At 42.6% G+C, this 288,358-nt stretch overlaps 3 protein-coding genes and 1 long non-coding RNA gene across 18 annotated transcripts; 3 read left to right on the top strand and 1 right to left on the bottom strand.

Moving 5' to 3' along the window:
- The first annotated feature begins 16,976 nt into the window (after positions 1–16,976).
- Positions 16,977–53,544, top strand: KYAT3 (kynurenine aminotransferase 3). 10 transcript variants are annotated; one of them, XM_045026642.1, is made up of 14 exons: positions 16,977–17,069; positions 23,372–23,472; positions 32,083–32,141; positions 33,520–33,664; positions 38,021–38,170; positions 39,932–40,018; positions 41,089–41,214; positions 41,312–41,432; positions 47,732–47,808; positions 49,308–49,397; positions 50,156–50,342; positions 51,754–51,827; positions 52,407–52,493; positions 53,398–53,544. In XM_045026642.1, the coding sequence occupies exons 2-14, from the start codon at positions 23,374–23,376 to the stop codon at positions 53,458–53,460; spliced, it is 1,365 nt and encodes a 454-aa protein (XP_044882577.1). In that variant the 5' UTR covers positions 16,977–17,069; positions 23,372–23,373; the 3' UTR covers positions 53,461–53,544. The 10 variants fall into 10 exon arrangements, with proteins under 10 accessions (XP_044882577.1, XP_044882583.1, XP_044882578.1 ...); XM_045026643.1 differs by having other exon boundaries at positions 17,068–17,148; XM_045026644.1 differs by lacking the exon at positions 16,977–17,069 and adding an exon at positions 17,177–17,238.
- Positions 53,545–57,744: 4,200 nt separating this feature from the next.
- Positions 57,745–81,398, top strand: GTF2B (general transcription factor IIB). The gene is made up of 7 exons (XM_045026651.1): positions 57,745–57,944; positions 61,326–61,432; positions 75,587–75,720; positions 78,133–78,279; positions 78,416–78,545; positions 79,179–79,460; positions 80,929–81,398. Exons 1-7 carry the CDS (start codon positions 57,928–57,930, stop codon positions 81,060–81,062), a joined length of 951 nt encoding a protein of 316 aa, XP_044882586.1. The 5' UTR covers positions 57,745–57,927; the 3' UTR covers positions 81,063–81,398.
- Positions 81,399–85,171: 3,773 nt separating this feature from the next.
- Positions 85,172–211,136, bottom strand: PKN2 (protein kinase N2). Of its 6 annotated transcripts, none has more exons than XM_045027353.1 (22): positions 211,036–211,136; positions 150,809–151,109; positions 137,673–137,824; positions 128,081–128,198; positions 126,040–126,185; positions 125,728–125,941; positions 120,930–121,115; positions 120,254–120,363; positions 110,674–110,817; positions 110,453–110,528; positions 109,964–110,138; positions 109,566–109,695; positions 108,907–109,040; positions 108,731–108,803; positions 108,559–108,650; positions 98,048–98,224; positions 97,247–97,309; positions 96,504–96,580; positions 94,613–94,755; positions 92,720–92,827; positions 87,742–87,822; positions 85,172–87,661 (listed from the first exon to the last, which is right to left on the bottom strand). In XM_045027353.1, exons 2-22 carry the CDS (start codon positions 151,038–151,040, stop codon positions 87,458–87,460), a joined length of 2,835 nt encoding a protein of 944 aa, XP_044883288.1. In that variant the 5' UTR covers positions 151,041–151,109; positions 211,036–211,136; the 3' UTR covers positions 85,172–87,457. The 6 variants fall into 6 exon arrangements, with proteins under 6 accessions (XP_044883288.1, XP_044883286.1, XP_044883285.1 ...); XM_045027351.1 differs by lacking the exon at positions 211,036–211,136 and adding an exon at positions 208,200–208,377; XM_045027350.1 differs by lacking the exon at positions 211,036–211,136 and adding an exon at positions 204,264–204,560.
- Positions 204,703–209,621, top strand: LOC123375923. Its single transcript, XR_006581624.1, has 3 exons — positions 204,703–204,918; positions 206,141–206,242; positions 209,370–209,621. It is a non-coding gene; the product is annotated as an uncharacterized LOC123375923 (long non-coding RNA).
- Positions 211,137–288,358: the final 77,222 nt, after the last annotated feature.

Raw genomic sequence — 288,358 nt, 5'->3', positions numbered from 1 at the left:
CCTATAAGCATAGGATTTCCTATGTAGGATGCATATATTGGGCACCTTGGCAAAAGGTTACATTCTCATAAAAGAGATTAAACACTGTTTATGCAGTTTGTGACTCATAAAGTAACCAAAAACAATGGTACAGTATATTCAATAACTGGGTCCTATATTTCCTGCCTGGCCATCTGTTACATCCTGCTGGTAATAACCAGAGTATTTGTCATTTTAAATGACTTTTTGACAGAAACTGCCACATCCAGATGCATCTTCCTGTATTCAAATCACTCTCTTATTAGAATAGTGTGTTGTGGCCATCAAAGCTCTTAGTCAGGGGTTGCAATTACATACTAATACAGAAAGAGAGAAAGAGAGAGAGAGAGTGTGTGTGTGTGGGGGGTGTTAATCTGCAAGATGAGTAGATAAGAGGATTGTACCGTGACTCAAACTGCCCTTTAGGTGGAGGAATATACTGATTTGGGCCCCATTTCAGTGAAGTATATGCTTAAATCCCATTTAAATTAATTGGATTTAAGCACACAATTAAGCACTTTGCTGAATAGGATACATGTAAGCATGTGCTTAAGTGCTTTGCTGAATCAAGGCTGTGGCTGGGTTTCAAACCAGCTATATTTACACACTTCAGCAAGCATTAGTCTCACTCTGGTTCAACAGTAAAAAGTGCCAGCTCCATCAAAAACATGGAAGTAACTTTAATTTTGGCTTAATTGTTCCTTTGTTACCTTTTGCTTTGATGTCCTAAATGTACTGTCCTCCAAAGAATGTGACTCCCATGCAGCATGTTGGAGGGGGCTTTTTAGAAATATTCTAGTGGTTTAAAAATAATTACTTGAATCCTCCCAACTGATCATTATGTCAGAAAGAGGATTACTACTTTAGAGATGGAGGGGGGAAGTGACGGGGTGGGGGGAACGATAGGAGAAGCAGCAGGTACTGATATACTTTCAAAATAATACACAAAGCATGTCAATACAATAATAATTACAGCTTGTCCCAAAGTGCAGTTTTTGGGTCTGTCCCTGTCTCTAATAATAATACAATACAATATTATTTGTATAGCATTTTTATATAAACTATTTCACAGCCAAACACTTTGAATTAAATAACAGTTATAAAGTTAAAATAGATAAATAACAGAGGAAAAGAAATTAAAGATGTATAAACAAGGGAGAAGACCGATGAAGAGAGGTGCAGATGCTGCAACAACTTGGCTTTTTTGCCAAGTGTGGTGGGATTGTGTGTAGAGCCCTGCAAATCTGCAGATATCCACTTTATGAGCTTGGTGGAGTTTAGAGAACTGACACTTGAGGGTATACTAAAAAAAAAAGAAGTTGGACTAGGCAAGGCAGGAAGAGATGAAGGCCTGGATGAGGATTTCAGCAGACTTAGATCTGAGGCAGTGGAATACATGAGCCATATTTTAGGGAGGTGATGGCACCTCCCTAAAATATTACACATGAGATGTGGGGGTTGAAAGGAAATTCAGCAATGCTGATGCCACAGTTACAGTTTGAATTAGGGAAGGAGAGAATTAAGGAACTATAAAAGGATACTCTTCTTTCCCATAAAAATCATGATAATCTTTGAAACAGTTACCTCAGGATCATGAAGCTTACTTAGTCAAGACAGATAAAGAAGTGGAATAGAAAGAAGATACTGAAGTTGTCAAAACGCTGAGTAAAAGTGGTACCTATCATTAAGAGGCAGAGTATCTGACAGCGCTGAAAGCTGCACTGAGGTCAAGGTGGATGAAAGAAGAAAGAAAGAAGTTAAATACATAGAGGAGAGTAGTTTCCATGCTGTGGCCAGAGGAAAACCCACATTGACAATAATTAAGGATCTTGTGTGGAGAGATGGTGAGAAAGATAAGAAATAAAGATATTTTGAAGGAGTGTACTGAGAAAGGGAAGGTTTGAAATAGAGCAGCAGCCAGCAATTGGAAAGTCAGGATCAAGGAAGTGTCTTGAGTAATGAGAGGAAAAGGAAATACAAACAGATATGTTATATTCAGGGCCAGTGCAAGGATATTTTGCGCCCTAGGCGAAACTTCCAACTTGCCCCCCCCCCATAACATCAGTTCATTGAGGAGCAAATCCCAACGAGCCTTTATAAACCCCAGGGGCCAGCCGTGCCCAGGGGCTGCTCCCCAGACCAGGTTCCCCTCTCCTCATCCCCTGAACTCCCCTGGAGGGTGCACAGCCCCCCCGTGAGCCCTCCTCACCCCGAGTCCACTCACTGGCTTTGCTGGGCTTGGGCCGCTGCAGCAGCTCGGCAGGGAGAAGCTGCCTTCTGGGGGCTCCTGCAGCAGATGCATGTGGGCAGAGGCCCCCGTGCGCCCCCTCTAGCTCCCCCTTCGCCACGCTTGGGCTCTGCAGCTCCCAGGAGTGTGAGCCGCTGCCGCCGCTGCCCCTCCTGAAGCAGGCTCAGGGCCCTGCGCCCCGGCAGCGGCTCACATGCTCAGGAGCCGCAGAGCGAAACTTCTACCTTGCGCCTCTCCCCTGCGCCCCTGCCCTGAGGTGCCCCCCCCCCCGCGGCAGCTCTCCCCCTCCACCCTGAGGCGCCCCCTCTCCCCCGCGGCAGTGCTTTGGATAGGAACGCTTTATAAAAAATGTAAAAAAACATTGAGGTGCGGGGTCTGGCCAGGAGCTAGGGTGAGGGAGGGGGCTCAGGGTTGGGGCAGGAGGTTTGGATGTGGAGTGCTTACCTGGGGCAGCTCCTGTTTGGTGCAAGGGATTGAGGTGGGAAGGGGGGGACATACAGAAGCTCCCGTTTGGTGCTCAAGGCGGGGGTGAGGATGTGTGGGGGGTGCAGGAGTCAGGGAAGGGGGCTGGGGAGGTGTGGGGGCATGCAGGTATCAGCAGGGGCTGGGGGTATGTGAGGGGCTGCAGGGGTCAGGGCAGAGGGCTGGAGGTGTGGGCTGGGGTCATGGGGGTGCTCATGGCAGGGGGCAGGAGGGGGTATGCCCTGATTCCAGCCTCTTCCCCAAGGCCCTGACCCTGTCTCTTCTCCTCGTCCTGAGATGCCACTCTTCCCCCTCCCTCCTGCCAGCAAACAGCTGATGGGCGGCAGGGAGAGAGGGAGGGGCAGGAACGTAGCATGCTGGGGGAAGAGGTGTGGGAGGGGACAGCACCAAACTTCTGCCCCTGCAGGAGAGAGCGGGGGCGGAGAAGAGCGGGTGGGGCTGGGGCCCCTTTGGACCATGGGCCCAGCGCCATGGCACCACTGTCCAGTACTGAGGATGAGGATTACACTCCACTACTCCAAGGCTTTTCATCTGGTGATCCCAGTACATTGTTGTCATTTGAGAACACTGGTGTCTTTGTCTAAGATTTACCAAGACAACTTCTAACGCAGCCTCTAAGCAAGCTAAGCTCAGAAAGGGGAATTTTCCTTCTCGTAGTAACTTTCAATACAAAACAAATATTTGTTGACTATGGCAGCTCTGCAGGTCCAGAAGGCTGCACATGACACTTTAGAAGAGCTTGATCATTACAACTATGACTCTACAAAATTTCAGTTTAAATCCTAACACTTTATCTGCAAATATTTGGAACAATTTTCTAGAGTACATGAAAGGAAAATATACTTTAATGCATTCTTATTGAGAGCCAGGCTTTTCATTTGGGCTCATCTCTTTCTTTCCCTTACCCTTTCTTGCTTTTTGCATTTAACTCAACTTGGACATGGAAAATAGTTTTCTTGCCCTCCATTTTGTTTGGTTAGTTTCAGTTCCTGGTTCTTAAGAACTAGCATAAGACTGTAATGTTTATGCTACAAACACTGCAACTAAGTTGCTTACATCCAAAGTAAAAATTGTATTTTTAGAGAATAATTTCCTTAAAACCTTTAGGTTTTGTAAAACTCTTTACAAAGTAAAATACAAAATACAAAAATAAAATATCTGGGCCCAAGCTAGATGATGTTCCTTTAGCAGATAGCCAAAGTTGTAATCTAAATTCTAACAAAAACTTTAATTGTGTAGCAAAAAGGAACAAATACAATCTTATATAATATACTGTATTTACGAAAGGTTATAAACCCATATCTAGCTATAGGTTGAATCCAGATTAAGAAAGTGCAGTGTCCAATATAAGACTATAGGATACTTAGTAATAAAAAATCTTGACTTATCTGTCTCCTATAATACAACTTATAATGTAGTATAATATTCTAGATTTTATTTAAATGTTTCATATACTGTGGTTGTATTTATTTTTAATTAGGAAGAGGACTAAAGAAATTTGTTTAAGAAATTGCCCCTTGAAATGGCCTACCTCACTCAGTGAATGGCATTTACTGACAAAAATAACATTAATAAAACTCCTGAAGAAACACATCTATAGTACTAAGGATTGACACTTCAGTGTTTTCAAATTGATGCACCTTCCAGCAATGCATATGCCTTTAACCTTTACAAAAAGTATTAAAAAACTACCAGTGTGGCCTCCCAGCTCATAAGCTCCATTTCAATAAGTTATGTCAAATATCACAGAATCATAGAATCGTAGGACTGGAAGGGACCTTGAGAGGTCATATAATACAGTCCCCTGTACTCATAGCAGACCAAGCATTCTAGACCATGCCTGACAGGTATTTGTCTTATCTGCTGTTAAAAATCTCCAGTGATGGAGATTCCACAACCTCCCTAGGTAAATTATTCCAGTGCTTAACTACCCTGACAGGAAGTTCATCCTAAACCGCCCTTGCTGCAATTTAAGCCCATTGCTTCTTCTCCTGTCCTCAGAGGTTAAGGAGAACAATTTTTCTTCCTCCTCCTTATAACAACCTTTTATGTACTTGAAAACTGTTATCATGTCCCCTCTCAGTCTTCTCTTCTACAGACTAACCGACTCCAGTTTTTTCAATCTTCTCTCCTAGGTCATGTTTTCTAGATCTTTAATCATTTTTGTTGCTCTGCTCTGGACTTTCTCCAATTTGTCCACATCTTTCCTGAAATGTGGCACCCAGAACTGGACACAATACTCCAGTTGAGGCCTAATCAGCGCAGAGTAGAGCGGAGGAATTACTTCTTGTGTCTTGCTTACAACACTTCTGCTAATACATCCTGGAATGATGTTCACTTTTTTTGCAACAGTGTTACACTGTTGACTCACAGTTAGCTTGTGATCAACTATGACCCCAAGATCCCTTCCCACAGTACTCCTTCTGAGGCAGTCATTTCCCATTTTGTATATGTGCAACTGATTGTTCCTTCCTAAGTGGAGTACTTTGCATTTGTCCTTATTGAATTTTATCCTATTTACTTCAGACAATTTCTCCAGATCATTTAGAATTTTTGTCCTATCCTCCAAAGCACTTTCAACCCCTCCCAGCTTGGATTCATCTGCAAACTTTATAGTACTCTCTATGCCATTATCTAAATCATTGATGAAGATATTGAATAGAACCAGACCCAGAACCGATCCCTGCAGGACCCACTCGTTATGTCCTTCCAGCTTGACTGTGACCCACTCATAACTACTCTCTGGGAACAGTTTTCCAGCCAGTTATGCAGCCACCTTACAGTAGCTCCATTTGGTTGTATTTCCCTATGCAGTGGGACTTCAGCTTTCTGCCCTGGGCCCCAGCAAGTCTAACACTGGTCCTGCTTGGTGGACCCCCTGAAACCTGCTCATGGCCCCCCCAGGGGCCTCCTGACCACTGGTTGAGAACCACTGGTCTAGGATGTATTTCATTAGGCCTTGGTGACTTGAAGACATCTAACAGGTCTAAGGAATTTTTAGTTTGTTCTTTCCCTATTTTAGCTTCTGATCCTACCTCATTTTCACTGGCATTCACTATCTTAGATGTCCAATAGCTACTAACCTTTTTGGTGAAGACTAAAACAAGAGAGTCATTTAGCACTTGTCATTTCCACATTTTCTGTTATTGTTTTTTCCCTCTCATTGAGTAATGGGCCTACCCTGTCCTTGGTCTTCCTCTTGCTTCTAATGTATTTCTAGAATGTTTTCTTGTTACCCTTTAGGTCTCTAGGTAGTTTAATCTTGTTTTGTGCCTTGGCCTTTCTAATATTATCCCTACATACTTGTGTTATTTGTTTATATTCATCCTTTGTAATTTGACCTAGTTTCCACTTTTTGTAGGACTCTTTTGAGTTTCAGATCAAGGAAGATCTCCTGGTTAATCCAGGGTGGTCTCTTGCCATACTTCCTATCTTTCCTATGCAGTGGGATAGTTTGCTCTTGTGCCTTTAATAACATCTCTTTGAAAAACTGCCAAATCTCTTGAACTGTTTTTCCCCTTAGACTTGCTTCCCATGGGATCTTATCTACCAACTCCCTGAGTTTGCTAAAGTCTGCCTTCTTCAAATCTATTGGTGTTTTGCCTGTCTAAAAGGAGATGGAAGCTCAAAGCCATTCTGGTGAGAAAAGATCTAATCAGAGTGTTTTTATTTGATCATTGTTGCCTTATTTGCTTTTATTAGATGTGTGTGTTTTGCTCTTTCAGTGTTTTGAAATTTCTTTTTTCATAAAACCACTGTCAGTGATCTACAAGCTGGGCTCTTGTAGAGTCTTCTACTATCTGGACTGTTTCTTGATCTATCAGCATGATAGATACTTGATAACAGTATTGGTTATTTATTTTAGCAGTTATTTCTTTCCCTTATTATTCATGCCTGTAGGTAGATCGTTGTGGGCATTTGTCTTACAAACACTGAAAAGCATCTAATTTTCATCCATTTATTTCTTTGGTTGTTTTGGAGCCATTGATATTATACAGTCTCGGGGAGCTGGCATTACTAGTTTCAGAATATTTGCAGATCTCCATTTTACAAATATTCTTATAATTAAAGAAGAACCAAATTTATGGGTTCATAATCACTAGCATAGTCGATGCACTTCCAGTCGAATATAGCATATTATATAAGTAGTTAGCTTTATGGGGGTAATATAGCAACCTTTACAGACTGATCAAAGCACAAGAGTATGTGAATACTCTATTATATTGTGGAAAATACATTGTATGAAATATAAAACCAATGATCAGTTTTTCTTTTCCTTTGTTTTCTTATCATTTTCATTTTTTGTTTGGGGATCCAGACATTAGACTATAGGATCTCCCCCACCTAACTGACCCTACTATAATAATGGGGTCCACTTAGCCTTGTAGGCTCAGACCATAAAAAGGGCTATCAAATCAAGAGAGGTGTAGATAACTCCTTTGGTTTTCACAATGGCTTAATTTTGGGCCTCTACTTACCCTCACATTAGATCTAGTCTTTCTTCTTTTCATATATCTGATCTGTCAGATAAGACACCCATATAGCCCCAATTAATTCCTATTACTCTCTACACAGGATGAAAGCATCCCCTCTGTGCTATCTGTAGCCCTACGAGACTTTGCTATGTGATAGTATAAGAAATCACTAAAAGTAAATTCCACTTTGTGGTATAGTAATTCATCACCAAAAAGTGTTCCATAAATGCAAAGGGCCTGCCTTTTGCTGTCTTTGGGCTGCTAGAATGGCAAGGTGAAAAGATTTATTACCCCCATGTCGAAATTTGTCAGAAAATAGTTCAGTGGCTCTGCCAATTGCAATGATTTATGGTTTGGCTCAGTAGGGGAAAAAACCCAACTTGTTCCATGAAGTTCTACAGGATGTAAATCTGTGAATAATTTGATGAAGAAGTCAAAGAGATTTAAAAAAATAATAGTATGAGATGGTAAAAACTGCATGAATATTAAGTAAAAAAACCCTCAGACTGACAAAACTAAAAAATGCAGTCAAGTCATCCACTCCGTGCATTACTCAGCAAGTATCACAGGCAAGTGGGCTATTTATATATATTATATAAAAACATATGATGTCATTAGGAACTGAGAATTCTCAGATGCTAAGAGGATAATGAAGCAAAGCTAATCCTGACACTTGGCTCAAACTAACTGGCTGTGATATCTTTTTTAACATTGCTAGCTATCGTTTTTTGGTACAAACAGCTATTTCCTAATTAAATATGATTCTGCATTCCATCAGGCAAAAGAATCATATGTTTTGAATGAGAAAATCATGTGTGTAACATACACAAGAGACAAATATGTGTGTGTAGTTTAGTGTAAAGAGTTTAGTGGCATGTATTTAGGATGCTTAGTTACAAAAGATAAAGTGAGTCATCTCAAATGAATGCTAACACAGATGCTTACGCTGCAAAGACTTCTGTACATGCTTAACTATATGCACTGTGAGTAGTCCCACTAAAGCAGAAAGCTAAGCATGTGTGTAAGTTTTTGTGGGGTTGGGGTCCCAATCTTTTTTCCACACCATTTTGTGTTTTGTTTAATGCCACACACTAATTTCTTAGAGCAAACTCTTTTAGGAATGGAACAGTTCTCAATTTTTATTGATGCTATTTTTCAGATATCTGTACCTCTGCTTGGAAATCCTGTGCTTAGTATTATGAGTCCAAGATACATTTTAAACCTCTAAATATAATCTAAAATAGTTTTTCTATACACGTTCTGTCACAATTTATAGTTCAATATCATAGTCTACCAGAGCTAGATACAAAAGGTTTACATGATTGGAAAGGGGGTGATTCCTAGCTCTCCAATGGTATATAGTGCCTGTTTCTAGCTCTAAGGGCTTGCAAACTATTGCCCTTTAAACATGTTAATGGACTTAGACTGAATACTGCTTGTCCTCCCCAGAAATCTATAGTTAAGAGGAAATTCTACAGTTGTGTTAAATAAAAACATTCTCAAGCTTGGCGTTTATAAAAAGAAAAGTGCTGTTTGAAAGCTACAAAGGTCCCTATCCAGTATACACTTATTCATGTGCTTAACTTTAAGTGTAACTTTAAGTTAAGTTTCCACAGGTATCCTCCCCACCCCTTTTCTAAGCATCTAATTTATAGGCCTTCCTCACAGGATCTCTGTTGAGGAGAGGGAAACTGAGCTGAGGCTAAATAATTGTTCTCAGGGAAACTGGTAGTACCACTACAATCTGTCACAATGGTATATAGTATAAATCACATTTTTTGGATCTACCACTGTCAGGCAGACTAAAAAGCCTTCTCATTCATACTAATGCTGCCACATGCAGAGACAAATAATAAATTATCTATATATAATTCATTTAATTATAGTCCATTTGGCATAGAAGGACTTTATTTACATGGTATATGTTTGTTTATGTGTTTTTTCAAATACCTTCTTTAAGATTTGATATGTATGCACTGTATAATTCATAGCCTACAGTGCTGCTTTAGGAAGCACTAGCTATATCCCAAGAGGAAGCTGCCCTACATTCTGTGCTTTGCATCAGTATGTTCATTGGACCAAGATGCAGGTACTGTAGGCTCTTGTCTGCACATAACTACGGTAGATAACTCCAGCAAACAAGACAGCTGTTCTTTCCATTACAGTTAAGAGTGTGATCTGAACTGCATCCAAGTTCTGCAAAGAATTTTTTTCCAGTCTAATCGAACTAGCTTACAATAATCTGTTATAAACTGTAGAGACTCTTGACCACAACTCCTCTTTTACAAATAAGATTTAGCTGTATTATAGTCAAAGAAAATCAGATTTAAAGACTTTATTTCTTACTTCTCATTTCGACAGTTGAAGACACAGAAATAAATTTCCTGACAATTTATTATTATAAATTAAATTCCAAGTTTCATTAAAAAGAAACAAACAAGGTGTTATGTGTGATAGTGTGTTAGGCAGGGATATACTGTGTATTAAAAAAACGTGTAAGAAACTCATAAATTCAAAGTCAATCACAGATATTTCCTGCTCTTTAAAATTATGCTACATTATCCTTTGTTTGGATGTTGAGTTCATTAATTATTCTAAATATAATCAATATCTTCTCTTTTCTAAATAAAAGAAATCCACAAATGCAAATATCTAGCCACACACTTAAAGGTGTACTTGTTATATGTAGGTCTTGGGGTTTTGATTTGTTTTTTAATTTTACTAATACTTTGGAAAGTACTGGTTATAAATGTTTATTTAATCCATCAGATCATTAGGTTAAAATGTCATTGTTTCTGCTTTCACTGCTGTGGAATAGCTTTTACCGTTACTGGTGTTTGAAAAAGAAACTTTTTTTAGTGTTCAGCTTGCCAACAACATGACTCAGGCTTTGTCTATGCTAGTACTTCTGTCGGCAAAACTTTTGCCAGTCAGGGGTGTGAAAAAACACACCCGTGACCGACATAAGTTTAACCGACAAAAGCGCCAATGTGAACAGCGCTATGTTGGTGGGAGCGGCCGTAGTGTAGACATAGCCTTAGGCTTAGTTGCTTAATTAATTTACTCTAAAAGAATCAGGAAGCAAGAGCCTTCTTCAAAATCTTCTGGTCTTTGCAGCACAGAGCACACAAGGTTACAATATGTAATTAATTAAATTGTTTGTCAAATTTGGGAAGAGCTTGTAAGATGTTAGTTAGTACAGAGAGTAACTAGAACTTTCAGTGTGGTCAGTTAACTAGTTGCCAATCACTAGAGCAGACTTAATCAATTAACCATGGTCAGGGGTGAAAGTAACATTAAGCACTATGGGGCCGGCTCTGGCTCCTGGAAGGGGCGGGGCCTCAGGCTGAAGAGGTGGGCTGAGAGTCAGCATCCCCCAGCCAGCCCATCTGCACTGCCTGGCTTGTACTGCTTTGGGTTCCAGTGGTGATTTAAAGGGCCCGGGGCTCCAGCCGCTGCTGCTGCTGCCACTGCCACTGCTGCAGTAGCAGCAGCAGAGGCCGGAGCCCTGGGCCCTTTTAAATCGTGGCCCTGGGACAGCTGCTCCTTTTGCCCCTCTCCCCTGGCGGTGGCCCAGGGGAGGGCAAAAGGGGCAACGACAGCAGCGCTTTAAGCAGGGTCTTTTGCTGTGGCAGCGCTTTAACGTCAGCTGAGTACAAGCTGGTACTGGCGGCCACTTTTTGCCGGTACGCTGTACCAGCCCACTTTCACCCCGACCATGGTCCTCCTTAGTAGCTGGATCTGCTGTGTGTGTCCTACACATGACTGCAATTGAGACTTAAACCAAGACCCTTGTGACAGGCAGGAAACAGCTGTATCAGGTTAGCCAAAAGGGAGTGGTTCTCTAATCAAGGCAGTACAAGCACTATTGGTGCTCTTTGCCATTCTTGCTCATACAGTTATGCAATGGATCCTATTCTCCCATATGTGTACAACTTTCAGTATCACAAAAAGGTTGTTTGGTGTCACTTAATAAGCTATTAAACTAGATCCTCCAGTTTGGCTGAGTTGTGATTGGTGTAGAACTAAAGGGGTGGGGAAAAAGTGGCTTTAAACTACTTTTATGTTCCCCTGAAGTGGTGACCAGACCTGTCCCTGACATAATTTATGCAATTCGGGGACTGATCTAGTGGCAAAAGAGTTGTTTCAGCAGCTCGGGATCAGCCAGACTCAGCAGCATCCTACCCATGTACACTTCACCCAAACTTGTATGGAGGGGGAGGTTGTGTAGGAGCTGGTATGGGAGTATATACCCATCACTGCCTGGAATTTTCAGATGTGTGTCATCTTTGTGCTAGCAGACTTGTGCAAAGTTGCTGCATCGAGACCATGAATCTGGCTCAAAGCTTTCTAAAATTAAGGTCTTTCTGGCTTTTAAACATTATTGTGGCAAGTAAACGTTTATCATCTGCTGCCCTCTGGTGGACATTTTAAGAGGTTATTTTGAAGAGTAGGTCCTGTGGAAGCTCTGCTTTGGAAATATTAGATGATTAGAATGAAGTATTGTTGCTAAGGCCTTGTCTACACTACAGGGAAAATTCGATTTAAGCTACGTAAATTGAGTTACGTGAACAGTGTAACTCAAATTGACGTAGCTTGGACCTCCTTAGTGCGGGGTCCACACTACGTGATGTCAATGGGCAAGACTCTCCCGTCGACTCCCTCTACTCTTCTTGATCTGGTGGAGTACAACGGGAGAGCAATCTGCGGTCGATTTAGCGGGTCTTCAGTAGATCCACTAAATCGACCTCTGATGCATCGATCACTGCTCGTGGATCCCCTGTTAAGTGTAGACAAGCTCTAAGTGTTAATGAAAAAAAGCTAAATAAAATGTTAATCTCTTTGCAAATCTTTTTTCACATGTGGCTTCCTCTTCTTAGCTCTATGCATGCTGCCTCTAGCTGTCTGACTACTTCTAGCTATTAGAGAGACAAGGTGGGTCAGGTAAGTGTGATGTTGCAATCTATATAATTTTATAAAAATATGCTAATGAGTGAATATAATGTAACTGGAATATGCTTCATGCAAAAGGTCTCTTGTAAGGTATCATTGCAAAGCTTATAATCTACTGAGTGTGATCATCCTATTTGTATAACTGTACCACTCTCGTATCTGAAACTAGAAATATGAAATATAACTCTGAGGGCCTATTGTAATTATGCAAAGTGTGGGCCATTAATGGTGGTTTGGAATCTTGATGACTCCCTTTAACCAGGACAATTGTCTGCGGATGGCTCTGTTTTACCTGTAAGTCTTCCTGTGTATGTGTGTGCTGGAAAGTGGGCAATGAAGTCTTGCAGTGACATGTGATCATGTCACCTGAACTGGATCCATCTTTAACCTGGTGTCTTTCCATTGAAAAGGAGGGGGTGGGAACCCAGAGTGGGACAAAGGATTCCTGCCTTATGCAAAATATATATAAAGGGGTGGAACAGAACAAAAGGAGGAGAGGAGCCATCATGAAGAATCTCCTAGCTACCATCTGAGCTGGAACAAGAGCTGTACCAGAGGAAAGAATTGTGCCCAAGTCTGGAAGGTGTCCAGTCTGAGGAAAAAACTTACTGAAGCATCCCTGAGGGTGAGATTATCTGTAGTCAGTTTGATTAGACATAGAGTTACGCATTTTATTTTATTTTGCTTGGTGACTTACTTTGTTCTGTCAGTTACTAATTGGAACCACTTAAATCCTACTTTCTGTATTTAATAAAATCACTTTTTACTTATTAATTAACGGAGAGTATGTATTAATACCTGGGGGAGCAAACAACTGTACATATCTCTCTATCAGTGTTATAGAGGGCGAACAATTTATGAGTTTATCCTGTATAAGCTTTATACAGGGTAAAATGGATTTATTTGGGTTTAGACCCCATTGGGAGTTGGGCATCTGAGTGTTAAAGACAAACACACTTCTTTTAGCTGCTTTCAGGTAAACCTGCAGCTTTGGGGCAAGTAATTCAGACCCTGGGTCTGTGTTGGAGCAGACGGGTGTGTCTGGCTCAGCAAGACAGGGTGCTGGGGTCCCGAGCTGGCAGGGAAAGCAGGGGTAGAAGTAGTCTGGGCACATCAGGTGGCAGCTCCCAGCGGGTTTCTGTGATGCAACCCATCACAATATCTTTTATTGGACCAATTTCTGTAAGTGAGAGAGAAGTTGGGCCAATAACAGCTATTACCTCACCCATCTTGTCTCTCTAATATCCTGGGACCAACGTGGCTACAACTACACTACATAATTCTAGCTATATCTAGGCAGGTTTATTCTGGTTAGTTTCTGACACACTGATTCTCTTCAACCAACTCCCTCTCTCTTACTGTATATGTATTAACAGATATATACACACATTAAATATGGACTGGTAATATCCATGTAATACGTTTATCATCTGTATTCCAGCCTGATAATCTCTCTCTTCCGTTACTACTACTGACATGTTAAGCCTCTTAGTAGCTTCGCATCGTTCCCATTAAAAAATAAAAATAAAAAATCACCAGAAAATGGATTCTCTTATTCCTCTCATGTGTAATTCCTCATCCAAATAACACTCATCTATGGTGCTGGATGTTGTAATACAAGAATTGGATTTAAGGTCTGATGTCTTGCAACATCTATGTACCCTTGTAACAGGAAGATTCATGCTGTTTCTTCTAACTCGGCAAGGTTCTATGATATTGGACCTTAAAACCACAACATTTTGCACAGAAAAGCTACTTAAATCATATTTGGAGTTTTCTAAAATGTGTTAGTGTGGAGAATAAGGGAAATATCTGTATTTTTTTAATAACTATCATGTACACCTCAATTCACCTGGCTGATATTATGCTGCCTGACTGCATAGAGTTAAATCAAAGGAGGCGGTTAAGGGGAAACAAACAGAAAACAAACAATGGAAAAGATAAGGTGCAGTGAGAGAATACTAATTGTCTTTGATGAAACAGTGGGGAAACTACTGATTGGGGGATAACCCCAGCCTGACTCCAGAGAGGCTGGCAAGGTTTATTTTTCCAGTACTCAAATCTAGAATCAACCGGTACTAAAGCCTTAAAGATCCTGGGCTAGAAGGAAAGGATGGGGGGAATGAGCAGTAGTGACTGAAACACTGACAGAGAAAGAGAGAGTACATACTGCAGCAGGGCATCTTGCTTTTCTCAGCCAGAAATTGGAGTAACTGGGCTGAAGGGAATTTACAGAAGCCTGCAAGGAAGGATTAGCATATATGCTGTTTTCCTGCTTTGCTCTGTGTGCTATACATGTTTGGATGAAGAAATAAATAATGCTTTGTTTTGAAGAAGCTGCTTTTTGAGTCATTTTAATCAGTTACTGTCACAGGCTACTGGAGTAAGGCCTGGCCCACACTACAGAGTTAGGTTGACGTAATTACTCATAAGCGTAACTCTGTAAGCGTATACTGTAAAATGGAGCTCCCACTGATGTAAGTCACCCACTACATTGACTAATGCTATGTCTACACTACAGATCTTAAGGCAGCACAGCTGTACCGCTACAGCTATGCCATTGCAGGAGAGAGCTCTCTTGCTGGCATAATTAACCATCCCTGCTGACATAGTGCTGTCCACACCAGCACTTTTGTTGGTGAAACTTATGTCAGTCCGGGGTGTGTTTTTTCACACAAGTGGGGGGCTGCCAGACTGAGATCCAGTCTCAGGGTATGTCTACATAGCAGTATGTACCCAAGTATGTACCTACGATCCTGGGCAGGATTGTACTTGGGTGGCTAGCCCATGTTGCTGCAGCTACACTGCAATTTTTAGCGAGTTAGCTTGGGTAGGCTTGCATGGGCTGCAATTGCACCTCCCAATTGCTGTGTAGACATACCTCCAGAGTGGTTGAACCATGTGGCCACACTCACTATAGAGAGAGAAGAAGGCAGGCCAGTCAGCCAAAGGGTCCACACCAGGAGAACAAAATGGAGTCTAAAGCATAGCTTGCCCTGTGATTGTGACAGCTAGTTATAAACTTTCCCACTCTCTCAAAATCTTGTACAGTTGGATTTATGATTAGGGCCCTACCAAATTCACAGCCATGAAAAACACATCACAGACCATGAAATCTGGTGCCCCTCCGTGAAATCTGGTCTTTTATGTGCTTTTACCCTATACAATACAGATTTCAGGAGACCAGCATTTCTCAAATTGGGGGTCCTGGCTCAAAAGGGAGTTTCAGAGGGGTCACAAGGTTATTTTAGGCAGCCCGAGAGCGACAGCTGTTGGCTGGGCACCCAGCTTTGAAGGCAGCGCCCTGCCAGCAGCAGCACAGAAGTAAGGCTGGCAATACCATGCCATGCCACCCTTAGTTCTGCACAGCAGCCTTCAGAGCTGGGTGGCCAGAGTGGCGGCTGCTGACTGAGGGCCCTGCTCTGCAGGCGTCAGTGCAGAAGTAAGGGTGACAATACCATACCATGCCATCCTTACCTCTGTGCCGCTCTCCAGCCGCCCATCTCTGAAGGCAGCACCACCATCAGCAGCAGTGAAAAAGTAAGGGTTGCAGTACCGTAACCCCCGCTACAATAACCTTGTGACCCCTGCAACTCCTTTTTGGGTCAGGACCCTTACAATCACAACACCGTGCTATCCTGTGACCTGAATGGTATTTGGTACCACACACAGGCTGTACATTGTTTACCATTTTTTATTTTTTAATAATTCTTTATGAACATTAATAAAATATTAATCACACACACAAACTGATCCTGGGAAATACGGACAGGTGGCTACATACCCTGCTTGTTCCATGTAGGGATGGAAGGATTAATCCCCATCTTGTTGCTGTAGTGGGGTGGGGGTGTGACACCTGTTGTAGGGGAGATGAGTGAGGTCTCTGCATCTGTTTGGGGGGGGGAAGGGGTCACATGCCCTGGTTGCTCTATAGCAGAGGTTTTCAAACCGTGGGTCATGAACCAGAATTGGGTCGCGGCGGCTCTGGTCAGCACCACCGACCGGGCTGTTAAAAGTCCTGTCGGTGATGCTGCAGAGCTAAGGCAGGCTAGTCCCTATCTGTTCCAACACCGCGCTGCGCCCTGGAAGCGGCCAACAGGTCCAGCTCCTCGGCCGGGGGGGCACAGGGCTCCGCATGCAGTCCCCACCCCGAGCTCCGGCTCCACACTGGGAGCTGGGGGGGGGAGGCGATGCCTCCAGGTGAGAACCACACGGAGCTGCTTGCGTGCCTCTGCCTAGCAGCTGGACCGGCAGCTGGCTGCTTCTGGGGCGCAGCGCAGTCTGCGGTGCCAGGACAGGCGGGAAGCCTGCCTCTGCATCCTGGCAGTGCCGCTGAATGGGAGCTGCCAGAGGTAAGCCCGTGCCCCAATTCCCTGCCCCGAGCCCCCCCTCGAACCCAGAGCCCCTTCTGCACCCCAAACCCCTGATCCCCAGCCCTACCCCAGAGCCTGCACCCCCAGCCGGAGCCCTGACCTCTTCCTGCACCGCAACCCCCTGCCCCAGCTCTGAGTCTCCCCAAACCCAGAGCTCCTTCCTGCACCCCAAACCCCAACCCTCTGCCCCAGCCCTGAGCTGCTCCCACACCCCAAACCCCTCAGCCCAAGCACCCTTGGGTCACAGGCATCAACAGTTTTCTTCAACTAGGTCACCAGAAAAAAAAAAGTTTGAAAACCACTGATCTATAGGGTGGGGGGCACCCCCAGCGCCCAACCGTGCGGCGGGGCACTTCTCTGCTGGGGGTGGGTCCTTAGGGGCAGGGACGAGGTCACAAAGGGGAGGGGAAGCGGCCCGGGCAGAGACAGTCGCCTGGGGAAGGAGGCCCCGGCCTCGCCTCTCTCCCTGTCCCCGCCCCTCTCAAGTGGGAAGCGCCGGGGCCGGACGAAGCGGAGACGGTGAGTTGCGTGTCCCCTGCTCGGGCTGCCTGGGCCGCTGCAGGCGCGACGCCTGGGAGAGGCCGCGCGCGGCCCCGGGGTAAGGGGACAGCTGGCCTCGGCCTGCCGCCCGCGCCTCGCTCCCTTGCAGCCATTTCCCGGGCTCCGCAGGGCGGAGCAGCCGCCAGTGGTAGGCAGGGGGGCTGCGCTCGCGAGGAGAAACTTACAGAGAACCCCCAGACTTCGGGGGGAGGGGGAGCTGCAGAGAGCTCCCAGGCTACGAGGGGGGGTGTAGGGAGTACGGGGGGGCAGCAGAGAGCTCTCAGGGTACGAGGGGGGATGTAGGGAGTACGGGGGGGGCAGCAGAGAGCTCCCAGGCTACGGGGGGGGGGGTGTAGGGAGTACGGGGGGGCTGCAGGGAGCCCCCAGCCTACAGGGGAGGGGGGGCTGCAGAGAGCTCCCAGGCTACGCGGGGGGGGGCAGGGGGTGTAGGGAGTACGGGGGGGCAGCAGAGATCTCCCAGGCTACAGGGGAGGGGTCTCCAGAGAGCCCCCAGGCTTGTTTGGGGGACATTTCCCACTGTCTTCTACTCCCCAAACTTCAGAGAATGGGGAGCAGACTCTAAAGCTGGTTCTAGATTTTGCCTCTATCTCTGTAATGATCTCTAAATATCAAACTATGTGGAGGCTCAAAATCAGGCTGCAAATCTACCTGTGTGACAGTCCTAAATAAAGAAATGTGTGATTTATAGAGTGGCTGATGGCTTGTGGGCATCCCAACAAGACTGAAATGCAGGTACTGGCAACTCAGAATGGGTCTACAACTTAGGTTGTACATTGAATGGGGCTGTGAAAAATGTCACACCCTTTGTAACATGCTTAGGTCAACCTGACCTCTGCTGTAAAGGCAGCTAGGTCTATGGAAGAATTCTTCCATCAATCTAGCTACCAGGAGGTGGATTTAGGCCACGTCTACACCACCTCTTATGTTGGCAAAATTTATGTCACTAGGGGTGTGGAAACCTCCCCCCCCCAACAACAAGTTTCGTCTGCATGAGTGCTAGTGTGCACAGTGCTATGTCGATGGGAGAGCTCCCACTGATAGCTCATGGAGGTGGTTTTATTATGTTGACATCTGTCAGCATAGAGCAACTACATGAGCATAGGTGCTGGAACTAGGGCTGTGAGGAGTGCTACAGCACCCCCTGGCTTGAAGTGGTTTCCATTATATACAGCGTTTACAGTTTGGTTCAATGGCTGTCACCACCCCCCACTATACAAATTGTTCCAGTACTACTGTATATGAGCAATCTTACAGCAGTGCAGCTGCATTGGTAAATTGCTGCAGGCTCGCTATTGTAGATATGGCCTTACTCAGCAATGGAATAACCCCTTCCGTCACTCTAGTAAGCATCAAAGCTACTGTTACAGCAGTATAGTTACAGTGCTGCTGCAAAGCTTGTAGTGTAAACATACCCTAAGGCAGGGGTAGGCAACCTATGGCACACGTGCCGAAAGCAGCACGCGAGCTGATTTTCAGTGGCACACTCACTAAATGGGTCCTGGCCACCAGTCCGGGGGGCTCTGCATTTTAATTTAATTTTAAAATGAAGCTTCTTAAACATTTTAAAAACCTGATTTACTTTACATACAACAATAGTTTAGTTCTATATTATAGACTTATAGAAAGAGACCGTCTAAAAACGTTAAAATGTATTACTGGCATGCGAAACCTTAAATTAGAGTGAATAAATGAAGACTCGGCACAGCACTTCTGAAAGGTTGCCGACCCCTGTGCTAAGGCATGTGTGTCTCAGTGATACAGCCTCTATTTCACTGTGAAAGCGTTTCTGCAATTCTTCATGTTATTCTGCTAAATCATAGAAATTTTTTTTTATGTTGAGAGCACTTAGGCCCTCATACTGCATGGTTACTTACACCCATGTGTAGCCCATTGCGGTCAATGAAGTGCCATATGAATTTAAGGGGGTTAGCCCATGCCAATCAGATTGCAGGACTGGGGCCACAGGGCCTTCCATTTCTGTGCTGCAAATGTTACATGCTTCAGGATGAAAATAATCAGAAGTGATTAGGCAGTTATCAGTGAAAGCATGAAAATAAATATAATCTGCTAAATACTAAAGATAGAGTGGAAATTAAAATTACAACTCAGCTCCCTGCCATATAGTATATATTTTTTTATGTTCTCTTCTCATGCAATATGAATCTAACACGGAAACAAAAATGATGAATCTTGCCCAGGATGACAACATAAAAATGGGCTTTCATGCACATCAAAGACTTGTGTGTCCTTTCAGAGAATGGCCGGCCTACCTGTCCTGACCATACCCCCCTAATATTAACTGTAGCAATAATTGGACAATGGATAATCTCTTGGGTTGACCTATCTTGTATTTTATAAAGGGTATAAGTAAAACCCTGGAGTGAACTCAGACAGAGGAGACCTTTCCTTGCCCTAAGCTTCTATGCCCCAGACATAGCAGCCACATATGAAGGCACACATCCGAGGTTTGGCCCTTGAAGCACTTGAAAACAGGAGGGAAAGCTGGTTTGAGATGTTGACAAGCTCCTATATTTGCAAGTCCAACAGAAAATGTAAATATACATTATTTTGAGGACTGAAGTGTTTTTATTTTTGAGTATCATCTTCCTCACCAAAGCACACAAGGAAATGGGGCTACTCACAGTATATAAAACTACATGCAGGCTTAACTCTGTGAGATCAAGGCCCAGGAGAGTTTCTTCAAGCTCGAGAACAATGAACTTTAATTAGAATTGTTACAAAAATTGAAAGATCGCTGGAAAGTGAAGTGTTGCTTTTGGTCTTTTATTAAAAAGAACAAAACAAACAAATTCTCTCCCTCACACAAGTTAATTTTATTTTGATCTAACTTCTTGTCTTTTCCCACTAGATAGCTCCGTGTCCTGGTTACGGACCCATACATGAACTACCTTGAAGATCCTGTTTGGTCAGGAGGTAGAACGGTAGTGAAGATGTTAGGTCTGATACTGGGTTACTTTGCCAGGAGGAGTCAGGGGCTGGAGAGCAGGTTGTGGATAGGTGGTGCAGAGTAGGGGTGGTTGGGATCTGATCTTGGTCAGAGAGGAAAGGTGTTCAGTTGTGTACCAGGCAGTGGGATACAGATGCTGAGCAGAGAACTGAGGAGCCGCATGAGACCAAGACCAGAGGCAGTTTACTTGAACGATAGGGGAGCAGGAGGACAAGAGGGCAGCACTAGGGGTTGCCAATAAGAGGAGGCAGTTTGAAAAGCCACTAGTTCTTTTCTCTTCCAGGTAGCTTCGCTCTAGGGCCTAGAGGCATCAGGGGCTTGAATTTCAGAACGGCGGAACATCCAAAGCGCCCTTTGATTACAACCAGAAGTGCTCAGATTCTGTGAAAATTGGGCCCCAAGTGTCAGATCTTCTCATCCACTGCTGAACACTTTGGAGCTCCCAGTCACTGCTTCTTGCCCATACAGGAAGCCGTCCCCAGGTAGTCTGGCCACCTAGTGCAAAAAGAGAGAACAACAAATTTAAGAGACAATAATTTAACACCTCATCCCCTTCCCCATAAAAGACCAACATTTTTATTTCTAAGGAACGTCTCAAATTAGCATAACTATGATTGAAAACACCTCTAGAATTGTCATACACTGCAATAATAGAGTTTAATGTTCTTGAGCTGGAAGAAGCTCGCCATTTTCATGACCAAGAACATAACATAAGAACGGCCATAATGGGTCAGACCTAAGGGCCATCAAGCCCAGTATCCTGTCAAATAAAGGTTTATTCTGGTGCTTTATAAAATGTTTCATCCCCCACTCAGAGCAAATTAATTGACAAACTATTTAAAGTGACAGAGCCCAGAACTGAACTCACCTTAAAAATAACATTTAAAAATCCCCCTTGATCCTGTAGAATGTATCAGTCTATCTTGTACAACACAGATCTAAGGGTGCAGGTTTATGTGGAGGCAAACACATAGCAGGTCATGTTGCCTTTGCTTTGCTCCTGAGAGCAGAGTATGGACTTATAAAGGAACCGCCTGCTCTTCCTGCTGGAGAAGACTCTGTTTGGAAGGAGTTAATCTGTGTTACAAGAGGGAGAAGACAATATTTCTGATGGGCACAAAACTGAACACACTTGCACAATCTAAATAATGGTCCCCTTTAAATCTGAACAAATAAACCAAAATGTGGCACCAACAGAGGCTATCTAACAAGTCTAGTTTGATAGTTATTGCATGCTGAGACTCTGGGCTTTCTCTCTTGATATTGTTCAACAAAATATTGATGATTTCCCCCCACTGTGCCCTTCGTAAAACTTTCACAATTCAGTGTATTTTAATGGTGATAACAAAGGTCGCCCAATTTTTAATTCCAGATGTTCTTATTGATAGCAGTCAAACATGGGCAGGGGTCCAGGACTGCTGCTCTGTACTACAGCATAATGCATGCTACCTCTTGCTGTGCTCAGATTTCAGCTTGCTTGTCCATTATGGTGCTTATCATACTTTCTTTTTTGGTGTACAACATTTTGACCCTGTTGTAATAATCACTAACATGCACGAGTAACTTCACTCATGGGAAAACTTATTCGTGTGCATAAGGATTTGCAAGTTTTCAGTCCTTGTTATACTTTTGTTCTGGTCTCATCTTCTGCTTCTGTTCCTATTAACTCAGTAACAGCAGTGCAAAGCAGGCATGCTTCAGTGTGGAATAACTGCTGAAAATGTTTGATGCAGTGTTGAAAATGTTTGATGAGAACTAGAGGAAGGCTGTCTATGCCTAGCAGTTGGAAAAATAGTGCTATTGTGTAATCTTATAAAATCAATGTTATCCATGTGGTTTATACTAATATATTTATAAAATAAATTAAATATACAGAGGGGCCTTCAAAACCTGGGCTGATTTCACAGTTACTATAAATGATCATATCACATGGACTCAGTGCTATTCTGAAAAAATGTCTGTAAAAGTAGATACAAATCAAACTCAGCAGACCTGTTCCTTTTCTATATTGAGCCATATCTGCTGACTTTAGTGTCAAAAATAGGTTTTGTTGTGTTTTTTCTGTTAGCCCAGCAGGATTTGTAGTCCACTAAATCTTTCTCATTTAGGTACATATGGGCAGCCTACCTCTCTCTCTCTCTTATTTTTATTTTTTAAAGACATTATTTCTCAGATTCCCTTTAACATCTCTCCCCATCTCCCATTGGATATACAGTCTGTCGTTTTCCTGTTCTCTAATCATTGAGCTTTGCAGTACAAAGTTAATAATTACATTGCTGTGATGTTACAGTTCTGAAGTAGGTCAGTTAGGTTACATTGGAATTTATTAGAGAAAAACAGCCATTTTGACATTGTCATCCAATACGTTTACTTAAATACACATTCTAAAAGTGGCTGTCCTGTAGTACCAGCTTTTATTCCTTCTTTTTTGTGGTCATGATTTACTGGGCTCATTTTTCAGGTCAGTGAATGGGCTGTTACTGTCTATAAAATGTCTTCTGTAGGTATATTATTTTCTGCTCTGATAAATTTGATGTTTGCCAAACCAGTTTAAAATTGATAGTTCTTTTTATATAAAAAGAACTAAATAATACATAGGTCTTGATTTCCACATTGACTAGTGATTTTTTTTAGGTGTCTCAATTTTGGCTTACCGAATTTGAGACACCTTAAAGGGGACTGATTTTTTCAAGGATGGATTCTTAGTACTTTAAAATCAGTTGCCTTAATAGCATTTCTCAGATGTGCACTACCAACTGTGATAGCAATTTTTTTTGTTTGTTTGCTATGTGAACACTTGTTCATAAAAAATCCATCTGCAACCACAAACTTGTTTAAAATATGCTAATGAAGAGCCATCAGATTATGGTAATTTTTAGTTGCTCCTGACCTGGCTGGATTTGAAGTAGTGGACTAGAGATAAGTTTCCATATCCCATTATCAATCCCCTAGCTGTATAGACTGTGGGTTTAGGTTTTTGTTTTATTTTCATCCATCTCTTGGTGAAGAGACCATTATTTAATTCAGTTCTGTCAAATAGATTCAAACTTCCTTTTACATGATATTAAAAATGTCTTGCAAATTCACTGTTTAAAAAGCATCACCCCTATATTTAGGTATGATAAGGAAATAAGCTATTGGGGTGGGTGTGGGTAGGGTTGGGAGAAGAAGAAAAATCTCAGGCTCTAAAATTGCTTAACTTTGTGTAGGAAATGCACATTTCTGGTCTTGCATCTGTAAGTACTAGATAAAGGCTTACCTTTTTTTTTTAATCTTATAAATTATTGTGCAGGCATGTTTTTTGCTCAGCAAAGCCTCTGCTGCCTTGGCATTAGGACACAGCTACTGAAGACAGTTTATCCTGTAAGATTCTTCAGATTTTCAACCTCTGCAGTATGTATTCTATCAGTTCGTAGATTACAGTATATGTATGTCACGCTGTATTTATTTTAGAGATGCACTCATTTTGTGATGCTGCCGGTAAGTATATAGTGGATTGGATGTCTACTTGGTTTAGTTCACTGAACCGATGATAAAAATGAAATTTTTGCCAGGCAGTTTAAGATTCATCCATGTTCTGTGAGGAAGTCCACAAAGCATTATGATTTCTCTATTTTTTGTTGCCTTAATCCCAGACATATAATATGAAAACTGCAATAAATTATTGTTCAAATCAATCAAATGTTAAACCATACTAGCATGATTATTGTTCTACATATCTGTTGCATTCTTTAAGGCAGTGGTTTCCAACCTTTTCCGGGTGGTGGGTGCTGGACGACGAGCCACCGAGGACCGTGGCTGGTGGACGAGCATCCGCCGAAATGCCGCCGAGAAGCGGCAAGGTCAAGAGGTGTTGCCGCCGAAAATCAGCGGCATTTCGGCGGTGACGCCTCTTGGTGACGCCGCTTTTTGGCGGCATTTTGGCGGCGACGCCTCTTGATGACACTGCTTTTTGGCGACATTTTGGCAGATGCTTGTCCGCCGGCCAGTACGCGGGCGCAGATAGATGCCCCGGTGGTCGCCATGGCACGCACAGGCACCGTGTTGGGGACCACTGCTTTAAGGCAATGTTAGTGGACACTGGAGAGGAAGGATGGTCCCATGGTTAGGGCATTAACCTGGGACTCGGGAGATGGGTTCAGTTCCCTGCTTTACCATAGTTCAGGGGTAGGCAACCCATGGCACGCAAGTTGATTTTCAGTGGCACTCACACGCCTGGGTCCTGACCATTGTTCCGGGGGCTCTGCATTTTAATTTAATTTTAAATGAAGCTTCTTAAACATTTTAAAAACTATTTACTTTACATACAACAGTAGTTTTAGTTATATATTATAGACTTATAGAAAGAGACCGTCTAAAAATGTTAAAATGTATTACTGGCATGCGAAACCTTAAATGAGAGTGAATAAATGAAGACTCGGCAAACCGCTTCTGAAAGGTTGCCGACCCCTGCCATAGATTTTGTGTGTGACTTTGGGTAAGTCAGTCTCTCTGGCCCAGATCCATAAAGGGACTTAAGTGCTTAACTCACAGTTTTAGACCATGGCAGTTCACTTCTGTCACCTAACCCTGTAGTTGTCTAAACTCACTTGGTCCCTAAATTTTTCGCTGTAGAAGTTCCCTAGGCACCTATGTTTCTGAGCATGTGCACTGCTGCCTCACTCTAGGTGTCTGGATGCCCATTTCCTGCTTAAGCCCTAGTACAATCCACAAACCAGGAGATGGTAGACATTTGCCAACCAGCCCCAGTCCAATAGGCATGCTCAGATTATGCCTACCAGATTGGGCCCCATTCAGAATTAAAGAGGTGATGGTGATGCCTCCCTCGTGGTGGCTAGAGCACTCATGCGGGATGCAGGGATCCCAGGTTCAGGTCTCCCATTTTCCTGATGGGGAGAGAGGATATGAACTGGGATTTCCCACTTCTCAGGAGAGTTGTCTAATCACTGGGCTATTGTAACATGGGTATCTCAGTCTTTCCAACGTGGAACACCTTCAACAAGAGAGACTGAGAACACTCCACATTTGAATATCATCTAGCCTAGTGGTTAGTGTACTCTCCTTAGAGGTAGAAGACCCCTGTTCAGATCCTCTTTCCCCCTCACGTGGAGGGGGGAATTGAACCTAGGTCTCCCACCACAACCACCTTCTCCTCTGGCATTTCGTACAAGAGGTGCCTAGACACTTAAGCCACCTAACTTCAGGAGAGAGGTTCCCAGCTGTGGATTGCAAGCAGAGATAGGTACTTCCTTGCAGCCTGCACTTAAGCGCCTAACTTTTTGATAGGTGTGGGGCTTAGAACACACATCTTTCATAGGCATCTCCCATTGGCTAGCTTATGTGCTGCCCATCTAGCATGCTAGCATTTGTCGATTACATTCTTAGGTGCGTATCTCTTCCCATTGATTGTATAGGGACCCTAGATGCCAGGCTTTGTGGATCCCACTGTTGTTCTGGTGATTTTTGTAGGTGCCTAAAACTTAGGTTTTGCAATGTTTAGTGTTGCAATGCCTAAGTCCCGTTGTGGATCTGGGCCTCCATTTCCCATCTATAAAATGGGGATAATAGTATTTCTCACAGGGGTGTTGCAAGGGATAATATGCCAATAGGATAGTAGATACTATGCCAATAGGAGCTAGCTATACAGGTACTTGAGAGAGAGCAACATTTGATTAAGTTTATTGTATATAATTCTTGAAGTCTCACTGAAGTTGCTTATAGAATCATGTGGCACCATTTTATATCTAACTTTGTCAAAAGAAGGTGCAGTTTTTCACCATAATGGAGGAGATCCTAGGGACGGTGTAATGCAGGGGTAGGCAACCTATGGCACGTGTGCCGAAGGCGGCACATGAGCTGATTTTCAGTGGCACTCGCACTGCCCAGGTCCTGGCCACTGGTCCGGGGGGCTCTGCATTTTAAATGAAGCTTCTTAAACATTTTAAAAACCTTATTTACTTTACATACACCAATAGTTTAATTATATATTATAGACTTATTGAAAGAAACCTTCTAAAAATGTTAAAATGTATTAGTGGCACGCAAAACCTTAAATTAGAATGAATACATGAAGACTTGGCACACCACTTCTGAAAGGTTGCCGACCCCTAGTGTAATGGAACATAGTAAGTACATTACTGGATCAATCCAGCATCCTGGTCTCAGACAGTGGCCATCACTAGATACTTCAGAAATAGGTGCAAGACCCCCATAGTGTTGCATCCGAAGAAGCGGGTATTCACCCACGAAAGCTCATGCTGCAAAATGTCCGTTAGTCTATAAGGTGCCACAGGATTCTTTGCTGCATAGTGTACAGTTATAGAATAAATTCCCCTTGGGGGAAATTTCCTAAACTCCAAGCCAAGTTGGCTTATGCCCTAGAGCAGGATGTTTTATATGCATTGTGTTTTATATCTTATCTAATAATGGCGTAGGTGTTGTCATTGTCCGTACAGATGTCTAATCCTTTTTTTGAATCCTGTTAAGTTCTTGGCTTCAATAATAGTTCATGGCATTGAATTCCACAGGTTAATTATGCATTGTGTAAAAGTACTTCTTTTTATCAGTATTAAACTTCCACTTTCATTGGATGTCTCCTTGTACTTTTGTTATAAGAAAAGGTAAATAGCACCTTCTCTGTCATGTCCCCTCTTATTCATCTCCTTTCTAAAACAACCATTGCTAATAGGGGCTGGACGTGCTTGGAAGCCATGAATTTAGATCTTGAAGGGGGAATACTTCATGTTGCTTAACACTGATCAAGACTCTGCTAGCACTTCATCTTAAATAAATCACTTCCATTCCTTAGCTTGAAGGATGGTAGAACCGATCATGTAATTGAAAGAGTGGCATATGATATAAAATAGGGAAATTCTCAGCATTCTCACTAGCATCTGGACACACTTCAGCAGTGTTTTTTTCTTCTCCCTGGAAGAAAGCTCTGTTTTCTTAATCATACCTCATTTTAATAATTTCAGTTAATTGCTTGGCCTTTAAAAGTTGAAGTAAGCAGAGCTAGAACCCAAAACCAAGCTGAGGGCCTTGATAGCCAATACAAGGTCAGCAATTACATTTTATGACATCAGAATCTAAACTAAGATCAAGGTACATAGGGAGAGAAAGCTCTAATTTTTAACAATTGAACATACAATGTTCTGTGATATGAAGGCTGAGTCTTTTAGTTCTCAGTAAGATTTCAGCCAGGAGAGAGAGATTTAGTACCGTTTAAGCTTACTATGATTCAGTCATAACAATCCTGCTATTGATCAGCCTGTTGTGGTAGCTAATTGAAGTGATCTTAAGAGTTGGTCAATACAATGAGCTGCCCACTGGACCACACAGAATTCTGATTATTAACTAGAGAGATTCAGCACTAGACTTCTCAGTTCTACATAGTAAAAAAAAAAAAAAAAAAGTAGACTAGCTTGCGAAAACAGGGATGTTGCCAGAAGTGCTTATTTGAAAAGGGCACGATAAAATATTCGTATTATTGGGGGGTGTATTATAGCCAAACACTAATCTCAGTCTGCATTATGCTCATCAGTGCAGAGGTTGAGTACTCTTTTAGACACTTGCATATACCAGAGTAATGGACCATATCTAACCAAAACTCCCTTTTAACCGCAATTTGGATATGTCCCTTGGCAACAGTCGCACATTCACACGCCAAGTTCTCCAAAACTGATTTGATGTCTTGTTGGGATAAATGGGACCTGTACTATGCTGGACTTCGTTGAAATTTGTGCCATGTGTCTGAGATTAGAATCTGGCCTGTGCAATAAAATTATAGTGAAAGAAGTGATTTGACATCATAGGCCCCTATCCTGCAAACACTTGCAACACGGGCTTAACTTTACTAGCACAACAGTCCAATCAAAATCAGTGGGGGCTACTCACACTAATAATGTTAAGCATGTTTATGTTTGTAGGATTGGGGCCTGTTAGTATTAAATTAGGTGGAATAATTGGGCCAAAGATGTTAATATAACCCAGATGCTGTCCAACATTAAACAGTTTTAAACGAGGTTTTGGGTTTGGCATACAAAGACCTCAGCCTCCTTAGTACAGTATCATGGCAAACACACCATTAAAATATTTCTAAGACTTTATTAATGATACAGAAAAAGAATGAAAAACAGTTAAAGCATTTGAAATGTAAAGTATTGAATAAGGCTTTCGTTTTACAAAATCCCTTGTTCCCTTCCCTTTACCTGGAGAGGTGGGTTTTTTTTGACAATCTCTTAGGTGGTATCAAAGATTAAAGTAATTGTCATTTTTGGGTGAAAAGAGAAGAAGTTAGTTGAGATGGGCTGGAGCTGCTGTTGCTGCTGTTAAAGTCCAATCCCATTTCCTAAGAGGAAAAAACAAGACACAAACAAAGGGGGAGAGAAAAGAATAGCAAAGAAAATGAAGCTTTTGTCTCTGAAGCTGACTTTCACTTGAAAAGCTCACTGCTGGAAAAAACAGGCACGGCACACCATCTTATCAGCCATTCTGGGACTCAGCAAACTCATCCCAGCATTGGGGTGCTTAGGGCATTACTTTTAGCTGCCTCTCTGGTCACAGGCTCACAGCAGTGTTGCAAAATATGCAGTCTTGGCTGACTAAGCCAGGCTCATATTAGACAGAAGGAGAAAGGGGAGAGCGATAGGAAAGAAAATAAATGTGGTACGTAAGGAAAAGAGCACAGCAGGGGTGCGGGGAGTGAAGTTTTACATCCCAGGTTGTGTTCAGGATTTAGCTGAAAATTCTAGAGATGGTGATGTCATCTGGCTCCCTCTCTCTAGCCCAGCCTGGTTAGGAGGGATTAGGATGAAGATGGTCATGGGTTCCAAGAGACAGTGGGGATGGCAGCCATGATGGTGAAGCTTGCTTGACAGCCCTAAATTGCTTTTTTTGAAGGACCTTGAAAGGTAGCGATGGGTAGAATAGCCCATCCCCCTCAATATTTTTGTCCACCAGTTAGGCATAGTTTCTGACACAAAAGTTTTGGTTCACTGATTTCTGATCCCATGCTTTGCACAGGCATGATCTTAACGCAGTTATTGAGTTCTATCGTTGAGTTACTGTCTGCACTATAAAGAGGGGGTGGTGGGAATGGGTTTGCGCTTTTATTCTTTGTTAGACTGTATGAAGAAGGCCAGAAGAGTTTTTCCTGCTTTCTCTCTCTTTCGTTGTATGTTGTTGTGTTTGTAAACTTTAAAGATACCACAAATATTGGGTCTGGTCATCCCTGGTTTTATAGGAAGGCTCCTTGGAGGTCTATTATATGTGAATTTTCTCAGCCCCTAATTCAAGAGCATATGTGTTTATAACAAAAACGTTTTCTCCCCAGTATTTGAGATAAATAAGTGTTAAGTTTTGAGTAGTCTGAATAAAAATACTTTCAATGAATCTTAATGACTATTGCAAACTGCTCCAAGTGCAAGGTCCATTCCTTTGACCTTGCCTTCTCTAACAAACAAATAGCTATATATATAATTATATAAAATATAATTAGGGCTGTCAAGCGATTAAAAAAAGTAATCACAATTAATCGCACTGTTAATAATAGAATACCATTTATTTAAATATTTTGAATATTTTCCACATTTTCAAATAAATTGATTTCAATTATAACACAGAATACAAAGTGTATGGTACTAACTTTATTTTTATTTTTTATTACAAATATTTGCACTGTAAAAAAACCAAAATAAATAGTATTTTTCAATTCACCTTATACAAGTACTGTATTACATAATTCTATTGAACTTACAAATGTAGAATTATGTACAAAAAATAACTGCATTCAAAAACAAAAATGTAAAACTTCAGAGCCTACAAGTTCACTCAGTCCTACTTCTTGTTCAGCCAATCGCTCAGACAAACAAGTTTGTTTACATTTGCAGAAGAGAATGCTGCCAGCTTCTTGTTCACAATGTCTCCTGAAAGTGGAACGGGTGTTCGCATGGCACTGTTGTAGATGGCATCGCAAGATATTTACGTGCCAGATTCGCTAAAGATTCATATGTCCCTTCATGCTTCAACCACCATTCCAGAGGGTGTGTGCCCGTGCTGATGATGAGCTCTGTTCTGATGATGAGCTCTGTGCTGATGATGAGCTCTGTCCAAAGCAATGCGGATCAATGCATGTTCGTTTTCATCCTCTGAATCAAATGCCACCAGCAGAAGGTTGATTTTCTTTTTTGGTGGTTTGGGTTCTGTAGTTTCCACATTGGAGTTTTGCTCTTTTAAGACTTCTGAAAGCATACTCCGCACCTCATCCCTCTCAGAGTTTGGAAGGCACTTCAGATTCTTAAACCTTGGTTCGAGTGCTGTAGCTATCTTTAGAAATATCACATTGGTACCTTTGTTGCATTTTGTCAAATCCGCAGTGAAAGTGTTCTTAAAGCAAACAACATGTGCTGGGTCATCATCCGAGACTGCTATAACATTAAACAGATGACAGAATGCGAGTAAAATAGAGCCAGGGACATACAATTTTCCCCCAAGGAGTTCAGTCACAAATTTAATTAACACATTCTTTTTTTTAATGAGCGTCATCAGCATGGAAGCATATCCTCTGGAATGGTGGCCGAAGCATGAAGGGGCATACGAATGTTTAGCATATCTGGTAGGTAGATACCTTGCAATGCCAGCTACAAAAGTCCCATGAGAATGTCTGTTCTCACTTTCTGGTGATGTAAATAAGAAGTGGGCAGCATTATCTCCTGTAAATGTAAACTTGTTTGTCTTAACAATTGAAGTGAATGAGAAGTAGGACTGAGTGGACTAGTAGGCTCTAAAATATTGCATTGTTTTGTTTTTGAGTGCAATTATGAAACAAGAAAAAATCTACATTTGTAAGTTGCACTTTCATGATAAAGAGATTCACCTCATACAAGTACTGTGGTGCAGTTGAAAAATACTGTTTCTTTTGTTTATCATTTTTACAGTGCAAATATTTGTAATAACAATAATAATGTAAAGTGAGCACTGTACACTTTGTAGTCTGTGTTGTAATTGAAATCAAATATATGAAAATGTAGAAAAACATCCAAAATATTTAATAAATTTTAATTGGTTCCTATTGTTTAACAGTGCAATTAATTGAGATTAATTTTTTGAGTTAATCGCATGAGTTACCTGTGACTAATCAAGAGCCCTTTTATAAATAAATAAAACAAACTGATAGAAAAAGATGCTTCACTGTACATTCTTCTCTCTGGGGGAAAGAGGATGACCAAACAGCAGAACAGATGTGCAGTACTAAATGGTGCTCAAATACTCTGGAGATGAGCATAGTATGAGAACCTGTATAGAACAGAATGATGATTCATTTCCATGGCATCTCTGATGTCATAATCCTACCTGTTCTGAACTCTCCCATAGATTTTTCTTGGGAAAATTGTGTAGAAAATACAGATTTTCAAATCGGAAAGGGAGGAAAGTCACTCAGCCCTTCAGATCTTTATTTTATTTTTTTTTTAAAAAGGGTTCAACCCCTTTTTTCCCATTTGTAGGTCACTGGCAAATGCTATGTACTACATTCTGCCGTGACCTCCATCCCTGCCCTGACTTCAGTGAGTTTGTGTAGTGGTAAGTCATAATGTAGAGTATTTTGTTTATTTTCATGTTAGACTGAACTCAAGCTATTATCATCCATTCAGGCTTTTATAATATCAGCAATGTTATATTATTGAACTTGTTCAGTTATAGCAGTAAAGAGTCTTGTGGCACCTTATAGACTAACAGACGTTTTGGAGCATGAGCTTTCGTGGGTAAATACCCACTTCGTCGGATGCATGCTTCAAAACGTCTGTTAGTCTATAAGGTGCCACAAGACTCTTTGCTGCTTTTACAGATCCAGACTAACACGGCTACCCCTCTGATACTTGTTCAGTTATGGTATCTTTGGAAGGGCATAGGAGAGGGTTTCTCATGCAATGTTACAATGTCTAACAATATAAGACTTTGTAATTCTTAACAAAACCCCTTTGTCTATATATTTTGATCTTGTAGACAATGGCCTTCAAGCACAAAAACGCAAAACGAATTGAAGGGCTTGATGTCAATGTATGGTAAGTGACATATTAAAATATATGTAGAATTCTAAAAATCAATTAGTGTGTTATCTTTTCCAGATTGATTATTTATCCAGCACCACAGAGATATACAACTCTTGTTATCCTTGGTGCTGAATTATATCCACACACATACCTAGAAGATAGATTCAGTGGGCCAAATGTGGTGGTGGAGATCTGTATTAAGCCAATACAAGGTCATAAGCTGTGACTAAGTTAGAATTCTGAAGTGCAGAATGAACCAATGTAAAACAAAAGTAATTCTCAGCAGGGGTGCTAGAACAATTTGTATATTGGGGGTGCTGAGAGCTATTGAACCAAATTGTAAACCCTGTATATGATGGAAACCACTAGTTCCAGCACCTCTGATTCTTAGGTATGGTGACAACACGGGGCTACAGATTTATAGATTAGTTTTGTTGAACAACCTAGCTTTGCTAATTTACACTGGTTTCATTTAACCATCTTGAACATGTCACTGTAGAAATCAACCTAATATATTTTACTATATTTTTATCCAGGGCTTAAATTGGTCTCAAAGTAGCATCAGTTGGGTCATTGCCAACTAGTGGGATTTCATAAGTTTGTAACATTAACTGAGGGGTTGGACAGATTGTTTAAATACACTTAGTGCCCTCTCACCAGTGACCATCCTGCTTCATACTCCTCGCAGCAATTTCTGTTATTGATGTCTGTGTCTGTGACCCTGTAACTGTAATTTTTTATCTGGTTAACATTTGGATGGTGAGGGAAGGGCAGAAGGAAAGAGCACACATAAAAGGAGAAAAAAATTGCAGATTAAAAATTCTATAATTAGCTTTTGGCAGGCTTAATGGAACAACTAACAAACTGTATGAATCGGTCCATAGACTGGTATGACTAGAAATGTTTACAGAGCTCGGTGAGAGGACTGGCTAATGCTGTGAGTCTTGGTGGCTTAAATGTTTGCTAGACTTGTCAGGTTAGATTCACCCCAGTAATTGCACCTGCCTGCTAAGCAAGATCCAGTTTGTTCTGTGTGGGGGGGATTCACCCCAGCAGTATTGTTTCACTGCTGCCTTCCTTCAGGGAGTACGTTGGAGGTTGTCAGTTTTTGTTTGCAGCCAGGGTCTCGTATGAGTCCTGGCAATACAGGCTGTTCAGGAGATACGCTCTGCAGACACCATCTCCCCAGATGTTTCTGCCCACACTTGGGGTTCCCAATAGTTTTGCACTGCCCCATCCTCTCCTCTAGTGGTCTTTCCTTTGTTAGAGGCCATTTGCCTTCTGTGAATTTGGCCCACTGTGGATTCAACCCATTGCTTTTACATTTAAAGTATGACAAATGAGCAGGATAATTTTCTTGGTAAAACTTTTAACACATATTTTTCCCTAGGGTTGAATTTACCAAAGTGGCTGCAGACCCTTCAATTGTTAATCTTGGTCAAGGCCTTCCAGATATATCCCCTCCTAGCTATGTTAAAGAAGAGCTAGCCAAGGCAGCGACAGTTGATAGGCTGAACCAGTACACACGTGGCTTTGTGAGTACATTGAACTTTGGGGAAAGTTTGTTACATGGGAAACTTTAAGACTTGGTTTTAAGTTAGGTGTATAACTTTGTTCCCTTTCATCTTGGCTTCTCTTCCTCCTTCCAAGCATGGGTTTCTGTAATAGAGTTTACCAGCTGCTGATCAGCATTCCCAGTGTAGTTTTATTTAAAGCAGAGTCCTTCACTCAGATCATTATCTTATAGTGCAGCACGTGTACCCTGCCAATACTCTGGCCAGGTCACTTGTGGTCTCACCCCTTCCAGGGAATCCAATTCCAGTACAACAGTAGTCCAGTAGCTTCATGCCAGTTCTTCAGCCCAACTTCACATTTGCAGGGGAGTTGCATCTTAGTGGGGGTTAGGTTCTAAAGTTAGTGCATAAGGTAAACATCGCGTATGGTCAAAATTACCCTTGAAAATCCCTTAAATCGCCCATAAAGTACAGTATACTGTACATGGTTTTGTGTATACAACCCTGTACAGTAATGTGTAATGTACAGCATATAATAAAGAGTACATATGCAAAATATAATTTTACAGTATTTTTAATGAGAGAGAGATGGAAGAATGAAAGAATAAAAAAGGAAAACAGTAAACCTAACCACTCACCATTCATCCTGGATATTCTTGCTAGTCTACGACGATGATGATAGTGGTGATACGGCGACTATGACAACAGTGATGCAATGATGAGGATGATGATTAGTACAGCGCCCATATGATGAACAATGAGACGATGAAGATGGGCGCTGCACACACTCCGATGATTAGTCTTTCTCTTCTCCTGACAACACTACTGGGGGGTCGTCAGGACTTGATGTCGATCCAGGAGACGGAGATGACGGAGAGCGAGTCGTAGACGAAGTAGTTGGCTCTGGTTGAGCTCGAGAAGTTGATTGCGTAGGCTCAACTGCTGCTGGGTTTTTTTTCTTGAAAAACATGGTGATCAGCAACTGTCGCTGTTGTCTCTTGAGCTGCTCAAACATTTCTTGATAGAGTCTCAAATCGTCCATAATACTACCTGTGATTTTGAGGCTTCATTCCATAGAGGGATCATATTCAGAAATTAAATCATTCAAGTGTTTTACTGCTTGGAACACTTGAGCAAATTTATGAAGATTCCAACTTGCTGGCTCTTCCTGTTCGTTGTCATCATCATCTTCGTCTTCTGTAGATGATTTTTCAGTTCCTCTAATTCTTCATTAGTCAATGTTTCTCTGCTCTCAATTAATTCTTCAATTTCTTCCTCAAGTATGTCGACGAAGCCATCACCACCCACTTGCCTGGCCCTCTCAACAATGTGTTTCACTTCTTTGTCAATGGTTGGGAAACCCTTAAAATCATTCACACATTCTTTCCATAAGTTTTGCCAACATGCATTGACTGTTTCAGGCTTGATTGCATCCATTGCCTGTTTAATATAAGTGATGCAATCGGCAATGTTGAAGGACTTCCAACACTCCATCACATTAAGATTGGGATCAACATTCATAGCACTACATAGCCGTGAGAACGTAAGCCTTGTGTACGTGGCCTTGAAACAGCAAATCACCCGTTGGTCGAGAGGTTGGAGGATGGAGGTGGTATTAGGGGGGAGAAAGATGACTTCAACGTCGTTATGCGCAAACTGGAGTGCTTTAGGGTGGCCAGGAGCATTGTCTACGATCAGCAGCACTTTAAAGTCAAGCCCTTTCTCTTCGAGGTACCGCTTGCCCTCCAGAATGAAACACTTGTGGAACCAATCCAGAAATAATGCTGCCATCACCCAAACCTTTTTATTTGATTGCCAGAACACAGGCAGGAGATTTTTGTTGTTGCCTTTTAGGGCACGGGGATTTGCAGCCCTGTAAAGCAAGCCTGGCTTTATTAAATGCCCAACCGCATTGCCACAAAACAACACAGTCACACGGTCTTTAGCTGCTTTGAAGCCAGGGGCTTGTCTTTCTGATTTCGAAGTGTAAGTGCAGTTGGGCATTTTTTTCCAGAAGAGCCCAGTCTCGTCAGCATTAAAAACTTGTTCTGGAAGATAGCCCTTTTCTTCTATGATTTTCTTTAATTGTTCGGGGTAGGGTTTTGCTGCCTCTTCATTGGCAAATGCAGCTTCACCAGTAGTCTGCACCTTTTTGAGGTTGAAGCGGTTCCTAAAACTGTTAAGCCAACCTTAGCTGGCTTTGAATTCCTTCTCATCAGAAGGCTGTCCCTCTTCGGCGGGAGGTTTGAACAGTGCATAGAGGCTAAGAGCCTTTTCTCGCAATGTGTTGCCATTGATAGGCTCATGTTTATGGTTCATGTCTTCCAGCCATAAGTTTAATGCCTTTTCAGTCTTCACTACAATCTTATCACACACCTGGCTCGTCACCTTAGCAGTTATTGGAGCACTTGATGCCATGGCTTGACGAATTTCTCTCTCTCGAATCTTGATGGCACGGATGCTAGATTCTTTGCGGCCATATTTATGCGGCATGTTGGAGACCAAAATACCGTGTCTCAATAAGTCCAACACAGCCAGTTTTTCCTCCAGCGTTGGAACAGATTGCTGTTTCTTTGCTTGAGCACCAGATGAAGTAGTTGGCTTGCGTTTAGGGGCCATGTTATACGAAAAATATGTATCTTTAAACACTAGAATCACACTCAGCGCGGCGAGATGCTCACACTATGAGAGGCACGCGGGAACTGAGACTGAATGAGGGAACAGCAGATTCACGTCTCCCATCTAACGCTCACTCCGGGGCATACGCTCATTGAGTAGAATGGTGGGCGGAATTGCCCGCACTACTGTATTTAAATTGTTATTTTTCTTTTTTTTGACCAAGCGCGTAGAGTTGAATTTGTGTAAGTTAAATGCACGTATGATGCGACTCCACTGTATTGGCCTTCCAGCCCTTGTCTCCAGGAATCTCCACACCACCATCCTCAGAGGGTCAGTAGGGGAAGTAGGCCCACCCTTCCCTGTGGGTTCCAGTCCAGGGACCCTGCAATAAGTTGCTAAGGTATGTCTATTCAGACTTCCGCTTCTTCCGTAGGTTACTCCCTACCTCAGCCTGGCCTCAGATACCAAAAAGAGAGTAAATTAGTTTCAGGGAACAAAACAAAGTCAAAGGTTGTATACGAGGTGTACCTGCCCCAGAGAAACTCTGGCATCGAGCAGTTTCTAGTTTTCTGCTGGGCTCAGCTGGCATCTCTTCAAGGGGCTAGCACAAGAAATCCACATCTTCTCCCAGTTAGCCACTACTAAGTTGGGCCGAGGCCCCAGAAAGTTGAGACTTCCTTGTCAACCTCCTCCTGGCGCTGGCCAAGATGGCCATCCATTACACCAGGAGAAGGAATCTAGACAGGTTCTGATGCTCTATGGGTATGGGGGTCTATTTCCAGTCTCATCCAGTTGCCTCCAAGCAGAATTCCTCTGGGCAATACGCAGACTCCTTAGATGTCTTTAAGGAGTAGTGAGTGCTATCCAGGGTTCGCTGCCTGGTGTCCCTTTCTGGTTTCCTGATTTTTCAACCTTTAATCTTTTTCTTTCTTTCTTTCTTCCCCCTCCGCCCCCAAAGAATTCAGTTGTGGCCTGGGTTCAGGGTCCCCTTTGGTCTAGTTGCCCATCTCAGTACCCACAATAGATACTAAGCTGGGCTTTCCTCTTTTATCTCCTCCCTCCAGGCTTGATAGCTCTTACAGGTGTAATAGACGGAGGTTTATTGAGCCCACAGGCTCTCATTAACCTCTTTCCAGCCAGTGGGGGGGGCCTGTATACCCCATCACAATACAGACAGATGAGGGAGTGCAAGGAAAGGAAACAATGTTACCTCTCCCTCTCTGTGCCCTATAGGGGAAGGTATGAAATGGGGTCATATATTATCCTTCATAACTGGCCTAGCACACCAGAGGCCCCTGGAGCTACTTTTGGGGTAGAATGATGCTAAACTGGCATTTTAGAACCCAAAAACATCAGATGTAGAAAGAATTGCCTGGTAGGAATCAAGAAATTGAACCTTTCCTCCTTTCCCATCACCCACAAACCCCTTTAAATCCCAGTAGTGATTTTAGGCTAAAACTCCTATAGAGTAGGGGCTCACCTCATATTTTTCGTTGTTTCAAACAAACAACCTCCCCGCTACTCCTCGTTTTTATTTTTCTGAATGAAAGAAATCAAACACTTACAGCACAAAATCTCCTCTAAATCATAGCAGTAATCTCCTAACTATTAATAATTCTGCCCACAGTTATTTCTGTTTATTGAGAGGTAAAGCGTGTATGTATGTGTAGATAGATTTTGTATTATCAGTTGTCTGTATTACCTATTACTTAATACATAGCGCACACATCCAAATGTGTTTTTCTTTATTTTGAACAGGGCCATCCATTGCTGGTGAAAGCCTTGTCCCAGGTGTATGAGAAGGTTTGTGGAAGGAAGATTGACCCTTACACAGACATCTTGGTGACAGTGGGAGGATATGGATCTCTGTTTAGTGCAGTACAGGGATTAATTGAAGAGGGAGATGAAGTAAGCTTTATCTGAAATATTTTATTATAGCTACCAAAATAAAATTAATTATGTTGATGTTTTGTTTTTAATGTTTTTTAAAAATATATAAATTGCAGTTTTATCTATTTGGCCTATGCCAAACTGTAGCAGGGTGGACCCTGCTCCGGGGTTTTAAGGGGTTAAAAGTGGCCTGACAGAGCTGGGCTGATTGGGAAAGTGGCTGCACCTGGAGGCCACGCCCCAAACTGAAGCCCTGGGGCTTATAAGAAGCAGGGAAGCCAGAGCCCAGACAGTCTCTCTCTGGAGGCAGAGAGAGATGGGCCTGGCTGCTTAGGGCCTGAGGCTAGATACCTGAGTGAAGCAGGGCTGGGGGACAGGCTGAGGAGCTAGGGAAGCTCCAGCCTGGAAAGCCCCAGGCTGCGGCCTAGCAAAGGGCCAAAGGTACTGGGGTTGCAGAGGGCAGCCCAGGGGTAGGACAAAGCAGCAGGTCCAAACCCCTATTGCCTGTGATGAGTGGGCTGATACTGCAGTCTGCCCCAGGGTGTGGGGCTAGGCCATGACTGTCAGTGGCCACTACTGAGGCAAAGTGGGGATAGTAGGGTGGGGGTTCCCCTGGGAGGGGGGAGACCCAATTATAGAAAGGGGCACCGGGTTCAGGGAGGGACACGGGGGCCTGCGAATAGGGGGATCACCAGCCTGCCGAGGGCGCTCCAGGGCTGGACTGAGGGAAATTCCGAGTGGAACCAGCAGGAGGCGCGGCAGGGGTGAGTCGACCCGTTTACACAAACAATTTAGAACCCTGTCGTGTAGATGAGGGGCTGGCAAACACTTTTAGAGACTAGGCTATATCTCAATAAGGAGACTGTCTCGTGGATGCCTCCATCCCATTAACCAACACGCAGGCCTCCTCTCCTATTTATTGTACTTTTCGTAGCTTCTACATCATTGTTGCTGTTAACACCCATTCCTATTTTATGAACTTTGTGGGCTGCTGTCTGCATCAAGAAGCTAAATATGGTGCAAGGTATCTGTTCTCAATGTTTGAACAGCCATTATATTTCAGGTTTTGTGTCAGACTATTGTATTGTACCAATGTGAAGGGGGAAAAGTATACACATTTTTAAAATTAGGCTCATACCCCAGTATTTGTTTTCATATGTTAGGTCTGATGATTTATCCTTTCATTATTGCTTTGTTTTCCACTGCTACCAGATACTTGAAATGGCTTTTTGGGATGCACTGTAACTGACAAGTGCTTATTCTGGTGTGGTACACTGGCTTTTTTCCTTTTCTTAAGACTACTTCTGTTTTGTGTTCTCATCTGTTTTCTCTCTCTTCCCAGTTGCTTTGATCTTCTCTCCCTTTTTGTCTCTGTCACTCTTTGAGTCATTCGTATTACCCTAATCCTTTGCTATTGTTCACTACCCCTTTTGCCTCTACTCTCCACATTTTATTTTGTGTCTCTATCTGTAAGCACTTCTAACATTATATGCTAGTAGCAACTGTAGCATCTAACTTGAGAAGAACTGCCCACATCTAACCTCTGAAGTACTACCAATATCTGTTGTCTAAGTGAGTAGTACCTCTAATTATCAGATTGAGAACATTGCCAAATGATGTCCTAAAACGATGAAAATGGTGCATTATCAAATCAGGGTTGAATGCCCAAGGTTCACAGTAAATTCATATGGCCAAAGTAAATCTGAAGAAAGTAATATGATGTTACTACACATAGTAATTTCTCAATTCTAGGTCTTGCTGACTGTGTTTTAATTTCAGGTGATAATAATTGAGCCATTTTTTGACTGTTATGAGCCCATGGTGAAGATGGCAGGAGGAAAACCTGTTTTTATCCCATTGAGATATGTATGTTTTTTGTTGTTTTTTTTTAAATTTAGTATTAATCACCGAATTCAGAATTCTTTTGTGAGACTAATAACATTTGATATTCACATTATAGGAGATGGTCCCTGTCTAGTTTTTCTTAACACAACTATATTATAAATGAGATAAAATGCAACAATATAAGGCTCAGAGGTGATGCTATCTAAAGCATTATAGACATAGTGCTCTACAAGTGTTGTAAAGAGTAGGGCCCTGTTTCCCATTTAATTCAGCTTCTGCATGCTGAAAGCTCCTAAAGTCCTTTTGTTTGACACCATCAGAAAAGTTTTGAAACACCAAATAATGGAAGGGTGATCACATGCCCCTACAGTTTACATATTTGTTATTTTAAAGAGTTGGTTTCTGATCCTGTTCAGCAGCTTGTGAAGAGATATAGTCTCTAATCCAAAAACTGCCTACTAAATTAGGAATGGTTTTCCATTTACCACAAAAAGTGGAATGACTGTTTCCTTTTTAGTTGTGGAGATGAGCAGTTTTAGTTATGGAGATGATTTTCAAATAGCAACACCTCAGATATTTGAAAGAAAACTACGAATTAGTTGTAATGAAAGGCTAGAAAACTTTTGTTCTTTGGAACAAAAATTTAGAGGGATGAGTATTGAAGCATCCTAGTATTATTCTTCCAGTCTATGGAAGGCATTGTGCCTGCACTCTGTGCAGTTGAGCTCCCCCAGTTTTGTGGGCGGCAAAGCTGGGGATAACTGTTCTACAGCATTAGTAACATCCTGAAGACTTGCAGGGATTTCCCTGTGTAAGAAATTTTGACCCTGTCATTGTGAACGTAGGTGAACTCCAGCAGTTCTTATGCCATATCCCTGACTGTAATGTGTAACTGTATGAAGCTTAGAAGAGTCATGCTCCCTATCTGCTCCATGATTGGCTGAAGCTTTCTCCTCTTGACTACATGTTGCAGCAGAGCACAGATAGTTTTCTAACTTTGGTCTTCCTGTGGGCTTTGCATGGAGAAAGGCATGGTCTGGGCTATAATGTGTGTTGCACTTAAGTAATACAGACATTTATTTCTATTCTAGAAAACTGTTGTTGGGAACTCTGCATCTAGTGCTGATTGGGTCTTAGATCCCACTGAACTTGCAAGTAAATTTAATTCCAGAACAAAAGCTATCATATTGAATACTCCACACAACCCTATAGGCAAGGTAAGACTTCCATTCTAGTTTAACATAGTAGCTGTAATTTCGGAGTGTATCTTAAATACACTGATTAATGCATTGGCCTTCCCTTTTTGCATTCTAGGTATTTTCCAAAGAAGAACTCCAGGTAATAGCTGATCTCTGTATTAAACATGACACCCTGTGCCTCAGTGATGAGGTATATGAATGGCTGGTGTACAAAGGAAATAAACACATTAAAATAGGTACTGATTTTTGTATAACCACACAGATGGTTGTGGAAGGATATCATAAATGTGCATCTCAAAGTTAACTGATGCTGTCAAGTAGTTCAAACCATAATTTTGGTTTAGTTTAAAATGATGAAACTCTGATGAAGAACGTCATTTGTTTTCTAAATCTTTATTTAAAAGATTAGAGGTGGAATTTTCAAAAGCATCTAAGTGACTGAGACACGCAAGTCCCATAGAAAGTGGATGGGCCTTGTGCTCCTAAACCACTTAGGTCCTATTGAAAATCCCACCCTAATTCAATTCTTTGTTGCCAAGAATAAGATAATCACTGTTTAAGTATCTACATCTCAGTGGTGTGCTTTGTTGCAGAGCTAGCTCAGGGAAGGGAACAGGAGGTCACTAACAAACCTCTTTCCTGGAGCTCTGCTGATATAAGCAGTGAGGCTAGTGCATAATAAGGAAACCACATTATTGCTTGCCCCATAATAAACAGGAAAAAAAAAGTTGGCAAAAGGTAAAGAACAAAAGTGTAGGAAAGATTATTTTGCATCCTCCCATGCAGAGGGTATTAAAAATAAAGGGCATTTCAAACAGTGAAATCACTCGGGGGGGGGGCTATGTGGAGATGTGCTTCAGTAGTTCTCTCAGGCAGAGATGCTATGTGGACAAACTAAACCATTGCAAGGACAAATCAGACAACTAAACATTTCATGCTATCGTGGTCCCTGCAATAGTTTCCTTTCGTAGGGCCTGATCCAGTGCTAACTGAAGTCAATGAAAACTGTTCCACTGACTTCACTAGGAGCTGGATCTTAGTATAGGCACATCCAATATATGCTGCCAGTAACCCTAATGCAAATTCTGCAACACTTTTATGTGTGCTTAGTATTACATTTATGAGTAGTCCTACTGAAGTCTATGGGATTGCACAAGTGCTTAAGTTAATCACATGTGTAAATGTTTGGAGGTTGTGGCCTTAGTTTGAATCCTAGTTAGTGGATTGTGAGAAGTCTAAAATCCCTTGCCTTGCTAATTAGTACCAAGGATTATCTTCTCAGCTATACACAGGTTTTGGTTCTGGAAGTAGCTACTTGCATGAACACCCAGCTGAAAGGTAATGGACTGTAGAGTTATACAGTCCCATGTTATCATAAGGAAGGTGAATTTTAATGATGCCCAACAAAGTAGCCCTGTTGAAATTAAAATGTTAACCCAAAAAGCATAAAATTAATTTTCCTGACAGTCGGAAGAACTGTGTTCTGTTCCTGGCTCTGATGCTGATATAATGTGTGGCCTTGAGCAAACCATTTCATGCCTCCATGCCTCGGTTTCCCCATCTTTTAAACTGGCAATCATAATATCCTTCTTTATAAAGTGCTTTGAGATTGACAGATGAAAACCACAAATTTATATTAATGATAAAATTGATATAATTAAGTAGGAATAAGCAAATACTGTTTTTTGTCTACAATGACTTTGGAATGCTGATAATTAAGATGAGTTTAGAGTATCTGAATTAATGTATTGTTTTCTGCTTGCTGAAGATGCAGTCCTTTTGCACGCTCAGCTCCCACTGATATCCGTGGGATGCGCTGGCCACAAGTTTGTTTTTCGCTTTCTAATGCTATTTAAAAAAATGGTGGCCTAATGATAATATCATGCAAGATATTATGCACTGGAACATGGAGGAAATAAAACTCTTAGTTTTATTAGTATATTATTAATCTAACTTTGTTTGAAGATTTTGAAGGAAAAATACCAGATGAACAAAAAGCATTTTTATTGCACATAAAACATAAAATTTACAATTCCAGTGTGATAATGACTCAAGTCAAAGCTTAGAGTGTTAGTCACCTGGATTTAGCTACATACTCTCTAACAGATCCCATCAAATGATCTTACAATTTATTGTTAAAAACCTACCAACCATAAAACCCTCAGAGTAAAAATGTAACTGATAAAGTCATTTTACTAAAAGAAGCAAGACTTTTTTTTTAACCTCAGCTTCTTAGTTTTTATAACTGCACATTAAAAATAATACAAGAAAAAAATCCACTATTTCACTATTTAGAAGCTGCAAGGTTTTAGATTAAGCTTTACATACTCAATCAAATGCAGTGACACTTCTATTAAAGATGCAAAATGGATATTACAGAGTGTGGTGGTGGTTCTTATTATATAATCTAATAGGGTAGCTAGTCATATATCATAAAATTAGCATAGTCTTTATTCTGTCGCCCAGGCAGTCTTCTCTAATATAGAACACTTCATCATGTCTCTAACCCTTATCTGACTTTTGTAAAAGTGCAAATCTCTTATGAGTAACCATTAGAGGTATAGTGGCAGATTTAGAGTTCTCATATCATAACTGAGGATTCTGTTGGCATTTCAACAAACAGTGTGCCAGCCCAGGTAACATGCTTATATGTGTTACCTTACAGATAATTCCCAGCACTTGATTGGTGTTAAAATTATATTAAACTGTACTGAGTTTGAATATAATGATACTGCCATATGGCATGGAAAAAATGCTCCCCATTCCATTTAATCCTGCGTATTAATTTATTGATTGTGAAAGTGATAGACTGCCCTTTTCCCCTCTACCTTCTCCCTGCTATTATTGTTTGGAATGCTCCTGCTATCTGTCCCCAAGCTTGAATTCCTGGGAGTAGGTTGCAAAACAATCTCAGGTCTACATTTAAAGGTTAGGTCAACGTAGCTGTGGCGCTCAGGGGCTTAAGTGCAGTTTCCATTGACTTAGCTACCACCACTTGGAAAGTTGGATTATCTACTGTGAAGGAAAAACCCCTTCTGTCACTGTAGGAAGTGTCTCGACTAAGTGGTGTGCTTGTAGCTGTAGCACCTATAGTGTAGACATGGCCTAAATAGAGGGCACCTGGCTTTGAAATTCACTTGTCCTTGCAATATGCTAGAGACAGTTTGTCAGCCTTTAGGACATGGTGCTTAAATACTACAGCCTACATAGCTGAATTGAAGATGCATCTGTTCAAACTGACTTTTTGTTTTCAAGATTACTGGTCAGTTGGAGTGGGTAAGTGCTGGTTAGGGGGAAGATGGGTCTCTTGTTTGCTAATTGTTTTGTGCTTTACATTTGTAAATGTGCCCCAAAATGACAGTGATGGGCACTGGCTTGAACCAGTTCTAGTACAGGGAGGTACTGTGAAAACGTGCCCATGGAATTTTGCCATTACGTCTATGACAGCCTTGCTTATGGGCCTCCCTAGAGAAAACTCCTGACAGTTGTGCTGGATTTGGCAATAGCTCTTTAGTATGACAATATGGTAGGATGGGATGCAACAGGACCACTAAAATCACTACTCCTTGTGCCCTCCTCTAACCTTATATATAACAACTTTGGGAAACACATTTGGGTTTATCCTATGAAGTGATCCATGGATTGTGAGTCAGAAAGGACATTCCATTGAAGCCATCTGCGAAAAAGCTTGTAGCTACAAGAAAAGTCTTTTGCTCTACCAGAATTAAAATGGCCTTAATTTGGTTTAGCGTAATTCACTACATATTAAACCAACGGAAGGTCACTTTAATGCTGAATGGAGTTTCCACACAAACATTTAATGTGGTTTGACAAATTCACTTTAAATTCTTAACTTTCCTGAGTGTCCCCAGCTACCATGTGTTCGATAACATGAGTTAAGAACACACCTTTTTTCCTAGTGAAGAGGCGCCCTGAAAGGTGTGATCGCTCATTCATCTCAATACACTATTAATTCTGAGGCCTGGCAATGACAGTGTAAATGTCAAGTATCGGGGTAGCCGTGTTAGTCTGTATCCACAAAAACAACAAAGAGTCTGGTGGCACCTTAAAGACTGACAGATTTACTTAGGCATAAGCTTTCATGGGTAAAAACCCTCACTTCTTCAGATGCATGGAGTGAAAATTACAGATGCAGGCATTATATACTGACACATGAAGAGAAGGGAGTTACCTCACAAGTGGAGAACCAGTGTTGACAGGCCAATTCGATCAGGGTGGATGTAGTCCACTCCCAAAAATAGATGAGGAGGTGTCAGTTCCAGGAGAGGCATAGCTGCTTTTGTGTTGAGCCAGCCACTCCCAGTCCCTATTCAAGCCCAAATTAACAGTGTTAAATTTGCAAATGAATTTTAGTTCTGCTGTTTCTCTTTGAAGTCTGTTTCTGAAGTTTTTTAATGGGAGTGGACTACATCCATCCTGATCGAATTGGCCCTGTCAGCACTGGTTTTCCACTGGTTCTCCACTTGTGAGGTAACTCCCTTCTCTTCATGTGTCATTATATAGCGTAAATGTCAACATTTGGTACTTCTACACTGGAATAAAAGCCCTGTGGCACAGTCGTTGCTGGCTCAAGTCAGCTGATTCAGGCTTATGGGCCTCAGGTTGCTGTGTTAGGGCTTGGGCTGGAGCCCGAATGTCTACACAGCAATTTTTCAGCCCTGGAGCCTGAGCCCGAGTCAGCTGACCTGGACCAGCTGTGGGTTTTTTATTTCAGTGTAGACATATCCACTGTTAACTAATTCACTGCTGATCATTGTAACAGACTTGTCCAGCTAACAATCCCAGTGTACCTGGATACTACAGAAATCAGAGATGAAAGAGCTATCAAGGTCTGTGGCATAAACCAACAGCCCAAGAATCACCCAAAAGTGTTGAGAAAAGAGCAAAGAACTCCTGGATTTAGCCACACTGCAGCTGGGAGGTGTAATTCCAGTAAATCTGCCAGCTCTGATCAAGTTAGTGCGCTAAAAATAGCATGGGTGGCAGCTCAAGCTAGCTGCGCAAGCACAATCATGTCTAAGATCCTAGGTATGTACTCGGGTGGTGGCTATGGCTAGCTGCCTACGCTGCTGCAGCCACATTGCTATTTTTAGCACACCAGCTTGATCAGAGCTAGTGCCTGTATGTCTACCTGAGTTGGGAATCACACCTCCCACCTGCAGAGTAGACCTATTGTATATGCTAGATAGTTGGAACAGATCTGGGAGTTTCAACCAAAAGCATATAGCCAGGGATGCTTTTGGAAGGCTCATTCTGTAGCTCAGGTCAGCTCTACAATGCAGACTTCTGCCAGCATGGTTATGTCTGTCAGGGATCACACCTCTGCACACTCTTGACAGACATAACTATGCTGGCAGGTCAGGAGTGTGAAGAGGTTTGATCCCTGACAGATAAAGCTGTGCAGGCAGAAACCCGTGGTCTAGATGCAGATATACCAGCAAACCTGTTTTCATTCCTGGGGGGTGGTTTTGCTATATTGGTACAAAGCGCAGCTTTGCCACTATCTCTGCATCCACACTAGGGCACTTTGCTGGTATAGTATAGCAGTAGTCCTATGCCAGTAAAGTGCTCCTAATGTAGACATAACCTAACTCTGCAAAACTCAGTGAAGAATCCACTTTCTGCAAGTCTGAAGGCACATTTTGACTCTCAGCAGCTGATGAAATATTTTTAAGTATGTTAATATTAAATTTTGATGGGAAATAGCACCAATACCTGTAGTCATAAGGGTTTGACATTGAATTTTTTAAAATTAAAGCTTAAATTCTATAGAAATTGAGGTGTTGAGAAACACTTTGGCTGGCTGTTCCCGTGTATTTTATAAACAGTAGCGAAGATTGGCAGATACTACGAATTTTGAGATACACTGTAATCAATCCCATGATGATTATTTGGATTATGCTGTTATCCGGTGACAGCTGAGAAACTACTTCATTGCCCTTTCTTTCACACCCTCTCAGTTCGAAACTTATTCTCAAGGGATAGATGTTTTTCAAGTTGCTGATGTAGAATTAGTAGATATTTGGGGGTGTGGATGGCTCAGTCACCACAACTGGCACTGGTTAACATTCCTAATGGCAGCACCAGCAGAGTGGACAAGGACTGAATGGACGTAGAGGAGTGGATTTCTAAGGGTGATCCCTCCAATTCAGATTAAAGCATAGTGAGAGGGAAATGTAGCATTTGTTCTGTGGTTAGATGAAGGCCTTGGTCTCCAGGGCTGACAGTCTGGTACCTTTCCCAAGAACAAAATTCATACTAAAATGAAAGCTGTTTTCACTCTGTGTGTCTTGCCTCATTCCTTAACTTTCTTCTTTTGTTGATCCTTGTCTAATTTCTATTCCAAAATACATTTGTCCATTTTTCATGTAATTTAAGAATTTTTCTCCTAGCTTTGTTTGTTACAATATTAAATTTAAAATGCTGCTGCTCTTAGCTAGGAACAATACAGGTTTTGTGATTGTATGGAACATGTATGTGCACTGGCAACCAAGTCACTTTATTTTATGTACAGCTACACTGCCAGGCATGTGGGAGAGAACAATAACTATAGGAAGTGCTGGAAAGACATATAGCGTCACTGGCTGGAAGGTAAGAATAACAAGAGTAAGAGATCTGTTACATAAATAAGATGTATTTATCTGACCTGAACCCTGTCTATTTTTGCATTCTATCATTTGAAAACTTACTGTGCATCCAACTCACAAAAAATTACAGACAATATTCACTTGGAAATGCTGCCTACCTTTAAAATGCACTCTCTAACAATGATCTTAAGCGTTTATTTTTACAATTAATGTGAAAGCGAAACAGAAGGGTGAATATTAAAAAATTAAGTACAAAACACTGTTTGCTTTGTAAAAAGAGCCAAGACTGCCGAAGGATAAACACAGAGTATTGTTTAAAACCTGTTTCCAGTTTTGTGAAATAGGTGTAAATGTTGGCATTAAAACATCTATGGATCTTATGGCTTCCACAGATCAGTCTAGAACACCATTCCTTGTGTGCACAATTATTTTAGCCTACAAAATTGCATCTGTAATACATTGGAGATGCAAAAATTCAGGCTAGCTTGAGGTCCCATTATATGTGACCAATAATATTTTATTTGGCTCTGGTAAAGTAATGACAATGTTTTATAGTGATTACTAAAACAAATACAAAAATATTAAAACATCTAGCAGCAGATTTTCAACTTCAGTTGCAAAAAGTATGTTAGCAAAAATATCCATAATCTGAGCAGCACTTTTCTCTTCTTTCTTTTTTATCAGCTGTATCCAGTCTACACCATGGCACACTAGTTTCTGAGTATATTTGGTTGTGTATCACACACAAAACATTTGTTTTTGCCTTTTATGGCTCCTTTATAAAGGTGACTTGAAACTTTAATTCCCTCACTTCTCTCTACTGATGATTTGGGGGAAGGGGAGGAACAGCTCAAATCATGGCCCCATATAACATCAGTAGTGAAGTCCTCCAAAAAGAGAACGAAGCAATTAACTGATACTTCTAACATTTTAAAAAACAAACAAACCCCAAACTGGCAGGGTTGGAAAAGAATAAGAAATTTGACGACATGGTTATACACTACAAAGGGACAGCAAAAGAAAATACCACTTTGTCAGTTAGAGACAGTCACTCTGCTGCCATTTAGGGACTTGTATACCATTGTGTAGTTTTTTATATATTTTGGGGCAATTCCATGCATCTAAAACACCCTGTGTGACATGAAGAAGATGCCTAGGAAACAAAAGATGGAAGTGTTTCTATAAAAAAGCCGGAATAACTTTAATTATTACAGTGTAAACACTCAGTCTGTTTTCTGCCCGATGGTATGTGATGCATTAGGTTTGTGCTACACAACAGCAGAGTTCAAGGAAATTTTAATTAGTATATATGAGTCTTCTCTCCAGCATTTCAAACCTGCCATTTAGCAAAACTTGTACAGTTTTTATGTCAACAAAAGTGCACTATTCCTTCTTCCCACTATGAATACCTCAAATTCTTTCAACTTTTAATTGTTTATTATGAGTTCTAATTGCTAACTTGCCTTATGTTTTAAGATGTCTGTGTTTTCTCCTCTCCCTTAGCTTGGATGGTCCATTGGTCCACAGCATTTGATAAAACATTTGCAAGTTGTTCAGCAGAATACGCTGTATACATGCCCAACTCCATTACAGGTAGATACAGATGGGAGAGGAGAGAGGTTCTGTTTGTACCGTGTCTTCCATAAAAGAGCTGGGGCCTCTAGGCACTACTGCAATACAATTAATACAAATTAGTATGAATTTTGAGATGTCTAAATATTTTTATGTAGTTTCTTGGGGATAAGCGTGCTGGTAGAGAAGGCAAATTTGAGAGTTACTAATGAGGCAATTAAAAAAATTAATGCAGTGAGAATTTGCAAGAATCTTCAAAGGTGAGCATTGTTGCACAAAGCCTGGCAGCCTCACTCCTTTCTCAGCGAAAATGTAATTACAAGATGCTGCAGTGACATCTCATATTGCTGTGAATTACTTTTACCAAACAGTCTACAGTTTATTTACTAGTATTCTATCATGTATTAGCATCAATAATTAAAACTAAACTATACTTCAAATTACACTGTAAACTCTTGAGGCAAGGACTGTGACTTCCTCTGTCTGGAGCAATGCCTAGCAGAATGGGGCCCTGTCCTGATAGGGACTTTTAGGTGTTACAACACTAGAAGGAGTAAATAATAACTTGTCAAAATAAACGCACAAGTTACATTTTGTGATGCAGTGGTTTGGGGTATTTGTGGACTCAGTAAGACCCTGGTCCTGCAAAGGGATCTATGTGAGAAGGCCCATACACCATGCAATGTCCTAGCGACCTCTCCCAGTAACTTCAAGTAGGACTCTGCATGGGTGCAAGGTTCCACCTGCAGGAAATCTTTGTATGCTGATTATGTTTGCAGGAGGCGTTGGCACAAGCGCTTTGGATCGACTTTAAACGCATGGATGACCCAGACTGCTACTTTTACTCGCTGTCTCGAGAGTTGGAAGGCAAGCGTAATCGGATGGCTCAGCTACTCCAAGAAGTTGGATTGAAACCTGTCATTCCAGATGGAGGATACTTCATGATTGTTGATGTTTCTGCACTCAGTCAGTGAAGGTTTATTATGGAGGGAGTGGGAGCACACGCTATAGTTAAGATTAAAATGCAACTTCCATTTTAACGGCCCCTTTTTTTCCATTTCTCATAACACTTTCAAGCAAACTCTGTTTGGGGCTAAAATGTTTTGTGTGTGAACTTGGCCCAGAGGTGAGTATTTTTGTAAGTTTTGGTAAAATCCGTTCATCCATTTTTGAGTGGTGTGATTTCTAATTACTGCCTTTGTATTACTCTTTCATTTAATCAAGTTTGATGGCTGTTGCAGGGAAGATGTGAAATTAGGGTTGGGAGAGAAGGTAGTTAACTGGATTTCTATTTTAGGAAGGTATATGATTTGCAAAAGTTTGAGAATTACTGATCTGTGTCTGAGGGTACATCCAGACTACCGCCATATCGGCGGGCAGCGATCGATTTATTGGGGATTGATATATCACGTCTCATCTAGACACGATATATCGATCCCTGAACGCGTTCCCCGTCGACTCCGGAACTCCACCGGAGCGAATGGCGGTAGTGGAGTCGACGGGGGAGCCGCGGACGTCGATCCCGCGCCGTGAGGACGGGAGGTAAGTCGGAATAAGATACTTCGACTTCAGCTACGGTATTTCCATAGCTGAAGTTGCGTATCTTACATCGACACCCCCCCTAGTGTAGACCAGGCCTTAAAATCTTGCGCCCACAGCCACAGACTTTCCTGTTCAGTTTTTCCCCTTAATCTAAAGTCACTCAAACACTGGAGGCACTGTAAAGCACTTTAATTCAATCAATATTTAAAAGGACTTTCAAATTTCACCAAAGTTTACCAATCCTTCCGAAAGTTGAGGATATCATAGTATCAGAGGAAGAATTTACCCTAGAATTCATTCTTCTAGGGATGTGTACATTTAAAACGCTACAGAGGCGCAACTGCAGCTGTTGCACTTCAGTGTAGGTAGTACCTACACTGATGGGAAGGATTCTGCCATTGCCATAGGTAATGGACCTCTTTGTGTCAAAGCAAGAATTCTTATGATTATGCTGTCTACACCAGGGGCTAGGTCGGTATAGCTGCATCTCTCAGAGGTGTGGATTTTTCCTAGTTCCTAGTGTAGACCTGGACCCAGTCTCATGTATTCCACTGACTGCCTGTAATAGCACTTTGCGCTTATGTTAATTAGGCCTCATAGTACCCCTTTGAAATAGGTAAATATCCCATTTCCCCCCCACCAAAGTCATACAAGTTAGTGTCAAAACCAGGATTAGACTCTGAATGGAGCACAAGACTTGGTTCAGTTCTTCTGTGTTCTTGTAGTGATTCTAGTATCCACTGTAATAAAGAATACTGAAAGGTAAGTGTCCTCCCACTGGAATCTGGGAGGTCCTATAATATTATGCTCCATTTCACATTCATTTTTATTTTAGATGTGGATCTGTCTGATATGGAGACGAATCAACATTATGATTATAAATTTGTGAAATGGATGATAAAATCTAAGGTAAGATGTCTCTTATACGCAGTCACTCTGATATACATTAAAAATTAGGAATATTTTTATACCTAAAATGAAAATATACCCGCACCTATAAAAGGATACAGCTCAGATATTTACATTTTAAAGTATGCCTAGAAGTTTAGCTGTGCTTATCACCCTAACTGTGGGAATCTAGTGGCTAAAATCCTGCTGAACTATAACATCCTACTGAAAATGTACTTGTAGTCTTAGCGCAAAACAATAAAGACAAAGCCCAATAATTGCTGCTTTCCACACTTATATGTTTGCAGTAGGCAAGATCCTGCTACCTGTCTTGCCTAGAAAAAGTGGTTGGGTTTGGGTCAGACTTAGCTAGCACATGCCAAACCTAAACTTGATCACTCTTCCTAATCAAGAGAAACCCATTGATTTCACTGGTGCAGGATTAGGTACTTACATTTGATATGTGAATTCTGAAAATTAAGTCAATTCAATTCTAATGAAGGAAGGGAAGGCTCCAAAATCTTGGCCGTACAATTTATCAAACCTAAAATTGACTGTATCTGTGTGTAATCAGCAAATCATTATGTTTCATCATTTTAGAAACTGTCAGCAATACCTCTTACAGCATTCTGTGGCCCAGAGACCAAAAAGCAGTTTGAGAAATATATACGTTTTTGCTTCATCAAAGTAAGTTTGTGTCCTGCTCTAGAAGACTGTTCTGATAGCAGTGTTGATTATTACTAAAGTGTTTGTGTAGTTTAATTTAAAGGAGTTGTTTTGTGTTGTTTTTTTGCTGTTAAGCGGTTAGTTATTTGGTTCTTTTTATATTGACATTTTTAATAGCATTACTGAAAAATGTGTTTTATTAAGAATGCAACAATACACACATGGAAGAAGAAATTAATATAAAATACAGGCCCATTCTGATTTGGATAAGGAACAGAAATGGCGAGTGGTGAGGTTGCATAAACACAAAGCAACCTGACTGCCTCTTTTTCCTGCCCAGTATGCACAGAGATAATTTCTAAGAAAATTCTAGGCAACTCAAGCTATAGACTACATGTGTGACTCACAGGGCTATAGCCAGGTCACAAAACTGTCCACAATATGGAATACCCACGCTTGGAGTGGCGGGGGGAGAAGAGAATTCATAGCACAGCTTCATTACGTGGGTAGTTTAAAAACAAAAAAACCCAGTTTTACACACAGGGTAGCATGACTTCAAATGTAGCCTGGACAAGACCACAACTGTAAATGCAGTAGATAGCAACACAGATGTAATGGAATTGATCTCTACATTGTTTGATAGTATTAACACTAAGGAAAGCAAAGGAGTTGTTTGGAAATGATATTTTGAATGTACAAAATTTTATAATAATTACAAGAAATCTTAATTTTGAATTCCTTTCTTGGTGTACCCTCTAGATATATAGTTACAAAGTTTAGTGGCAAATTATTGAATCCTTTGGATATTTACAAGATACAATTGTAACTTTGTCAAAAAATACTAGTTTGTAGTGCCGTAAAAATGGCTGATACTCTAGTTGTAAAGCTCTGTATCTACAGTAATTGTGGCATTCTATACTTGCAGCAAGACAGCACACTGGATGCAGCTGAGGTGATCCTGAAGAACTGGAATAAACCTACATCTTGATTTTTATATTTGTATTAGTTATTCCATCTGGTATAATTATTTTATACATTGGTATTTCATTCTACCATTAAAAGCTAATGTACTTTAAATACAGTACGATTCATATGAAATTGCAAATAACTCTGGGAGGCTACCTGCTGAGTAGCTAAAATAACAATTTATCTATTGCAAATAATGTGATCCAAGGAATTATTTTCAGTCTTTCCGAAGTACTGGCTATTTCACAAAATAATCACGGGAATCCACATTTTGGGGGTGGGAGATTTACTAGGGCACTGAAAAAATAAATACATCATATAACTGTGTATGGGCTTAGGAGGAAGAAGTCAGAATTAGAAGAATAAGAGCTGTTCTGATGTAATAGTATAGGAGCCAGTTGGAAATAGCAGGATTTGAAGATGGAATGTTGTGTTTCACATATCATAGCTTGATGTGAAGGGAAATTAAGAAATGCTTTGACATGGTGCATGTTAGCGAGCTCCAGGGACTTAGTACCTAACAGCTTATGAACACACACAACAAAATTGATTTAGTTAAACCAATGCAATTTTTGGTGAGTAGACAGTTCTAAATGTGTTAAATCATTACTGTTTTAATTTCCCACAGTTATCAAATTACTATATTTGAAAGTACTCAATCTTCAAAGTTCTAAAATAGTATGTGGTGGTGTAAGAGTTTAAAAGCTTAGTTTGATTTATATATGCACACATATAAAAATGAGAGACCTTGCTCCTTGGCAATCCTTAAATATACAACACTGGAATAGATCACTCCTGTAATTCCTTTTCAACTCTTAATCAGCCTATCCCCAACCACCACCAGTAACTCCACAGCAAAACACATATTTAGAAACCTTAACTAAGATCTCCGGAAAACAGGAATGGGCCTTGCATTGTGCTATGAAGGTTAATAAACTTAGGTTATTTCAAGCTAAGGGGATGAGGGGAGTGAGTCCTAAAGAAGAGCCTGTTATAGAAAGTGCTCTACCAGCTGCCTCATCTTTGAATATCCTTGAGGCTCTGTGTGGCCTTACCAACCTTAAACTGGTTCCCAATTGAATAGAAGTAATCCAGAGCAGACTGCTTCTAGAGGATGATTCCTGTGCTCTTTTTTTCCCCCATGACTTTCATCCTTGTGGTCTTGCACTGCAGAATTGGAACAAACTCAGAAAACAGCTCTAGAAATATTCCCTTCCATGTTCTGGAATCTGGAGTCAGTGCTGGCTTTCTGACATCTTGAGAACAATTTAAGATATGTCTACTCTGCAATCAGAAGTATGATTGCAGCATGAAGCATACCCATGCTAGCTTTAATCTGGCTAGCACAGTTAAAAATAGAAGTGTAGAAATAGCACTGACTTCAGCACAGGTTAGCAACAGGAGTACAAGGTTCCTGGCAGATTTGTATAGCCTGTGCTGAAGCCTGTGTCACCACACCTTCACTGCTATTTTTATGTCTATCCATGATGCAATTACACTCCCGACTGCCATGTAAGCATATCCTAAATCCAACCAATCTGTGGTCATGGGTTTGGTCCAACAGTGCCTTTATCCACAAGTAAACTGTACAGCACTGGAGTGGGCTGATAGCAACAGTCTGGCTTCTCTCTCCGTTCCTGATATTGGTTCTGGGCTTTCAGCCAGAACATCCTCCATTGTCTCTTTAGTTACTTTGTACTGCCATCTCAAAAAAACAACAAAAAAAGACAACAACAAAAAAACAACTCCACCAGAAACCCCTTATAATGGTGGAGATTGAGTAGAGTTAGATCAGGTCTCCATGCTGAAAAAATAATTTGGCAATGAGATTGGCTCCAGATGAGTTATGGAATACATCCCTGGGAAATTCTGAGATTCCAGGGGCGTTATGACAGTCTTGACCTCTCCTTCCAAAAATCCCATAATCTCTGAGGTAACCCACACTACCTACTGAAATCTCCCAGTGTGAACTGTACCTGGGAGCTGTGCCAGGAACTGTGGGATATCTATCTGGAGCAGTGGTTCTCAACCTTTCCAAACTACCGTACCCCTTTCAGGAGTTTGAATCCTGAGATCTGCTGCCCTGGGCTGAAGCATGTAACAGCTTCACGGGTCCTCCTGTCGCATGGGACCCTGAGTAACTGCCCTGCTTGCCACCACCTAATGCTGTCCCTGCACTTGCAACTGCCCGACCTAGAGGGCATTACAGCAGAATCTGTTGAGCAGAGTGCTAGTTTGGGTGCAGGACAAAACTGTTAGTGTTGTTAACATGCTTCAGCTTGTAACATGCTTGTACCTCAGTTGGTGAAAAACAAGTGGCTCAATTACAAGCAATTCCATATTCTCTAGTGTAGATGAAGCACATAGGGAGAAGGCAGGTGGAGTAGAGAAAGAGAAACCCCAAACCATACTGAGGCTTAGAGCTGCCATTTTTCAAGCCCTGTTAATTCTCTTAAAATTTAACAAATCTGCTAATATAACAAATATATAGATTTCTCTGAGAGAAACTGGGTTCCTAGGGTATAGTATGAGTTAAATTTTACTAATCCCTTAGACTGATGATACAAAATAATACAACACTGGAATTTTGGCTTCTGACCTTAGAAACAAGGGTTTTAGTACCTTACACAATTCAATAGTGTAATTGCCTATCAAAATGTAATAGTAAATAACCATAGTGCCATATCTATATTTGAAGATAGCAGATTTGGAGCATAACAAATGTAATACTGATTAGAAATGCCAATTATTTCTACAGCTTATGTTGAGATGTCCCCAAGATAGCTGTTTTTATGTCAGCATCTGAGCTTTCTGAGTAATTGGTATGAATGAGTGATTTGACATAGCCTCACAACAGCAATAAAACATGGCACAGATTGCTCCATGTGAATTTCAGTGTTTGTGAAAGGCTGACTTCTCCAGAAAGTCGTGGTTTAACATTATTACTATATTTGTATTACTGTAGCATCTAGGAGCCTTGGTCATGGATCAGGACCACAGTAATGTGCTAGGATGCATGTAATCTGCTTATCTTTTCATTTAATCAAAAGTCTAAACACACAAGCAGTGGCACATACATGAACTGGCATGTTGGAGTTGCTTCAGCTGTCCCACCTCCTTACAATTTCCATAATATTCTCATTTGAGGTGTGTGACTGCTGCTAATTTTGGATGCACAACTTGAGACACCTTGCACCTGGTTTAACTTCTACTGTTCACTGTAAGTAAAAATTAAACGTGTATGGTTGCAGAATTGGGGCCATAGGTGCCTAAATCAGGCCTTTAAAAGGCCTCAAATTCATATTTTGGTATCTAAACTATCGTGGCCTGACTTTCAAAGATGCTGAGGATTTGCAGATACAAGAGGAAAACTATTAAATTCAGTGGTGCTTTTCTAAATTATGTCTTGAATGAGCAATCTGTCTTGAATCCCAATGAGTGGGGATGTTGCAAAATCTACCAAAATTAATGGAGCGTAGTCCAACCAAACCCTGGATAGATGGTAAAGGGATGGGGTTACCGAAGTGGTCATCTTGTCATGTTGTCCTACTGCTTCCTGCTGTGTCCTATGCACCTGCAATTGCCCAGTCATTGCACGCCGCCAGGTCACTGGAAGAGCATTCGCAGGCAAGAAGTTGGCATTGCAGGAGATGCTTCATATTTTGAAGCTCTCTGCCACAGGTACAGGGGCCAGTGATGTAGCCTCACTTAGTCACTGTGGCTCCAGACTGGCCAACTCCAGTGCAGAGTCTATTAAGGTAATGCCATCTAGTTCAGGGTGGATGTGTGTTATGTGGGGTTCTCCCAACCCAAAGCTTGGGGGGTAACTGAACTCTGTGATGCAATGTCAGGAACAAATCAAAGGGGGACACAGTGCATCCATCTGATTAAAGCTTGGCACAAAGGCAAAATGCTTTCATCCCAACTTACTATTTCATTAGCTTTCAAGCACCCGCATCTGAAAAAGGGTTGGCGCACCTCAAGGAAGAGTTACCCACAGACTGCGGGGGTCCTGAGTGCTCGAACGACAGGGTGCAAATCCCCCAGCCCTCTCTACCCCTTTTGTGTTAGCACCGGCTACAATTACAGCAACAACATGTCAATCAAAGGAAAACCACGAGGCAAGCACTGTTAAGCCGTTAGTGCCGCAGCTGTATTTCCACACGACAGTCCAACAGCCCCCAGAGGCGGGACAAAGTGAGCGTCAGACCCACAGCCGGGCTGAGGGAGGGCGCGTGACGCCAGCCGGCGCCCCGCCCCTAGTTCTTGCTTTGCCCCACGGGCGGGCACCGCCTCCAGGGGCTCAAGTTCAAGCAGCTGAACGCGAACCCTTTCGTTTTGTCCCTTAGCGCGGCCCGTACTGACGGCCTGGCAGAGCCCCGCCCCCAGTGGCGGAGGATATATAAGGGAGTGCGCTGCGTACTGCTCCTGACCCGGCCCTGTGCAGAGACAGCACAGCCTGGGACAAGGAAGGAAGGAAGGAGCGAAGATGGCGTCTACCAGCCGGTGAGTGGAGCGAGCGGCGTCGTGGTCGAAGTAGTAGTAGTGGTGGGTGGTAACAGAGTGTCTGACTGGAGCCTGGGAGCGGGCGGGGGCGGCGATTCCGGACTATCTGCCGGGGAGAGAAAATGGCCGCGTCTTTCCCGACGTTCAGCCCCCGGGACAGCAGTGCTGATGCGTCCCCCAGCTGCCGTCTCGGGGCTTGGTTCCTGCTCGTCAGTCCCGCTCCTTTCCCCCGCCTCGGACCCCTTCGCTTCTCCCCCACCCGGCCCCCTTTTCCTCTCCCTGTCCCTGCGGGGGGAGAGGGGCCCGGCGTCCGCCAACCACCCCCTTCCTCCCCTGTACGGGCGGGGATGGGGGGGGGGGGACGCTTTGATTTTCCTCTCGCTTTGGTGCCCCATTTCCGTTCCCCGCGGTCCTTCCATAGCTGGTTTCTGCTTCTGGTCTCTCTCGCGCCCCCACCCCACTTCCATGACTTCTTGTGGCAGCGATGAGGGTTTGCTCCGGTCTCCGGTCACCTGTGAGTGATGTGCAGCTTGGCCGGGGTGACTGGTTCTGCCTGAACTCTCGTTACAAACGTTTTTGTAAGTCTCGGAGTTCGTAAGTAGTGGGGTGACATGCAGGCTAGTGACGGGATCTCTGCTGCCCACAACTCCTAAATATTGAAATAGGAAGTCTGCGATCTCCAGCAGGGGGATTCTCAAACTTCATTGCACCGTGGCCACCTTCTGACAATAAAAATTACTACATGACCCCGGGACGGGGACTGCCTGAGCCTGCTGAGTCCCGCAACCCCAGCTGGGAGGGCTAAATCCTGAGCCCTGCCGGGGGTAAAAATCAAAGCCCAATCTGCTCCTCCCCCCCTCAGGTTTTCAGAGGAGAGGCAGGTGTATGTGAGAGTCTCTGCTAGGCACAGCGGTCTTGGCACTGATCTGCAGGTTGGGTAGCCTGCAGAAGTGAGTCAAGGGTGGAGGCGGTGCTCCCTCCCTGAGCTCTGCTGTTCTGCCCTTCCCACCCCCACCTGTTCCTCTGGGTGCACCTACCCTAGTTAAAAACCTCTGCTTTATAGTGCTTCTACAATTTTTTTAATTTACATTCTTGATCGTTTGAATAAAGATGCATTCTGGTCCGAAACCAAGGTCTGCTAGAAACTGGATAGTCTGTTACCCCTTTGTTGCTGTATAAAACTCTTGTGCAGGTTAAATCAGGCCTTTACACATCCTGTATTTTAATGTAAATGGAAGAGTTTCCACAGGATGGATGCATATTATGTTTCTTCTAAATTTTCCCAGTAAAAAGCCTCTTTCAGACTTTTCAGGGCCTACCATAAAAAGATTTTTACCATCCCCTTCAGTTTCCTTTCTTGTTTTTTGGGGAAAAAAGAAAGTAGTTCTTCACACAGTGCCTAGGGGAACTCATTGCCGGGGGTATTGTGAAGGCCAAAAGTATAACCAAATTCAAAAAAAATTAGATAGCCATTAATGGCTATCCTCCATTAATTTGTTAGGCAAGAAGGTCAGGGATGTAACCCCATGCTCTGGGTATCCCTGAGTCTCCAACTGCCAGAAGCTGGTCCTGGACAAGAGGATGGATTCCTTCCCAATTTTCCTGTTCTGTTCATTCCCTCTGAAGTATCTGGCACTGGCCACTGTCTTGAAGGGCTTGGCTACACTTACAAATTTGCAGTGCTGCAGCAGGGTGTGAAAACACACCCTCTGCAGCGCTGCAAATTGCGGCGCTACAAAGCGCCAGTGTAGTCAAAGCCCCAGCTCCCAGCGCTGTCCGTTATTCCCCACAGGGAGGTGGAGTACGGACAGCGCTGGGAGAGTTTTCTCCCAGCGCTGGCGCTTTGACTACACTTAGCGCTTCAAAGCGCTGCCGTGGCAGCGCTTTGAAATGCAAGTGTAGCCAAAGCCGAAGACAGGATACTGGGCTAAATGGACCATTGGTCTAACCCAGCATAGCTGTTCTTATGTTAAAAGCTCTTCCATTCCACACCCCATAAAATTAGTTGTTAGGCAACATTCCATCATCCCCAGTTTCCCTTCTTGTCATGTACATGTGGTATTAGGTAGGCCCCTGTTTTGGCCCGGATTAGCAGCACTGAAAACTATATCTAATTACACTTTGGGTTCCTGTCACAATATTCCCTTTTTGACATTTATCAGCAGATGTTAGTGATTGAATGGTCCCAGTGCCTGAACTATGCTTTATGGGTGAAAGTGTTCTTTCAAATTAGGACTAAAGGTACTGTGATGGGACAGTAGAGTGAATCTACTTCCCTTTCTGTGTCTGCTCTAGATTTAGTGAACGTTTTCTGGTGTTATCACAACTTCTAGCAGCAGTGAAATAAATACCACACTTTAATAAATGGCCATGAATTTTATTGAAATATTGCAGCTTACAGGATGTAGCCATTATTCCCCCTGTAGTTTATATGTCCAGAGAAATGGGCAGATTTTACACTGACATGCTGCTGATAAAAGGTATTATCAGAAACTGCTGTTCTGCTTTGTGGATCTGGATTCAGTTTACTTTTTATTTAATATGCAGTCAGCCTTGTGAACTTGGGATGCCTATTTAAATGCTCCACATGGCAGAGAGTTGTTGCTTATGGACCAGCACCCCTTTTGGGAGTTCTCTGAAACTGTTTCTTCACAGCTTGGTTTTTTGTTTTGTATTAAAAATGTGATGCAGCTGGAACCTGTTGAATGTCTTCAATAAAATTTTCTTATTTTAGTTCTTGCTGCTTTAGTATGTGCTGCTGTGAATCGCTGCTGCTTTATTATCTTACTAAAATTGTTTAATGTAAAGATTTCCCAACTAGCAAGTTATGCTTTAATTTTAATTACTTTATATTTTAATCTGGTTAACTTTTTTTTTAAATTTGTTGATCAAGTTGATAAATTGTTGGTACTATAAGAGTTGTTTTCTAAAACAGTAAAGAATGCACTGCTCACTAAAGGAATAGCCTAATTGGATTTAAAAAAAAAAAAGTCCAGCCAAATGCAGGAATGAATATTTAGAATGACATGGTCACCACTAACTTCTGGTAGGCATTTATTTAGCAGGAAAGATTTTCAGGTAGACTAGTAACGTAAGTGCTTTATTAGAGCACTTTATTCAAAGGAGGTAGCCTTTTGGATTTTAGATGGCAAGATGTTTGAGTTCTAATCTCCATAAATCCTGGGTTACCAAGTTGTTGTTCTCTGCCCTAAATTACTCAGCTCATTTGTGCTGTACGTTAAAAACAGCATTAAGGGCATGTGGCTTGAAGTTTTCTTCCATATTGTAGTTTAAATTGCTTTCCTCTAACTTGAAATCTTTTTCTGGAAATAAACTTTGTTTGAAATATTTTGAATGCTGTGTTCAATCTTTTTCTTTTAGTTTGGATGTGCTTCCCAGAGTGACATGTCCAAACCATCCAGATTCCATTTTAGTGGAGGATTACAGAGCTGGAGACATGATCTGTCCTGAATGTGGACTAGTAGTGGGTAAGTAGTTATTCAAGTTTGTTGTGACTCGCTCTCAAAATGGAGATCAACAATCTGAAGAAGTAATTTGTTTTTTCTCATGGTTGATGTGTGAGAAATTAGCACCGAATAGGTATTTTTCCTTTTCTAAAAAGAATATACCATTTTGAAGAGGCAGTGTTCTGGTAATGGCTGGCACTTTTAAACAAATGAGCTGTATAAAGTTCCATAGTTTTGTAGCGGATACCCACATTATGAAGAATATAATCGACTGCTGCTGCTTGATGGAAGTCAAGCTGATAGCCTTTAAACCACCGACTTTCCAAATTCAGGGGGAAAATGGGGTTCTTTGACAACAAATAGCCATTTTAAGTAACTGAATTTTGTGAGAAACATGATGTCTCAATATATAATATATATCTCTACCTCTATGACATTGTCTTCAGGAGCCAAAAATATTTACTGTGTTATAAGTGAAACCGCATTATATTGAATTTGCTTTGATCCCTTGGAGTGCATAGCCCCGCCTCCTCCCCTGGAGCACTGCTTTACCGTGTTATATCTGAATTCGTGTTATATCAGGTCGCGTTATATTGAGGTAGAGATGTGTATATATATTGGAAGAGAGCTGATCTTTGCAGTGTTAGAGGCATTTGTTTCATTTAAAGCTGAGATGCTTCATATAACATGGACAAATGTCAAGATTTTACTGTATTACAATTCATGGCCATTACAATTGTGACATGTAAATTGGGATACATAGTTAAATATGATATAAAATTAAGCATGGCAACTCAGATTTCAAATGTGATCACCAGCTAGTTAGAAGATCTAACAAAAGGGATTAGATTAATGTATTGTTTTCAGAATACTTTGAAAATGTTGGTACAAGGGAATGCAGTAATTGCTATGTTGAATCAGACCAGTGTGTCATCTAGTTCAGTATCATGTCTCCGGTAGTGACCAGTGCCACTTTTTTCAAAGGAAAGGGCAAGAAGCCCTGAAGGTAGTTATGGAATAACCTGCTCATAAGGAGTTTCTCGTTGATCCCCATTTAGGTTGGCTTCTGCCCTGAAAGAGGCTTTATATCCCTTCCAAAACTTACTAAATCTTTAAATCCTCTGTGTTCTAACTTTGGTTATTCTTATCCGAAGAAATGCCCACTCCTTTTTTTTTTTTAATCCTGTGAAGTGCTTTGCCTCAGTGATATTTTGTGACAGTAATTTCCACTGGCTAATATTTTTATGATGTATGAAAAAGTGTGTTTTTTATTGGGGGATGTTCCAGATGATTGGAAAAAGGCAAATATAGTGCCCATATTTAAAAAAGAGAACCTGGGGAACTACAGACCAGTCAGCCTCACTTCAGTCCCCGGCAAAATTGTGGTGCCAGGTCTTCAAGGAATCCATTTTGAAGCACTTGTTGACTGCTCCTCTCCATGGATTCACCAAGGGCAAGTCATGCCTGACCAACCTGATTGCGTTCTGTGATGAGATAATGGACTCTGTGGATATGGGGAAAGCGGTGGAAGTGATATATCTTGACTTTAGCAAAGCTTTTGATGTGTGGTCTCCCACAGTATTCTTTCCAGCAAGTTAAAGTGTGGATTGGATGAATGGACTATAAGGTGGCTAGAAAGCTGGCTAGATTGTCTGGATCAATGGGTAGTGATCAACGGCTCGATGTCTAGTTGGCAGCCGGTATCAAGCGAAGTGCCCCAGGGATCAGTCCTGGGGCTGGTTTTGTTCAACATCTTTATTAATGATCTGGATGATGGGATTAATTGCACCCTCAGCAAGTTCGCAGATGACACTAAAATGCAGGGAGAGGTAGATATAATGGAGGGTAAGGATACGATCCAGAGTGACCTAGACAAATTGGAGGATTGGGCCAAAAGGAATCTGAGGTTCAACAAGGACAAGTGCGGAGTTCTGCACTTAGGAAGGAAGAATCCCACACACTGCTACAGGCCGAGGACCGACTGGCTAAGCAGCAGTTCTGCAGAGAAGGACCTGGGGATTACAGTGGACAAGAAGCTGGATGTGAGTCAGCAGTGTGCCTTTGTTGCCAAGAAGGCCAATGGCATATTGGGCTGTATTAATAGGAGCATAGCCAGCAGATCGAGGGAAGTGATTATTCCCTTCTATTCGGCACTGGTGAGGCCACACTTGGAGTATTGCATCCAGTTTTGGTCCCCCCACTACAGAAGGGATGTGGACAAATTGGAGAGTGTCCAGTGGAGGGCAACAAAAATTATTAGGGGGCTGGGGCACATGACTTACAAGGAGAGGCTGAGGGAAGTGGGATTATTTAGTCTGCAGAAGCGAAGAGTGAGGGGGGGGGTGTTTGATAGCAGCCTTCAATTACCTGAAGGGGGATTCCAAAGAGGATGGAGCTAGTCTCTTAGTGGTGACAGATGACAGAACAAGAAGCAATGGTCTCAAGTTGCAGTGGGGAGTGGGGTGGGGGGTCTAGGTTGGATATTAGGAAACACAATTTCACTAGGAGGGTGTCAAGTATCAGAGGGGTAGCCGTGTTAGTCTGGTTCTGTAGAAGCAGCAAAGAATCCTGTGGCACCTTATAGACTAACAGACGTTTTGCAGCATGAGCTTTCGTGGGTGAATACCCACTTCTTTGGATGCAAGTAGTGGAAATTTCCAGGGGCAGGTTAGTTCAATCAGGGAGGATGAGGCCCTGTTCTAGCAGTAGAGGTGTGAAAACCAAGGGAGGAGAAACTGGTTCTGTAGTTAGCAAGCCATTCACAGTCTTTGTTTAATCCTGAGCTGATGGTGTCAAATTTGCAGATGAACTGAAGCTCAGCAGTTTCTCTTTGAAGTCTGGTCCTGAAGTTTTTTGCTGCAGGATGGCCACCTTAAGATCTGCTATTGTGTGGCCAGGGAGGTTGAAGTGTTCTCCTACAGGTTTTTGTATATTGCCATTCCTAATATCTGATTTGTGTCCATTTATCCTTTTCCTTAGAGACTGTCCAGTTTGGCCGATGTACATAGCAGAGGGGCATTGCTGGCATATATTACATTGGTGGACGTGCAGGTGAATGAACCGGTGATGGTGTGGCTGATCTGGTTAGGTCCTGTGATGGTGTCGCTGGTGTAGATATGTGGGCAGAGTTGGCATTGAGGTTTGTTGCATGGATTGGTTCCTGAGTTAGAGTTACTATCGTGCGGTGTGCAGTTACTGGTGAGAATATGCTTCAGGTTGGCAGGTTGTCTGTGGGCGAGGACTGGCCTGCCACCCAAGGCCTGTGAAAGTGTGGGATCATTGTCCAGGATGGGTTGTAGATCCCTGATGATGCACTGGAGGGGTTTTAGCTGGGGACTGTATGTGATGGCCAGTGGAGTCGTGTTGGTTTCTTGGGTGTGTCTTGCAGTAGGAGGCTTCTGGGTACACGTCTGGCTCTGTTGATCTGTTTCCTTATTTCCTCGTGCGGGTACTGTAGTTTTGAGAATGCTTGGTGGAGATTTTGTAGGTGTTGGTCTCTGTCTGTGGCGTTAGAGCAGATGCGGTGTACGAACTCTGCCCACATATCTACACCAGCGACACCATCACAGGACCTAACCAGATCAGCCACACCATCAGTTCATTCACCTGCACGTCCACCAATGTAATATATGCCAGCAATGCCCCTCTGCTATGTACATCGGCCAAACTGGACAGTCTCTAAGGAAAAGGATAAATGGACACAAATCAGATATTAGGAATGGCAATATACAAAAACCTGTAGGAGAACACTTCAACCTCCCTGGCCACACAATAGCAGATCTTAAGGTGGCCATCCTGCAGCAAAAAACTTCAGGACCAGACTTCAAAGAGAAACTGCTGAGCTTCAGTTCATCTGCAAATTTGACACCATCAGCTCAGGATTAAACAAAGACTGTGAATGGCTTGCTAACTACAGAACCAGTTTCTCCTCCCTTGGTTTTCACACCTCTACTGCTAGAACAGGGCCTCATCCTCCCTGATTGAACTAACCTCGTTATCTCTAGCTTGCTTCTTGCTTGCATATATAAACCTGCCCCTGGAAATTTCCACTACTTGCATCCGAAGAAGTGGGTATTCACCCACGAAAGCTCATGCTGCAAAACGTCTGTTAGTCTATAAGGTGCCACAGGATTCTTTGCTGCTTACTAGGAGGGTGGTGAAGCACTGGAACAGGTTACCTAGGGAGGTGGTGGAATCTCCAGCCTTAGAGGTTTTTAAGGCCCAGCTTGACACAGCCTTGGCTGGGATGGTTTAGTTGGTGTTGGTCCTGCTTTGAGCAGGGGATTGGACTAGATGACCTCCTGAGGTCTCTTTCAATGCTAATATTCTATGATTCTCAGTTTTAAATGTGTCATCAGTCACTTTCACTGAATTTTTGTGTGTGAATAGAAATGTTCTGTATATATATTTATATCATTCATTACTCTATAAATTTTTGATGTCCCTCCTTATACCTCTCTTCCGTAAGGCAAACGGTACCATTCTTTTCCATCTCTCTTCATATGATTTTTTTTCGATGCCTTTAATCACTCCCTTAGCCTGTCTCTAACCCCTGTATTTCAGCTATATCCTTCTTGAGAAAGTGACCAGAAGAACACTATTCCAAGAGAGGGCATACAACTGACCTATACGATGGCATTCAATTTTCTATATTCTTATCCCATTCTTTTAGCATCATAACATTATTTTTTTACTGCTGTCACACATTGAGTTAAAGATCTTCATTAATAGTGCCAAAACCTCTTTCCAAAATTATAACTAAATCAGAAATAATGCTTTAAGGGAAGTGTTGTAAACAGGACTCTTCTAATGAAAAGCAAACGGATTTTAATTCTCTATTAAATTACTGTGGAAATTCTGTTTTAAGTCCACTGTATATTAACTGATCTACACACCCTTTTAAAACTTCTTTAATGCCTGCATACCCAAATAAACAATGTCATTTTCATTAAATGGGTCTAGTTGAAGTATTGTTAATTCTGAAGGTTTGGATGTAATTCTTAGCTAACTTGATGTTGAACATGTTGAACACCTAATGTTCCTTTTTTAAATATGCCATTTGCCTTCTGGTTTGTAGCCTAATAAATAGTATTTCCAAGTCTGTGTGAATTTATATACAAGGTCGAATAATGTATGAACCAGGCTGAAGCTGTTGTTTCTTGGATTATTCTAAGCAAAGTCACAAAATACTATCTTAGTGGTGTAACCTTAGTTATAGGTTGATGGCAGCCATCTTGTGTCTGCCTGTAGGAAAAAGGATGAGTGCAGCTGACATAGTTTCACAAATAAGTGCAGCAACTGTAAGTTTCAAATTTATCAGAAGTAAATATTGAAAGCCCATTTCTTGGATTTGCCCTCTTGTTTCCCCTTAGTGAGATGTTTGCTTTTGGGATTCAGTTTGGCCTGCTTTCATTTTAAATTAACAGCTTTGATTATTTCTTTGTAATTCTAAAGCAGGGGGTCCTCAAACTTCATTGCACTGTGACCCCTTTCTGACAACAAAAATTACTTCATAACCCTCAGGGGGACCGAAGCCTGAGCCTGCCTAAGCCGTGCTGCCCTGGGTAGAGGGGCCAAAGCCTGAGCCCGCACTGCTCTGGGTAGGGGGGCTAAACCTGAAGCTCAAGGACTTCAGCCCCAGGCAGGGGGCCTGCAACCTGAGTCCTGCTGCCCAGGGCTGAAGCCCTCAGGCTTTAGCTTTGACCATGGGTAGTGGGGCTCAGGCTTCAGCCCCAGACCCCTGCAAATCTAAGCCAGCTGTGGTGACACCATTCAAAGGAGGTCCTGACCCACAGTTTGAGAACTGCTGTTCTAAAGCAACAAGGCTAAGATGAGGAAGTTTTCTCCCTCCTCCTCATCACACCCTTTTAGATACCTGAAAATTGCTATTATGTCCCCTCTGTCTTCTCTTTTCAAACTAAACAAACCCAATTCTTTCAGCCTTCCTTCATAGGCCATGTTCTCTAGACCTTTAATCATTCTTGTTGCTCTTCTCTGGACCCTCTCCAGTTTCTTTACTTCTCTTGTAATGTATGTTCATTGTATGTGTATAATACCATATGAAAAATCTGTTCCACTTTAAAGGTTTCCTTGTCAAAACTGCAAACATCTAAAATTTGAAATGCCAAATCTTAAATTTTACTTGTGATGGAGAACCATGCATTAGTGATAAAAAGCTATTGACTCTTAGAATTTTAACCAAAGCTTTTCCCTGCTTTCTTTCAAAGTTTCCTAGCCCAAGCCGTTAACAAAGGAAGTGTTCCTTGTCGGAAGTGTCATTGAAAACTTAATATCTGCATCTGTTACAGAACTGTACATTAATTATAAAGAATGCTGATACACCTCTACCCCGTTATAACGCCGCCTGATATAACACAAATTCGGATATAACGCGTTAAAGCAGTGCTCCGGGAGGGCGGGGCTGTGTGCTCCAGTGGATCAAATCAAGTTCGATATAACACGGTTTCACCTATAATGCGGTAAGATTTTTTTTGGCTTCCAAGGACAGCGTTATATCGAGGTAGAGGTGTATTTCTAAACATACTGAACAATGTTAACCTTTGCATGAACATGGGGTCATTAACTTATGTAGGATGTGTGACTAGGAAGCCCGTTTGTTAGGCACTTCAGTTGACATTTCAAAAATGTTTGTTTTTAAGTTTAAGTAAAAGAAAAAAATTGACACATTTTCTTCAACTTTTTTTTTAAAAAGTCTGAACAAGTACAGAACATGAGTGCCAAACAATTGTTTTGAATCAAAATGACATTGTGTGAGACGGAGGAAATAAGATGTATAGTTGAACCCTGGACAGACCACTGGCAGTGGGGAAAGGGCTCTCCATAACCTTGTTCTTTAATTAAAACTTACCCTCTACAGTTTATTATTTTGAAGACTTCTGCCTGAGAGTGAAGCATGAGGACAGCTTTCCAACATACTCCCTCCTGAATGAAATGAAGAGTCTGAGAGCTTGACATGCTTTTATGACTCAAACAGCTCAGGATAGATTAAAAATCAATAGTTTTCAAATATGGGGTTTTTATTTAAATTAAAAAAACTTTAAGTACATTTTGTGTTTAAAAATATACCTATTTAAATTAAATTTGAAATTAGGACAAATTATGTTGAAGCCTAAATTTACTATAATCTGTTAACTTTTGTATTTAAATTAAATTTTAAATAATACGTATTTGTTGCCAAAGTGTTTGAGTCAAACCACGGAACTGGTGGAAGTCACTGGTGAAGCACCTGGGACTAGTTTAAAGTGCTAAACCAGCTATTGACAGCAATAGCCTCTTCTGCAGATGCAGAGAGAATATTTCTTTATTTCATTCAGTTTAATGACTAGATCATTCAAAGTTGAGAAAATGATTGGGAGTTGAAAAGTCAGGAAAGCTTGTTTTGCTTTTTCTAATATGACTGAAAGCAGGTGAGAGAATGAAATCAGCTGGCTCTAAAATCGTGAAAGTCAGGTGACCAGGCACAGTCAGTTGAATTCACTAACTAAAGGCAATACTTCTAGCACACTTAACTAATAAAAATAAATAAATAAAAACTCAAGTAATATTTTTACACACTTTTAATTGAATTCCAAATTTCTACCAAATAGAGCTTGACACAAATCCCAAATAAAAATGAATCGTCTATTAAATAAGAAATGCATCACTCACTGTTTTCCAACATAATTGTGTGGTTTAAAAAAAAAAAAAGCTAAACTACATAATTACTTAAATGTTTCTATATATAGATATAGCATCTTGTCCTGGTTAGTAAAAGGTATCCAATTTAGTATAAAATCTATATTTAGTTGCAAACCAACATTCTTTGTTGGTAACCATTAAAACATCAGCCTTTCTTTAGAAAAATAAAAGTGCAAATTCAAAATGTGATTAAAATCAACTATCTAAATTAAGATTTCCTACTTGATTTTAGTAATTAAAATCTGATATAAATTGTTTGTATTTAAACCATACCATTCTTAGACAGTTTGTTTGGAGTCAAGTAGCAGGTTAGTGTTTCATAGTGAGCCAGTACACCTTACTTGTTTCAACAAATGTGTTCCTATCAGGTCAGTAAGGAATGGTCAGTTTAACTGGTGGTACTTAATATTAAAGTGAATGTTCTTCCATTTAAGATACAAAGTGAACTATTTCAGTCTTATTAGACTTAAACCACCAGAAAAGACACCCCTCCCCCCCCCAAAAAAGGGTGGTTTGAGCTCTCCAGTTCTACCTGAATCTAAGCTTTTTGATTGGTTGTAGTGATGTTTACTCTTCAAAGTGGGATTCTTGTCTAATCTAGCATAAACAGAGGCAGATATATTACATATACGTATAACATGCTTGTACTTGGTCTAAAAGTATTTTAGGTTTGAATGTGTAAAGTTGCGCTTTTTTTTAGGTAATCATTTTGCATACTTGAAATCACTGACATTTCTAATAGATCTTTCACACAGGATTGTTAGTTACCTGTTGGTAGAGCCTCTAAGAGGGACTGCCATTTAACATATTTTTTTCTCAAAAGGAGTACTGTCATGGAAAAGATTTCCAGAATATTGATGTGTTCAGAAGTCACTGGTTTTCATTCTGTTTTTTGCTCGATGCTACAAGATCATGGCTCTTAAAGAGAAATAATTTCAATGATCACTAGATGGCAGCACATTCCTTAATTAACTATAGGAACAAAATTAACTTTAATTGAATTTTAAAATGCTTCTGTACTGTATTTACAGTGCTCTTGTAAAATACAAATTTCACTGATAATTGCACATATTTAAGACTAAAGTGCTGAAGTCTATAAGGTGTACTTTCTTTTTGATGCAATTTATAGCTTCCCTTAAAGCACATGAAGAGTGAAAATGCACCTAAAACAAATTGCAGTATTTCCACAAGGGGAAACTTTTTAGAGACTATTTCAAGGTGCAGTATGACTAGTAAACTGTGAATCTGTTACTTTAGGTTCTAATTTTAATCCTGTTGATCTTTATTTTGCTTAAGCATCTCCAGCTTAAGCTATGCTTTCTTTGTATTACAAATAAGATAAAAACCCGTTTTTCAAATGGAAAACAAAATCAATAAACATGCATACCGTTTCACATAAGGTATTACAAATGGTAGTGTACATTACTATAAAGTAGTTGACAGCGTTCCTTTAAGATGTATAATTGCAGATAAAATGTTCTCAACACTAAATTTTGTTGCTACAAAAATATTTCCTTCATTGAGAAGTCATGTTTACTATCAATTTTTTGTAAGTCTGCAGTACATACCGTTTATGTGACAATTAGGCATTTCTTAAACAAATCCTAAAAAGAAAAATGTGAAGTGGCATTTTAATTTTAGATGCTGACTTGAGTAGAATGCTGGATTCCTGTAGTGTTTCCTCCACTGCATTTGTCAGTTGTGGAAAAAGGCAAATGTTAGCCTGTTTTCTGTTTTGAATTCTACTAAATGAGCTTTTCAGGTTGGGTAACCTAAAATCAAAGCGGAGTTCACTGTCTGAATTTGTTTGTCTAATTAACTTCAATGTTTGGGCAATATTTTTAAAAAGTAGCTGCATACCAGAAGAGCTGTTTACAGAATGGAGAAAAAGAAACGTTCAGGCAAAGTGTATTAATTTGTCCTGTAAGACACTTCATTAAATTAGTCTAGTGGCTTTCCTTGAGAATGGCTCCTATCTACTGAGGATTTCCAAAAAGGGGAGAGAGTACTTAACTTTTGTCAGGAAGACAAGTAAATCTAAACGGAGTGCCTAACAACACTGCCTCCAGCTGGCATTACAGTAGTATGTATTAACTGGTTTTGGGATTCTGCGTAAAATGGGAAACTTGGAAATAGAGAAGGAAATGTATACCCTCCCCTGTATTGTACATACTCTTCCACTAATGACAGTTGCAGTAAATAGTTGTAACCCATTTAAATCATCACTATGCAGAAACTTAAAAATACATTTCAAGATTTCAAAAGTGCTGACTCACTATTTCCAAAACAATGACTGGTATTGGTGCTTGTAATGAGGTGCCATTTTACAGATGCTTCCAAACAAGGAAATCCTTTTGGTAGGATTAGACCTAGGAATTTCAGCTCAGTATTTGAATGCATGCCTCAGCCAGGAAAATTCAGTTCTAAATTCTGTTGCTCTACACAGTGGGTTTTTTAATATACAACTTGTATTAAAACTTTGAAGTTATCAGCTTTTATCATTTATTCAAGGGCCACACTTAATTTTGTGGGCCTAAATCTCATCAGATTTTTAAAACAGTAGCTTTGTTCATTTAAAAGAAATTATTTTTTTTAGCGACCTGTTGCGGTTAAATTGGTAATTATGTACTCTTACTAGTAGGTAGCTACTTTTCTTGCTAATGTAAAATGTAAGGAATATTTGCATACTGCATCTAAATACATATACCACCTTATATTCAGTGGTTGTTCTAGTTAATCCTTTTTTACTATATTGGCATAGTAATGTTGGTCTTCTGTTTTGTAATATTTTGTGAAAGTAGGCAGTGATGTTTTTTTCATTAACACAGGAATGGCTCATAACTCACAAGAGGCAGATCTTTGAGTCATTTAGGTCATTCCCATTTGTGTGGAAAATTATTACATCATTGCCCTGTACTCAGTGTTCTATTTATACCATGCCAATACTTTTAAGTACATTTTGCTTTTTTTAGATGCAGTAAACAGTATTTGGGGAGGTTGTCTTGAAGTGAAGTTATTACTAGGCCATAGAAGGAGCACTACTTAAATATTTACAGAGTTCAGGAGCCAGAGGAGCATGCTGTCTGCTAATTTGAGTTGGGGGGGAAGATGTGAGTAGTGGAAAGGATGGATATCTGCTTTCCTTGCACCATACATGCTATATTTTCTTAATCTTCTACCTCTATGCTTTTAAATGCAGTTCTGGTTCGTGCTGATGGTTTTTATATTCTTTGGTTTGTGTCAAAGCAATTAAGCATCCAGGGTGGATTTGATTTAAATCACTAGTCAGGAAGACTTGATTTAATCATGGATTTGTTCATAAAAGTGCATTCTTATTGGTTGTTATAACCTTAATACATGTTCTTCACATCTCAGATGTAGGTTTCATTTTTAGAAGGTATACACTATACATTTTTAGTGATTTTAATCAGAAAATGAATGATTGGTTATTTCATTTACTAAAGGTAATTGAAGCAGATCTTTATGAAGTCATTGGGAGGTGAACTATCTCCAGTTTAACAGGTTAATCATTAATATTTGGAGGATTTTCTTGCTATGCTGTATTAGGAGGAGAACATCACCAGACAGACATTTTAAATTGTTTTGTTTAACTAAAAAACATTGTATATTCTGGATTTTTTCTTCAACAGCAAACATATATAATATTTTAACAAAACAAGCATATGAATTTTTGAATAGTTAAATATTCAAGTTTTTTAAAATCAGGTTTGTTTTTGTTAAAATTGTTTAAAATATTAAACAAAAAACAAATTAAATCAACTGTCCTCCAGGTCAACATGAGAAACTTAAAATATTGGCTTCTGCAGCTAACTCAGTTGTCTTCACCTTAATTTTCCTGTTTGTTCATAATCTGGAAAAGAAAAACAAGCTTTTCTGCTTTTTCAGGTCCCAAACAATTTCTCAATTTGGAATGAATTAGTCCAAAGGAAGAAAAATATTTTCTACACCGGCTGAAGAAGCTACTGCTGTTAAAAGTGAGATTATCACTTCAACAGTCTCTGAATCCAGTTGCTTAAGTGACTTCCACCAGTTCACTGGTGTGAATTTCTTTAAAGCATAATCAGCAAACATTTATTTCTTGAATGGTTCTTATTCCCAAACTGTCTCTCTTTTATGGGCCTGCTGCCATTATAGGTTTTCCCTTCTAGAGAGAATGCTATGGTAGATCTCAAATCAATGAAGGCTACACTCAGACCCCAAGATTTCTGGAATATGCTGCTCAAACAGTTTCATTTTGTTTCTGCTTGTCCTTCCCTTCTCACATTTATCTATTCTGCCCCCAACCATCTTCTGTTCATTGAACGTTTTGAAACTTTGCACTTTTAGAGAGGACAATAGGGTTGAGGTCTGTTATTTCTCACCCCTCTCTACATTTATTTATTTAAAAACATTTTTGCTGTTAAGCATGTTCTCTGGAAACAGATCCACAGTTTGAGACAGGCAAAACTAAGCATCTCTGATGGTATCTTCTAGACCAGTCCCATTGGGTAGATAGAAAGATTAACCTAAATCTATACAGAAGCCCCTGGAACCTCATAAAATTGGGTCCCTAATCCATGAACTATTGGAACTCATTTACAAAACTTTTCTTAAACATTACGTGAATATATTGTCATACTATAAAATTAGAAGTTATAATCCCTATTCCATGATGAGATGTCTTTGAGCTATAATGATCTTAATTAAAACTCTTTAGATAGTGGTTTTTTTCCTCAAAGCATTTGATCAAAACTGATTGATTTAAATAAAAATCCATTTTTTTAAAAATCATTGATTTTTATCCACCCTGTAAGTGTCAAGGTGATGCATAGGTATGAACATAGTTAAGACAGACAGCCTATTGGGTTGAACAGCTAAATAGGCTTATGCTATATTGGTAAGAGATATTTCACTAATAATTCAGTGTTATCTAAAGAGATTTTTGTCTCAAGTTGATTAGCTTAATGAACTTCAGACATGCTCCTCATGGTCTTCATGAAGAAAATGTACCCTTTACAAATTTTTTTCCTATGAATTTTGCAGTTGGGCCTATATCCATTATTCTTCACACATTTCTTCTAAAAGGTCTTTCTGAGGGAAGTTTATGCTTTATAACTTGGCAAATTATTACCTCCTCAGAGTACTAATGTCTTTCTTGCTATTAGTTGCTTATGGTTATCACCATTATATTTGGATCCTTACCGAATGACAAAATAATTACATTTCCTTATGCTAGTCTCTTACAAGGCTGCTTTTGAGCACTGTTCATCAGGAGTAAAAATCAGACTCTAGTTTATACTAATCAGATTTCCATAATGGCAATGTATCATGCAGTCACTCTAATTATAGTCTAGATAATACTTAGCACTGCCTCAGTGCAGGGGACTGAACTAGATGACCTGTAGAGTTCCCTTCCATTCCCACAGTTCGGTTCTATTCAGATTTTTGCAGACATTCCCTTGGCTTGGACATTAAAATTCTTCGGAAGGACACTGTTCTACAATCTTACCTCAGATTTAGTAATTTGCATTAGTGTTACTGCATTGTAGTTTTTTTCTAATCTTAAAAAAATAAACTGAGAACTGGGCTACTTCCCAGGTCTTACTGGGTTATATGTAATGAATTTCTCCTTTTCTTATATGCTGGTGTTTTCAAATATGGTTCGGTGATAACTAGTCCAGGAGGAGATTGGGACAGACAATGGAGTGGAGCAATAGGGGTGGGAAAAGCTGTCATGAAGGGACAACCGCACTGTTCCTCAGACCATTACCATTTGCTCCCTTAATATGAGACAGGTATAGAAACACACAAGTGTATCTGAGGCAGACAGTCCAGTTACAGAACATGGGTTTAGCTCTTTTTCTTCTTAGTCTGAATTAACAGTGATAACTTATGCCTTAAGTGTTATGCATGCATAAATATTCACATACATCCTGTGATGCTGCCAGATGTTATATTAAGCAGGGTTAGACTGGGTCAGGACTAAGGTGGGAGAATACTAAGGAAAATAATTGATGTTGCAAGAAGTGGTGGTGATGGTCTAGTTAGGTGACACACTTCCTTTCAAGTTAGTATTTAATCAATGCCTTAGAAAGCCCACAGGGAGCAATAGGCTCCTTGAGCAGCTGCCTTGAAACTAAGGTTTTAATTCCTTTTGGTCATTAAAAATCCCATGGCACTCTGTAAGAGTAGGAAAGTTAACCCTGTGTATTCTGGTTAAATTCCTACATAGCCAATTACATTCTCTCTGCAGCTTCAGTTGCACTTCTTTACTTCCTGTCCCCTCTCGTGTTTTGCAGAGTTAAATAGCTACTGCACACTATCCCAGAAGTGACTGTTCCAGTGGTGGATGACATGATCCCTAGTTATAGCTGATACCTCAGAGGGGTGCAGTCTGCATAGTGAGGCTTAATGTTTGCAAAATACTTTGAGGTAATGTGTTACAATAATGCAAATTATTACTTTTTATGAATTCAGGTGACCGGGTCATAGATGTAGGGTCAGAGTGGAGAACTTTCAGCAATGATAAAGCAACAAAAGACCCATCTCGAGTTGGAGACACCCAGAATCCTCTCTTGAGTGATGGGGATTTGACTACAATGATTGGCAAGGTAACATTTTAAAATACAAATATTGAACATGTTTAATAAAATATTATGTTAAATACATATTTATATGGCAACAGGAAATCTACGCAGAGAACTGAATGCCATAAAAAAATGTTTGGCGTAAACTGAATTCATCACAATAACTACTTGTTATGTCCAGATTTGGCAGTCCCCCCATCTGTGTGTAGGGAGGGGTAGTAAGAAGGAATACTCGACTAATCAAACCTTCTAGATAAGAAGTAAAGCTCATTGATAGTGTTGTGGGGCTACTTACATTGCTTTTTCCATTGCTGCTGCTAAGGTAAATGCAGTTACACAGCAGTCATTTTTCTATCCCTAAAGAATCATACTTAGATTTAGAATTGCAGAATTTTTCACATTTGGAATATACCAGAAAAACCTGAAAATACTTTGAGGCATCAATTAAAATTCTGTATTCAAACTAGGCTGTGTTTCTTGAGAAATTTTGTATCAAATATAATATTCAAGATGATGAGAGAGAACTGCATACATGTCCATCAGGAATGCTATCTAACTGTTCTTTTGGAATAACAGAATTAAAAATACAAATTGGGAATTCTTTCCTAGTTCCTGAATGTTCCAACAGTGTTTATTTGTAGTGTACGTTATTTCTGACTGGCTTAATGTACAGTTACCCTGCTGCATTGTACATGTGTAGGGTTGTAAAACTAGTCAGATGGAAATTTAGTACCAGTTTGACAAAGTAGTGTAACCCACGTAGAAGTTTGCTATTTGTTTTGATACTGTAAACAAAAATCTTTCATACTTCATGCCCTGAAGTGCATTTTGCACTGTGAAATCCCATTTTATACAGTGAAAGGTTTTCCACATAGTTAGTGCTGGTTGACCTTCCAACTAAAATCAGCGATCCATCTTCCTCCAGCACACTGAATACATTTCATGAGCTCCTAACTAAAACAATTAAAATTTCAGTTCAGGATTGCGTTTTGAAAAATAAAACTTAACAATGTGATAGGTGAGCCTGACTTATTAGGAAAGGTGTTCCATACCAGGTTTAACTTGGAGAAATAATCTTTAATTTTTGATCGATGGGCAATTGTGATTATCATCACTACCAAAGGAAATCTAACTTGCAACGATACAGTGCAATATATCACTCCCATCGAAGGTGGAAATTGTTGAATGCTTCTTGAAATGTTCCAAATAAGTATTCTCATGTTATGCATCCAGGCACAATAAAGAGCAAGATGCTTCAAAGAGAGCCATCTGACATAAGCTGTATGGCACCAGAGAGATTGGTCTACTCAAGACGAATTACAAAGTAATCATTTTTCCTGCCTTTAGAAGGCAGTTGTTCTTGGACATCTTGAGCCATGTTGTTAATCAGACATGCATTGTTTGACAAAGGTGCTGTTTTCAATTTGGTGTTCCTTTTAACTTTTGAAACCATCTGTACTGGGCAGGAATGATAAGATTTTTCACAATGGCAAGCACCTTATGCTTATGTAAATTGTAGAGACATGGGGGTGGAGATTCATGCAAGGAGTATGCATTGACATTGCCAATTTGAGAAAAATTTAAGAAAATTACTCAGTTTTTCTTGGAGTGAGGGTGGGAATCCTTAAGTTTTTTTGTTTTCCTTTAGGCATAGATGTTTTTTTTTCTGAATATGGCAACAATGTAAAATGCTTCATGTTCTAAGCAAGCAGCATACCACAAATTGGTTTTGGATCAATAATTATGAATTGATTCAGTATTTGACTTTGTATTTCCACCTTTTTGTGGGAGCCATCATTGGAACAACTTGTTACCAACCTAATCATAAAACTTCATCTTTCCAGTCTACCATTCAGCCAAAAATGAGCTGCAGCACAGACACTCAGGCGTTAGTTGTGCGAGGCTTAGCACTGCCCTTGGGCTTTAGCAATTGTAATAGGCACATCCAGTGTTCCAGTTCCACAATATGGCTTGTGCTCATTGTACATAATAGTCTAATGGAGGTTTTGTGTAAGGTATCTAGGCATGCTTACAAAGGCCTAGGTTTAATAATGCTTTATTAGCAGAAGCGCTAGCAAATTGTGCTAGTCTACAGTTAACCACTGGGGATGTCGAACTTCAACAGTAACAAACTGTTATGTATCCATATTTTCTTTAAGATTGAAAATTTTTTGCAAGGTCTCCTGATAACCCTTCTCCCAAAGCTTCTGATTTTCCTAGGCAGTGAGATTCACGGTAGAGTTATGGTAGTATAGATACTACACATGCAGTTTGGAAGGCTGTTTGTTTAATTTTGAGATTTTCACTTGTGTGTTTATGTAATTGTTCCAACTAAGTCTTGAATTAGAATGTTATAAACCTGGAAAATTGCTTCTTGAAATATTAAGTATGGAATCGAATTCAAGTTTTTTAACAATAAAATTATACCTTTTTCAGGGCACAGGTGCAGCAAGTTTTGATGAATTTGGAAATTCAAAGTACCAGAATCGCAGGACTATGAGCAGCTCTGATCGAGCAATGATGAATGCTTTTAGAGAAATTACTAACATGGCAGACAGAATCAACCTTCCCAGAAATATAGTTGTAAGTTCGTGTCTACCTTCCTTAAATTGTTCTGGCATTGACTTAGTTAGCATAATATAATGAGCACATGAATTTTTGATATTGCTGCTAATTAAATGGCCTAGAGTTAATTAAATTTAGTCTTCTTGCTTTAAAGGATCGAACAAATAATTTATTCAAGCAAGTGTATGAGCAGAAGAGCCTGAAGGGGAGAAGTAATGATGCCATTGCTTCTGCTTGTCTCTATATAGCCTGTAGACAAGAGGGTGTTCCCAGAACATTTAAAGGTAAGTTTTCAGTTGTACAAATTAAAGATATTTATTTTATTTGATAAGTTTAGCTAGTATTATAGCAGTATGTTGGCAATATCCAGAAATGGGGCTAAAGTGAATGTTAATTTCAGCAACAGGCTACAGTTGATTTGACTCTTTCTTAATTACTTGAATAGTACCACTAATTAGGCTTTTCCTACATGCAGCCCATTACTTCAAATGGACTATTGGGCTTAAAGCTAATTGTATTAAGGATATTCCTGAGTTACTATTTAAAATTATTCAGAATATGACATTTGAATACCAATAGTATCTAAAAGGTGTTGCCTGATGATCGGAGCATTGCAGGGATTGTTCCATCTAAATTTGAACCAACAGCTTCATGATTGAATGGAACACATTTTTTTGTGCATCTTTTTTCACTCAATGGTCATTTGCAGAACAGTTAGCAGTGGATTTGCATGATTTGAAAATTGCCTAATTTAACATTAATACTTCTACCACCTTGTAAAATTATTCTTAAATGTTTATGGTGGTGGCCTGCTTTTTGACATTCTTTTATAGAGAGGGGCTGAAAAATACAACCTATAGATTTGTATTGGAAACAATATATAACTAAGCCTACATTTTAATTCTTTCTTCGTTTAGAAATATGTGCAGTGTCCAGGATTTCAAAAAAAGAAATAGGTCGGTGTTTTAAGCTTATTTTGAAGGCTCTGGAAACCAGTGTGGATTTGATCACAACTGGTGATTTTATGTCAAGATTTTGTTCAAATCTGGGTCTTCCTAAACAAGTACAGATGGCAGCGACACACATAGCCCGTAAAGCTGTGGAGTTAGACTTGGTTCCTGGGAGGAGTCCGATCTCTGTAGCAGCTGCAGCTATTTATATGGCATCACAAGCCTCAGCAGAGAAAAGGACCCAGAAAGGTAAAATCTTCACACTCCATTTTTCCTACATATTTTCTGTTGAAATAATGGATAAACTTAGTTTAAGGCAAAAAAAACCCCTCACTGAAGTCTACAAGAACGTCATAAGCCACCAGTTCATGGGTGGACAATGAGACCACAACTAACATTTTTCTCATGAAGCTTGAAATGTAAAAGTTAAGCACCATTTAGCTGTGCTCCACAAATTGACTTAGTTTGTGTGGTTTAGTAATCAGACTGTTTAAATTATGCTAGTTGGCGTGTACAGCCACTGTGTTTTTGCCCAACCAAGCATTTGTACACTTACATCCTGCTTTTCTGAAATACTCAGAATGTAAACATGGTGGTGGTTAGCATCCCTATTGTAATTATAAACCACTCTGGCAGCTGGGATGGGCTGGACATTGCATCTTGGCTATGCCATTTCCCTCCCACCCCAAGTCATCTATGTTCAGAATCGCAAGGGAGGATGGCTCTAGGCTAAAATGGTTTTTGCATAAAGCAGTTGAATAAAGTAACCTTAGTGGAACCAGAATTTGGTCTGCACTGTTACCTGTGAACAGGGCACAGTGAAGTTGTAAGAAAGGACAGCTGCCTTGAGATTGTGAAGTCTGTGGTTTATGAATATTCCCTATTTACAATTAACCTGATAAAACTGGAGTTGGGAGTGCTAATGGGTTATGGAATCTTCTAATTCAGAACTATGAAGAATTGACAGTTCTCAAAATTGAAATGAGGAGTTGGTCTGAGGCTAGTTCCTAGTGGACAAGCTAGTCCCTAGCTTCTCTTGGGTAAAGAAATCTCAATCTTTCTCTGACCTTCTGTTGGCCTCCAACAGCTGTAACCTTGGCTTTGTCCTTTCCTCAGAACTATTGCAGACATGAGGGGTGGGATGAAATATTTCATCAGCTCTGCAGTATTTCCTGTATCGACCACTGCCTACACTTCAGTTCTGTGCTCTGCCTTTCTCTCTCAACTCGTGTGATCTTCTGACTAGAATTCAGCTTGCCTATCTTTCACATACACATGTAGAAATTACATTCCTCTGCACTTCCCCCATGATCTTCAAACAATTCCATAGGCCTTCATTCACTTCATGATCAAGTTCAAAATTACCAGCCTTATTTAATTCATACATGAACTAGTTCCTGTGTACCTCAAATGGTTTCTTTCCCTTACTTCCTCTGCTTGTCCTAACACTAGCTGCTTCTATAATTTCCTCTGTTGGAGAGTGATTTCTCCTATCTCTTCATTTAGATTAATTGCAGATCTTAACCAAAAAACAAAAGTATTTTCTTCCTTACCTTTACATCTAGTTGCTTCTGGTATTTTTAACTCTAATCGTGGTTCTAATTAAATGCAAAATTCAAAACTTGATAACAAAATGGCTTATAAAATGGTGTTTGAGTAAACAACGCAAGAGAAAATGGTTAATCGATGCTTAATTTGCTTCTATTCATTTCCCTAGAAATAGGAGATATTGCTGGTGTTGCTGATGTTACAATCCGACAGTCTTATAGACTTATCTATCCACGAGCTCCAGATCTCTTCCCAGCAGACTTCAAATTTGACACCCCTGTGGACAAACTACCGCAGCTGTAAAATTGCTAAGGTTACATTTAATTTCTAAAGAACATTTGATTTTTTTGCCTATAATAAAGAATGTGTATATAAAAGTGTTGCTACTGAGCCTTCATATTGTGGAACTGGAGGAGGATATGCAAATCAAACTGCTGGAACACAGCACACATTCCAAGGGTAAACAAAATAATTGTGTGGCATTTTGTATGTATATATTAGTGGAAGTAAATATTTAATGACTGTTGGAACAAGTTAAATTTCATATTATACTTTAGATTTCTTTTGTAGGGAATCTAGTAAAATGTATTTTGGAAAACAATTGAAATTATGTAATTCCCAAATAAACTTTTCCAAAACATTTACTGGCTTGCATATTTCACTAGAATGTGATGTAGTTGGAGTAGTATAAGATTGAACATAATCTGGCAGATTTTAATACTAATATGGGTCCTATCAAGGATACTTTCACACTCTCTTTCTTGGCAACTTTTAATCTCTAGTGTAGTTTTAATATTTGTCATTAGCTGCAATTTACAGTGTGGTAAATTTAACCCAGAGTGCAAACAGTTGCCCAAAGGCAGCTTGAATATTTGCACAACTGCTGCTGAAGGTTTCTGAACTTGTTATGAAAAGATTAGTCATTGTTGGCACAGCCTCGATTCTCATTGAGGTCTCACCCTGTTTCTGTGAATTTCACTTAACTCTGAAGCAACTAAAAGAAATACAAAGACTGACTTATTTGAATTCTTGGGAACTCTGACATCTGGTCTTCTACAAAAGATGATCAAGTATGTCAAATCCTCATACTGTCTTGTCACTTTAATCTATAGTCATAGCTAAGCTTTTAGCACGGATGCATTCTAAATTAGCACTTAGTATTTGAAATGATAGTCCAGGTGCTGAGGAGTTAAGTCAGAAGTTCTCCCCTCCCCCAAACTAATTGCTTCCAAAACTGGATGCCTCTTGACAGTGTCCCTGTGTTCAAAGCAACAAAAGTACTTCTGGTTTCTGAACTAATTTTTGCATCACAGGTGCAAGATTTACTTTAATTATCAAAATGAACAGCTGAGGGGGTCAGGCTGCTACACATCTGGTCCTAATCCATCCAAGGAAGGGCTCTGTGCCCACTGCTAACATAATTGTCAATAGTGCTGACTGTTTTCTTGCTGCTTCAGTTTTAATCCCTTTCTCTCACTGAAGACTATTGAAATATGGCAGTTTTTTTCAGGCCCTTGAAGTCCTAACTACATGTGATCATTGAAGTTCCCATTGCATAGGAGTAAAAGGTGGTATCCCCAATCTCCACCCACTTAGGCTGGATAAGTTGTATTCAAGCTTCATAAATTTTCCCTTGACTGTCAATAGGCTGATATTGCCCTAGACTACTGTTAGTTCCATTGCCTGTGAGGTAAAACAGGGCCTTTCACTGTACTGAATAGTTAAGCTTCTTAACAGATTGATGTGTGTTGTACACAGTGGGTTAAGGTAACCTTACCATGTATTGTGCTTGAGCTGAAATATTAGATGTACACTAACTTGTAAGAGTTGATTTTTCTAAAAACCTTGAGGACTGAAGGTAATGTATGTCCCCTCAAACATTTAAGCTGAAAGTACAGTATGTAACCTTCAACAGTAATCCAGAGAACTCTAGTTTCATACCTAAAGAAGCATTTTACATAAAATTTGGGAAAGAGAGAGATGTCATCCTGCCTGCCCCTCCAGTACAGACAGAGGGTGGGGTAAGTGGAGCCCAGAGAGAAGAGAAGTAGGAGCTGGCAGTGAGGCAACCCCTCTAGCCACTTACAGGCATACAACCACCAGAACTACAGAGCAGTTTGAAGGGGACTGAGCTAAGGTAAAAGCATGGGAGGTTTGTATCTATTGGGTTTCTGGGAAACTGGGTGGGCAGAAGCCTGCCCAATGCTAAAGGATCCCTCCCTCAGCCTAAGGGGAGGATCTACAGGACCTCAGAAACCCACTAATTTCAGGGGACAACTAATAAAAGACAGGAGTGCGGTCAAAGGGTCATAAGAAGGCTTGTAGTAAGGTGTATTCTCTACAAGGCAGAGGACAATTGGCAGGATTGATCTGAAGCCTTAATGTGAATGTTGCTCTTGAATATACCTGAAGCAAAGTGATTCAGTTAACAAAAAGCAATAGTACAAAGCTAGTGCTAAGATGTAAAACCTCCCCTTCCATTCACAGCAAAAGCACATGTGGGGGGAGAGGAGAGATTTATTCTAAACAAAAGCCTTTTAGTAGTCTGAAACCAATTAAAGGTAATGCTTAGTGATATCACTCACTACCCCAATGTTTAATATTTTTCAAGCCTGTGAGGCTAGAATAGAGTTGCTATAGAAGAGATTTTCTGAAAGTAAGAGGTACTTAACATACAGAAGATAGCAACACTGGTAACTGGAGGGGAAGTTTACCAGGTTCCTTCCCTCTTACAGGCAAGATGTTGCCTTTGGGAGAAAGATCATGCAAGGGTTTAACACAATTCTTACAAACCATTCAAGGTTGAAGCCAGTCCATCACTGAAAGAGGAAGCAGATAAATATTTTTTTCTAGGCCTTACAGCCTTTGATACCTCAGTCCTACTACAGGAATAAATAGGGGTTAGGTGTAGAATATTTTCATCCCACTGAAATAATTAACTCACCTAGATACTCTTTGAAAGTTTATTCTTAACCATGTGATGGTCTATGCATGTCACATTGAGAATCACTGGTCTAAACAGCAACACAAACTTTTCCCCATGGACCACTTAAACTTTTTGAATGTTTGTATCATTAGCTAATTATTGTAAAGCACTTTTGATAAAAGCACTATTAAAAAAACTTTTGTTCTACAAATACACAATTTTAGTCACCTTTCTAATGTGATGGATGTGCCATCTCTCCCCAGCAGCTACATTCCTAAATTCCATCCAACTCCTATTTTTCCCCAATGCCACCACCTCACCTTACATGTGTCTTCTCCAGGGCCAGGCATCTGATTAGTGGAGCTGTGCAGGTGGGGCTCCACTAAATTGAGTGGCTCTTCATTCACTCATGTGCTGCTACCCAAGCACACACCTTATAGAGAACTAGTCACAGACCACCAGTGGTCCACAAGCTCCATTCAGGTGATCTGCAGGTCATAGTTTAAGAACCTCTGGTTTAGACTAAGCTTTTAGGTCAAGGCTTTTTTAAGTAGCCTCTTCTGAATGGTGGTACCCTAATAATCCAGAATGCACACTTTTGCTGGTCAGTGTACATGTAATTACAATAACACCTTTTTTCCTGTACTACTTGTGGGAAATCTATTGGACACAGGGGAGCATCACAAAGCTTTTGTAACATACTTCCACAAGAAACTAAGGTTAAAGACATGCTACACTGAAATCAACTGTCCCCACTTAATTCATTTTCTGGAGTGAATGATGCTAAAGAATGGTCCCAGATGTTTTACAGGAGGTGGTGTTGGTAATTTTTTTTAATCTCCTACTCTGGTCCCCTTGGGGTGCTCTATGGAAAGGAGGGGCTTTTTAGGTTCAGCATGTAACCCATGGTCCAGCTTATCGAGGCACCTGTTTAGGAAAGAATGAAATACATCACATAATGCATGCTCTCTACTATCAGCCCAATTAGTGAAGGGGAAGGGTTCCTGTACCACACCACCAATGACCTGGACATTTAGATTTAAAGTAGCTTATAGACCCCTATAGCAGCACATGAACAATGCCTACTGCCTTCATACTAATTAAAACATAAGTGAAAAGTTGCCACAGCTTATTAAAATGAACAATGGTAAAGTTTGGCTTTCCTTAGGAATCAACCATGTATAACACTAGTTCCTAGTATTTAAAGATCTTGTTTTTAAATTAATATCATCCTTGTTAACATTAAGCTATTATAAAGGGTGCTCTTACACAGATAGTCATATTAGCCTCCTTAGGACTGCATACCAGTGTAAAGCAAGCAGCAGTTAGAAAAAAAACTCCAAACTTTTTGGTATAAGCTTTGTTACCAAGTATCCTCTCCCTTAGGGTGGACAAATATCAAATTCAGAAAGATATCTCTGGGGAAAAAAGTGAAATATGTACATCACTACACAGTCAGCCAGTAAAATCATATTTGGGACACAAGTTACAAACTACTTAAACTTTAATTTGTGATATTAATGACTGCAAAACACTTAGAATGACATTGTTAAAGGCACATTTCATTTTAATGCATAGTGTACCATTCTAAAATATCCTAATTTCCTTACAAAGTGCTTGAGCAGCCACATACAGATAAAGTATAGCAAAATATATTTACAATCTAGTTTAAAATCTTAATCTGCCTAAAAATAATTTTAAAAAACTACAGAGATAAAATTAGTGCTTTCTTTCAGCTTAACTGTGTGAACATACCCTGCCCTAATTTTTTTTTAGTGATTTACTTAGATGAAAAATAATTCTGTACAAGATGTAGTTACAAAAAGGTATTTCCCAGGGTGCTTTTAAAAATTCTAAGCATCCTCTTTTAGACACTTTTCTATATATATATTTGGGAGCTCAAAAGGGTGAACAGACTGTACCTCAAAAGTGTTAAATTTAAGTTTTTTTCCCCCACCTCAGAGATAATCAGCATCTTGAAACAAGTTAAATTATATTGTTCCCACTTTAAGACCTTCATTTAATAAGCCAAAACCATGATTTCTATATTCTGTCCTGTTACCATTCTTCCTTTTTGCCTAAAAGGAAACTGTCTTATACATTATTCAGGTCTATCAACCCATTTTCTCCCATAGGCCTCTTGGTTCAGGACTTCTGATATTTAGTGTTCTAACCTACAGTCATTTACTTACAAAAGGTTCACTTTTCAAAAGTAACACCTTGGAATTTCACTACTTCATTCTTTGAAGATCAACATGGTTTGTGTTATATAATTTATTTGGAATATTTAATTCCACAATCTGCACTCATTTGACTTTGGATTCTTACAGTTTTTGCTAACCATTTGCTCTCCAGGGACCAGGCTGAACCTACAAGAAGCACAGGATCAAATATAAATGTTATTAGTGAGTTAAGGAAAACACTGGAAACTTGTTTTCCAAGAGTGGCTGTTTACCTACAGAATACTGACAGCCAAAAATAGGTCGATGACTGAGTTTAAAAGCACACACAGGATCCGGTCTAAACTATTTTTTGACTTTTGAGGTACAGTTTTTAGTGTTGAGGTTTATAAAATATACACTTATCAAAAATATTTATACATTCTGTTACAACATATTGCTTTTACCCTCAGTAATTGCCAATCTAAGTTCTGGAATTCAGTGGCCCAAAATGTATACAAATGTTAGTCTATTAACAGAGTTCTATGATGTGTTCACATGGCCACTGTGCAAAATTCATGAAGTGGTACAATTAAATTACATGCCTGCAACTAAGAATGCATTACAACTTCCAAATATACATGTTCACAGCATGTATACATTGAAAATCTTTGTTTTCTAAAGATATGATATATAGTAGACAAGATGAACTAGATAGCTAAGGATGGTATGATTAACTTAAGATTTGTCCAATTAGTAGAAAAAGGCTTGGATTTCAAGCGTATAGAAGTGGATGGACTTGGGAACACATACACTATTGATAAGACTGAACAGACATTCTTACTACATTCTTACTACATTCTTCATATCTGCTGAGTCTTTTTCCCCCCTTCCTTTTTAAAGCCATGCTTAAAGGCAAAAACTGTTTGGCAAGTGGCTTTGGTAAACTTTCAGGACCTGTCTGTTTTGTTTTTATGGAAGCACTTTTACTGTTCTCACAAAGGCAAGGCATTTAACACACTTTTTTTCTAATAAATACCATAGAAAATTTACAAAACAAGGCATCAGTTCTTAATTTCCATTATTTTAAAACTCAAGCTGAAAGTGTGCATAAGTCTAAAATTAAACATTTTTGGACATTACAGTAATTTTTTAAAAAACTGACCATTTGCCTTCTCCAGATAAAATCATATTCTCATGAATGTCAATAGCACCCCAAACTTCTATTTTAAAATGTCTGAATAAAGTTAAATGGTTATCAATCTAGCTCAAAACTGTCCCCCCCCCCACTTAAGGCATGTATTTTACAATTATCTGCTGTAGAAAAGTAACAATTACAGTACAGATCCAAGTGTGTCCACATGAGAGCGCTTAAGGTGGCCTGTATTCACCAACTCAGCTTAAAAACTCTATAGAACTGCTTTCCAGTGCTCAGATCAAAGTACGACAAGGAGGCCACTCTTCACAAGAGTATTAAAAACAGTACGTTAAAGAATCTTCATGTGAATAAAAATCAGAAGCTACAGGTGGCACAGAGAGCAATTGAAGGGCCGGTGTTCTTCTGAGAGGCATTCTTGTGAACCAGTTAGCTATGATTTCACAGTGTCTAGAAATTAACACCAATCAGCAATGTAATCAAAATCTCTGAACGTTTCCTGCTCTTCTTCTGAAAGTATCCGTGGTTCCCGGGGTGGAGTGAGAATAGGTGTTTCTGAGGTAAATTCATCGTCAAAATTACTAACGTCTTCTCTTCCTCTAATGGTGGGTACAAAAGGGGGCTTCACCTTCTTAGCCAGCAAAGCATTCCAATCTATTACCTGTAAAACAATCAATTGTTGGTTAGTTTCCTGCCTTGCTGAGAATTAATGTTTTACAAACAACACTAGCTTTTACATACCCGGAAGAAGTGATGCTTTTTCACATCCTCAGCATCTTTCTCACCAGCTCCAAGGCGCCGCTCTGGATTTCTTCGTAGCAGCTAACAAAACATTTTGAAGATCTTAGCACTCAAAATTGGAGAAAAAATATATAATAGGTAGCTGATGCTACAGACCAAAGGAGCAAGGAGATTAGATTTACTGGAAAAGCAGCGTTCACAGAAGAGGCAGAGAAACTCTCTAAAACTGTGCTTAATTTCTTTACAAATTGTAAAATTTTCATAAGCTTTCATCTTTTTCCTCATTTAACCTGGGAGAAAGTGGGTCCTTACAGCATCCATATTTCTCCACCCCCCCCATACCCCATTTCACAGCACTCAGTTTTGTCAGAAAAGGCTGAAAACTGCTTCATGCTATGCCGCAGAAGGACATTAGAGGGAAATGTGAGATACTTCCAGTCACTGCAGACCCTAGAAACTAAATTCTGATCTCCATGTAGAAGCATGTTATTCTATAAATGGGCCCATAAGCCAACAACACAATTCTGTGCGTGTGTTAAGGTTCTAATAAAACAAAACCGAAGAACGGACATTTAAATCATCCTTTTACTAAATACTGTGTGTTACATACCACACTCATCCATGGCCTGAACAGAACAGAATGAGTTAAAACTAAAAGGATAACTAATATCTGACATATCTTTAACAGGCAAGTCCTAACATCAAGTCCTGGGTGATCACATGGGAAAACTCTGCTCTTGCCAGTAAGTGTCTTCCCCAAGTGTCCAGTCTGGAGTGACTATTCTGTAAGGCCCATCTCTTTCATTGGACTACGGACAGATCAGCAGCATAGAAATAAGAAAGGTTTCAATGGACAGCAATGACTTGGCTAACCCACCATCTAAAAGCTATTAGCCACCGAGGTGAAGGAGTGCAGAGGTACTACTATTTCTATATAATTTCATAGGATAACCAGTATCTTTTTGCCCATGAAGTCACCATAGCATGAATGAAATGAATGCTAATGGGAACTTTTATGACTTCCTTTGCAACTTTCCATAATAAGTAATTTCATCCACCTTGAACTGGATGTGCAAGGCTTCTGTTCTCTTCCTTACAATCTGCGTATTGAAAAAAATTGGAAGTCCCATTTCCTGGACATGTATTAATGAAACTAAATGCAAAGTAAGATCACATTTACAAGATGTGAGGGGACTATATCCTCGAAAGAATTAACTCTGAAAAGGACCTAGGGGATCATAGTGGATAACCAACTGAACGTGTGCTCTCAAATGAGATACTGTGACTAAGAAAATGAATGCAACTCTGGGATGTATAAACTGGACTATAGAATAGTAGTAAGGTGGTGCTATTATCTTTGTATACAGCATTAATGAGACTATTACTGGAATTCTGTATCTAAGATCTAGTGTTCAGACTTCTGGAAGGATACTGAAAAATTGGAAAAGGTTCAGTAAAGAGCAATAAAAATGATCAGTCTGGTAAACCAACTTTACAGTCAGAGTCTAAAGAACCACCATCTTTTTATCTTAACAAAGAGATGGTTAAGACATGACTTGATCACTGTTGGTAAGTACCTGGGGGATTTCTGACAGACAGCAGACAAAGGCATAGCGATCTATCTTGTTGAATTGAAGCTACACAAACTTGAAATAAGGAACAACTATTTTTAAGCAGCGAAAATAATTGGCCATTTGAACAGTTTGCCAAGGAAAAAGTGTTAGATTCTCCATCACTTCTGAAAAGACATCTAATCTTGATTTAAAGACCAGAAGATATGCGGTAGTTCAACCAGAAGTTATTGGGCTTGACACAGGAATTCTTAGGTGAAATTCTATGGTTTATGTGTTATGTAGGAGGTTAGACTATACTATCATACTGGTCCTTCCTGGCTTTAAAAATCTATGAAGAAGGGCTGTGAAGCAATTAAAAAAATATTTTTGGATGTTTTCTACATTTTAAATATTCATTACAATTACAATACAGAACACAAAGTGTACAGTGCTCACTTTATAATTTTTTATTACAAGTATTTGCATGGTAAAAAAAGAAATAGTATTTTTCAGTTCGCCTAATACAAGTACTGTAGTGCAATCTTTTTATCATGAAAGTTGAATTTAAAAATGTAGACTTATGTACAAAAAATGCATTAAAAATAAAGCAATGTAAAATTTTAGAGCCTGCAAGTCCACTCAGTCACTTCTTGTTCAGTCAAGCGCTTAAACAAGTTTGTTTATATTTGCAGGAGATAATGCTGCCCGCTTCTTGTTTACAATGTCAACTGAAAGTGAGAACAGGTGTTCTCATGGCACTGTTGTAGCTGGCATCGCAAGATATTTACGTGCCAGATGCGCTAACGAGTCATATGTCCCTTCATGCTTCAACCACCACTCCAGAGGACATGCGTCCATGCTGATGACAGGTTCTGCTCAATAACAATCCAAAGCAGTGCGGACTGACGCATATTCATTTTCATTATCTGAGTCAGATGCCACCACTAAAAGGTTGATTTTCTTTTTTGGTGGTTCATGTTCTGTAGTTTCCGCATCGGAGTGTTGCTCTTTTAAGACTTCTGAAAGCATGCTCCACACCTCATCCCTCTCAGAATTTGGAAGTCACTTCAGATTGTTAAACCTTGGGTCAAGTGCTGTAGCTATCTTTACAAATCTCACATTGGTACCTTTTTTGCATGTTGTCAAATCTGCAGTGAAAGTGTTCTTAAAACAAACAACATGTGCTGGGTCATCATCTGAGACTTCTATAACATGAAATATATGGCAGAATGCAGGCAAAACAGAGCAGGGGTCATACAATTCCCTGCCAAGGAGTTCAGTCACAACTGTAATTAATGCATTTTTTTTTTTAAATGAGTGTCAGCTTGGAAATGTGTCCTCTGGAATGGTGGCTGAAACATGAAGGGGCATACGAATGTTTAGCATATCTGACACGTAAAGACCTTGCAATGCCAACCAGAAAAGTGCCATGCAAATGCCTGTTTTCATTTTCAGGTGACATCGTAAATAAGAAGCGTGCAAATGTAAACAAACTTGTTTGCCTTAGCGATTGGCTGAACAAGAAGTAGGACTGAGTGGACCTGTAGGCTCTGAAGTTTTACATTTTGTTTTTGAGTGCAGTTATATAACCAAAAAAATCGACGTTTGTAAGTTGCACTTTCACAGCAAAGAGACTGCACTACAGTACTTGTATGAGGTGAATTGAAAAATACTATTTCTTTGGTTTATTGTTTTTACAGTGCAAATATTATAAAAATATATACTTTGATTTCAATTACAACACAGAATACAATATATATGAAAATGTAGAAAAACATGCAAAATATTTAATAAATTTCAATTGGTATTATATTGTTTTACTGTGTGATTAATCTTTTTAATCACAATTCATTTTTTAAAAGTTAATTGCGTGACTTAACTGCGATTAATCGACAGCCCTACTATGGAGGATTGGGAACTGCTTGGATGTATTTTATTGCCCTAATACTGTAAGAGAATAGCTAAGCCTCCTGGGGATGTAACTATCTGGTATAGACAGAAGGGATGAAGTGAAGTGCCCAGCTTCAGACTGAAAGATCCCGTAATGCAATCTTCCTTTACTGCTGTATTGGACTGGAGTTCTCTTCCTCTTAATAAGAGATTATCTAAATGGGGTCAGTTTAAATCTAGTGCATTTGGAAAAGATTTAAATATAGATGTCAACAGTTTTAGGTTGAGTCCTATGACTCTGTACAGTATGCTTTATCCAGCAATTGAAACATTTTAAGTGTAAGATTTAAAGGAACAAAGCTCTGTAATCACATTTCAAGAGATAACTGACGGGCTTTTTAATCTGCTGTATATAATTTCTTTCCTTCAGTTTTAAGGTTAAATGTTTATTAGCAAAATTATCTTCTGTCCCTCCTAAACAGTGAAATAATTTAGCATCTCAGAAGGAAGATAAATGAAATAACCCAGTTCACCAGAGGGGGTGATCTAATGACCTAAGCATTCTGTTTGAAACACAAAACTGCATGCATTGTCTACTCAGGTACTGTACTGGAATCTCTTTTCTGAGGTTAATCTGAGCAAAATAAAGTTCATTTAGCACATTTTCTGGATGAAAAGTAATAGTCCTGTCTGTTCTATGTGGACATTGCCAATGCAATGGGGTTTTTCTTTAGGGTTTGCCCTGGTGTGTCTGGCCAAAATTCTGATACAATTGGAAAGCACACTGTATATTAGTTGAGCATATGGCTGCACCCATTAGCCTAAGGTATTTCACTTATGCTGTGTCTATACAATTGTGCACCTTCTCCAATTCTTATGAGAAGAGACTTTAGATGGAGTGTGTGTGGTACTTCCAACCCCTGACAGAACGAAATGTGAAAATCCCAAAGTCTCTTCTTAGCATAGTCTCTTCTCTGACTTGCATCCGAAGAAGTGGGTATTCACCCACGAAAGCTCATGCTACAAAACGTCTGTTAGTCTATAAGGTGCCACAGGATTCTTTGCTGCTTCTACAGAACCAGACTAACACGGCTACCCCTCTGATTCTTAGCATAGAACACTCATGTGGTAGTACTGAGCTACCGTGTGAGTCACTGGGAAGTGGTTTTGTTCGTCTGGTTCCTTTTGTATCTAAATGTGGATGGGAAAGACTGGGTCTAGAAAAAATTGTGTCAGTGTTAAGAGATTAACAAAAAGTTTAAATAATTACACAAATGTAATGTAAGACGTTTTAGTGAATGAATTTTTTTTTCCTAACTAGAGAATGTAAATAATAGTCAAACACTTAAGTTTCATGTTAGACCAAAATGGTGAGGCTGATTTTAAAAAGTAACGTTAGTGAAGCAGTTCTGAAACCAATCTGATGAAAACAATGTCCATTGTAATGCAGGCACTTAAATTTCTTAAATTCCCCTCTTCAAGGAAAACAATAATTAGACAAAAAAAAAATATTTCACTGTTTACTATAATCTTACCCTTCTCATTATAGAGATGGCTTCTGTAGAAAGGAACCGTGGATATCTTACTTCATCATTTACAATACTGTCAAAAACCTCTTCTTCGTCATCTCCAGGAAAGGGTGACTATGATAAAGTAGTTAAAAAAAAATTCTCTTATTTTTGGAAGCTAAATTTTAAAATCAACCTATGTTTCTAAAGAAACTAAAGCAATTTGTTGCTGCTGCCGTATTTAAGATAAGGCAAAAAGGAGAACAATTGCCTTATTTCCCATTCAGCTGCCAGTTTAGAGTTAGATGTCTCAATGTGTCAAATTATTTTCCCTCTCCCTGTAATAGATAATGTAGCTTTCTGAAGGGGAAAATGCGATAGTAATACTTTTTATAGACAGACAAGGCAGGTCACAAAATACCGTCCCCTTAATCACTTTTTTTTTTTTAGATGTTCGTTTTTTTAAAACACACTTATAAAATAGTTTTCCTGTGCACTGAGGCATAAATAATAAACTATCTAATGTGGGAGAGCATTTATTAGTACTTGTTTCAGGTGGCTGCCACTCCAAGGTAATGTGGTCATCCCAAATTCGTTTGGATAAAACATTTACCACATCATACCATCCAGCAGTTTTTAAACTGTGGTTTATGGACCATTGGTAGGTCATATGGTGTTGGCGCACTTCATTTCCATTTGAAGAAATAGACTAGTTAGGGGTGAAGATGAAAAAGGACAGAAGTAGATTGTGTGATTAACTTTTTTCTAAAAGGACAAAATGCACATGGCATTAAAGACAGCTATTATTAATAAATACTTCTCTGTTACTATTTTTCAACTTAAGCAGTTGTATCACCTTTAAGGAGCTTTTATAATTAGGGCAGGAGGGGAGGTAATAATCATTTATATATGCTAACATCTGTGGTGCAGAATTTCTAGGCTACTACGAAGAAAAATTAGATAGGACATTCACAAAAAGTGTGAAGAGCAAAATGTGTTGTAACCATGTTATGAGATATGAGGTTATAAAGAGAGAGGGTAGGTGAATCTTTTATTGCACCAACTTCTGTTGGGGGAAAGAACAAGCCATCAACAGTAATTGGTCCCAATAAGAGATACTACCACAACTACCTTGTCTCTCAAGAGAAAAACAGTAAGTGAAATGCTAAATAAACGTGTCTTGCTGCAAGAGCACATTACAGTTTAAGGTTGAATTCCAACTTCCATTGTAACTTTTCCCCTTCTTCAGAATTTCATGATTTTCTCCCCAAAACTGTTAAGTTGAAATTTTCCATGCTTGCATTAAGGCCAAAGTTGTGGTATATTGTTTTTTGTTTGTTTATCTAATGTTGCTTAAGAAATGTAAACCAAATTGTTTTGTTTAATCTTTGATCTTTAAAAAAAAGGATCCAATACTTTTTCCATATGTTCTGATCTGAAATTGTATGCTCCAGTGTTAAAAATGGCTGATGCTAGAACTTCAACCTTGTTTTTGTAAATCTCCCTAATACTCAGTCTAATCTGAAAATAACTGGTTAAGTGGTTTGAAAGTTATGAATGAGTAAGTATGGTATTCAGTGGTACTATACAGTTTGAAGTCAATGAGCTACAGTGATTTACACCTGTTGAAGATCTGGCCTATAGCCTATGGTGTTTTCTATTCCTCTATTTTTAACAACAAGCAGCTACACCTTCAAGTTTTCTCATTAAGATACCCCATAAAAATCCATACAAAATACAGGATATGGAACCAGGCCTATACGATACAATAACTGTAAGCTTAAAAAGGTAGGACACTCTAGAATTCGAGAGATTGAGATATCAAGTTTATTTTTGTAATCATGCTAGGTTTTGTAAACTTGCTTACCTCATAAGACTTGGATGTGCGTATCAAATTTTTTTTGCTACAACTGTGCTTACCTCCCCAACTAGCATCTCATAGATGAGTACACCAAGACCCCACCAGTCCACAGCTCTTGTGTAGGATGTTTCTGTCAACACTTCTGGTGCAAGAAATTCTGGAGTGCCACAGAAGGTGCTTGTTCTATCTCCAAATCCCATTCCTGAAAAAATTACGATTTTCATAAGAAACAAGCCGTATTCTTACTACTACCCTTCCAAGTAAAGAACTTCTTCAGTCAGTAAGATTTATTCTTCAAAGCAACTATGTAAAGAAAAAAAAAATTGTCGGGCTCCATGTTTGTGCTGATGACTTCAACAAATGAGCTCAGTTTACAAATCTTTCCCCCATTTGCCAGCTGTGCAAACACCATCTTGGCCCTGTGCATCAAGGTGGATTCTCTGTTTGTACATAACTACCAATAATGATGATTCTGCAAGCCAAATTAGCCCCTCAGTTACACCTTGGTCATCACATTGAAGACAATGCGCTTGGAGAGATGAAACAAAGTGGAACGTTGTAAACAATTCTGGTGGCACACAAGAAGAAAGAACACATTTGTCATTTGCAGCACTGCAACCAGAGCAGGTAACAGAAGTAAAAAGTAGCACACACTTATTTTTGACACTCGAATAAGCAAAAAAGATTAATATGTACAGTGAGTGAATCTGTTAAATAAGGTTTCATTTTACATAATAGTTTTTCACGGCAGAACTATACTTTAAATTATTAGGGTTTCTTCTACCAGATTCTAGCATATGATGTCAAAGTCAGAGAAAGTCTTGCACAGAATTTAGTTGAAGGTATACACAGTATATAAATAAGGCAATATAGCAAAACTTGGTTAAAGTTGCAATGATTATTATTACCACAGTGCCTAGGGGCCCTACTTATAGACCAGGCCCCTATTGCGATAGGTGCTGTATGTTACACCAGTGCTGACTAATGTATTACTGTAGACATCACTATGTATTAGGAGGTTGTGGGTACAAATGAGGAAATCTGTCCCTCTCATTGATCTTTTACATTTATAACATGACCCTTTGTCATTTTCTAGGAAGTTTTTGTTTATAGTGGAATAGTTGCATAGCTAGTATCAAAGATATGCAAATAATTCAACTGTAATCTTTGACCTACTGCCCTCAATTTACTAAATTCCATTTCCCACATTGCTGGGACCTGGAAAGTTGTAGGACAAGTAAAGCAAGCTGGAAAAGAAGGAAACAAATCCAGTTAGATTCCTCCTGTTGATGGCCATCCCTCTCCCACACTGAGATGCTGGAAAAGGGGACACATTCCCCAATGCAGGCAGAGAATCTGAACTATGGCTGCTAGATCTGTTTTGTGTCTCATTTGCAAGAAAGCACCTCCAGCAGCTAGATGCCAGAAACTGACTATTAAAATGAGTGTCCTTTTGAAGATATTTCCCTATTTTGAGCTATGATCTATTTAGGGAGCTACTTCCACTGCACTTTGTGGTGTGAGATATTTGAAAGTTGTTGAAAGTGGACAATGAATTAGTGAGAAGGGAACAGTAACTTGGTGTAGATGGGAAGAAAATGAATGCTTCTAGATATTATTGGATGATGCTTGTAACAGGACGAAGTACTGTTTAGCAAAATGTGATATGACTTATTGTTAACAAGCTGATATGACAAAGTAACAACCCTCTTGCGTACAGTCATTCCGACAGAAAGAAGAGAAGAGCCCTCATAGCAGACACTCGGATGATCTCCCCAGTGAGGATCTTTTGCTTCCACTGTTCTCCAGCTGAGATGATCCCAGAGATATTTTTCTACAGTGATATACAGACAGAGTAAATATGCTAGATGCTCCTACCTCTTAGGGCTGCTCATCTGCTAACCGTCAAGTGTAATCCCATTAAAAAATCATTTAAAAAAAAACAGTTACCTTCTTTGCAAAGGCCAAAGTCGGCTATTTTCACAAATCCTTCTGTATCCAGCAATAAGTTATCCAACTTCAAATCTCTAAAAAACGGTATTTGAAAGTAAATTGGAATTACTGATATGCCTATAGTGGTACTCAATAATAATAATTCACCCTAAGGTAAAAAGGTTATTTAAAAATAAAAGAGCAGTGCAATGCCCCTCTTCAATTTTAGTTATCCCTTTCCTGATTTACGACTTCCATCAATAACTTATGGTTTACACCAGGGGTTGGCAACCTTTCAGCAGTGATGTGCCGAGTCTTCATTTATTCACTCTAATTTAACCAAGTAACCTAATTTAAGGTTTCGCGTGCCGGTAAACATTTTAACATTTTTAGAAGGTCTCTTTCTATAAGTCTAGAATATATAACTAAACTATTGTTGTATGTAAAGTAAATTAGGTTTTTAAAATGTTTAAGAAACTTCATTTAAAATTAAATTAAAATGCAGAGCCCCCCGGACCGGTGGCCAGGACTCGGGCAGTGTGAGTGCCACTGAAAATCAGCTTGCGTGCCGCAGGTTGCCTACCCCTGGTTTACACTCATAAGTATGTCAGAACAAACTTCTTCTGCTAGCATAGAAAGAAATATAACAAATAAAAAGATAATGCTTCGGGTAAGCAAATCAAGGAAGAGATGAAGAAAAACAGTGTTAAGCAAGGAGAAATTGTTAAAATTACAGTCTTGAGAAAGTATCGATTACTTACCTATAAACTATTTTGTGCTCATGTAAATACTGGAGTCCAAGAACCACACATGCAGCATAAAACCTGTTTGAATAATTAAATAAAGCTAGAATTTCAGTCTTGCTTAATGAATCAATCTGTATTTTTATTAGTTACTTTCAGAAGAGTACAGATAGTCTGCATATAGAAACTTTTCAGAGGATTTTTTTTTAAATGTGTGATACATGTGGAATTTTATACAATTCTAAGTCAAAGCTTTAAAATTTACCAGGAAAAAGTTTAGACAAAAAGTGGCCCAACCTGTAACATGTTTTTTCTGCTTATACTGTAGTCTTCTATGGCACCCATTCCCAAAGTTTCCAACACTTCCCACTGAAGCTGGAGCATTTATATCATCTTTTAATTTCAGCTAACATTTTAAACAGACTACTAATTCTTCAAAACAACATTTACAAATATTACATATTTACATTTTAAGGCAATTTAGATTTAAGCATATTGGCATATACGCTTGTATTCAGACAGCCTACAAAATGTTTTGACCATTCTAACCAAAACAGAAAATACTATTTTTATATATCTGTATCTATATCTATAAAATTTATTTTTTCTAACCAAACTGGGTTGAATGTATTTTAACAAGGCTTTAATCTTTAGTCCATTTAAGATTATTACAGTACTCAGTGAAGTGATCCAATACACAAGCATGCAAAGGCAAGCAAAGTTGAATGTGTGGTGGGGGTTTTTTTCAGCCCACTGAGACAGAACAATTTATATCAAAGCCTTTAAATATTTAATGGTATTAATGGTGTGAACACTTACACTGCTCTTGGTTCAGAAAAGACATCAGTATGAATATGCATCATCAGGTCTCCACCAGCAGCATATTCCATTACAAAGCAAACATGATCTTTGGTTTGGAAACAAGCAAAAAGGTTCACCAAAAAGGGATGCCGTACACTATTCACAGTTTCAAAAATTCGCTTTTCACACATAAGGCTGCAAACAGAAAATATTTTAATAGCAAAATTTAACACTGATTGTTATATTACAAATTTCAATACGCAGAACAATCAATTGGAAAGACCTCCCTCATCCTCCCTCCCCTCCAAAAAAGCTTTCATAATACCTAAATCTTTTTCTGATTTGATATGATACTCAAAGCCTAAAATTTCAAAGTGCAATGCAGGATTTTAACTGTACAACTTGACTGACTTTGAAGGGAGACATATGGCTAACATCTCATGAAACTCTTTGAAAGCATACCTGTTAGAATTTCTCAATATGCCCACAAATTTAAATAAAATATAATATTTAAGATCAACTGATACAAATTGTAGTTTGCATGTAATATTCAAAAAGTGGGAAAACAATTCCATTGCATATTTTGGGCACAGGTAGCCAAAGTATTACTCCTGGTGTTTGCTATGAAAACCATTCCATGAATGTAGACTCTTATAATTCAGTTGTCTTTTTCTTTCTGCATGTCATTACTATATATGCACACACACATATATTCTTTCATAGTGCAAAGCACCATAGAGTCAAATCACAACGAACAGTAAATAACACGAGTCACTGGCCAGCAATCTTCCTCCATATTTTGCAGTCTTCTCATAGCCTTGAGAAGCACACCATACTGTATCCTATCCAGTCAGCTGCATAGTTGAAAAACACCCACCACGGGCGCCCTTTGCCTCTGGCACCAATCCCTGCAAAATTTTCTTCAGCCATCTTCCTCCACTCATCCAATCCACATGTCCTGCAAACTCAAGTTTTCTTTGTCTCATCGTCTAGATTATATCCGTCATCAGTTATGTTGTAAATTTGGGCGATTGTCTCCTGGCTAGTCATGAGTGAAGTATAGATAATGTGCACCAGTTCCCTATAACATTGCAATTCAAAGGCAAAAAGCTTAATGTCCCGTTCCCTTAAAGTCCATGTCTCCCATACACATAAGATGCTGAAGGCAAGAGACTGCAGTAAATTCATTTTACACTTCACGGTAATATCTTCGCTTCTCCGAATGTGGCTGAGTGTCGCTGCAGCAGTAGTCGTGAGTTCAATTCTATGTCGGATCGCTACACGATTTTTAACATCCCTTGTAGTCACACACTACACAGACATTTGAAGTGCTCAACACACTTCAATGAACACACAATGAACACTTCAATGGTTCCTCAGATTTGGGTAGAAATATTTTCACCTTTTCAAACAGATGTCACCATTGGCTTTGAATGTTATATCTTTACGTCTAACTTCTCTGCTTCCATTGCAATTCTTTCTAGCAATTTTTGCACCTCTTCTTGTGACAATCCAATCAGGTCAATATCACTGGTGAAACACAGATGACTAATTTTTTATCCACCAACAGACATCTCCTGTAAGTTTCCATCAGTGGCTCTTCTTAATATTTCTTCAAGATAACAGGTTGAAGAGGGTTCATGAATAGCAAACACCCTGGCTAGCACCTATCCTCAAGTCAAACCAACTACTTTGCTCATGTCCCACAAACACGAAAGACATCATGCTTCCATAGAGGTTTACCTTCAGCCTTATTACATTTTCACCAACTCCAATCAGCCACAGGATTTCCCAATATGCTGTCAAACGCCTTAGCAAAATCCACAAAAACTTTCATTGTTCTCCAGTACTCTCTCACATAGCACATGCAAGTTGAACATTTGCTCCACTGTACCTCTTCTGGGTCTAAAACCCCTTGTTCTTCAGTAAGAAAGTTCTCTATCTTGACTGCAATTCTCTTCAGGATGATATGCAGCAGTATTTTGCTAGGATGTATCAATGACATTTCCACAAAACAGCTGGGTCTCCCCTTTTATGAACAGGAACTATCAGGCAGTGTGTCCAAGTCTTCCAGGCTCCCAAATCACAGTGACAAGCTTACGGTAATACCTGGATGAGTGCTTCTCCACCACTGTTAATTAATTCTGCTTGTATTTGCATGTTATCCACTCGAGGGGCTTTACTGCTTTTCAATGTCTACACCACATCCTCAGCTTTTTCAACTGTAGGTTGATCAGCATAAATCAAGCTCTCTTGTATAGATCTCCTCTGCCTTTTTCACTTCCAACTTAGAATTTGTTTCACTCATATTACAGAGTTCTTGGGTGAAAGGGTATTTTTCCTGCAAAGAATCCTTTATGAAAGAGTTCTGATGATTTGATAGGCCTTCCTAGTGGCATTTGCTACAAAGGATTTTGTATGTTGATGCACTGTTCTTCAAGCCAAGCTTCTTTTGCCACTTTAATCACAATATGGGAATATTGCTCTCTCTTTTGTTTTCACCAGTCTTCCTTTTTGCCCTTAGTTTCCTTCAAAAGATCACACAACTCAATAATCTTCTTGGTGATCCAGCTTTCTTCTTTAGGATGTGAACTCCTGGGGAAACATCCACGTTCTCGAATGAAGCAGGAAATGCTATATTCTATCTGACGTATGCTATGAGTACAGAGGTCAGCAGCTTTTGTTTAGTTATCTTCTTGAATTCCACTTGTTTCATGGACTTTCAGTTTGTCAATGTTATAACACACTCTGAAGGTACTTGTGCCAGGCAGACCTGAAGAAGAGCTGTGTGTGGCTCTAAAGCTTGTCTCTTTAACCAACAGAAGTTGGTCCAATAAAATGTATTATCTCACCTCTATAAATACACAGATCAGTTTTTGTAGAGAACTGCAAACATAATATTCTAATTGGTTTGACATCCTAGAACCTCGACACGTATCTATCTATGTAATGTAGTTATTTCCCCACTTTTTGTATATTATACACAAGATGGACTTTTAAAACTCTACTGCCTTGGCCACATGGTTTGGAGAGTTCAACTAGCTACTGAACTACTCATTGAAGTTGGGCAGAATTCCCCAGTTTGTGTTTCTCTTTAGCTTGAAAAAGGAAGAGTGTCATCAAGTATGTCCCCAGTTTTGCCAAACAGATCTATGATAAAAGTTTTAAAGGATATTATGCTGCATGTGCAAATGTCTCCTTTTGAAGCCCTAAGGGACAAAAATGAGAGGAACCTCTGTTGGTTTATAACCAAATGTTATCAAATTTCTTAGACCTACATACAAATAGTTAAGTCAAAGTGACTGTCCCTCCACACAAGCTCAACTCAGTGCTTCAAGAACTGACAGAAGCTCCTTCTGAGGCCCTTCATTCTGCTCACATATTTCCTCTCTAAATGGAGTAGTAGTAATTTGTTGGAAGAGGATGCTGGAAATTTTGTCCATCCAAGAAGTTTCACTGGGACTAAGTGGTTTGTAAAAAAAAAGACGGTTACTCACCTGTAGTAACTGTTGTTCTTCGAGATGTGTTGCTCCTATCCATTCCAGTTAGGTGTGCGCGCGCCGCGCGTGCACGGCATCTCGGAACTTTTTTACCCTAGCAACTCCAGTGGGCCGGCTGGGCGCCCCCTGGAGCGGCGCCGCTATGGCGCTGAATATATACCCCAGCCGGCCCGTCTGCTCCTCAGTTCCTTCTTGCCGGCTACTCCGACAGTGGGGAAGGAGGGCGGGTCTGGAATGGATAGGAGCAACACATCTCGAAGAACAACAGTTACTACAGGTGAGTAACCGTCTTTTCTTCTTCGAGTGATTGCTCCTATCCATTCCAGTTAGGTGATTCCCAAGCCTTACCTAGGCGGTGGGGTCGGAGTGAGACGTGGCGGAGTGTAATACCGCGGAGCCGAAGGCTGCGTCGTCTCGAGACTGTTGTACCAACGCGTAGTGGGAGGCGAAGGTGTGGACCGAAGACCAGGTGGCCACTCGACAGATGTCCTGGATCGGAACATGGGCCAGGAAGGCAGCCGACGAGGCGTGCGCCCTCGTCGAGTGGGCGGTGAGTCGGCACGGTGGGACGCGAGCAAGCTCGTGGCAGGTCCGAATGCATGCTGTAACCCATGAGGAAATCCGCTGGGAGGATATCGGCTCGCCTTTCATGCGGTCAGCCACCGCTACGAAGAGCTGGGGCGAACGCCGGAAGGACTTAGTCCGCTCGATGTAGAAAGCGAGCGCCCTGCGGACGTCGAGGGTATGCAGCTGCTGCTCCCGAGGCGAGGCGTGCGGCCTTGGGAAGAACACCGGGAGGAAGATCTCCTGGTTGAGATGGAACGCTGACACTACCTTCGGGAGGAAGGCCGGATGAGGGCGAAGCTGCACCTTGTCCCCATGGAAGACGGTGTATGGCGGGCTAACCGTCAGGGCGCGGAGCTCAGAAACTCGTCTTGCTGATGTAATGGCGATGAGGAAGGCCGTCTTCCAGGAGAGGTAGAGCAAGGAGCACGTGGCCAAGGGCTCGAAGGGGGGACCCATCAGCTTGGCCAGCACAAGGTTCAAATCCCAGGTCGGGGTAGGACGCCGCACCGGCGGGTACAAGCGGTCCAGGCCTTTGAGAAAGCGGGAAACCATCTGGTTCGAGAAGATGGACCGACCTTCTACAGATGGACGAAAAGCGGACACTGCTGCCAGGTGAACTCTCAAGGAGGAGACCGCAAGACCTTGCTCCTTAAGGTACCAGAGGTAGTCCAGGATGGTAGGGACCGGGACTACAAATGGATTGAGACCTCGTTGATCACACCAGAGTGCGAATCTCTTCCATTTCGCTAGGTAAGTGGAGCGAGTGGAAGGCTTCCGGCTCTCAAGTAGGACCTGCTGGACTGCTGCAGAACAGCCCCTCTCCGCGTGGGTCAACCACTCAGGTACCAAGCTGTGAGATGGAGGGACTGCAGGTTCGGATGGCGGAGTCTGCCGAAGTCCTGAGTGATGAGGTCCGGCCACAACGGAAGGGGGATGGGTTCCCGCACGGAGAGCTCGAGCAGCAGGGTGAACCAGTGCTGCCTCGGCCAGGCCGGCGCTACGAGTATGGCGGTGGCCCTGTCCCTCCGAAGCTTCAGGAGCACTCAGTGCACGAGCGGGAACGGAGGGAAGGCGTAGAGGAGACGATCCGTCCAGGGGTAAAGGAAGGCGTCCAACAGGGAGCCTGGCGAGCGACCCTGGTATGAGCAAAACAGGTGGCACTTCCTGTTGTCCCTGGAGGCGAATAAGTCTACTTGGGGAAATCCCCACCTCCGGAAGATTGTGTGGACGACATCTGGACGGAGGGACCACTCGTGGGAGAGGAACGACCTGCTGAGATGGTCGGCCAGCGTGTTCTGCACTCCCGGAAGAAAGGACGCTTCCAGGTGAATGGAGTGGGTCACGCAGAAGTCCCACAGGAGCATCGCCTCCTTGCAGAGGAGGGAGGATCGGGCTCCGCTGTGTTTGTTCACGTAGAACATTGCTGTTGTATTGTCCGTGAACACTGTCACACAGTGGCCTTGCAGGCGAGCGCAGAAGGTGCGACAGGCCAGACGGATCGCTCGCAATTCGCGGACATTGATGTGCAGGGCGAGCTCCTGCGGCGACCACAGACCTTGGGTGTGAAGATCGCCCAGGTGAGCTCCCCAACCGAGCGCTGAGGCATCCGTAGTCAGAGTAGCGGATGGGCGAGGAGGGTGGAACGGGACTCCCGCACACACGACCTCCGGGTCGAGCCACCAGCGGAGGGACTCGAGGGTCGTCCTGGTGACCGTGACCACCATGTCCATGGGGTCTCGATGAGGCCGGTACACCGACGCGAGGCAAGACTGGAACGGGCAGAGGTGGAGCCGCGCGTACGCTGTGACATATGTGCACGAAGCCATGTGGCCCAGGAGGCGGAGGCAGGAGCGCACTGTCGTGGTTGGGAAGGTGACGAGGTCCCGGATGATGGAGACCATCGTCTGGTGTCGAGCGCGAGGGAGACAGGCCCTGGCCACCGTGGAGTCGAGGACCGCTCCGATGAACTCCACTCGCTGTGCCGGGATCAATGTGGACTTCTCGGCGTTGATGAGAAGACCGAGTCGCTGAAAGAGAGCCAGGATTTCTGCCATCTGGTCCATTACGAGTTGTCGGGACTGACCTCGAACCAGCCAGTCGTCGAGATACGGGTAGACGTGTATCTGACGACGTCGGAGGGCTGCGGCCACTACCGCCATACATTTGGTAAACACCCTCGGGGCGGTGGAGAGTCCAAACGGCAACACCGCGAACTGATAGTGGGTGTTGTTCACCGCAAACCGGAGGTAACGACGATGGGGAGGATAGATTGCGACATGGAAGTAGGCGTCCTTCATGTCGAGGGCGGCAAACCAATCTCCCGGATCCAGAGAGGGAATGATGGTCCCCAAGGTGACCATGCGAAACTTGGAATTGAGCAGGTATTTGTTCAGCTCGCGAAGGTCCAGGATAGGACGTAGCCCCCCTTTTGCTTTGGGGATGAGAAAATAACGGGAATAGAATCCCCTGCCCCGCCTGTCTTGAGGCACTGCTTCTATGGCACCCACGCTCAACAGAGTGTGAACCTCTTGTAAGAGGACTTGCTCGTGAGAGGGGTCCCTGAAGAGGGACAGGGAGGGTGGGTGGGAAGGTGGGGGCGAAACAAATTGCAGGCGGTATCCCGACTGGAGCGTTTGAAGCACCCAGTTGTCTGATGTTACTTGGGACCACGCCGAAAAGAAATGGGAAAGGCGGTTGAAAAATAACGGGGAAGGATCCGGTAGGGAGAGTGATGGGCCGTCCTCGAGCGTCCCATCAAAAGGCCTGCTTGGCCCCCTGAGGGGCCTTGGACGAGGCCTGGCCCTGGTTACGGCAGTTGCCTGAGGGACGACGGCGATTTTGGGCCGGTCGCCGGCTATTGTATGGCCGATATCGGGATTGATAGACGGGTCGGGAGGGCTGCTGACGGAAGGACCTGCGCTGCGTCACCGGCGTGTGCATGCCGAGTACGTATCGCAATACGGCCGTCCTTCAAAGTTTGGATTCGAGGATCTGTCTTTTCGGAGAAAAGACCCTTTGTGTCAAAGGGTAGGTCTTGTAGCGTGTATTGGACCTCCGGCGGCAGGGTGGAAGACTGTAGCCAAGCAATGCGCCGCATCGTCACGCCGGAGGCCAAGGTCCTAGCACCTGAGTCCGCAGCATCGAGGGCGGCCGTGATGGAGGATCTAGACGACCTCCTTCCCTCCTCCAACATCTCCGCGAACTCCTGTCGGGAGGCTGTTGGCAGGAGCTCCGTAAATTTCGCCAGGGACGTCATGATATCGAAGACGTACCTGGCGAGGAGGACCATCTGATTGGCTATCCACATTTGCAGACCGCCAGCGGAATAGACCTTATGGCCTAGCAGGTCTATACGCCGCGTGTCCTTAGATTTGGGCGCAGGGGCGGGCTGGCCGTGCCTCTCCCTATCATTGACCGATTGGACGACCAAGGAGTCCGGGGTCGGGTGCGTGTACAGGTATTCATAGCCCGTGGGAGGGACAGAGTATTTGCGTTCAACCCCACGGGCTGTAGGAGGTACGGACGCAGGCGTCTGCCAGAGAGTAGTGGCATTCTTTTGCACTGTCCGCACGAAAGACAGTGCAACTCGCACTGGCACCTCTGCCCCAACTACATTTGTGATGGGGTCCTCGTCCTCCTGTACCTCCGCTATCGGCAGAGCCATAGCCGTCGCCACGCGGCGAAGGAGGTCTTGGTGTGCTTTTAAGTCTATGGGCGGAGGCTCCTTCGTCGACGCTCCGGCCACCGCTTCATCAGGCGAGGACGAGGAGGAGAAGCCCTGGATGACTGGCTCCGAAGAGGGATCTGCCACGTGCTCGGCGGGGGGGTCGGGCTGCACGTGCCCCTGGGGTTCAGGTGGTATAGCATCCGCAGCAGGCGGCGAAGGGGCCGGTCGGCTGATCGTCACCTCTGGAACCCTGCGCTCGGACGCGAGGGGTCTTGGGGGGAAGGGCACCCCCTGCGCCTCATACTGGGCCCATGGAACCCAGAAGCCCCACGGCTGTGCCCCTTGAGGATGGCCCTGCGGGGTGGGTGGCAGGAGTCCGTAGCCCTCCGTCCCAGAAGCGACCGACGTGGGACGGGATGGCCATGGAGGTGCCGGGGCGCTGACGGAATGCGCTGCGGAGTGAGGTAGTCCGTCCCCGGATGGCAGCGAAGAGCGATGCTGGTCCGCTTGGTACCGGGACGGCGACCGGGAGTGACGTCCGTCACGGTGCCGGGAGCTCGACCGGTGCCGGGAGCTCGACCGGGATTGAGACCTGCGGTGCCGGGAACGGTGCCGGGACGGCGACCTCTGGCGGTGCCGACGCGATGGTGACCTGGACCTCGTGCGGCGCCGGGAGTACGACCGGTACCACGATGACGAGCGGTACCGGGACTGCGACCGACGTTTCGACGGCGATCGGTACCGCGATGGCGATCGGTGCCGAGATCGCGAGCGACGGGACGGAGATCTGCCACGGGACCGGGAACGTGATCGGGACCGGGTGTGCCGTCCATGTCGTCTGTCCAGCGAGGGCGGCCGGGTCATTCTGGCCGGCTTTCCCGCTGACACGACAGCCCGCACCGGCGGCCGGAGGCTCGGTGCCTCTATGAGCCGAATCAGCTCACGCGCCTCAGAGAATGTCTCCGGCGTCGAAGGGAGCCGGGGCTCAACCACGGACTGTACCGGGGAGCGTGGCGGCGCTGGACTCGACGGGCCTTGCGGCGCCAGAGTCAAAGGTCCAGTGCACGGCTTGTGCATGGTCACCGCGGGGGCCGCAAGTAGCGCAACCGCTTTTGCCGAGTCCTCAGCGCGAGCCTGCGCCAGTGCCTTCGCCAGCCTATGTTTTTTCGAAGGCGAAAGCGAGCGGTGCTGAGACTTCGTAGCCGCTTTCTGAGGCTTCGGTGCCGTGGAGCCGGAGCGGCTCGGTGCCGCCGGTGCGCTCTGCACCGAGGAAGCTCGCGGTGCCGGCGCGGACGGTGCCGGTGGCTGAAGCGACGCTTCCATCAAGAGCTGCTTCAAGCGGATATCCCGCTCTTTTCGAGTCCACGGTTTAAATGTAGAACAGAGCGAACACTTATCTGTTCTATGCCCTTCGCCCAGGCAACGGACGCAGGCGTCGTGTGGGTCTCCGACGGGCATAGGCCTCTGGCACTCAGCGCAGGGCTTAAAGCCCAGTGCTTTGGGCATGAGCCCGCACCGGGTGAGGCAAAAGGGGGACCCCCCCCTTTTACCTTATCTATTAACACTAACTAACTAACTAACTGTAAAACTAATCACTAAAACAACTATATACAAACAACGAGCGAGAGCTAGGGTCGTGGAGGACAAAGAGCACTCCACAGTTCCAACTGGCCGTCACGGGCGGTAAGAAGGAACTGAGGAGCGGACGGGCCGGCTGGGGTATATATTCAGCGCCATAGCGGCGCCACTCCAGGGGGCGCCCAGCCGGCCCGCCGGAGTTGCTAGGGTAAAAAAGTTCCGAGATGCCGTGCACGCGCGGCGCGCACACACCTAACTGGAATGGATAGGAGCAATCACTCGAAGAAGAACCAATAACTCCAGGACTATTTTTCCGAGTAACTCTTGAATTAATATTTTAGTGTAGAGATGATTTTCACATTCAGTTGCAAACCTCAAATTGCTGTAGAATGAGATCTCAACATTTATTTTGAAAGAGCAAAATCAGTCTGCAGATCCAGTAAAGATGTGGTTTACTTTGGACTGCTAAGAAAGGAATGAGTTTCTAAAATCAATGAGTTTGTTCATCAGATCGCCTGTATTAGAGAAACAGCTGACCATTAGTTTTAGCTATATTTCTCCTTCTGCTTGATTTTATTCTTCTCAAGGTCATGTTTATTTCCTGGGCTCTCAAATTATAGGTTTTTTTAAACGTAAGAATAGTGACCTGGAATTCAGGGGTTTTTTTTAACCTCATCATTTCGATGTTTGGGCAATGACTGCTGAGGTAACATTCCTCAATATAGTAAGCTCCGACCATACCATAATGGCCCTGCCCAGTAGTAGGGTAATTTGTGTGTTCTCTCCCAAATAAAAAAAGGAGACTAGTTACACTCAGGAGATCAACAGACTAAGATGAAAGCCTCTAGTAACACCAATTCCTGTGTGTTCGGTTTCCCTTTTCCTGCCAATATAAATATGAACTTAACAGTTCTTGACTGATACAAAACTCATGAAAATCAAATTTGCAGCTACAATGGGAAATTTCTCTTTCTACTGAAGTCACTTGAGAATATTTCATATGTATAACCACAATACTACTGTTTAATTAAATACAACTGGACTGAGAAACAAATACCTTACATGAGAATTCCTCTGCTAAATACAATCTGAACTCTCACTCTGGGCTCAGTAACATTACTCCGTTAAAGTCTATGATCATTTACAACCCAGTAACTATTTCCTGCAGATATAAAAAATATACATCATCATGTATTAGTTACTTTCTTGAAACTGACCTGTCTACTTCATCACGAGCAACAATGTCTCCTTTCTTTAACGCTTTAATAGCAAACATCTCATTTGTGTTTTTGTATTCAGCCAGCAGCACCTGAAAGAGTAGATAAGTGATTTATTCAAACAAGTGAGTTTTTCTTTTTTGAATACACTTGTAGTCATCAAAAAATGTACCTTTCCAAAATGACCTCTACCCAGTACAGCACAACACCTAAAATCTTGCAGACTAAACTGAAATCTTTGTGTTCTGTAAAACAGCAATGAATGTAGTAAGTTACAGAAAACTTCAAGTTTGGGTTAACAACAAAACATATAGTCAAAAGAACCAAAACACCTAGTGTGTTTTTTACCTTCTCTCTTCAGGCTCTCGTATGTTGGTACTCTTTATGTCTGTGTGTGGAATTTCAGGGTCACAAATTTCAGCTTGGAGTTTTGAAACACTACTATCTCTCTCATTTTCAAAATCAAAAGTAGCTTCTGCATCCTGTGAAATATGTAGAAGAAACAGAAATCTGAAGATTTAGAAAATGAGACTGCTGAAGAATGAAGAAATGTACTATATTTAAGGAAAGTGAAGTAAAAAATACTGCAAAACTTCAACTGTGTGAAATTCAAAATACCAATTAGCCTAAAATACTATATTTACTGACAGGCCTCTGTTAAATCCTATTCTTCTAAAGTCATTCCACTCTTTGTGAATACTAACACACTTCTCTATAAATTGCAAGAATTGGGTTTTGGGCCTATAAAGCTACCAGTAGGAAAACAGTGCGACAAACACTTAAAAACCATGGAAAAAGGCCAATCTCTATAGCCAGTATTAAAACATACCATGTGCAATTATGTACAATTTGATAAAATTTCATACACACCAATTGTAGCGTTCTCTATTTAAAACAGAAGGAAATAAATTCATTGTAACTACAAAAAGTTGTAACACAAATATTAAATATTTGATTAAAAATGTGACATGCTATGCAACACTTTATGACTAGTTTAAATGTCCTGCCTGAATGGGTGTATCTGGTCCCTTTTTCTCAGATGAAAAGTCACATATTTCTCCAAGGGACGATGCACGGGGTGGAGCAGGCGGAGGTTCAGGTTCAAGTTCAAAGTCCAGTTTGGCTACAGGCGAGTCACTTACAGAAAAACAAACACACACTGAGTACAATGGAGACTGTTTTACTAATATTAAAAATACTTAAGAAAAGCCTGTTTTAATATGTTTTTAGAAAATCTTACTTTTTTCCTTTTTTAAATAAATACAACAAATGGATGTCCAACTAGAAAATGTCAAGGTTTAAATTTTGTAGAATAAATAAGGAAGATTTTTCATTTACATGAGTAAATAAGAATTGAACCATTATTTTTGTATGTAAATTTGGCTTCAAAATCTTAGACATTTACCTAGCTGACCGTGCTAGTTCAGGAATGCATGTATCAACCACTGGCACTGTAGCAGGCACAGAAGCTTGAGGGCTGAAGGTACCAGAATGATTTACTGTAGGAATAGCTCTTCTCACCAGCCTTCCCCAAGTGGCAATATTAATATTCATTTGAGGAGCTCTGAGAAATGTTTTGCCTGTAGATATTGTGAATAAAGAAAATAGAGCACAAGTAATTTCTTTACATATTACCAAAAGCTATAATTAAAATTCATCAGTTTATAATTTATGGAGAACAAACTGAATTTGTCATGTTCCTTAGCAATTTTCAACGATTTACCATTAAATGCTACTGCATAATTCTAAACAAACATTTCTGAATGTAATATTAAAGATTTAACTATCACCAACTTTATTTGCAATTATATTTTAGGACAGTGCATAAAAACATGCAAATCTGTACTACATTTTTAGTTTTATAATTTAATTTTAATTCCTAATAAATTGTTACCTTGTTGTTTTGAAAAAATTTTCTTTTGTCTCTGGAGTTTTGGTCTTCTTTCAATAACTGGATTAAAAAATGTAACCTGCAGTTCAGATAATTTGTATATTACAATTCCACTTTCAGAATATAATGCATTCTTAAGAGTTTATTAAAAGCCATTTAAAATATTCTGCAATTTAATTATTTCAAATGTGGGTTGAGTTTTTACATTAAGTAAGTGCTCTTACCTCTGCAAATAGAGTACCCTGTGGTTCAAGATAGAGACACATGCCATGTCGCTGGTTGTCTAAGAAATCTTCTAATCTCAGAAACTTCACGGCGCACAGAGACCTCCAATCACGCCAATAAACTGAAATTTCTAGTTCACGTGACTACGACAGTAAACAAAAAAGAAGTGTTATTTATAGTTGCTTCTGTGCACTCATACTTACGGGATCTAGCTCCTCTAGTGTTGAGGTGGAGATATGTATACAAAAGCTGGTGATGCAAGAGCACTCTCACATTAGGATGATGTAATTGGCTCAGTCTACATAAAGGAGTGCACCCTCCCTTCCACCCTAAGTCACCTCAGCTTCTCCTCCTTAGCCTCTAAGGCAGAGGTGAAGCTGGGTGCACAGTGTGAATGTAGGGGCAACTCTTGAAGAATAATAGTTACCACTAAATAACCATTCTTTTTTCTACTAGTGTCTCTGTGCATGATTAGCGAGCAGCGTCCCCATCAGAGGATGGTGGGTGAGGAGATCAAGGCAAAAATGGGCTGCTCCACCATTTTACCAGATTGAGCACTGGACTGCAATGCCAAGTCCATACTTTTTAAGTAAACATTGCTCATTCTTCAGAACTCTATGTTGCTGACTTGCAAATCTTTGCAACAGGCACCTGTCTCAGACAAGCTACAAAGGCCTTAGTAGAGTATCTTCAAGTCAAGAGGCACTGGTTTCCTTGCAAAGGAGTAACACTACTTAATACACCCCTTAATCCAGTCTGAAAGAATTAACTTACTAATAGGTTCCCCCTTTCTCCTCAGGTAACAAATCTGTTCGATTTTAGGAAAGACTTAATCCTCTCTAGGTAATAGCACACTGCTCTTTTTGTGTGTTAAGGGGTGCAAGTGGGACTCGCTTTGGTGAACATGGCACTAGGGTAAGAAAACAGGGAGGACAACATAAAATGACAGATGGAAATCTAGGAGTCCCATAGTGTAGTTATATCTAGACATGACATCTTGGTAATTTGCCATTTGTAAACCCAAAGAGGTGGAATAATAGGCTTTCCTCCCAACAGCATTCAGTCTATGTTCCTCTCCGTCCAAGGGTTCAGACAGGGACCCTTTTAGATAACTCTTGGGCTGCAGATTCCATGCAGGAATCTGCAGAGGGATATTGTAACAAAACTGGTGATCCTTGAAGGCACAAAACATACAAGACTAGCTCTTTTTTGAAACGGAATGAGGGCAGAGAGCCAAATGTCCTTTGCTGGATTGAGTAGTCATGGAAAAATAGGAAATATGACATTATCTTTTGTCTGCCATTCCATGATGTCAAAAGAGAATCAGATGAGTCGTGCTGAAACCTGTCTGAAATTAAAGTGCGTCAGCCATTCTCCCCATCAGCTCTTGAAACCACTTCAGTCCATCTCTACTCCTGATGAAAAAGTCTCAATTTATCCATCAGGGTATTGGTATAGTCCTTTATAGGGGACTCCTCCATTTTCCCTGAAGGAGCTTCCTCCCAGTCATGCCACTCTTCTTGAGGCAGCAAAGATGCTGGTGCTGACAGTTGCTGGTCACAGCTATTCCAACTCAGACATGGCTGTCCTCAAAGGCAGCAGTGCCAGAAATGAGGCCAAGCCTGGGAAAGCTGTCTGCTCCAATGGAGCTGTCTCCTTTGACAGGAAAGGTATCAGTGTCAATGTGATTGCCAGTGCCAAAGTGGGTGCCATGCTGGTTTTGGTGGCATCAAGCAAAATCTTCACTAATGCCTGAACATAGGGCCACACCAACAGCTGAAGGGGGCCCTTGTATAAGGTCTTTCCAGGCAGATAGGGCTTTTGGTCAAGGTGAAGGTGGAGGTGAAGAAGAAAGTTCACCACTGTTACAAAGGCTACTTGTTAGGAGTAATTCACAGAGCAAGAGTCAATCGTGTAAAAATAGTTTGTTTTATATATATCTGTATGCTATTTGTGGGACAGTTTAAAACACTTCAATACTTTGTATAAAATTATAATTTCAGAAAAAAATTTAGACATTAACTGCCACCCACAAATACCCAGTATATTACATCTCAGTCACTGGGTGGCCTGTGGTCATTTGAGCAATTCTGCATAGTAACTCTAGAACCAGATATGCATTTGCAGAGCATTTTGCGGCTCACACGGGGTAAATTCTAAGTTTTTCCAACTAACTGGAACTGTTGATACATCTTGCTATGTAAACCCCAATCTCCATAGTTTTTTCAATCCTATGTGCTTGTTATGAAAGATGCTACCAAAAATAAAGAACAATACTTTACAACATAATGACAACACTTTATGGAATTAGTTATAGCAACAGACAGCAGGACAAACTGGTGTATAGTAATAAACAGAAATAAACAATGGTAGTGTGACAAAGTTCCTCCTCTACGTTGGTGGGTCCTGCGCTTATTGGCGGATTTGCTCGCCTCACAGATTTACCCTGTGGGTCAGGAAACAGCTCAGAGACCTTCCCCTCTGGTAGAAGCCACAGTCCAGGTCAATTCCTCCTGTGTTTGGTCAGGAGTTGGGAGGTTTGGGGGGAACCAAGGCCTGCCCTCTACTCCGTGTTCCAACCCAGGGCCCTGTGGACTGCAGCTGTCTAGAATGCCTCCTGGTACAGTTGTAGGACAGCTACAACTCCCTGGGCTACTTTCCCATGGCCTCCTCCCAACATTTTTCTTGTCCTCATCACCGGACCGTCCTCCTGATGTCTGATAACGCTTGTACTTCTCAGTCCTCCAGCAGTACGCCTACTCACTCTCAGCTTCTTGTGCCTCTTGCTCCCAGCTCCTCACACGCACAATCTCTCCTCTGGCTCCCTTTTGCCTGACTGGAGTGAGTCCTTTTATAGCATCAGAAGGGCCTTAATTAGAGTCAGGTGCTTAACAGCCTCACCTGACTCTTGGCAGGTTAATTGGAGTCAGGTGTTCTCATTAGCCTGGAGCAGTCCCTGCTCTGGTCACTCAGGGAACAGAAAACTGCTTATCCAGTGGCCAGTATATCTCCCTTCTACTACTCTGCTGTTCCCAACTGGCCTGGGTCTATCACAGTAGCTATGTTTTAAAAGCAACAATGGAAGAGGGAGAAGACATGTAAATATAAGGATATGATTATTAGTTGTGTTTATTCTCAAGGCTAAATATGACTTTTGGTAACCAAGACCACAGGGCCCCACGTATATCCCATACTACTTCTGTTTTCAGAGTATGCAGTCTGGATTGTCCCGATGGGGGCAAATATGCCTGTTTCCTAATAGGAAGGAATTCGCTTTTAGCTTCAGAGAGGGGGAACCACAAATCAGCAAAACTGGGGACCCCCTTTGGAATACATCTCAGAGGGAACATCTGAGGCAAATCAATCTGAAAATTAACCGCAGTTTATTTAGGAGGCTAACTTTAGGATTTAAAAAAAAAAAAGTCTTGGTACATATACACAAAACCACACAGATTCAAGTACAACGTAAAGCTTAATTAGGCCTCAAAACATTAAATGGACAAAAAGAGGGTAAAGAAATGTGAAGCATGCAATCCTGTTCTATACTTGTTTCCTAAGAATTACATGTAGGAGATAAAGTTGTTCTGAAACTTTACAAGTGCTTCCACTAATCTGTGTGAATTCTGATTATATTCATGAAGATATGGAATTACCAGCTCTGTCTACATAGACAAACATTGTGCAAGTTTCCACATCTGAAGTGCATTATGGTCCCAGACGTGTCAAATAAAATTACCAGTCTTGTTCAGTTTTTCCAAACTGTGTAAGATCTAAGCAAAACATCCATCATTTTGGGCTAAGAAGAGCCCAAATATTTTTTAATCTGAGACCACAACTAGATTTGAGCTAGATCATCAGAACTGAGATTGCTAGAACATTAACCCTCTGTAAAAAACCGTTACTCACCTAACTGTTGTTCCTCGAGATGTGTTGCTCTTATCCATTCCAATTAGGTGTTTGTGCGCTGCATATACAGATCACTGGAAGGTTTTTCCCTTAACAGCACCTGTCGGGTTGGCTTTGGAGCTCCCTGGAGTTGCACCTTCATAGCGCTGCATATAGGGTTCTGCCGACCCACTGCCTCCAATTCCTTCTTGCTGGATACTCCCACAGCGGGGAAGGCGGGTGGGTTTGGAATGGATATGAGCAACATCTCAAAGAATAGTTACAAGAAGGTGAGTAACCATTTTTTCTTCTTCGAGTGCTTGCCATATTGATTCCAATTAGGTGTCTCCCAAGACTTACTTAGGAGGTGGGGTTGGAGTTTATGGAATCACTGATTGAAGCACACAGTCACCTGCCGAACACTGCATCATCCCTGGCGTGTTGGGTGATGGTGTAATGTGAAGTGAAGGTGTGGACTGAAGACCACGTAGCCGCTCTGCATATTGTCTGGATCGGTACCTGGGCCAGGAAGGCCGCCGAAGATGCCTGCGCTATGGTGGCGTGTGCAGTCAGAGCGGGGGCAGGGACCTTAGCGAGGTCATTACACACCTGGATACAGGATGTGATCCACGACAATATCCTTTGCGTGGACACTGGGAGGGCTTTCATCCTGTCTGCCACAGCAACAAACAGCTGGTTCAACTTACAGAAGGCTTAGTTCGTTCAGTATAAAAAACCAATGCACTCTGTACATCCAGCGAATGGAGCCTCTGCTCGTGGCTATTGGCATAGGATTTGAGGGAAAAAGACCAGAAGGAATATGTCTTGACTGGTGTGGAAACTCGAGACCACCTTTGGGAAGAAGGCTAGGTGGGGTCGCAGTTGCACCTTATCTTTGTAGAAAATGATATACGGAGGGTTGGTTGTGAGATCCTTGAGCTCGGACACCCTTCGGGCTGATGTTATTGCAACCAAAAAGTCCACCTTGTAGGAAAGGTAGAGGAGTGAGCACATAGCTAGGGGCTTGAACAGGGGGCCCCATCCGTCTCGAGAGTACCAAGTTAAGGTCCCAAGTGGGGGTGGGCCGGCGAATATGAGGATATAATCTGTCTAACCCCTTGAGGAACCGCTGCATCATTTAATTAGTGAAGATGGTGCATCTATACTCTCCTGGGTGAAAAGCTGAGATGGCAGCCAGGTGACCCTTTATCTAGGAGTGAGACAAGCCCTGCTGTTCCAACTTTAGAAGATAGTCCAAAATAAAGGGGACCAACGATTGTGCTGGAGGGATACGACTCCGCAAACACCAAATTGCGAATCTCTTCCACTTGGCGAGGTAAGTCGCTCTGGTTGAAGGCTTTCTGCTACTCAGAAGAACCTCCCTAACGGGGTCTGAGAATGTAAGCTCTAGCGGGTTCAACCATGCAGCTTCCAAGCTGTGAGGTAGAGAGACTCGAGATTGGGGGTGTTGAAGCCTTCCGCGATATTGAGTGATGAGATCCGGACTGGAGTGTTCACCGATAGCTGCAGTAGCCTGGTATACCAATGCTGATGTGGCTAGGCCAGTGCCACCAGGATCACTGAGGTTCCGTTGCTTCAGACTTTGAGGAGGACCTTGTGAATCAGTGGTATGGAAGGGAATTCGTAGAACAGGCAGTCCTTCCTTGGAAGGAGAAATGCATCCTCTAACAAATCCGGGCTGTGGTTTAGGAAGGAGAAGAATTGTAGGCACTTCCTATTGGCCCTTGTGGCGAACGGATCAATCTGGAAAATATTGTTTACCACATCCGGGCAGATAGACCACTCGTGGTTGTGGAAAGACCTGCTGAGGTGGTCTGCTAGAGGCCTTGAGGGCTTCCTCACACAGGGGAGAGGAGTGTGCACCCCAGTCTGTTGATATAAAACATCGCTGTTGTATTGTCTGTCAGGACCAATATGCACTTTCCCTCCCCAGGAGTGGCCAAAAGGCCTGATATGCCAGCTGGACCATCCTGAGCTCCCTTACATTGAGGCCCAGAGTTCTGTGCTCTCCAAGGTGTGCCCCCCACCCCATGGCTGAGGCATCGGTCGTCAGATATAGGGTTTGGAAAACACAACCCCTGCACACACCAAGTGTGGGATGAGCTGCTAGTCTAGAGACTTGAGAGCATCTGGTGGAAAGGTAAGACTGTCTAGACTGTGCCTGCTTGGTCGATACATCGATGCCAGCCAAGCTTGGAGAGGTCTGAGTCTCGCATGTTGCACTACATACATGCAAGATGTCATGTGACCTAGGATTTTTAAGCAACTCCTTACTGTGGTTATAGGGAATCGTTTGAGATCCTGTATGATTTGAATGGCCTGGAAGTGGGACTGGGGCAGAAACTCAGGCCTGTGTGGAGTCTAGCACTGCTCCTATGAACTCTATTTTCTGAGTAGGGGTAAGCGTTGACATTTGAGTGTTTAGGAGGAGGCCCATTGCGTTGCAGGTGGATCTTATGAGGGAAACATGTTGATCCACTTGTGTTCTGGACTGGCCCTTGACTAGCCAGTCATCTAGGTAAGGAAATACCTGAACCTACCTTTTCCGCAGAAATGTGGCCACGACTGACATACATTTGGTAAACACCTGAGCTGATGATGATAGGCCGAACGGTAGCACTGTGAATTGGTAGTGAGAACTCCCAACTGTAAACCTTAAGAAGCGCCTATAGGGCAGGATTATGGAAATGTGTGTCCTTCAAGTCGAGGGCAGCATACCAATCTCCTGGATCCAGAGACGGGAGGATAGTGGCCTAAGAGACCATTCGAAACTTTAATTTCTTCATGAACCTGTTGAGACTCTGCAGGTCCAAGAAGGGTCTGAGGCCCCTTTTACTTTCGGTATTAGGAAATACCAGGAGTAAAACTCCTTTCCCCTGAGCTCCAGTGGAACCTCACTGCTCCCGCTGATAGGAGAGTTTGTACCTCCTGGCAAGAAGTTGCTCGTGAGAGGGGTCCCTGAAGAGGGATGGGAAAGGGGGTTTGTGTGTGAGGAAAATTAGAGAGAATATCCCATCTCTACCGTACAGAGGACCCAATGTCTGAGGTGATTTGGGACCACGCTCGGTAGAAATGGGATAGAAAACGGGTAAGGAGCATCCAGTTGAGAGGCTGGTACAACGCCGTCGCACATCCTCAAGAAGTCTGCCTAGGGCCCGGTGGCTGCCTGGACGACCCAGACCCCCTCTTATTCAGGGGTTGGATGATGGCGATTCTGGTCCTGCTGAAACTGCCCCTGGTATGGTTGTGTTGCAGATTGAGGCCTAAATTGGGTGGCAGAAGTGTGCAGACCCAGCAATCTTAGAGTGGCTCAGGAGTCTTTCAGACTGTGGAGTCTCAAGTCTGTTTTCTCTGAAAATAATGTGGCCTTCTCATAGGGCGACCAAAGGGCAAGTGTGAAAAATCGGGACAAGGGGTGGGAAGTTATAGGAGCCTATATAAGAAAAAGACCCAAAAACCAGGACTGTCCCTATAAAATCGGGACATCTGGTCACCCTACCCTCTCAAACAGTTGGTCCTGAATTGTCTGTTGGACCTCCCCAGGGAGGCTCGAGGCATCATCAAAGACATCATCTGTCTTGCAGAGTCCACTGAGTCTAATGCCGCTTGCAGCAACGTCCTGGCAACTGTCTTGTCCTCGTCCATGAGAGCAGAGAATTCCAGCTTAAAATCCGGTGGGACATGGTCTGAGAATTTAGACATTGCATCCCAAGACTTGAAGTTGTATCAGCTAAGGATCACCTGCTGGTTTGCAATCCGAAGCTGAAGCCTCCCAGTGGAGTATATCCTCCTCCCGAAGAGGTCCAGCTTCTTTGTGTCCTTAGCTCGAGTCGTTTGTTGCCCTTGCCTTTTCCTTGCGTTAACCGCCGCCACTACCAACGAGTCCGGCAGGGGGTGGGTAAACAAGTATTCGTAGCCCTTGGAGGGCATAAAGTACTTTCTCTCGACCCACTTAGCTGTAGGAGCCAGAGAGGATGGTGTTTGCCACAGGGGTTTTGCATTCCCCTGAATGGTCTTTATCAGGGGAAGGGCCATCCTGGTGGGTCCTGCCAGGGATAAAATGTCTATCACTGGGTCTGACACCTCAGTAACCTCCTCCATCTGTACCCCGAAGTTCTGAGCGACCCGCCTCAGAAGTTCAAGGTGGGCTCTGCTGTCGAGAAGAGGGACCCCGAGGATGTCCCTGCCACCACCTCATCTGGAGATGATGGATGAGGAGTCCGGAATATGGGAGGGGCTCTCCTGCCCATCTGGCTCCTCAAAACGCTGTGGCTCCACTCCCAAGTCAGAGTCCGCTTCAGTGCTGGCCCTGGTACTGGTCGTGGTACCATCCGTGATACTAATTATAGTCACAGTGCCAGGTCTTTTGTTGGTGCTAGCCGCAGTACCAATTGTGGCGCTGGCAGTGGTGGCTAATGCCCGGGAGAAATCCCTGCCCCTGAACAGAAAAGGAGCGTACCGAGGTGGACCCCTGGGACTGGTGGTAAGCCCACGGGGTCCAGAAGGGCCACTGGGTTGGCATCTGAGCAGGTACCTGCCATTGTGGTGGCCATTGTACCGGGGGAATGGTTTGGGTCATCCCAGCTGACTGGGAGTGCCGGTGGTTATGGGGCCCATCACTGCTAGGGTTCGGTGCTAGGGTCCCAGAGTCAACGGTGCCGACTGTTGAATTGGAGGGGCGGTACGGTCTTGCACTGGTCTCCCTCCCTTGGGCTCACGTTCCCGTGTGTGGGAAGGGGAGAGCCCCCTATCAGTCTTCCTGTGCTGCTTCTTCGGGACAGCAGACTGTTAGCGGTGCCAAGATTGATCCTGCGCCATGCTCGGCGTAAGGGAATGCCGGTGCCGAGGGTCTCTGCTCCCAGAGTCCTTCCTTGGCACCTCCTGGACCAAAGCCAGCGTGCTGTGCACCAACACTGAGGAGCCCGGTGCCGTGTCCACAGAGCTCGACTCAGACTGAGGGAAGAGAGCTGCTTCCATTAGCAGCAACTTTAGTCTGTGATCCCTCTCCTTCTTTGTGCGGGGGCGAAAGCTCCTACAGATCTTGCACCTGTCTGCTTGATGGGACTCCCCCAAGCACTTTAGACAAGCCAAGTGCAGGTCGGCCTTTGGGATAGGCTTCTGGCAAACTCCGCATGGCTTAAACCCCTGGGTCCAAGGCATGCCCCGGGCCCGGGAGAGGAACGGAAAAGCGGGGGAGGGAAACACCCCCCCAATACCCCAAGTCCAGTCTAACTACAACAATTCTTAAAACTATCTTTAACTATTTACAGAACATATGCTAGAGGATCACTCATTGAAGATGAGAGATGAAACAGTCCAACGACTGTCACTGACAGTAAGAAGGAACTGGAGAAGCGGTGGATTGGCAGGGCCCTATATGCGGCGCCATGAAGGTGCGACTCCAGGGGGCTCCAGAGCTGACCCAATGGGTGCTGTTGGGGGGAAAAAACCTTCTGATGAACCGTGCACACACTTAACTGGGATTGATATGAGCAAACACTCGAAGAAGAACAAACACTTCATGCCATGAAACTGCTTCCATGAAGAACAGGAATACTTATATACATGGAATCTGAATAGGTTCATAACAGTTGAAAAGAAAAGACACAGAGAAGCATGAAATTAATCTATGGAACTGACAATCGCCATCAATGGAAACAGTAGTGTCTTTACCCTGTCTAGTTCCAGTGTAAACTTCTGATCCCATGACTGATTGGAAATAGGCTTCCAGCTAGTTTGACCAACCACAGTGTTGTCCAGCTTCAATACAGCACAGATTTCATCTGTAAGTAAGTTACACAAACTCAGCTTAAAGGTATAAGAGGATTTTCCACAAAAACAAAAAAAACTTCAGTGTTAATGCCTTATTAAAAAATACCATTATGCCCACATGTACCAATTACATTTAGGATTAAGAATTTTTGATCCATCAACATATCAAATGAAGAGCTAGACCATTTTTAAGTTTGAAATCCATTTCTCAGTTATACAAGTCACAAATACAAAAATGCACTTCTCTCAAAAATGTGGGTATGTGGTTGGTAAATCTGATGAAGTTTTGAATTCTCTTACTCCCTTCTCTTCCATCATTCATCCTGTATAGTAGCAACAGCCCCAAGAACCTCTCAACACTTTGGTAACATTTAAAACAATGTCAATTTTTGTTTTACTGCCATCTTTTTTCCTGAGCAGTATGCGTAACAGGACAGGAAGTTATTGCTTGAGGTTTAGTTGTAATAAAGGTACAGTCACTGAGCAGGTTTTATACTGCAGGTCTTTTTTAAACAAACAATTAACTTTTTCTGAGCATTTCAATTAGACTGTTTAAAAAATAAAAAGAATACTAAACTGGACAAATCATCTGTTTTCAAAAGGTTTCGACTACTACCACTTTTACTTTTGCTTGTTCTGCTCATGAAAGATGATCTGGCTTCACTTGGACTCCAGCCAGGTAGAGTAATTGACGCAGCTTTTGATCGACCAGGGACGTTTTCCAGAATATCTTGGCAACCCATGAGCCTTACTTCTAAAGTACCTGAAACAAGATAAAAACAATTGCTATTTGTACACAGTGCAATGATTAGTGAATGTTTTCATATTAGAACCTCACATTCTGAGTTATACAGAGGTTACTGAGTAATAGAATTTACGGATATTTGCTTCAGATAAGTGATGAGAGACTCAAGTTAGATAGTACTGTTAATTTATTGGAAGGAAATCCACTGAAATTAAAAACATTAAGATTAAACAATTATGGAATCAAACATCAGCAGGGGTTACAATTCAGTGGTATAGCACAAAGCAATTTTAAAAATCTATTTGGTTATGCTTACATGTAAAGATCTTAATTCTTAATATTTAAGCAAAAGAAAATGAACAGAACTGATAACTACACATCAGTAGGGAAGAAGATAAATTGTCAATTGAAATGTAAAGAAAAGGCAATTTTCTCACAAATGACAGTTGTGTTAATATTCAATTTAGGGAACAGATACAATGATGTCTACTGTACACTAGCAAGCATTCTTCAATAAAATGTGATAAGAAGCAACACTAGAAAGTAAATAATTTATTTTCTGAATGAGGGCACATGTATTGAAGAAAAAAACCTCCAGGAAACCCGAATACTTATTATGTTGAGTATGAAAGCATTAAGTTATGAAAATACTGAGATGCTTACCTATGTACAGCAATTAAAGAGATACTGTCATGTCATATTTGACCCAAAATTTAGGTAATTAAAAATCATCTTTTATAAAACCCAACAGCAATGAAAACTTTTGAATGTTTTTAAAATATAAAGCTTTTAACAAGGTTTCTAGATAGCATTATAATGCTATTTTTATAACCCAAATATTGCAGCATTGTGCTAATGCAAAAAGGGAAACTGACTTTAAATAGACTGGCAACTCCATTTTATTTCCCAAGTTGTTAAAAATACAAATAAGTATGTAGATCAATGGTGAAAGCTAAATTAGATTTTTTGAGTTTTCAATTTAATAAGAAAATTTAAAATTAATACTCTGTTGAAGGGACAATCTCAGCTTACTAAAAATCATATAACTAAAATAAAGTTAAAGAGAACACCAACGTGCTTTTTTTTTTTAAGTGACTAATGATACTACTAGTTTGTTGAAGAAACATTAAGAAATCTAATTTTGTTCCTGCACACTGAACTCACGAGTTAAATATATGCATAATTTAAAATCTCTTGATCTTTTGTAACTTAAACATATCTGGATTTGCTGAAGAACACGGTGTTTTACAAAGTGGGTATGAGGCTTTCAGGCTACTTCCCAATCCCTACCCTCTCTGCAGCAACATGATAATGTCTGAATTAACACTACATCCAATGGACAACCAAGAAGAGTTAGAATTTCTGGAGTTAGAAATTTTCGTATTGATGCAATCAAATTCATTTAAAACTTGTGGGCAAACAGACTTTGGCCAGCAGGACCATCTTGGTTATTTAGTCTGACCTCTTGCACATTGCAGGCCACAGAACCTCCTTCACCCACTCTTGTAATAGACCCATAACCTCTTGCTGAGTTATTGAAGTCCTCAAATCATGATTTAAAGACTTCAAGTTACAAAGAATCCATTATTTACTCTAGTTTAAACCTGCACGTGACCCATGCCTCCTGCTGCAGAGGAAGGCAAAAACCTCCCACAATCTTGGGCAATCTGACTCGGGGGAAATTCCTTCCCAATCCAAAACATGGTGGTCAGTTAGACCCTGAGCATTTTGGCAAGACCCAAACAGCCAGACATCTGAGAAATAATTCTCTGTAGTAACTCAGAGCCCTCTCCATCTAGATTCCCATCACTAGCCTTTTGGGGATATTTATTACTAGCACTCCCAGATCAATTATGTGTCATTGTAGGCAGTCCCATCCCCTCCAAAACTTTATCAAACTCAGTCTTGAAGCCAGTTAGGTTTTTTGCCCCCTACTGCTCCACCTGAAAGACAACACTAGGTGCTCAGGATATTTCTTCAAAGGCCTAAAATGTGGACAGATTTTAAAGTGTCTAATGACATGAAAGTCTTCAGCATTTAATATATTTCATGTAATAAAAGCACTTTTTCTTTAAATGAAGATTTAGATTCTTTTCTTGCAGTGTATCAAGGGACGTCACCAACTAATAAGTATATTAGCCTGAAAAGCCATTAACTATATTTGAATTATACTAGTCTTCAGAGGCGCTGGAACTAGGGGTGCTGGAGCTCCCCCTGGCTTGAAGTAGTTTTCATTATATACAGGGCTTATAGTTTGGGTTCAATGGCTCTCATTACCCCCACTATACAAATTGTTCCAGCACCCCTGCTAGTCTGCAGTCCTCCACCTGCAGCTGCCATGTAATGAGCGCAGTGTGGTATTCGGTAAGCATCAGTGTGTAAGGACATTGCTTTATTCTGTGTCAGTTCCAAATGGCTGTGCATAGTAAGATCTTCACAGCACCCGGCTCAGACTCTTTCTGGGAAGCTCAGCCCTTAAAGGCACAGTCCTCAATGCCACAGGCAGCTAGTGGTACTTGTCTCATCCTCAACCAAATGATAGCAACAAGCCAGTGATGTCACATCTTCTCTGAGGCTGACATCATTGTCTGGGAGCAATAAACCCCAATGTTGTTTGGAATCATTTTTGATTATTCAGGGAATTAATATATAACCTACTCAGGAGTCTGTTCCAGTTGAGAGCAAAATATATGCATGATTATTTGCAGCACTAATGCGATAGTTCAGTTTAAAAAAAACCAAAAAAGTAACCAATTTCCTTTGCTGCACTTCAGTGTGTCTTGCATTTTTTTAAATTCACTTTGTCAAGACTGCAAGATAATTAATGAAACTATCAGTAAGAAATATGTAAAGATTAACTATTTTGCCACCTTTCTTGATATAAGATTATAATTTAAGAGAAAGAAAAAATGGTTTAAAAGCAAGAGTCAGGACATAAAGTCTATGAGTCTATATCCAGGGACACTGAAATCCCCAGTGCTCCAGTAAAAATCCCTAGTGAAATCACATTGATTTGGAGAAAGACTGTGCTGAATCTGTAAAAACACCACAGAGATAGCCAGAGGGATTTGCAGAACTTTGTATCTCCGCTTTTTGTCCAGTTGTTAAATTTCTTATTTGATCTAAACGCAAGACAAGAAGAATCATTCCAAGTTATTAACATTAGTGCATGCAAAGAAAAGTTTGTGTTTGTTTTATTAATTTTAAAAAAATTAAACTCATAAGGCCAAACTCTGCCCTCAGAAATACACATTTAGCCCCTGTGTTGCAAAGACAGAATTTGACTTCCTGTATTTGGGGGGGGGGGGGGGGGGGGGGGGGGGGGGGGGGGGGGGGGGGGGGGGGGGAGTGGGGGTTAAACTTCCTCTGTTACAGTTCAGTTTAGCAATTAAAGATAAAGTCATGTAGGGGAAAACAAAGGAAAACAGCTCAATTAGTACTTCTAATTTGGTAGTTTATTTAATAATTCAATAAACTCAACATATCTGAATACAGTTTTATTCAACACCTGCTTTAAGTAAGCAAAGTAAAATCTGGAGGGATGTAGTTGAGATCTTCATTAAAAACATACCAAATCTCTTGAAAACTTCTTTCCTTTATGAGGTTCCACAATTCAAGACGAACAGCATCTCTGAGACATTGACTGATTATATAGTCCCGACTTTCATAACCCACTATGCAGAAATTTAGTCCTGTGAATACTAACACTTAATTCCTCATAGCTATTTTAATCTCGGAAAGTTATTAGCACAAATAAATAGAGAACTTAATATTTTTGTGCATTTCCGTTAGGGAATAATTTGAAAATTTCTCTACTTTATATAGTTTTATTTTATTTTTTTAAACATAAATCTTGCATTCCAGGGAGCTACTGAGACCCAGTGGATAAGGTATGGGGCTGGGAGAAGACCTGGGTTCTAGTCCCAGTTCTTTCACTGACTTGGTATGTGACCTAGGCAAGTCAGTTAACTCCTCTGCACCTCAGTTTCCCCATCTGTAAAATGATGATAATCATACTTATTCACCTTTATAATGCACTTGATAATCTAAAGATGAAAAGTGCTAGTATTATTCTAGAGAGACCTACTTAAGGACCAGAACATTTCTTTTTTTAATTGAACTTTGTACATATCAAATATATTTAAGGAACCTCAATTCTATCAGCCACTACAAACACTAAAGCAGTGGTTCTCAAACTTTAGAACTGGTGACCCCTTTCACACAACAAGCCTCTGAGTGAGCCACCCCCCTTATAAATTAAAAATACTTTATATATTTAACACCATTATAAATGCTGTAGGCAAAGAAGGGTTTGGGGTGGAGGCTGACAGCTCGCGACCCCCACCCATGTAACAACCTCACGACCCCCTGAGGGGTCCCAACACCCAGTCTGAGAACCCCTGCACTAAGGCCTTTATATTTATATACAAATTATGTAACATCTTTACTAAATCTAGCTTAACATTTTATTGTGTGCATTTTGGTCATATATCCTACAACTATTTTGTTTAAAAAAGCATGTAAGAATGAGATATTTCCACATACTTTTACAGACAATATAGAATAATGTGTGTATGTATCACAAGTAAGTTTAATCGAAATGAGTAATAAATTATACAAAACCACATACCTGTTAAAGCTGCTGGTTTGGATAGTGTACTATACTGGTTTTGTGTAGATATTATACTTTGACGTGGACTTAGTGTTGGTGAAGAGACCAATGAAAGCTCCTCTATAATAATACTGCTTTTGGGATGGTTTTTAGGAAGTTCATTCAGTCTTTGTTCTAATGAATACTTTAAGAGGTCCAGCTTCTGGCTTGATTCATTAAATCTTGCTTGAGCCTTGTTTGATATAAATTAAAAAAAGATTTTTAGAACAATCCACATTCTTCAAACATAGTATTTAAAATCAAATGTCATAAACTACATTAAAAAGTTACTTCTGAAAGTGCTTTTCTGTCGGTAACTTTTCCAGAGCCAAGCAATTTCATCACGTTCTTTGCACCTTCTGCTACTGCATACTCTATCCTAAAATGATGCCGCAGTTCTTCCATTCGAAGCTCAAGAGGGCTTATCACAGGTTTTGCTACAAATAAACAAACATTTAATCTTCACTGAATACCATCTATTACTTTTGTTCTCAATATTTAGCAATAAAAAATAATTTAACAGACGCAGAATTTAACAGTATAGGAAAAATAGAAGCAGCTTTGTTAGACTGTAAAAGAGAAGCAGATCATATCCACATGTTATAGAAGCAATAATGAAATTCAAAGTGTTGCATTTAAAGAATTATGTTCTGAGCTTGATAAACCCACTAGACTGATACTAACCAAAGAACTAAACTTACTAACTAGAGGATATCAAAGACAGTGGTCCTTCGCAGGGAATTTAAGGGACAATGCCCTTGCAAAAAGCCCAGTCTCCCACATAGCCCCCTACCTACTGGAAAGAGTAAGGTTTTGAGTTTTTCTTCTAGATTTCTGCCTCTGAACCCAAATTGGAGACTTCATCTTTCATATCAGTCTCTGACATGATGTCTGATCAGTTTGAAGCTCTGTTGCCCTATTCCACACCACACCCCAGCTCTTGTGGCTGCTGCAAGAATGGGAGATGAGAGAGGTCTTAAACCATGCCTTTCCCAAATTGTTTTTGGTCAGTAACTCTAGTGACTCCTTCTGCTGGTGCTCAGATTTCCCAAGCAGCAGCAGATCATTTCTTGACAGTTTCACTACTGCCTCTAGAGTTCAGAATAGTAAGAGCGAACATGACCAGTGTTATTGACGTATGCAGTGTTGTTGTAGCAGTATCAGTCCCAGGATATAAGAGAGACAAGATAGGTTAGGTAATATCCTGAAGAAGAGCTGTATACTCAAAAGCTTGTCTCCCTCACTAACAGAAGTTGGTCCAATAAAATATATTACCGTACCCACCTTGTCTCTTAGTGTTATTGATACCTTCTAGTACTGTTTGGCAAAGCTAGGAGCAGCAGTGGAGACACTGCAGTCCTGTCTGCATACTCATGAAGATAACACTGCATTGGTTTAAATTTGGTAGGTTCTCTTTGCAACCATAAGATTTAGAAATGTAGTTTGACAACATTTATGACACTTCCCGGTAAAAAGACTTCCCACTTATTAGCAAATGGCTATTTCAAACCCTGATGATCAGGCAATTTCAATAATTCACAAGATATATATGTACAAGATTTAAAAATAAGAGATATACCACTATGGTCATAATTTTACAGCATCATTTTATGATAGTTCAGGGCCTTTAACGTATCTGTAAAAATTCACTGTAGACTGAAAAATAGCAGACAGGTTCTCACAGCCTGCAAGGGAACTTTCCAAAAAAACACACCACTAAATTCTGAAATGTAGTGTTTGAGCAATGAAAAGATTTGGTTTGAGACAATTTTGTGCTTTGGTTTGTAAAAACTCATCATTTCTTCCCTGGCCTAAAATTGCCAGATGTGGGCCCAAATCCTATTTGCCTTACTCTCTTAACTGTTCCCATTAGAACTAACAGTCCTGGACTATCCACATGAGTTAGGTGGGCAGAATTTGGACCTTAATCTAAACCGAACTTCTTTTAAAAAATTAAAAGTCTTAATATTTCAAATAGCTAAACACAGCAGCTATTTTCTCCAGAGCAGGAAGGGGAGGGGGAAGCAAGAGCATATGAAATATATTAAAGGAAAAGCCAAAATGGAAAGGCCAACGTGTGAAAAGAGTAATACAAAGCAAACCATAAATAAGGGAAAGCACTTTTTCTTTAGAAAAATCACATTCAGGTTTGAATATGTAGTGTGGCATCTCTATTGTTCTGTACTATTTAAGTTCACTAAAAACAAAGCCTGTCTTCTATCTGACCTCCTCATCCGCCAAGGTTTTCTAGCAGTCATAAATGCATATTAGTTCATCCCTATGTAAAATTCTAACATTAGTAAGCACATTTCTGTCTTCTCTACTTCATCACCATTATCAAAAGCCAATTCATTGGTCTGGACTGCCTGAAGAATCTGCATCCTTATGACTTCTATTTTCGTCTTGCTGTCCTGGAGCATCTGTTGAGCTGTAGCAAGAAGTTTTCGATCCTATTAAAAAAAGAGGGAAGTTTTAAAATGTAAACACCCAGGATGACAAAGAGGTGAAGAAGAAACTCAGGAGCAGCTGATATTTATTCCCAAATCATGAAACATTTAAAGTTTGCAAAGTAGATCACTAGGGCCTCCTATCAAATTCACAGTCCATTTTGGTCACTTTCATGAACAGAGGGTTTTAAAATTGGTCAATTTCATGTTTTCAAATGTTTACACCTGAAATTTCAATGTTGTAACCCTGGGGGGTCTCAACCCAACAGGGGGCCATGGGTGTGGGGGTCACAAAGCTATTGTAGAGAGTGGTCACGGTATTGCCACCCTCACTTCTTTTCTGCCTTCAGAGCTGGAGGAGGTTCCCAGAGGTGGACGTGGGTCTGATCTCCACCGTGAGTAGCCATGAAGGGGAAGAGGAAGTCCTGTCCCTCCCCAGCCCGACGCAGCCTAGCAGCTGGAGCCGGTGAACAGTAGGAGACCCTGGCTGGGGTGTCCCCAGCCCTGTTGCTCTCCCTCCCTCCAATTGCTAAATTTCACAGGAGAGGTCTGATTTCATGGTCCGTGACATATTTTTCATGACCGTGAATTTGGTAGGGCCCTACAGATCACATAACACAGCAGATCAATTCACCAAACTAGTCTAGGACATTAATGGAAAATAAGCTAGAGTGGAGGTATATTTTTAGTTCATGAAAACACCTCAAACCATTCTATTGGAAATAATCTGGATAAATGTGACATTGTCTAGGAACATCAGACTTGTAAGATCATAGTTCTATCTACTTTGCTGACCTGTTTTTACCTTATTGCTCTGATTTTCTCCCATGCCCTTATGGCTACAGATTTCTATTTTACTACTGGTAACAATTCTACACATGGATGCCCTCCACATTTTTTCTTATGGTACACAACTAAACCACTCTCACTTTAATTTAGCATGGCAGCTAGTGAGACACAGCTTTGGCCTGGCAGCCCCCCCGTCTCAAAGGGCTGCCGGGCCAAGTTTCAGTGAGTGGTGTTGCGACCCAGTGTATGGGATTGCAGTGTCACTCAGGTTTGGGGGCCCAGGGCAAACTTCCCCTTTGCCCCCCACTCTGGGTGGCCCTACTCCCACCAGTGGTATGCACTGTGCACAACATGCATACAGCTGTGGGCACCCCGGCTCCTACATGAGAGAAGATGCAGATGATCCATGGTAAAAAACATCATGCACTTTTAACAGAAATGTACAAACCCAGCCTCAGAGTCAGAGCTGAGTACTTGTTGCAACATCTGTTGTGCTTAGATCTTTTAATGCCTGAGTCTCTGTGAATGCAGAACTTTTCAAAGCACCCATATCAGTCCTGAAGGGGTTAAGGTGGTCCAGAAGTGGCCAAGTAACCCTCTACATAGTTGCATGTAGAGGGAGGCCCAGAGATTCATAAATTACTAATTGCTGATCAAGCCCAGCTAGGGGAGAACTAGGTAAGGAATACAAAGAGGAAATTTGAAGTAGCAGGGGCTGCAAGGGGAGATTCTGCAGTCACTTGCTGGGAGCAGAGAGGTGGGGAGAAGGAAAACCAGGGGGACAATAAGCCTTGAGATCCTAGCCCTGGAAGAAGGGCCAACCCCAGAGGAGTTGTGAAAAAGGAAAACCTAAGAAGGCAGCGTAGGAAGAAGTCCAGGGAAATAGCATCAAGGAAGGAGACTGTGCGGACCTTGGCAGCTGCTGATTATAAGGTCCCTGGGCTGGAACCTAGTGTTGAGGGAAGGTCTGGATTCTACTACAAGCAGGGGCGGCTCTAGGAATTGCGCCGCCCTGAGCAGGGCGGCACGCCGCGGGGGGCGCTCTGGCGGTCGCCGGTCCCGCAGCTCCAGTGGACCTCCCGCAGGCACGCCTGCAGATGCTCCACCGCAGCCACGGGACCAGCGGACCCTCCGCAGGCATGTCTGCGGCAGGTCCACCGGAGCTGCGGGACCAGCGGACCCTCCACAGGCATGTCTGCGGGTGGTCCACCGGAGCCGCCTGCCGCCCTCCCGCGGCACGCCGCCCCAAGCGCGCGCTTGGGTCTGGAGCTGGCCCTGACTACAAGCCACTAGCAGGACTGTTGGAGGCACCATCCTGACAGCTGATCCAGTGAGACTTTCATACCCCAGAAAGGGAGACCATATAGGGACCCAGCAGGAGGGCTGAGTGCAAAGAGGGAACACTGAAAGTTACAGGAAGAGAGACCACCACAGTGACTAACTACTGGTAGAAAGTTGCTATGCCAGATTTGTCCAGGAGGTGGTGCTCTTGTGGTGATCAGAAACTCCTAATGCAGTCCCAGGGTCCAGACAGACTGACATACATATGCTGCTCTGACAGTCAGAGCCTTTTTCAACAAAGCCTGTGATGAAGAGCTGTCTTGGTACCAGGAATTATGATGGTCGCTGTATGTGAGGTTCAGTCATGTGATCTCACCGGGGATTAATTTCCCAGAACCCTATGGAAAGGAGATAAGCATTTCAGAAGGACACTGTGCTCTAGCAAAAAGAACGAAGAGTACACGTGAACCTTAGAGACTAACAAATTTATTTAAGCATAAGCTTTCATGGGCTAAAACCCACTTCATCCGTGCATTTTAGCCCATGAAAGCTTATGCTCAAATAAATTTGTTAGTCTCTAAGGTGCCACAAGAACTCCTCATTCTTTTTGCTGATACAGACTAACACGGCTACCACTCGGAAACCTGTGCTCTAGCAATAATGTTACTGGTGCATACAGGGTTGGTGGTTTTCCCAATGTGTTGGTGTGTCTTATTACTATTAGAAAATTGCTTTTTAACATTAAAAACAAAGGACAGGGGTTTGGTGGGAGGCCCTTAGTTGTGTTTACTAACTAGAAATGCTAATCAATCAGGCGGGAAAAACAGTAACAGAAAATGTGGACATGGTAGAAGTGCTAAATGACTTTTTTGTTTCGGTTTTCACCAAAAAGTTTAGTAGCAATTGGACGTCTAAGATAGTGAATACCAGTGAAAATGAGGTAAGATCAAAGGCTAATATAGGGAAAGAACAAGTTAAACATCTTCAAGTCACCAGGGCCTACATGAATGAAATACATCTTATTACACTCAAGGAGCTGACTGAGGAGATATAATTGCGAATGGCTCATATCTTTGAACACTCCTGGAAGATCGGAGAGATTCCAGGGGACTGAAAAAAGGGCAAATATAGTGCCACTCTATAAAAAGGGGAAAAGGACAACCCGGGAAATTATAGACCAGTCAGCTTAACTTCAGTACCTGGAAAGATAATGGAGTAAATAATTAAGCAATTAATTTGCAAACACCTAAGATAATAAGATGATAAAAATCTTAGCTTTCTAATAGCAAACTAATAGCTTTCTTTGACAGGGTAACAAGCCATGCAGATTGAGGGGAATGGGGGGGAGAAGCAGTAGATGTGGTATATCTTGACTTTAGTAAGGCTTCTGATACTATCTCGCATGACCTTCTCAAACAAATTAGGGAAATACAACCTTGATGGAGCTACTATAAAGTGGTTGCATAACTGGTTGGAAACCCATTCCCAAATAGTAATTAGTGGTTCACAGTCAAGCTGGAAGGGCATATTGAGTGGGATCCCACAGGGATCAGTTCTGGGTCCGGTTCTGCTCACTATCTTCATTAGTGATTTAGATAATAGCATAGAGAGTACACTTATAAAGTTTGCGGATGATACTAAGCTGGGAGAGGTTGCAAGTGCTTTGAAGGATAGGATTAAAATTCAAAATCATCTGGACAAATGGGAGAAATGGTCTGCAGTAAATAGGATGAAATTCAACAAGGACAAATGCAAAGTACTCCACTTAGGAAGGAACAATCAGTTCCTTCACACATACAAAATGGGAAATGACAGCCTAGGAAGGAATACTGCAGAAAATGATCTGGAGGTCATAGTGGATCATAAGCTAAATATGATTCAACAGTTGCCGGGCCGGGCCGGGGGGGGGGGGGGGGGAAGGGAAGCGGGCCCCGCCGGGGCCGGGCCGGGCCGGGGGGTGGGGGAGGGAAGCGGGACCGGCCGGGGTGGGAAGCGGGACCGGCCGGGGTGGGGAAAAGAGGGACCCGCCGCTGCCGAAGCGCAGCCCGGTCTTCGGCGGTGGGGGGCCCCTTCTGTTCCGGGACCCGCCGCCTAAGTGCCCCGCCGCCAAGCCACCAAACAGCTGTTGGTGGCGCTTAGCACTTTCCAGGAGGGAGGGGGGAGGAGGTGGAGAAGAGACAGGGCAGGGGCGGGGCCTCATGGAAGGGGTGGATTGGGGGTGGGGCCAGGGGCAGCAAGGGGGCGTGTCAGTGATGCGGCCCTCGGGCCAATGCACTAGTCCTCATGCGGCCCTCGGGGTCATTTGAGTTTGAGACCCCTGATTTAGTCTGTATATTAAGCAGCTGGAGTGCCACAAACTGCTTTTCAAAGACCTGGTGAATTACTGGGAGCTGGTCGAATTTGCTAGTACTCCCCTCCCCATCAGAGCTCCCCACCCCCGCCATTCCAGCCGCATCACTTACAGATACGTGGGTTCTTTTACATTTTTTTTAATACCCTAACTGTTGTCCAGATTTTTATGCTTATAGATTAAAGCAGGTCAGCTGTTTTAGTCACTACTGAGCACTGTGCAGCAGATGAAATGAATATGTGGCATTTATTTTATATTTGTTGCAAAAACTGTTGGGGACAGTGCTTCAGAAGAAGTATCTTCCCTTTCCTAACCCAGCCACCATATATGAAACTAGACTGATTCAAACATTTATCAACTGGCAAGTAAAAGATTCAGTCACTGATTGTAACTGCCTGCTTCAGTTTAAAGGACCATGGGCTACCCCCTGCTCCCAGAATGCCACATGGGTACTGTGCACAAAGGTCTTTTTCATGTGTACCCAATGATATGAATTGAAACAGGAAATGACTGTCTGTCTGTATACTATTACTGCGGCTTAGGTACTGAGCGCCAGCACAATGAGGCACACTCAACTCGGTGTGCCGCTAAACCCCTCCCCTCTATGTAGACAAGCCCAAAGTTTATCCTTCCTCTTTCCTTCTTGATTCAATCAGTCCACCAAATCCTCCCAACCCTGCTCAATTGAGGATAATTTCTGAGTAGCAGAACTAGAAGCTTTTAGAGATTTGGCATAAATATTGCATCTGAAGTCTAATACTTTTTATAGCTTGTCAAAAAATTCAAAATTTCCATGAAAAAAAAAATAGATGACAAATTTCAAAACAAAACCAAAATTCTAACTTTATTCTGCTTGTTGAAAAACAAACATTCCATCGATTGATTTTTTCACTTTTTTTTTAAATTTCTCCTACTTCTCTCTGCCCAGCCTCTATTCTACTGGAAAATGAGAGGAAAAGGAGAAAAGGCATAGAAAACCCCCCACAATCCAAAACGAAATAAAAAGAGTTTTTGAAAAGCAAACAAAATGAATTACTTCAATTTGAAACAGAACAAAAATTTGTATTTAATATTTTTTCCTTACATAAAATAAATATATATATATATATATATATATTTGCAAAACATTTCACCTGCAATTTTACTGCATGAAAATGTATGCTTTTTAACACAAATAAAGTTGGTAAAAAAATTGATCAACTATCATTTTTAGCCATTTAAGATAACGGATGCAAATATTTTAACTTTTGGCAGCACTATCATAACCAAAGAAATCTAATTTGGCTGATCATAATACATTAACAATGTCCAAAGTCATACCTTGGATATTCAAAGAACCCCATTAAAACAGCCTAAAAAAAAGTTTCCATCCTGCCTTGTGACTGTCAACATCTATGAGAGGTGACACTGGTGCATTTCTGATGATGATTAAGGCTAAGATTTTGTCATGGGTATTTTTACTAAAAGTCACAGACAGGTCACGGGCAATAAAGAAAAATTTATGAAAGCCTGGTGATATGTATCTGACTTTTATTAAAAATATCCATGACAGGGATAGGGATAGGGCTGAGCAGCTGTGGGGTGGCTGGGAGCTCTGGCAGGCTCTCACGGGGCTCAGAGCTCCAGGGTCCCCCTCCATCTGCGGCTTGCAACTGCCAGGGCCCCCCCCGGGGCCCTGCCATCGTGGTGGCTGGGGAACTGCAGGGATGCCCTTGCCCTGCCGTGGTGGCCGGGGAGCTGCGAAGTAAACTCCCACCACCCATAGCGACTCAGAGCTTAGGCAGCAGGGGTACCTCACAGCTCCCTGCCACTGCAGGAGGTGGCAGGACCCTGCAGTTCCCAGACATGGGGGCTGAAGTCATGGAGGTCTTTGGAAGTCTTCCACAAACTCCCTGACAAAATCACAGCCTTAATGATGATCCATAGGGATCACCTGAATTTTTTTTTTTTTTTTTTTTAAAGAGTACCTAAAGCTGAGCTAGGGAGATTGGTCACATGACCTCACAAGGTACACTTTTGGTACTTCTTCCAGCTGCCTTATCACTACTTCCTGTTCAATCTAGTAAGCCACAGGTGCACGACAGGCAGGTGTTTTGGATAAGGACCCCAAGTATTGGGCAGTTCTAATTGGAGATGTCATAAGAAACTCATACTGGATTCAACCCAGTAATACAGAGGTTCTCAAACTGTGGTGGTCTGTAAATAGTTCCTTCTAAGATGGCCGCACACAAGAGAATGAAGGGCCACCTGCCGAATTAGTGGAGCAGCACAGGTGTGGCTCCACTAATTAGGAGCCTAGACCCTGGAGAAGAGGCACATGTAAGGTGAGGTGATGTGGCCTTGTGAGGAATAGAGGGTGGGTGAGAAAAGGGGGGGGGGGGGGATTTGGAATGTGCAGGGCTGCGGCAGCCAAAGAAATACGTATAAATAAATATTTCTGTGTTTGGTTTAAAAAAAGCCTTGGTTAGATGACTCATCTAGAACTATGTACATCATAAAAATAATATGTGAGCCACAAAATTAAAGAGAACCCATTTAGTTTTCCTCCATACATTTTTCTTTGAACATCTTTTGATTCTACTGTATGTGTGTATTATATATAGAAATTCAGATCTATAATTTATTTAGCTCTATTGTAAAATTTGTTAATGTCTGAAAGTTAGATTGTAAGACTATTACTATATAGAATATCAAGACATCTACAAAAAAAACCCTTACATTTAAATAAGTTTTCTCTTTAGCTTTCTTCCAAGTGTTCCTCCACATTAAAGAAATTAGAGCGATCACCCCTTAAAAAGAACTAATACACTTTATATTTAGAAAGATTAATAGTAGATTCATAAAATCCTGATAGCTTCCCTATAAAATGGGAGGAAAAGACTGAAAGTTTGTCTTTGTATAAGAATCTGTTACTGTTGAATAAAACAGATGTAGGCCTTTCATAGGCATATTTTGCAAAGACACATTCTGCTTGACTGGCATGAACATTAGAGCTCAAAAATCTTGGTCAAATCATTCTTTAGACCAATGGATTAAAAAGATGCACCACTCTTATGTACATAAGAGCAGCCATGCTGACTCGGACCAATAGTCCATCTAGCTCAGTTTCCAATCTTCTGACAGAAGCTAGTGCCAGATGCTTCAGAGGGAAAGAACAAGGGAATTTCAAATGATCCATCCCTAAGTGTCCAGGCCCAGCTTCCTGCAGTCAGAGGTTTAGAGACCCACCAGAGCATGGGGTTACATCCCTGACAATCTTCGCTAATAGCCAGATAGACCAATCCTCCATTAACTTATCAAATTCTTTTTTGAACCCAATTATACTTCTGGCCTTCACAGAATCCCCTAGCAATAAGTTCCACAGGTAGACTGCATTATGTGAAGTACTTCCTTTTGTTTGTTTTAAACTTGCTGCCTATTAATTTCATTGGGTGACTCCTGGTTTGTGTGTTATGTGAAGGGGTAAATAATATTTTCCTGTTCACTTTCTTGATATGACTGATGATTTTATAGATATCTATCAAATCCCTCTAGGCTGAACAATCCCAGTCTTTTTCTCTCTCCTCATGTGGAAGCTGTTCCATACCACTAATCATTTTAGTTACTCTTCTCTGTACTTTTTCCAATTCTAATATATCTTGGGGCTAGTCTACACTTACCGCGCGGGTCGACGCGGTGAGTTCGACTTTCCGGAGTTCGAACTATCGCGTCTGATCTAGACGCGATAGTTCGAACTCCGGAAGCGCTAGTTCGAACTCCGGTACTCCACCTCGGCAGCTGGAGTTAGCAGAGTCGACCTTGGAGCCGCGGAGTTCGGTTCCGCGGCGTCTGGACGGGTACGTAGTTCGAACTAGGGTAGTTCGAATTCAGCTACGCTATTCACGTAGCTGAATTTGCGTACCCTAGTTCGACCCCCATTCTTAGTGTAGACCTGCCCTTGTTTTGAGATAAGGCAACCAGAACTGCATGCAGTATTCAAGGTGTGGGTGGGAGTTATACAGTGGCATTTTGATATTTTCTGTTTCATTATCTATCCCATTCTGAATAGCTCCCAACATAGGTAGTTTTTTTGACTGCTGCTGAACATTGAGCAGATTTTTTCAGAGAACTATCCACAGTGACTCCAAGATCTCTTTCTTGAGTGGTAACAGCTAATTTAGAGCCCCATCATTTTATACATATAGTTGGGATTATGGTTTTCCAACATGCATTACTTTAATTTATTAACTCAATTTCATGTACCATTTTGTTGCCCAGTTACGCAGTTTTGTGAGACTCCTTTGTAACGCTTCACAGTCAGTTTTGGATTTAACTACCTTGAATAATTTTGCATCATCTGCAAATTTTGCCATCTCACCCTTCACCCCCTTTGCCTTATCATTTATAAATATGTTAAACAGAACAGGTTCCAGTATAGAGCCTTAGGGAACCCTGCTATTTACCTCTCTCCATTGCAAAAGCTGACCATTTATTCCTACCCTTTGTTTCCTATCTTTTATTCAGATACTGATCCATGAAGGATCTTCCCTCTTATCCCATGACTGCGTACTTTGCTTATCAGCCTTTGATGAGGGACCTTGTCAAACGCTTTTTGAAAGTCCAAGTACACTGTATCCACTGGATTACCCTTGTCCACACACTTGTTGACTCCCTCAAAGTATTCTAATAGATTGGTGAGGCATGATTTCCCTTCATAAAAGCCGTAATACCCAGAATAAGCATCACAACACGTCACACCATGCAGTGCACTACACAGCATGCCCTCTTTTCAAAGTGAATCATGCATAATCAAAGATTAATAGGTCCTAGATTTCATAAACTTGATTTATTATGTAGGTTGAAACCCATGGGGACAGAACTGATGAAAACTGAACTACTCCTTCGGTGGGATGAAACCACGCTTCTGGAAGTGAAGAGTATAATATTAATTGTCTCTAAGTTCTACACTACTATGTAGTTTATTGAAATAAAAAATAGCACACTGTTCATATGTTCAAACTACATGATTTTTATATTTTTGGCTATTTCAGTGTTCTATAAGTATTCCAAAGCCTTACCTTTGAAGAGCCATTTGAATACATTTGTATCATATTCTCTGCTCCCTGCTTTACCTTCAGTTCTATATCCAATTGCTTTTTTAAGACCATCAATCTGTTGTTAGTAGAAAAACGAGGGTCACTGTTTGGAGTATCTGGTGTTCTGGGACACTCTGTGAATTAAAGAGAAGATGTAATTTTCGTAACAAGCCAATTAAGCTTTTCTAATATACTTCAAATATAATGTTTAACAAAGAGAACGCTTTTTATTTAAATATTAAAATTGTGCAGAGATATTTTGAGACAATATTGCAAATATGATTTGGGGGGAAAAACGCACAGTGATTCCTGCACATAGGCTAGTACACATGAATCACTGACTGGGGTGGTGAAAGGTACCCAGCTTTGTTTATTTGTCCCCATGGAGAATGTGTCTTTTCTAAGATGTCTAAAGTTTAGGTGCAAAGTGTAGTTTACCATTAAGCCTTCCCAAACACTCCAACCCAACTTAAACTAGAAAAAGATGAAAGGTTCCTGGATGATCATATTCAATAGTGATTGGTAAGGTCTACAAACAGACACATTAAATGAAATAATGTTAGATATAATGTAATCATTGGGGACATGCCAGATGCACTTTACAGCAAGATGAAAGAACTGATAACATGAACTCTTCCTTACAGTATGTATATACCGCGATGATTGCTGATTCAAGGGAACTAATGGAATCACAGGTATCTGGATAATTAACTGAGCAGCCAGATTAATGAAAAATTATAACTTGGGAAAGGAGAATGATATATTCTTGCTTGGGAATGTTATTATTTTAGATCCCTATTCCTTTTTTTTAACAGAATTTGCTGCAGCTTTTACCAACCAAGTTATACTGTCATCAACAAGTTCCATGACTTGTCATCTACTTCCTCCTCTAAATAAGAAATATGTTAGTCATGTGTCCAAATTCCATCTCCTGGAGCACAAACTATTAATCTCTCTCCATTCTAAGAATCAGTGTTCACTTGATTATTTCCTATTGCTTAACCAGTTTTAATCCCCAGAAAGATTTTGTCCTTTAACTTGTGGCTAATAGGACCCCTAACCAAAGCTTTATGAAAAGCCAAGTAAATTACGTCCACCACATCATCTAAATTATTTTCTGTTTAAAAGAAATAAAATAGAGAGGCACTGTATTAGAGAAACTATTCTGGTTTGTCCCTGGAAGGTTATACTTAACAGAGTGTTGTGATATTCTATTCTTATGTACATTTTCAATTACTTTCCTTGGAACTAAAATGAGACTCACTGATCAACTTCCTGCGAACTTCTCGTTTTTATATTTATTTATATACACATACAGAAAAAGAAAGAGGCCCTACATTAGCAACTTCTCAGTTCCAAATGCCATTTACTTTTTAGCATCTGCTATTTCACATTACTTCCGCAGAACTGTCTGATAAGTAGCATATACAGTAGTTTTGGAGATTTAATGCATTTGCTTTAAAGTCTACTGTATAATTTTTCTCTTACAGACTTCAATCTCTGTCAAGGCTGCTCTCAGGTTTCCCATAACAACTGCTTTTGGTGCAGCAATTTTCTCAATTGTCTTCTGCACCACACTTTCCTCATTCAGGTACCTTCTAAAGTCTCACTTCATCCTTACTGCCCAAAAGCTCAGGTTAATAAAAATAATGTTGTAACAACATTTTTAAAATCACCAAAGATATTCCTTTTAGGTTTCCCAGGACATCCTGTCTTCTGGGTCTTAGCCCCAGCCTAAATGTAGAATCGCATTGGTATAATTTAAGTTTCTTTAAACTGTCTTTGCTAAACCAGTTCCAGACGCTGCTCTGAAACTATTTCTGTTTAAATAGTCTTATTTCAGCTTAAAGATGACAGGAACAGGTTTAAGATAAAACTATCCCACATGCTTCCATCTCTTCCATGTTCCCTCTTTTTTTTTTTTTTTTTTGGTCATTCCATTCAGCTAATCCTCACCTACCAATTTTCCTACTCAAAAATGTAAACAAAACCAATATCATAATCATAACCTGTGCAAGCCATCACAACATCTACTCTACTTGCATATTTTTTACATAGAATAATTACCAGTTACTCAATTAGCTCAAGTGGTAGAGTCCCCAACCTTTCTGATGACCCACGTAGAGTCATTATAGTTGCACATGATTAAGTTTGTTTTTACAGTTGCTTTTTAAAACACACTTAGGAAATTATGGAACCCTTCCCCTACATTAAAAGCATGTTACGGTTCCAGAGTAAAACACTCAAACGTTAAGAAATATCAGATTTAAGGTTACTTGTGCAACTGTAATTCAGTCACCTTGTGCATATGTATTATAACAGTCTTTAACAACATGATTCCTCCATAAGGTAGAACCAAAGTGACCCTTACATGGTCATCAGCAGGGTTGGGACCTTTAGGTCCACAACACAACACTCTATTTGAGCTTACTGAGTAACTTGTAGCAATAGTGAGCTGTTATCTTCAACGTGGATCAACTACTACAGGAGAAAAAAATCCATTTTGCTAGTGATTTTCACAGCTGTATACTAGATAGCAAAGAATGTTGAGACTCCAGAATCTTACATTCATTACCAGGTTTTGGAGGGGAGAGTTCTCTAATGGTTATAGACTTGTGCTCCTATTTTCCCATTCACTCTCCTCTTTCCCAACTCATATTCTCCTACCCTACCTAGCTCCTATTGTCCCCTGCCTAATCCTTCCCCGACTCCTTTGCATTTAAGTCAAGTTGCTTCCTCCTTGCTGCCCAAGTGCTAGCGGAGGGTCACTGAGAGCCCCCGCCTGATATCACATTGGCCCCCTAGAGCAGTGATATTCAAACTTTTTTTCTGGAGACCCAGTTGAAGAAAATTGTTGATTCCTGTGACTCAACGGCGAGGGAGATGAGGGGTTTGGGGTATGGGAGGGGCTCAGGGCTAGGACAGAGTTGGGGTGCAGGGTTGAGGGCTGTGAGGTGGGGCCGGGAATGAGGGGTTCAGGATGTGGGAGGGGGTCAGGGCTCTGGGCTGGGGATGAGGGGTTTCGGGTGCAGGAAGCCGCTCAGGGCGGCTCCCAGGCAGCAGCACAGCGGGGGTTCAGAGGCAGGCTTTCTGCCTCTCCTGGCACTACAGACCGTGCTACACCCCAGAAGCGGCCAGCAGCAGGTCTGGCTCCTAGGTGGAGGTGCGAAAGCGGCTCAGCACGACTGTTGCCCACAGGCAACCCCCCCGCCAGCTCCCGTTGTCCGGGAACCAGCCAATGGGAGTGCAGAGCTGGTGCTCAGGGCGGGGGCAGTGCGCAGACCCCGTAGCCCCCCGCTTATGAGCCAGACCTTCTGCTGGCCACTTCTGGGGCCCAGCATGGTATCAGAACAGGTAGGGACTAGCCTGCGTTAGCCGGGCAGCACCACTGACAGAACTTTTAATGGCCCGGTCGGCGGTGCTGACCAGAGCCGCTGCGACCCAGTCCCTTCCATTCTGCGACCCAATTCTGGGTTGTGACCCACAGTTTCAAAACCACTAATCTAGAGGAACAAAAGCAGGAAAATTTCTGCTTAGCCCCTGCAGGATAGAGCACATTCAGTTGCTCTGTGGGGATGTAGCATGCTCAGTGAAGACAATCCTCAGAGAACATACTGCCAGGGGTGCTGGAACAATTTGTATAGTGGGGGTGCTGAGAGCCATTGAACCAAATTCTAAATCCTGTATATGATAGAAACCACTTCAAGCCAGGGGGTGCGGCAGCACCCCTAAGACCCCATGGTCCTATGCATCCTGCCTGCCTCTAACAGACCTTTATTGTGTATGTGTGAACTATAATTTTTCAGAAACTGATGACTTAACCAACTCAAATTTGGCTTTCATAGGAGAAGGCAAAAGGCATATCCCTAACAAGGCAAATGCTCTTGTAAATTCTGAGTCACTGCTCCCAAGCATGGAGGCATTAGATCAGGGGTCCCCAACGCAGTGCACGCAGGTGCCATGGCACCCGCCGGGGCGTCTAAGTGCACCCACGTACTGGCCAGTGGACGAGCATCCACCGAAATGCCACCGACAAGCAGCGTCATCCAGAGGCGTCGCTGCTGAAATGCCACTCATTTTCGGCGGCGACGCCTCTGGATGACGCTGCTTGTCAGCAGCAACACCTATTGACGTTGCTGCTTGTTGGTGGCATTTTGGTGGATGCTCGTCCGCTGCCACGGTCCTCTGTGGCTTGTCGTCTGGCACCCGCCAGACGAAAAAGGTTGGGGACCACTGCATTAGATCTTCTCAAGGAAATGGCTGTTGTAATTAAACAAGAGCAAAACAATGTATTTTTGAAAATACAATAGAAAACAATAGAACCATTTTTTGCTGAAATTCTTCCCTTCCCCCACCTCCAATAAAAAAAAGCAGGAAACACCCTGAAGCAGGCATCTAGCATAGAAAATTTCAGGTGAATGGTTAAAGTTTTAAAACAGGATCTTATAGTTGAAAGTGTTGGGCAACCTTAACTATAGGCACCACTACCAGCAATGCCTTTAATGTCCCTTCTCTCTGTATTGTCTGTTTAGGTTGTAAGTACTTTGGAGCAGGAGCTATCTCTCATTCTATATTTGTACAGTACCTAGCACAACGTGGCTCCAGTCTCAATTGGGGCCAGTTAGGCACTACCATAACACAAAACAAGAGTAATAAATTCATCCAGGTCATTTAAGCTTAAAATTAAACATGATCTTAAGTACTTTGCTAAACTGGTACAAAAGGAAGTATTTTGCAGGGGGAAGAACTATGTGTGAATAAAAGGTTCTCCAATTATTTAGCCACATTTGCTTGCACAATAATGAAAATGCAGGATTTAATTCGTATATTGCATCCTTTAATTCTTATACTAATGAAGCCCGTAATCTTACAGCAGATGTGGAGAGTTTTACTGTACTGTGGATTAACAGCCTTTCCCCTATTGATGCCTAGATGAAGTTACAGTTTATTTAATGAATGAAGTAGTTTGGCTTTCAATACAGATTTTAGTGGATATCTATCTGGTTCCCATAACCAGCATGATAATTTTTGCTCAGACTAGAAAACACAAGTGGTTTTTGGTTAAAACTACTGTGTACTGGCAGAGTTGAGTGGTAACATGTACATCAGTTGCTCGCACTACATAATATTTTTTAACAGTTTCAGTCTTTTGCTTTTGTGAGAGACTAATTCACCAAATTCACAAAACAAGTTAAAGGAAATATTTTAACTCACTGATGACCCATTTCTCACATTTAAAAAAAAAAAGACAGGGTTAAATTTGAATCATGGTAATTTTCAGTTTGAAATGTTTCTGTTCATAATATATGATCATGACCTTTATTTTTTACTCTTTGGACTTTTTTTTTTTTTTTTTTTGGTAAAGTCTCTTCAGCTTGATTTGTACAGTACTTATTAGCAAACATGGTTTTTGCTTCTAAATCCTCACTTTGATGAACACTGCCACCCAAATTGCAGTCATTAGTGGAATAATTGAGCTCATCTCCTTCTGAAACTGTCATGCATTTCTGTGGGGATTCTTGCCTCAGATGCTAAGTGCATTATCTTTTCAACAAGCTCAGCATGACATCTGGGAACCCAGGTTGCTTTCTGAATTTGGTGTCCCAGATGGTACCACTGCATGCTGCTAAGCTATTCAATTAGAAGCAAGCACCCTTGTTAACTAGTTAACTTTAATCTTATTTTAAATTATTTAATTGTATTTTAGCTCCTTCAGTGTCATGACCAACAGAAGCTCCTGAGATGCACATTGCTGTGTTTTTACTACCAACAGCTCATGCTAGGAGATCATATCAGTACTCTTTCCTTGAGCACACAGTAAGTTCAAAGGCAATGGAATGGATAAGAAAAATTGTTTCACATGGTTATCAGCAGTTTCAAAATGTATAATGCTTATTAATAAAAAGCTACAATAATCTTGTTTTGGTGGCTTTTGAATACTATGAGGAAGCTACATTTATGCAAAACTCCAACACTAACCTAATGGAGACTTCCAAAGTATAGCATAAAACTGGGAGAATGACAATGAAGCATAACTTACACACATTCAATACAGTCCAATACTTTTTTCTGGGTTAATCACCACCATATTGACTTAAGTTTCCTAAAACTCTGCCTCTCACTTTGAATAATGTAACATTCTGGAAGATAATGAGAGATCTAGATACAAAGCCTTACTTCTAAAACAAAGCTAGATTCACCAGCAACTCCGTAATAGAGAAAAAAACCTAATTTATGCTGTGGCAAAAGCTATTACCTTTGAATCGTCAGAGAAAATATGCTGAACCTAATGGTAGATTCAATACTACAGCTTTTTGAGCAATCTGTGCTTAATGACTCAGGTTTAATGCCAATTCCTCATCTAATCCTCCTCTTGAAGCGGCTGCTGAAAATCATTTCTTATGGCATTAAGACATGTAGCGCTGTAGCCAAAGCACTATCAAAACAACTTTTATAATTCATATACATTTCTGTAAATTAGATTAGCAATTTAATTTGTAACAGTTATGGCAAGTATTTATGTGCGTAAAAAAATAAACTATGCATCTGATGTTGATAAAAAGTAGAGCTGTCGATTAAACGCCGTTAACTCACGCAATTAACTCAAAAAAATTGACTGTGATTAGTAGCACTGTTAAACAATAGAATACCAATTGAAATTTATTAAATATTTTGTATGTTTTTCTTGGATGATTACCCAGCACCTGTTCGTTTTAAGAACACTTTCACAGCAGACTTGACAAAACGAAACAAAGGTACCAATGTGAGATTTCGAAGGACAGATACAGCACTCAACCCAAGGTTTAAGAATCTGAAGTGCCTTTCAAAATCTGAGACAGATGAGATGTGGAGAATGCTTTCAGAAATCTTAAAAAAGGAACTCTGATGCAGAAACTACAGAATCCAAACCACCAAAGAAGAAAATCAACCTTCTACTGGTGGCATCTGACTCAGATGATGAAAATAAACATGCATCGGTCCGCTCTGCTTTGGATCGTTATTGAGCAGAACCCGTCATCAGCATGGATGTTTTCTAGAATGGTGGTTAAAGCATGAAGGGACATATGAATCTTTAGCACATCTGGCATGTAAATATCTTGCGATTCTGGCTACAACAGTGCTATGCGAAAGCCTGTTCTCACTTTCAGGTGACATTGTAAACAAGACGTGGGCAGCATTATCTCCTGAAAATTGTAACCAAACTTATTTGTCTGAGCAATTTGCTGAAGTAGGAGTGAGTGGATTTGTAGGTTCTAAAGTTTTACATTGTTTTATTTTTAATGCAGTTATTTTTTGTACATACTTCTACATTTGTAAGTTCAACTTTCGTATTAAAGAGATTGCACTACAGTGCTTGTATTAGGTTGTAATAAAAATAAATATAAAATGAGCACTGTACACTCTGTATTCTATGTTGTAATTGAAATCAATATATTTGAAAACGTAGAAAACATCCAAAAATATTTAAATAAATGGTATTCCATTATTGTTTAACAGTACAATTAATTGCAATTAATCACAATTAATGTTTTTAATCGCTTGACAGCCCTAATAAAAAGTAGTACTGACTACAGTTAGATGCTGTGCCATAATAAGAGTCCATACTAATATTTCCATAGCATCTTCCTTCTGTAAATCCTGACGTGCTTTACAAAGATTATCTTTACAGCCATTTGATAGATAAGAAAACATGCAAGGAGAGGTAAATGACTTTCCCAAATTACCATAGAAAATCAGTGACAGAGACAGAGAAAGAACCCAGGGTCTCCAGAGTTCCAGTCCCAGTGCTATCTAATTAATCTCACTGCATTTAGGTGCCTCATCCGTACATCACTTAATCAACATACCATAATTCTGACCTGCAAAAACCCAGTTCTTTTATTCTCAAGTAGGACTATGACATTTATTTGTCTAGAACCCTGAATCCATCAAGTAAAGGAGAGTTTTGACTTTACTGCTTTCCACAAAGAGGCCATGGCGACTGGAGCAAATGCTATTTTCGCAGCTGTTAGTCTTCTTCTCTCACAAGGCCAGTCTGAGACCATGTCACCAAGTCTTAGGGTATCTTCTCCCTATATTCTGAATGGCAAGGGACAACTGTCCCCCAAATGCATGAACACTGGGCAGGAAAAAGTTGTAACCTGTAGTTTAGTCTATAACTAAGCAACTACTGGGAGTTCCCTACCAACCGTGTGCTAGGTGGGATGTCCCCACAATCTAGCAAATGGTTATTGCACAACTCACAGTGGCTCCCAAGCTTCTGTGCTAAATATAAGTTTCCATATAACCCTGCAGTCTGAAGTGTACTAAGAATAGAGTACTGCCATCTGATGGAAAGACAGGCATTCCCAGCACCCTCAAAGATGTGAATGTTGGGGTTCGTAATGAGCACTTTTAAAGAGGCCAGATGAGAAAGTGGACAAATCAGCATTCCCTGAAAACTCCAAAGAGAACACTGTTGATCCAGGATTGAGAGTGAGTCAGCCCTCTGAATATAAAAAGATGGTGATCTTCATGGTCTAGCCACCTCCCCTTAGATATTAAAGTTCATACATCTGAGCCTTTGAAACAAAGATTAACAGTTTGATTTTGCGATGGATAGATGCTCACTAACACAAATTTATGGCCGAAGCCAGGAGTTTAACATTAACCCAGCATACCACCTAGTCCATGTACATCCATTATCAAAAGAGGTTGCATCAGCACATCAGATTCTCAGTCTTGAGAAAGACAGGAAATTTACTGATAGCAGGAGGTTTTTCCTGTGAATTAACATGGAAGGAGCTCAGAGAGAAAATAAATTTAAATTACACGGGCAAATGGTGTACAAGAAAAATAAACATCTCAATATTAGAACTAAGTGTTTCCTCAATTATCAACTTAAACACTAACAAAAGATTCCTAAGGTTTCTAGTCTTCAGAAAGGTTGTGAAATATGTTAAAAAAATTAAGGCTTCCATAGGAATAACTGATATGAACTAGAGTTAAGAACAAGAAGATATATACATTGAATTAATAAGAAACACTCCCTCACCCCCCGAGACTTAAATATGCACACATACCCTAGATGCAAGGAAAAGACGGTTACTCACCGTTGTAACTGTTGTTCTTCGAGATGTGTTGCTCCTATCCATTCCAGTTGGGTGTGCGCACCGCGCGTGCACGGCTCTTCGGAACATTTTTACCCTAGCAACTCCGGCGGGCCGGCTGGGCGCCCCCTAGAGTGGTGCCGCTATAGCGCTGGATATATACCCCAGCTAGCCCGTCCGCTCCTCAGTTCCTTCTTGCCGGCTACTCCGACAGTGGGGAAGGAGGGCGGGTCTGGAATGGATAGGAGCAACACATCTCGAAGAACAACAGTTACAACGGTGAGTAACCGTCTTTTCTTCTTCGAGTGATTGCTCCTATGCATTCCATGTAGGTGATTCCCAAGCCTTACCTAGGCGGTGGGGTCGGAGTGAGACGTGGCAGAGTGTAAGACTGCTGAGCCGAAGGCTGCATCGTCTCTGGATTGTTGCACCAACGCGTAGTGGGAAGCGAAGGTGTGGACAGAAGACCAGGTGGCCGCTCTACAGATGTCCTGGATGGGTACATGGGCCAGAAAGGCGGCAGACGAGGCTTGCGCTCTCGTAGAGTGAGCGGTGAGGCGGCGTGCTGGCACGCAAGCAAGCTCGTAGCATGTCCGGATACATGCAGTCACCCAGGAGGAAATCCTTTGGGAGGAGAGGCTTGCCCTTCATGCGATCAGCAACCGCTACGAACAGCTGGGGCGAACGCCGGAAGGGCTTCGTCCGCTCTATATAAAAAGCGAGGGCCCTGCGGACGTCCAGGGTGTGAAGCTGTTGCTCATGAGGTGAGGCGTGCGGCTTTGGGAAGAAGACCGGAAGGAAAATGTCCTGGTTGAGATGGAAGGCCGACACCACCTTAGGGAGGAAGGCCAGGTGTGGTCGAAGCTGCACCTTGTCTCCGTGGAAGACGGTATACGGTGGACCAACCGTTAGGGCACGGAGCTCGGAAACTCGTCTTGCTGACGTTATAGCGACGAGAAAGGCCGTTTTCCACGAGAGAGAGAGCAGGGAGCACGTGGCCAGGGGCTCAAAGGGTGCTCCCATAAGCTTGGCCAGAACTAGGTTCAAATCCCAGGACGGGGTAGGACGTCATATCGGCGGGTACAAGCGGTCCAGGCCCTGGAGGAAGCGGGAAACCATCTGGTTGGAAAAGATGGACCGACCTCCTATGGATGGACGAAAGGCGGACACGGCTGCCAGGTGTACCTTCAAGGAGGAGACCGCGAGTCCTTGTTCCTTAAGGGACCAGAGGTAGTCCAGGATCGTAGGAATAGGGACCAGGAAGGGATTAAGGCCTCTGTGATCGCACCAGAGCGCGAAACGCTTCCATTTCGTGATTCCCCTAATTCCCCTTAATCTACCTAATTACTAACTTTACTAACTATTTTAACTGACTATATACACTAAATACACAACGAGAAACAGAGAGAAGCTAGGGATGTGGAGGTCAAAGGAGCACTCCACTGTTCCAACGGCCGTCACGGGCGGGAATAAGGAACTGAGGAGCGGACGGGCCGGCTGGGGTATATATCCAGCGCTATAGCGGCGCCACTCCAGGGGGCGCCCAGCCGGCCCGCCTGAGTTGCTAGGGTAAAAATGTTCCGAAGAGCCGTGCACGCACGGCGCGCACACCTAACTGGAATGCATAGGAGCAATCACTCGAAGAAGAATGTACTGTATATGTGTAATTGTCAAAATATAAAAATGACATACTTTGATAGGACAATATTGAAATAATCACTAGGAGCACGACAGTAAAAGCTCTGTATGGACTTAAAAACAGCAATTAGATAAGAAAGAAAATTCAGAAATAGCACTGAGTAAATAGTGAGATTAACACCAAGTAAAAGCAAGTGGAAGCAGACGCCTATTAATCTTGTGGTTGGTAGTTTGCTGTTCTGAAGGTTCTTGCAACAACCTGAGGATACAGTCTCCCTCGGCTCATGCTGAAAAAAAAAGTCATCTCCTGTGTCTTTCACTTTAAAGCTCCAGTATGGAAGACAAAGAGGGCCCAAAGAGTTTTGGAGCTGCCACTTATTAGCAAGAGGTATGGGGAAGCCTCTGCTGGATAACTCTGGCCTTCTCAGAAAAGGATCAAAGGAAGAGTCAGACTCCTTCCCCTGGTTCTTCTGACCCAGCTCATGAGCTACACTGTTCTGCTGATGGTCAGTTGCACTTCCTGAATCACTCACTAGTAAACATCACTGTTGAACTTCTGCAGCAGAGCTGTATGCACATTCTTTTCCAGGCCCTGTGGAAGATGTTTACTACTAACTGAAAGCTACTTGGTCCTAGAGAAGCTGAAACTAAAACCAAAAAGCTAGTAGGCAGGTGAGTGCAAAGAGAGAAACGAAGGGGAATGGAGACAAGAGGAATTGGCCCCAGTTTGTTTAGTGTTGTTGCTCTTGAACATGACAAACACCTTCCCCATCCCGTATTGAATAGCAACAGGGAAGCAGAAAAACTAAAAAAAATTAAAGACCATTTGAATTAAAACATACTATTTAAAAGTGCTCCATCAAAATCATGATTTTAAAAAATGTTTAAATTTAAAATCAATAGTGCGCCTTTCAAATACCATTTGCAGAGTAAAACCTGCAGGGACTGATTTGTGTACAGCATCCAGCAAAATGAGACCCCAATCTTGGATGCTACTGTAATACATATAATGATTCTTCCTGTAGACAAATAGCATTGGAAATCTCAAAAACATGACCCCTTTTAAAGTGTTTCATTTAAGAGAGAAAGTGGGATGTGACAAGTATCTCCACTCTCTTACTTCTGAAGTCGTTCTATTTTAAAAAGCCTCCAAATTTATGTCTGTACAGATTTTTAAACAAGAATCCACCTGCAATCTAGATATCTCCTACCTCTTCATTAACCACTTTAGTCCTCTGCAATGCTCTGTTACTCGATTACAGCATGTCTTAACTCATGAGAGAAATTACATACAAGGTTTTAAATATATATGTGAGATCTTGAAGACATACATAAAATGTACGCAAGCCTAACAAGGGTACTCAGCACTTTGGCAGCATGCCAGAGTCTCAGATATCGTGAGTTACTGAAATCACTTGCCAGGATGTTTCAAGACTCTCACTGCATCCTTTACTTTAAAACAAGATTGATATGATTTTTATTCTGTTGCCCAAACTTCTCAAGAGTTGACAGTCACTTAACAGACACCTCAATGGCACGTGTATATTTATACAGACGCATATTAGCAATATTTTAATATCAAATCACCATACTGTCCTTATCCAAGTCATTTCACAATACTGAAAAAGGCATTTGTTTGACTGTTTACTTTCAAAACATTCCATTTTTAAATGCCAAGTCTGATATTTTTCAAAATTAATACCAACTCCCTGCACTTCCACGGAAAATACAAGTTAGAGTATAATGTAGTTTAAAATACTAGCTCTTACATTTGTCAAAAAAAAAAGTTTTGTCATACTATTCATTGGCTAATTTGCAGTAAAAATGTCTGTTTATCATAATAATTTGAATAAATCTTAGGGATTTTACATATGTAGAAGCTGTCATTAACTGATGATATTTTAGTTTCAAACTATTAAGGCAAGGGGTTCACAAACCTTTTCATAATGTAAATCATAAACACCTCTCGTACCACTTGCCCACCCATTTGCAATCACAACATTCCTTGTGGAAACTACATGGAAAAGCAATATTAGGAAATTATTTTTCTAATTTTGGCAGTCTTCTTAAGCATTTTAGTAACTGGAAGTAATTGCAAGCACCACATGACTAGCCAGTGGTCTCCTGACCACCAGCAATTGCTCTGTGGACCACCAATCATCTGAAAGACTACAGGTTAAAACTTACTTAAAAAATCTAAAACTATTCCAATTATTATTTGAGGCAAATATAAATGTATGTTGGTAATTCTTTAAAAGCTATTGAAAACCAGGTTACAATAGCAATCCTTTATAATTAGAGGATTTCATTTAAAATAAATCAATGTAAATAAAGGTACAAAATGTCTAAGCTATGAGAAAAAAATTAATAGTTTTTAGTATTGTATTGTACCTGTAACATCTTCTGGATCTGTTACAACAATGTGCGCATTTAATTCCTGCAATTTATGATGCAATTCTTCCAATTTCTTGTTTGATTTTTTCAAAATGTTGTCCACGTAAGCCAAGTTTTTTTTATCTGTTGTGACCTTTCTCAGGTTCTCTGCTCCTTCCTTGATTTTAAGTTCCTTCCTTATTTCACGTTTGATTTGGTCCTTTATTTCATCCAACTTCTGTTGTACCATTGTCTCTGAGAAGTCCAATTTTTGGCCAATGCTTACATTTTCCGAGACTAGAAGACTTCGGGCATCCCCCTACAGGGAAAGAGAGGGGAAAAAAAAAAAAAAGAAGCATAACCAGAGGTTAGCTGCTTGCATGACTAAAAACACTAGGCTCATGTCCAGAATATGTTAGACACTCACCTTGAGAAGCCATTTACTAAATATTTATCTGTCATGCTGCCCCAAAGCAACAAGCCCACAAACTTGTACAAGTCCACTGAAGTTATGCTTTACAAGTAACAGATTTGTTTTAAATCTAGTGACATCTTTACTATGCCTAATTTTTAACAGAAAGACTTAAATACCTCTGGATTTGTCATGCACACATGCCTTGCGTTAGAGCCATATTGGCATTTTTTCACGATTTAATTGTGAGTTTTAGTAGACTAAGTGGATCTAAGCCGTAACATTTAATTCTTACAGTTAGTAACAAAGAAGAATTCCTATACATTTACTTAGAATTTCAATAGTTATCCTATTTAAAAGTATTTTAAAAAAATAGAGCAATCCTTTCATAGGCTTAAAGAAACACTGCAGTGTTTATAGATACTAGGTATTTTGGAACATATTTTACTGGAATGAAAGTTTCTCTATCTGATTTGCTCTTTTAGAATTTTTATTTAGAGGGATTTAAAAAATGAAATAAAAGTTGCAACTTCCTTTCTTGGCATAGGTAGATGGGCAGAGGAGACGACAAAAGTATGAAGAATAACTGATCAAAATAGGTTCCTGTAAAGTGTAGGAGTGGAGAGCGACATACAAAATAGTTATTTAAATTACAACAAGTGTGGTTCAAAATATTTTGTTTGTGTGGATCCCACTTATTCTGCATGTATTCACTGGGGCTATGCCTGTACCCTGCATACCCTCATGCCCCATTCACCTTGGGCATACAGAGCAAAGCAGCCTTGACCATTTCATTTCCCTTGCTAATTCAGAATCCCAGTAAAGATGGATTCAGAAGGAACAGGGATGGAGTGCAGGTTGTGGATGCCACAAAGTATTTCAAAGAACCAGTTACTGTGAAGTAAGACAGCCTTTGTCCACGTAGATCCCCTCCTTATAACTAGCTATTAGTTCCCAGATTAATAGGAGGAGGGTCTGAGGAGTCTTATCTACAGCTAGCTAAATAAGCATTGCAGAATTAGTCTACTAATTTGGAATGTGATCTAGTCTCCAAATCCAGGGCATAACATTTAGTAAAGGAATGTTACTGAGCTGTAAGTAGCTACCCTGCAGATGTCTGATACAGGAATATTTCTTAGATATGCTGAAGAGGTTTCCAGGGCTGTTGTTGACTGTTGAAGGAAGGTGTATATCTGCTAGTTAGTAACAGATTGATCCACTCAGATAATCTCTGGGAAGAAATGATTTAACATTCCACAGCTCTCCCTAATGGAAAGAAAGCACTTGGACATGAGTTAAATGTGGTGGGGATGTTCCATAAGAACTATTTTAAGTTCCACGGATGGGAAAGGCTATTGAATGGAATGATAGGTGTGAACCATTTCTTTTAGAAATTTTTGAACAGTGAGATGAAAGAACACAATTTTGAATGCGAAGGCGACAGGCTAAAACAGCAGCTAAATGGACCCTAATGGAGCTGATGGTGAGGCCCTGTAGCCTGCGCTGGAGGACGCAATCCAGAATCTTGGGAACAGAAGCTTGCAATGGGTCCAGACCTTGTTGTGAAGCCAGATTAAAGATCTTTTCCACTTTCATCAGTAGACTGATCTTGTAACGGGTTTCCTTCTCTGTGTCAGGGATTGTTCTACAAGTTCTACTCATTCAGCCAACTTCCAAACAGGTACAGGGATGGGGACATGGATGGAGATTTGGCCTCAACAGTAAACCTTGCAGATTGGAAAAAGAGAGGTCTTATGAGCTTGTGTATTAGGGTGACTGGAATTAAAACAGAAAAAGGGATGAGAAGCATCGTGGAGGGACTCTGGCATGGTATATTCTCTGATAAATTTTTTGTTCTTGCTGATGGCAAAAATAGATCTATCACAGGGAGTCCCATCTGTGGAGTAAAGGTTTGAGAATGGAATCTATTAGTCACCACTCATGGCTGGCTGAATACTTTCTGCTGAAGTAATCTGCCAGATAGCTGTTTGCTCCTAGTACGTGAAGGATCATGGGAGTTATCCTGTGAACATGGCAACATTTGCACACACACAGCTATCGCTATACTACAATGGAGAAGTGTTATCTGTCAGGATCTCTGCTGTTCTTTTCAAGAATGGTGGAAAACTCTGGAAGCTAGCTGAATAACCCAGAGTTCAAGCACACTGGAATGGAGCAAGGACTCTCTCCAGGACCATACTGCTTTGAATTTGTAGGTATTTTTGATAGGCCCCTCCCAACCAGCCATGGCGGTATCTGTAATCAGCATCACCATGGGAGATTGTGGTGCAGAATGGTACTCCTTTGCAACTATCTGGGGGTTTGTCTACCAGTTCAGGGGAACTTGTATGGTTCCAACTCTTATAAGTTAAGTTTGGTGGCTGGGAAACCTACCTCAGCCATCCTGAGGCATCTCATAAGTGCATGATGCCATGTGATATAATAATTTGAGAGTTTCTTGCTGCTGTTTTAAGATTATACCTGAAGCTGGAGATGAGGGGTGTGATTGTCTGAAATCTGTCTAGAGCAGTGTTTCCCAAACTTGGGACGCCGCTTGTTTAGGGAAAGCCCCTGGCAGGCTGGGCCCCGCTCCAGGCCAATGGGAGCTGCTGGAAGTACATCCCTCGGCCCACGCCGCTTCCAGTAGCTCCCATTGGCCTGGAGCAGCGAAACGCAGCCAGTGGGAGCTGCGATCGGACGGACCTGCAGATGCGGCAGGTAAACAAACCAGCCCAGCCCGCCAGGGGCTTTCCCTGCACAAGCGGCGTCCCAAGTTTGGGAAACACTGGTCTAGTGGGATTTTGCCTTTGTTGACTTAGAATCTAGACGATCCCCAATAAATTCTATGGATTTTGTTGGAATGAGATTATTATTAATCATTCACTCTCAGACTGATGGAGTGAGTAAACTGCAAACAGTGGAGTAAATTTTCTGGATGAATCACTATGTGACAATACGTGTCCTGAAGTTGAGAGGTGCAAACCAATCTGAACTTCTAGAGAGGATATGATGAAGGCTGGTGTCACCATTCTTAATTTACATCAGCATGTGAATTTGTGTAGTCACTTCAGGTACCTGATAGGTTGCAGTTCCCTTTTTCTTCTGGGAATAAGTAGTAGTGGGAATAGAAACCATTCATTCCCTACCTTCTGAACATCTGGGTGGTACTTCTGTTACTTCTAGGTTGTAGTAAGGAACCCACTTCTTCCTTCAGCTGTCTCTTGGAAGATGCATTTCTGAAGAGGGATCAGGGATTGTATATTGGGCAAGGACTAGAACTGTATCGAGTGGCCTTCTGTAATAGTCTCCTATACCCATTGAACTGAAGTAATTCCAGCCCAGGCTTAAGAGAAATGCAAAAGGCAGCAATCAAAAATGGAGCAGACAGAAAGCTCCTCAACTTCAACCCACCATATGGAAGACAATGCAGTGAAGGTAGTAGAGGAAGAAGACAGGGCTCATGTGGGAGAAGCAAGACTTCCTATAGAAGTGTAGTCAGCTGACCTCTATTGCTGACAGGAGGAAGTTCTCTGTCTGAACCAGCCCTCGAGTTTCCTCCTAGCTGCAGGTGTACAGATACCCAAGAATCCAGTGTAGCCCTACAGTGCCTTAGAGGATGTAACAATTCATTTGTAAAGCAACTAAACAGGTCTGGCCCTTTGAAGGAAAGGACTTCAATATCTGTTTGGACCTCTTTAGGAATCCCCAGGACTGCCCTTTTCTTGGCAAAGGCTAGGACCACTGAACAGGCTGCTGTATCAGGGTCATCCGGGACTACTTGGTGGAAAGTTCTGGCTAACTTTCAAACTCCCTCTGAAATGGTGGATCTCAAGACAGAGTGGGACCTTGTTAGTGAATGAAGATACTCTGTCCCAGGTCCTGTAGTCATACTTAAAGACTAGGGCTTGATAGCTGCTTATTCACAGTTGGGAGACACTGAGGGGAAGGCCTTTCTGCTAAGAGGTCAAAGTCTCTTGGGATCTTTTGTCCTTGAGTGGTTTTAGGTAGTCCTGTCTTCTCAGATTTTTCCTGTGCTGCAGATACTGCTAGATCTAGGAGTCAGACGCAAGCAGATGTCCTTAGATTGGCGTGGTGGTGGAAAGGAGACATGATATGTTTTCTCTGCTTGTTTCAGTGCAGAAAGTAAAGGCCGGAGTCTGCCAAAGGTGTTTTGTGGGCTCTAGAAATCCTTAATTTATTGACACTGCCAATCTGCCAGGGAGATTAGAACGGTGAATATAAAAAGTGTATGTGCTTTTTCCTGTTCCACAGATAATTGCGTGTCCTGTGTTTGCTGTCCTTCCTAGTATTCCTGAAAGGACTTGAAGTTGTCAGATAATAGCATTGTAGTTGATGTCACCAGAGGATAGGGATGCAAATACAGTTTAAAAAAAGTTAACCTTTTAAACGATTAAAATATTTTGTTTAAAAGGTTAACCGATTAAAGCGCCGCTCCAGCTGCTAGGGCTGGCCAGCGCAGGGTAGCTGGTCTGGCCAGCCCGAGGGTTTAATGGTTAAGGCAGGTTAACTGGTAAGATTAATACTTACCAGCTAACATTTTACATCCCTACCAGAGGAATGCAGATCTTTCGGAGCAGTCAGCTAGAAAGGGTTGAGGGAAGTCTCTTCTGGATGTTTAAAAAAAACCCCAACAATATCTTCTGCCTCTACATCCTGAGCCTCTGCCTCCTCCTCACATTGTTCTCTCTATCATTCCCTATGGAGGTCTACTTCACTGAATGGTCTAGTCAGGAACCTAACTGGTGAAGGCAACCTAGGTCTGTAGGAAGAATGAGAGTGCAAATCCTAGATCTAGACAGCCCTGCCCCCAGAATGCCCAGTAATGCCAAAGTGGTAAGTTAGAGGGATAAGACTTAAAAGGCCCAAGATGTTGTTTTTTGAGGCATGTCAGGAAATCTGGGTGGAGGGCTCTCAAAATGTGATGGCAGTGATTTTGAGTGTGATCTGGGGGTTGCTGCACTAGAGCAATTCCTGCAAGGAAGAAGCAAATGGATGTCAAGAGAAGGGTCTCTGCTTGACTCTGAAAGAGTGTGAGCAGACAGGGAAAGAAGAGGAGTAATAGTAAATACATTCTAGAAATAGTGCCAACCTCTAAGACCTGGTCTACACTACAGGGTTAGGTCGAATTTAGCCGCATCCACACAACCAACCCCGTTACGTCAACCTAAAGGGCTCTTAAAATCGCTGTACTCCTCCCCAGCAAGGGGACAGTGCTAAAATCGACCTTGCTGGGTTGAATTTGGGGTAGTGTGGACACAAATCGACAGTATTGGCCTCCGGGAGCCATCCCGGAGTGCTCCATTGTGACCGCTCTGGACAGCATTTTGAACTCCAATGCACTAGCCAGGTACACAGGAAAACCCCCCAGGAACTTTTGAATTTCATTTCTTGTTTGGTCAGCGTGGTGAGCTCAGCAACTCAGGTGACCATGCAGTCCCAGAATCGCAAACGAGCTCCAGCATGGAACAAAAGGGAGGTACTGGATCTGATTGCTGTATGGGAGAAGAATCTGTGCAGGCAGAACTCTGATCCAAAAGAAGAAATGCAAATATATTTGCCAAAATCTCACAGGGCATGTTGGACAGAGGCTACACCAGGGACACCCAGCAGTGATGCGTGAAAGTTAAGGACCTCAGGCAAGCCTACCAAGAGACAAAGGAGGCAAATGGTCGCTCTGGGTCAGAGCCCCACACATGCTGCTTTCTATCCACTTATACTCCAATCCATACTTTTAAAACTTTCTGGATAGAAAGCTGGCTAAATCATCGGACTCAACGGGTAGTGATCAACGGCTTGATGTCTAGTTGGCAGCTGGTATGAAGTGGAATGCCCCCAGGGTCTGTCCTGGGGCTCGTTTTGTTCAACTTCATTAATGATCTGGATGATGGGATGGATTGCACCCCTCAGCAAGTTCGCGCATTACGCTAAACTGCGGGGGGGTCGTAGATAAACTGGAGGGTAGGGATAGGGTCCAGAGTAACCTAGACAAATTGGAGGATTGGGCTAAAAGAAATCTGATGAGGTTCAACAAGGACAAGCAGAGTCCTACACTTAGGACGGAAGAATCCCAGGCACTGCTACAGGCTGAGGACCGACTGGCTAAGTGGCAGTTCTGCAGAAAAGGACCTGGGGATTACAGTGGACAAGAAGCTGGATATGAATCAACAGTGTGTCCTTGTTGCCAAGAAGGCTAACGGCATATTGGGTTGCATTAGTAGGAGCACTGCCAGCAGATTGAGGGATGTGATTATTCCCCTCAAGCACTGGTGAGGCCACATCTGGAGTATTGAGTCCAGTTTTCAGCCCCCCACTACAGAAAGGATGTGGACAGATTGGAGACTTCAGTGGAGGGCAATGAAAATTATTAGGGGGCTGGGGCACGTGACTTATGAGGAAAGGCTGAGGGAACTGGGCTTATTTAGTCTGCAGAAGAGAAGAATGATGCGGGATTTGATAGCAGCCTTCAACTACCTGAAGGGGGTTCCAAAGAGGATGGAGCTCGGCTTTTCTCAGTGATGGCAGATGACAGAACAAGGAGCAATGGTCTCAAGTTGCAGTAGGGGAGGTCTACATTGGATATTAGGAAAAACTATTTCATTAGGAGGGCGGTGAAGCCTTGGAGTGAGTTACCTAGGGAAATGGTAGAATCTCCATCGGTAGAGGTTTTTAAGGCCCAACTTGACAAAGTCCTGACTGGGATGATTTAGTTGGGGTTGATCCTGCTTTGAGCAGGGAGTTGGATTAGATGACCTCCTGAGGTCTCTTCCAACCCTAAATACACATGAGAAACTTCCATTTGAATCAGCTGAATCCACGTTTTCTAGTAACTGATTCTGTATTAGCAAGTTTCTAGTAACTAATTATTTCCCTGGGTATTGCTGATAGAGAGTGGAAAGAATCATGCACTATACACAGTTTGTATATTTTAGATAGTAATATTACAATACTAAATACAGAGAGGAAGTATGCTATATAAAATTAGCATGTTTAGTTTTCAGTCCAATGGTAAGAGACATTATTGAATAGCAAATATCCCAGAAAGCAATATGCATGGGGCATTCAACTAACCCATTAAACCTATTGCAAGGTACACGTTTCAACCTGAGTGTTCATTAGACCAGTAGTTTTCAAACTTTTTTTCTGGCGACTCAGTTGAAGAAAACTGTTGATGCCCACGACCCAACGGAGCTGGTAATGATGGGTTTGGGGTGTGGGAGGGGCTCAGGACTGGGCCAGAAGATTGCGATGCGGGGCTGAGGGGTGGGGCCAGGGATGTAGAGTTTGGAGTGCAGGAGGGGGCTCAGGGCTGGGGCAGGAGATTGGAGTGTGTGAGGGGGTCAGGGCTCTGCGCTGGGGGTACAGGCTCTGGGATGGTACTGGGGATGAGAGGTTTGGGGTGCAGGAAGGGGCTCCGGGTTGGGGGGGCTCCAGGTTTGGGGAACCGGCCAATGGGAGTGCGGACCTGGTGCTTGGCGTGGAAACAGCGTGCGGAGCCCCATGGTCCCCTCTGCCTAGGAGCCAGACCTGATGCTGGCTGCTTCTGGGGCGCAGCGGTGTCAGAACAGGTAGGGACTAGCCTGCCTTAGTCGGGAAGCACCGCCAATGGGACTTTTTAAGAGCCCAGTTGGCGGTGCTGACCAGAGTTTTACATTCCATGACCCAGTACTGGGTCACAACCCGCAGTTTGAAAACCACTGCATTAGACAGTTCTTTGACAAGTCCTTCAAAGTTCCATAGGATTCTCAAAATAGCTGAAGGGTTTCTTAGTGTTAAAAGTAGAGTGAGGGCAACTTTAAAATTATACACCTTCTTCTGGCTCTTCCGTGTGTAAATTAGAACAACTCAACAGACAATCAGTAGAATGGGTGTGAATAGAGCTAAAACCTACATTAGTGTAAGCTGGTGTAATTTACACCACTTTATAAATCACCTCTAAATTTGGCCCAGCGTGACAGCATATCCCAATGCTGAACAATCCACAGCACCTATCTTGTTACTAATAAGTATAACAATAGAGTCCAAGATGTCCTATATTCTTGGTAAGTATGAATGCCATCACTGATGATATAGTAGCCGAATACAAGATATACATTCTTTTTGCATTTGCTGTATAAGAACCACAGCAACTTTAAGAGATTCCCGTTTGCCTTTGGTCCAAGATTGGCATAGATCTACTTGAATTAAATGGAAAAGATGATCTTGTTAGTGGACTTTTACTCAGATTCAACCACTGTGCAACACATATCAAATAAGGTGATAAGACATCCAGTTACAGCTTACTTATCATTAGATTTTACATGAGTTAATACATAAGGGCCCACAATTCACAAGTGGATCATCTGGCAATTCTGATAAATCAGTTCAAGTACACCATGTCAAGCCTGTACACTCAGTGGGTTAGCAGAAAAATTATTATTGTCAGCAAATTGCCTGGGCTTTTAAAATCAAGTTAATTCAAAGGATCCAAACTTTGAGCTGTTGGAATATAACAATGTAAAGTGTTTTCCACAAGGGGCAAGATGTCAAGTTTACGAAATGCTGCTTTTATTGCAGAGTGTCACACTGACAAAGAAATAAAATGCATTCATGAACACACACCTGAAGGTCCAAAGTCTTAGTGCCAACTTCTAATGGCCTTCTGGAGCCAAAGGCAATTCCATTCTGAAGTTGTTACAAAATAGCTCTATGCCAAGAGACTAAAACAGAAATAGTATGATAAAAAACGTCAAAAAGCATGCCACCACTTCAAGTGGAAGAAAATGTTAGATTTTAAAAAGAGTCAAGGTAACAGCTATACTGTCCATACCAAGGTTATCATAGTACCCCAAGATTCAGCCAAACAGTATGAACACAAAATGTCTAAACAAAACCAAGGAAGAGACGGCCTCCCATTTCTTGATAACTCCCAGAATGCTAGTAATAGTACTGGTGAGTTGAAAATGTATCGCGTAGTCAATGACAGAAAAAAAAAAAATCCATGTGGCAGATCCACCTGAGCAGATTAACACGCTATGGCTGAAGAAACTGCCTTGAAAGGAAGTGGCCGTATAATCAGAAAGTCATTGAGATTCAGACACCGCAGTTACTGACAGATGGCCAGCAACAGGCAGAACAATCCTCATCTGTCAAGTGGTTCAGATCATTTACCCCCACTCCACCCTTGACCACTCAAGTTTCCGATTCATTAATTGGCATTATTTTGTAGCTATTTTTGGTTGGTTATGTTTTATAAGCATTTCCTTAAAAAAAACGGGAGGGGGAAGACGTAGCTAACTCCTGAAGTCAGTGAATACTGACCGTCACATGACAAGGATGTTAACCTTTATAACCTTGGCCCAGGTCAGGTGACTGGTTCAAGAAATGAAGTGCATTCTTTTATTGGCACTCCTGTGTGTCACTTAATTTTCAAGTACTTTTTGTTAAGCATTCCTTCAGATAAAAACTTTAAGCTAGTTTTGTAGACATTCAATTAGTGTAAATTGAAGTTATAGGGACTTTTCAATAGTGTCCCACTTTCCAAATCACAAGAACTCCAACATGTAAATGTACTGTGTAGTATTCTGATTCATTCCAGATTTTGTTTTTTAATTCTTTGTATGACCACACATACAAATATCAGCAAAAATACCTTGCAAACAGGTTCTCATTGCCAGTAGTCTGGCTGCTACTTTGATATGTTTTGTTGCTGGGAATCTATGAAGGTCAGAGAAGATCTTGTATTGTATGAAAATAACCATTAGACCCCAGTTCAGTCTTTTATTGTTTTGTGTACTGAGACCACTTGAAGGAGGCAACTGACCAGGATCTCTAACAAAATGATTAAAAATTATGGAATGTGACTAATTCACCAAGAGAACACTCCCATGCACCTGAATATTTTAAGTCATTTGGTTTGCTAAATAAAGACAAGTCCTGGAAATTGACACTTATCTTATACTTAACTCACTACTTATCTTAGATTTGGAGCATACCTTTCTAATAGGAAAATCTCTTCTGCTTTTGGAAAAACTCAGTTCTAGTAATGATTAGGTCTAATCCAACATCCATTTAGGAAATTGCTTTTAAACAGTGGTATCCAACCTTTTGCACCTGTAGGCCAAGCATTATTTCACAGAGGTAAAGAGACCACAATCATTACTTAGGAGCAAGTTTCCTGAATCATTCCACTTCCTTTGTTCTGTTCAAGCAGGCAGCAGAAACCACCTACACATTCCCTGATAAGGATTATCATAATATGGAGGAGACCCCATAGGTATTTCCTACACTCTCCCTCCCAGGTTATGTGTCGGGGTTAAGCTGTTCTAAAACTGGGCTGGAACAGAGAATCCATGAGCTATAACTGGTTATTGGTTCTATGTGTCTGTTTCCTCCTCTGGTAGCTTCATGCAAAAGAGGAGGTATCTTTTGATAGGTACTTCCACAGCCCGCAGGGAAGCAGGCCGAGTAGAATGTGCTATCACCCTTTGAAGAGGGTGAAAGCCTGCAATCTCATAGCAAATAACCATACATCCAGATATTAATCTCAATAGTCTCTGAGCAGAAACTGTGGATCCCTTGGATCTATCCACAAAGGAGATGAACAGATAGGAACCTTCGAAATTGATCGATCCTATCCAAAGTAGAAGGGCAGCACCCTTCTAACATCCAGGGCTCCTGGAGAAAGTTACGTGGCTTCGGAAAAAAAAAAACACTTGTAGATAAAGAGATTGATTCAGGTGGAACACCAAGAGAACCTTAGGTAAGAATTTAGGAGGTGGGCTTATAGAATCCTTCTCCTTGATGTAAACCATAAAGATACCATCAAGGCACCAGTTTCCCCAACTCTAAATGCCAGTGTGATAGCTACTAGAAAGCCAAGCTCTAAGATACATTTGCTCCAATCCCTCAGACAGAGACAAAACACCTACAGGATCTCTATCAAGCTTTCTTAAAACTATAATACCCACCTGGTGAAGTGAAGAAACAGACTGACAGAGCCAGAAGGGTACCTACTACAGGACAGGCCCAACAAAGAAAGTAACAGAACGCCACTAGCCGTCACCTACAGCCCCCAACTAAAACGTCTCCAGTGCATCATCACAGATCTACAATCTATCCTGAAGGACAACCCCTCACTCTCACAGACCTTGGGAGACAGGCAGTCCTCGTTTACAGACAGACTCCCAACCTGAAGCAAATACTCACCAGCAACTACATACCACACAACAAAAACACTAACCCAGAAGCCAATCCCTGCAACAAACCCCATTGCCAACTCTGTTTGCATATTTATTCAAGGGACCATCATAGGACCTAACCACATCAGCCACACTATCAGAGGCTCGTTCACCTGCACATCTACTCATGTGATATATGCCATCATGTGCCAGGAATGCCCCTCTGCCATGTATATTGGCCAAACCGGACAGTCTCTACGCAAAAGAATAAATGGACACAAATCAGACGTTAAGAATTGTAATATTCAAAAACCCAGTAGGAGAGCACTTCAATCTCCCTAGACACTCAATAACAAACTTAAAAGTGGCAATTCTTCAACAAAAAAACTTCAAAAACAGACTTCAGTGAGAAACTGGAATTAATTTGCAAACTGAATACCATCAAATTAGGCCTGAATAAAGACTGGGAGTGGATGGGTAATCACAAAAAGTAATCTCCCCTCTGCTGATACTCACACCTTCTTGTCAACTGCTGGAAATGGGCGACGTCCACCTTGATTGCATTGGCCTTGTTAGCACTACAAAAGTAATTTCCCCCCTCTCTTGATATCCACCCCTTCTTGTCAACTGTTGAGAATAGGACACTTCCACCTTAATTGAATTGGCCTTGTTAGCACTGACCCCCCACTCGGTAAGGCAACTCCCATCTTTTCATGTGCTGTGATATTTATACTGCTTACTGTATTTTTCACTCCATGCATCTGATGAAGTGGGTTTTAGCCCAGGAAAGCTTATGCCCAAATAAATTTGTTAGTCTCTAAGGTGCCACAAGGGCTCCTCATTGTTTTTGCTGATACAGACTAACACGGCTACCACTCTGAAACCTACTAGAAAGGTCATCTTCACAGATAAATAAAGTATAGAACAGGTTGTCATAAATTTAAATAGATGTTTCATAAAGTAATTGAATACCAGACTGAAATCTCAGGTCAGGATGAGAGCTCTACTCAGGGGGTAGAGATTCCCCAAACCCTTAATAAACCAGGACAATACAGGATGAGCAAATATGGAAAAACCCCGTATAGTCAGATGAAAGGCTGATATTGAGGGCCAGACCTTAACTACCTCAATTTCTTCAGATCCAGCAGATAATCCAGGATGACAAAGATGCACAGATCAAAGCAGGAAGTGGCAATGCCAGCACCAGTGGAAGAATTTCTTCCATTTCTGCAGGTAAGTAGTGAGGACTGATTTCCTACTATTCGGTAATACCTGTTGCACTTCCGCAGAGCATGAGGATTGATTCTAATCTTGCGACCCAGTGAGGAACCATGCTTGGAGGTGGAGAACCAGAGTGAACCATGTAACCCACATCTTGTGAAAGGAGAAAAGGAGTGGTCAGAACCTTGAGCATTGGACACATAGATGCAGGAGGTAAGGGTATCAAGTTTGTCTCAGCCAGGTTAGTACTATAAGGATAACCTTGATCCTGTCCTGTCTGATTTTGTTCATCACCCTCAGTATCAGGTGAGTTGGAGGAAACACAGAGCAGACTCTTCTTCCAGGACAGAAGAAAGACATCCCCCAAGGAGTAGTAGCCCAGATCCCCTCTTGAGCAGAAAAGAGGGCACTTCTTGTTCCTGGAGGTGGTGAAGAGATCCACCTCTGGAAGACCCCAATTTTGGGATAAATTGTGGAGAACTTGAGAGTCTAGCTCCCATTTGTAGTCCTTTGAGAAGTGTCTGCTGAGAACATTGGCTGGGGTGTTCTGAATTCCTGGGTGATAGACCACCAAAATTTGGATTTGATGAGCTATACATCAGTTCCATGGCTTCACGGCTTCTCCATACAGAGAGGGGGATCTTGCTCCTCTCTGCTCATTGATATAGAACATGCAGGACACATCGGCTGTCATGACCCTGATGAGAGGTAGGACAGAGGAAGAGGTTCCTGACAACAATCTGTTGGAGCTCAGGGATGTGCAGATTGGTTTCCTGAGTTGTCCATCTGCCCTGAGTCATGAGAGCATTGAGATGAGCTCTCCATCTCAACAGCAAAGCATCTGTTGTTAATGTTAGTGATTGAGTTGGGTGACAGAAGGGAACGCCCATGCAGATATTGAGTTGATCTTTCCACCAATCCCAGGAGCTCCTCACTTGTAGAGGAGCCACCACCTGTCTGTTCAAGGTCTCTCTGACTAGAGAATAGGTCATTCTGAACTAACCTTGAAAGCAGCACAGGCATAGCATTGCACAATTGGTCGTGAAAAGTACAAGCTGCCATGCATTGTACCAGCTGAAGACTGATGACTGTAAGGAACTAAGGACTCCCATGGCAAAGTTAGGTGGAGAACAAGAAATCAGAGTCCTTAGGGGGAATGTAATACTTTTTATCTGCCTTTTACATATTGGTGGAATAGTAGCAGGTGTTTGCCACACAGTCTTAGTGGTATCCAGGAGCACCCCATGAATAACACCACACTGGGCAGTGTTGCTGACTATGTTGTGAATTGCTTGCATCTTCAAGTGGAATCTGAAGAGTGTCAGCCACGCTCTCTATGAGTTTTAGAAATTGCTGAAAATCAGCTGTAGAAGGTACTTGAGGCATAACTGCTTCATCTGGAGACAAGATAAGAAGGGCATTCAAGGGGTGGCCCCTTTATGCCCCCCAGCCTCCTGTTCCTCAAACATCTCCTATGGGGGTGGAATTGGTTGGGGAAAAGAGGACTGAACAACCCCAGACTCCCTTTGAGATGGTACTAATGGTCTGGAGAATTGCTGTCGGTAAGCAGCCCAGGGATCCCAATATGGTCATTGGGGGACCCATAAGGAAGTGGAGATGGCATATAAGAGGTTGGGTCCACGTCTTTGATGATGGCCACAATCTTCCCTGTGACTGTATGAGAATGTGTTCCAACAGGATATGTTGGGGAACCCTAGGAGAGACTGACTGGAAGTCTCCTTCATCCTCCTAAAAATCATTCAATGGAGGAGCCCCCAGAGAAAAGCATGGAGAGTCCTGAGGTACCAGAGGATGGTAGCCGTCCGGAGATTGAGATCTCAGTACCAAAAGATGCTCAGCACCCATGAGGAGTAGGGACTCTGGCTCATCTTTTATGGACTGGCCCCTCACATCTAAATTCTTGAGGTACTGAGTAAAGGAATTGGTACCAACGCGATAGCTAATGATGTGGTAGCCAAAGCTGATGGCACTGTCAATGGTGGACATACCAATGCAGGCGCGAAGGAAGCCTGGTGCTGCTATTTCCTTAGTATGGAAGATGCCAAATGGGTAAGTGCCAACAGCAGGGCTGAGCCCAATGGTATCAGACAGAGGTGCTTCCGCTTGCTCTCCTTGTCCCTGGTCTAGGGTACTAAGCCCTGTCAGAGCCATGCATCTCCGTTAAGCTCCAGGGCTTTCCAGCTCTGCTAGAATCAGAAGTGTCCTTCAACTCAACAGTACCGAGCTGAGAGGTCGAGGCTTCTGAGCCCATAAATCTTGCAGGGGATTTAGGCTCCCCCCCCCGGAGTGTGATCCTTCAGATTAGAGTCTGTGCTCCTCTTTCTGGGAGCCCACTCAGAAGCCTCCAATGTCTTCCTGTTCTTAGAGGAAGCCTGCACCAAGGTAGAAGGCGTGCTGGATCTGTCCAGAGACAGATGAATGGGGGCAGAGGATGTCTCCTGACCTGACTCAGATGTTGGCTGAAGTGAGCACTCCATCATTAAGAGTCTGAGATTAATCTCTCTGTTCTTCCTTGCCTTTGATCTCAGGGCTTATTAGCAATTGCACTTTTGGGAGATGTGGGACTCCCCAAACAACAGACACACTTATGCCTGTGAGTAACACTCACTCTAACATTTCAGCAGGAGAGGCAGAGTTTGAAGCCTGGCAAGCCAGGCTTGCCCTGCCAGGAAGACAAGGCTCCCCAAGAAAAAACAGGAGGGGAATAAATGCTATCCTATCACTATTAACACTTAACTAACTAACTAACTGTAACTACACCTCTACCCCGATATAACGCTGTCCTCGGGAGCCAAAAAAATCTTACCGCATTATAGGTGAAACTGCATTATATCAAACTTGCTTTGATCCACCGGAGTGCGCAGCCCCCCACCCCTGAGCACTCATTTATTGCATTATATCGGGTTGCATTATATCGGAATAGAGGTGTACTACAATTAACTAATCTCAAACAACTAGAAGAAGAAGAAATAGCGGCGGCACATTCTGAGATGCTAGAGCTCCATCTCAGGCCAAGGAAGTAGAGAAGGAACTGAGGGTGCTTTGCCCACACATCCCTATATAGTCTCAGGATACGTCTACAGTACAAAATTAATTCTAACTTATTCTATTCAAATTTTCAGACGTGATTTTATACATTTGGTGTTGTATCTCCCCACTAAAGTGTGTGAATTCGGAGTGCGTCCACAGTACCAAGGCTAGCATCGAATGTCAGAACGGTGCACTGTGGGAAGCTATCCCACAGTTCACCGTTCTGACATTCGATGCCACAGTTCCCAAAGTCCTCGTCACCCATTGGAATTCTGGGTTAAGCTCACAGTGCATGACGGGGCAAAAACATTCTTGCAGGAGTTTCTGGGTGTGTGTCATCACTCGCTCCTCCCTCCGTGAAAGCTACGGCAGACGCCATACTGCTAGCAGACGGTGCAGTACAGTGCACCTTCTGTCTCCTGGTACTATGAATCCACCTCGCATGTCCTCTCGTCTTCTATCTACTCTTTTATCTAACCATTTCCTGCCTTTTTTCGGCTACCGTGAACTGAGCAGCACAGCTTCCGCCACAAACTCTGCTCTCCTGCTCTTGCATTGCTAGCTAATATTTCCAGGTTGTCAGTCCTGGGCTCCCGTGGAAGCTACAGAAGGCAACAATTCCCCGTTTTTCGGCCATTGTGAACCGAGCCACACATCTTCCACCGCAAACTCTGCTCTCCCGCTCTTGCAGCTCTATCAACCTTCCCGACTCCGTGAAAGCTACAGAAGACAACCATTTACTGCCTTTTATCAGCCATCTTGAACCGAACAGCTCTCCTACGTTTCGTGCCCTTTTTCCAGGATTACCCATGAAGGCGCCATAGCAAGCATGGAGCCCGCTCAGATCTCTGCTGCAGTTTTGACCATTGTAAATACCTCACGCATTATCCAGCAGTATGTGCAGTACCTGCAAAACCTGGCGAGGAAGCGACAACAGATTACTATTCTGAGGAGGACATGGACACAGACATTCCTAGAAGCACGGCATATGGCGATTGGGAGATCATGGTGGCACTGGGCCAGGTTCATGCCATGGAACGCTGATTCTGGGCCTGGGAAACAAGCACAGACTGGTGAGACCGCATAGTATTGCGGGTCTGGGATGATTCCCAGTGGCTGCGAAACTTTCATATGCGTAGGGCCACATTCATGGAACTTTGTGACTTGCTGTCCCCTGCCCTGAAGCACAAAGACACCAAAATGAGAGCAGCCCTCACAGTTGAGAAGCAGGAGGCCATAGCACTGTGGAAGCTTGCAATGCCCAACAGCTATCGGTCAGTTGGGAAACAGTTTGGAGTGGGAAAATCCACTGTAGGGGATGCAGTGCTGCAAGTAGCCAACGCAATCATTGACCAGCTGCTATCAAGGGTAGTGACTTTGGGAAATGTGCAGACCATTGTGGATGGCTTTAATGAGCTGGGGTTCCCTAACTGCGGTAGGGTGATAGACGGAATGCATATTCCTATCTTGGCCCCAGCACATCGGGGCGGCCAGTACATAAACCGCAAGGGGTACTTTTCCATGATGCTGCAAGCACTGATGGATCACAAGGGACGTTTCACCAACATCAACGGGGGGGGTGGCTGGGAAAGGTGCATAACACTCACATCTTCAGAAACTCTGGTCTGTTTGAACAGCTGCAGGAAGGGACTTACTTCCCAGACCAGAAAATTACTGTTGGGGATGTTGAAATGCCTATAGTTATGCTTGGGGACCCAGCCTACCCCTTAATGCCATGGCTCATGAAGCCGTACACAGGCACTCTGGACAGTAGTAAGGAGCAGTTCAACTACAGGCTGAGCAAGTGCAGAATGGTGGTAGAATGTGCTTTTGGACATTTGAAAGCACGCTGGTGCAGTTTACTGATTAGGTTAGATCTGAGCACAACCAATATTCCAATTGTAATTGCTGCTTTTTGTGTGCTCCACAATATCTGTGAAAGTAAGGGGGAGATGTTTATGGCAGGGTGGGAGGTTGAGGCAATTCGCCTGGCGGCCAATTTCGCACAGCCAGACAACAGGATAATTAGAAGAGCGCAGCAGGGTGCGCTGCGCATCAGAGAAGCTTTGAAAGCCAGCTTCATGACTGGCCAGAGTACGGTGTGACAGTTGTGTTTGTTCCTCTTGAAGTTACCCGCCCCCTATATATATGAATGGAAATAAAGTCAAAATTGTTTAAAAACCATTCTTTATTGTTTATTGCACAATACATTGAGAGAAATCAGAAGGTAGACTGGGGGAGGGAGGGGAGGACAAGTCCAGAAATCAAATCAAAAGTTTGCATATGCCAGCTTTCTGCTGCTTGGGTGATCCTCTGGGGTTAAGTGTGTGGGTCCCCATAGCCTCCCCGCTCATGTTCTTGGGCGTCTGGGTGAGGAGGCTATGGAACATGGGGAGGAGGGAGGGCGGTTATACAGGGGCTGCAGCAGCAGTCTGTGGTCTTGCTGCCTTTCCCGCATTAGATCCACCATACAGCGGAGCATGTCAGTTTGCTCCCCCATGAGCTTGACCATAGCGTCCTGCCTGCTCTCATCGCACGCGTCCCTCCCCTCTTCGTGTTTCTGTAATGCTTTACGGGACTCTCCAATTGTTTGCTTCCACGCATTCAGCTGGGCCCTATCAGTGCGGGAGGACTGCATGAGCTCGGCGAACATGTCGTCCTGAGTTCGTTTTTTCTGCCTTCTAACCTGGACCAGCCTCTGGGATGGAGTAGACAGGGGCCGTGTTGAAACATTTGCACCTGCGGGAGGAGAAAAAGGGAGGGTAGTATTTTAAAAGATACATTTCAGAGAACAAAGGGGACACTCCTTCTCAGTGAAGCCAGCAATGTACACAGGACATGTTCTTTCTGTACAAGTTAGCATTTTGCCTCTTATACTGAAGTGCCTGCCACTTTGGTGTGAGTAAGCCATCACACAAGGCCGGGCAACATGCAAGCAGCCTAGGGGCACGCGGGGTTCTGCTTCTTCAACATTCATTTCAATGCTTTCAAACTGCTGGGCCCCCTTTCCCATAGCAAGCAATGCCTGGTGGGTTTGCCATATAAAAGGAGGGCCTGCGGGCTCCCTGGGATGATTGCTTCACACAACACCCTCCGCTCCCCGCATGGCTCCGTTGAGGCTCTGAGCTGGGATGAGCCCTTTAAACTAAACACGAACAGCCCAGTGCAGCTGGGTTCCCCTCGCGACCGCGTGGCTCTGATAAGGCTCTCACTCACCAGAAGTACCTTCGCCAGGGTCATTGTCCGGGAGCCCGCCTTGGGAGTGGGGGGAGTCTATTGGCTCCAACGTTAAGAATAGTTCCTGGCTAGGGGGGAAAACGGATTCCCCACTTGCCGCCTGTGCATTGTCCTCCTCTTCCTCCTCCTCTTCGTCTTCCAATGACTCTTTCTCCTCGCTCCGTGCAACTCTCCCCTTGCAGGTGCCCAAGGACAATGGTGGGGTAGTGGTAGTGTCATCCCCCATAATTGTATGCAGCTCACAGTAGAAGCGAAATGTATGGGCCTGTGGCCCAGAGTGCCCGTTCACCGCCCTGGATTTTTGATACACTTGCCTGAGCGCCTTGACTTTTGTACGACACTGTTCTGTGTCCCTGGAGTAGCCTCTTTCCGTCTTGGCCCTAGAGACTTTAGCGTACGTATTTGCATTCCTTTTTTTTGGAATGTATTTCTGCCATAACAGATTCGTCTCCTCTACATGCGATGAGATCCAGTACCTCCCGTTCGGACCATGCTGGAGCTAGTCTGCGAATCCAGGACTGCGTGATCTCTTGTGACTCTGCATGGTCGCCTGTGACGGTGGACTGTGCTGATGGTGACCAAACAGGAAATGAAATTCAAAAGTTCCCGGGATTTTTTCTGCCCACCTGGCTAGTGCATCGGAGTTGAGAGTGTTGTCCAGAGCGGTCCCAAGGGAGCATTCTGGGATAGCTCCCGGAGACCAATAATGTCAAATTGCATCCACAATACTTTTGACCCGGGATTGCAATCTCAATTTAAGCGCTACTCCACTTGCTGAGGTGGAGTACAGAAATTGGATTAAAGAGCCCTTTAAATCGAAAAAAACAGTTTGGTCATGTGGACGGAATCTTTTTTTTTTTTAACCGAATTAACTTGGCTAATCCTGAAATAACCGACTAGTGTAGACCATGCCTCAGTGTCCGTCACGAGGAGGCCTAGCAGGCACTGCTAGCAGAAAAATCTCTATTCCAAGAGAAGCATGTACACTTGAAGTGGAGCACCCACAAGGACACTACTTGAAAAAGTAACATATTTCAATCTGTAGTCAGACTGAAATCTTGTTACTCCCCACTTAATGTCCTCTCACTTAACGCTGTTTTGATCTTATGTCCCTGCTCAATTACAGAACATGCTCTGTTTAAAGTTGTGCAATGCTTCACTATAACATTGTTTGGCTGCCTGCTTTGTCCACAGCTGGCAGCCCCCCCATGAGCTCCCCTACGCCCCTCCCACACAGCATCTCCCGCCCGCCGGCGGACCCCACCGATCAGCGCCTTCCCCCTCTTCCCCCCGCCTCCGGCAATCAGCTGGCTTGTGGTGTTCAGGAGGGAGGGGAGAGGAGCAAGGACTCGGCAATCAGGCTCCCCCTCCCTCTCCTGCCTCCCAAACGCTGCAAACCAGCTGATTGTTGCGGGCGGGGGGAGGCTGCGCACTGAGTCCTCGCTCCTCCCCCGCCCCCTGAATGTTGCAAGCCAGGGGAGGGAGGAGGGAGGAGCGAGGACACAGCGTGCACAGTAAAGGGAGGCGGATTAAGAGTGGGGGCTTGGGGGAAGGGGTGGCGTGGGTGGACCGAGAGTTGAGCCCCCCACCCCTGGTGCTTGTAGAGTAGAGGAAGCTGCTGCTGCGCAATGTGCTTCTCCTAGCCTACAGCACCTTCAGCCTCCTTGCCTGCCTCGTCTCCAGTGCCAGTGGGCTGTGCCTGTGTGGGGCAGGCGGGGGCACCTCCCAACTATAGTACCACACTGTACTGTATGGCAACAAAAATGTCCCTGGAACCTAAGCCCCCCCCCCCCCCCATTTACATTCATTCTTACGGGGAAATTGGATTCGCTTAACATAGTTTCACTTAAAGTTGCATTTTTCAGGAACATAACTACAACATTAAGTGAGGAGTTACTGTATAGGAAAACAGATCTAGCTATTTACTGCAGTAGCTTAATGGGCTCAACCTCACCTGGGTTGCTAGCTTGAAGACTGACTATTTAAACACTAAAATTCAAGATGGTAGGTCTTAAAACTCTGCATACCAGGCAAAAGCTTTTCAAGTATGCTTACTGAAAGTAAGCATAGCACTTTTGGTATGTATTCTAGCAATGTGGTGTTTTGTAGCGTTTATGAAATCTATACTGCCTGATTTGGGGAAGTGACTACTGATGCCAACCTATGAAACTCAACTTCCTAACCCCTTTCTCAGTTAGTTCTGAACCAAATAATGCATGAATCAGCCTCCTGGGCAAACTGAATTTACTATCCAACCTGCAATTTAAAATGTATGGGAAAAAAACCCTAAAACTGGTGAAGGATGGAAACTTGATGCTGTTTCCTCTGCTGGGAAGAGATTAGCATGGAGCTGAAGGCATCAGGATATCAATGCTACAACTGAGTAAAGGGAAGCAATTTCAATTTCAAATGAGATTCTCCAATTTCCACCTGCTAGCAGGAATGAATAGCCCTACAGTCCTGAATTGATACTTGAGAATGCTGTAGTGACCTTTTTGATAGCATGGTGTATCTGAATGGTTTTATCCAATTTATTCACTATAAGGAACATGGAGTTAGAAGAGAGTTCTGATTTAGTTGTAACAGGTGGAAACATGAAGAGTTTTCAGTTCTGATATGCTTTGAAGCATTTAGTTTGCAAGACAATGACAACTTACTCTATTCACAAGGTGTTGCTCAGAGGGAGTGCTGGCTTTTCTTCCCTAGGTTCTGATTTTGGAATTTATTTAATCATTTAAAAAAAAAAAACCAAAAAACCCCAACAACCCACCTACCTTAAGTATAATTTGGAACATACACAGAGAACAGTTTGGATATGAACCTAGATTTTTCAAATAGCCATATTAAGAAGGGGGAAAGTCAGGAGATTATAACAGACAGAAAAAGAGATGCACCCCATTTTTCCAACACAGAATGCAGAGTTTAGTTTGCAAAGCCATGTAATGGTAATAGCTGATCAGGCAGTGTGATTCGATATATAGCACTCTAGGACTATGACTCAGGGGATCTGGGTCCTATTCCTGGCTCTGTCACTGACTCACTGTGACCTTGCGCAAGTCTCTTAACCCAGCACCTCTCGTATTCAGCCCTAGATCTCTACTTTACAAAAGGAAGACATGCATTAATCACCCCCATTGTTAAGAAAGGGAAATTGAAACAGAGGTTATTATTCTACCTTAAATGAAAATAGAACAGAGTTGCTAGTAGATGTGTCATACCTGCTTAAGATCTAACTTCAATATAGAATTTTTGCAGCATTTTAGTGCATAAGATTATATGGAACACTCTGAAATTCATATCTTATAAAGTGAAAAGATCAAGTTCTCATAAAATGTGTGTAAATGAGCCCTAGTGCAGGTGATTCTTTTAGTACTTTAAGACACACTGTAAGATTGCGTACGCTCCAAATTGTAATCCATGTAACTGAGTGGGGGAAACATCTGCCAATTCCTATTATCTTTTGTTTAGGATATACTTCTCTTTTGTAACAGAAGGGTAACTATTTATTCATGATTAAAGATGCAGTAAACAAGCAGAAGGAGCAAGATTTCAGCCATTTCTAGAGTTGTACTAAAAAAAAAAATCACAAAGCTATCAAATGATATCAAACAAAAGGCATAGTCACATTGGCTTGTGTCCTACAAAAAAAGGGGTGGAGGGAAATTAATATTTTCCAAATGGAGAAGAGACTAGAGGAAAAAAATTTGGAAATTTCTAAGAAATTTTCAAAAAAATCAAATCGTACTTGATTGTGTACCTCTCGAAAGGTACTGAACATTTGGGTTCCGATATCTGTTCTGGAAACTGCACTTAAATCTATCTAGTACAGATTAAAGTGTTCACTGATTTTCCATTCCTCTTCTCCCATGTTCATTCATTCCTCAGGCTATTCTTATTTTATTGATGTTTAGAAGAATCAAATGTCACAGTGTTATATAATCTGCCATCATAATTATTTAATTTTGTGGACTATTCTCAAAACACTGTAGATACCTTTTATAAAAAAATTGCTTTTATTCATGCTAATAAAATAACCTGCAACTCACATGGAGGCAGGTGCAATTAAATTTGAGATTTTTTTGCTGCTAGCAAGCATTTAATTTGGTTTTGAAAAGAGGCCACATGAAAATTCAATAAGAATTGTATATATTTGTTTTAAAGCATTACTGTTCACTCTCATTCTCCTGACTTGCTAAAACATACTGACCAGTACTTTATTCTCCATATTGCATTCCATTGGAATTGTAAGAGTAACTAATGTTTACTTTAGTGGCCATAATTAAGTACCACAGTACTTAAGTACCACTTTCAGTACAACAGTATATTGATTTCTAAGAAGTTTATAATTTTCACTTGATACATAATTAGACAAATGTGCTACTAGAATTCAGAAAGATTAAATGTGTTGTAGTTCCCTGCAGCACTCTGAAAAATTGGAGATTAGTTAAATTGATTGTACAGAAAGGTATATAATTAGGTCTTGAAAACTTTATTCAGAAAATTCAATTTAAAATACCTACATTTAAAGGGTTTCTTTGTACGAAAGAGTTGTTTTATAGTGAACTACTTGCCAAGCTCCTTGAAGCGCATGATAGTAATTCCTGCAAAACACAGTAGTGTTTGATTTTAAGAACAAAGCTAATCAATTGCAAGCTTCCCATCTATGGAACTTAATCACAAAACCAGATGTGACTACTTGTCTGGATTACTAGAACTACATGGACTATTTCCTCCCTCCTAGAAGCAAATGCTACTAGGATCTCAACACCCACTCAATATCAAGACCAAAGAACTGAAGGTTTAAACAGACTGGCACATTAGTTTACTGACCTACCAAGCTGGCAAATCAGGATTTAAATTTAATCTGAGTCACAGCTCTTGTCTTTGTATCACCAATCTGGTTAAGTTACAGATAACCATAATGCACTGCATTATATGAGGATAATCAGTGTCAATTAGGACGCTGATTAAATGGGGTTCAATTCTCATGTGCTTTCAAATGAGTTCCTGGCTGCATCTCTAATAGCAGGACAAGTTTAATACATACAATGAAGTCTCCTTTAAAATGTAAGAGGAACTTTGTCACATTGTGTAAACATTATATTGGAGGAAGAATTGCCTTAAGAATGATGAAGTTATGCTTATGATGTGGAAATATTTCTAATTCAATAATATTACAATGTAGGAGGATATTACATTAACATCTAAACTTCCATCTCCAGATTCTACCCCAGTATTAATTCCATACATTTGGCCATGTTCATCCCTGGGTTGCTCCAGTTTTGGCTATTGGTGAAGGCTATAACAGGGTTTAAAAGAGAACTAGATAAATTCATGGAGGTTAAGTCCATTAATGGCTATTAGCCAGGATGGGTAAGGAATGGTGTCCCTAGCCTCTGTTTGTCAGAGGATGGAGATGGATGGCAGGAGAGAGATCACCTGATCATTACCTGTTAGGTTCACTCTCTCTGGGACACCTGGCATTGGTCACTGTTGGTAGACAGGATACTGGGCTGGATGGGCCTTTGGTCTGACTCAGTATGGCCAGTCTTATGTTTTTATGTGCTATAACTGCCCATACAGCAAGTAGCTGTATCTGGAAAGGGGAAATGGGCAGGGAATACAGTTAGATACTGTGGTAACTGGCATGTTATAGACATCTGATTCAGTACACCCTCTTAGCAGTGGAAATCCCAGAGAACTCCATCCACAAGCTTAAAACTGTTACTCCTGACCAAAAAAAAAAAAAAAAACACACACCCAGGAGAGGCCAACAGTGGAAACAAACCTAGGTGTGAATCTTCCAAGGGCACAAGAGACCAGGGCAGCACTGGGAAACAACATATCTCCTTGTTCCGGTGAATTTTTATTATATTTAATTAAGAACAAGATTAGTATGTAAAATTAAAGCATATAATATCTTTCCTCCATTTTATTATCCGACCTTGCTATGCTATGTATAATTTAGCATGTAGTTTTTCTGTGTATGTGAAATCCCAACACCGCTTATGGAACTGAAATAAACCATTTTTTACTCATTTGTTTTATTATATTAACAGAGTTAGGAAAATTGCATTTAAGTCATTAAGTATTATGATTTTCAGAAGACCACATATGCTGTACCATGATTTTTATTAACTGCCAAAATATAAATTAGTTCTTTCAACAAATAGACGACAAGATCTTATAAACAGCCATAACAAAGGATTGCTTACTATTTTTTCTAAGTTCTTGTTGCATCATTATTGGGACTATTTTCAACTTCACTAAAACTGTACTTGGATAATAGCTGAAAAACAAAGCGAGTACCCCCAAAATGTGTGCAACACAAACACTAGAATAAAAAAATTCATTTTCAGCACTTTATCATAACATTAATAAATCCTCAAACATTTTCATGTTTAGGAGATGGGGAAATAGACAAGTTGAGCCCCTTGTCAAGAAGTCCCTTATGTGGTGAAAGGATGAGGCAAATTCAGAGATGGAAGAAGCAAAGTCTATCCATTGCAGCTTCCATACTACAGATGAGTACTTCTGCAAGGACAAAGGACTGCCCTTTGTATCAGACACATGTATGGTCCGCACGTGCAATACCCTATACTACCAATGAATGCATTTCATGGTGCAAAATAAATTGTGACCTCTTCAAATAACATGTCAAATTTAAACTAACTGAATTATTCTTTGGAAAATTACCCATACAAGACACCTTTTTTTAATGGAGTTCTGAACAAGTATGCTCAGTGGAACGTAAGAATATGGTAATAGTAAAGGGACAGAGTTATGATTGGTTGAGTAACTTTAACTGTATTTCTATACTTTAGATACTTACAGGACTTTTTTGAAACCTTAACTTAAATGTTAACATAAGCCCAAAAAATCAAACCATTCGAGAGAGGTTTTCACCTGAAGTTTTTGGCCTTAACTCCAGGTTGAAGCCTTCTGCAGGAGAATATACATTATTTTCTACAATATGTTATAGTTCAGTTACATTTGTTAATGCTTACAATAATTTCATCCTAATAGCCCAGTTTAGTATATTTCCAGTATATATCCAGATGTTTTAATATGTGCTCTTCTCTATAAAGAAAGTATTCTAATATTTTTGTCACTAGGCAAGTGCTATCCATTGAAACGGGTGTTTATTTCTTCTGGAAACAGATATACAGTATTAGATTACCATTGTAAAAGTGTTTCAAGCCATTTGAGAGGAACATGGATAGGGCCAAATTCATCCCATGTGTAACTACACTAGGGATGAATTTGGCCCAGGCAGTTATTTTGCTGTCTCCCATGTAAGCTAATTTGCATTTTTATGTAACCTATTTTCAAATTCTCAATACATTTCAAATATCATTTACTGATTACTAGACGTACCTTCTTAACTAATTTAATATAACTTGTCATATAAAGAATTTTTATGTGAGCATTACTGATTTGGAGTTAGCAACACAATTCTATTTGTACATCGTGAACAACAGCCAACTGTTTTCCCGCCCCCATGGACAGATAACATACCTCGTTAAATACAATTTAATATTTTTAAATAGCATATACTCACTAAGGTGTTAATGAAGCAAACTGACAGAGACTGTTTAATAGAGTTATGATTTAATTTAAAACCATTTTACGTGCCAGCACAGAATGCTTTTGCATGTAACTTATTTCACCTGTACTACATGTAAATGCTTTTACTGCTTACTTTTCATATAAAATACTTCCTTAACTTTGTCTAGCATACAGAATCTATTCTACATGATACAAGATATCACATATGTATCTAAGGTTGTCGAGAAAATTGAATAATATTGTATTGTGAGTTATGGCATGTGACACTATAGGGGAGATTTTCAAAGGTAAAAAGGGCAGCAAATGTAGTGGGGCACCTAACCTTCCTTTATACCACTGAAATGTCCCTGTCAGATTATAGTGCATGTGGTACAAGTCTGAGAGTCATTGTTGCATGTCCATCCTTATTATCTTTAGCTTTTTCTCCTGAGCATGGACAGCTGTGACATGTTACACTAAAACAGGTTTTAGCACCATATGTACTTGTTCATAAGCCGAATTTTTTTAGTAAAAAAGGGAAGCACCAGAGAAAGGCATTGGCTTATGAACGGGTATAGAGAGGGAGAGGTGGGACACAGTCCCTCTCCCCAACAGAGGGAGCAAGGAGAGGCAGCAGAGCCAGAAGGGAAGAGGTGGGGCCAGAGTCTCTCCACTTTGGTCATGCTGCTCTCCCGCCAGCCTCCGAAGCAGCTACAGCTCCAACGCTGGCAGGCTGCAGCCGTGCCGCGCCACCCCGCCCCGCCCGGTCTGGCTTGCTGGAGCAGCTACAGCCAGGCAAGAGACATCCTCCCCTGGCCCTCCCCAGATAAGATGGGAAGGGATGGGGCGGGGGGTTCTGGGATGGGGGCGGTTATGTGCGGGGCGGTCACAGGGGTTAGTCCCCTGACTACCAGCTTCTCTCCCCAATTTTTTTTCTCCCACCAGATGCTGTCCCACGCCCATCAGGGTAAGCAGCTGGCACACCGGGACACTTTGTTTAGTTAGTTTCCCTCCGTGCCTGTGGACGTTCGAGGTAAACAAACCATCTCGGCCCACCAGTGGCTTACCCTGACAGCCAGGGAGCCAAAGTTTGCTGACCCCTGAATTATAGGGTCGGCTTATGAACGGGTTATAAAAAATTTCCATTTTTACTTATCCATCTTGGGGGTGGGAGGGGTCGGCTTATAAACGAACTGGATTATGATCGAGTATATATGATATTTTAAATTTCTGCTTGTTATGGTAACTTGAGTCATTAAGCAGGAGGAGATGAAAGTTCTAAAAACCATTAAAATTGGCTGATGAGCTCGCCCATCACAAACATGAGTTTTCTTGATAATTTACTTTTTTGTACAAGTTAAATTGAAATTAGGCTCCTCTTAATTAGGACAAGAATTTTCCATTTTACCCATGCACATATTTTTACAGAGGGGTTAATAATGCACCTATAAAGTGGGAATCCAGTATTAGAAGTGAGCAGCCCCAAAATCTATGGATGATCATTGTTTAATGTTACACATTAGCTAAACTATCCAAGAGTGATGCTATGATTTGATAACTGACTTAATTATTACAAAGGCTGTACAAATGGAGTTTTTCTATACCATATTTCATCTCATTTTTTAAAAAAAATCACAAGCCATTTAAATTATGTAAATGGAAGCCTAAACTAAAAGACAAGAGATCTCCTAGTAATCTACCTAAATGTCATGACGATGGTAAGCAACTGAAACTAAAATAAACTAATACACACCAGTAGCTTAATAGAAATCTGAATTATCCCCAGAATATGAAGCTATATTTTTGTTATGTATTATAGGTATGTTCAAAATCTACTTTGTTTATGGCAAATTCTAGTTTGCAAATGTGATGCATTACTATATTTTAACTAAGTTATTTTTAGCCAAGTACAAAACCAGTAAAAGAGTTGAGCATCTACATTCCACTCTAATTATGCCATCATGTTTAGCAGCCAACTATTTTAAGCCCTTATAAATGTGGCAATACATATCAGTGATAAAAACCAACACTTCTGTTTTATGAGGCAATGGGCCAACTGGCTACATAGATGATCTCAGTTAAAGAATTACATTTTTGCTTTCTAGGACCGTTTTATACCAGGTCTTGAAAAATTTGCCAGATAGCTAATAGCGACCAATAAAAGACAGGTGAGTTCCTCAGTCAAGTTCAGTGGCAGCACACTGTTGAAAACAGTGCTCTTATACACACTAGTTATGGGAAAGGGATTTGCACTAAGGCATTATCCCTGTACTCTTGTGTGCTCTATCTATCGTGGTAGCTTTGTCTGAAAGCTGTGTATCTGAAATGACCTTTTAAGAGGCAAAAATTCACTCAACACCCCAACCTGCTGAGAAAGCTACTGCTGCCTTCCTTCCCAGCTACTGGGGTGGGAGGCAAAGCCTCCCATATTTCTCCCACTGCTGTCAGGGAAGATTATGTTAAAATTACTTTTCAAGAGCTAAGGCAAAAGCTGTTTTATCAAATATTCTGTCTGTAGAGGTATAGACATCTAACTCCATGTCTAGTAAAAATATATGGAGAATCACACACCACAGTACTCTATGGGAGTAATGCTTCAGCTCAAGAGATAGAAGATGATGCACTCCACCAGAAACAATACTATTTGACAAAATCTTCCCAGAACATTGCTGATATACATTCTGATTCATTTGGAGCATATTTCTGTGGTCTTACCTTTTTTTTTTGGCCCTTTCAGAGAAGTGAACACCATTCATTGACTTCTAATTCCCATTTTTATGTAAAGAAGTTCTAGTTCTTCTAACACCTAAGAAGAACAACAGAAGGCCATTTCCTGATTCTAATAAATGTTAGTAGTGAACTTGTCAATGAAAGAACAGTACTAAGGACAACTGTGCTCTTATAAAAATCTAAATAGGGACATCTGAAAACTATGGATGCCCTCTCAGACCCTACATGAACAGAGACAATGTCTACTACAAAAAGGGCATTAGCGGATAAGAAATCTGAAGAAACAGACTCCACTAGATGAATTACACAGAGCCTGTAATAATAGATTTAGACTTGAAAGTACAAATAACCTGCTTCCCAGTTTTTTGGTTGGTTTTTTTTTTGGGTGGGGGGGAAAGGGGGGTAATGCTTTTTTTGCTAAAGGCACTTGTATCTATGCTGACGTGCAGTATACTCCTTAAATTGTCCTCCTAATTGCTCTCACAATGGAACCCTGACATTTTAGACGTTGATTGTGAGGCTCTCCAGACTCTGCTGGAAAACCTAGGATTTTACTGAAAGTGCATTTTGCAGAGATATTAGATAAATTCTACTCCTTGGATAGGGTAAGTTCTCCCTGATACAGTATTAGGACATAGGATGATGTACCAGCTCAGATTTTAAAAGGGTCTGTCACCTCCTTTTGATGTGGTCTTTTGTGGGGTCTCAGCTTCTCCTGACTGATCCTTCTTCATTTGTTCTCACTTGGGTCAGTTCCTGGACCCTCACCTTCAATTAAGTCTATCAGACCTTCAATTCTAGGGCTTGCAGTCTCCTGGCTGTTTTCTTGGAGGCAGTCTGAAGCAGGGCTGTTGCCCCTTTTCTATCCCAGTCTTTTTTGCCTCCCTTTCCTTCTCTATATTCTCCACTTTATAGCAAGTCCTGTTTTCTCTATTGGTTGCAGCTGTAGGTTCCTGCCTCATTGCTTGTAAACAGGAGGACCTCTCCTCCCTCCATTATATGCTCAGTACGTGTGTTGTAGATCCCATTACAGGAGCTCAATTACTTTGGTGCACACACTCCTTCAAAACTAGAGGTTAACCTTGGTCTCATTCGATTGCCTGACCTGACTTGGAGACCTGTACTCTTCTATGGAGGCACCATCTTGTGCTCCATAACCAGGGGAGGGAGGAGAAGGGGGCACAAAAGTTCCTTAACAGCTTGTTTTCTAGGAAGCTGAACACCCAGCAGCTCCCACTAAGTTTTGATTTTGTTTATAATTATGTTACTATTTGAACCAAGTGTGTCTGCCTAAATCTAGTCTACAGATAAACCTCAAAAAACTTTAAGTAAGTTAATCTCAAAAAGGTGATAAGCCTAAGGATCATACAATATTGTTAACTACTTCACTCAAACCACCTAAAAAGAGAGACAGTTACATAAGAATCTGAACAATTTACTGTGAGTGGTGTCTCATTTTGTTGTCAAAAGTGAGACGAGTCTCAGAGTGTACTACCACTTTCTTGCCCCTTACCAACCAAACCCCTTGTAGCAGGCTCTCAGGGACCTGAAATAAGGATGGAGAATTGACTTTTCTGAAAATTGGGAACAGTTGGCAGAAGACAACATCTTTCTACAGGCATCTGAAACCGGTCTGAACTGCAGCCCTCAGGTATGTCACTTCCTGACCCACTTCTTGCTTGTGCACTTTAATATGACATCTCCCAATTTCAGCCACTGCCCCAGAGCAATCACAACCTTTAGTGCCTGACCAGTAAGGGGGCAACTTGCTCCCAAATAGCCAATGAACTAACTGAAGTAGCCACATAATGACTACCACAGTTAGCCTCATTGCACAGTCTCTGTGTCTACTCATGCTCATGTATATATATTCGCGCTAGCTCTCATCAAAAGTATAAATAGCAGTGTTACCATGGTATCATGGGTAGCAGCAGTGGAGGCATGCTTTACCACCCATTTAAGGAACATTACTGCAAACCTTCTGGACTACAGTACAGTACTACCAAGCCTCAGGATCTGGAGAACTGGAACATCAGCAACCTCAAAGGTTCTGAAACTCAGTTACCCCTCTCCCTGCCAAATCTTTATTGCCACTGAGTTGAGGTGACATCTTCCATCATCACCACACACTAGGATAAATAAAAAAGCTAGGCACTTGGAGTCAATTGCTTAATCATCAAAACCACTAAAAAACACAAGATGACAACAGCTGCACCTCCAGCCTCTGAATGCAAGATAATCAGAGAACAAATTATTGGACTATGATAGATATCTATTTTATAAATAATGGCCATACTGAATCAGACCAATGGTCCATCTAGCCTAATATCCTGTCTTCCAACAGTGGCCAATACCAGGTGCTTCATAGGGAAAGAACAGAACAGGTAATCACCAAGTAATCCATCCCATCACCCATTCCCAGCTTCTGGCAAACAGAGGCTAGGGACACTTCAGACCATGGTTTTGCATCCCTGCCAATAGCCATTGATGGACCTATACTCCATGAACTTATCTAGTTCTTTTTTGAACCCTGTCATAGTCTTGGCCTTCACAATATCTTCTGGCAGAAAATTCCACAGGTTGACCGTGCATTGTGTGAAGAAATACTTCCTGATTTAATTTGATGAAGCCATTAATGTTGCTTGTGTCACTGAGATCTGGTTCAATGCCACTTCTAATCCTGCCCTAGCACAGCTAGTACCCAGAGAATACTTTCTATATCATAAGCCAAGACACACCCTAAAATGCACTGGGGGAGGCGGGGCAGGGGAAGAGAGATTAGCAATACTGCTCTCCTAAAATCCCAGATGCAGAAAATTCTCCACCCAGAATCACATATTGGAGTGCATCTCACATATTGGAGTGCATCCCCCATATGTTCTGTGAGGTGAAGAACAAGGAGGAGCATAGAACTCCTAGCAGCATATAGACCTCAAGATAAGAAACTCTCAGTTCCTCCAAGAAACTGACAGAGCGCTGCCCACTACGGTAACAGAATCCCTCAGATTCCCAGTATTCTCTGATCCGAACTTCCATATACAAAGGATACAACAGTATTTTTGCTCATGGCCCATGTAGAAACCACGAGATTTTCCCAGACAATCTCCAGACCCACACATTCAGCAGGACATATGCTGAATCTTATAGTCAGCTTAGAAATGGACACGGGAGACATATCTTCTAGTTTAACCACCACCTCATCCAGGCAAAAATCAGAGCCTCACCTCTTTCCCACCAGGATAACAGAAATGACCTTGAACCCTCTAGATTTTCAACTCACTCTAGAAGAATAAGCCACCCAAATACTGAAAGACAAAACACTAATGAGTTAGTACAACAGCACAATCACCACTACCATAGATGCTCTAGCCCCAAGCCACCAACTCCTTCCATGCTGACCTAGGTCACCATAGTTCAGATGAACAGAAACTGAATCACATAGGAAGAAAGTTGAGATCACCAATGGCACAAAAGCATTCCAAAGTAATCTGCCAACTGTACAAATAATTCTTACAGTGGAGTACAGGTGTAAAGAGCCTTCTATGGCTCTGCAATCAACACAGCAGAATCAGTTGTGAACTGACTAATCAACCCAGGCAGACTTAAACAGATCACTGTGAAGAGCCATCTGCATACTTTGCTGATGAATACAATTATGATTAATAGGCAAAGAAAATCCCATTCCTGAGCAGATCATATTATCCACTCTGCCACTGCTACTAACTTTTGCCCCACCATACATGCCAAAGTGAAGAAGCCCTAATAAAATATTGCAACAATGAGTCCACCAGACCCAGGCCCATCATGACTGGTGAAAAACAACCAAAAACAACGATGTTCATTATTAACAGAAATTGTCAATGCCTCCTTCAGAGTACCCCTGCCAAACTCCTTGAAAAACACAATAGTTTCCTTAAGAATATATCACTCAATCCTGAAGATCTTTCCAACTACCTTCCATCTCCAACCTCTGATTTGGTGTGCTCACTGCATGGAAGAGGACAAGGGCATGTGGCATGGGTTTTAACCAAGCTACAACTTTATTAGTTAAGTTACAGCCAAGGTTCCTGTTGGGGGATAGCCCTGCACAAATCACTCACACCCCATTGATCCTTTGCTAATTCTTGGGGGCTCCTACCACAGGGAGGACTCAACACTGGGAGAGTCTCTGGGTGCTTCCAGTCACTCACTAACTAGCATCCTTCCTCCTTTCAGGGGTTGAGGAGAGAAGGAACCTCAACTCCCAGCCAGTATCACTGTCAAGTGCATTGGCATAGTGGTTCCCTGGGATAGTACCCTGGTCCCTGGTTCACATTTGCCCCCAGGAGATTAGACACGATGCTCACTATGTTACTTTTTGGGATTTGGAGCCTAAATCAGTGAGTTCTTGCACTGGGCACCTGTCATACGGAGGTGCCAGCATCAGCTTGACTGCGTCCACCTCACCCTGCATGGGCTACCTAGGAGTTAGGCCAACCCAATACTGAGATCACCCAGGAACAAAATCGGTACCTATATCAGAGAGGTATACTCCATCCTCTCGATACAGCTCAGCCACACTCTGGGCTAATAACCAAGCCATCTGTGGACTACAACCATGCCGATACTTTCAGTTTGGCCTTCCTCTGGGCCCTATCCACCTTTACATGGATGAATTGCGGTCTGCCAAACCCTAAGGGCCAGCATCTCCAACCATACTATATCAGCACCAGGAAACATGTCCACCAGCAGTCCATTATCCTGCTTAGCTTTCCAAATCAGTTTGAGCCTGGAACACGTTCGCAGGTTGTTCTCCTCTAGGTGGATAAAGATGTCTGGTGTATCCTCATCAGGCATCAGCCCATGCAAAAGAGGGATGAGCTGATCCCAGCGATGCCCCATCTGCCATGCAAAGACAAAATAGTGTTCAGCCTAAGGCCCAGCTGCAAGCCTATTCCTAAATTGCATGCTCTCTTACAAGTCCAGTGCACAATACTATGCCCATAAATCCAGCTTTGGGAGTGCTCCAATACATTTTATATGATTGTCTGTGTCCTTCCCCATGTCTAAGTTAAAAACCTCTGGCACTTCCAGCCCACCACTTGTTTCAGCCTCCCCTCAGGCAGCCACATGAAGAATTTATAGGCCTTGGATTGCCCATGCCCTGTAACCTGCACCTCTGATGCATCTACCCAACTGGGTAGTTGGTGTTGCAGCCCTTATCTGTAACAAGTGGGAGCCATACTCTCCCCGTGGGAGCCCAAGAATGACAGCTCAATCTAAACACTCCCACAAACTGGAATTTGGTTAGGAAAGAACAGTCTCGCTTGCAGGAACAGAGCAACCTCACCAGGTGACCATTGAGCCACATATGCTTGCAGTGCCCATACAGGACACAGGTTCCCCTCACAGAGTGGTGCAAAGCAACAGCCTCACCAATCCCAATCTGATCAGTTTTCAGCTTGCGGATCTTGAGCCACAGAGAATTACCTTCCCACGGGACAGCATGTAGTTCAAGAGACTTCCTTGAAGAGCCTCCTTTGGCCAAAGGGACCATCTCACTGACCTGAAAGGCCCCGAAGAAAGCCCACAGAAAGGCTGCCCTGAAAAGTACAGCCTCCCCGCCCCCAATAATAGACCCAAGGAAGAACCTCAACTAACAGCCTATGGACCCTGCAAAGTGACATCGCTCTGTGTCCCGGCAGCCTGGGCCCAACCCTCCAGCATCCTGCGGACCATAAATCCCTGACAGGTGTCTGGATGACCCACAGACCTGCAGTAAAAGGGCACCCCAGATAAATGATTAGCTATAGTAATACTATTAACTGCCAGATTTGGAGTTCTAGTATAGGCCAGGCCCTGGGTAGACCCACAGCCTCCCCAATACTTGGAACTCCACAAATGCTATTCTGTGAGCTAAAGAGATGCAAAGTACAAGTGCTCCCTTGGCCACAGATACTGCTCCTAGCAACCAAGATTCCCTAGGCTGCCAGCATCTGTTTGGGCACTTCTTTGGCCTTCTGTGCTAGTACTCTAAATCAGTTGACTCAAATTCCTGGCTGCTGGAAACCAGCAAACAGGAAGTGGCCCTGAGCACAGGGTCCTATCATGGCTCCAAATGACATGCCAAATCCCATGAGACTCTATGGTTCCAAATCCCATGAGACTTCAAGCCTACCCCTGAAATCCTGTGGCATCTGGAAATCTCACAGGACCTGGCCCATCCTGTCCTTTTTTGCCCTCTCCCACTGTGGGGGCAACCAAAACTCACCCCTTGCTAAGCTCATGACTTTCTTCTGAGAAAAGTAGAGGTAGTAGTAAGCACTAAGCTCCAACAACATGCAGTGTCAGCCAACATCCTGAATGATTTACAATCAGGATTCAGACCAGATCACAACAAACAGACATCCCCAGTGGCACTAAGAGACCATTTCCTTATGGCCACAGATACAGGCAAGGTCCCCATGCTCATACTGTTGGATTTCTTGCAGCTTTTGACAAAGTAAAATACTGCTAATTTGCCTACTTGATGTAACAGGAGAAAATGGCACAGCATAACAGTAGCTGCAGTCACTCTTCTCCAGCAGAGCTCAGAGTGGTGATAACTAGCTGCTCCTCTTCTCTAATGGCCTTCATCTGCTGAGACCCACCGACATTCATACTATCTCCCCTTTTCGTCAATATCTGTATGAGACCACTGGGAAAGAAAGACAGTTATGCCAAAAGCTCAGCTGTCAATAATACGCTTTGACTATATCTCACTCTTCACTGTTGCAACTCCTGCCATTAACTAAGATGTCATCATGCCAACTAAAGGCCAGCTCTTGGATGAAAAAACAGCTAAATCAAGCTGAACCCAGACAAGACCAAAGTTGATGCTGGGTGGAAAGGGAGGGGTGGGGGAAGAGACTACTTTGAAGAACTAGCAAGGACATTGTCCTACCCCCTTCAAATGGAGAAACCGCATTCATCAAAGTGGGGAAGAGCCATGGGATTCTGTCTGACTCATTCAAACTGGATGATCAGGTGGTGCCTATCAAAAAACACCTTCTTGTACCTCCAGCTCACTAAGAAACTTCACCCCTTCTCCTGGAAGAGGACCTGGCCATAGAGATCCATGTATTTGTCAACTCCAAACTGGACTACTGTAATTCATTGTATCCAAAATTGAATCTAAAGACAGTGCACAAAATGCTAGTACAAAATGTGGCTATCCACCTCCTCTGTTGTCTAGGATACCACAGCACACCAAGCCTATGCTCCCAGTCCCACCACTGGCTCCAAGTCAGTTTCCAATGTAAACTGAAGGCCTTAATCAGCAAAGCAATTAATGGATCAAGCCCCAGCAATATTTAAAAAAAATAATGAATTTTTATCTATGAATGGCCAAAACAGTTACTCTCTCTAAGAGCCAATGTAGATCAAAACCCAGCATGAACTGCATGAGAACTAGAGACAGAACATTTTCGACTAAGGGGACCTAAGTACAGAATGAACTTCCAGAAGAAATTAGGCAAATCCAGATTCTGACTGATTTTAGAAATGCCACAAAACATTCCTCTTTCAGAAAGGCTTTCCTCCAGATTAAGAATAATACCAACCACCAATAACATAATACCAACCACAAGATCTTAGAGTTTGCTGTGTCATTTAGTTAGGTTGCTTTGCTCCATGATGCTGAGGCAGAAGCGCAGTATATTGCCACAGTTGGGATTAGATTTCCAGTTTGGTCCTCTTCTCCAGAACTGCTGCACTGAGAGTGCATTGTGATCCAACCTCTGAGGAAGGAGCCTCTGTCATTATGTAGCAAACCCCTTAGTTGATTACAGGAACAGTATTAAGTGGCACCTGGCCCTCCTTCTCCACAAATGTTTGGCATGAAGAAGAGCCTTGTATGTTGGAGTGGAAATATTATATAGGAGAAATTAGGACTCAGATTATATAACTCCCCAAACATGATTTAATTCAAATAGGATTCCTTGACTTATTTATTTAAAGTTCTTCTATACTCTCATCAAGGAAGCAGTTAATATGGATTTATGCCAAATATTTTGCATGCTGTTTATATGGGCTTGAATTGGCTATGCATCTTTGCCCTTCACTTACATAACATTTTTCTTTTCCCAATCAGACTATATGGTAATCAGCAAAACTTTGGAATAAACCTTGTTTTGTTTTAATATTAAGTAGTATCGTATGTTTTAAAACGGCTCCAAAACTGTAACCTTCCATCTCTTCCTGAAAGACACACAGGATGCCAGGACTGGTCATATTTGATTAATTTAATGAATAGCGTCAGGAATAAAAATGAAGAAACCATCTTCTTGACGAATTATGATTGCAAGTGAAGTTTTAATCATTCTGAAACGGCAAAGTGTTAAAAGTTGTCACTCTTTGATTAAAAACATTAACTTCATATTAGCTTATTAGCAATAAAACTCAAATATTGAAGAAAACATGTCTCCATTAAAGGAGATTGTCGAGTCCTAAATGGGCAGCAGTTCAAGAATGCTACAGCAGCAGTCAGGCATGTACAATTTACAGTACTCTTTACTTTTCTCGTGCTGCCGCTAACTTTAGAACATCTCTAAAACCACTGATCTAAACATCATTCAGTAATTATGTATGTCAAGTAATAAAACAATAAGTATATAAACTACTTGACTGAAAAATACCCCTTGCCTTTTCCCGAGCTCCTTTCTTTCTAAAAACTTTATCTAGAATCTGTAATTTAATGCATTTTTCCCCCTCCCCACTACACACACCTTCATGTATTTAAGGGTGGCAGTCAGCAGCATCTTATATCAGTTAATGTAGCCTCACAACTCTAGAATATAAATCTCTTTTCTAAAGGAATTTACTCAGCCTTTTCCTTCTATTATCCATCTGAGATCCAGCATCACTAGGAAATAATAATTTTGTCATACCTTACACACACTAAATCTATAGAGAAATCTTTCACTGAAACAGGTCAATGGAAAAAACAACATTTTTAAAACTTCCAATTAAGGTTAGAAATTAATACAGTATAAGTAACAGGCTATTGGAAAGGCTATTGATTGTTTTAAATATGGTGCTTCTAAAATCATAAGCAAAGGCCAGACTGCAGAGTTGCTATTTTCTTTAAGTTTTCTAGGCAACTTCTTTACACTATCAGGTTTATAAAAACTAAACCAGTGATAAACCACTTTTATCTTATAATGTGTGATACACACTATAAATTATGAGCATCAGCAATTTAACATTAATTTGGGGAGAGGGTGTGACCTTAGTATTTAGCCCACAAATCTTATCAAAACTTTTTAAAAAATCTATTACTTTTGCTGAGAAAGAAAAAAACCTACCTTCTGCATTGGCTTGGAGAGTTGATGTCACCTAGGGCAGGGGTCCCCAACCCCCGGTCCACGGCCCGGTACCGGTCCGCGGCCTCTTAGAAACCGGGCCGCGAACCGACCCAGTAGAGCTTCCGCAGGCATGCCTGCGGGAGGTCCAGCTGAGCCGCGGGACGAGCGCTCCCTCCGCAGTCGTGCCTGCGGGAGGTCCGCTGCTCCCGGGGCTCAGCTGGAGCTTCCGCAGGCACGCCTACGGAAGCTCCACTGGAGCCGGTGGACCTCCCGCAGGCGTGCCTGCGGAAGCTCCAGCTGAGCCCCGGGAGCAGCGGACCTCCCGCAGGCACGACTGCGGAGGGACTGCTCGTCCCGCGGCTCAGCTGGACCTCCCGCAGGCACGCCTGCGGAGGGTCCGGCAAACGAAACCGGTCCCTGGACCCAAAAAGGTTGGGGACCCCTGACCTAGGGGATCGAGCACAGGGATGGGATCAAGGATTTTTTAATCTCATTGGCCACCAATATTCCATGTGATTTAGTTTCTTCATCTGTAAATTGGGGTTAATGTTATTACTAACCCATTTCGTGGGGATGCTATGCAGATTATGTTTGTAAAGAACTGTGGGACATGAAAAACACGGTGCATCATTTTGCTCTGCTTACCTAAAAGCCACATTCTAGCCAACAGAGACCGTAAATCAAGAAATCCTACTTGCAAAACTCTAATGGCATCACTGATAACAATCATGACAAGTAAAAAAGATCCAGGATTGACTGGGGCCATAGAGTGGAGGAAGAAAGCCAATATTTTGCCAAATAGAAGCCAATAAAACAAAAACTTAAAAACAGTATTTCAATAAACAGATTTACTTGAAATTAACAAGGCATTTCTGTACCAATATGCTGTGGAGTTTTGGCCAGGCTAAGCATCTAAAGCAGGGGTCTCAAACTCAAATGACCACCAGGGCTACATGAGGACTAGTGCATTGGCCCGAGGGCCACATCACTGATAACCCCCCCCCCCGCTGCCCCCGGCCCCAAACCCACTCCACCCCTTCCATGAGGCCCCACCCCTGCCCCATCTCTTCTCCACCTCCTCCCCTGAGCATGCGGCTCCCCGCTCCTCCTCACTCCCTCTTGGAAAGTGCTAAGCGCCACCAACAGCTGTTTGGCGGCGGGAAGCACCTGAAGGTAGGCAGAAAAAAAATAAAGAGTAATATAGTAGTATAATATTAAAATATAGTATGCTATTAAAAGTCAATTTATTAACTTTTGTATTAACTTCTTTAACTGCAATGTGAAAAGTCAATGCTAATTTTGACAGTCATTTCATTTTTGGCCACTTAGCTGGCAGCGTTTTGCATCAACCAGAGCATCAATATTAGGTTTGATATCCTGAGACAAAACCAATCTCAGTGTTGCTTTCAAATGTTCATCACTGAGCCTTGACCTTAACACAGATTTGTTAATCTTCATGGAAGAGAAAAACTGTTCACATATACATGTACTTCCAAACATTGCCATTATCCTTGCGGAAGCAGAGAATAACATGGGAAATCTTTCTTGTGAAAGAAACCTGTAGAATTCTGGAATTCCAACATCTGTATACTTCTGCTTCAAAATGGTGTCACACTGAAGATCCACTAACTCCATCTGCAACATTGTCAATTTCAACAGCAAATGGTGTGGAAAAAAGTTGAAAATGTGGTTCAAGTGCCTTGAAATCTTTAAACCGCACATCAAACTGTTTGTGCAAGTTAGAAATGATCTCTGAATATTCTTTCAAGGATTTGGGTTCAACTTTTCCCAAGGAATTCAGAGTCAAGAAATGGCCCAAATTGCCAGCAGTCAGCTGTTTCCCCACAAAGTAAGCTTGACTTTGAATGACTTAACACTGTCATACATCTTTATCATCACCTGTTTTCTACCCTGAAGTTTCAAGTTCAGGGCATTCAGGTGATCAGTTACATCTGTTAGAAAAGCAAGGTTGCAGATAAAAGTGGAATCAGCAAGCAGTGGAACCTCCTTGTTTTTAATTTTCATGAAGGAATCAATCTCCTCTCTAAGTGCAAAAAAAAATGTTTCAAAACATTTCCACGACTCAGCCATCTAACTTGAGTGTGATACAGAAGTTCCCCATATTCACCGTCCATACTTGCTATAAAAGAAGTGAACTGTCTGTGATTCAGCCCTCCTGCACATATAAAATTAACAGTTTTAACAACTACATCCATAACTTCCTTCATTTGTAGACTTTTACTACACAGGGCTTTTTGGTGCAAAATACAATACATACTGGTGAAGGTAATTCCTGGTATATTGAGGCTGTTCAGTTTGGACTTCAATAAACCAACCACACCAACATTTTCAGAGCACACTGATGGCGCACCATCCGTAGCCAAAGATACGAGTTTGTTCCATGGCAGTGCAGCTTTTTCAATGCACTCTTCCAGTCCTTGAAATATGTCATGTCACGTTGTGGTACCCTTCAGTGGCATTAAGTCTAGCAATTATTCAGTTATATTCAAATTGCAATCCACACCTCTAATGAACACTGCACACTGTGCGGTATCTGATACATCTGTATTCTCATCAAGAGCAACTGAAAATGCTTCGAAGTCTTTTGCCATTTGAATCAATTGTTTTTGCACATTATCAGATAAATCCGTTATCCTGCAGGCAACTGTACTGGCAGACAAGCTTATGCCTTCAAAAACTTTTTTCCTATCAGGACATAAAATTTCATTGGCCTTCATAAGACATTCTTTTACGAATAAGCCTTCTGTAAAAGGTCACGATGATTTAGCTATCATTTTGCTTATCACAAAACTTGCTCTTACTGAATCTTCGCTAGACTTGTTAATCCCCCAAAAGAAATTGCTTTGCATGGTAAATGCTGCTTTAAGTTGCTGAACTTTTTCTTCTCAAATTTTTCCACTGAATGCATCATATTTTTCATGGTGCATTGTGTCGTAGTGCCGACACACATTATACTCCTTGGGAACAGCAATCGTTTGCTGACAAATAAGGCAATGAATTTTATCTTTTACCTCTGTGAAAAAAATATAAATTCTCCCATGTGTCTTGGAAAACTCTCTTTTCTTCCCTGAATGTTCTTTTTTTCGACAAAGTCATTTCCAAGCGGTTTTAATAAAATATATACACTCAATAATGCACCTCACTCAAAGGACAAAACATGCATTTAGTTAGAATTACTTCTGTTATAGTCCCCCCCCCCACCCCCGCACTGGGCTGCACCACCACTCCACCCCTGCTCCACCTCTTCCAGGGGTGGCAGGTTTGTAGAAATATTGGTGGTGTCCAAAACCTGCCCCCCCCCAACTCTACCCTCACCTGCCTAAGGCTCTGGGAAGGAGTTTGGGTGGGGGAGGGAGTCTGGGGTGCAGGCTCTGGGCTGGGGCAGGGGTGCAGGCTCTGGGACGGAATTTGGGGATAGGAGGGGGTGCAGGGGTGAGGGCTGTGGGGCTGGGGATCAGGGGTTTGGGGCATTGGAGAGGCTCAGGATTAGGGCAGAAGGGCAGGGGAAGGGCAGCCTGCCCTGGCCCTAGTGGAGAAGGGCACTAGGACCCTGTGGCAGCAGGTGATGCTGGAAGCCGGCAGAACAGACCGGAGTCAGGCTCCAGGGTGGTGAGGGGGCAGCAAGTGGGGGCCAGGGGACACTCGGGGGAGGCACGTGGGGGCGGCAGGCAGGGCCGGGGGAGACCTGGCCCCAAACATTGGGAAGCAGCACACAGGGAGCTTAGTGGCCACACAAAATAACTCAGGGGGGAGGTGAGGGGAGTTTGGCGGTAACAGGAATAACTGGGGGGGAGGGTATGAGGAGCTTGGTGGGCCACAGGGAAGAGCTCCGCAGGCCGCATGGGGCCAGCAGGCCGCATGTTTGAGACCCCTGATCTAAAGCATGACAACCAGTACTGTACACCATCTAATCCAGGGGGCGGCAACCTTTCAGAAGTGGTGTGCCAAGTTCAAATTAAAATCAATCCACACATCTTAAAGTAAAGAAATGCATAGTTATAACTAACATACAACCTTACCTGTCCTGTTGTGACACTATGCAACAGCCACACAATTTTATGTATAATGGTAGATCAGAGGATTTTTTTTTTTTTTAGTTGTGTCAGTATACAGCATAATTAAGATTGTTTGGATAACCTAAGTATATTTCCATACCTACAGAAACTTGTGACATGGAACTTTCTGAAAGATCTGAGCTATATTATCTCTATGAATATTTGTACATAATAGTAACTTTCTCAAACAACTCCCATAGACGATTTACACAATTGTATTTGTTCAGGTCTGTCTTACTTGATTCTTTGTAGTATTTACACAAGAATACAACTACACCTTAAAATGAGAAATTGCCTATTGATCTGATAGATTTCATTCCTCCACCCTACCCTTCAATATACCTTTGCACCTGTTTGCATGTAGAGGCGTTATTTGAATCACTTAGTCCAGAAATATCTTTCCACCTCAGGCAAATCTCTGTCACATTAGTTTCAGTACCGACTTCCTTTGGTAATTTAACAAACAAGCACATAGCAGGTACATAATATATGCATTTGGAATGTTCATATACATTGCCTATGCCTATAAAGGCAGTGTGCAAAACATGACCTTTTTAAAACTTCATAATATCAACTTCTATAAATCTCTTCTAAACAGGTATATCAGCACTTATATTTAGAGGGTTGGAACAATATTTTGGGGTTCATTGCCCAACACTTTTTAATTCTGCCACCAATTACTTTTGTTCAATTGATTTATAAGCCAAATTAAAAGTTACTCTTTCCAACTTGTTGCAGTTGCAAACACTTCTGCAATGCTAATAGATAGACCCCACAACTCTTCTGTGATCAGTTCTGAAGCCATGATATGCAAGCACGTATACTTGATTATGCGCATACTACTAATTCCTCTCTTACTGCTCTAGACCTAAGTTTCAGTTACACTCTTTTTCATGTCACCAAAAAAAAAATGCTGCCAGAGAGTTATCAAAAGAAATACCTTTCAACTTGAACAGGAAAAACACTGTTACTGCAACACAGAAAATAAGGTTCACTCATAATTTGAAATCTATAATCCTTGTTACCACCTCTTCACAAAGAAAATGGTTTAAAAAAAATCTTCAAGAGGATCATTAGTTTTTTGTAGAAACTTCAGTAAACTATAGAAGTACAAACAGCAGCCATGAATTAGATCCATATTTGCCAGCTCCAGCCACCATCATATCCTCATATTTGTACTTATTCAGACATTAGGTAAACAGTTTGTCTATCTCCATGAAACAGAATCTACAGTAAAGGAAACTCATATTTCTTAAAAACCCACACACACCATTGGACTTCAGACAAAAGAGAATTTTAGCTAATTATTCTATATATACACATATACATACATATACATATACATACATATACACACACACAACAAATTTCTGCCAACATAAAGTAAGTAGAGAGTGTGAAGAGGTGTTATCCCTGACCGACAGCTGTGTGGCAAAAGCCCTTAGTGTAGACTCAGTTATATACTGGCAAACAGTTTCCTCTTTCCACTGGGTGAAGTAGGATAGGCTGGAATTAGCTATGCAGGCAAAAGCACAGTATTGCTTGAATAAACTACATCTACATCTGCTAGTGTACATATGGCCTTAATGCAAGGCATAAGAACATGCATCTAACTTCAGCAACATAATTAAGACAGACAAAGATTAAGTAATACTCCTCTCATACTAACTGGCACAACCCATATTTCAGATTTAAATAGCTGAAATAATGAAATTTACTATTTTAAAACTCCTATGATGGTGAAATTGATCAAAATTGACCATAAATTTGGTAGGGCCCTAGCCATAAACGTGAAGAAAATGAGTGTCTAAATGTATACACTCAATAAAGCAGCAGCCTCATCAGTAACAGAAGTGAATATAAGATATTCTCCTCATACTATTTCAAAAAAATATAAGAAGATTTAGGGACTTCTTGAATGACACATTGTTCAATGGACTCCAACTTGAAATCCAGTCATTTAAAAAGGGATAAATAACCTCCTCCTTAGTTCCCATGCCAGTTTTATTTTGTTTTTGTAGATGATGTTCTCATGCTGCTCCTAATAAATATACATAGTGTATATAAATCAAATTAACTATCCATCTGGAGTTTGGCCATATTTGAAGAAATTAGGTTGCAACTAAGCAAAGTTATTAATTATTGTAAACATTATAAACACAAGAAATTCAAAGTACAAATTACACTTAAAAGAAATCAAAACATGTTAAGATACACATGCTCAGTTATGTGTATGAAAAATACAACAAATCTATTCCCTTTAAAAACACTTTAATATAGTTTCAACCACAAATACTAAAATACTTTAATCATATTTGTATGGTTATTGGATGGCATTACTATGTTAAAGGCAGAAGAGATAAGTGGTCTGTGAGAAGCTTATTTAAGTTTCCTGACCTTTGTGTATGCAAAATTCTCAATCTTAAATTTTATTAATTTTTTCAATCACTGATTCAAAGAAATGAAACTGAAGACAACTTGTAAGTCATCTGCTACATGTCCCTGCCAGTCTATGCCACCCCCAGTCCCTATGGAATGTTCTTCCAAGTGTTTTGTTGGCTTTATGAAGCCTCAAGTTCTTATGCCGCAATAAAGCAGTTTTTAATCACTTATTCAAAGTGTTATAAAATCAGTCATATGAAATTAATATAAACCTCAACCTAGGAATTATTTTTAAAAAGATAATGTAACGCTTATAAAAGAAGTTAGCTCAACTGCATTAGAAACTAAGCCCACTATTCCCAAAAGTAGTATACTACTGCCTGTGCTTATTAAAGCTTCAACACACTATTCAAATGTCTCATTCATGTTCTGCAGGAAACATCCCTAGAGGTGAAAGTCCAGTTTAGTCTCTATTCTCATTCAGTCACTGGCACCTTAGCTAAGAAGAGCCATGGAACTATCAACTAGTGCCAAGTGCAACAGTGGGTTTGGTGATGGGGAAAAATTAGACTGAGACCACAGTATATAGTCCACAATGCTTGGTCACTATGAACCTGAGGCAGATGTGAAATTATATTTTAGGCCCAGATTCAGCAGTTCATCCCCACTCATCAAAGTACTTACCCATGTATTTATATGCTCTGCTGAGCTGGGGATTTAGAGAGGAGATTGCCTATCCCACTATTAATCCCTTGTGCCATCTCACTCCCCAACATGAAGTGCATGTATAATTAGCTTTTATAAGGAATTCTACTAGGGTATTTTGAGTTCTACTATAATAGATACCCAATCTCACAATATACAAAACTGCTCAGATGGAGGCGCTATTATGCATGTTGTGAATACATATCTATGTTGTTATTGCCCATCACCATGTAACTGGATGCTGAACAAAAGTTAAAGCAACAGTCTTGGATCCAATGACCCAGGAAGCACCAACTGCCGCTGAATAAAAGAAAAGGCAGCCAAAAATTATAATGTTAACAGGTCAACTGACAGGACAGCAGTTCAAAAGGTGACTCAAAATCAACACATCAATAAAACTACATATTTAAGGATTATTTTTGTCCCATTAAGAATTTTTCCAGCTTTTAAAAATGTTTAAAAAAGAATCAAATGTTAAAAACAAACAATTCCAATTAAAGTGTATCTTAAACCCACACAAGCAGAGAAATTTAGAGTTAGAGCTGGAATTCTTCCCTAAACCCATGTTATGGGGACAGTATTCAAGGATCTGAGAAGTACTGGGCAACTCTACAGGTACTTCAATACCTATCACATAAAAGGATGGTCAAGGACAATTTTAGTCTTAGCTATGAGGGGTTTTTTTTGTTCTGTAGGAACAACTGAGACAAAAGTTATTTGAGCAGAATCTTTTATAGTTTAATTTCTGAAAGTAGTACACTATTCAAAAGAGAGTAACTAGGATTCTTGCACAGTTTTAAAAATCACCCAACTATTTTAACTCAGTTTGAGTAATAAATAATATTTAGTTCTTATACAGTGCTTTTCATCTGTAGATCACAAAGTGCTTAATAAAGGAGGTCAGTATCATTATCCCCATCCCAACTGAAGCAGAGAGGTGAAGTGACTGCCCAATATCAGCCAGCTCCAGCTGGCCAGTAGAAGAGCCAGGAATAGAACCATGGTCTCCTGAGCTCCAGCCCAGTGCTCTAATCCAAAACACAGATACTCAATATTCCATTTCACTTAAGACAAAAATAATTTTATAGCAGTACCAAAAAATTGTAAAACTTACTTCAAAAATAAATTAATTATTTTCATGCATCACACATGTCATCGATACCCTTGCCATTCCACCCCCGCCACACCCCATCACATTCATTTCTAAGTGTTCTTCTCCAATGTTGAAGTGTGGGAAAAAATAAACACAAATATGAGAAGTTAACTGTACAGGGAAAGTGATATACACAATGTGCCATTAAGTTAACTGAAATGATTATTTTTCTCTGCCATTCTGTTATGATAATGTTCAGTGTCATTTCAAACAATAAAAACACACTTCTATCTAAATTAACTTGGTAATATCCTTTACCTCAAAATGGCAATAAATTAAAACATTTAAAATGACTTATGAAAGGTTTCTGTTGTGAAGTTTAGCCTGGAAAGATTGCTGACAATATAGTATCTGATTAATAAAGCAGGCAACAGGGCTGGCTGGAAGACTTCATCAAAATCAAATTTTTATGAAAACAAAAAACATTTTTTTTCTTTATTCTGCTCAGGTCCATAGGTATAATCCAGAAAAAGACGTTTATAAATAAAGTTATTTAGGTAACTATACCTGTTCACATTTAAGACCCAATTGTGAAAAAACGTGAATAATTTACTAATGTTAGCAGCCCAATTTGAAGAAAACGGGACTTCTTATCATATTAGGCTATGGCCTGTAGCATTGGTGGAGTTAGGTCCTAATTTTTTGCCATTCAGTTTAAATTAAAAAACTGCTGCCAATAATATACTTAGGTTATGTCTACACTACACAGTTTTTAGCAACAGGACTGTCTCGCTACAGCCATGTTGCAAAAGGCGCGCAGTGTAGCCGCTGTTTATCAGCACTCCTGCTCACAAAAAACTTCCATCCCCAACAAGCAGCGTTAGCATTGTCAGCCGACACAGTGCTGTTCACAATGGTGCTTGTCGTCGGCAAAACGTACGTGTGTGTGTGTGTGTTTTTAACACCTCTGAAAGACAAAAGTTTTGTCGTTCAGTTGCCAGTATAGACATAGCCCTAGTTTGTTCTTTTGAGTTAAGTGCTAATAGTTGTTTGGGGCAAAATTTTGAATGAATATGAAATTTAATTATCTAAATATATTCTAGAATATCAATGAAAGAGGTTTCAAGAGCACAATCAAAGCCTGTACCTCTAAGGACCAGGTCCTATACACAATTAGCTCATCAGTAACTTTACTCATATACATACAATTTAATATGCATGAATAAAGTTATTCACATGCATAAGTATTTTCATTATCCAACTCTGTAACAACTTCTTAACGATATGGCTTCTGTTAAGCTTCACCACTCTCAAGGAAGCACCAGTAGTCTGAAATAAGCAACACGTATACAAATACAAACACTTATACACTTGTACAAATTGTCAAATTTACAATTAGAAAACAGAACACTACACACAAAACATTATTTGTAATAACTTCCTCCCTGTGAAGCTGAAAAGGGGAGCATATGTGGATGGCTTACGATACAGATGGTAGATATTTGAAAAGGAGGGTTGGTTTTTTTAAACATATTTGTTTAAGTTGTGAAATAGATGAAGGTTATATATGTAATCTACAGAATGTCATAAAAGCAGGTTTTGCATAGGCTTTTAGTAACTCCTCTCTTTTTCTCAAAATTACTACTACTGTTTATGTAGCATAACAGGAAAGAGTTAGAATACTTGATTTATACCTAGGTGATTATTCTTCCTCACCCCTATCACTCTAGAGAAGTACCTGAATTATGTGACATGAAGGGACTGTCTCTAGAGGTAAAAAGGTAGTTTATTTTCCATGACTTTGGCAGTGTCATCTGATAAGCCAACAAGGATGCCAAACAGAACCTATTATGAAAAAATCTGACAGACCACCAAACTCATTTAACATATTTTCATTCGACAGCTACTGATCTGTATTTCTGACCTTTGGCAAATCTGAACCAGCAACCTAGAGACAAGTGTAAGATATTTCCATATCTCATTAATAATTCTGTATACAATCCAGTACTCTTAACTTTTTTTGTATTTTACTGAAGATAGATATAGAAAATTAAGGTACCAACTCAAATCTATTTTCCTACTTACATATGGAAGCCAAAACAAATTTTAAGTGTAATTTCTTTTTAAAAAATCAATTTAATCAGATATACAGTCAAACCTTGTGTTTGTTATATAAGAAATGTGCAGTTAATATGTCTAAGTTCACAAAATCTCTCTTTGAGGGTCAAGTTCATTTTGAAACAAGCATATTTGCTACAGTAACTGCTGCATCAGTTCCTAGTAAACTGTACTGTCAGCTACTTGTGAATGTTTTCGCCTTATCATGCTCATCATATTTTGCCAAGACTGAAGTACTGTCCAACAACTAAACATTACCTTCTAATTACAGAATTCTAGCAAATACTTACTTAGACTATACCTGATTTAGGTAATGCTTTGAATCTTTACTATAAGATCAGTTGGTTCTATGCATTCTTTTAACATTTTCTTAATACTCTCCATTAGCATAGATATAAAATATTTTACCGCAGCTTGTAATGATGTTACTGGCAGAGAAAACAAAGTTGTAGATTTTGTTACTGGGAAATTCCAGATGACCAGCATACACACTGGAAGCCACAGTTTCTTGTTCTCTCATTCTTCAATTCCTTACCCCCCATAGCAGAATCCCAAGCTAACGTGACTAAATACAGTGAAAACTGAATGAGACATTTAGAGTGGTCACTGTATGGGACCTTCAACCTAAAATCTGTCAATTTCACAAAAATGAGTTAGAAATAGTTTCGGCTAGTACACCGGCTCTCAAGTTTTCTTGCCAAAAGACCCACATGAACAAAAGGAGACTGTCTTGACTATCTAGGGAAAACTGACTAGGCAAAGTTCTGTCAAATACATAAAGTAAAAGTAAAAATAAATTCTCAAACCCATATCTAAAACTACTGTAGTTTTAGATGTTACTTGTAGGTAAAAAATGTGCCAGTGAATTAAAGAAACGTGAGCGCAACTGTGCACTCCTGTTGTGAACTACAGTTAAGTGCCTTATACTGGAACCATCTCAAACAAAAAACTTTAATGTACATGATTTAATACATCTCATTAAGTCTTATTTTAAATAAGAAGAGTGGTAAATTCAAAATTCTGATATGCAATTTTTCAAAAAATAAGTAGAAATCTAATAAACCATAGTTTAAGTGAATAATATAAAATGACAGGAAAAGGGGATATAAAACTAATCCATGCCACTGTAAAAATAAATTATATAACTTTCTGATACGATGGTTCTTTTCTATATTTTGCAGAGTTGACAGAATAATAAATTTAAACTTCATTTGGATTTCCTTGTTAATATTGTAAGTTTCCTGTATTGACAGCGAGATTTACATATATTGGTACATATTAAATATTATTACTAGTAGGGTAGAAAATACAGAAGACACAGGATTCATTCCACTCTGGGGTTTTCCACAAAAAATTTCACTGTTCTCTACTATGCAGTTCTGCTACATAGTTTTCTAATAAATATTTCTAGTATTTCTAGATAAATTCAGTTTTGCCTCTATTCATATTCACTTTTTTGTATATATAACATTGTGACAACCATTTAAATTAAAGTATTGTTCTGCCACAGGAATGTTTAAAAAACAACACACAACTTGGGTATCAGCAATATCAAGTTTGTATTAAAACACTAATAGTTTATGAAAGGTTAGTATCAACTCTTTCTATAGAAAGCCATGTTATGAATCAGCAATTGAAGTTTAACTTTTGAGGTAGTGCCTTGCCTTTAGTCTTGCTCTCATTAAAGGCAGTAAGTCAATAGGCAGATCATGTACCAAATCCGGACTGCCAGATGCTTTTGAATGGACCACAACATTTTTATTTACTTATTATCATCATTATTGATGTGAAAAATGTTTCTCCAGAGTCTGAACCTTGACCATACCATGACCAAGAAATATGGACCATGACAAAAAATAATTGACTACTCTTGCAGTAAGTAAATGAAGTATGCTCAATATTCATTGTACATTCTTTCCCTTAGACCGGCGTGGGCAAACTACGGTCCGTGGGCTAGATCCGCCCACCAGCCGTTTTAAGCTGGTCCTTGAGCTCCCACTAGGGAGCGGGGGCTGGGGCTTGCCCTGCTCCAATGCTCTATCCGGGGAGCAGGGTCGGGGGCCACTTCATGCAGCTCCCGGAAGCAGCCAAACGGCCCCGCTCCAGCCGGCATGCAGGGTCAGGGGCCGCTCCATGCGGCTCTCGGAAGCCGCAGCATAGCCCCCCTCCAGTGCTCCAGCTGGGAGCAGGGTTGGGGGCCACTCCACGCAGCTCCTGGAAGCAGCAGCATGACCGCACTCCAGTGGCCCCCTCCGGCGCTCGAATGGGAGCTGCAGGGGCAGTGCCTGTGAACAGGGCAGCCCACGGAGCTGCCTGGCCGTGCCTCCATGTAGGAGGCAGAGAACGGACATGCCGCTGCTTCCGGGAGCTGCTTGAGGTAAGCGCTGTGCAGAGCCTGCACCTCTGTGCCTCTCCCCAGCCCTGATCCCTCCCCCCTAAACCCGTCGATCCCAGCCCTGAGCATCCGCCTGGATCCCAAACCCCTCATCCTCTGTCCCACCCCAGAGCCCGCACCCCAGCCGGAGCCTTCACCCCTTCTCGCACCCCAACCCCCTGCCCCAGCCCTGATCCCCCTCCCGCCCTCCGAATCCCTCAGTTCCAGCCCAGAGCACCCTCCTACACCCCAAACTTCTCATCCCCAGCCCCACCTCAGAGCCCTCACACACCCCCGCACACACCCCACTCCAGAGGCCCCTCCCACACCCTGAATGCCTAATTTCTGGCCCCATCCCAGAGCACACACCTCCAACTAGAGCCCTCACCCCCTCCCGCATCCCAACCCCAATTTTGTGAGCATTCATGGCCCACCATACAATTTCTATTCCCAGATGTGGCCATCGGGACAAAAAGTTTGCCCACCCGTCGTAGACTCTTAGCAGTAAGCATGTACATACTGTAAAGACCACTACTACATTTTTAAAAATTACATACAAATTACTCAAAGTAAACATCTTTCTTTCAGGCACCTTTTGTTCATTACCACTCAGATTACATACTTTCCAGTTACAGACTTTTTCTTTAGTTTACTGTCCTATTACTAACTTGAAAGTGATATTCAGAGTTGCATGTTTGCCCTATAAAAATTGTAACCCCTTATTTTGTATAGATTTAGTAAAGTTATGAAGTCTGAACAGAGGCTTGGGGAGCAGGGGGCAAGAGCTACCAAAATCCATTTCCTAGTTGAGAAATAATCTAGCATGCAGTAGAAGTACACAGCAAGTCTACTAAAGATCTCAATTTAATCTTGTAGTCAAAACACATTGGAGAACTGTAACAGTTACACTGTTCATAGTCTAACTCCATACTTTACACAAGTCAAGGAAACTGGCCCATTTTCAGAGAGGCTTGGAAATGACAAACAGCTGCATTTTCATAACATTCTACCAGTTATTACTCTGTAACTAAAGAAAGGAGTTCTCTGAATGTACTGAACTACATTTCTATCTGTCCATTTTCTTCTCTGCATGGATGACGAGTCCAAAGGCTACATACAAGAAACGCTGCATCTGGTATCATCATCAAGCACTTCAACGGGAATGAAAAAACAAAAACAAAGAAAATACTTTCTACTAGAAAAAGACTAGAATTAGACATGACGGTTTCCCTGCTGGAGAGAGCATTTGCAAGTGACACAGCTGAAAAAGTTGCTCTACTCACATCCTCTACTATGCATAGGGTGCCCAGCACTGACTAACCAATTACGTTTATTTCCTTCAATGAACCGACTCGGGTGTTTGTAAATACAACTTGATGTGCACCTAAGGGGCTGAACGGAGCGAGAAGGGAAAAGAAAAATCTCGCCAGCGGCACGTGGGAGAGAAAGGACCTCACACCACTTGCCCAAGGATTTCAGGGGCTATTAATCTGTTTGCGAGCTCGAGACAAGGCTTGGAGAGGCCGTTTCAGCTCACTCTCAAACAACCTGCCCAGAGGGGGGGACGCTTCCTGAGTCACTCCGGGCATTAATCCGATGAGCGAGCGAGCGAGGGAAGCGGCTCTGGCCAAGAAGATTATCCTCCGGGCAGCGCGCGCTAAGCAGGAGCCCAGACGGGGCAGGGGGCCTGGCGGAGGGGAAGGCGGCTGCCCCAGCATCCCCTCGCTGGGGAGCGGGAGGAGACGACCAGAGCCGGACCCAGGCGGGGCGGCGGAATGTGACGGGAATGGGGTGGGGTCCATCCCCTCAGCACCCGCGGAACCGGCCTGGGACGGGGGAGGGTCTCAGCATCCAGCCTGCGGAGCGTTGTGCCGCGGGGACCGGGCCTGAAGGAGGCAGGGGGCGGTTGGTTTCTCCAGGCAGCGGGGCTGAGACAGGAACGGGGCCCGGCCCCCGGGGGCAGGAGGCGAGCGGGCTCCCCGCGGCGGCCTGAGCCCGGCCCCTGAGCGACCCCGGCCCCTCTTACCTGGAGGTCGGTGAGGAGAATCTCCCTCTCCGCCGTGTTGGACGCCATTGCGCTCTGGTTTGAACTCCGCACCTGGACGCTGCCGCCGGGGAGGGGAGCGGAGGGAGGCGGGTCTGGGGCCGGGACTAATCGGGGGGAGGGGGCGCTGAGTGCTCAGCCCGGGCGGGAGGCTGGGGGATCCGGGAGGGGCAAGAACCCCCCCTCTCATGGGGGTCGGCACGGGCGCTGCGCTCCCCGGCTGGCCGAGCGCCGCTTCCCCCGCCCTGGCTCCTCCCTGCTCGGCTCCGGCAGCCCTCGGCCGCCGCCTCCACCGCAGCTGGCTGGGGCCGCCCGCCGCGGCTGTCGCACCATTTGGCTGTCACCCTGTCGCAAACGCGTCGCTGCTTTGCGGCTCCGTGTGAGCACGTGACGGGGGGTGGTGGTGCAGGTTCGTGGGGAGCGAACCCTGCAACTTTCCCCTCGGCGCAAAGCGGGGACGCGCCGAGTGTAGGGGGCAGCCGCTCAGCGCGGCTTAGGGGCCGCCCCCCCCCATCGCTGTGAAGCGGGATGAGAGAAGATGGCGCCCCCCACTGTTGCCAACGCGTGAATTTTTTTTAGTTTTTTTGCGGGAAGCCCTGCGCCCGTAAATCCCCAGCGCCTGGAGTCCCGTTACTACGTAAAACTCTCAGCTTTCTTTAAACTAAGTTTCTAATGTTACCACTTGGATTTGGCAACACAACACACAAACACAGCCCAGAAGGAGGCTGAGGGGCAGTTCAGTATATATCTGTGATATAGACCGCAATGTTTGTGCCTGGATTTGGGCAGGAGGGGCAGCTCTGCCACATTTGGGGATTAGGCTCAGCCACTTACCCTCATTGCCTCCCCAAGTCAGAAAGAATCCCACCTTCAAACCATTTGTTTCCTCCTCTCTGACACTAAGGCCTGGTCTACAGCCAACACAAAGTTGCTCCAATTTATCTGCAAATAGGATTTCAAACAAATTTAGTTAAACTGGTGCCAGGCCAAGTGTGGACGCTGGGTTACATCAGTTTAGCTTGTTTCAGTAAATGTAGCGGCTCAGTCTAAACTGATATTACCATTTATGAACTAATGGAAGTGTGTCCACACAGGGATTTGCACCTGTTTAAAATTGCTTTACAAACAGATTGTTAGTTAAGCCAGTGTAATTTATTTGTATAGACAAGGTTTAAGTGTAGCTTGTATACTCTAGAACTGGAATTTATGTTTTCACAGATATAAAAAAATCAAACAATAAATTACAATGACTATTTCCAGGCTGGGCTTGCCAGCAGAGATTGGCCAGAACAGCTTGAGTGTACTCATACTACTGCTGCTGAGCAACAAAGAAGCAGCAACACTCCCCAGCAGAAGCTGGCATGCAGTGCAAAAATAATTAAATGTGAACATGCAGACTGTCTCTCTTACATAAAAACAAAGCTGTCAAAATAGTTCTACAGTAATCATATCAATCTGTATCTATATTTCAGGGGTATCTTTATATAAATGAGGCCTAGTTATTTATAACTCAACATAGTGACTTAAACCTGAATCCTGCAAATACACATGCTTAACTTTTCACATATAAGAAGGGCCGCCCAGGGGTGGGGGGGGGGAGTGGGGCAATTTGCCCCAGGCCCTGCAGGGGCCCCCACAAGAATATAGTATTCTATAGTATTGCAACTTTTTTTAATGCAAGGGGCCCCCGAAATTGCTTTGCACCAGGCCCCCTGAATCCTCGGGGCGGCCCTGCATGTAAGTAGCCCCGTTGAAGCTGATGTACAAAAATTACAACTATTTCCTAAAAACTATTATAGACAATATATAACAAGGTTTACTCGCAACTGCATAACTAGTCGTTCTGATTTTACTGATAGGGTCCCGCTGGCACACATCCAGAAAGTTTTGGGTAATACTGACAACTTTGCCATGGGAACTTAATTCACAATACTTTTAGTCAATGGATTGAGAAAGGACAGGTATGTCAAGGCTTCATCTTATTTATAGCACCATATTTAAGGTAGACACTTCGTATAAACCTACTTCAGGCCGCTCTAAGTTGTACGAGGGGATGGGACCGACTCAGAATCTGTATAGGGGAACAAAAAGGTGATTTAAAATAATCTTTGCATCCCCTTCTTGGGTTATACTAAATCTTCTGCTGGTGCAACTCAGGATCTTGGCCAGTTTTCACTTACTATGCAACTTAAAAGCTATTTAATGAACTTTAATTAAAAGGGTGTTTGTTGTTCTGTGGGGGAAGGAAAAGAAAGAGAATATTGTCCAAGACTAAATTAATTTGTTTAGACTACACAAGGGAATCATGGAGCGGCTTTGCCAAATCATAGGTTGAGTTGAGCTCTCTTTTTAAGAGCCAGTTTTTCAGCATGCGCTAGCATTCAGGTTTTGAAAACTAGTGTGCTTCATCTGGGCCAAGGGTGGGGATGTTGATGCAATGTCGCATCACTTTGCCAAGAGATTCCAGAGCTACAGTATCTCCCCCAAAAATATTTAATAGAGTTATTAAAGTGTCTTCCTGGCTCTATAAATTGGCACACATCTGTGATGCATGCCAGAGAAAGTGATTTGCACACACACTTTTAGAATAGTGCACCTAAAGCTTGGGGCACTGTACTGTGATGACCATCTGAATGGAGCTCAGCTCACATGACAGTCACTTGGTGGCTTAGGGCAGAAGTAGTCAATAGGCAAACTGCAGGTCAAATCCAGGCTGCCAGACACTTTTGAACAGATCCCAAAATCTTTTTCTTTACTTATTATCATCATTATTGTTAATTTTTTTTTTTATTTTCTCTGGAGTCTGGACCTTGACTATATCTTGACCAAGAAATTTGGACCATGACAAAAAATAATTGACTACACCTGGCGTAGGAGAATAAGCAGTTGTCCTGAACCCAAGCACTGTTCAAGGGCTAAGAGTACAAGTCCTCTCCTTAGCAAATACACCTCTACCTCGATATATCGCGACCTGATATAACACGAATTCGGATATAATGTGGTAAAGCCATGCTCCGGGGGGGGGGGGGGGGGGTGGGCTGCGCACTCCGGGGGATCAAAGCAAGTTCGATATAAGGCGGTTTCATCTATAATGCGGTAAGATTTTTTGGCTCCCGAGGACTGCGTTATATTGAGGTAGAGGTGTACGTGAAAGTGTCTGGTTATGCAAGCACTCTGCTTGGGGTGAGAAGCTGCAAAGAGTTTTCTTTTGGTAGTTGTGCCTCAAGTGTAGGTAGTATTATTGAAGAGCTTTAGAGCAGATTTTTTGAAGTGCTCTAAGATCCATATCCATAAGGAGATTGTCTTGAAAACTGGTATACCAGAACAGGGATTGGGGTAAACTCTGTGGTGCAAGTTTAAAGTCATTTGGTCAAGGAGTTCCCAAAACACAGCCTCATACAGTCATGCACAATGACCTGCTTTTGATTTTTAGAGTATATTGAAAGTTAGTCTAAAATCTGATTGCATAAGGATATTGTATTGAAAACTGGTTTGACAATAGGGGCAGGGGTATAAAAATGACACCAGACAGGCTAGTTCAAGAGTCCAAAAGAACTGGTTCTCTGGCGGAGAGGCCCACGGAGCTCAGTCAGGACTCACTACCACCACTTCCTCATAAAACAAGGGACATTTACTGTCATAAAACTTTGTTAACAAAGAGTTACAGTTGCCTAGTTCTTTCTCATGCCCTTCCAAAATGTGGAACGTGGCTAATCTTCAGCCTCTGACTATCAGAAAATACAGAGTTAATGTTGTGTGTGGATTTGGTGTGGGAGACATTACCTTAACTCTGTACGTCCTAGAGTTGGCAGGAGACACTGCAAGCAAACAATTTTTGACCTATCCCCAACAAAAACTACCATTTTCTGTGTTGTAGCCAACACAATTCTATACTACCATTGCTCTTCACATACTCACTGCATTAAGCATAGCTGTAGTGGTCCAGGATTAGCAGCAGCAAGTTGCAGACCTCACACAGTTCTCTGAGGAGATGTGCAGATGAAGCTAGAGGAGTCAGAGGTCTTTTTTCTGGACATGCTCATTGGGTGTGGAAAAATGAGATGGAGAGCGCTGACTCAGCACTGTAATAGGAACATATTTTTATTCTGTTAGTTTTTCCTCTTAATTTTCCTTCCTGTTAATGGAAGCATGAGGGAAAAGTTGAAAGATATTAATTTTTTTTATTTTGTTTCCTATTGTGGGAACTAAAGGGTTATAAAGCTGTACTCTAAAGAGTTCACAGTTAGTTCTATTCAGGGACAAACGCTATTTAGGGTGGGCTGTAGTTTAATGTGGTTCTTTGGTTTTCTTCTGTACAATGAAATAAGAAAAAAAATGTATTAACTACATAGGATCTTAAATAAATCTCAAAGATGTTGTGGTCTAAAAAGAGGCTCATTCAAAGAAACCTCATGCAGTGAAAATGAGAATGGAGGATAATGTAGCTGCTTCCCCTCCCCCATGTAAAACTCTCTTTTCTTTTAAATTTCTTATAGGCATTATGAGAAAAGCGGAATTTTTAGGAAGAATTTGAATGAAGGGAAGGTGCTGATTTGGTGAACTAGTTTGTGTAGGGAATTCCACACCGAATAGGGTGCATAAGTGGAGTATTGAGGCTGTCATTGATGATGCAGAGGAGGGGATTATGGCATGGAATGAAATGTAGAACTGTTAACACTAAAGCTGCTAAATAAGGGGTATTTGGGTTATGTGATCTTTGTCTGTTCTTAAACTATTTGGTTACTTTTATTCATAAAACCAATTCATAATTTTTCAACAAGTTATTTCCATGATAGAACTGTTGTCCCATTATTGATCATTGCATGCTTGATAAGATTGTCTGTACAGTGCTTGCATTTTATACATATTAAGACCAGCTTTCTGTTTAAAGCTTGACTCTTTTAAGTGCTCTAAAATTCATATAGTTGATTGGATTGCCTTGAAATGTGGTGTCCCTCATGAGAATGCAGGGTTCTGTTAGCAGTCCAAATGTGAGGACATTTAATCAAGGGGTTCCCAACTTATGGTATCCAGAAAAAACAGCTTTGCTTTAAGTTGACATTCTAGCAATGTATATTTTTTTCACAGATAGAAATCAAACCAGGGTCTCATACGCTCAAGAGATACTCCAATAGAATAGATGGCACCTACCGACCCATTGGGGGAAATCAAATTAAAACATTATTTCAGAAAGAGTTGGCTTTTCTAGTTAACTTCTTGAGAAGGCTCACACACCTAATGGATTATATTGAGCATATATTCAGAGAGGCGCTAACTATCTGGAAAACTATCAAATCACAGGACTTGGCTGGTTCTGAGGACATCGATGATTATCAAATCCAAACAAGACCTCAGGTACTGAGAGTTTGAATCTAACCCAGGTATAAATCTGAAGTTTAAAAAAAAGGGGGTGGGGGAGGTATATTGCTCCAGTCTCTCTCTATCAAAGGAGGGTTTTATTTTGGGGAAAACAAAATGTGAGTACCTCAGAATATTGAGACTACTGAAACTTTTTGATAAACACATGCAAGTACTCACTGGGAGGTGAGGGATGATTAGTTGGCACAAAAGTGGGTGGTAATAGTGGAAGAGAGGGGTGGTTCTGCAGCAAGGGATAGAGATAAAAGGGTGGTAGGGGAGAGAAGAGAGTCTGGGGGCTCAGGTAAGGGGAAAATGTGAGAGGAGAAGATAAGAGGTGTTGGAGTATATGAGTAGCAGCAAAGGAAGTTGGGGATGAATCAGCCCTGAATTCTCCCCTTCCATGTGTGCTGGGATCTTGGGAAGCCCCTCTCACTTCCAGCTATATGTTCTGGGGGACCCTGCTCTTCTTGGGTGTCTGAGCCCCTCTCCCTGCCCCTCCATGTGAGCTGGGATCTGGAATGGGGGGACTGAAGGTAACAAATTTAAACATCTGAAATCCCCTCCCAAAAAGTTAAGATACACATCACCCCATGTGGGGTTGATGGAGGCTGGCCAGAGTGTATGTGGGAGGGGCAGGCTGGGTGGACCTCCCAACCTGGCTGGGGAAGCCTCGCTAAAGCAGAAACAGGAGTCGTAGCTAGAGCTGAGTAATGGGAGCGAGGGGCCCAGCTCAACATGCAGCTCAGGCTATATAACCAAGGTAGCATGTGCCCCTCTAGTAAGCTGCTGCCTGTGATATGCATACACAGAGCACAGGATGGGAGACAGGAAGGAACAAGTTCTTATATGTTAATTCTACATTGCCAACCAATGGCTTAACATGATGAGATGGGGAAAGGAGCACTACAGAATCACATAGCAACCACATGGTGTGGTGGAAAGACCACTGACCTATTAGGTGACCTGGGGCAAGTCACTTCACCTTTCTGATCCTCCATTTCCCCATCTGTAAAATGGGGATAATGATGTAACGTTCTTTGAAATCTACTGATCAAAAGACTTGTGTTTTATATAGTGCTTTTCATTATTGCCAAGCCACAGTAGCATATCAACTGCAGGCCTGGTAAGAACAATTGCCTAACTGATCAGCTGCATCCAGAACATGCTCTTGTAGTCATAGGTGCCCATGCAGTGCTCTGCCTCTGTTTTCCCCTTCTTCTGAGCTTCTTAAACAAACTCCACACAGTCCAAATGAAATTAAACATTCTCCACCTGGGGTCCAATTTATTCAGTCCTCATGGCCACTGGCCCTCCAGGCCCCAAACCCAATTCAGGGTCTCTCTCCTGGTAATCCAAAGTAACAAAGTTCTTTCAAACTAGAACAAAAACTCACTGTCCTTATCCAAGTTTCATTTAGTCACAGCCTCTCCTCCACAAGGGTCTTTCTTTCTGCCTCCCAGCTCCTCAAGTTTGTTCTTCTTCACAGGCCTTCCCTGCTGAGCTTTCTGACTTCCTACAGCCTCTGCAGGTATTACCCTAGATTCCTCTAAGGCGGGGCTCATTCTGTAATCAATGTTGGCTAGCGCCAGCCCTCCAACCAGAAAGGGACAAACCATGGTTTTACAGACCATTAACGCCGAACAACAAGTGTTTCTTTTTCTGTTTAAAAAACTAGGAAATTAAATAGCAAAAAAATTGTTAATACAAAGTTAAGGTTGCCTGGTGATAGCTCATGCCCTTCCAGAACAGAGTTCTGCAAAACTCAAATTTCTGAAGACCAGGAAATACAGAGTGAAGATAAATGCCCACACAACCTTAACTCTGTTCTTGTTGAGCAATGCCTCCCAAAACTCAGAACACATATACTCTGCCTTTTCACTTGCTACTTGCAATTGCTCTACTCTCAAACTCTGAGCCTATAGAATACCACAGTTGTAAAATGTAGAACCACTTTATACTCTTTTACAACCCCTTCATATTTGCATATAGGATACCATCTAAAAAATCTGTACTTTCCACTACCCTTCATTAAATCCACAGACTGCTCTCATATCCCACCTTACTTCTGACAGTATCAATGGCAAGGCACCAGTTGCCTGCTATTGACCTGTATTAAACTGATGCAGACTGTGAACTTCAAGGTATGTATGCACTTCTCTCCTCTCCTTAGCTGTTGTTCTGCTATAATTTAATAAACTAAGACCTCAGTGCTGCAAATGGATGTACTACCACTTTTTGCAGAGTTTCAGGGAAGTCAATGGGATTCCATGCAGGCACAGGGATTTGTGCTACTTCATCTATTGCAGGATCAGGTTCCTAGTGTGGCCTGACTCGAGTCATCCTCATTCAGCTGCTGTACCAATCAAAAGGTGCTTCAGCTGTCAAGTCTTGGAATGCAACACACACTCATATAAATGTTACAATCCAGTCCTCTGAGGTGACAAAAATAGCACTATTCTCTCTTGAATTGAATGCATGATGTTTGAGTTCAGCTTGTATTACTCAAATTTAGGATGATATAAGGGATCAGGGTTTTTTCCTGTACATATATTTTTGAAGTACAGTATGTGTGGCATGTAAATAGTGCTCTATTTTTCATTTAAAGACTATGTAAAGTATCAGAATCTGGCTAAAATTATATTTTACTCCCTAAAGATTGTTAAATAGTCTGAAGAAATAATTTGATGAAAAATTATGATGGGCCCAATTCTGCAACAGACTCTGTATGGGTGGAGCCCCAACAGGTTTCAGTGGGGCTCTGTCTGGACACGGGCCTGCCTGTGTGGAATCAGTTGCAAGATCAGGGCCTGTTTCTATAAAGAATTATAACTTGGATTGTTTGAATGTAAGATGACAATTAATTTAGGTTAGCTGTTTTTAATACTGATATATCTAAATACTAACAAAGTGTAGGGTGTCTTTAAATTAAGGCTATGGTCCTGCAATTGGATCCATTCAGGTGGATCCTTGCCACCATCCTGAGCCCCATTGACTTGAACTCAATTTGATTATAGGATCAGGTCTTAATGTATTAGGCCTCAATCCTGCAATGAGTTCTGCACAGATGGATCTCTGTGCTTATGCTCCTGGCTCATTATAGCATAGGGCCTAAGTTTTCTGAGAATCTTATTACCAGATATATAGATTCATCCAAGTAATACAACTGTACTCTTACAAAGTTTTTCCTGGTGTCAATTGCTTCATTGTTTTTCCAATCACAAGGATAGCTTCCCCAAATCCTCCTTTATTGGAACAAATGGTGGCTGATTCAAAGACTGTACTTCAGCTGTCTTTCATCATCCAAATGAGATAAGCTGCCAGCAAGATGTATTCAAGAAATTAAGATTCAAGCTGTGGTATCCCATATGAAGAGATCTACATTTCTGCTTAATCTGTTAACTTGAAATTGGGGCTCTGATGCTATTGAAGAGTTTTCACATGCTTCCTTTTGCTGCAGTGTGTGTCACTTTTTAGAGTCTAGGAACATAATATCATACAAAAGACTTTACAAATATTAGAAATAAACAGTTTGAGCTATATTGTGGCGTTCAAGCCATGGCTTGCATTGGAGGAAGGGGAAATGGGTTGCACAGCTGTGAAAGTCATTCTGGCTGATTTGGAAGAGCAAGGAGCACGTACCAGAGCAGGAGCTCTACTGCTGTTCAAGAGGATGCAGCATAGGTATTCTCAGTTATGTTGGCCAGGGTGGAAGAGGAATATGTCCTTGCCCTCTTTGAGACATCTATCACTGCTAGCAGTGCTAGATTCATGCCAACTTTGTCCTTATTGCAACTGTAGCCTAGCTCCCAGCACAATGGGCAGAGGAGAGGCTTGTTGTTCTTACTGTACACGGAGAGATACATTTTGAGCTTTTATATTGATTTTGATAACTTATTACCTTTGTTTGGCCTCATCCATGTCTAAGCCACTGTCTTTAAGGTCTACAGCAGATATGAAGACTGAAGTCCTTTATCTAAAAACTGCACAGACAGTGCAGAGGTGCTGCGCAAATTTTTCCACATTGTTCAGCTAGTGTGTCTCAGTGTGACCTAGGCCAGGTTTACACTACAGACTTATGTCAGTCACTCAGGGGGTGTGAAAAATCCATGCTCCTGAGTGATGCAGTTCTGACGACCTAACCCCCACTGTTAGACAACGCTGTGTTAGCCGGAGACCTTCTCCCATTGATATACTTACCGCCACACACGGAGATGGATTAACTACACTGATGGGAGAAGCTCTCCTGTCAGCATAGGAGCATCTTCACTTAAGTGCTGCAGCTGCACCAATGCAGCATTTTAAGCGTAGACCTGCTCTTAGACCAGGGGCAGGCAAACTTTTTGGCCTGAGAGCCATATTGGGTTTCGGAAATTGTATGGAGGGCCAGTTAGGGGAGGGGGTCATGCCCCCCCGGGGCCCCATCCACCCCCCCCCTGCTCCCTGTCCCCTGACCGTGACCGCCCCGACCCCTGCCGCCCCATCCAACCCCTCCTCTCATTCCTGATGGCCCCCCTGAGACTCCTGCCCCATCCAACCATCCCTTCCTCCCTGTCCCCTGACTGTCCCTGGAACTCCTGCCCGGACTGCCCCCTGCTGTCCAACCGGACCCCCCTCCTTCCTGACTGCCCCCCCCTGGACTCCTTCCCCCATTCAACCCTCGATTCTCCCCCCAACGGCCCCACCCCTATCCACACCCCCATCCCCTGACCACCCCCTGAAGCTCCCCTGCTCTCTATCCAACCCCCCCCCCCCGCTCCATTCCCCCTTACCACACTGCCTGGAGCACCAGTGACTGGCAGCATTACAGCTGCGCCACCACCAAGCAGCAAAGAGACCGGGTCAAGCCGGGCTCTGCAGCTGTGCTGCCCCAGGAGCTCACAGCCCCGCCGCCCAAAGCACTGCACCAGTGGTGGAGTGAGTGAGCTGAGGCTGCGGGGGAGGGGAGACAGCAAGGGAGGGGTCGGGGGCAAGCCTCCTGGGCCAGGAGCTCAGGAGCTGGGCAGGACGGTCCCGCTAGCTGTAGTTTGCCCACCCCCCTCTTAGACTATCCACTTCTAGAGGTGAGGAAAGGGACCATATTCCTATGATCCTTGGTGTGTCCGCTAAGATTACCAACAGTTCTGCCAACTGTGTCTAATGCCACTAGGAACTAACCATTAACAAACTGATTTTATGTAGATCACCGAACAGTATTAGATGACTGGTCATGACCAGTTTTGTTTTGTTTTCTGTGTCTTTGTGTGTTATCTCAGAGCTAGTAGCCTTCATATGAACTTGAATGAAAGGTTTTGAACTCACAGATAGTTGCTTAGTGTTCTAAGATGAATGATCAATGAAAGCAGCAGCTCCATGTTCAACCAATGGAGAATTTTTAAGAAAGATAATCACCAGGAAGCTTTACAGCGAGCCCAACCCTGCAATCTCTCCACCATGTCCCCTAGCATGCTGATCTCCTCCTACTCTAGTAATGCCCCTGGTCTGCTCCTCTAGTAGCCAACTTACACCAGCTAGGATCTTTCCCATTATGTAAAAAGAAAAGTTGATATTACAGATTTCCTAGGACAAACTACCAGCTGCGAAAGAGGAAGACAAGATCAAGAAATATTAGTATCAAACTCAGACGATGTTCTATTTCTCATGCCTGGTATTGTAAGACTGCACAGGGGCCTGCCCATCCCCCAGTGTAAATTAGAACTGTCTCAGGGGTGCTCTGATTAATGGTCTGTTTCCTGTGTCCTCTGGAAGCAGGGAATACTTGTAGTGGAGTGTATTCCAGCCATCTACCCAACATACCCGTTCTGTCCCCCGTGGAGGGGACTCGGAGCAGGGGTCATATAGAAACCTTACACTATCTCTGCACCAGCTGAGAAGGCCCCCTTCACAAGGAATATTCTCAGATGTTCATTTCTGCCTCCTCTTATCATAACTGCGAAACAGGCCCATAACACCTGATCTTGTAAAACATTCTCACTGATTTCACTGGGAGCAGGACTGGACTCAAAATTATTCATGACAAAAATTAATAACTTTGTTTAGTTAAATCCTATTTTCTTCATATATAGTGGGACCATGAATTTCCAAGGTGAATTAAATATATGTAATACATAGAAAAATGTAGTGACAAGCTACTTTTAGAACAAGAAGGAAATGAGGAAACATTAGAAAAATCAAATCAGGGTAATCTTTAGCTGTAACTGAAACTGAATTTTCTTCACAATAGTCAGAAACATTCTCCTTTGCTGTTTGTGTAAATCTGTAAAATTTCAGGCAAAACTAACAAGCCAGAGTTATAAGAGGGATCAAATACAGCTTTATTAATGGAAGCTGGCAGCAAACTTAACTATGGAGAAGCTACTGCCTATCTGTATCTCTTCTGTGCCATTATTACAGGATTGGCCTCTGAATGTGTTAGTCCCACTGGTATAACAAAATATAGTGTTCAACAAATCCAATACAACTTTTAAAGATTAATGATTTAAAGACTGAACTCTTAAAATTAATAAACCCCAAAATATGGAACAAGTACCTTGTTATAATCTGAAAGTTTTATCAAATTGAAGTAAAATGATTGGCTAGATTGGATGAGTTCTCTTTCCCTCTTTGAAATTCACTGCTCTTTTCTTGGAAAGTGAAATTTCAGGTATCTCCTGGAGTAATAAACAGAGTAACTTCTTGATCTTTAATGGCATCTCGCCTCTTTCAATTGTTAAAAAAATTAAGAGAATATATATAGTAATTCATCTAAATTTTCTTCTCTTTTCAGCTACCTTGTGCTGCCTCACTACAGTTAGTAACTTTCCAGATTGTTGTCTTATAGTTTTCTTGTCAATAAGGTTTTATGGATGTGTAGTAGCTATTCAAAATGAAGTGTTTGCAAATGGCATCTATTTTTTTTAAATTTTATTTTACCTTGAAGCTGTCTTCAAATTTCATGTAAGTAAAGCCACCAGTGTGGTCTCAGATTTAAATTTCTTATAACTGTTTTGCAAAATGTACCAATAGGTGTAGAATGCACCTTCAGGTTACTTTATGTAAGGCATGTAGTTTGCATTCAGTGAACTTGTTTCTCCTTTGAAAGATAAATGAAGGCAGGAGCTACTGAAGAATCTATGAAAAAAATATTTCAGAGCCTTGATCTGTTTTCTGTATCTACACTGTCAAAGAGCAGTCAACCACAGGCACACGGAGGCAGTGTTAATGGAGGAGAAGGCTGAGATATTTCTGGTGGATATTTGAAATGTGATGACCTGGATTTTCTTCACATTCATTCTCCTCAGTACTTGCTGTGATGTCGACATATAAGAGCTGCTTTCATCAAAGCTAACACAAGTGCTCGAGGTTTCTATAAGTGGTGAAATGTCTTATTCAGGGTACTATCGTTCTCTCTTATGTTATATCCCTCCTCTTGTTAGAAATTACCTGGACTGGACTGGTGAAGTGAGGCATGTAAACTAAGGGTAATTTACAGCTACAGTAATAATACTGTTTGATTTTTCTCCTTTGTCAGTCCTACATACTGTCCTTCTTTCTCCCATCATGCTCAGATCCATTGAGTAGGCCAATTTTGAATTGCAATTTTCTTAAGGACTATTTGATTGAGGTAGAAGGGCTTAGCTTAATTGGAGTTCAGCTTAATGTGGTCATAATGATGATAAAGATGACAGGGGCACATCAATTATGTGTGTCCTCAGTATCTTTAGGACTATGGACTAATGCTGCCTGGCAAAAAATTACAATTACCTAGAAGGAGTTGCATAAGCAGCCAGATGTTTGTTGCCTTCTTACTATATCTTTCATGATTAATCATTTTTATTAGAGGACTATAATGCATGTAATATTGACATAAAAAGATATATTCTCATCATAGACATAAACAGTAGATTTATTGTTTTGTTTTGTACTTGCCATATACTGATTTAAAACTGTATTCCCCCTATCACTGCACTTTTTTTCTAATTGCATGTACTGCGTTATCAGTTGTGCAGTCATTGGCTGCAAGAGAGCTTACCTATCCCAGCATAGGTGTCCTCAAAATATTATAGATAGGTAGATATGATTGATGCTCTTAATACTTCAGTAATCAGTTACGCATTTTTCACAGCATTCACCATCTACTTATTACAAAATTCAGAAAATTATGAATACTTCAGGAGCAGCATATAAAACTACAAGCAAAGCAACTGAGAGATAAGAGTGAAGCTGAGATTGGTGGGGAGGCTCTCACTTGAATACCTGGGTGCTGCTGGCAGGGCTTTCTTGCTGGGCTGCACTTAACTTTGTAATTTGCTTCCCTTCTTTGTTTGAATGAACCAGAATCAGCTGACCTTCAGGACAGACTGTAAAGCCTATCTACTCCCTTTGGTATTTTGGAGAGGTATATACTTTAAAATGACATTATGTGTGAAAACAGTGAAACTGTGTTGTTGTTTAATTTATGTATAGGAGCACAGATATCACTATCAGACATTTTATGCATGATAATTGTACCTTTTTTCCTCTGTTAAAATATGTAATAATCCAGTACTACAATACTGGTTCAACTTTTGATCTCAGATAGACCCCCCATAAGGTTACTCATGCTTAAAGTTAAGTATGTGCATGTTTTCACAATTGGGGCCTGTAAACATATGCCCTCACCTCTACATGCCTCCTCGGGCCTGGATGCAGCATTGCAGGCGATTTTGCCTCTAGAACCCCTTTGGTGGCCACTTTCTGTTACAGAGACCACTCCCAGCCAGTTTCTTTCCTAAACTCCCTCACTGGGCTCTTCTGTGGCTCAGCCCTCCAGCCAACTCACACAACAGGTTCAGTTCTCTTCTAGGGTTCATCTCTAAACAAAAGATCCTTTACCCCTCCTAGGCTAGACTCCAGAAATAAAAGACCTTGGGCTTGACTTCGGTGCTTTCCTAGCTCAGAACACCTCTCCATCAGAGAGACCTCTCTTCCCACCCCCCAGCTGACTTTCCCGTCTACTTATATGTCTTTAGCTCTGCCTCCTCTATCCAGGAGATAATTAGTTACCTCCTCAGGTGCATGTCATGACTAATTGGGTCCTTTCGCTTGCATTTCAGGTACTAGGAATTAAGCCTGATCACATATCCTTCATTTCAAGGTAGTACCCATTAGGGTACTCTCCCCAAATTACTGTTCTGAGCCCTGCAGTCTTGCAGCTCTTCTTCCAAGTCATGTATTCAGGTGAATAAATGTTATTTGGCAGGAGACCATCTTGATAATTTTCTTTCCAATATTTTTTTGTCTTGTCCAGGGCCCCCTCTGCAGCTAACCTTTCTTGGAGATCCTGCATTTGTGTACTCTCTACTGCTGGTCGAGCCTCATGTGGTTACCTTTGGGCTGGCAGGTCAGCATCCACAATCAGGTCAGCTGCTCTGGTCTCCTCACTCAGGACATCTGTCTTCCACAAACCTCACACAGTTTGTTTCCTCTCCCTCAAGGGTCTGCTCTTGGCTTCCAGGGATTGAGGCCCCGTTGTCACATAGTTTTGTGGTTTGCAGTGCAACTAGCGCTCATTCAAGTTGCTGATGACAATTTTTTTCACACACCAGGTCTAGTCTTGTCTGAACCATTTCTTGTTCTTGTTTTGCTGCCTCCTCTATTATGAGGCTTTCACCTCATGTAGCTGTGTTTCCAGGGCTTGTAACTGACTTGATGTCTCCTGTTGGACTCTCTCGAGCCGCTCCCCAGGTCTGTTGACACCTCTCTGCTAGCCAGCCAGCCCAACACCCCATGTCAGGATGAGGATCATTTTACAGGAAACTGGTCCAAGCAGTACCCTCTCATATAATAGGGTTGGAAATTAGGCTATTCTCTGCCTACAGTTACAGGTGAGGGGAGGTCTCTTGCCATGTTGACCCTCAGCTTACTCACACAACCTTATAGTTCTATCTCTACCTCTGCTCTCAGGTAGACTCATGACTGTGCACTGGCAAATGTCAATCTAGTCTAGGGGTGGGCAAACTACGGCCCACGGGACCATCCTGCCCGGCCCTGAGCTCCTGGCCCGGGAGGCTCGCCCCCAGCCTCTCCCCTGCTGTTGTTCCCCCTTTCCCCACAGCCTCAGCTCGCTCTCTACGCCACAGGTGCAATGCTCTGGGCAGGGGGGCTGTGAGTTCCTGGGGTAGCGCAGCTGCAGAGCCCGGCCTGTCCTGGTCTCTATGCTGTGTGGTGGCGGCAGTGGCACGGCTGTAGTGCCGCCAGCCACCGGTGCTCCAGGCAGCGTGGTAAGGACATGGAGCGGGGGGGTTGGATAGAGGGCAGGGGAGTTTGGGGTGGTGGCCAGGGGGTGGGGCAGTCAGGGTGGGGAATAGGGGGTTTTATGGCAGCAGGGGTCCCACGGGGGCAGTCAGGAAGGGGGGGAGTTGATGGGGCAGTCAGGGGCAGGGGTTCTGTAGGCAGTCAGGGGACAGGGAGATGGGGTGGTTGGATGGGGCAGGGGTCCCAGGGGAGCCCATCAGGAATGAGAGGAGGGGTTTGATGGGGCAGCACGGGTCTGGGGGTGGTCAGGGGACAGGGAGCAGGGGATGTGGATGGGGTAGGGGTCCCAGGGGGGGCCCTCAGGGAACTGGGGAGGTTGGATGGGGCAGGAGTCCCAGGGGGGCAGATAGGAGGTGAGGGCCGGGCCACGACCCCCTCCTTTAACCGGCCCTCCATACAATTTCCAAAACCCGATGTGGCCCTTAGGCCAAAAAGTTTGCCCGCCCCTGATCTAGTCTCACTGTTGGGAGACTACTTTCCCAAACTAGCATCTACCAGCACCCAGAGTCAATCAGTCCTCTCATTTCCCATCCAGCACTTTGCTTAGTAGCAGTTCAAATAGACACACGCAGAGTCAGGAGTCCTTTCTTATATTAACCTGTTGGCCACACCAGAAACACACAATGGGGTTCTGCTGCCTGATTCTCAGGTGCTTGTCCCAGGTAGCTGGTATCCCAGGTAAGGTATCCCTTACCATTCCAGGGGCAAGGTTCTCTGTCACCTTGCTTCCCTGGGAATGGTGCTCTTGAAGTAACCCATTATCAGCTTCCATATGGGCCTCTGTCTTTGTCATCACCTCATCAGTAGAAGTTGGCTGAAACCACCTGACCTGACTTTGGGCTGCAAGAGGCAAGACCCTTAGGAATTGTTCTACGGATATATGGTTCCCCCATCTTGTATAATGTGTTAGTGTTGAGTTGCAATCAGTGCATTGCCAGATCTTGTAAACGTTGTGCTGCCACTCTATGGCACAGCTCCAGAGGGAAAGGCTCTGGCTTATACTGGTGGTGGTATGCTTCCGGGATCAGTCCAAGTCTATCCAGAACGGTCTCTTATAATTCTGTAGGACCATGCCTGCTTGTCAGAGACAGCTCAATAGACCCACATGAGCCTCTCCTCAGAGGGACAGGGCCACTCAAGTGGTCCAAGAGAATTTGGCCCACCCTGCAGTGGTCACTACCCTCTCAAAAATGCACAAAAACACCTCTTGGTCATCACCTGGGCCCAATTTTGCCAGGCCTGGTCCTGGCATGGACCAACTCCCTTCTCCCAAAACTACCCAGGTCCCAGGGATCTGCTTTTCTAGGTATTGCAGGAAATGTTCTTACTGAGCTTGTTAAGCTTCTTGCTGTTGTTGCTGCCCTTATAGGTGCAACAAAAGAGCATGCATCTGCTCCTGTTGGGCTGCCAGCATGCAGACTAACTCCTCCATCTTTTCAAAAGAAAAAAAATTTTTTAGTCTGTCCCTCATCTTTAAGGTAATTGGTATCTCCGTCCCTCCTTGGAGACCCCTCTCCAAATCCCACTTCAAGTACCATGTGTAAGTGCATGCCCTCACCTTTAGGGCTCCCCCTCATGCCTGGACACAGCATTCCAGGTGACTTTGCCACTGATACATAGGGTGACCAGATGTCCCAATTTTATAGGGACAGTCCCAATATTTGGGGCTTTTTCTTATATAGGCACCTATTATTCCCCCACCCCCATCCCAATTTTTCACACTTGCTATCTGGTCACCCTACTGACACACCTTCTGGTAGCCATTTTCTTGGCTGAGGGGTCCACTACCCTGCACTCCCTCAATGAGATCTTCTATGATTTAGCCTTCTGACCAAGTCATACAATAATCAAATTCCCTTCCTGCTTTTAGCTCTACATAAGAGATCCTTTGCCCCTCCTGGGTTTGACTTTAATTCCCTTACCCTTGTAGGCCCTGGCTTAGGACTCCTCTCCATTAGCAAAAACCTATCTCCCCTAAATGAGTTCCCTCCATCTACTTATATATATGTCTTATCTTTGCCTCCTTTGTCCTGGAGGTAATAGTTAACCCTCTCCCTGCATCCAGGTGCAGAACATAACTAATTGGGTCCTTTCCCTTGCCCTTCAGGCTTTAGAGGTTAAGCCCTATCAGAGGGCCTTAGGTGTAAATCAAAACTAACTCCAATGAAGTCAGTAGTCCTACACAAGTGTAAAACCATTATATATGAGAAGAGAATCAGGCCCATTTGCTCTGTTATTATATTACTAGGTGAATCACTCTAAATGTTTAATAAAAATATTTCTTCAAAAAGTTTAGTCCTCAAACTTAAGACCTGCTCCCACGGAAGTAAATGGAAAAATTCTCATTGGCTTTAAATCATAGCAGGATACAACTCCAGCAAATAATTTTCTCCCACTAATAAATTAATTTGATTTAAAATATATGGCTTGACTCTCAGTATTTGTGAAAATCAGGCTATTATTCTTTTGTCTTGTTCAGACTAAAAATTGCCCCCAAATGCTGACACTTATATGTTGTGCCAAGCTGAATTAATTTTAATAATTAAATTATAATCATTTTAGAACTGGGGTTTTAACAGAAACCCTAACAGACTTTTATTTCCCACTGTGTTCCTAGTATTTGCTATAATATCAAAGGAATATGGAATTACTCACCAATATACATATGCTAATTTGCTTCCCTATTCTGCAAGAACAGAGTGTTTCCAAATGTGCTGTAATGTAAAAGGAGCAAGCTGGAAACTGTTGTATTGAGGGGATGTGTTAGTTTAGAACTTGAGAATCTACAAGAGGATTTTCTTTCTAAATGAGAATATTAAAATTGAACTGCTCCATCTAGTGGTAAATTATTATAACTGATAATTTTACTCTAGTTCAGTGTTCTCAAACTTTTGTATTGGTGAGCCCTTTCACATTGCAAGCCTCTGAGTGTGACCCCCCCCTTATAAATTAAAAACACTCTTAAATATATTTAACACCATTATAAATGCTGGAGGCAAAATGGGGCTTGGGGTGGATGCTGACAGCTCACGACCCCCCATGTAATAACCTCACGACCCCCTGAGGGTCCCAACCTCCAGTTTGAGAACCCCTGCTCTAGTTGGTGTTTAGTCCTGTTAAAAATTTTGGAGCCTGATCCTTCTCTTCTTCCTTGTACAACCGGTCCCACTGATGCTGATGGGACTACACATGTGAGAAAAGGAACAGGGCTTGATCCTGCTCACTTTTAATTCCACAGGAATTTTGCATTTTAGATCAGTAGGAGCAGGACTGGGCTCTGTGTTCTTTGGTTTGTTTTGTCCTGTGGAAGTAAAAAAGAACCAGCTGTGTAAATAATTAGATATTTCATCTGTATCTTGATGCCACTTTTTTTTTTTAAAGAAGACTCAAAATACAATTAAAACTTTGGAATTAAAAGGCATATATTTGGAATAAAACACAAGATCACAGTCTTCTGCTGAATGATTCAATTCTAAACCAAACTTTGTATTAATATTGCATTTTTTTATCTGTGAAATATGATTAATGTTTGTGATGTTTCAGTATACATTGGCTTCAGGAATTAGAATTCTTATGGCAGTATACAAACAAACAAACCCTAGGTGGTGGAGGGAATCCAGATTGGGTGGTCAAAGAAAAGGAGAGATGCAATAGAGGCAGAGAATTTGAAATCTAGACTTGAGTCTTGAATCCAGATTGATCTGAGATAACTTTGGGAGGACATTTGGATAAAATAGCAAACAGCTCCTTAAAAAAATACTTGATTTCCTTCTTGGCTCCTGATGTGATCCCAAATGCAGCTAGCTGCAATAGTTCACAGGTTCAAGGGTACAGAATCAGAGAGCATCCTATCAACTAAAGCTTCTTGTCTGTTCTCTGCTCAGAAATAATTCAGTTCAAGCAATGAAGACAAGGAAGAAGGAACCCAGCACCATGTAGCCAGCAACTGATGCTCCAAGCAGCATGTAGCCTTGTAGAGGGGGAGTAAAAATATTTGAACATAAAAAGCAACAAAAAGAGGGGAAAATAACAAGAAAAGTGTAAATGAGAAGGAAAAAAGTACAAGCAGAAAAGGACAGAATGGGAGGAGAAAATGTTACTTACAATAAACTTAACAGTTAGGATGAAATCACTGCCTATCATGCTGACTAATATTGTCTTATTTCCTTATATTCCCCTGTCTGTCTCTTTCTATCCATCTGTTGTCTCTTTCCTTATTAGATTGTAAAGCTCTTTGGGGGCAGGGACTGTCTCTTTGTTATGTTTTCGTACAGCACTTAGCACATTGGGGTCCTTGCCAGGAGTAGGGGTCTGTAATACAAATGGAGAGTAGGTGTTACTGTAATACAAATGGATAGGAAAAAAAGACCGTTACGGTGATAGTTATTCTTGGGGATGCAGCAAGGGGACACATTGAGGTAACCATCTGCCAATCTGTCTCATGTAGGGATCAAACAAAAAGAGCTTGGGAACTGTTGCCCTGGAACTTATTTTTGTCAGGTCTACTTCAATTTTTTTTTAAACCTGTCACATAAAGGTATATGAACCATACATACCGTACATTCTGGATAGTTTCCAGTTTGACTAACTTTCCTTTCTTCTGAACAGAGATGGGCCTGAAACCCCACCCCCACCTCATTATCTGCATTTTGCATCTGGCTCATATCTCTATAAAGAGCTGAAGCAAAACTTTGGAAGCAGATTAAGCTAAATCAGAAAAAAAAGACATTCTTATTCCAGAATAAGAGTGCAACACAGGGTGTTATACTGACATAGCTGTTCCGGTATAATAGTATTGGAATACCTATGTCAGTAAATTGCTCCATTTAGAAAAGCCTTTTGTTTCTCAGCCATCTTGCTTACTCCTTTGGTGCATCAGTTATTTTTACAAAGAGAGGATAGACAAGTCACACTAATAATCTTCATGCACAGGAAATAGAAGGCTTTTGCCAGGGCTATTTGCACTTCCCCAGTGTTTCTGAGCTAATGTGTACATCCCACCATTTCATTAATCTGGCTCTTCTCTGCTACATAGTACTTTCTCTTACAGATTGATAAGAACTGCTGTGGTGGAAGGGATTTGTGACAGCAGACAACTGGAGCTGCAAACTGGGTGTAGCATGGAAAAATAGGATTCTAAGATAACTCTTTATTTGTTAGCATTATATTTCCTGCAGTTTGGCCCCTTTGAACGCATGTTTTCCCAGGGTTTAAATTCAGCCAGAGCCCACCGGAGCAGGGCTCCGGTAAATATTTTCAAACTCACAGGATTCCTAGCACCTCCTGTGGGAAGAAGCCCAGACTCCTGCCAGGGGGCTGAAGCTCTGACCCCCAGTACTCCCACAGGGCTAAAACCATGAGACCCCTGCCCTGCAGCTGAAGTCCAGAGCCCTGAATGGGAGGTATGTAGGGGCCTCCGGGAAATAATCTCAGAGAATTTAAGCCTTGTGTTTTCCCCACTATTTGAACTTCAGGGGATATCTGGGCATTGCTGTTTTCTACTCCTCAGAGAAAGAGACATGAAGAGAGCAGGGTACAGTATACCAGCTGATTCAGGACAAAAATTATTCAAAGGGAAAGGGAAGGTGGGATGGCAAGAAAGGCAAATGTAAGAGGTGGAAGTGACACATTTGAGGTGTCTCCCAGAGGTTGGAGCTGAGTTGTACATCTGAGTGTGATTTACAGGAATTGGATCTGTGAATTGTGGTTGGTTGGGTTTAGGAAGTGTGAAGGGAGTTTGTTGCACAGATGTAGAGTCTGGTAATGTGTTTGGATATTGCCATGGTTGGTTGGTTAGGAATGGGAGGAGGTTCATGTCATCTTAACTGATTATTTCTTTTTTTGTTAAATGGTTGCATTTATTTGGAAATGTGCTTGGATTGTCTTAACCATTAGCTAATGGTATTTTTTGTGTGAGAATTGTGAAGGAATACTTGGGTCATGTTCTTAAACTAGTAGGGCCCAATTCTCACATGAGAATACTAAAGTCCCAGAACCTTGAGGTCCACTGGCAATCATTTTCTAAAACTCCTAGTACATAGGAGAGGTCCCTGAGGACTGGCCAAGGGTGAATGGTAGGACCTGTGTCTATAAATAGAAAATGTAAAAGAGTTTGGGAAGGCGGGAGGAGGTGAAAGGGACTAAGAGAATTAAGTACCAATCAGTGCAACTTCAATTTCAGGAAAGACTTAAAATGAGTAATTAGAGAGTCAATCTGTGGCCAATTGAAAAGGAAGAGTGTGATAAATAACAGCCAGCATGGGTTTGTTCAATCAGTCATGTCAAACTAAGAATCAATCATGTCAAAGTAACCTAATTTCCCTCTTTGATAAGATAACTAATTGAGTAGCTAAAGAGAATGTGGTAGATATCACATACCTTGATTCTGGAAAGGTATTAGATGTAGTAGCATATGGTGCTCTAGTAGGGAAATTGGAGAGTTGTGTGATAGATAGGTCTATAATAGGATGGATTAATTTGTCCCTTAAGCCTTCCTTTAAGATAGAAATGCAAATAGTTTTAACCAAGATAAGTATATGTCTTATTTATAGGGTGATGTGTCCTCAGAATGCTACATTGATGGCTCCAGACATCTGGGAATCAGGACAATAGATAAACTGTTTCTATTATAAATTATCTCATCATTTTGTTTATTGAGGTATTACGCAATCTGGACCCTGTTGTTCTCTACTAAAAAACAGTCTGAACTCATTTATCAACTTCAAGAGGAGCAGGAGCAGTTCCTATATGCCATATCATTCCTGCCTTACCCATATGAGTAATAGGTTCGGGGGGGGGCGGGGAGGGGTGTATGTCTACACTGCAATAAAAGTGACTGTGAAACTCTCCCAGGCTCTAGCCTGAGCCCAAAACTCTATACTGCAGTTTTATAGCCCCGCAGCTTGAGCCCTGCAAGCTTGACTCAGCTGACACGGGCCAGCTGTGGGTCTTTTATTGCAGTGTAGACATACCCATGGAAGCCAATCAAACTACTTGCATGAGTAAAGCCAGGGGTGTCACTTGCTATGGGTTGGGAGGGCAGTCGTTTCCCCAGACATTGGTTTGCATGCCCCCCAGCCCCCACAACTTTTCATAGCTCCTCACCAGCTGGTGCTGTGGTGTCTTCTTGGGTTGGGGGGCAGGGGCAGCTGCTGGGCAGGGCTCATAATCACCATGTTGTCAGCTCTGCCCACCTCTCCCCACCATCTGGACAGGAAAAAACAATGGTGGCCGGGGCCAGAGCTGAGCATGGACCCTACCACAGACCAGCCATCAGTGTCCACCCCACCCCTGGCCCACTGCCAATGGCACTTGAAGGATTGGAAAAATTGGAGGGCCAAGCTGAGTCGTAACACCACTCACAGAAATTTGGCCTAAATGGCCCTCCAGCAGGGAAGGAGTTCTGCCAGGGAGGCCTGTTTAAAAAGTGTGTGTAGGGGAATGCAGGGCTGCCTAGAGGATTCAGGGGGCCTGAGGTCTTTGGTGGTGGGGGGCCCCCACCACCGAATTGCTGCCGAAGACCTGGCACTTTGGTGGTGGGTCCCGGAGCGGAAGGACCCCCCACCGCCGAATTGCTGCCGAAGACCTGGAGCGGAAGAAGCTCCGGGGGCCCAGGCCCCGCGAGAGTTTTCTGGGGCCCCCGGAGCGAGTGAAGAGCCCTGCTCCAGAGGCCCCGAAAAACTCTCATGGGGGCCCCTGTGGGGCCCGGGGCAAATTGCCCCACTTGCCCCCCCCTCTGGGCGGCCCAGGGGGAATGGCCCTATGTGGACCCCTCTACTTTCAACACCCATGCTTGTTGATTGACCCCCCCCCATCCCGCAGTGTCTGGGATAGGACTGGCCTGGCACCTCCTTGTCCCCCTCCAGGATGAGACTGGCCCACTAACCCCCACGAGTAGCCACAGCCTCAGCGGGGAGGGGAAAGCAGGGATGTGGACACAACTTTGCACCCCTCAGAATTTTTCCAAATGATGCCCCTGAGTAAGGCTGACAGGATGTTGCCCTGTCTTAAAGTATTTTGGAAAAAAACCCAACAACAATGGTGTCCTTTTGCAAAAGAAATAAAAGAAGAATAATGATTGCTTTGTGTTTAAAATACTGGACTGGGATTTTTAGTTCCCATTTGTGCCATAAACTTTCTGTGTGACCTTGGGCAAATCACTTAATCTCAGTGCTTCAGTTCCCCATAAAATTGGGATAATACTTCCTTTCCTTCTGTCCTTTATTTTAATTGTCTACTTAGATTGTAATCTTTCCAAGGTTGAGACTGTCCCTGGCTCTGTGTCTGTAAAGCTCTTAGTGCAATGGAGCCCTGATCTCAGTTGAGGCCTTCTCTTAATGCTCATAAGATAAACAAGTGAAATAATAATAATAATTAATTAATAAAAAATCTTGTGAATATTGAATTCTGGTTTTGTATTTATTTTTCTTTTTTGTTCTCTGATGTGAAATAGCTGTGATTTTAATATATTTTTCCATAAATGCCAGGAGGCATTTCCTTCACTTTATCTTTGACTCTAGCTGTCACGTGCTATCTTTCAGTAACATATAAGTGTTGCGGTAGTCTAGAAGTCTGGTTTGCTCTTTAAAGAAATAGTCTGTTTTCAGATCACACCTCAGTTCAGTAGGACTGTTTTCCATCTTTTAGTACTGGCTTCATCCTGCATACCAAGTTCGAGAGCAGTGAAACACAGTTGTGTTATAAACTCCATAAAATAGAGGCTTAAAGTAGAAATGCTGACAAAAACTTAGCTCAGGTGGCGCTAGTGTTTACTGCAGCAATATCTGGAAATACTACTCAGGAGGAAAATGTAATTTTTAAAGTTGAACTTCTCATTCCTTTTTAATTAGAAATTTATGTAACAAAAGGTGTTATGCAATTTTAGTTGTGCACAAAAGGCCTTTTAAAAAATAAAAATTGAATAAGCAACAGAAGATTCAATGTATTTTTAAATGCAATTGTTTTAATGCAAAACATTTCTATTATACTATGTGCATTTCTGTGGTTTTTTAAAAATGTAATGACTGTTTAACCCAAGCCAAAATCAGCAGTAACAACATGGTATATCATGATATTTTGAAAGTTCCATAGCCTGCTAGTGTACAGTTAGTCATTAGTACAGAGGTGGAATTTAATCATCTGTAGAACATAACTCCATTCACAGGAGGTGCTACTAATTGGCAGCACACATGCACTTCTGTTCAATGTATATAAGGAAGGTGGGACTTGCATATGGTTGCAAAGAGCTAGTAATGTAGCAACAAATTTGACCTCAAGTTAATAGCATTCCAGATCATCATGGCTTATATAACTAAGGGCCCAATAATCCAAACACCCTTAATAGCCAGGGCAGCACTAACTAGCATGAATCTCATTGACTGTCTTTTGAAAAAAAAATCCTCCCTTTAAATAGGCAAGGTGACTTACTGCAGGCAGCACTAAGCCCTATAGTGTTTGCAGAATCGGGTCTTCAGGCAGTGATCTTTGAAGCTGCTCTTGGTGGGTGAACCGATGGGCCCATTCATAAATCTCTTGACATTAGTGTTGTTCCTCCTGGGTCCAGGGATCTGCTTGCATAAAGCAGCATACAGGATCAGAGCCTTAGTGGTCAGCTCTCCCAAGCAGCACTTGTATTCAGCACTGTCAGGAAATATTCACTAAGGAAAGTAAGATGGAAAATGTTTAGTTTGAGCCTGATGTCACTGAACTCCTCAATCACCCAAATTGGCAGTTCTGAAAATGTTGTCAGAGACAACCATGTTTTTATTTAATAAATTAATAGTTTAGCTTTGTAATTTATAAAAATCCTCAAGAGCTTGTACAATAACTGTTTGAAAGGGCCAAAGTTTTAAAAATCCTAATGAAAAAAGAGGGCATGTTGCAAAATCCTCTAAGGGTGAACTAACTCTGCTCTATTTATTGGACTGTAAGGAAAAGTGAATACCAGCATTGAGGGCCTTCCACTGAAAATGCTCTGCCACCAGCCCCAGCACATGTAAATCTCAAGCATTTTAGCTGTTCTCAATTGCTGTAATGGTACCTTGTTACATTATTATTGTTTACATAGGGTGAGATTTTCAGAAGTACTCAGCATTGGCCTAATTTTTCTGCCACTGAAGTTAATGGGAATCTGGTCATTGACTTCAGTGAGAACAGAGTTAGGTCAATGTTGAGTGCTTTTGAGAATCCCATCCCTAATGCTCCTACATGTCTATAGCTTGTACAGTGCACTAAGACGACATTTTTTAAAACCCTCTTCATGTTTGTTTTTTCTTCAATAATATTTGGCTGTTTGCCTTTCTCCTGCTTGAATCCTATCAAGTGGCCTTTCATATAGTTCTTTAAACCTTGGCTATATTCCGTTGTCTCCTCTGGTTTTTAACCCTATCTTATTTTTATTTTTTCCACCCTTGTGTGACAATGTGGTGGCAAATCAAAAGTGGTCTGTAAGGGGTTAATATAGTCCTAGGGAGCCTGCACAGAAAGCAGCCAATAGGAGAGGGGCTATGAGGAGCAGCCAGTCAGGGCCTGGCAGGCCCATATAAGAAGAGCTGCAGAGCAGAGCTGCTTCAGTTGCTCCCTGGAGCTCAAAGAGGGGGAACTGGCTGCCTTGCAGGAGGAAGAGCTAGAACAAGATCCAGTCACTGACTCTCAGAGTTCACAATCTACAGGGAAGTGTTCTTTATAGGCCTCTCATTTAAATTATACAGAAATTGGAATTATACATTGTTTAAAGTTGATAAAAAATCTTACTGGTAATTTGGTTGTACTGGCATTAGCTATTCACTGGGAGCCCTATATTATGCACCCACATAAAAACACACTGAGGGGAACAAAGGAATCCTGCCCTATATGGGTTTGGATGCACAGCCTCCTCAGATCACAGGAGAATTGGGATTGCAGTGCAGGAAGAGTACAGGGCCAAAAAATCAGCTACAGAGACAAGCCATCTGCAGGAGCCCTGGTTCTCAACCCTGCAAATGTGTAGAAGGACTTTATACTTCTCTCAGGAACCCCCTCTAGTCATGGCAGCATGCTGCCATTGGCTGCTGGCCAGCATCTGCACTCTGTGACCCTTTCTGATGGGGCCCACAGAGCATGAAGGATAAGTTAATGTTGCTTCAAGCAGCATTAAGGAAACCATTTTTTTTAATGCAGATTTTTGCCCAATGGGGAAAACATAGCTCTGAAGATAGGTGTTCTGTGGTTTCTCCTCCAGCTCTGTCTGTGCCCTCTTTTATACTCTGGCTACATTTGGGTGGATGGGTGGAAACATTCTGCTTAATTAGGGCATTTTTCTTATTATGTGGCATAGTTTTCTTCTCCTACAGTTTGGGCAGAACATGCTCCCCTTTCTGTGATTAGAATAATCCCGATAATCATCTGCATAATGGCTTTTTTTTTTTTTTACTGGTAAAGTTTGGCATGGAGTCTTAGTACTTCCTTTCCTATGCAAGGTGATATGCTTGCCCTTTTCTCACATCTTGCGATGTGTTCCTTTGATAGGCACTATGTCACAACGGTTGCCAACTTTCTAATTGCACAAAACCAAACACCCTTGCCCTGCCCCGAGGCTCTGCCCCAGGCCCCCCTTCTCTGAGGCCCCGCCCCCACTCACTCCCAGGGCCACCCAGAGGGGGGGCAAGTGGGGCAATTGGCCCTGGGCCCCACAGGGGCCTCGCGAGCCGTGGCCCAGCGGTGGTCTGGGTCTTCGACGGCATTTCGGCGACGGGGAGCCCTTCAGTGCTGCCGAAGACACAGAGCAACTGAAGGGACCCCTGCCGCCAAAATGCCCCATGAGCCCTGGCCCGGCAGTGGTCTGGGCCTTCAGTGCTGCCGAAGACGCAGCGCAGCTGAAGGGCCCCCCACCGCCGAAATGTCTCCGAAGACCCGGACTGCCGCCGGGTGAGTACAAGTGCTTCAGCTCCCCCACTTTGCCCCAGGCCCTCTGAATCCTCTGGGCAGCCCTGTTTATTCCAGCCCCCCTCCCTCCGTTGTTCGCTCTCCCCCATCCTCACTGGCTTTCACTGGGCTGGGGCAGGGGATTGGAATGCGGGAGGGGGTGAGAGCTCCAGCTGGGGGGTGCAGGCTCTGGGTTGAGGCCAGAAATGAGGGGTTCAGGGTGCAAGAGAGGGTCTACAGCAGGCGGTTGAGGTGCTGCAGGAGGTGCAGGCTCTGAGAGGAGGCTCAGGGTTGGGGGTCCTTAAGTTTGTGGAGCATATTTTCAGATGATGGTCCCACAATCATACTGTAGGAACTTACTTAACCTATTATGAAAGCATACCATTACTGTTTGCAAAGTTGGTGAACTAAACTATCAGCTGTATAAAGTGGTAAAGTGGGAATACTTAAAAAGGTTATCAGCATTTAGAATATTAGGGCCTGATCCTGGAACCCTTAAATAAGTAATACCAGTGAAGTCAAACTATTTTCTTCCTCTGCCAGGCAATGCCACCAAAACTAGGAAGAGAGCCCATAAATGTTTTAAGCTTGAATCTTAAATGTCTCTCTCAACCTTTGTATGTACTGAAATATTCCTCTCCTGTTTGAATTCTTGTTTTTTTAAAACTATATTCTTATTTTTATCACTATGTAAGTGATTGTGAAATACCCTTATGTTAACTACTTGGAACAGGCTTTTGTTCTGGAATAGAAAGGGGGATGGAAAAAAGAGAGAGAGAGAGAGTGTGTGTGTGTGTTGCACAATAACTCTTACCTCCGTACAATATATGCAGGAACATAGCTATCAGCAAAGTGGAAAATAAGGCTCAGCTTTGCTTCTAAGGGTATGTCTACACTACAAGAGTAGTTCGATTTAACTTAGGTCGAATTTGTGGATTCGACCTTATGAAGTCGAATTTGTGTATCCACACTAAGGACACTAATTCGACTTTGTGAGTCCACACTAATGGGGCAAGCGTCGACATTGGAAGCGGTGCATTCTGGGCAGCTATCCCACAGTTCCCGCAGTCCCCGCTGCCCAGTGGAATGCTGGGTAGAGCTCCCAATGCCTGCTGGGGGAAAAATGTGTCGAGGGTGGTTTTGGGTAACTGTCGTCATTCAACCGTCACTCCCGCCCTCCCTCCCTGAAAGTGCCGGCGGGAAATCTGTTAGCGCACTTTTCTGGTCAGTGACAGCGCGGACGCCACAGCACTGCGAGCATGGAGCCCGCTGTGATCATCGCTGCACTTATGGCCGTTGTCAACTCCTCGCACCTTATCGTCCACCTCTTCCACAGTCAGCTGCTGAGAAATCGGGCGAGGAGGCTCCGGCAGCGCGGTGAGGACATGAAGTGTCAGAGTGGCACAGACCTCTCACAAAGCACGGGATCCCGCGCCGCGGAGATCATGGTGGCAATGGGTCACGTTCATGCTATGGGACGGTGATTCTGGGCCCAGGAAACAAGCACGGACTGGTGGGACCACATAGTGCTGCAGGTCTGGGATGAATCACAGTGGCTGCGAAACTTCAGGATGCGTAAGGGCACTTTCCTTGAACTGTGTGACTTGCTGTCCCCTGCCCTGAAGTGCCAGGACACCCGGATGCGAGCAGCCCTGAGTGTGCAGAAGCGAGTGGCCATAGCCCTCTGGAAACTTGCAACGCCAGACAGCTACCGGTCAGTAGCGAACCACTTTGGCATGGGCAAATCTACCGTGGGGGTTGCTGTGATGCAAGTAGCCCACGCAATCGTTGACCTACTGCTCTCAAAGGTAGTGACCCTGGGAAACGTCCAGGTCGTCATAGATGGCTTCGCCGCGATGGGATTCCCAAACTGCGGTGGGGCTATAGATGGGACTCACATCCCTATCCTGGGACCGGCCCACCAGGCCAGCCAGTATATTAACCGAAAGGGCTACTTTTCAATGGTGCTGCAAGCACTGGTGGACCATAGGGGACGTTTTACCAACATCTACGTCGGGTGGCTGGGCAAGGTTCATGACGCGCGTGTTTTCAGGAACTCTTGTCTGTTTAGACGCCTGCAGGAAGGTAGTTTCTTCCCGGACCACAAAATAACTGTTGGGGATGTGGAGATGCCTACAGTGATCCTCGGGGACCCAGCCTACCCACTAATGCCCTGGCTCATGAAGCCCTATACAGGCGCCCTGGACAGTGACAAAGAACTCTTCAACTACCGGCTGAGCAAGTGCAGAATGGTGGTGGAGTGTGCTTTCGGACGTCTCAAGGGGAGATGGAGGAGCTTACTGACTCGCTCGGATCTCAGCGAAACCAATATCCCCATTGTTATTGCAGCTTGCTGTGTGCTCCACAATCTCTGTGAGAGCAAGGGGGAGACCTTTATGGCGGGATGGGAGGTTGAGGCAAATCGCCTGGCTGCTGATTACGCTCAGCCAGACACCCATGCGATTAGAAGAGCCTAGCGGGAAGCGCTGTGCATCCGGGAGGCTTTGAAAGCTAGGTTCCTCAGAGAGCAGGGTAACCTATGACTGTCCAGTCTCTTTACAGAGAAGCTGAACCTGCCCCTGTTTCAGTTACTATTGACTTTTTTCAGCGGTTACATACCCCGTTCACCAGGTTTCCCCCCTTTCAACAGACGTTTAAAAATAAAGTTATTGGAACATTGTTAATTAACAAAGTTTTCTTTACTAATGAATTCGCGTTAAAGGGTTCAAACAGGGACGCAGACTGTGGTGGGTACGGTGTGCAGTGATGTACAGACCGCTTCTACACTCGAGGAATGACAGGCTCCTGCTCCTACAGCGGTCTCTGGGGGGAGGACGGTTACAGGAGGGTGTGCAGGAAGGGGTGGGTTTGCAGGAAGGGGTGAGGGGTGTGTGGGAAGGGTGAGTAGGTGTAGGGGGATGATGGCTCTGGCTGGGGCTCAGGGCATTGGAGAGGCTCATGGCTAGGGTGGAAGGGCATGGTAAGGGCAGCCTGCCTTGCCATTTGTGGATGCCAGGCGCTCGGACCCTGGGGCAGCATACACCTCCCAGACTGACCTGGGGCAGCAGACACCTCCCAGAGTGACCCGGGTGCCTAGTGACTGCATTCTGTGTGTGACCTGCTGTTGATCCTGCCCCCATGTCTGTACCCTGGTAATGGTGGCTGTCCTATGCAATTAACAAACCCCTCCCCCCCTTCACACAAAGTCTTCTGCAAAGAAACATGACGGAAACAGTAATTAACAGCAAACTATTTTTAATACTCAACTACACAGTTGGGGGATGAAACTGGGATTTGGGATTGGGTGAGCCAGGAAGGGAAGCAATTCTCATACTTTAGGGAATGAGAGCTGTTTGGTACATGAGCGCTCTGCTGGGGTGGAGTGACAGTTTTCACGGCCCCTAGCGCCCCTCCTTCTTGTTATTTTGGGTGAGGGGGGGACAGGACTTTGTGGCGGGGGAGGGTGGTTGCAGATACAGTGCAGGGGGGCTCTCTCCTCCTGCCTGCGGTCCTGCAGAACATCCACAAGGCGCCGGAGCGTGTCCGTTTGCTCCCTCATTAGGCCAAGCAGCGTTTGAGTCGCCTGCTGGTCTTCCTGCCGCCACCTGTCCTCCCGTTCGCTGTGTGAGCGCTGCTGCTGAGAGAGGGTCTCCCTCCACTGGCTCTGCTGGGCCGCCTCGGCTCTGGAGCAGGCCATCAGTTCAGCGAACATCTCGTCCCGAGTCTTTTTCTTTCGCCGCCTAATCTGCGCCAGCCTCTGTGAGGGGGATGCCGGGGCAGGTCGGGAAACAGCCGCAGCTGTGTGATGGGAAAAAGGAAGTGATTTCCTTGCAAAGATACATGTTTGCGAACACTGAACACAGTCTAGTCTGTTTCTGTGAACAAGACCATACACGGCATCTATCTCATGCGCTCTCAGGACAAGTTCGAATTTTCGGCATTCGCTTTCATTGCCTGGGGTCTTGCACTGGAGATCAGACAAGCGGGGCAGGACAGCAGAATCCGTGTAGCAGCCAGGCCTGGTAAGCCGTAAACTTTAGGCTGCTTAAAAGTTAATGTATAGCAGTGCCCTCCTGCTGCAGGCAATCTGGAAAGCATAAACTCTGACCCTGTTCCACCCCCTCGCGGCTGTCCCCGGGAAAGATCCCTGTATGCTTCCCCTCTGCAGCCTCCACAACGTGGCTGTTAAACGACGCTTATTGTTATGCAAAGGAAAAGTGAAGCATTCCCAATAGTAACATTAAAGTAATTCCCCTAATTAGATGCAGCAGTCGCCGAGCGAGATCACCCTGAGGCGGGTCACTAAGACAGACAGAGAGCGCATGCTGCGTGAAACCCTGCACAGACCAGGGCCCTATGCTGCCATGCTCGTTGAGGCAATGCTCCCACTGTACCTGAGGATAGCCTGGCGCGGAAGAGTGTGCTTCCACGGAGCACCCAATAAGGCACCTCTCCCCAGGAACCTCCTGCGGAGGCTTTTCGAGTACCTCTACGAGAGCTTCGTGGAACTCTCCCAAGAGGATTTCTGTTCTATCCCCATATGCATTGACCTTCTTTTCATATAGTTTTTATTCCTGTTTTTTTAAAAATAAATGTTTACATGTTTATAGCACTTACTGACTGATCCTTCCCCTGATTCAGAGTCCGGGTTAACGGCCGGGGAGGGTTGGTAGGGGATCTCTGTGAGGGTGATGAAGAGATCCTGGCTGTCGGGGAAAGCAGTATTGTAAGCGCTGTCGCCTGCCTCGTCCTCCACAAACCCTTCCTCATCTTCCCCATCCGCGATCATCGCTGAGAAACTGCCCCTCGACACTATCCCATCCTCAGAGTCCACGGTCACTGGTGGGGCAGTGGTGGCAGACCCACCGAGAATGGCATGCAGTGCCTCGTAGAAGCGGCATGTCTGGGGCTGGGCTCCGGAGCATCCGTTTGCCGCTTTGATTTTTTGGTAGCCTTGTCTCAGGTCCTTGATTTTCACGCGGCACTGCGTTGCATCCCGGCTGTATCCTCTGAGTGCCATGGCTTTGGAGACCTTCTCGTAGGTCTTTGCATTCCGTTTTTTGGAGCGCAGCTCCGAAAGCACAGACTCATTGCCCCACACAGCGATCAGATCCAAGACTTCCCGGTCAGTCCATGCTGGGGCCCTCTTTCTACTCTGAGATTGCATGGACCCCTCTGCTGGAGAGCTCTGCATCGTTGCCGGTGCTGCTGAGCTCGCCCCGATGTCCAACCAGGAATTGAGATTCAAACTGGCCAGACAGGAAAAGGAATTCAAATTTTCCCGGGGCTTTTCCTGTATGGCTGATCAGAACATCTGAGCTCGGACTGCTGTCCAGAGTGTCAACACAGTGGTGCAACACAGCTCCCGGAGCTACTAAGGTCGATTTCCGTCCACACATAGGCTAACTCGACATAGCCATGTCGAATTTAGCGCTACTCCCCTCGTTGGGGTGGAGTACCGAATTCGCACTAAAGAGCCCTCTAGGTCGAACTAATTAGCTTCCTGGTGTGGACGGTTGCACGGTTAAATCGAATTAACGCTGCTAAATTCGACATAAACTCCTAGTGTAGACCAGGCCAAAGGAAAGCAACTCCCACAAGGAAGCAAAAATCCATGTGTAACATCATAATGACTAATGTGTCTTTCAACTTTGACTCGCCCCCTCCCCCCCACTCTACAAACGTTAAACTAGTCTTTACCATGGGTTTCCATCAAATGCTGGAAACTCACATGCTCCCTATTAGTATACGTGTACTGACATACATGCCCTGGGTATCTTCCAGTATTCTGTTAATTTTGTGTAAAAACAAGAGTATCTTCATTATTCTAATAGAGCTGTGTCAAACTTCTTTCCCACCATTATTTATTGTATTTGTGTCAAGCCTATGAAGAGCCCAATGCTATGGTACCTTGGCATGCTTTTTATGGATTACATTTATGTTCATCCTCATTCACCAATAAAAGTAACTGATAGATTAGGCTTTACAGCAGCCCACAATATTGAAGACATTGGGCCAAATTCTCCATAGGTGCAGAGTCTTGTGGATGGGCCCTAGTAGTGGAAAATCCATCCGGCCGGGGGCTGGGTGTTGTGGCACTGCATACTACCTCCAACATTCCCTCTACCAAGGAAAGTTCATAGGTAGCCAACATGCACTCATGTGGGGAGAGGGATGTGGCAAGTGGCTGGGCAAATGACATGCTAATTCAGAAAATCCTTTCAGCTTCCTCTGCCTCTGAGAAGAAATGATAGCTTCCCTGAACCGACAGAAACCCCAACGGGGCAACAGTGGCTGACACAGAAAGATCTACCTCAGCAGAGGTGGATCTGGCCATAGGACAGGGGGACACCTAGCTTGTTGGCTAAGTATTTCAGTATTGTCAACTCCAAATGTTCAAAAATCATGTCAGCCCCTCTCCTTCACCCTCTAAAATCTGAATCGCTTAAAATCATCAGAAGATTAAAAAAGTTAGGCTGGTGATGGATTGTTTGCTTTCTGGTTTGAGCCTTTAGGGTGCACTCAAGTCATGTTTTCAAATTATTCTTCACAACTGTGAGGAATAGAATAAAAAAAACAGTTAATTTTTTTTAAAATCACACTGGTAACGAAACTATTTAAACCTGTAAAGCTTTTAAGGGTGCCTGAGCCTTAATCTCTCTCTCTCATCTGGTTGGTTGGTTTTTTAAAGTGGATGGATGTATGACAGGTAATAACACTTCCTTACCTCACAGGGGTTTTGTGATAAATGTATGCAAGGCCCTTGGATTCTAGAGTGACAGGAGACGTGTAAGTAAGATAAGAAATACTTACAAAGAAAAAAATAGAATATGACTTTCTTACAGTCTTGTTTCAGAGACTTGTTCTGTTCTCTCAACATTGCTCTTTCCAGCTAATGCTCTATGTGCAGTCCAAGCAATAACTACTAGCTTCCTAGCTGCAAATAATTTCTGGAACAAGAATAACTTTTAATAATGATAAAGGATTTCAGGGGTAAACCCCACTTGCCAGATGCCAAATTCACTGGCTTTAACTGAATCGAGTGGAGTTGCATCTGGGATGAATTTAGCCCAGGTATCTTTATTCTTTTGCTATTGTGTCTTAATTTGCTGTTCATTTAAGTAGGCTGGTACATGTACAGGTGTTTCATGTGTATGCACAGTGAGCTTGAAAAGCTGACAGATGTAGTTTGGAGGCCTGTTGAAAATTTTGCTAAAAAAATCACAAATACACCTATTTCAGAAAAGAACAGCTGATAGTTGTTTTTTTCCTTCACTTACCTGGCAGAATCTCAACTCGGTGCTCTGTATTTCACCTATAGTGCCAGTGACAGCACAATCATGTAATATAACAAAAGGGTTCTGCATTTATGTTGTAAGTACGAATGAGTGAACTGTTCGTGGTACATGAAGGACCAGACCAGGTCTTTTTTCTGTTCATCGAATTGAACCCAAGCTATTTGAAAGTTTGGATTAAAAATAAATGGTTCCTTCTGTACCATTAAGGCCCAGTTTTATTCCATGGAACACAAGTGAGTACGACCTGGTCATGAGCATCTGAGCAGGAAAGTGCAATTTATTCTATAGCCTGCTCTTCCACGATTGCAGATTGCTCTGTGCAGCTCTAGCCACATGAAGGGTTTTCATACGTCATCATTCACCAAATAGGGTCAGCAGTTCTACCCCATATATGCTTAAAAATGGGGGCATTTTCCTTTTCTCTGTGTACCTCATTTTAACCTACACAGTTAGAATGAGTTGCAAGTCAATCTGTAATGGGCCAGTAATGGGCCACTCTCTTACCACTTCAAAAGTTATTTCTCCTCCCTTGGTATCCTGCTGTTAATTGATTTATCTCGTTAGACTGACTTAACACTTGGTAAAGCAACCCCCATCCTTTCATGTATTTATACTTGCTCCTGTATCTTTTCCTTCATATATCTGATGAAGTGGGTTCTAGCCCACGAAAGCTTATGCCCAAATAAATTTGTTCGTCTCTGTACGTCTACACTACGGGATTATTCCGATTTTACATAAACCGGATTAGTAAAACAGATTGTATAAAGTCGAGTGCACGCGGCCACACCAAGCACATTAATTCGGTGGTGTGCGTCCACGGTCCGAGACTAGCATCGATTTCTGGAGCGTTGCACTGTGGATAGCTATTCCATAGCTATCCCATAGTTCCCGCAGTCTTCCTCGCCCCTTGGAATTCTGGGTTGAGATCCCAGTGCCTGATGGGGCAAAAATCATTGTCGCGGGTGGTTCTGAGTAAATGTCATCAGTCACTCCTTCCTCTGGGAAAGCAACGGCAGGCAATCATTTCGCGCCCTTTTTCCCTGGATTGCCCTGGCAGACACCATAGCATGGCAACCATGGAGCCTGTTTTGTCTTTTGTCACTGTCACCATATGTGTACTAGATGCCGCTGACAGAAGCGATTCAGCAACGCTACACAGCAGCATTCATTTGCTTTTGTATGATAGCAGAGATGGTTATCAGCCGTTCTGTACCGTCTGCTGCCATTGTAAATTGGCAATGAGATGACGGTTACCAGTCCTTCTGTACTGTACTGTCTGCTGCTGTCATGGGTGCCCCTGGCTGAGGTCGGCCGGGGGCGCAAAAGACAAAAATGGGAATGGCTCCCCGAGTCAATCCCTCCTTTATGGTATCTAAAAATAGAATCAGTCCTGCCTAGAATATGGGGCAAGTGTACTAGAGAACCAGAGAGCACAGCCGCTCCGTGTCAGATCCCGCAGAAATGATGAGCTGCATGCCATTCACAGGGGGTGCCCCTGCAACAACCCCACCTGTTGCTTCCCTCCTCCCCCAGCCTTCCTGGGCTACCGTTGCAGTGTCCCCCCATTTGTGTGATGAAGTAATAAAGAATGCAGGAATAAGAAACAGTGACTTGTTAGTGAGATAAAATGAGGGGAAGGCAGCCTCCAGCTGCTATGATAGTCTAGACAGGACATTAAGCAGTGTGGGGGAGAGGAGCCCAGCATCCCGCTGCTATGATAGTCCAGGCAGTACAGAATCTTTTCTTTACACATGAAGGGCGGGGGCTGATGGAGCTCAGCCCCCTGTTGCTATGATGAAGACGGTTACCAGCCGTTCTATACCATCTACTGGTAATGACCGGGAGGCCAGCCAGGAGCACTCATGGGCTGATGATGAGGACGGCTACCAGTCCTTCTGCACTGTACCATCTGCCACAAGGCTGATGATGACGATGGATATCAGTCATATTGTACCATCAGCCACCAAGGAGGGGTGGCGAGGATGCTGCAGTTCACTGCCGCAGCATCGCGTCTACCAGCAGCATTCAATAGACATAGGGTGACCATTTAAAAGAGTCAAGAGACGATTTTTTTCCCTTTTCCTTCTGGGGGTTGGGGGGAATAAATGGATGAGCTATGCCCTGAACCACCCCGGACAATGTGTTTGACCCTATAGGCATTGGGAACTCAGCCAAGAATGCAAATGCTTTTCGGAGACTGCAGGACCTGTGGGATAGCTGGAGTCCTCAGTCCCCCCTCCCTCCCTCCATGAGCGTCCATTTGATTCTTTGGCTTTCCGTTACGCTTGTCACGCAGCAGTGTGCTGAGTCCCTGCTGTGGCCTCTGTCTGGAGATTTTTTAAAAATGCTTTGGAATTTCATCTTCTGTAACGGAGCTCTGATAGAACAGATTTGTCTGCCCATACAGTGATCACATCTGTACGGTCCATGATGGAGCTCTTTTTGGATTTGGGACTGCATCGCCACCCATGCTGATCGGAGCTTCACGCTGGGCAAACAGGAAATGATATTCAAAAGTTCGCGGGGCTTTTCCTGTCTACCTGGCCACTGCATCCGAGTTCAGATTGCTGTCCAGAGCGGTCACAGTGGTGCACTGTGGGATACCACCCGGAGGCCAATACCATCGATTTGCGGCCACACTAACCCTAATCCGATATGGTAATACCGATATTAGCGCTACTTCTCTCGTTGGGGAGGAGTACAGAAACCGGTTTAAAGAGCCCTTTATATCAATATAAAGGGCCTCTTAGTGTGGACAGGTGCAGCGTTAAATCGGTTTAACGCTCCTAAAATCGGTTTAAACGCGTAGTGTAGACCAGGCCTAAGGTGCCACAAGGACTCCTCGTTTTTTTTGCTGATACAGACTAACACGGCTGCCACTGAAACAAGTCAGTCTCTGTAGCACTCTACACATGGTGAAATTCTATGATTGTACCCATCTGAGCCAAAGCATATTCCTGATTTGCCCAAAACATCACAAGCTGGTACAACCCAGACAGGCTATAAAATAACAGTCAACACAGAAAATGTACCGAGAGTTGGGGGGGGGGCGATACATTGACCAAGCAAGCTAATAGGAAATGTATGGCACATGAATCATGCAGTCGTACCCAGCAATGGAGATGCAAAACATGGTCATAATTCTTGTCTACATTCAGAGGCACAACCATCATTTTCCTAAGGAGGGGGCCCCACAGCTCTCCCTCTCTTGCCCTGAAACCAATGCTAAGCTCTCTACCTTGCACCTACCTCCACACGCACTGCCCTCCTGCTGCCCACGCTCTTCCCCCCACATTGCCCTGCGCCCAGCTCCAAGCTCTCCCCCTTGCACCCAGCCCCACAGTCTCTCACCCCACACCCAGCCCATAGCTCTTACCCAGGAAGGCTGAAGAACACCATCCCCAACAGCGGCCACGCAGTTCTGGCAGCCCCAGACCCCATCCTTTTCCCTTCTTCCCTGGGAAGCAACAAAAGCCTAGATCCAGTCCTCCCACCCAACTGGAGCTATCTGTGCCCCCTGCTCTACTTCTAGAAGGACAGCAAAGGTGGTGGTGGAAGGTGTAATGGGTTCGGTCACAGAGACCCCCTTGGGACTGTCACCTGATGTGCTGAGACTACATCTGAGCCTGTTTTCTCTGCCAGTTTGGGCCTCCAGAACCCTGCCTTGTTGAGCCAGACATGCTAGTCTGCTCCAGCACAGACCCAGGCTCTGAACCACATGCCCCAAAGCTGCAGACTTAGCTGAAAACAGCTTAAGAAGTGCTCCTGTCTCCGGCACCCAGACACCCAAATTAATCCGTTTTACTCTGTATAAAGCTTATACAGGGTAAACTCATAAATTGTCCACCCTCTATAACACTGATAGAGAGATATGCACAGCTCTTTGCTCCCCCCAGGTATTAATTACTTACTCTGGGTTAATAAGCAAAATTGATTTTATTAAGTATAAAAAGTAGGATTTAAGTGGTTCCAAGTAATAACAGACAGAACAAAGTAAGTTACCAAGCAAAATAAAACAAAACACGCAAGTCTAAGCCTAATACAGTAGGAAACTAAATACAGGTAAATCTCACCCCCAGAGATGGCCCAATAAGCTTCTTTCACAGAATAGACTCCTTCCTAGTCTGGGCCCAATCCTTTTCAGACCAACATTGTGGTTTATGGCCTGGATCCAACAATCACTCACGCCCCCTTAGTTATAGTCTTTTGTCTCAGTTTCTTTCAGGCATCTCTTTGGGGTGGAGAGGCCATCTCTTGAGCCAGTTGAAGACAAAATGGAGGCGTTTCCAGGGCCTTTTATATTCTCTCTTGTGGGTGGAAACCCCTTTGCTCTTCTGTGCAAAATCACAGCAACAAGATAGAATTTGTAGCCACCATGGATGATTCAGCGCTTTGCAGGCCGATGCCATTGTTTACATGTTAGTTTGAACGTTCCCAGGAAAGCTCAGATATGGATTGGTGTCTTCCAAAGTCCATTGTCAGTTAAGTGTTTCTTGATTGGGCACTTACTGAGAATAGTTCTTTCTCAAGAAGCTGACCAAATGCTTCACTGAGGCTACTTAGAATCAAACACATTGAGATACAAGTACATAGCCAATATTCATAACTTCAAATACAAATTGATACACACATACAGACAGCATAATCATAACCAGCAAATTACAACCTTTCTATAGGCACCTTGGTTGCAACAATGATGTATATGGTCACAGTTCATGTCAATAATGTCACAGAGGGGTGGGAGGCAAACTGCTGCAGGTGTTGCAATGCCATTCACATTTGACTGGCCCAAAATTGCTAGGTCCAGTCAGGGGCCACAGGAAAGAGGGAGACTGGGCCCCCTTCCCATTGTGCCCCTAACTTCACTCAGGAGGAGTAATATGAATGTAAGGTTAAAGTGTGTCCCAGTTGAAACATATCACAGTGTGATTCACAGATTGCTGCTGAGCTATGTACTGGTTCCAGGCTCTAATCAGACATGGGGGAAGTGAAACTTAGAGGGAAAGGTAGGTGATAGGGTCATTAAAATAGCCCTATACCCATGTAATGGCTCCACACCCTTCCTTAGTAATGATGAAAGGTATGTCTATGCTTCAAACACTACAGTGGCACAGCTACAGCACTTCCCCATGAATGCTACCTATGCTAACCCGTCCCATTGGTGTAAGTAATCCACTCCCACAAGAGGTGGTAGCTAGGTGGATGGAAGAATTGTTCTGTCAACCTAGCACTGTCCACATGGGGACTTAGGCTGTCTTAACAATGCCTCTCAGGGGTGTGGATTTTTCACACTCTTGACTGATTTAGTTAAACCAACCTAATTTTCTAGTGTAGACCAGGCAGAAGTCACCACTCCCATATTACGGAACAATGTGCAAGAAGGAACAACATAATACTGTCATGCTCCTGAGATAGGTTTGCCTAGGAGAAGGGAAGGGAAGTGACTTGTTGACGCTTGCTGAATTTGGATGCTGACTTTGCCAAACAAGTGATTTTTGGGAAAAAGCACATTGCACCGACAATCTATACATTACAACATCATCTCTCTCCGGATAAAGGATTTACAGTACCTATCATAAGTAATAGCAATACTTAGCACTTACATAGTACGCTACATCTTCTTAAGTTCTTTACAACATAAATCAATTAGCAAGATGTCATATTCAACACTTTATTTTGTATTAACACCTCTCTGGCTCAAATGTCCAAAATACTTGTGAGAAAAGAAGTCTCTGATAAAAATTCAGCACTTTTGCTCCTACAATTTAGGGGTGAGCAAACTCACAATAGGCATCTGAGACCTACAGCAATTTATCCAGTAAGAGAAGACCATGCTTGATGTTTCTGATATTTCTAAGGTAAAAGAACAAGCATTAATACCCCCTTTAAAACAAGACATCTTAGCATCCTGCATAAGTCCTAAAGAAGCTAAAAAGGACACAAACCCTTTGTAGATCATCCTTTAAATTCAGAGGGAGTCATTAACAGAGCTGGGAACAGAACCCAGAAGTTCCTGACTTCTATACCTCTATTCTCAGATCACCTACACTTCTGGAGGACAAAAGTTGCTATGTAGCACCTCTGCAGTTCTCTGGTTTCTGAGGCTGACTGGGAAGCAGCCTGGTTCCTGGTCTATTTTAAGATGGCCTGGAAAGACCCACAAGAAGCCATCCTGGCAGTTAAGTGTGGCTGGCCCCTGTAAATGAAATAGGTTCCGTTCCTCTGTGCCAGAACAGGTATCCAGTGTGGCCAGTTGAGAGGGTGGGGCAGCAGCTAGAGCTATAAAGGATAAGAGAGAACTAGAGATGGGAGGAAACCAGTGAATCAGAGCTGCCTGAGCAGGGGCGGCTCTAGGCACCAGCAAAATAAGCTGGTGCCTAGGGCGGCAAAATCTAGGGGGGGCGGCAGGCTGGGCCGGGGGACCTGCCGCAGTCATGCCTGCGGGAGGTCCACCGGAGCCCCGGGACGAGCGGACCTGCCGCAGGCATGACTGCGGAGGGGGCACTCGTCCCGCGGCTCGGCTGGACCTCCCGCAGGCATGACTGCGGCAGCTCAAGCGGACCCGCCGGACCCGCGAGCCGTCCGCAGCCGCGGGAGGTCCAGCCGAGCCACGCGGGACCAGCGGTCCCTCTGCAGTCATGCCCGCGGGAGGTCCGCTGCTCCCGCGGCTCCGGGGCGCCTCCCGCGCATGACTGCTTGGGGCGGCCAAAAAGCTAGAGCCGCCCCTGTGCCTGAGTAGGAGTTGGGGATAGTGAGAGCTGCTAGTGGGACTATGGAAGGTCCCAGAAAGAAGCAGAAAGTGTTTCCTGGGGGAAGGCTGAAGGCAAGAGGAGCAGCAAGAGGGGTTTACTGACTGACTTCCCTGGGTCAGAGGAGCAGCAGCAGAGGGATGTGCTGGCTGGCTCTGTGCTGGAGCTGAGGGGTTGAAGGCACGGGAACAGCAGAGGGACTTACCTGCTGATATCTTCTTGCTGGAGAGTAGACCCCAGGAAGTAGTATGAGGGATGCTTCCCTAGAAAAGATGAAGTCCCAGCAGAGAGGCTGTGGGGGTTCCCAGCTGGAAGAATGAGATTGCACTCCAGCTGGTGGGGCTAGCGTTGCTGTCCTGATAGAAGGACAGAAGTGGACTGATGAGGAAGTGGACTGGTGTGGTGGAAAAGATCCCTGAGTGTGCTCTGGAAGGACTTCCACAGAAGCTGGTGGGGGGTGCTTGCTGGGAAAAGTGGGGTTTTAAGGGCTGTACATGCCAGGGGTGGGAAATGGACTATGTCTGGGTCTCTTGTTGGGGACGTAATGAATGGGGTTTTAGTAATAAACTGGCCCTACAGAGGAGTATTATTTCGGCAAGAGAGCCTGAAGAGGATTTATTAGGTTATCTGAGAGGAGAAACTGCAGCAGGTGTGCCTGTCATGCTATGGCCTGCTGAGGAGGGTACTCCAATTGGAGCCACCTCGTGACAAGGAGTATTACAGTATTACAGTGCTCTAGCCATGCCTCTGTGCTTAAGGGTGCATGCAAGGGTAATGTGCATGTGTGACGTAGGGGGCATAGGATTGACCATGACTAGCTAACATGTTTTTAAAGGTTTTAGGCTGTATCTACATTAGGTGCAAATTCATGCACTTTAAAACATATTAACTAACACACTTTAAAACATGACTTAGGCCTGGTCTACACTAGGACTTTAATTCGAATTTAGCAGCGTTAATTCGAATTAACCGCGCACCCGTCCACACCAGGAAGCCATTTAATTCGACATAGAGGGCTCTTTAGTTCGAATTCTGTACTCCTCCCCGACGAGGGGAGTAGCGCTAAATTAGGCTAGGTGTGGATGCAAATCGAACTTAGTAGCTCCGGGAGCTATCCCACATTGCACCACTCTGTTGACGCTCTGGATAGCAGTCTGAGCTTGGATGCTCTGACCAGCCACACAGGAAAAGTCCCGGGAAAATTTGAATTCCTTTTACTGTCTGGACAGTTAGAATCTCATTTCGTGGTTGGACATCGGGGCGAGCTCAGCAGCACCGGCAGCAATGCAGAGCTCTCCAGCAGAGGAGTTCATGTAATCTCTGAATAGAAAGAGGGACCCAGCATAGACTGACCGGGAAGTCTTGGATCTGATCGGTGTGTGGGGCGAGGAGTCTGTGCTTTCGGAGCTGCGCTCCAACAAACGGAATGCAAAGACCTACGGGAATGTCTCCAAAGCCATGAGAGACAGAGGATACAGGCGGGATGCAACGCAGCACCGCGTGAAAATCAAGGACCCCAGACAAGGCTACCAAAAAATCAAAGCGGCAAACGGATGCTACGGAGCCTGCCACCACTGCCCCACCAGTGACCGTGGACTCTGACGATGGGACAGTGTCGACGGCCAGTTCCTCGGCGATGTTCGCGGACGGGGAAGATGAGGAAGGGTTTGTGGAGGACGAGGCAGGCGACAGCGCTTACAACGCTGGTTTCCCCGACAGCCAGGATCTCTTCAGCACCCGCACGGAGATCCCCCACCAACCCTCCCCGGCCGTTAACCCAGACCCTGAATCAGGGGAAGGAGCAGTCGTCCCGCACACAGAGTCCCAAAAAGGAAGGATGGCAGGCTCCGTTGAAACAACCAGTCCGGCACTGCAGACCGCTCTGGGAGCAGGAGCCTGTCATTCCTCGAGTTTAGAGGTGGTCTTTACATCACCGCACACCCTACCCAGCACAGTCTGCCTCCCAGTTTCAACCCTTTAATGCAAAGTCATCAATAAAGAAACCTTTGTAAAGTTACAGTGGAACATGTATTTTATTTTTAAACGTGTGTTGGAAGTGGGGGAAGCGGGGTGGACGGGGTATGTAACTGCAGATGCTAGTGAACAGTAACTTGGTAAAGAAACAGGGGCAGGTTCAGCTTCTCTGTAAAGAAACTGAACAGTCACAGGTCACGCTGCTCGCTGGTACTTGAAGAGTTCCTTGTCGCTGTGCAAGGCGCCTGCATAGGGCTTCACGAGCCAGGGCATTAGCGGGTAGGCTGGGTCCCCGAGGATCACTGTAGGCATCTGCACATCCCCAAGAGTTATTTTGTGGTCCGGGAAGAAACTACCTTCCTGCAGGCGTCTAAACAGAGCAGAGTTCCTGAAAACACGCGCGTCATGAACTTTGCCTGGTCACCCGACGTTGATGTTGGTAAAATGTCCCCCATGGTCCACCAGTGCTCGCAGCACCATTGAAAAGTAGCCCTATTTCTCAGCAGCTGACTGTGGAAGAGGTGGACGATAAGGTGCGAGGAGTTGACAACGGCCATAACTGCAGCGGGCTCCGTGCTCGCAGTGCTGTGGCGCCCGCGCTGTCACTGAGCAGAAAAGTGCACGAACAGATTGCCCGCAGGCGCTTTCGGGGAGGGAGGGAGGGCGTGATTGACGGTTCAATGATGACAGTTACCCAAAGCCACCCTCGACATATTTTTTCCCCCAGCATGCATTGGGGGGAAATCCCAGAATTCCAATGGGCAGCGGGGAGTGCGGGAACTGTGGGATAGCTTCCCACAGTGCACCGCTTCCAAAGTCGACGCTGGCCCCGTTACTGTGGACTCACACAGTCGAATTAGTGTATTTAGTGTGGATACACAACTTCGACTTCATAAGTTCGATTCCACAAATTCGAATTAAGTTGATTCGAAATAGTCTTGTAGTGTAGACATACCCTTACTGTCCATGTCTAGATAGGGTCAAAGAGGGAGGGTAAACTGGGCTACTTACCACTGACTTCTGAAGCCAGCTGAGAGCTGGTTCTCCTGGCTAATGGCTCAGTGCTCTATGTTATGGCTCCCTGCTCATCTCAGTGAAGCCCAGCAGGATGGGAAGGAGCTATGGACTGACTGAATGCACTCAGCACAGAGCAATATTTAGTTGCCCAACAGGCCAAATTTTTTTCCCATGGAATATTTTTTCCATCAGAAAACCTGGATTCAATGAAACATTCTGCAGGAACCTGCTGATTTTTGTCAATTTTTGATGAACACTTTATCAAAACTATTCTGAGAAGGTTGTAGCAAAATGTCGGTCTGGATTCTGACCAGCTCTGCTCTGCAGCATTACCTAAGGGTAGGCAGTTGAAATTGCATATGTCTCTTCAAAGGCACCACACTGCTACAAGAGTGGAGGAAAAATTGACTTCTCAAACAAGTAAACTAATAAAAAGGGTTTAAGGTAACATTAATATTTACATATGGTAGCTCTCTCACTGTAATTATTGTATTAGCATATTATCATCATATGTAGGGTATGAGAGTTTATACAGCTGATGAACTTTTTCCTTTGTGTGAATACATAGGCAATAATGTGGTATCCTCAGAGTTCCTGTACAACCATACCTCCTCAAGCTGCAATCTAATAAGCTAAGTAGGGGTCCGCATTTCAATTGGCATTTGTGGTAATTACTTGTGTCTCTGAGTCAGCATTGAACGAGTGTGCCTCAGCACAGGGCTAGGTTAGCACAGAAGATGTGATATGGAGGATGTGTAAAAAGAGATCTTTACCACTTCCGGTCATTAAAGATCTCAGTGCAGTTTTCACAAGAGTAGGGAGTTAACTGTAGTGCTTTACCCTGTGACAGAATGACACTGGCTCTTTAACAGGGAGCAGGGCCAATGCACTTGTGCTGCATCAGATGACCTAGATTAGGCTTTAAAAGAGGGCCCCTCTCTATGGGAAAAAGGGACCTGGTAAAAGGGAGACCTGGGGACTCAGAGCTGGGAAGCAGGAGTAGTAGGCTTGCCAGAGTCTCCTGAGAGCAGAGCCAGTGAGACCCTGGGAGTTACATCCCAGGGTGAGTTGAACTATTTTATTCTCTCCCTGTAGATGAAAAATAACTGCTCAAAAGATATTGTGGGTGTGGCAGTAGGATGCTTGCAGGCTGGTGGGAAGCCCAGCCTTGTTGCACATGGTGGAGAAAGCAGGCACTTTGATCAGCCCTGGTACAGGTTTATGGGTGGGGAGGAAGAGATGAGGGAGCTGAAAAGCAGTGAGGTGTTCTTCAGCAGTGAAATGCTTATTCTCCCTAATTGGTGTATAGGGGAACAGTAACTGAAGGGGTTCTTCAGATTCACGTAGTGGCGAACCAGCAGGCACAGCAGACCTAGGTAGTCTGCCAGCAGAATCAAAAGAGGCAGCAGCAGATTAGTTGGCTCTGGTGGTACTAGAAGAGAACTGATGGTGATTTTGCTAAGAGTACACATCAGCACTCATAGGTCTAGACCCAGAAAATGTACTCTGAGGCTGAGTCATGGATATGCTGTGACTGGGACATCCAAGAAGGGTTTGCTCTGTGTGACTGATGTTAAGGCTAACTTTGGGAAGTGGAGCACAAAAAACAGCAGAGATTGAGTGATACTGGCTGGTTCCAAAAGTATGGATGAGAGTAGTATGGACTGGCATGTGTTTGCATGGAATATTTGGTGTAAAACATATTGTGAGGAAAGGTTTTGGTTTGGAAAAGTTTAGGGTTCTTCTTTGGGAAGGGGGCCTGGAGTTAGGATGGGTTTTGTGATGCTTGCATTAGGGGAGGGCAATGCCTTAAGGAGTGAGGAGGAATGTCACAGGTGACACTGGCAGTTTAGGAGGGAACAGAGCCAGTGCAAATGTGCTGCATCAACTGACCCAATTAGTCTTTAAAAGATGGTACCTGGGGGTGGAATGAAGGGACTTGGTAGCAGGGAGACCTGGTGAGTCCAGCTAGGAAGCTGCAGAAACAGCAGGACTGTCGAGTCCCCTGGGAGGGAAGACAATGAGACCCTGAAAGGTAAAGTGGGGGTGGGGGAAGTCCTGTGAGTTAGTTCTGCAGCTCACCCGACACTATCTTCTGTTTTGGTCTGTGTTTGAGAGATACCCACAGTCTCCTTGAGGCTGCTCTATGGCAGTTGGTCAGTCATAGGCTGTTGACAAGCCCTGCCCTGTTACATGCCCAAATTCCAATTTGGAATAATTAGATTGAATCTATCTCAAATTCCCTCTGAATTTGGGACAAGGAGTTCCTTACCTCCTGCCTTATTGTTATGTAATGTTAACATTAAATAATGTTTCACCCTAGAAGTTGCCAATTATACTGGTGGGTGAAGTATTGCCTATCTCTGATTCATTCCCAGTGGGTAGAAATGAATTTCCCAACCCCTGCCCAATTCCCAGTTACTTTATTACCAATGCAACTCCATGGGTGGTAGCAGTGATGGAAGCACTATTCTATGCTGACTGCTGGATGAGGTGACATGCTGGTAAAAATGCTAGGGGAGGAAGGGGCTCAGTCTATACTGGCATTCCCACTATTGCTACCTGGGATAATCCATGAATAATCTCCTTGTCAGAATGGAGAATTCCAGATAAACCACTTCCCTTTGGGCCCAAGATACATTCTGTATTTAAAACCAAAAGAAGCCTTGCAGTGGTGAATGGGGGTAGATGTGGGTAAGTGGCTTTCTAGGCAGAGTACAAGTCTGAGTGATTAGAAGCGCTGTGAGAAGTCTCTGACCTAAAATGTCTCAGTTGGGTTTTGTAAGTGGAATTACCTTAGTAAAGCATTACTCTTCCTTGACTGACTGTCCACTCCAAGAATCCTGCAGGTTTTGTCATTACATTTTTAGTCCTAAATCATACCGTTTCGCAAAACATCTTGCTAGATTCTGGAATTTCAGGGGAAACTTGTTTAAGTTTACACTGGTAACTGAAAATATTTTTTTTCTTGCACAACGAAGTTTTATATAGTAGAGATTCCATCTCCTTTTTCTTTCATTCACAAGATGAGTTGTATTGAATGGTATCAGCTGGGGGATATTTTTTTTTCTCACCATTGGCCTGATCTAACTTCCATTGAAACTGATGAAAAGACTGTGGCTGTTTCAGTGGTGGTTTGATTGGACCCTCTTTCTCCATTAAGGAAACCTATGGGCTTCCTTTAATACCATGAAGTATTAAATTTTAAGGGTCACCTTTTCAGCCATTTACAAACTGGCCTCTACATTTTGTACATGGAAAACTTGCATATGCAAATGAATGCATAAGCTCTAATTTTTGCACCTGCAAAAATGCATATAGTTAAAAGTCTGGCCTTAAACATCAGCTTCAGACCAATAGGAAGAATGGAAATAGCAGACAAGATAATTGTAGATTTTAGCTGAGCTCTAGTATTCTACCAGTATAGAACTACTAGTGCCAGTGCTTGGATAGTACAGAGATGAGTTTATTAGAAATATTGATGGAGTAAAACATGACACCATTTGCAAATCAAATTTCTCTTGTAGTTTAAGCAGAGGGAGACCTGTGTGAATGACAGTGAGAAGAATTGTTTTATTGTGAGTACCTTTAAGGAAGAACCACATATTACAATAAAACATAAGATTTCATTACAACATGCTCAAGAACACTATTAAAATATCAAGTAAATATATGAGGTGGTGTTAGGGATTTAGACTTTCTATATCTGGCTATCAGTGAAATCACACTGATGCTAATAACACCTGGGAAGTATTAAGGATTGCATAAGATAGACATAGATATTGAACACTATGCCAGAACTCAAACTGAACCTTCTTTGAGGCTTGAAAAAGCTTGGATCAGTTTTTTCCTTTATCTTTCATTTTTGTATGTATCAGCCCTTGTTGGTTCAAGTTTTAAAAATGGATGTGCCAAAATATAGGGAAAGCTCCTCCTGCTGTGCTACTTTTGACCCCAGCAGAAGCAGAAAGTGCCAGAAATCTTTCCTGAAACCCTGTTGGTATGAGAATGTCAGTCTTGTTTTTGAGATTGAAAGATTTTGATGAAGTTCAGTAGATATCTGTGGTGAAATCCTGGCCCTGTTTACTTCAAGAGGGCCAGCATTTCTCCACTGATGTTTTAGTATTTATCCAAACGACTGTCTCTTCTGAAGTTTGCCTAATGCAAGAAGATAGGGGTGGCTCCATTATTAATACTTTATCCCCTAGGGCCACAAATGAGACTGGAGCCCCACTGTGCTAGGCCCTGTACATAAATACAGTAAGAGACTGCCTGTCTCTGAAGAGTCTACAATCTAAGGAAACAAATGGTGGGAGTGGAAACAACTGCACAGAGAGGTGAAGTGAAATGTCCAAGGTCACACATTAGGTCAGTGGTGGAGCAAGGAATAGACCCCGTATCTCCTTAGTCCTGGCCAGGATGTAAGTGCCGGGGGTATCTGAATGGAAGTAAGCACAGAATATTGATATGATCAAGTGGAAGAGAAGAGGGCCTATCACTGTGTTGATGTTTTCAGGGGTTCCCTTTTATGAACTTTGGCCAGCCCTGTTTGTAAATAAATTGTTCTGATTTTCTGTTTTAATTGTAAGTTCTATTTCAAAACAGCAGTGAGAAACACAAATTGCAAGTTTATAAGGGATTAATACTTTTTTCAGATAGTTCAACTTTCTTCCTCTTGGCCTCATGCCCTCAAGGTGCGCAATGTATCAAGATTAATGACATACACTGGCTATTGTGCATGGGGTTTGCATAAGTGGAAAATGTCTTCTGCTAAGAACCTTATGTGATGTGAAAACATCTACTTGGATAACTTGTCTCAAGAAATCAAGAAAAAGATTCCAGTTAGAAGTTGGCTTACCAACATTACTCTTGGAAATGCCAGACTACATTGATTATTAGCAGACCTTATAAGGGCACATGTAATTCTTTAACTAAACAAAGAAAACAAACGTAAGAGTGAATTGTCATGTAACAATTATGAACCATTATTAACAAATACAACAACCATCTATTCATTTATTTACCTAGTCCTGGCTTTGATACAGGACACAATTCAGAGTGTGAAAGCAATTTGATGCAATAGAACAGCTGAGAAAATTAAAGACAGAAACAGATTAGCTGAGCATGTGCACCAATTATTTACCTATCACTTTATCATATTAATTCCACGTTTACTAAAATGGAGAAGTATCATCCTGAAAGCAGTCAGTAAAAGTAATGGAAAGCCTGAATCCAGAGATCTCCCCCAACTTTGGATTCAGCTTTGTGAGTTGGGCATCATTTGCATAATGCATAGCAGGCATCACAAGGCTGTTGAACCCCATCGGAAATATGAGCAAAGGTTACACAAGGGAACAAGTAAAGTTAAACACTAGGCATAGTTCTCAGCACTGAAATAAATCAATCCTCTTAAGCACCCACTTGCTTATCCTCAAACACAGGGTTAAGAGGTAGGGTGTTGGCAGAGCATAGACATCTCTCACAAGACAGGGGCATAAATGATCCTTGAACAAGTGAGATACTTAGCTACTCACTCTTGCAAATGGACAGGAGTAACTTAGTAGCCATACAGCAGTGCTCCACTGGAGTCATGGTGGCTTCTGAGTGGAAAAGAGACTATAGGCAAAGGGATAGTAAAGCCTCAGACTAATTTTTTGTGGGATTGTCCTTCCCCCTCCAATGTGTATTCATGTCTGTGTATTCATCCACACCACTCTTATTCCCAGCATGGACCACAGAGCATGGACCACAGACTATGCACCACAGATGTTTCTGCAAGTTCAGAGAGATGATGGTATCAAATGGAAGTTCCCGTCCATGTACAGTTTTAAGGGGCAGGAACTAGGCCTCAGAACATAACATTCTATCACTGTTATGCTAAACTCTTTAAGGCTAAATTCAGACAGTCTGTGTAACTGAATTAAAATCAGTGGAGCTGATCCTGCTTACACTAAGGGTACGTCTACACTGCAATCAAAAGTGTGACTGCAGTGTATGTATTCATGCCTGACTTAGCTTGGATCTAGCTAGCTCAAATAATAGCAGTGAAGCCACGGCAGCATGGGCTGTACAAGCCTGCCGGGGACCCTAGGGATATACCCCAGCGCATGGCAGCATGGTCTAGCCTCTTGAAGCAGCAAAGAATCCTGTGGCACCTTATAGACTAACAGACGTTTTGCAGCATGAGCTTTCGTGGGTGAATACCCACTTCTTCAGATGCAACACTTGCATCTGAAGAAGTGGGTATTCACCCACGAAAGCTCATGCTGCAAAACGTCTGTTAGTCTATAAGGTGCCACAGGATTCTTTGCTGCTTCTACAGAACCAGACTAACACGGCTACCCCTCTGATACTTAGCCTCTTGAGCACATCCCCAGGGCCCCTAGCGGGCTTGTACAGCCAAGCTGCTGTGGCTTCATTGCTATTGTTTGAGCTCTCTAGCTCAAAGCTAGCTTTGTGTAGGTCTACACATGCTGCAGTCACATGTTCTGATTGCGGTGTAGATGTACCCTAAGTCTGAATTTGGCCCTTTTTTAGTAAGAGATCCTCTCCACAGTAGTTGCTAATTTGAGAGAATTCTTTCAAGCAAACAGTACTAAATGTTCATACAATAATCTTGTTGAAGGAAGCTTCAGATAGCAAACTTTGGCTTTTGATATGAAGTTTTGTCAGAAATATAGGACAGCAGGCTATAGATGTATAGTCTAAGACTTTTCAAAGAAAAGTCCAATTTGATGCCCAGGTTAGGAGAGACTGTGTAGAGCTACATGTCTGGTGTCAAAACTAAGACGTTTCATTCTTCCCTGTGGTTCTTTTTGAAAACTAGTTCAGATCTGACCTTGTGTAAACACTTTTTTTAAAAAATTATTTAATTTTACAAATCCAGTTAGTGTTTGGTAAAATCACTTCTGCTCACCATACTTGATGCTGTTGAAGTTGTATTATAAACACTGTAGTTGTTTGTGATTCCGTATTACTGCGTGTCCTTTATTAAAACCACCTCAGAAGAGAATCCTCCTATGCAGAAAATGTAGGTGAATCACTTATACTGACCTGCAGTGTCACACAGCAGTCTTTGCTGGGCAAAAGTAAAAGGATGCTTTGAAAAGATCAGTGCTGTGCTCGTAGGAGATGTCATTTAATCAGCTAGACCAGTTAATAACTCTTGCTGCTTTTTTTATTTGTCAAGGGCTCAATATTTTTTCAATATGAGATCTTCACTGTGCTTTAAATGACAGTTTATAATTAATGGTACTTGTATGAATTTTTGAAAAAAAGAGACACACTCAACATTCTTAGTTACAATTTATACATGATTTTAAAGTCTAATTAACATTCATCTTTTCAAGATATATGCAAACAGATATGCAAATTTGGAAATAAATATGCAAACATATAAAATGTTGTTGAATTAAGTAGTCCTTAACATTTTTAATGAAATCAATATTTTATTCATATTTTGCACACAATTTTTAGTACCTACTGACTCAGTAGTTCTCAGATTTGTGGTCCATTTGTGAAGACTAAGGCTATGTCTACACTAGAGCCTACTCAGCATAAGTTATCATGCTCAGCGGTGTGAATGAACCGCCCTCCTGAGTGACATAAGTTACCCTGACATAAGTGCTCATGTGGACTGTGCTATGTTGGTGAGAGAGCTTCTCCCGCTGCCGCAGCTTCTGCAGTTCACTGAGGTGGGTTTATTATGCCGAAGGGAAAACTCTCTCCCGTTGACATAGTGATTTCACCAGCTGCATTGGTACAGCTGTGCTGCTGCAGTGCTGTATGTGTAGACATGGCCTAAGTCTCTTCAGAAATTTCCCCTTCCAAATCCATATTGTCCCTTTGGCAGCTAGGGACTGATCCAGGTTCTGTTAAGTCAATGAGAATCTTTCCAACAGCACTAATAGAAGCTGGAATTGGCCCCTAGAGAGTTTGAGTACATGAAAAAGTGATTAACACAATATCGTGCTAAAATCTGGAAACAATCTCACTTTAACGTGGTAGGTCCAGCTGTTATGTCCCCCCAGTTTGTGTCTGAGTGGCTTATTTTCTCTCCTTGGGTGTAGCACTTTATTTGTCACATCATCACCTATCGCTCTCACTGTTCTAATCTCTCATTCTTAATTTGCTACTTGATTCTTCCTTTTAGCTACTTCTTCAATCCAGTAGTTGTCCATACATTTGATCTCTGTTGAGAAAATGTGATACACCAAAGGAAGACACAACAAAGACAGCCATGAGGTCACCACAAAGGGTCAAGAGATGTACTTGGCTTTTTGTGTTTTAATTGGTGGTGCGGGGGAGGAGGGGATCTAAAAATCCTAACAGTCCTGTATATGGCTACCAATATAGAAGCAAGTGTTACTGCTGTATGACTGACAGGTGTTTCACTGTTGTAATAGAATATAGTGCTCTGGACAGTGTGGATGTACTGCGTTGGCTACCAGTGACCCCCTGTTTGGAGATTCACTGATGTAAAATGCAACCTTCCAATAGGAGCTGGAGAGAGAGGGATGGAGAGAAATCTGGGAACTGGTTTCCATGGTGGCCAATAATTGCAGTAGTAGGCAAATTGTAATAGGAGGCCTCCATTCTGCTCCTCTTCAATCTCAAGATTGCTTTGAGTTTGCATTAGCTCTGAAATATTCTGAGGACACAGCTGCAAGGCTGGGATTGCAGAGACATAAGTGGAGGCCAGCAGTCACTTCAAGCACATAGTTAATGAATCCTTTTACATCTCAATTTATGTCGCTGATAGAGTATAGTGGGCAGGTATTGGCTCAGTTTGGAGGCGCTTAACTATGTACACATGCAAATATGAAGAGAGGATGAAACTGGGGGGCCAGAAGATTGCATTTAAAATAGAGCATGCCACAGAAAATGGGAGGTTGTTTTAAATCTGAGTACCTAGTCAAAGTGAAGCTACCCCTTGTCCTATCGATGTTCCCATGAAGCCTTCCACACAAATAATAACCAAGCCTCCTTAGCCAGTGCTTAGTCTGTGAGAACTGATGTGATCACTGTCCAATATGATATGGCTGCAAGCTGTAAATCACTTAGGACTGGTTCATCAAACCCTACTTAATGTGAAGAGACCCCTTAAAGTCAATGGTGGCAGTTGTGTGAGTAAAGGTGGACAGGATCAAGCCTCCAACTGTTTCACTAACAAAATCAGATCCTGCTTTACTGAATTTACTCCTAATTTTACGCTAGTGAAACAATAACCAGAATCTAGCCTAACATGGATTTTTTAAAATAGAAATAAGTAGCTATCAGTATGACATCAACATGTCCGTAATCTGCTTTGAGCACTGTAACCTGCGAGTTGAACTACAATATTTTGGATATGAGGGCTATAGAGATTCATCTGTCCTTGCGGGTGCAGAGTAACCAATCAAAAAGCTACTTCACTGCATGCAGCACTATAATTTTAATTGATGTTTTGTTCATTTGCTGCTACAGATATAGTAAGTAAAAACCACACAGCTGTTTTCCCTGTGCATCTGTATCGGTTTCAACATTTTACCTTATAATTGGATGAAACAAAAAAGACCTGCATTTAGTAAAATAGAAGAAGGGTATTTAGAGCTATGCAAACCCCTCTGCCTGACTGCCAAATAACCTTGGTCTGTAAAAGACCATGCTTGCTCAATCAGTCAGTTCCATATGCCTTTTATTCTTCCAACATATTTCAGGGCTGGTTTTTGCAGCATTTTGTTTCTGTGGGATGGATTTCATTTCAGCTGATTGCCTAATCCACTTTTCATTCTATCATAATTGTTTTTTTGAATTGTCTCAAATGGATTTATGACAATCTGAAAATTAACAATGGCCCCTTAATTGCACTGGGCTGTGTGATTCACAAAGCCCATACTTGACTGATACTCTACTCCCCACGCTTGTATCTAGGCAATCCGTTATTTTTTAACCCATGTTGAAATGGTGAAATGCAGTTATATGAAAACATTTTTTCCTGGCATTCCATCACTTGGAAAGCAATCAGAGGTTTTTCCATAGGCCGATGTATTGGCAATAACATAAACCCAACAAAATATGGAAACATGATTTTTGATTATGCTATAAATTGGGATTATTTCCTTAGGCCTGCGGAAGAATATGCCAGCTGGACTTTATATTCTGGCTGTTAGGAAATATTAGGAGCCAGAATTATAATTAGCTCACTTCTATTGAAATATGCTCTCCACAGCTCTGTTAATTTTTTGCCAGATTCTGAACTATTCCTGAAGAGTGAAATTCACCTCAGTGCAAGAAGCTTGCATCAGATCCTTGGCACCACTTAAAATCTTTATGGGGCACCTATAAGGAGTTGCCACTGGCGGGACGCCTCTCTTGGGGCCTCCGCATCCCCTGTGCGGTGTGTAGTGTCTCTCTCTCTTTCTCTGCACCTGCCCCACAAAGGGTGGTTCAGAGGGCAGTGAGGGAAGTGAACCAGACAAAGAACCACAACTGCAGAGGCCTTAATATGCCATGCAAATGGTGCATGAATTGCTCAGGTTCAGAATGAATAGTTCTAAATAATTATTTCAAAGAAAACTGGGATTGGTTTGTGAACAAGCCACTGATCAAAAAAGACATTTGTTACAAATATATCATTTTGTATTACAACAGCACCTATTTTTATTATTTATGTTACAGATAGGCCTAGAGGATCCAACTGAAATAAGGGGTCCCATTTGGATAGGAATTGTACAAACTGCATGTGTCTACACTGTGCCTGGAGGTGTAAATTTCATCTTGGGTAGACATATCCATGCTAGCACTAATCAAGCTAATGTGGTAAAAATAGAAGTGTAGCTTGAGCAGTGTGGGCTGGGTATCCATCCTGAGTATGATTCCATTGGAAACCCTATGTATGTACTTAGGTGGCTAGTCTGTCCTGCCACTCATGCCTATACTGCTATTTCTAGTGTGTTACCTGCAATTAGCTTTGATCAAGCTATGTCTACCACAGCTGGAAATGACCCCTCCTGCTGCAGAGTAGACATACCCATAGTAAGGGACAGGCCCTGCTCTGAAGAGCTTACAATCTAGATAAGACAAACAGGAAATGGCAGAACGAAGGGATGAAGTGACTTGCACAAGTCACATAATAGCTCAGAGGCAGCGCTGAGAATAGAACCCAGGTTCCCCGGCTCCCAGTCCAACACCCTATCCATGCTACCTTCTCCATTGCCATTACTTCTGCTTGCCACATTTTTTCACTCTTCGAACTCCACTTTCCCAAACTACATTCATGTATTATGGGTGGTGGTGGTGGTGGGGAAATGAGGTTTAATAGTTTGGCTGAATAGCTCCAACAGACTGTGTTCATGGAGTTATTTCTAACTATTCACTAATCATTATCCATGTTGTATGTTTGGTCATCTAAGTCATGTGCTATTGTATCACACTGAATCAAACTCAGAGCTTTTATTTGTGAAAATATTCAGGGGTTTTTACTATTAGGCCAGCTTTTAGTTGCCAGTGTTTGTGGTTATTTTTGCTCTCCCTCTGAAGGGTTACTTCATGCCCTTATGTATACAGGACTGTTCTCTGATTTTATTTCACCCCTCGATTTTAAAAATTAATAAGATTTTGTATGACTCATCATCCCACCCCTCTGTAAGGCCTTCTTCAAGGAACACTCTCTAGGTTGGTTGACAGGCCTAGAATTTTACATCACTTAGCAGAGAAAACTCCACCACTGGGGCATTGTCCACTCAGAAAACAAGGGGAGAATCAAAGGAAAATGATGTTGCCTTCATCCTATACCTGTGCACCATTCACAGCTGTTGATTTAATTGACTAGCTCTTCTAGATGTAGGGGCTGTGCAAAGACTGCTGCTTCAGTGTGACTTCAGGATATATAATGAGCATGTTCACACTACAGCAGGAGACTCCAGCGCAGCAGAGAAGCTTCCCTGAACAGCTGGCCAACACTGAAGGACACTTTAAAAAATGTCCAAATGCCAAGTATACTCATTTTATTTACTTATTTATTTTAATTAAAAATCTTAAAATGCCTATCTGGAACTCTAGGCATTCCACTAACCACAACAGTAAAAATAAAAGCAGCAACAAAATGTGTCGCTTCAGGCTTCATAAGCTTCGAGCTATCTAGAAGGGGTGCAAAACAGCTGAGTAGTGCATCATCAGAGTAAGCTGAAGACAAGGCCTTGTCTAAACACAAAGTTGCATCAATTTAAGTAAATGCTTTACAAACTGATTGAGCTAAATGGGTACATCCCCCCTCCTCATGTGGATGCTTTTATTCTGTTTAAGAGTGCCTTACATCAATTTAGCTTGCTTTGATTCCTTACCAACTAAGGAGCTTACTGAGAAGAACATATTAGGAAACTTTCAGCAATTTTGGTAGTCAATAAAGAGAGGGAAGAAAAATTCCAGACCTGGTGCTAAAATGGAATTTGAAACAGAGCTAAAAGCTAATGGACTACACACACACACAGAGGTCTCCAGGCATGCTCTGTATGTCATCCAATGAGAGTGATCAGTGTTTGGCAAGTTCAACTCATGAGAGAGCCAGAAGGAAGGGCTTTACCTTGAGATGAGAGATACTTGTGATAACATTGTTTTCCCTGCCTAGAACAGGTAGCATTTTCCACCTGATAAAACTCTAAGAAACTTCAGACTGTGTTTACCAGTTTGAAACTCTACCTAGTTATTCTGTTCAAGGCAGCATTTGTACAACAGGATTTGAATCTTGCAATAGTAAAGATCTATCTTTTGTTCCTACTTACAGACTGTAAACTTGGCCTAATCATGTGAAAAGAATGGAAAACATGTGCGCCATAGAGTTGTGTGAACTTCATACTATTAGATCATATTGATTCACCAAACAGATCAAAGTGTATAATACTGGAATTACAGGAAATAAGTACATTGCTGTATTTCAAAAACTGACTGCAGTTTTGAAGTAGCGAATTCAGTAGAGAAAATTCAGAGAGGAGATACTGGGCTTCACAATATTTTAATATTTTTTTAAAATGTGCATTTCCTATTTTAAGTGGCCCTTTTCCATATTTTAAAACCTACAGAATATGAAGCTGCTGTTAATACTTATCCATAATTTATGGTCAGACACCTCAACTCTGAGGGGAGAGATTCCTGGCTTTTCACTTGGCTACACAACAAAATGCTTTATGCTCTTGAAAGTACCCAGATACTGGGCCATAAAATCATAACATAATGTACAGGAAAGCTATTTTTTTAAGATTTCTATTTCTTTGCTGGTTCGCCTCCTCCCCACCATGCCCAACCAAGATTTGTGCAGTTGGACTAGTGGTATGGAGACACCTGGTTTCAGAGATGAAGGGAAATAAAAACTAGGACCAATACAATATTTAATAAAAACTCTTTAATATATTTCTTTCTGAAATTTCTACAAAATGAAATGCTGATGGCAACTGCCTAGTATCTTTAGATCTGGGAAAGCTGCAAATAAACCTAAAAAGGAACACAAGAAAATTTTACTAGTGCGTCTGGCATGAGTCTAGCACATTTGTACTATATAATATGGCTACAAGTAACTCAGCTGATAACGTTCGGGGCACTGCTTTCTAATAGCGCCTTTGTTGCTGCTCTGTGGGGAATCACTAGGGACATCAGGTACAAAAATAGCTAATAAGGCAAATGTTTGGCTTTGCCATTTTCTAATGTGTACACCAAAATGTATAAAACTTAAATAAGAACTAGGGAATTTTCAGTCACTTCCAACTGTAAGAAATGAAATGTAGTGCCTGTGCCCATTTTGTCTACAGTGAGTTGCTCTGAAAATCTTTTTCTGAAAGCAAAATTAACCTCTGCTTTAGTATAGACTAGAGCAGGGATTGGCAACCGTTGGCACGCGGCTCGCCAGGATAAGCACCCTGGCGGACTGGGCCTGTTTATTTACCTGCCGTGTCCACAGGTTCAGCCGATCGCGGCTCCCACGGGCCACGGTTCACTGCTCCAGGCCAATGGTGGCTGCGGGAAGCGGCATGGGCAGAGGGATACTCCACTGCTCCCCTTGGAAGGCTGTTCCAGAACTTCACTCTGATGGTTAGAAACCTTCATCTAATTTCAAGTCTAAACTTCCTGAAGGCCAGTTTATATTCATTTGTTCTTGTGTCCACATTGGTACTGAGCTTAAATAGTTCCTCTCTCTCCCTGGTATTTATCCCTCTGATATATTTATAGAGAGCAATCATCTCCCTTCAGCCTTCCTTTGGTTAGGCTAAACAAGCCAAGCTCTTTGAGCCTCCTTTCATAAGACAGGTTTTCCATTCCTCGGATCATCCTAGTAGCCCTTCACTGTACCTGTTCCAGTTTGAATTCATCCTTCTTAAACATGTGAGACTAGAACTGCACACAGTATTCCAGATGAGGTCTCATCAGTGCCTGGTATAATGGTACTAACACCTCCTTATCTCTACTGGAAATACCTCGCCTGGTGCATCCCAAGACCGCCTTATATTTTTTCACAGCCATATCACATTGGCAGCTCATAGTCATCCTGTCATAGTCATAGTCAACCAGTACTCCGAGGTCCTTTTCCTCCTCTGTTACTTCCAACTGATGAGTCACCAGCTTATAACAAAAATTCTTGTTATTAATCCCTAAATGCATGACCTTGCACTTTTCACTATTAAATTTCATCCTATTACTACTATTCCAGTTTACAAGGTAATCCAGATCTTCCTGTATGATAGCCCAGTCATTCTCTGTATTGGCAATACCTCCCAGTTTTGTGTCATCTGCAAACTTTATTAGCACACTCTCACTTTTTGTGTCAAGGTCAGTAATAAAAAGATTAAATAAGATTGGTCCCAAAACCAGTCCCTGAGGAACTCCACTAGTAACCTCCCTCCAGCCTGACAGTTCACTTTTCAGTATGACCCGGTGTAGTCTCCCCTTTAACCAGTTCCTTATCCACCTTTCAATTTTTATATTGATCCCCATCTTTTACAAAGTAACTAATAATTCCCCATGTGGAACCGTACCAAATGCCTTACTGAAATTGAGGTAAATTAGATCCACTGTGTCTTCTTTGGGTATGTCTACACTACACTATGGTTACCTTCTCAGATAAGGAGATCAGGTTGGTTTGGCATGATCTACCTTTTGTAAAACCATGTTGTATTTTGTCCCAATTACCATTGACTTCAATGTCCTTAACTACTTTCTCCTTCAAAATTTTTTCCAAGACCTTGCATACTATAGATGTCAAACTGATAGGCCTGTAGTTAGCCGGATCACGTTTTTTCCCTTTCTTAAAAATAGCAACTATGTTAGCAATTCTCCAGTCGTACGATACAACCCCCGAGTTTACAGATTCATTAAAAATTCTTGCTAATGGGCTTGCAATTTCATGTGCCAGTTCCTTTAATATTCTTGGATGAAGATTATCTGGACCCCCCGATTTAGTCTCATTAAGCTGTTCGAGTTTGGCTTCTACCTCAGATGTGGTAATATCTGCCTCCATATCCTCATTCCCATTTGTCATCCTGCCATTATCCCTAAGCTCCTCATTAAAGACTGAGGCAAAGTATTTGTTTAGATATTGGGCCATGCCTAAATTATCCTTAACCTCCACTCCATCCTCAGTGTTTAGCGGTCCCACTTTTTCTTTCTTTGTTTTCTTCTTATTTATATGGCTATAGAACCTTTTACTATTGGTTTTAATTGTCTTTACAAGGTCCAACTCTACGTGGCTTTTGGCCTTTCTCACTTTATCCCTACATGTTCTGACCTCAATAAGGTAGCTTTCCTTGCTAATCCCTCCCATCTTCCACTCCTTGTAGGCTTTCTGCTTTTTCTTAATCACCTCTCTGAGATGCTTGCTCATCCAGCTTGGTCTACAACTCCTACCTATGAATTTCCCCCCCTTTCTTGGGATGCAGGCTTCTGATAGTTTCTGCAACTTTGACTTGAAGTAATTCCAGGCCTCCTCTGCCTTTAGATCCACAAGTTCTTTAGTCCAAACCACTCCCCTAAATAATTTCCTTAATTTTTTAAAGTTAGCCCTTTTGAAATAAAAAACCCTAGTCACAGATCTATTTTTGTTTCTCCTTCCATTTAGTTTGAACTGAGTTAGCTCATGATTGCTCGAACCAAGGTTGTCCCCTACAACCGTTTCTTCTATGAGGTCTTCACTACTCCCCACAACCAAATCTAAAATGGCATCCCCTCTTGTTGGTTCAGCAACTACTTGGTGAAGGAATCCATCAGCTATCGCATCCAGGAAAATCTGAGCCCTATTATTATTACTAGCACTTGTCCTCCGGTCTATATCTGGGAAGTTAAAGTCTCCCATGATCACACAATTCCCATTAGTATTTACTTCATAAAAAACATTAAAGAGGTCTTTATCCATATCCAAATCAGATCCCGGTGGTCAATAGCACACCCCAAGCACTATCCTAGGGGAGGCTCTAGCAGCTTTCTTCCCCAATGTGATTTTTGCCCAGACAGACTCTGTCTTATCCATTCCATCACTTCTTATTTCTTTAGTCTATCTCATCATTGATATACAATGCTACTCCATTACCTTTGCCTTTATTTCTGTCTTTCCTAAACAGCATATACCCTTCAATACCTGTATTCCAGTCATGACTACTATTCCACCATGTTTTTGTTACCCCTATAATATCTGATTTCACTTCTTGCACTAGTAACTCTAGTTCCTCCATTTTGTTACCTAGGCTTCTTGCATTGGTGTACAAATATCTTAATTTTTGCAGTTTGGCTTTGCTCACATTCTTTAGCCGGTTAGGCACAGACATTCTACTACCAGTATCACCTATTAGACTGGTATCTACACTACCCTTCCTCCTTATGTCCATTCTCCTACCCATGGCTGTATCCTTTCTTACTTCATTTTCTTCCCTCTCAGTGTTAAAATCTGGCATGGAGATTACCTGAACATCTCCCAACCATCTTCCTCAAATTCCTAGTTTAAAGCTCTCTTAATCAGTTGTGCCAGCCTCCATCTTAGAAGTCTATTTCCCTCCCTCCTCAGGTGAAGTCCATCCTGAAAGAACAGTCCTCTGTCCATGAATGCCTCCAAGTTGTCATACATCTGAAAACCCTCCTTATAGCACCAGTGCCTGAGCCATCTGTTGATTGTCATAATCTTGTCACACCTTTGTTGCCTTTCTCTAGGAACAGGCAGAATCCCACTGAAGATTACCTGAGCCTCGATTTCCTTAAGCGTCTTCCCCAGTCTGGCATAGTCTCCCTTGCTACGTTACAGCGAGAATCTAGCCATATCATTCCTTCCCACATGAAGGACGATGAATGGATTCCTTCCCTCTACCATTAGGATCCCCTGCAGCCTCAGGTCCACATCCCATATCTTAGCACCCAGAAGATAGCACACCCTTTTGTTCTCTGGATCAGCTCTGGTTACAGGCCTATCTATTCTTCTCAGTAAGGAGTCCCCAATCATGTAGACCTGCCTTTTCCTGGTGATGGTGCAATTCTCCAGTCTATCCTCTGTTCCCTCTGGCGGCAAATTCTGCCATACATTAGAGCAAAGTTGGGGCTGCTCTGAATTATGCTGACTGACTATGGTACCCAGGGGCCATCTTGCCAGCTGAGTATCCTGGTAGTGCAACAGTGCTCCAACCAGATCCTCTCAGACTACTATGCCAGGCTGCTGGTGGGCATGACATACAAGCCAGTTATGTCAGGTGGAGACTGTTCCATAGCAGGGAACTCCTCTGTTGGGGAGAGCCACTGGCTTTATAGCTCCTTATATTGCTGGAGTCATGGCACAAGAGGGGTGGAGTGAAGATAATCTGGACCCGTTTGTGTGTGGAACACAGGAAGAACTCAAGGCATGATGCAATTAGGGTGAAATTCAATCCAGTACAGACGACCTGCTCAAGGCCCTCTATGCCACTTGAAGGTAAGACAGGTGTAAGTGATGTAGAGTGCCAAGTGCAGTTCCTCCAAACTCACCATTGAAATCATCCTCCAATCCAAAAGAAGAATAAAAAGGCCAAGAGTAAATAAGTAATGAGTTGCTGGTAGAAAGAGGCAATGGAAAAATAGAAAGAGGTGAGAGAGATGAAGAGAATAACTGCCAAAAAGCAAGTGCCAAAAAATCAAGAGCTGTCAAATTAGTATTAGCAATGAGTGCAAAGATCCCTAGTTACCCATTAGCTGTACATATTGCAAGAGAGTTTGTTTTACATTGATTTCCAAAGCACTTGCCAAGCGATATGTTCTTTCCGCAAGAAGCGTCAGTGGAGACAGGTGGGGGGGAGGGGGGAGAGTCATATCCATGTTGTCTTGTCATAAAGGCAGAACATGCTAAACACCTGGGTATTCCCAAACTTTTCAATAGCATGGGCTTCCTCCTAATATAGAGATTGGGGTATACAAACTGCACAGCAAGGAGTTAAGGGGCTGCTCTGGGTCCAGCCAGCCTCACTGCACCTGCTAGACATGCACAGGATGGAGGAGGAATTAAAAGGGAAGCAGAACAGCTCACCTGTGGGCAGACCAGGGAAGAGAACAGCGTATCAGCCCTCTCCTCCTGAGGAAAGGCAGGAACTTCCCCAACAACCACTGTCTGAAGGTCCCTCCCTAATACATTCTGAGAGGGAGTCATTCCTTGCTCCCTTGTATTAACTCAGTTTGTGTTAATTCCCCTGGCTTTTTGTTTGACTACTTTGGGGAGAGGTAGTCAAACAAACTGGGAGAGACTTGGAAGTGACCGGCCCATGCAGAGGCAGAGCAACCAGCAGCAGAAGACACCAATGAAGAGAACTGCCATGCCACCCTTGGCCATGAGGAGGCACCAACTTTTCACAGGCTACTTTTTCTCCAGTGCAGACCACCCATTCCCATAGGCGATCAAATAACATCCCTTTGGCAACTGCTGCAATTGCTTATATGGAAAACTAATATTAGGAAGGTTCTGAATGTATTTTAGCTGTGCTTTTAATGCAGTGTGGGGGCTCATAATGTGTGTTGAGTGATTGGCATCAATTGACTCTATCCCTCTTATGTACTAAGTCATTTCCTTAATTTAACAAATAAGCACAAAAAGAAATATTCCATCTTATCCACTTCATTCTGCATAACCACTGCTTCCAAACTGTTAAACACCTTTCGGCCCAAATTCATCCCTGCTGCAGCTCCACTGAGTAAAATGGAGTTACATGAAGGATGAATTTGTCCCCTCAATTTTAAATCTAGTGATTGAGTAAAAAACCCTGCTTAAATCCAGTGCTGTCTTGTCCTTGTGTCAGCATTTAATTCCATTTGCATATAAGCCTGTTTCCCTTCTCTAAATTTAATTTGTTAGAGCTTGGCCCTCAGCAACAACAACAAAAAGTAATTGCATCCAGTACTGGGCAATGGTGCCAACACAGCATGTGGTATAAAAGATGCTTCACATGAATTTACAAAATGTAGTCATTAGTAACTTTCTGCCTAGTAACAGGAACACCAAAGCCTAAATCTGTGGAGGGCTACTATGCATACATGTGATATATCTAGTAATACACGTACAGTGAAACCTACTCCAACTGTTAGCAACTTCATTAGGCCAGGTGCCTGTTTAATACGTAACAATTAGGAACCACCCTAAAGAAGGAGGATGCTTGTGTGGTTAAGACACTTGGTTGGCACCTGGTCCCCTGGGTCCCAATTTTCAGCTCTGTGACCAGGGAAAAAGACATGCAATTGCTCTGTGCCTCAGTTCCCCATGTGTAAAATGGGGATAAGAATGCTTGGATTCTACACCTTTCATTTGCCTTCTGTAAGCATTTAGTCTGTAAGATCTTCAGGGCAGGTATTGTCTTTTATTATGTGTTCTTATAGTACCTAATGCAGCAGGGCTCCAATCTGAGTTAGACCTCTTTCCCTATCCCCTAAAATACCAAATCATGTTACATGATATTGATGTGATCCAGAGACAACTCAAGAATTATATCCTCCCCCACCACCCCTCCATGTTTACAGTGCCCTGGAACTTCAGCTCCCCATCTTAGACACTCTAATACACCTTTGCAGTAAAGCCTCCCAAGAGGCTATCTGGGCCTCAGTCTCCAAGAGGTCCCTTTATCATTTTAAAGATGATTTGCTCTTTCTTGACTCTCAAAAGCTGTGTATTATTAATGCAGTTATCAGTAGCTCTCAAAGCACTCTACACTGAAGATGGGTATCATTATCCCTATTTTACAATTGGGAACTCTGAGGCAGACTGACATGCTCACCATCACACTAGTAACAGAGCTAGGATTAGAACCCAGGCCTCCTGAGTCCCAGTCCAGTGCTCTACCCACTAGGTCGGATCACATTAGATATAGTCTCATTGGATAGAAACACATACACAGACAACTTCTCAATTCTTGTCTCATGATAGAGGTATTTGGTGACTCTAGATGGATCAGGATATTCCCTGCATCCAGGGTGGAAACTAAGGTTCTTGTCTACTCTCTCTGAACTGGAAAGCTGACCTAGCATGTTGCAAGGTCTATGAAATAGTGGCCATACCTCTCCATGTTATCTACTCAGCTTTTGCACCCACTTGGACCTGGAAATGGTGTCTCACTTGCTGAGTTGACACCCTATTAGAACCAGGCTATGAGACCATATGCAGCATCTCTTTTCCCATTCAATCTCTTCCTTTCTCTGAGACTCCACCTTCAATGGAGCCAGGACAGTAAGTGGGATGTTGCCACATTTTATTGAGGAACTGGAACATTATGATGGATGCAAAATCCAAGCTTGCTTAGCTGCCTTCAGAGGTGATCAAGCCCTTTGAAGGATCACCAAGGTATACTCTGAGTCCTGTAAAGATCTATTCCTCTAATGGTCCAGACCATTATTTTCTTTCATTTGGAGCAGATCTCCAAGAAAGCAGTACAGTTTCTCTTTAGGCATTGGCTCCTCCTTTCTCTTTTTTCAAAAATGAACCACTCACTTTTGGAGCTGATCTGGAAGTGGCCTATTCTCCTAGGAATTTTCAAAGTTCTGTGCCCTGCACTCTAAAATTCAGGACCTTCTGTACCAGAGAGCTATTAGGTTGGTTCACCAGATGGCAGGGATCAGAAATTTTATTCACATTACTTCCTCATGATGCACTTCCAGCCCATCCTCAATAAGGGTAGAAAGTACTCAGCATCCCTCAGGAGGCAGTTAGCACTTACAGGATTAGGATAAGCCTTCCTTTGATGGTTTTATGGCCGTAGCAATCTGTCATAACTGCACCTGGAGAACTAGCCTTCATTTTCATTTGATGGTCTAGTTATGTATAAAAAGGTCAAATAATTGTACTTAATTTCGTGTTTTTCCCCAATGTGTCCACTCAAAAAAAAAAATCAGATGAAGCTAGTCTTCAATATGATGTTTTTGTAGATGACATTGTGTTAAAAGATCAGATGAAGATAATCATTCATTTTAAAGTTTTGCAGATCAGTGCCCTGTCAGAAACAGCAAATGAGGCTGTTGTTCCATCTGAATTTTTCAGCTGTAACAGTTGTACTTCATTTCACATTTCCGCCCTCCCCCCATCCATTCACTTGTTACAATGTCAGATAAGGCTAATCCTTCATGTGACACTACTACAGATGGACAGATAGTGAACTTTACTTAAGCCAGATGCTGATTGTCCGAATAATCTGGATGAAAGCTGGTTACTCAAACCAAATCCATTTTGTGTATGGCTGATGTTATCAGTTATGGTTTATACATAATCTTTTTTCCTGGACGCTTTCCATGACTCTCCTTTGCTTCCTCACCCTTATACTTCCTAGTTCCTCATTTCAGAAATCGTTTTCCACGTCCCTGGTCTTATAATTCAAAAACAGCTAAACCAATTATGTATACATATGTAATATTTGGTTAAAAAATCATTCTGCCTGAGACTGATTGCCAAATTTCAGCCCAGAGGGAATTTCATCACTAAAGAAAAACCCCTGAATGTAAGGGGAGGTTAATGGAAAGATTAGCAGAAAAATTTGTGAGTATTTGCCAAGTGAGCTTTTGAGGGGCAGTGGCCACCAGAGGAGCCCCTGGGCGCATCGCTCTTCAGAATGCAGTGGGAGCAGATGAGGCAAAGCGGAATTACAGGGCCTCCCTGGGAATATTCTTGACTCTGGTAGATTTCCAGAGTTCCATGGGTATCTGGAACACAGGTTTCTGTACAATCATGGGTAGAAATACCTCATATTTAAATCTGCAGACTGGATGCAGAGTGGTTTCTTTTAGTTTAAAGTTACCTCTTCACTGCAGTAATATCCTTGGCTATTTTCTGGATTGGGATGATCACAAATAGAAGATTGCAATTTAAGATGTAGAGACAGAGGCTATTTGTTTACCTCAGAATTTCTAATATTGAATATTGCTGAGAGTTAAACACTGACTATTGCTCAGACTTAAACAGAACTGTGTTGCATTTTGAAGATGATGTATAGTATTGCATCACAGTATGTTTGTCCCCAGTGCAGATGGTAATGAATCAGAAAACAATCAAAAAAAATTTCATGGTTAACTTGCATTTCTGAATCTGTTTGACATCTGGGTGCTGTTTGACAAAATGCTCACCTTGCTAGCTGGAGTGTGGCTTTGATTTGGGCTGGGAGCAGTGGAGACACCTGGGTGCAGGAGCAGCAAGGTTGTTCCATGTGCTTCTCTGCTTCCCACTCACTTGCTTTCAATGGGAGGTTGGTGTGAGGTTTTTCTTTCCTCCTCCCCCCACCTCTTTTCTCCTTACTTTTTTCCAGGGTGTCGGGAGGAGGAGTAGGATATCCGATGTTTCCTGGCTCTGGATCCTGTCCTATACACCAGTGCTACCACTGAGTACTGGGTGATTGGTTCTTTCCTGGAGGAGATGGAGGAGAATGGAAATGGCTACTGTTGGCTGCCTATGCGAGAAGCCATTTTGGGCTTCCTCTTTCAACCCCGTTCTTAAGCTAGCAGACTGGATCTCCTGCATTGCTCGGGGCTAGGCTGATCACCAGTTTTGGGACCTGGAAGGGATATTTTTTTTCTCATAGTAAAATTGGGACAGCTGTGTGGGGTTTCCTCCTATCTGAAATCCTCAGTCTGGCTTTGAGGGGTACAACTGTCACAACTTTGTCAGGTTCTAGAGCGCTTAGTGAGTTAGAAAGCATCCGATTAGAGGTCCCTGTAAGCCAGTGGGCTTTTTGGACATTGGTCTTGGGCACAGTAATTAACGGTGAGGGTTATGCCTCCATGCGCAACATGTGGCTCCCTTCATCTAATCCCTTCTCTCTAGTGTGGAGGAGGGAAGCAGGTTGGGACTCTGGCTTGCAGCCTAGCTTCCTAGGCAGATCTGAGGGTGTAAAAGGGGCACAACCTTCGTTTTTTCTCTGGTTTGTCATCCCCTGGGCTGTTGGTGCCAGTTGAGGTTTGCATTGGAATAACCCTGCTGGGGAGTTAGGGAACTTTACACCAGCTGGGTAATAGTTTTAAATACAGTTTCAGCATCTGAATGTAACCACACTATGGTGTCTTGGTCACTGTTTCCATGCCCACCTCAAGGACTGTATATACTCTTTGCCCTAACTCCAATAATATATGGTCCAGATCCATTTCTGGTATAAATTGTCAGACCTCTATAGGTTTCAGTGGAGCTATTCTGATTTAAACCAGTGGAAGATCTAACCACTATATATGCATATATAATACACCATGTGACAATAAAGTATATTGACTTCTATTTGTGATGAGGATATTCATTGGAAAATAAAGTTTAAAATTGCTTTTAAAAGAAGGGAGGGAAACTAATCTTTAATTACCTTGCAGTGCAAGCTCCAAGGATATCTGCTGACAGCCTTCAGCAATGAGATCAGTGAAGACATATTGGCCAGATATTTTGTGTCATTAATATATGCACGCTGATCAGATCCCATCATAATTGTTGTTCATTATGGGATCATAAAGCTTCATAATAAGAGAGAGGGTAAGTACATTGGTCTGAAAGGTCAACCAAAGGAAGACAAAATTATCACAACAGACGCATAGACATGAAAGATGGGTAATTACATGAAATTGTTGTTGTGATAAGCACGAAACCAGACTCTTACAATTATGTATTTTGTGGCAAATGAGGTCCTGGTAGGCTGATACACATTACATTAAATATTATGATTAATAGTAATAATGTTATTTTAATGTTTGTGGTTATCCAAGACTAGAAGTAATAACTGGCTTTAAATGATAGGTACATTTGACTAACCTTCCATAATTACTGGAATGATTATTTTTAAATGTAAGTTTTTTGTTGCAGCATGACTGAGAAATGTCTTGAAAACACACAGATTTGGCTTCAGTGATGTTTACTGCCATGAAGATGGGGCGGGAAGACATGTCATTCTCTTATCAAAGTGGGGATGTAAGAAGTCCATAGACCCACTAACTGTACTCAGGATAAATATTTTGTGACAAATATTGTGTTGAGCCAGTTGTCATATTCAAAAGGGCCATTTCTATGGACGTAGCAGATGTGGAAATGATATTTCATAACTAGAAAGACTGATGCATTGAGACTGAAATTTCATTTACAGAAGTACTGTTCAGTGGAGCATGTGTCTATGAAAATGCTATTCTAGCATGGTGGGGTGGTGGGTATTCTAGGATACATACATCCCTAATTCAGCTTGTGCTGTTGAAATCAAACACATATTCTAGTTACACTGGTGTGTACCTGCTTATTATAGTTAATGGGTTATTCATTCTTTTTGTCCTTGATATAATCCTAAATATGTTCATAAAACTCACATCATGTTGCCCATAAAATCCAATCAGCCCAGAGTTGTTCTTCTGCAAGGCGTTGAACATTCACCCAGAGCAGATGGTAAAGATCATGTTTAATAAAGAGTTGGAAGATTAGTTGGAACAGAAACAAGCTGAAAGGAATAATTTCACTTTGTATGAAACTCCATGACTTTTCATGTACCCAAAGACTTATTATAGTGATACCAAAGCTGCTCCTTTTGGCCAGTTTGTCCTAACACTGACCCTGTTTATAATGTCAGCTTTTGTACCTGCATGTATTATTTCACCATTTTTTTTAATAACTCAGAAGAAGGCTTCTGTAGACTGCTCCGATGAATAGTAAAACTAATTTTTAAATGAATAAATACGTAGGAAGATGACAGGCTTCTGCTAAATATGTTTATACTGAACTACTGATAGCTTTTACTGAGGTTTAGAAGACAATTTATATAGGTCATCTTAAACATAAATACATTTTAAATGGTAACTGTCATAATGTTTACTGCTGAGCTTTGGATTTCCCTTAATATTCAGAAGCTAAATGAAAACTAGATCAGGGCCTATCACATAAACAATGTTCTAGTCTTGTTTTAGGAAAATTGACATAACATATGACAAAAAATAAAGTCAAAAAACAGCTGCAGATATTGCACACTGTATAATATCTGCCATGAAGCTTGAATTGTTTTTGACAATGTTAAATTAAAGGAATTGAGGGAATTAAATCTCACAGAAGTATGTGCTTTGGAATAAGGGTATTTTGGGGTGTGGGCTGGGGTTCAGTAGTTCAAGTTGCAGCTGAGGAGCTCTGATATAAATGTTTCTAGCTATTGACACAGTAGATAGATACTGATAACTGAATGCAACACCCTTTGGTCTAGACCCTTAACTTCTGTTTTTTTGTGGTTGATCGTGGCTCCCACTGGCCGCGGTTCATTGCTTCAGGCCAATGGGGGCTGTGGGAAGCGGTGGCCAGCATATCCCTCAGCTGCGCTGCTTCCCGCAGCCACCATTGGCCTGGAGCAGCGAACTGCAGACAGTTGGAGCTGCGATCGGTTGAACCTGCAGACGCGGCAGGTAAATAAACTGGCCTGGCCCACCAGGGTGCTTACCTTGGGGGGCCGCGTGCCAAAGGTTGCTAATCCCTGGACTAGAGTCAGAAGGGACCATTATGATCATCTAGTCTGACCTCCTGCACAGTGCAGGCCACAGAATCTCACCCACCCACTCCTGTAATAAACTCCTAACCTATGTCTGACTATTGAAGTCCTTAAATCATGGTTTAAAGACTTCAAGGTGCAGAGAATTCTCCAGCAAATGACCTGTGCCCGACGCTGCAGAGGAAGACGAAAAACCCCCGAAGCTTCTGCCAATCTTCCCTGGAGGAAAATTCCTTCCCGACCCCAAATATGGCAATCAGCTAAACCCTGAGCATGTGGGCAAGACTCACCAGCCAGACATCCAGGAAAGAATTCTCTGTAGTAACTCAGATCCCACCCCATCTAATATCCCATCATAGGCCACTGGGCATATTTACTGCTAATAGTCAATGATCAATTAATTGCCAAATCAGACCATCCTCTCCATAAACTTATCAAGCTTAATCCTGAAGCCAGATATGTCTTTTGCCCCCACTGCTCCCCTTGGAAGGCTGTTCCAGAACTTCACTCCTCTGATGGTTAGAAACCTTTGTCTAATTTCAAGTCTAAACTTCCTGATGGCCAGTTTATATCCATTTGTTCTTGTGTCCACATTGGTACTGAGCTTAAATAATTCCTCTCCCTCCCTGATATTTATCCCTCTGATATACTTATAAAGAGCAATCGTATCTCCCCTCAGCCTTCTTTTGGTTAGGCTAAACAAGCCAAGCTCTTTTAAGTCTCCTTTCATAAGACAGGTTTTCCATTCCTCGGATCATCCTAATAGCCCTTCTCGGTACCTGTTCCAGTTTGAATTGCCTTTGGGAAGACAACGCTACACACCCAGGAGTGGGGACACATTCAGTAGGACAGGACTGAAATCCAAACTGGGGAGTTATTCCCATTTTACTGAGTTTAAGGAGGGAGGACATATTTTGATTTGTTTATGCTTTCAGGAAACCTTGTTGATTGTGATTGCTGGCTTTTTTCCCCCACCTGCTGTCCCATTCCAACAGCTTTCAGAATTGGATGCGCACATAGTTGCCATTGGCAACTTGCCAGTGCTGAATTTGAAAGAGGTGCTGGGGCTCAAGCCATTAGGTTCTGGGGCTGAAGCAAATTTGTGTATGTTCATAACTGATACAGCAAGCCCAGAGATGGCGGCGCTATGAGCTGCCACGTCTAGAGATGCTGGGACTCAGCCCTGGCACATATTAAACACTGCAACTTGCCTTGTTGGGGGCAAGTGGTAGCAGGTGTACCTAGGTCCCAGCTATTTCTTGGATAGATCAAGGCTTCTCTGGGCCTTGACCAGCCAGGTACAAGTTAGAACGGACCCCAGGGGCCTGCCTTAACCAGCTCCAGAGCTGAACATACCCCATCAGCTCCAGGCTGTAGGGCTCAAGCAACCTCCTTCTGTCCCTGAGCCAGGGTTCCACACCCATCTGTGGATGAATTTCACCATTTCTTCTTTGTTCCCAGAGAGCAATTGACACCAGTGTTCACTGTGGTTTGAGTGACGATACTGAATGTATATTGGCTGGTGTATTGGCCCAAATAGACATGTGCCTGGATAGCAGTCTAGTGCCACTTGGCAGGGAACAGACCATTCAGTAGCTGCATGCAACATTTTGTTAGGACCACTGCACCGAGGTACAAACCTGAATCGCTGACTGTACATGTAGTAAGGCTGTTGAGATGTCATGCTGGAATACCCTGTGCTATAAGCTCACCAATGAAGTGGCACATTGTAATGTACCAACTATGAATAGGGGTAAGATGCTGCTCTCTAGTGACTGGCCCGCAGAAAGGATAAAGCACCCACTATTACTGCCTGCTAAGTATAAGTCCTAGAGGCTTGTAGTTTTGGAGCTGAAGGCTGCTTGACATGGCTCTGGCAGTGTAAAGGAGCTTTATGCCCACTTTTAGGTCCATTCATGCAGTTCAAACCAGCCTCAGGCCATGTCTGCATTACAAGCTTTGGTCGGTGCATGTTACTTCAGCATAAAGCCACCACATTAGTATATTGTGTGCGCATACTTGGTTCCTTATGTTGGCACTACCCATACTCACCAGGAGTGCTTGTGTTGATGCACAGTGCAGTGCACCATGGGTACGTATCCAGTGTGCAACCCACCACTGTCCAGCACCCTGTCTTTTGGGAAGTTTGGGCAATGCATGGTAGAGCAGAAACAAGTCGTGCAGGGGTGACTGGGAGCAAGGGGTCAACTTCCCAGCAGGTAACTGTCTCCATCCCATAATGTCATATATATCCCATAATAGTCACAGCTTTTAAAAAAAAATTCCACGAACCCACGTGGCCCTCCTCACTGTCTGCCATCTCTGACAGAAGCATGGAGCCTGCACAGCTCTGCGCTATTGTCATAAGCGTTGCAAGCACAGGGCACGTGATCCTTCCGTATTTGCAGAGCTGTAAGAAGAATCAAAGCAACATGGAACTTGACAATTTCTTGGGGGAACAGAATGCTGTGGAACATAGCAAGAACCAGTTCAGGGTTGCTGTGTACATAAACAAACATTCATGTCACAGCTGCAGAGTCGGGAGCGCCCTTTCTGGGCCCAAGAAATGAACACAGACTGGATGACAAGAATGGCCACAGAACTTTTGGTTGTGCCGGGCCATGCTGCTCCTGGATCTGTTCCAAGCTCGCCGCAGCCAATCAGTGCAGGGACACTAAAATGGGAGCTGCACTGACGGTAAAGTAAGTGGTGATCATATTGTGGAAACTCCCAAAGCTGGATTGCTACTGGGCAGCGGTAAATCATTTTGGAGTTGGAAAATCCACTGTGGGGCCCATTGTCATGCATTGCAGGGGCATTAATTGTGTTCTGCTACCCAGTACTGTGATTCTTGGCAATGGGCAAGACATGGTGAATGGATCTGCAGCAATGGGGCTCCTGAACAGTAGTGCAGCAATAGAGGGCACTTGTATCCCTATTTTGGCACCAGCCCACCTTGCCACAGAGTACATCAACCGAAAGCACTATTCTATGGTTATGCAAGCATTGGTGGATCACTGGGGATGCTTCATTGACATCAGTGCTGGCTGGTTAGGGAAGGTGCATGATGCTCACATCTAAGAACAGAGGACTGTTCAGAAAGCTATAAGCAGGGATTTTCTTTCTCGACCAGTGGATCACTATTAGCATTTCAGAATCACCAGTGGTAATCCTGGGGGACCCAGCCTACCCCTTGCTCCCTTAGACCCATACACCAGGCACAGAATGATGGTTGACTATGCTTTTGGTAGATTGAAAGGACACTGGCGTTGTTTACTCACAAGATTAGATCTCAGTGAAAAAGTATGCTAATAGTTATAGTTGCTTGCTGCATCTTGCATCATATCTGTGAAGCAAAGGGAGGAAAGGTTCCATAGGGGTGGAGGGCAGAGGTGGAGAAGATGAGTGTTGAGTTTGAACAGCCAGACACAAGGGCTATTGGAAGAGCTCAGCGTGCAGCTATACCGCTCAGGGAGGCTTAGAACGAGCACTTTAACAGTGTGCCACAATAATGCATCGTGGCGGACTGTGCTTTATCTGGCCCTGCTGATTTGGTGCCTCCTAGTAATGGTGGGTGCTTGGTGTACGTTTATCAGTAGAACTCTGTCAATGCACCTATTAATTTTGTGGTGCTTGCTGTACATTTGATTATTATACTGCTTGTCACTGATCCTATGAGTTGTCACTGTACATTGGGTGCTTTCAGAACTTCTAGGCCCTCTACAGCATATGCTGTGAACTAATAAAGATGAATTCTTTTTCAAAAAAATAAAATTTTATTCAGAAACAAAACTAGTGCAAAGAAAAATCTGTTCAATTTGAAAGAAAAAACATTAAAAACATAACTTATTAATGAAACAGACCTTAACAAGGGGAAAGAACATTCATGTCTATCTTACCTACCCATACATTGAGCTGTGAAAGCCATGGTTGCTATATGTGAAGCTGTGGATGTCCTTATTGTCCTCTGGGGTGAAGCGATAGGGATGTGGGCCCTGATGCCATTTGGAATGTGGGGGTGGGGTGTAGGGAGGTGCTGTAATGGAGTTCTCCATGGGCTGCAAAGGGCGGTGAGCCTGCGATTGTTAAACCTGTAGGTCCACAAGAGTCTGCAGCATCTGGGTTTGCTGCTAGAGAACCCCCGTTATGTCTTGGTGGATCTCTCTCTTCGTCCTGCTCTGACTCCTGGGCCTTTCTCCTGTCCACTTTTTCCTTCTCCAGATTTTCTGTAATGGTCACCTTGGAGGCTCTTCTCTTGCTGTCTGATGCAGCATTGGCTTGCAGGATCTGATTGAATATATCAGCCCGACTGCTCCACTTTCTCCTCCTGGATCAGACATTCTATGGGTGTGGAGGGGGAGCACTTCGAGGCCACAATGGTGGCAGCTGCTGATAACACACGCAGATAAACATTGCCAGTATAGTCACAATGGAAAGTGAAAGTTCAGATTCAGAACTCCCTTCCCTTGCTCCCCAAAGTTTTTAAACAAGACTTGCTTATTGACACTTCCACTTTGGAGTGCGTGTGCATGACACCACTCACAGCACCAGCCGGAGGTGAGGGAAATGAGGAGGGAATTGCTCTGTTATATGAAACTATGATGGCACTGAATATTGGCACCATTTTCCACAGGCAGTGGTCATTTTAGCTGATATTTCACTCCTGAGGGTAACAAAGACACAGAAAGCACAGCTGCTGCTGGCATCCCAAAGCCTCCTGGGCCTGTATGCTGCTAGCCTGTGTGCTGCAATGGTGTTTGCTGAAGTTACTGCAGAGTGGTGTGGTAAATGTCCTACCCCAGAGGAGAAATAAGACGGCCATTGCTAGAAACCTTTGGGAGAAGATTGCAGAGTACTTCTACGAAAGTTTAATCAAGATCACTCAGGAAGATTCAAGGGACATCCCTGTGTACATAAACAAACAGCTCCACATGCCCCCCTTGCCTAACTCCACAGGAGAATGAAAAGCTGATAATGCTACCTCTCTTCGTTGTACCACTACTACTTCTGGTATGAGAAAATTAATGAAAAATTGATAGTGCCCCCAGCTTAACAGAACACAGCTATCACAATGATGGGAAATCAATTTCCACCCTTACCTGAGGATACTTCCCCTGCGTTGGGCTTGCCCTTGCTCAACTGCTGGGACTGACTGGTGGTGGAGAGTCATAACAGGTTCTAGCTCAGACTATAGCTGGACCCCCTCCTTCCTCAGTTGCATGTCCTGCCATCTTCCTCCTTGTCCTTGCTGTTCACTACAGGGTCCCGTGACTTGGGCTCCTCAGAGGTATCCATGATGGTCTCCAAGGTGGTAGTGGGGGCATGCAGCTCTTTGTAAAAGAGGCAGATCTGTGGCTTGGCACCAGATGGACTGTTGGGCTCTCTGACCTTCTGATATGCTCTGTGCTATCGGCTCATAGATGTCCATGTTTCTACAGCTGGTCCATAGCTGTGCATGCATAGCCTCTTCTCCCCACAGGCCCAGGAGAGTCAATATTTCCTGTCTAATCCAACTTGGAGTGCGTCAGGAGCACGTAGTTGGCATGGTCACCTGGACAATTGCACACACAACAATGGAGAGCTGCTAGGTCTGCTCGTCAGGCTGGACAATTGGGAAAAGGCATTTCAAAAATTTGTGAGACTTTAAAGGGGAGGGGAACCTTCTGGTCTCCATGAATTCTGAGCAGTGGAGTTCACAATTGTGACCAGAGAGTCCAGTGTTGGGCATTGTGGGACAGCTGTTGAAGAATTATTAGGCTTGACATAAGTGACACCATGTCTAAACTCATGCAGCATCAATGAGTTTAGACATCCGCAAGCTGCATTGAGCCATGGTTGAAGTGGTGTTACTGTATCACTGTAACGGGGCATTTACATCAGCAGGAGACAAATTTAAGTGTCGACACATGCACAACTAGGCTGATGCAAGGCCGCTTACATTGACTTAACTTTGTAGTGAAGACCAGGCCTTAGTGAGAATCAGGGCCCGGCCTTTGGTGTCTTTGAATGTAACACTTTACCACAAGTAATTTAGAACAGTAGTTCTTAAAGCTGGTCCACCGCTTGTTCAGGGAAAGCCCCTGGCAGGCCGAGCCGGTTTGTTTACTTGCCACATCCTCAGGTTCGGCTGATTGCGGCTCCCACTGGCCACGGTTCGCTGCTCCAGGCCAATGGGGGCTGCGGGAAGGGCGGCCAGCACATCCCTCGGCCCATGCCGCTTCCCACAGCCCCATTGGCCTGGAGCGGCAAACCACAGCCAGTGACAGCCACGATCGGCCAAACCTGCGGACGTGGCAAGTAAACAAACTGGCCTGGCCCGCCCGGGTCTTTCCCTGAACAAGTGGCGAACCGGCTTTGAGAACCACTGATTTAGAAGGACTAATTATAGAGTTGGAGCCTTCCTGCATGTTGTTCAAATCTCTCTTCCTTTGGTATTAAAGAGGGTCTGAGTGTAATGGCAATGGATGTTGAAGTGTTTGGAGAAATGTTTTGACATTTAATATTCAGACTTACTGTAAAAATGGCTTATGAGTTGTGGGCAGTAATTTATGGTTGGCTGGGTTCCAGTTGAATGCCCAAGACAGTGTTGCCCTTGTCTGTAGAATGTGGGTCAGATTGTGCTACGAGGGCGCTGCATCTTCATCGCCATGTTCCACACTCCATCATGGGGGCAAGTCGAGAGGTGTTATACCTCAGAACTGTGCCTCACAATGACTCCTAGAGCTCCGAGTCTGCAGGGGAGTGTGTCCCTGGTACCCCCAATTTGGAGGTGCAACGTGCCCTTCCCTGTTGGCCATTTGTACTGGCTGGTGTAGATGGAGGGGTAAGGCAATAACCCCATTTTCTCCTTGCCCTTTTGAAGTGGCCAATATCTGTGGGTTGGTGGCAGGGAGCATTCCCTGTGCTCAGAAGAGCATGAGGACTCCAACTGTGCCTGCCAGAGTGTAGGGACATAAGGGGAGATAGCTCCTTGACTGCAGTCCCCTGCCCGCTTCTCTACCCTTGTGAACAGGGGCGGCTCCAGGCCCCAGCACGCCAAGCGCGTGCTTGGGGCGGCATGCCGCGGGGGGCGCTCTGCCGGTCGCCGGGAGGGCGGCAGGCGGCTCCGGCAGACCTCCCGCAGGCGTCCCTGCGGAGGGTCCGCTGGTCCCGCGGGTTCGGTGGAGCATCCGCAGGCACGTCTGCAGGAGGTCCACCAGAGCCACGGGACTGGTGACCGGCAGAGCGCCCCCCGCGGCGTGCCGCTGTGCTTGGGGCGGCGAAATGGCTAGAGCAGCCCCTGCTTGTGAAGGCCAAGCACAATCTGTCCTCAGTTCTGTTTTTACTGCGTCTCAATAGGGTTTGATTTAAGCCTCTTTTTCTTAGCTTAGTGAGCTGCGCTGCTTTCCTCAGCGTGTCTGTGTTTCTCCAAATAAAATTTTATATTTTTGTAAAGCTGTGAATGATGTTTAATGAGAGCCTCTCACCCCTATGTAATAGCTAGCGATTGAAGGAAAGTGTCGACATTTACAAAAAACAAAATGTATGTAGAAAATGTCCATTTACTTTTGTGTGCAAATGATTCACCTAGCAGCTGAACCACAGTATTTCAATCTTGCTAGCTTTTTTTTTATTCTCCCCCCTGGGCAATCTGATCTAATTACAGAACCTTGCCTTGTTATTGTGGTAGGTTCTTCCCTCCCCTAGCTATGGCTGAGAAAAGTTAATCAAAAAATAAAATGGGGAAGGGGGGTAATATTGCTAATCTGGGTCCTATTGGTTCCTCTGCCATTACCAAAATGATCTCCAGTGATGAACTGGAACAGCTTGTTGCCATTACAAAAGAGGTACCAGCATTTTCTTGCCTTAAACTTTGCCTCAGAATAACAAACTATTGCCCTTCTCTCTCTTTTTAACCTGGAATATTTACTAAGAGAAAGATCAACTTTGTGCAGTGTAAATTTCAACACAAATCACACACAAAGCTTCTGTAAAGTGAACTGAGAGTCTGTGAAAGGTGCCAGTGTATTTGACCTCTGGGATCAGGGAGGAGCCTCTAAAGAAGACTACCCAAGGAATGACAAAAGAGGAGAAGGGCCACAAAGTCTCAGAGGTCAACTAAATACGTGGGACAAATAACACAGGGGCAGGGATGGGAGTGGGATCATAGAACCAAAAAATGCCGAGAACTCTGGACAATGACCACTGTTCTGAGAAGGTACCAAGGGAGTCAGTGGATGCTGCTCAGTGGAACTCTGGCCAGATGCTGAATGTATCAGGGCTAGAATGCAGCCCCAGAGAGTCTCTCTCTTCTGATTCCTTCTCCAGGACAGTTGGATGGCGATTCTGGGCAGTGCCAAGAGAAGGCTGATGAGATCTCTGGACTTTGTGGGGCTGGGGATAGACTGGTTTAAAAATAAAGTCCAGAGAAAAAGTGCAGCTAGTACCTCAGCAAAAGGCTCTAGAAGCGTTGAAAAAGGGACTGCGGCCTGGCACACTGAAAATGGGCATGTGCTAGTATCTGCCACTCACCACAGAAATGGCAAGTGTCAAGGGAATTGGTGAACTGTGCCACCTCCTCACAACCCTCTGGAGGAGCCACCAACTGGTGTCCCCTGTGGGCTGTGGAATCATGGTGGACTTAAGTCTAGCCCACTGGGATATTTGTACTGTAATGGAAGCAAAAGGTGTGAAAGTTGCTGAACTTCAGATCCTAGAATATCAAGTTGCCTATCCACAGAACAGGTCCTATATAGGTAGGAGCAGTACAGGCGACTCAACCGTGCCCTAGCTACCATGCCTTAATCCATCTAGACATAATACTGTCTCTCATTCTACTCATTCCTTAAATTCTCTGCTGAGACTGGCAATGAAGATGCCCATTAGTGCCAGATTAGGGATTGTATAATGATTTTGGGAATTTATCTACTAGGAACTGGACTGAGACCACCAATAATTTCACACAGAGTGGGTCCTGTGTATTTTGTGATTCCACATCTGTGGAACTTGCCATAGAATTCACACCTTGCTAAAATATTGTGCTCCAGAGCCTGAGTATTTAAAAATAAATACTTGTGTAGTCCTTACAGTTGCAAGATAACCTGGAAAAAGTGAAATAGAGATTGAAAATCATTACATTCTAGTGGTTATTCAGTGGTTTATGTGAAATGAGCAGGTTATCTCAGACCATTCCCTACTGGAGAAGTATTTGAATAATAATAATTACTATCACTGTTGACAGTTCCAACAGAAAGGCCAACAACTGAATGAAAATGGAAACCCCTACATCTCTTGATACATGTACATAGTCCTAGGCCAGGGGTCAGCAACCTTTCAGAAGTGGTGTACCGAGTCTTCATTTATTCACTCTAATTTAAGGTTTCGCGTGCCAGTCATACATTTTAACATTTTTAGAAGGTCTCTTTCTATAAGTCTATAATATATAACTAAACTATTGTTGTATGTAAAGTAAGTACATTTTTTAAAATGTTTAAGAAGCTTCTTTTAAAATTAAATTAAAATGCAGAGCCTCCCTGACTGGTAGCCAGGACCCAGGCACTGTGAATTCAGCTCGCATGCTGCCTTCGGCACGCATGCCATAGGTTACCTACCCCTGTTCTAGGTCATAGCTGAGGCACATTGGATACAGGGGAAAGCTAAAAATACTTCTCACCAAGATGTAAATGTTATATGGAGAAATGGAAGGATTCTATTCCCTTGGTCTCAATCCAGCACCTTTTACTACCACTAGTCTTTTCCTTACCTTCTGGAAAGTATAAGAAGAGCTACCAATAGTGAAAGAGTCTCCATGTGATGCACATTGATGGGGATGAGCGCCTTCCATTGAACAGCAATGGAATCCTGCATGAAAACTTGTAACTGTATGGAGGAAATGTCAAGGGTCTCATTCCTTTTTTGTTATGACCATTGCTAGTTACCAAGAATGCTCACTACGTTTTTCCACAAAGCCCCACAACTGGTCATCAGCAAGCTCCTTAACAATGATGCGCATCAAGCTGAAACTTGTCTCACGGATGCACCTTTTTTTCTTTTGCATTCTGCTGCCACTAAAATTTATTCCATACCCATATTATATTCATTAGTGCAGCCTTTGCCTGCTTTGGCTTTCAAAGAACCGGGACCCAATTTTTTAAGATGACTCAAGTCTTCTAAATTTGCGTGTAAAAATCCTGTATTTGCATTCATAAAATTGCAGGTGCAATTTTAGAACAATCTTTTAAAAATTTGACAATGTTAAGTGTGACATACAGACAAGAGATGCAATCATATATGGTTGTTTAAAAACTGGTTTAGAAACAGGTACAAAAGTTACAGCTAAATGCTAACCCATGATTCAGGAATTAAAGTAGCATATACACACCATGGAGTGCACAGTTGTCTCTATTTACATTCTGCAGATGTTACTGAACATGGTCAGAGGAATGTGGGCGCCAGAGGCAACAACACAGTAAATACAAAAGCTCTGATTTTACTTCCTAAGGGCTGTGTGGGAATTTCAATGTCCTGGTCAATAAGAACCACACTGTAGGGCTGTTATCTTTTCCTGTTTCTGGGGAGTTCTGGGCACGTGTGTTGGAGAGCCAAGAATTCCCTCATGTTTGCTCTTCTTTGGGTAATTGTATTTATCTGTTCTCCCTCTCTAGAAGGACTGTATGTGGCCACCTGTAGCTCTGTCATTCAACTAGGCAGTTTCTAAAAGAGCTTCCACCTACTGAGTACTCCTAGATGATTGGGAATGCTCGCACCTGAACCTTGCATGGCAGTGCAACTAGGCTGATAGGATGGCATAACATGTGGGTCCTGATTCTTCACTGCCCTATACCAGTTTTACATTGTATTCAATGGAGTTACACTGGTATGAAAATGGTATGAGGCCCTTCCACCTTGGAATGCCATAAATGAATAGCTGACATCACTTCCTCCCACACGCTGTCTGTGCGGTTTTTTTTTTGTTCTGTTGCACACACTCAGCCCTGGTCTACGCTATGAGATTAGGTTGAATTTAGCAGTGTTAGATCGATTTAACCCTGTACCTGTCCACACAACAAAGCCATTTTTGTTGACTTAAAGAGCTCTTAAAATCGATTTCTGTACTCCTCCCCGACGAGGGGATTAGTGCTGAAATTGACCCTGCTGGGTCGAATTTGGGGTAGCGTGGATGCAATTCGATGGTATTGACCTCCAGAAGCTATCCCAGAGTGCTTCATTGTGACCGCTCTGGACAGCACTCTCAACTCAGATGCACTGGCCAGGTAGACAGGAAAAGCCCTGCACTCTATCCAAAGGGAGAACTGCCATCTTGCCAAAACTTGAAAATTAGATAGGATATTAAAAAAATTATTTTCTAAAGATTTAATTGGCAGTGGGTTTTTTTTTTACTCTCTTCTGAGCAACTGTTATAGATAGAAGTCCAGCTTTCCATGAAATCTGTGCTGGAATTCAATTGCAGAATGATTTGAATACAGACAGTCTTTCCAAATGAGCAGGTCTGTTTGAGTAATAGTCATTTAAAAGTGCACAAAATAAACATCTAGTATTTGTGATTCTCCTTTTCTCTATTTTTCTTCAAATCTTTACAATTTGAAGCTGACTATGTAAATAGGAATAAAGTGCTAATGACAGACTTGCAAGAACTATGGAGCAACCAACTAGCCACACTGCATTCCCTGCTTAATGGGACCATGTCTTTTTATCCCAAAGCCTTAGATTTATTTCAAATTTTCCTTTTTCATTCTTGGTAGTGCAGGAGGTTGCAACTAAAACTAGGGTCAAATCCAACACACCTTACTTATACAAGCAATTCTATTTACATCAATAGGATTGTGAGAATGAGAAAGGTGAACAGGTTTTGGCCTGTTCTGGTTTTGGTAAATATGGATACAGTGCTGATTACAAATGTTGGCTTGCTAAACACTAATCTGCTAGGTTTTATTTTCATATGTGAATATCTGTCCACATTTACAAAGGAGAAGAGTTGGTTTGTTTGTCCGTTGGGTTTTTGGGTTTTTTTGCTTGCTCGAAGTGGAGATCACTTTAAGCACTGATTTAACCTGAAAGAAATGTCAGTTTTTCTGCTGGGTATAACTATTGTTCACTGGAAACACAAGTTGACTTGCATCTATACTGTAGATGAAAGGAAAAGTGGGAAAAAGAAGTTTGGAAATCATGGAGTTATTAGATAGTGGTGTGCTCCAATCCTGGTTACACATAGCTTCCAACTCCCACTTGCTATTGGATTGGGAATGAAAGACCCAGCTCAGGTCCTGAAGTTACATTCTCTGCATGGCAGCACAAGTAGACTGATACCATTAATCTTGTAAATTTCAAAGAAAGCTGCAGGCACTCAATCTCAGATGGAGCAATTCCAAGTGGGGGGGGGGGGGAAGGGCTACTGCTCCTCCCATCATGCCAATCAGATGCATTAAGAACATATTCTATTCACTCTTTTTTACATTATCTGAGGTTTGATTTAGAAGAGCTCTCAAGGAATGGTTGGTTAGAAGATGGGGTTTTCTTGCTGTCTACAAGTGGCGTGGTTTTTATTGTGTTTTGTTTTTAAGGAACCCTGATGACAGAACTCCCTGGTGGGGAAGGGAACATCACTCTTACCCTACCCCAGGATCCTATGGATTTTCCCCATTGACTTTTCTGGTTCCTTTTCTGAATTGGAAATTTATTCTTAGGTGTGGGAGAGAAGATAGAGATGATGAATGAAAAAATATTTAACTAACCCTCTTCTTTCATTTCTAAATGGCTGCTATGCTCTGTCTTTCCAGCCCTTTCCCAAAGTAGAAAGGAAAATGCCCTGTTTTATTTTTTGAATATGCCTATTTGACTGAGGGTGGAGAAAAGGGAAAATGAGAACTGGGTGAAGCAGTATGCATCCAGCTTTTCCAAAGCTGGAAAGAGTGTTGCCTGATGGAGGAGGAGGAAGGAGAGAGAGAGCGTTTACCTCTTCCCTTCTTTTGTTGTTTTGTTTCACAGTTTACGAAGACCTGACTGAGAAATAAGCAGTTATCCCTTGCCACCAGCTGAATCTGTCTGTCACTTCCTGACAACTGGCAGCCAATAGGTTCCAGCTAGTCCAGCTGTGGCTAATTTAACAAGTCACAGGTGCAGCAATAACCCAGCCAGCAGGAACTAAGTCGGTGTGAATATTCTTTCGCACAAAGGACCTGCAGCTACAACCTGCAGTTCACATCAGGCAGGAGCTGCAATGAGGTCCTGGAGGATGGTTGGAGTAAGTCTCCATAAGAGCCTCAGGAGCTGAAATCATAGTCTGGCTGTACTTTGAATAGACATAATGCATGCTCCATGGTTCTGTTGTCAGTAAATGTTCATTTATGTGTGTCTCATCACTTCACAAACCTGCCCCAGTCATTCAGTCAAATGCTGTAGATGCTGAAATAATGCCACATGACTTAGGATATGTCTACCCTACAAAATTACGTTAACCAAAGTTATGTCGACATACAGCCACCACAGTAATTCAGTCGCTTTTGCATGTCTACGCTATGCTTTTTGTGTCAACGGTGCCCATCCTCACCAGGAGTGCTTGCACTGATTTAACTGTCAGTGTGGGGCAT

This window comes from Mauremys mutica, chromosome 8 (genome assembly GCF_020497125.1).
Source record: "Mauremys mutica isolate MM-2020 ecotype Southern chromosome 8, ASM2049712v1, whole genome shotgun sequence".
NCBI classification, from domain to species: domain Eukaryota; kingdom Metazoa; phylum Chordata; order Testudines; family Geoemydidae; genus Mauremys; species Mauremys mutica.
This window is presented reverse-complemented; position numbering and strand designations above follow the sequence as displayed.

Coding starts and splice junctions, on each gene's coding strand:
- KYAT3 (XM_045026642.1), top strand. CDS start 23,374: ATGTTTTTTGCTCAGCAAAGCCTCTGCTGCCTTGGCATTAGGACACAG. Junction 40,019..41,088: donor TTTTTATCCCATTGAGATAT/GTATGTTTTTTG, acceptor TTTCTATTCTAG/AAAACTGTTGTTGGGAACTC. Junction 49,398..50,155: donor CATGCCCAACTCCATTACAG/GTAGATACAGAT, acceptor TTATGTTTGCAG/GAGGCGTTGGCACAAGCGCT.
- GTF2B (XM_045026651.1), top strand. Junction 78,280..78,415: donor ACCTTCCCAGAAATATAGTT/GTAAGTTCGTGT, acceptor CTTGCTTTAAAG/GATCGAACAAATAATTTATT. Junction 78,546..79,178: donor TGTTCCCAGAACATTTAAAG/GTAAGTTTTCAG, acceptor TTCTTCGTTTAG/AAATATGTGCAGTGTCCAGG.
- PKN2 (XM_045027350.1), bottom strand. CDS start 204,311: ATGGCGTCCAACACGGCGGAGAGGGAGATTCTCCTCACCGACCTCCAG. Junction 125,942..126,039: donor ACAGAAAAGCACTTTCAGAA/GTAACTTTTTAA, acceptor ATATCAAACAAG/GCTCAAGCAAGATTTAATGA. Junction 109,041..109,565: donor GACCAGATACACCCATTCAG/GCAGGACATTTA, acceptor CATATTTCACAG/GATGCAGAAGCTACTTTTGA.